We start from the raw sequence: 252712 nt of genomic DNA, 5'->3' as shown, positions 1-252712 counted from the left end.
TACATTTATATTATCTTACAACAATTTGGTACACATGTGCAGTTTAATGACCTTTTCTACACAGGAATGTAAACACATTTGAAAAAGTATCCAAGTTCTTCTTAAGAAGAGAAGAAGGAAAGAGTGACCCTACATTCGTAGACATAATCACCCACCTATTATTATTAGACATACATAAAGATGTATTTAGATAAATGAGCCTGTTTTAATCTATAGTTACTATAATAAATGTATGGAATAGGTGGAACTCTTTCTTCACTTGAATTGAAATGTATGAAATGTATATACACATCAAAGTTATCTAATTTTATAAAAACAATTATTATTATTATTGAATTTCTGATATACATAACACTTCAACGTTTCCTGTTTCTAGTCTTCTGGGTTGGGTTGTGAATTAAGGACCTGCACAGTTGTCTGTCTGTCTGTCTGTCCACCACTCCTTTCCTTCCTCCAATATTTCTTCTACTTTTACTCCTCTCTTCTCTATACTCTCTTTCACTGTATCCATCCACCTCTTTCTGGGCCTTCCACCTGTTATTTTCTTCATAAATTATACTTGCTTTGCAAGTGTATCCTCTTTTATTCTCATCATGTGTCCATACCACTTCAGCTTACTGATCTCTATCTTGTCTTGCAGGTTAGGGAATCCAATTCTCTATGATTTCTATGTTTCTGATCTTATCCCTTCATCTCTTCCCAATTATTCCTCTAAGGAATTTCATCTCAGCTGCTTGGATTCTACTTTTATAATGTTTTGTTGTTGTCGACATGCCCACCACATAAAAGGTGGGCAATACATTTAGTATGGAATTTTCTTGCATTTCTCTGGGACGTCCCAGTTCCTCACTATACCTATACCTCTCAAACATTAGTTTAACTCGTTGGTTTGTTGGATTCTCTTTCAAATTTCTTTGTGTATTTTCCCATCTCCTGCAAGTATACTTCCCAAATATTTGAAGCTTTTCAAAACTGCTATTGGTCTTCTATTTACTTCAATATTGCCTCTTCCTTCTCTATTGCCCCTTCCTTCTCTATTACCTCTAGTCATCACTACTGTTTTACTCTTTTCCATACTAATTTTCATTCCATATTCCTCTATCTCCTGATTCCATACAGTAACTTGTTCTTATACTTCCATTTCATCTTCTCTCCTTATTATTATGTCATCTGCAAAGAGTCAGGCCTTCGTCTCTTTGCTTCCCTTTTTCTGTTGTACACTTGTGGATTTCATCCACGACTCTGATGAAGAGTAGAGAGGATAATACACTTCCTTGTCAAAGTCCTGTTTCTACACTGAACCAGTTCATTTGTCCTATCTTAGTCTTCACACTTGCACACTAATTCCATACTTTTCACACAATAGCTTTGATCATTTGTACTTTTGCTTTGCCTGCCTCCCCTTTTTTTTAACCAATGCATCACTGGCCAGTTGCCATGGTACTCTGTCATATATCTTCTCAATATCTATAAATGCCATCACTAAATCCTTCCTGAATTCCCATCATGTTCTTTAATGCAAAAATTAGATCAAAAGTTGATATATTTCTCTTCTAAATCTGTATTGTTCCTCCTCCATTTCCTTTTCTACTCTCGTCCTGTCTTTCCTCTAATATCCTCTCAAGGATCTTTGCTACATGTGAACGGAAGGTGATTCCTCTATAAATTCTTTCTTAGCACCCTTCTTGATTACTGGGATTTTCAGACCCTTCCTCTCATTACACAAAACGTACATTAGGGTTATAGATTCATGAAATATAATGAACTATTACATAAAATTCTCAGATATTATACCTGTTTAAATAGTTGTTCCAAGTAATTCATAAAGGCAGAAGAACGACACAATTTAGAATGTTCCAGCTGCGTTTTGAACCAGGTGTTCTTGATTATTAGGTTGATTCCTATGCAGAAGTCAAGGAAACATTCATCCTCGTGGTTCCTATTTCCATAACAATAAGGACCGATTACTGCCTCATACCCTGTCCTTACAGTTCCCACCTGAGCATTTAAGCCTCCCATAACAACGAGTATTATCTTACCATAGATGCTTTCATGGATCATAATTGTAGACGTGATAGAGGCTTTTTGGGCTTATGCCGTGTCAAGAAAATAAGGTGAAATTCTTTATGTTTTACAGAGAACTTGCAGAACAAAATCTCGACTGTTCACGAGGAAGACTTCTCCAAGAATGAAGGTTTGAATTTAGCCATTAGTAATAGGAAGTGATACATTCATTCGTCACCAGATGGCTCGCCATACACTGGTACAGCACTAGCATTCCAAGTGGCAGCTGACGGTACCATCAGAGTTGGTCTGGGAGGGTGGCATAACTGGAGTACATGCATATGAAAGTACGACACTAACACAAGCCTGGAATGAAACATCTGCTAATGAGGAACGTACGAATTTGGAAAACACCAAAAGGAAATAACGATTAGTGAAAGGAAAAGGAAGAGAACTACCTACATAAATCCATAATGGCTGGCAACCACGTATTAATTAATAGCCAGTGTCCCTGTTGAAACTGTTAGGATTCCTACGTATTTCCACAGCTTCCCTTATAAATATAGACACTGGCTATCAATTAAGTAAGACATGGTTGCCAGCCATTAAGGATTTACACAGTAGTTCTCTTCCCTGTCCTTTCACTATCATCAATTTGTTTCCGTGAGAAAAAATTTAAGTGTTCGACACTTCAAAAAATGAAGATATCAGCTAAAGAAGAGCGTGAAAAGGAAAAACTACCTAGAATTCGCAAACCTAATACCGTCAGGGTCAGAAAAGAACAAGTGTTGACCAGTGGAGGTCGGATAGAATAGATGAAAGTAAGGAGCCTGGCACAAGTAATACGTGGAAGCAATGCCAGGACTCAAGCTAGGGCCCCGTGGTTGCCAACCCACGCTCCAAAGTTCAGAGCCACTGGGGCCTCTTTTAGTTGCCTCTTATGATAGGCAGGGGATACCGGGGTGCTATTCTACCACCCCCACCTACAGGGAGAAATGAGAGGAGGCTATAGAAGAATAAAAAGGAAGGGGTGCCGGGCTGAGTGGCTCAGACGGTTAAGGCGCTGGCCTTCTGACCCCAACTTGGAAGGTTCGATCCTGGCTCAGTCCGGTGGTATTTGAAGGTGCTCAAATACGTCAGCCTCGTGTCGGTAGATTTACTGGCACGTAAAAGAACTCCTGCGGGACTAAATTCCGGCACCTCGGCGTCTCCGAAAACTGTAAAAGAGTAGTTAGTGGGACATAAAACAAATAACATTATTAAAAAGGAAGGCAGAAGATAAGAATGGGTGGGGACTCAAGTGGAAACTTGCCGCTAGGCACAACACTAATGCCAATCCTATTTTAAATTTCACATTAATATTATCAAAAGTCATTACCTATTTATCAGAATTAATTAACATTTTTGTTTCTCTTCAAAATGCTTAATGTACTGATCAAAATTAGGAATTTCTGATTTCAAAACTTTAAAACTCACATTCCCTAGTTCTGTAATGAAATTTGAATTGCATGCAGATTTTTGGTGCCCTAATAATGTGTATTTCGAGCGTTTGCAAATCTGCTACAATGAAACAGAACTTCATTGCTCATTAAATGAAGTGAGCGATCCACAATACCACCACATAAGGGTTATAAGATCCATCTACAAAAACTGAAGTACGAAATAAGATCGGCACGAGCCGCCGACACTTTGTATGGATGAAACTTGGGTGTTTTAATATGCTCCCAACACACCATTGAGAAATTTTACGTTCTTGCACAATTTGCCGAGCAGGATTTTTGGGAGACACTCTCATTCTGACTCGATGTCTTAAAGTGTCTTGTATGGGACATAGCTCTTTCCTATCGGGAATGGATCCTATTTCTCACCACCACTACTGCATCATGGTACTTTTTCATGGCCAAGAGGCCTCTAGAGAACATTTTACACACACTTTTTCTTTAAAAGATACATCTTAACAAGAAATATGATTTGTGCATCATATTTTTACTGTAACATGCTTTATCTGTTCACATACAAAAGCAGTGAAAGTCCCCAATCACTCGGGCAAGCTCCCATACTTGGCCTGGAGATCCCAAGTCTCCCGTACGAGACTTTCTACAGCACATGAATTCCCTGGAGCGTTAGGTTTGCCTCGCCTCCTGTAAAACATAGTTTTGTGAACAGATCATTTCTTATGCAGAGACGCCAACATTCAATGGTCTGTAGTCGAACCCACTATCTCCCAGGAGTCTCTTGCTTTGCCCTTTGATGCCTCCATACTCATGTTATATACATTTCATACAGCATGGAGTCATCACATCCTCCATATATTGAACAAAAATCACACTCTCATGTTTCACAAAACACATGCTTTGGTGAAAATTATGATGGTCCTAGGCATGAAAACTCTCCTGTATACTGCTTGAATTAATACCAATTTGCTGAAGGTCGTTTTTTGTCCACGGTCACTTGGCTCTTCATTGTTTTTATGTTTACACGACATAATTGTTATTTTATTTAATGCTGTTCTTCACTTCACCAAAATAAATACTTGCACGACATACATTTGCAACAAAAGTAATATTCAGTGCACGCAAGTCATTACTAAATCACAGGTAATAAACAGATACTGAGCACATATTCTGGGAATTTGCGAAGATATAGGTTGCTATCTCAATTTTTTCACGGACTGTTTCCTAATAGCGAATCTCTAACCTATGAAACTAAATTCTTTCATGTCTTTGATAGAAATTGAGAATTTATAGAGATTTTGATTTTGTGAAACCTGTAATAATTGCTACTGTTTTAGTATATGGCATCTCTGCTTAAGTATAATGATGGGCAGTCTGAGATGGGGTCTCAAACACCAGTTTCTCATGAGAAATGTCAAGAGTGTTATTCCTCCATTGTGTAGCGTGTCGTAGACCTACAGGTAGACAGAGCTGAATGTTGTTTGTGCAGATTATACGAATAGCTAACCATGGGCCTTCTCCATTCCATAAATGCGTTGTCAACAACTGACTAGGCCATTCATTTCTACCGAGGTCTTTTATTGACGCAGTATAATAATTAGGATTTGCATTCTGGCATTGTTTGCAGCCTTATGAGTAAGCTAAATAGAGAAACTGACAGCTACTGTACCCACGAAAATCAGCCAGAAGAGGTCGATGCGGAAAAAATAATAATTTATGAAGAAAAGGTGGACATTTATAAGCAAAAATATAAGTGTTTTCCCAGGACCTTTTTAATGGTCTGCCGTTTATACAGACCATCTGGCTGACAACCTAGATATGTGCTATTGGCTAACATAACCTAGATATGTGCTATTTATGTAATGTTAATACATATTTAAGTCACTGGGTGCTCCAAATTAAAAGTGTATATACTGTAAAACTGTTTATTTAAATGATAAATCTTCAATATTGTCTGCATAATTGCATCACTTACATCAGAGTTTAAATGTTTGGCTTGACTATCACTTAAGTGTTGTGCACGACCGGTATCTGGATTAGCGTGAAATCGTGTGCGAGCACTCAATTCCGCTTGTCGTCACAAACCTGTATGGCACTCCACAGCAACCGAGTGGTAAGTCCCGGCGTTACAAAATTTTTTGCTAGTTGTTTTATGTCGCACCGACACAGGTAGGTCTTATGGCAACGATGGGACAGGAAAGGGCTAGGAGTGGGAAGGAAGCTGCCGTGGCCTTCATTAAGGTACAGCCCCAGCATTTGCCTGGTGAGAAAATGGAAAACCACGGAAAACCATTTTCAGGGCTGCCGACAGTGGGGTTCGAACCTACTATCTGCCGAATACTGGCCGCACTTAAGCTACTGCAGCTATCGAGCTCGGTCGTTACAAGATTATGAACAAGTGGTAGAATACTGAAAGTTACTTCTTGTTCGTGATAACACTAAAATAGTTCAATTTTGCAATTAATATTTACCTGCCTAGTATTATTGTTAATGAACTGAGGGGAATACATTGAAATTTTATCATATTCTTTTTTATGTAGTATTCCCCACCTGGTTGTTCATTCCTGCCGTCTGGCTGATGAAAATTTCTGGGGAGAACACTGTACAAGTTCTCATCCATCTCTGTAATCTGCTTGCTGTTAGGTGCTCGAGGAACCATTCCTAAACTTTGCCATACCTAATGCATCACCATTACTACTCTGAAGATGTCCATCAATATCTTCAAGAACCATGCTTGCTGACCTCGGATAAATGTTTGACGTGCCTCATTCTTTTGCCTACTCTTAACTTCATACTATCTATCTATATCTACTATTGTTGTTTAGGTACTCATTGTCCATCAGTAGCCTGCAGTTGTCGCAGGAAGATTGTTGGATGATAAAAATGCATTTGAGCAGTGCTTGTGTTTAACAACATTATGATGACAAAGGAAAAATTCATTACAATGATATAGAGTATGTGTCATAATTAGATACTTTGGTATTGCACTGTGCAATGTGTAATCGTGTCTAATTATATGCGACAACTTTAAGACTACGTCCGAAACGTGACGTAAGTTGTGGACAGCGGATTATTTTGAAGAGATACCACGTAGCACAGTCCGCTGTGTTGTTTGTTCAAAAGTAAAATATGTCAGCAGAAATACTTCTGGGATGCTCTGGCATTTAAAAAACACACATCACTGAAGGGGAATAGTCACAGAACACACCTCCGGTCCAGTCTGCATCACAAGAAGCTATCCTGTCGACAACTAAGAGGAATTCAGGTAGGTATATATCCAATCTAGTTATTCACAAATTATGCAGGGTTATTCAGCTGTCTACCTCAAATAAGTTGTGAACCATTTAAGATAGTGACATTCTGTTTTCACTTTCGTTAATAGTTGAAAATGCAGTACTTTCTAGGCTTGAAACAAAATTTACCAGCACACGTTTCCATATGACAACTGCTAATGATATATTATCAAGCATACGCTCGTAGTTACTGGGAAGTCGCACAAGCGAATCAGTCTCAAAAGCATTACCCCTCACTACCCTGTCAAAAGAATTGGAGCAAACTCAGGCATTTTAGTTTACACGTTCCACTCATGCGTAATGGAGGTTTCATATGGAGCAAGGCACATCTTGTCCCACCTCAAATTCAAATAATGCAAGCCTCTAGTATCCAGGTAGGTGTACATCCTAGCTACAGTTATCCACAAATTATGCAGGGTTCTTCAGGTAAGATATCCACCTCAAATAGGTCGTGAACAGTTTGAGATACTGACATTCTGTTTTCACTTTCGTTAATAGTATCAAGGGGTTCATAGTTGAACATGCAGTACTTTTCCAGGCTTTTGACAATTTATCGGCACACATGTTTTCATATCTGAACGTTATTTTCCGCATTAACTGCTTATGATATACTATCAAGATCACACTCGTAGTTACTGGGACGTTGCACAGATCGTAGCACAAGCGAATCAGTTTCGAGATTCTTGCGAGAGTCTCAAAATCTGTGACGTCAGTCTCGAGCGAGAGCATTGCCAATCACTATCCTCAATGATGCTATTGGTAATACGAGTACTTTAATCCTTAAGCAACTGTTTCAATCTATTTTTTTTTTTTTTTTTTTTTTGCTAGTGGATTAACGTCGCACTAACACATTGAATGTTTTCAGTGACATGGATACGAAAGGGCTAGGATTGGGAAGGAAATAGCTGTGACCTTAATTAAGGTACAGCCCCAGCATTTGCCTGGTGTGAAAATGTGAAGAAACCACAGAAAACCATCTTCTGGGTTGCTGATTGTGGGATTCAAACCCATCATCTTCTGAATGCAACTTCACAGCTATGCGATCCTAACCGCATGTCTAACTCGCTCTGAGAACTACTAGTTGACGCCATAATAGCTGGACTGCCACGTAGCAAGAGCTGGGCTGCATTTCATCGAATATCTAGTTGTAACAGGAGAAAGGTTACTTGAAGTTCTTAGGTTTAACTAGAAGGATCAGTACATGTGCAGCTTACCTTTTTGCATAAGCACAAGTCAAAATGGCTATAAATTTGAGTTTATAAGTGGTCACAAATCCCATATAAGAAGAGAGGGAGTATCAAACAGACCTCGACATGAGTGGAAAGGGTTAATGCAACGATCATTGTTATTGCAGTGTAGTTGTGTTTTGAACTTTTTGTTTTCTATTATTGTGTGGAAGAAAGTTTTTGCTGAATAAGTTACTTATTACCCCACCGAGACTAGTGGATCCGCTAAATGACCGAGTTAATGTGGTGACGTAAGTGTAATGCACGGAAATACAATTTAGTCTGGTTCAGTTCAGTTGCCGGTAGGTCGTGTATCTTCTTCTGTGCTAGTGATGGAGCGTACAGGGAACAAAGTTATACGTAAACAAACTCTGCGTGTTATTTACATCATCATTAAGTTTTATGATCGAGAGGAGAAGGTATGAAAATACCGGTTACAAATGTCACTGAACTTGCTATTGCCTCTAGCAGCTGTATTAAGGAAACAATATGTAAAACAGGAAAAAAAGAATCATTTTTCTCTGTCAACGCTTTAAGTCACCGGTTTGTCTGCTGTGTACTACACAAATATGCTGCAGTTGTGTCATCATCATGGGCATTTTATTTCCATACAAGTGAACAAGTGGAGTGATGAATTGAAAGAGGATGTTGATGGTAATAAGAAAATGTTATATGGGATGATGAAAAATAGAAAAAAGAGATAAAAAACACTCCAAATACCTAAGAGATGATAATGAAAATCTGATCACTGAAAATGAGAAGATCAAAGAGACTTGGAGGACTTACTTTGATGAATTACTAAATGTGAATTGCATGCAGCCTACACAAAAAGACAGTACCGGTACTACCTCCTGCAAGTCTGCCTCCGACAGCAGGTTAGAATTAACATGGAATGATGTAGAATATGCCTGGAAATACATCAAAACTGGAAAATCAGCAGGGGCTGATGAAATTAATGGAGAAATGATCAAGGCAATGGGCATTTCTGGAAAACATTGGATATACAGACTCTTTTGTAAGATCTGGAAAGAAGGGGACATGCCAGTCGATTGGAAAACAGGCATCATAATTCCAATCTTCAAAAAAGGAGACAGAAAGAAATGTTCCAACTATAGAGGCATCACTTTAACATCTCAAGTTGGTAAACTTTATGAAAGAATTATAGACCCCTTATTGAAGAGAACCTCTTCGAAGAACAGTATGGATTCAGGAAGGGGAGATCAACAACTGATTTAATCTTTACAGTCCGTCAGTTAATGGACAAATACTATGAACACAACCGAGATTTGTGGTTAGCCTTTCTGGATATCAAGAAAGCATTTGATGCAGTGAATAGAGAGAAGGTGTGGGAAGCACTGAAGAAAATTGGAATACAGGATGACATGATACACCGGATCGAGAATTTGTATGAAGATACCCGAAGTAAAGTCAAAACACCTTTAGAAATGACTGAAACCTTTGATATAAAATCTGGGTTAAGACAGGGTGGTGTTCTGTCTCTTCTTTTCATCACTGTGATGAACGAGATTCAGAGAAAAGTTCACCAAACCATTGGACAAATAAACTCCTGGGCAGAATCTGCTAAAGAATATGGACTCTTCTTCAGCCAAGAGAAAAGTGAGTTTATGGTCATGAAGAGATACGGACATTCAATGGGACACATTGAAATGGAGGGGAAACAGCTACAGATGAACCATCAATTCAAATATCTTGGAAGTGTTATCTCTTATCTAACAGAATTCAGGCGGGTAGCAACTTTTACAAAATAGTTAAGGACATAATATGGAACAAGAAAATACCAACAAAATGTAAGAGAGTCATATATGAAACTTATTACGTACCAATCCTGACCTATGGTTGCGAAACATGGACCATGAGAAACAAAGATGTTAGTAGAATCCAGGCAGCAGAAATGAAATTTGTCCGTAGCATGATCGGCAAAACACGGAGGGACAGAGTCCTTAATGAGGAAATGCGCAAGCAGGCTCAAGTTGTAAGACTGCAGGACAAAATAACAGTGCAGCGACTGAGATGGTATGGACATATGCGACGAATGGGTTATAACAGATTACCAAAAAAAATGTACGATCTAAAACTTGAAGACAAAAGATCAAGAGGGCGACCACGACTTGAGTACAAGGACATGGTGAAGATTGACATTCAACAGAGAGGACATACTTTGGAAAGCATTGAAGAAGGAGAGAAGTTCAGGGACTGCAACTGGTGGAGAAGCCTCGTTTGCCGACCCATCGCTTAAGATGGAACGACGTGGGATATGTATGTATACAAATTCATTTTCGGATATCTTTCATCAAGATGTATTAACTGTGTCGTCTCAGATGTGTACTAATGTTATTTTAAATGTGATTTGAAGTCACGAACTACTCACAGTTTCTACGTTTGTGCAAATGACATTGTATTTATGTACTATATATTCGTTGACGAAAATGTCAATCGAGGGAGCTATTTATTTAAACTCCATCATACCCTATTGGAATCAACATCTATATCATCTTATGGCCAGACAGGCCTCAATTTCTGGAAATGAGAAAGTCTCTCATAGTGCATTGGCACTGCCGATGGCTCCAAGTAGCCTATGTAGTGGCCTCCACGGTATGCACTAGCCATGCATCTTGGTAGGTGTGCTATTTACCAACTGATGAGCCCAATTTAGCACACTGGGGCAAAAAGTTGGCAACCAGGAACGAGTGCTAGTGCGGCTTTCGGACAATAATAGTCGATTAAGTGCTAGTGCTTTGATCTCGGATGTTGCCATGTTTTAAACCTATCCTTCTGGCGGAAGAGTGTATTTGTAATGACAAGATCGTATTCAGAACACTTGGTGAGTAGGAGGGTTCCATTAATGTTGACTTTGCCTACACAGGCTGCACAGAAATAGTTTCTGACTGACGGGAAAAACACGTCTTCATCTTGTAGTACCTTAAGCAAGTTTGAGGTTTGAATGCTAATTACCCGTTCTGATTCTGGATTGGGTGATACTGGACATCAAGCAATGCAGACCGTTTAACTATGTTTGGCTTGACAAACTTGGTAAGCATCTGTTTCAACAGATCCATCATTAACTCGAACAGTTCATGGATATGTGGGAAGCACTATGAAGGATAGCATTGATCTTACCAATGATGGGATAGTCGCATGTAAAAAAGTAAAAAATGCCCTGTTTAGGTCAGAGGAAACAAACAGGTTTTCTTCACGAGATATAGTGGGATTCATGTTTCTGAGAACAGGCGAGTCTCGTTTGGAAGAACATTCTTTTCGGCAGAAGATGAGGAGGAGGGAGAATCACACACACTCTTCAGTTGTTTGTCATCAGATCTACTGTGTCCTTTGGGAACAGTAAAACGAGATAAATTAGCAGAAATATTTGGAACACACACTACCACCTCATCCTGAAAAAATGAAAGAAGTGGACCCACTGATCTAATAATCTGTCTAAACACCTGGCTAGGGATAACCAGCTTGTGCACACATGCTTCAACAACTTCTTTGTTTCTTTTCCAAGCATACTTTGAATTTCTGAAGATGTTCTTTTCTTTTGGCACTTTTCAAGTAATAGAAAATATCAACAAGAATCTCATCTATTCTAACTGGTAAAGTTGCAGCAGCTTTTTCGGCAGCCAAGTTAATTAGATGGCAGATGCAATCAATACCAAAAATATTCTGATGAGCTTCTTTCAAAAGTACTAGAACTCCGTTTTTCTGTCCAATCATAACAGAGGCATTCTCAGAACAGAATGAGACAGTTCTTAATTGGCACTTTAATTCCAACTGCGACAACCAATAAAACTGTACCTATAATACTTTCTTGAGCAGCATCATAAAAAGTAACCATTATGGAATACAACTTGGAATTGGTATCATTGCGCCCATCTCTCGACAAAGAAAATGGACTATTCTGTAAACAAGTAACAATGTCCTGTGTTGCAGTATGTGCCATTTCGTTTAGGACACACATTTTTGTGCGACCACAACCATATTCTTTTTGCGATTCCTGATGTAGGAAACATCTTCCTGAACAAAGCTCCTGCATCATCAGCTGCACTCAATGGAATGCTGTGCCTTTATTACATCGAAAACATTATCTCCAGCTTTGGCAAAAAACTGCTAATTTTCACATTTTCTTCCTTAGATTTCAAATCATTAAGATCTTTAACACACTTTACATGATTATCAGGTCATTTTTGCCACCATGTGCTATGTTAATATCACAAGAGCACACTGTACAAAATGCAAATTTGTCACCTTTTCTAGATTTCAGTATACATGAGAAACTGAAAGAATAGGTTTCACTAAACACCCTATGATGTTTTTCGTAGATTTATTCATTATTACCGATAAACAATGATCATAAGACAAAATAAGCAATGAACACAATTCACGTTACTCCACAACTACATAATCTCAGCTTCATGATACGTGGCAATATATATATATATATATATATATATATATATATATTTTTTGCAATTTGCTTTACGTCGCACTGACACAGATAGGTCTTATTGCGACGATGGGGCAGGAAAGGGCTAGGAGTGGGAAGGAAGCGGCTGTGGCCTTAATTAAGGTACAACCCCGGCATTTGCCTGGTGCGAAAATGGGAAACCATGGAAAACCATCTTCAGGGCTGCCGACAGTGGGGTTCGAACCCACAGGCAATAAATATGAAGCAAATTAAGCGACGAATATAATTCATGTGTTTTTTTTTACAACATAATCTATGCTTTGTAATTCGTGGTGAAGAACAAACTATTTTTATACATGACAGTAAATGTTATTATCGAATGAATCAATGCAAAGGACAAGTGTATGGTTATCCGAGAGTCTGTCTCTACAAATCGATATTGATCGACTGGGATTAAGAACGCATTCCGTAGTCCCAGTCAAAGAATGTAACAATTGGAAGAATATAAATCAGAGCGATGTATCAAATATTCACTGGTCACACAGCATCTATTGGCGGCATGTGGAAGCTTGTTCTGGCGCGAATTTTAAAAAGAGGATCTTGGTACGTAATATCGTAAAATATTATAGTTCGTCCGTAAAACACACTGTCTTTCCATAAAATTTACGGTCATACGATAAAAGTTGGCAGGTATGGAGATTTAACAGATCAAGAAAAGAGATGTGACAATGGCACAATTTTTTGACAAGTAAGACCTAAAAGTTTGTTTCTGCACTATTCCCGTCAGCATGATGAGGGCTAAGGTAACATTTTCAGTGACTGGAATCAATTCCCTTATCCCAGTTCGACATGGAAATAACGTTCCTCCATTTCATGTACCGCTAAGCGTAGCAATTTGTTCCCGTTACAATCAGCTGGACGAGTTCAAGTGGAAAAAGGAAATTGTTTGAAAGCCTTTACTAGTTCCACAAGATTTAACACTAAACCTTGGGGTTCAAACACCTCACAAATGTTTATTTCTTGCATAATTATGCATTTTTTTCCCAGTAAAATTACACGCAGTCCTACCATAAACAGCATGAATACTGTCGGAACCAACAATCTCTTCTGTATCGTTTCACCCTATCATGGTCTAATTAGGCAACATCATTGTCATTAGAATAGTTGCTAAAATTATAATTACTATCCTCATAACCATTAAAACACTAATTTAATATACCTTGTATAGCATCACCAAAAATAAAATCCTAATTTACAGACGCCATTGCGGGAAAAGTACACAAGCAAATAGTCAAATTTTACACATCGATAACGAGGTGAAAAATAGTTAAAATGAATTGAAAGTTATATGAAACGAAAGAATGAAGCTTTATCTAGATGGTGGTGAAGAGACCTCGGACAGAGTTCAAAGGAAAGTCACCAGGTGGAATGACAATGCAGATGTGGCACAATGTGTGTCAGATACGTCACTCCACAGCAGCAGACTGCTACTACATGACATATGCTGCATGTCACTCCACGCTGTCGGATTAAACATATGGTAAGTAAAAAACGGACAAATATTAATCTACGAATTATTATGTCTTACAAAAATATCGCGAAAGATCATTAAATATAAAGCATGTTGAAATTTCCATAATGGCAATGCTCATAGACTTGTTGTATAAGATGTTTAGTGTTTCGGTTTTCGTTGGCTGACTGTACTGCAATGTCATGTTCATTACTAGTGGTGTTGTGCTGTGCCGTGCAGGACTCCATTCACCTCGGTGGGGTAATACTTACTGCACATTTCGATAGTCGCATACCTGTGGATAACTGGTGGGACTTGGGGAAGTAGGATTCCTAACTAACAACAACTCATAGTAACCAACCAGACTCACTTTAATAAAGTCAACAAACTGACAGGATTCTACTGCAATATTTCCAGTTCCGGCTCAAACTTGTTTTATTATTTCTGAGGACACAACACACTATATAACATCAAGAGAATAAATTATTGTACAACATTATGTCACTTTCTTTTCATTATTCAGCACTTCCTTCATTAACCCCCCCCCCCCCAGAATGTTTAAAACAATCTCCCATTGTACCACAGTAACACTGGAAGGATACAATGCAGAAAACCAATATGATCCTTAGGAGAAGTCACTCACACACACATGCATGCACATAATTTCCTCTTCCTAATCTGAACTACTGATTAGACACTTTCTTATTGCTCTCTTCAATAGCAATGCTCAGACTTTGCGACAGAAACAGAAGGGCCTGTAGAAGAGCCTTACATATCAAATAACGGACAGCTATACATTTAGATTTTGTATTTTCTTTTTAAAACGATTTAGAAATTGAGGGCTGCACTAAAAAGCCAGCCACTAATAAGGAAAATAATCAGGCATGGAACCCAAAACTTAAAAAAACCACCAATGGAATGTGATTTCTTTTCAAAGAGCACATGCTATATAAATCATAACTAACATCAAACATGTCTTTGAAAGGAGAAGTACACTTAGGCAGCGAACTGAATAATTACAGCCTGCTAGATATCTATAATAATACAGCGCGACTCAAAAGAACAGGAAATTGAGATGTGTGGTGTGAACCCTAGGAGTTTGGTAGTGCAGTACAACACATAAAACTTGGCTCACAGCGCCTTGCCAATTAGTAATACGGACCAGTGGAGTGGTGCACAGCGTGCCTTCACAATCAAAAGATATTGCACAATTGTTCTTCTGGAGACTGCACGTAGAAAATTTCAGCATCGTTTTAATATCTGGTGGCACAGTCGAGTTCCATCAGCAAATGCTTGATTTTTCATAACAGAGCGACAACACCTGGTTCCATCAAGACGGAGCAATGGTACACACAGTTTAATAACCATTTGGCAATCTTAAAGAGTTAACATTTGTTCAACCAATCAAGACTATATTACATATTATGCAAGCATACATGCTTCACCTTGTTTTAAGGGCTTCCTTCTTCAGTGCATTAAGATTCTTAGCATCAACTCTATAATTAATTGAAAGAATCCAATGCACTAAAAAAAGCCCTTAAAACAGGATGAAACATGCAATAAATAGTCTTGACTGGCTGAATAAATACTTTTATTTCAGAATAAGTATTGTTGAATATAACTTACTCTTCTTTATAATTGTTTGGCAATTGAGAACTGCGACACTGTGAAGCCCTCACGATCGACATTACAGGACGTTTTCTTCTTCTTGAGAGGTAGCCTTAAAAGCAAGGTTTATCGTACTTGACCTATGACTGAAGAACTGAAAGCTAGCTTACGAGAGGAAATTATTGTGTCAAGTAAAGCCCTAAGAGACTGTGACAGTGTCCACACAGAGAAGGTTGTCATCTATCTGAAGTTATCTTCAAGAAATTGGTATGAAATTCAACAATAGCATACGCTGTAACTGGCATAAATATGTTTTTAAAGTATATATTCTCTTCCATTAATTTTCATACAGAATTTTCCCGGTGTTTTGAGTCGCCCTGTATTTCTGTGTGTGCTGAATGCATTCCACCTCAATCAGCAATCAGTGTCCCTATAGGGATACAACGCAAGAAACACAAAGTACAAGAACATGTACATATTAGCATCTTAGTGTGGAAATTTTATCAGCAAACACAAACATACAACTACCTTAATACAGTTTTAACAACATACAAATAAAATGGATAACATTTGCAATACTTTCAAAGGTATTCATTTTTCTGAAACAAAAAAATGGTATACAATACTGTATTCATTATTCTCTGTGCACATGCACAAAAAAATTTTATTCAACAATTGGCAACTGGAAACTACAGAATACTGCTCATTCCATGAATATACTAGACGAATGACCAAAGTACAGAATTCAGTACACAAATGACGAGGGACAATGTTGGTTTTCTGCTTAGCACCCTTCAACTTTCTAATTTGCAACTTTTTCTACATAATATATATATTTTGTCATGGACACATCCAAACAAATTCCTCATCAATCACATATAGAGTCTGTAAAATGCATCAATAGGATCAGAAAATTATCTTCGGTAATATTATTGTATCTCTTCTGGTCTTCGAATACTTTTTTCTTTTTCAGAAAAAAATAGCTAACAAGTTTTGGCTGACCTATTTTTTTTTTCTTCTTCTTTACACCATCTCTTTACAAGTTGCTTTGCTATTTTCACTAAGTTACTCTTAACTAGTTTGAAGGGCTGGGTACAGATAGGAATTATGTATGACCTTGACTAATTGTCGAACAAGTCACAGGTAACAACACTGCCATCTCCTAAAACATTCTAAATCAAATAAAATCACATTTATTATTATTATTAATACATTTGCTGTCTTGCTTTCATTTTAAAATTCCTAATTTAAAAAAATGAAGACTAACATTTTATTTTTTAATTATTTAACAGTTGGAAATTTCATGCATCTCATTTGTGCAACACCCAGGACGCAAACAATTCTGTTTTTCTTAATATTTATTCATACATATATATATCTATCCATTCACTGTTCCTTTACTTAGAAAAAAAAAATGCTTGTGATTGTGATAAATCACAAACTCTAATAACAAGGAGATCAATGTACATCTTAGAAACGAGAAAAAATCGTGTGTCGTAACCCAAAGAACATAAATCAACAGCTTTCGCACAATAAGAGTACAAATAAATATGGCTTTTCATCTATACAACGCTCAACGAGAGAACATAAAAATTTCCTCAAATGATAACCATCCTTCATTTATTATACCCCTCCCTTCTCTTTCTGTCCAAACAAAAAGAGAGAACACGCAAATTCATAGGCTACAAATTATGCCAACAAAATGTTTTTTAATACATTAATATGCCAATCTGTTGCAACTGTTCCAGCATTCTTTTAGAAGGGGATATAATACAGTGAACCTAGTGTAAGAGGAGCAGGAAACCCGGTGTGAACGTAGCTGCAGACATATCAGTCCGTCTCCGCCTTCATTCCCCGTACCTCGCCCACGTTACGTTGCTGAAAAAAAAAAGACAAACGCCACATTTGAATTCAACACACACATTATCGGTATACAATAAGTTATAAGGGACAAACATTAGGAAAGTAGAAACTAAAAAAAGAGTTAATAATAGGGAACAGCACTATTTTATATATTAGCACTACACTACAATTAAGAGAAAACTACACTCATTTAACCTTTAACAATTGTGTTTAATTACAAAATATTTGTTCAGCTGGTTGTATTTAGAAAGTACATCACTTAGGAAGGTTTACACTATTACCTTATTCAGTTCCAAAACAAATTATTAGCTTCAACATAATTAGAGATATTGTTCTTTCCCTAATTGCTTTAGTCATTCGCCTTTGTGTGGTACAGTTCAAAACACACACCATGATGAATACTACTCTGCATGTAAGCGATTACACTAATAATTTACAGAAACCACAGTTATAATTGTTAACATTGGCATGTTATTCTTCTGTTATTTTTGTGGATTGCATAGTAAGTAAGGTATTCTAATTGTTAAGATTATTTGCACCAGTTGAGTAACTCGCGGCAATAGCACACTCATGCGGCAGCCAAGCGGTGTTGAAGCAAGGTGATTTTGTACCAATTTGCATGCGCTCATGCTACTTTGTTTCTTCTCGAAAATGGCTATTTCCTTTATGTATTTCCTTATGTGTTTTTTCTTCTCATTTAGGGCCAATAGAGACTATGTCAAGTAGCTATAAGGCATTTCTGGAAGCTTTTTTTGCACCCAAAAACTCTGCATTCTTTCTCTGGCTGTCTGCCTGTCTCCTCTCTTCTGTCCAGCCGCTCTTCTGCTTTTGCTCCATCGTCGAAGCTCTTAAAGTTGTTGATCACTGACCTGTATTTTGATCGGTTAGAGATGTCTGCCTGATTCAGTCCCATGCTTGAGGTCCTTCCTTACGTACTTTCTTGAACCATTTAGACTTCAGGTCCATTGTCCAATACATTAACAGTCTGCTTCGTTAGTCTGGTTGCATCCAGCCTGAACAGATATCGTCACTTCCTTATTGACTCCATCAGCCGCTCATTATCCCTGTAGAGCTCTTCTCTTCCTCGGAGTCTATCCTGTCCATCTGTTATCTGAGGATCCATTATTTTGCAAAGGATCTTGCGCTCACACTTCTCTCAGTCCAGACTTTCCTGTCATTCCGAGGTATTCACTTGCGTACAGACAACTGGGTTTGATCACTGTGTTATAGCGCCAGAGTTTAGCTTTCCTTGAGACTGCCTTTCTTGTCTGTTCACACACAAGTCTTGTTCTATTATTTATATTATGTCATCACAATGCCTCTTCCAAATTTAAAATTTGGAAATATTAATTGAAACTAATAAAATAAAATAAATATAATTACAATAACATCCTGTGCTAATCTGTGCTCTTTGCATGACAGCACAACTGCCACTGCCTGTTTGGTCCTGGGAATATTTCCACCCGGTCACGAGGTTAAAGGACTCTCTTCAATTATAAAACAAACAAGAATAATGAAATAATTCTCCTTAGAGGTTGAACTTACCCGATCCAATTCTTCTTTAGTCATTTCTTCAATGGCGCGAATGTCTTCCATGGTGAGCCCGTGCCAGCGGTCCATCCAGCAGAAAACTTGCCTACAATACAAAATTATCCATGCGAGAGCCAAAATTAATTTTAGGCATGACGGTCTTATACAGTTTATGGTGTGTAAAAATCCTTAATGTTTTGCAAAGCAACAAACTGCAGTTCTCTGTTAAATGTCACAAATTTTCAAGTGCTTTGTTTCACTTACACAGAATGACTAAAAGATTTTTGCGTGCAATATTTGAGGAAGTGAAAACCTTAATCAAAACTAAATTGTTCTCCATACTGATGAACAGTTACTGACCTATGAAATGTAGTAAATAGCCGTCTTTCCGATTTCTGTATGAAGTTTTCTATCCGCGTCTGCAGTCCAAACCATTTGAATTCCACTGTTACGAGCTTGTAGCACGTCATGACTGGGTTCACCTATTGGGGCAAGAAAAGAAAATCTATTTTAGCAGAAAAGAAATCTTTATTCAACTTCTCAGAGGTTGTCAAATGACCCAAGTATGGTAGTAGCATTTAACTAAGTACTGTAGGGTTAAGTATCTTTTATAAGTGATGGAAAGGAGCAAGCGACATGTCAAGTCACATGGAAAGGAACATGGATAGGATCATTCAATAGGATAAACGAAATGGCAGGACAGTGTGGAAAAGAGAGAGCAACAGAAAGAGTGGGAAAGGACAGACAAGAAAACACAAAAGGACAAGGACTATCTCCACATCATCATCCACTGCTTTCTCCCACACACTGATGGTGTCACGGGTGTGAACTGTGTTGCATGGGTGGACTTGGCCCTGTTTTTCAACCAGATGCACTTCCTCAGGCCTACCCTACACGGGGGGGGATATATTTACTATTCTGTTTCTATAATTATTTTACATTTTATGGCCTACATTGGACCACTCTAGTCAATTATACAGAAGATTTTTTTTCTTTCCTATCAGCCCAAAACTGAGAGATGCCTCTTTCCTTTCCTCAACTGAAAACACCCTGCCATTACACCTTTTATTGATCTTGGTCCGTAGCCTGGCATGTATGTCTTGAAGTATTGTTATTATTATTTGCAACAATACAGCCAACTGTGGACTAGGGTTGTTTATAATAATAATAATAATAATAATAATAATAATAATAATAATAATAATAATAATAATAATAATAATAATAATAATAATAAGAACAACAACAACAAAATAATTAGTAGACCCGTGCAGCTCCGCAGCATTCGTTGTAAAGAGGTCAGATAACTTCTTGATATACCTGTCGTAGTCATTTTGTTTTGCTTGCCTTTTTCAATAGTTCTATCTACATTTAATACCGGTACAAAGTAACTGAATCATTCGTAATGTAGTTTATAACACTTCATCCATACAATATTCGGGCGTACCTGGATCTTAACATTTTCAAATGATCTTGCCCGAGATAGTGCAAAATACAATTGGCCGTGGCTGAATACTGGTTCGGGGAAGTACACACCCACTTTTTCAAGAGTTTGTTCCTGCGCTTTATTACTGGTCATACAAAAGGCTAGTCATCTAGATACTGTACATGTAATAATACACTCTCTTCCTTCCCTCCCACCAACAGCAGCCCCCCTCCAATAGTTACGTCAACGCAAACAGATCCCCCTCCAGCACAAACCTTCAGCTATAACACACGTAGCAAGAAGTCTACTGTCGCAAATACTTCTAACTCATAACGTTACAAGCTATATTTGTCACCGTCAAATGGTAAGTGCACACGATTCTACTTCAATATTTTCAAATATCTTTTCACACAATTAACTCTACGTTTCTTGCTTCCTTTTACAGATTCCACTATTATATGCTTTTTCAACTAGAATATCTACAAACTCACAATTTACAACATTTGAGCATTACTTCAAATTTTGAGATGGTCCATAGAGATCCTATTTGAAACTGTTCTTTAACTTCTATTCTACAACTTCATATTCTCAACGTGTTCTACAACTTCACCATATGCCTCTGACTTTCATCTTTTATCTTCAAGATCATGATTAACTTCGGATCTCTCGACTAACTTTTGACTTTTATTCTCTCTTCTTTACTTTGATTATATACGATTTTTCGCCATTGTCTAATTATAACCGCCAGACTATCAACTTTATTTTTATGCAATCTTACTACTTGTTGTATAACAATCTGTTGTTTTATCCATTGCACTTATTTTAGCAGCCTTCTAATGTTAATTTTGTTAATACTTCCAGTATTATATCTCATCACATTGTATTTTTAAACCATCATTGTTATTTTTAATGTCATTTTACTTCAAATCTCTTCAAGATTTTAAAATTCAGTTCATTATTACATGTTATTTAAACGCTTATTTTTAATTTAAGGTTAAGACTATGGCTGATGATGCCTTCAGGGAAGGCGAAACATGTACCACTATTAGTTAACAAATTTATGTAAATCATCCAAGACGATTTTGTATTGATTAGGTGGTCTAATAAATAACTTAATGTTATTATTTCAATTAGATACTGTACGTCAACTGTTTCCTCTCAGCTGCATGTAAGTTATTAGGAATGTTCTGCCATCTGTTGAGTATATTTAGAAGCTGGGGAAGGTCAGAGAATCAAAGAGTATCTAGCAGAGAATAGTATTTTTCCATGATCAGAGGAAGTGTATACTCCCTGGTAAGCACTCAAACATGGCTGCATGCAATTACATTACTAAGAATGAAAATCACATATCAGATTAGTAATGAAAGTGTTAATTGCTTAGCAACCCGCTAAGTACAGAATGTATTGCGGGCTAGGGCAAGCCTTCTCCTGAAATTACTGGAGTGGTCATTTAGTGATTTGATTTTAGGATTACTCAGATTTGACTAAACTTAGAGAACTATCAACGTCTGATTATTTGCCAGCAGGTACAGTGATTCCAAAGAGAATAAGAAAAGAATGAAGCAAACTGGTCCAGAAGAATTGCTGGTCGGACTGGACAAAAATGTTTTAGTAAATTATTTTAATATATAGGTAAGTAATAATAACACAGACACAATGCTCATGCAAAGAATATAAATCATGGGGCACTTAGAAAGAATGGTCTCACAACTGGTACAAACAGGCAGAGGAATTAGGATCACCAAATCTACTGGACCGAGATGAAATTGGAAAAATCACACTCACATGGGGTTTTGAGGATGGCAAGAGACAGACTAACCGACATGTATGTTCCTGTGATACAGATGTTGATTCTCATTGGGAACCTGAAATATTTGTCCCGAATGAGTGAATATATGAAGGGGTCAGGGCAAAAGAGTGCCAAGCAACATTTTTGACAAAACTGAGCTGTCGGTGCCATTTCTTGATGATTCTGATAAGCTATCAGTAAACATTGGAAACTTGCATAGAAACACATTCAAGTGGCACTGCATGCGACTTTCATCTTGTTTCCCTGAACAGTTCTTAGAAACACTCGGAGCAAAACAGTGTCAAGCAACCAGGAGACCCAGATTACCATGGATTGTAGGAGGAAGCTTGTGTTTTCGAGTGATTATGAAGAATATCTCAGTGATCCTGATGTAGACGCTGACTATATTCCTCACATAGCATGTGAAATTTCCTCTCAAAGTGGAAGTAAGGTAAGTGTTGCTTGGCATTATTTTGACCATAACTAAAGTTTCCACCATTGTTTCTGGGGTTATGTAACTTATTAAATCATTAAGTTATGTTTTAGGAACCGTTATAACACATTCTTGGATCTATAGCAAGTGGCTTTTTCAGTTCAAAGTTTACTCTGGTTAGTTTACGGCCTTTGTTGACCAACATTCGCAAATATGCATTATGTGGCTTGGCACTATATTCTTCCAATTTTAAATCTGTTGCTATCAGTCATCATTTTTCTCAAGAAAGGTTACATTGTCACTTGCGACCAGAGGTTTATACAAGTTAACAGAAAAACTAGTGCATAATCTTGCAGCACTCTTGTTAAAGTATCGTTATTAGTTACATAAGAGAGGATACAACATGGGTATTTCTCGTACTAAGACTTGGTGTTTTGCACTGTTTAGGATATCCTGGATCATTCAAGGATATCGTTACATTCGCCTTAGAAAGGCCCGAATTCTAGGAAGAGAAATAGACGTATTAAGATACAGATGAATAAGAAGAGGCGAAACGAAGGAAGAGAATATGTAGCACATAAGACCGGAAAAGTCGTCCCAGGAGCAAAAGTTGGAGAGCTATGTCGCTGTCCCCTGAGATGTTTTGAACTTGTAGAACAACAGATATTGTCAATATTTAACGGGTTTTGGGATCTCGTTGATTTTGATAAGCAAAATGCTTATTTATTTGGATGTATTGGAGCTATTCCTGTAAAACGGAGATACAGGACACCTGAAGGAGAGCCAAGCTACGGAAATTGTGGACATACAATGTAGGTATTCATGACTGTGGTAAAGACTTAGTGTGGATGTTTTTGTGGGATGAGAGTATTGTAGGAAGAGGCAGTAACGAAATAGGTAGTGCAGTTTTGAAGTATCTGAAAACAAACGCAGTCGATGCTAAAAAGCTTGTGATTTTTTCTGATAACTGCGGAGGCCAGAATAAAAACTGGAATATAATGGCACTCTGGCCTTATTTAATTCACACTAAACGTTTTAATGAGATTGAACACTGGTTTTTAACATCTGGCCACATATTCTTGCCATCAGATAGAGACTTTGTCAAAATTGAGAAGCACCAACGAAATCAACTGCCTGTGTATGACGCTGCCGACTAGAAACGTATCATTCAAGAATGTGGGAGAAAGAAGTAGTTCAGTGTGACATGAAATAAGACGACTTTTATGACCTGGCAGCATTAAAAGTTGGACTCCTGAACACCAGTAAAAAAACATGTGTAAGTGGCATGGAATTTAAATTCACAGACGTAATTTGATCAAATTTGAAGCAAGTAATCCATGGTTTATCAAACTAAAAACAAGAGTGAATATGGATTTTGAAGACTGTAGCGTGCGAAAAAGAGGCAATACCATAACATTGAGCTTGAAACGAAAGTACACTACTGTGCGAAAAATAAAGAAAAATAAACTGCAAGATGTGTTGAAACTCCTGGACTATGTCCCACCTGTCCATCACCAGTTTTATCTCAGCTTGATTCCTGATTCTGAAGACACTAATGAAGTTGAAGAAGTGTAGGAAAGGAGCAGCTGATATTTTAGTTTTAATGTTATGCATGTGCAGTTATAAGTTCCTAAATTCCATATTTTGAAAAGAACATCATGGTTAAAAGATACAAACAGACCTTTTTCCGTGATGGGTTTATGTTGATTTATTTAAATTTCTTTTCAGTTGCCAGTTCTACCCCAATGTCCACTGCTACCAATTTAAATATTATTGGTGGAAATGTAATTTTAATTGAAAATTAGTGTTAGTTTTCATTTCTGATTAAAATAGTTGAAATATCAGACATTGTTTCATTATCATAAAATAATATTCCTAAGATAAGTGTCACTCCCATTGGGGTAATAAAGTGCCAAGCCACAGTATTCTGTGACGTGATATTAAAAGTATCGACTTTTGACTCTACAAATAGCAGCCCAAAAGAAATTATGCCTGCAAATCCCATACAATGAATATTACTGAACTTTTCAAAGCTATTATTACATCATTCCCGTGAATGGTACGATTTCACGATTTGAACAAACTTTCTAACTGCTCTCCCTTAAAGTTAAGAAAATGTTGCTTGGCACTCTTTTGCCCCGACCCCTTCATATAATACCAATGTAGTTAGTCCGTTATTGGACATTATAAATTTTCCAGCAAACTCATTCCTGGTTGCCAACGTTTCGCCCCAGTGTGCTAAATTAGGCTTATCAGTTGGTAAATAGCACACCTACCAAAGCGCATGGCTAGTGCATACCGTGGAGGCCACTGCGTAGGCTACTTGCAACCACCGGCAGTGCCAGTGCACTATGAGAGACTGTCTCATTTCCAAAAATTGAGGCCTGCCTGGTCATCAGATGATATAGATGTTGATACCCATAGGGTATGACAGAGTTTAAATAAATAGCTCCCTTGATTGACATTTTCGGACTGGATTTTATTTCCGGAGGAATTCATTTTCGGATAACTTTCATCAAGATGTGGACTAATGTTATTTTTAATGTGATTTGAAGTCACAAACGACTCATAGTTTCTACGTTTGTGCATGTGGTTTAGCTCATTTGAATTTTACTTATGCATCAGCTGGAAAGAATGTTTTGGCTGTGAGCCTCTGTCTGCTGCTGCTCTTTCCCGAAGGGAGCTTGAACTTCCTTGCCCCTCATCTAACCTTCTGCGCAGCCGATCTTGCGTCTACCTGGTGCATGTAGGTGAGTTGTTGTGGTTAAAGCGAGTATGAGTCTGACTGCTACAAGTATGGAGGGCGGATGGGCGCTTTTCTCACGCCTCACTGTGAATCCAGCCGATCCGATGGATCTTGGTTGATCTCAAAGATACGACGGCTTAATTCCCCTTGAAAAGTTTTCATGTTCTTTTGGTTTTAGTCCAGGAACACCTTCGCCTTTGTGTTTGTTTTATTTACGTGATTTTCTACTAGCTTCATCGCCGTAAGTATGGAGAGTGCCTTGGAATTTCGACTATATCTACAAGACTAAGTTTTAAAAATACTTCTTCGTAATGTGTGTGTTGTTACATGTAATAAATATCATTTTTGGTCCGTATTGATGATATCTGATTAGAATAATAACAGTAAGTTATTTATTACTTCTTACTACGAGTCTACGAGACTACAGTTGTCAATACACTTAATTCATAACGTACAAGCTACCTTCACCTCGTCAAATGATTCAACTGTCAATAAACTCATACTCTTGACAACATTTTAACATCGCTTCAAATTGAGATGGTCCACTGAGGTCCAATTTTAACACTGTTCTTCAACCTTTATTCTACAACTCTTTGTCTTCTCATCAATGTGTTCTACATATCTACCATTTGCCTATGACTTTCGTCTTTTGCCCTAGAAAGGAATATAGTGATCTCTTGACCAACCTTCCACATTATTTTCTCAATATTACTTTTTGAATAAATATGACTGATCGTCATTCTCGTCAGAGTCTAATTATAACCGCCAATCGCTCAACTTAATTTTACAGCAATCTTACTACTTGTTCACCACAATCTGTTGCTTTGTCCATTTTACTTGTAACAGCAGCCTTTTAATGTCAATTTTATTACTTTCACCTTTGTAACTCTTCACATTGTTAAAAATTTTTTAAAACAAACATTGTTATTTTTAATGTTAATTTTAGTTTAAGTCTCTTCAAGGATTTTTAAAACTAATTTCATCTTATTATATGTTAATCAAGTGCTATTTTTATTCCGACATTAAGACAATGGCTGATGATGCCTTCATACTAAGCGAAACACGTACCATTTTTAGTTAATAGATCAATGTAAATCATCCAAGACAATGACTTATTGTACTGATTAGGTGGTCAATTTAATAAATAACTTACTGTTATTATTCTAATGTGTGTGTTGTGCGAGAGATATTTCAAACTTTTAAAATTGTGAATTATTTGTTTTGGGAACTTGGGTTCGTGAATTATAATAATAATAATAATAATAATAATAATAATTATTATTATTATTATTTTTGGATGTAAAGAAACCTTTGTGAATCAGTTCCCATGGATAAATATGGTTGTTCGGCTATGAATATTTCGAAATTGGTATTCTAAGACAATATTATTATTAAAATTATGATTTTTTAAAATTGGTAAAACCTCAAGCCCTTGTTGGAGGGGCTGTGTTCTGGTAACTGAAAAGTTACTAAGCGAAGCAGTGTTCACAAGATTTTTGGTGTCTGATGTTTCATTCCCTTCTTAAATCTTATTCTATTTTATTAATTCTTTGCCCCTTTCTTTAATTTTGCTGGGGACTTTCTTTTCTGATTTTCTTTGGTCCCAAACCTTGCATTGTTGCATCCCTGCTTGGGATTGGTCTAACCCTTTCTATGGTGGGCATGTTGTTGATGTTGCCATAGTAATGATTATTAATTTTTGCTGGTGGTATTAAGTAATGTTGATTGCCAATCTTGCCTATTTTATTACCTGAAGATAATTTGAGTGTGACTGTGTTAATATCACCTTTGATTTTCGGGATATTCTTCTTCTGGCTTATGCCCGATTCATTTGCGGGATTTGTTAATTTATTTTGCTTCATTCTATTAGTGAATGTGTCATAAATTTTCTTATGGGAGCTCCTCGCTTAGTACCCTACCTAGGTTCTAAACCTGGTTAAAAGAACTTCTTAAGAATATGAAACTATCATTTAACATAAAATTTCAAGCAAATTGCATTACAAGAACTGGTGCTTGATGATGCTTGTTGTTTTAAGGGGCCTAACATCGAAGGTCATCGGCCCCACAAGAATTGGTGAAATGTGTAAATTGAATTAAAATCAAAGGCAGCGAGATTGTCAATTATGTTTTCTTTCAAGTGTCATTAAATAAGGTTAGTTGGTTGAGCTAGTTATATGATACATATTGGGTCCCAATTTGTTATTTAGGATTGATCGATCATTAGGGAAAACTGTTAAGATTACTTAATATTTTATTTTTCTGCACTTTTGAAGATGTTCTGCTTTTTCATTGTCCAAAGTATCTTTCAAATTAAAATTGCCATTTATTTGAAAGAACCATGGTGTTGTATTTCCTGTTTAGTATTTAAAATTCATACAGTGACGCGTTTATCTTCTTTCCATGGTTTGTGGTCACCTGCACAGTTTGGGGTAAGTAATTTCTGTATTTCCTTGCGTTGTGTTTTTCTTTTAAGGTGACATTGGCTTCCACTTGATTTTCTTGTAATGTTTATTGTTTATTGGGCATTTGGGGGATGATATCTGGCTCGGTCAAGGGAACCTGAAATATTTGTCCTGAATGAGTAAATTTGGTCCGTTATTGGACATTATAAATTTTCCAGCTAACTCATTCCTCGTTGCCAGAGTTTCGCCCCAGTGTGCTAAATTGGGCTCATCAGTTGGTGAATGGCACACCTACCAAGATGCATGGCTAGTGCATACCTTGGAGGCCACTTATGAGAGACTGTCTCATTTCCAAAAATTGATGCCTGCCTGGCCATCAGATGATTTAGATATTGATTACCATAGGGAACCTGAAATATTTGTCCCGAATGAGTAAATTTATGTATGCACTAGCCATGCATCTTGGTAGGTGTGCTATTTACCAACTGACGAGCCCAATTTAGCCCACTGGGGCGAAACACTGTCAACCAGGAATGAGTTAGCTGGAAAATTTATAATGTCCAATAACGGACCAACTACACTGGTATTATAAATTTACTTATTCGGGACAAATATTTCAGGTTCCCTATGGGAATCAACATTTATATCATTTGATGGCCAGGCAGGCATCAATGTTTGGAAATGAGACAAAGTCTCATAGTGCATTGGCACTGCTGGTGGATCCAAGTAGCCTACACAGTGGCCTCCACGGTATGCACTAGCCATGCACCTTGCTAGGTGTGCTATTTACCAACTGATGAGCCCAACTTAGCACACTGAGGCGAAAAGCTGGCAACCAGGAATGAGTTAGCTGGAAAATTTATAATGTCCAATATCGGACCAACTACACTGGTATTATGTATGGTCCTTGCAACGAAAACACGAATACTGCAACGAATACTGGGCTAGAAGAAAAAGCCAACAACTGCTGATTTCACACTGTCGTAAGTGACCCATTCGCGAAGCAGAAGAAGAAGAAGAAGAAGAAGAAGGAATAATAACCTATATTTTAATACGGTAACTAATAAAACTATGATAAACCCCATCGCACTACAGGCCCTTGTGGGCTTTCGCCTATCAAGTGACTGCTGCTCAACCTAGACCTGCAGATTATGAGGCAACATGTAATCAGTGCGATGATTCCTCTTGGCCATAATTCTTGGATTTCTAAACCAGTTTCTCAATTGTTCTCATGTAGCCGAGTAGATCTCAAACCACCCCTCAGGTCCAAGTAAAAATCCATCACCTGGCTGGGAATCAAACCAGGGCCCTCTGGGTAAGAGGTACTCCTATCCAGCAGGGCCGACATGTGGTAACTAGTGTACACTTAAATGAGGTAACTATTCTAAATCCATCTATTCGTCTCATTTCACTGAATCCTTTAACCATTACCCAATAAGTCAGCGATATCCAGGCAGAGAATTCCACGATCTAGATGCAGAAATTTTGAAGGACAAGCTGGAAACATTAGCGCGGTTTACAGGTAAGGTATGAGAGGAGTCAGATCTTGTGTCGTAGTCACGACAGGTAAGAAAAGAGGTGAAGAAGGTAGCTGAGAATGTCTGCAAATAGGATTTTGTGTAAAAGAGAATACTGTGTGAGGTTGATGATGCTCCCTTACATCCTAAAGAAAGGGGAATGAAAATCAGTTTGAGTGAAGACAAATTGAAAGAGAGAAGGAGCAATAGAAATAGGAGACAAAGGTGAAATAAGGCTGAATTTCCAGGATCAAGGAAGTGTATTACTGAAAAATTGGAAACAGTGTTGATAACTGCTGATGTACGCATCTTCTAACTACTGATTACCTTTGAAGGTAAAATTTCCAAAGTGGACACTAGCCTGAGAGAGAGAGAGAGAGAGAGAGAGAGAGAGAGAGAGAGAGAGAGAGGGTGGGGGTGGGGGCAAGTGGTTCTTACCTTGTCTATCCATTGGCCAACGAGCGGACCTCTGCCTGTCTTTTGGCTCTTGAACTTGGTGGGGTCTTCATCCGGTTTAAAATCTCCGCTAGCCACAGGGTCATTCGCAATGTCTATCTGGACCACTTCACGTATTTTCAGCTTCTCCGGTGGTAATTCATGTACCTGCAATGGAAAAAAAAAAAAATTGATCGCACGAGCACATAGGAATCGAGGACAGTTTCTCGAGAAATACAAACAGTTTCATTCTTTTAAAAAATAACGAGAGTCCTTAAAAGATTTACTTTCTGAAGATTGCTCAAGCCAGATTATTAGTTGCGTAAGCATTATAAAAAAATGACATGCAGACACAGGTTAACCACTCAGGTAAGCATCTTCCACGAATGCTGCTTAGTTAATATGCATGGAAAAGTTGCAATGAAACGTCCTATAAAAGATGGCAGGACACTGGCAGACATTTAGAGAAGTCTTCAAGCACAGAGACACAATAATAGTCCCAACAACGAGGAAAGTGTTTCAGAAATAACTGTATATTCTTGAATAACAATCTCTGCCGAAGTGCTCGCAAGTCCACCGCAATCAGTTTCAAAAAATTTTACATCCCACTAACTACTTTATGTATTTTGTCCTGCAGGAGTTAATTTATGTGCCAGTAAATCTATCAAGACGAGGCTGGTGTATTTGCACACCTGCAAATACAACCGGACTGAACAGTTTACTTTATGAAGTCTGGGACTCCACTTAAAAAAAAAAAAAAATAAAGTAGAAATTAAATGGCTAGAAATGCCTGTATAAAAAGGTTATAAATTGTAGTGAAATTAAAATTAAGAATGTGTTATGTGCGATGCAATGGAGCGGAGACCTGGACGCTGAAAGCATCAATGATGATAAAAATGAGATGAATCTGAGACATGGACATACAGTCGTCTACTGAAAGTTTCCTCCTCAACTGTTTGAGTTGGGAATGAAGACATCTTGTAAAAAATCTGGGGAATCCCAAACATCAAATGCACTAACTAATTCTTCATAGTAAGTTGGTTGGCAAAAAAAGAGCAGGAAGAAGAGAACAGCTCGTGAACTCCTCCATGCAACCTGTGACAATGAAATTTTGACATTTCATAACCAATATCCAGTAAAGTAGAAGAAGAAGAAGAAGAAGAAGAAGAAGAAGAAGAAGAAGAAGAAGAAGAAGAAACTGAAACTGAACCTACACACTTGGGTTCAGAAGGCCAGCAATCCTACTGGGTCACTCAGCTCAAGATGCCTAATTAATTTACATAATGAGCTTCCCATTTCCGACTGACAGTCTGGATTCAGTAGAAAGAACACCAAAGCTTCTCTGAACCACATGATCACCTGTGACAAAACCTGGCTGACTCAGTTCACTCTTGAATCAAACTGAGCAATGAAGCTGTTGCCCTGCCACAGCTTAGAGAGATTGGGAGTAATTCCAACATGTCATGAAGTATTTGCAAGAGCATTCTCCCCCCTGTGGATGGGGGCAGTAGAATAACACCCATGGTATCCCCTGCCTCTCGTAAGAGGCAACTAAAATGGGCCTCAGGGGCTCTTAACTTGGGAGCGTGGGTTGGCGACCACGGGGCCCTCAGTTGAGTCCTAGCATTGCTTCCACTTGTGTCAGGCTGTCCTTGGTCAACTCTTGTTCTTTTCTGACCCCTATTGTATTAGAGCACTCGAGGCCTAGAGAGATTTTCATGCCCTTCGTGGCACCACAAGTGCTTTCTGGGATGAACAAGCAATTTCATGGACTGAAGGATGGAGGTTTCAAATACCTGGAAGTAGTAGTCCTAGAAAATACGCTTGAGAAACAAAAGAATGGTCTTCTTATAAGAATGAAAGCCTTGGAAGAAGTGTTGTTACACCAGATACGACAGCAGCAATTCGTAGAAGAATCACACTGGCACTGAGGCTACCAAACGATTTTGGTGAAGAACTCATAGAATTTGTAATATCTGAGGCCATATCTTTTCAGTTTCAACTCAGTTCTTCAGTCTGCCAAAACTAATTTTGAGTAATAAATTAATAAACTACCTGCAAGAAAATATATGGTAACAGTATTATACCTGAAAAAGAAACAACTAACGTAATATTCATCTTTGTATACTCGTGGTCAGCTGACGACGTAAGGGAAGAAATAAACGTAGTGGAACCTGCTGGGAGACTCCCTTCAACATTTTAAAACTTTATAACAAAAACTTAATGTCAACTTTGGTTATTTTTAAGGAGTTTCTCCCCTGGTCATCGTTTTTTAAATTTTACATTTAAAAATTTTTAAGTCTGTCCTTAAGATATTTAAAGCACATACTTTTCCAGCATTTTGAAGAAAGAAGATCCCTTACAAACATATTTTATTTCAAGCTTGAACACTGACTTGAGTGTTTTAGCTGAACATGAAAGGACATTTTTTTTTTCATTACCATCATCATGTGTTTTTATTTTATTTATGCCAATTTTTGTATCTGTTTTTAGCTGAAGAACGAAACATGTACTTTTAAATAATATAAGTAGATTTTGAAATAATTATAAGTAAATTTTAAGCTGGAACATGTTTTATAAATACATATACTAGCAGTTAAAAAACAAATAAGTATTGGAGGTGGAATTCTTCCTTCAACCTAACCTTAGTTGACTTATGTTTGTCAGTATGTCAAAGAATGAAATACAACATTTATAACACTATAATATACCAATAACAGAATGACATGTTTTGTTCTACGAGAACATCCTCAGATTCTATCAAGCTTATATAGGTACAATATTGTGAACGTTGCATAAACTTGTCAATAATTATGAGTGGGTGATTTTATGAGCAAGCGTGACAAAAAAAAATAAAGTCCATTATGGACACTCAGGACTTATTTGAAGGTTCCTATTCTTGTGCATTCATTTTCTATTGCACATAAAAACAGACTACAACCACAGATCACATCTCTCTCTCTCTCTACCAAACAATGGCCCTCTCTTTTCCCGAACTCTTCTACCAAGAGGTTTGTGTTGGCAAGCTACGAGTGAGGTAAACAAAGCCAACAAACTCAGTCCAAGCACAGACACTGGAGAAAACAGATTTGCAGAACCAGAGCTGTAGTAAGTCAAGCACAAAAACATTTTCAAACCTATTAAAGTGTCAATAATGGACTTTGATTATCTGTATAGTTTGTCATGCTTGTTCATAATATCACCCACTCAGAATAACTGATAAGTTCATGTAACATAAACATGGTACACATGTTTGAAAGCGTTTTGACAGAATCTGAAGATGTTTTTACAGAACAACACATGTCACTTTATTACTGAAGTGATTTTTTTGTCGTCACACTGACATAGGTCTTATGGAGAAAATAGGATAGGAAATGGCTACGAGTGAGAAGGAAGCGACCGTTGCGTAAAAAGGATTCTTTTACATGTATGCTATAGTGTTATGTCACTGGCACATTCCTTTAATAAACTACTACATATATACTGTATGTTGCTTGCTACAGAACAGAACACTAAAATACATGCATAAACACAGAACACCAAAGTGCATGCACAAACAACTATTTATACAGAAACAAGTTACCACATGAACCAAGCTTAAAAGCACACAATTCTAACATGCACACAGATAGAAGTAGAATTATCACACGTATGTAACTACTGTTATAACTTTGTCCCTTTAGCAGCAGAAGAGAGACAACATCTACCCTCAACAATTGTCAACGTGGCTGCTAAATCAAGCATGATCATACGTTACACTCCTTTTATATGATAGGAAGCACCACATCAAGCTGACAACATTACAGCATTTAGTCCACATCTATCTATACCTACATATTATAAAATTAGTCCCCGGTAGGCATCCATTTGTGTCCTAATCTTAAGAACCACCATATGGATTTTGATTTGGTTTTCACCATTGTATAGAGCATCTATCGAGGATGGTTTAGATTTAAGAAATATTAATCAATAATTTTAAAAAACCAGCTGAGTAATGGCAATTTTAATGAATCAAGTCAAAGAAAAAATGGCCATACAAGAGCTTTGGTTTATGCTGCCTATATTGGCAGTGATAGACCCCAAGCATACGAGGAAGGATTGTTCAGAAAACAGGTTATAATAAAATGTTTGTAACTGTACAAAGTAACTGTCAATAAGTATATTTATATTATAGTTTACAGTAAAAAATTAACCTTAAAATCAGAAACAATATTTTGAGATGAATAACACAATCCTTGTCAAAATATTTATTCACCTCAAAAATCCTATGATTTAAATTATATTATATACTGTATGTAGGCTGAGTGAAAAGTTTCAAGAGTGATTCTTTTATTACTTCCCACTATGTGATACAAGCAGTTCACTCATGTTCGACAGAACTGAATTGCACAGATGATCGGGGTCGCGTGTCAGTGCCGACTGCAACAAGTATCGAAGTTCAAGCAAGAGCACATGCTGCCTGGATGAAATAATGCCAGGTCTCTGGAGAACTATATGACAAGAAAATCTTTCTACCTGTCGTATCTAAAGTGTACCGTACTGGAGTCAGATCAGTGGCTTGTATGGTTCATAGTGTGCTGGCCAGTGATGAAGAAACATGAGCAGACTCTCCATACTACGGAAATGAAAATGCCAATATGGTCTCTCGGAATAACAAGATTTGATAATGTGACGAACGAACATGTTTCCAAAATATGTAGAGTAGCTCCAATCGATGAGAAGACAGGGTCAAGGCTGAGATAGTACAATCATGTTCAACACAGCAATGACAAGTCTGTGGCAAAATCAGTGAAAATTATGTTGGTACCCGACAGTGAGCCGAGGGCACATCCAAAGAGACTGGGCGATAATACAAAGCAGTTAAATCTTACCAACAGAGCTGCAGTAGATAGTTTTAAATAGCATAGGAAGTGCCGTTGAGTGGACCATGGAACTGGGCTGCATAAGCACAAGAAAAAGAAGATGACTGTTGTTTAAAGGGGCCTAACATCTAGGTCACCAACCAAAGAAGAATAAGATGAAGAAGGCAACACTGTATTTATTTTGAATAACGTACTAAAAAACAAGTAGAGTGTGTGGAAACTTGAAGTCCCCTCCGCATAAAAAAAATTTTGAACGGCTCCTTCAATGGGTTAAATCATGTTTCTGCCTTCTCTGATGCACAGGGGATAATTTTACAGCACTGGATTCCCAATGGAATGACTGAACGGTGGCTGTTATGCAAATGTACTCTTGAGCCATTTGCGTGGCGCCAGGAGAATGAAAAGACCAGAACTGCACAAGGAACCGTGCTTTTTGCTCCACGATATGCCCACCTGCATGATGGTAGTGCTGTAACGACGCTGGCTCTGCCAGACAATGGAGGAAGAGCACTACAGCCCAGACCGGACTTGGCACCAAGTGGTTTATGGGCATTCCCAAACCTGAAAATGACAAGTTGCTAACACATCCGAAGATTTTCGGCGATGCAAGGGTTGGGAAGGCAGCGGCCGTACCCTTAAGGCACAGCCCCAGCATTTGCCTGGTGTGAGAAAACACAATTATATTGCAAAAAATTCCTTTCAGATGAATCTGGGCTTAAACAGATGTTGCAAAATGGACTATTTCATGTTTTTTTGAAATGCTAATAACACACTGTACAAAATGTATGGTGCGTGAAGAACGACACTTTGAAAAAGAATGAAGTGTACAAAGCCTGTAGAGTCTCCACATTTGGAATTTTAAAAATTAGCCTTGAAACTTTTCAATCAGCCAACGTAATTTGCACAAGTAGTTATGAACTGTCTTCTTAGTCAAAATGCAGAAATGGTTTAAAGATCATACGGGGAGTAAAGCGCGAGCTGGAGTCAAAAGCGCTTTGGAAAAACACTGCTGTGAGCTACGTACATTCACACACAAAAAAAAAAAAAAACACACACACCTAGTGTCATCTTACAAGGAAATCTTGTAAGGTCTAGCCCCGTTAAGTTACTGAAATATTTGTCATTTTTCCAAGTTTCTGAGTTTACCAATTTGTGCATCTGCATGTAATTAACCAGTACAATTACAAACTATCGGACATGTTAGTTGGAGCAGGTTTTGTTCCATTGTTTCTGATCAATAAAAGAGGGAAGTTTATTTTAAGACTTTCCTTCTAATAGCAAGATATATTAGGCTGCAAATAAGTGTTCCGGCTTGTGAAATTTTTCACTTCAAACCATGCTCCCAATGATTTCTTGTTGATCAAAGAGATGATACAGAAATATGTAAACTGGATAAGAGTGATGCATAGTTCAATCTTCATGAAGTTTTCTCTCAGAGTAAACAGAGTATGAAGGACAGAACATGCAAGGTGCAGTTGTGTACGACAACATGCAACTTTTAAATCTCACTGGATGCAATGTGCTATACGCACATTCGCTGATTCCAGGAGACTGGAGTGCGCTCAAAGAAAAATTGTGCTTGTGGATAGAGTACATGTGTTGTATTTCCCCATGAGTTCAAGAGTTCTCATTATACAAACTAAGCATGTTATATGCCAGCTTCTAGCTTTAATATTTACTATTACTGCTTTAATTAATGAATCTATCAACGAGTCTGAAGTAGAAGGGAATTTACTGATACAACAACACTACGCAGACCATGCAGTTACTCTTCGAGCACATTAGTACGAGGCAGCCTCCAAATTCATAGTCGGTCGGGGTTGGCATCACGGGACCTCATTTCACTTACGTTATTCTGTTTACCCCTGTCGGCTATGTGCATCGATTCTATGAGAATGATGAAGTTCTCCTTCATGTAGCCTGGGTTCTGCACCAAACACAAACAAACAACAATACACAATTAACCAGACCATAGTACACATAACATCCACTACAGCTGCTTCCACCACTGCCACCATTGCTGCCGCTGTTACAACCACCTGCCAAAACAAAACATGCCGAGAGATTGGTCCTGTTGTTTACAGTCATTCAATATTCTGGTCATTTTGGTAAGGAAGGAAGATAGATGATAGTTCGTTTTATGTTTGATCAATGCTCAAAAATGGTTCAGAGCACATATGTAAAGTTGTCCATCTTTAAAAAAAGTATTACTGACAAAAAATTATGTTATTGGTTTTTATCCTACGATCTACCTTTACGAATTTTGGAGACACTGGTATTCAGGGATTGTGTCGCTTCAGAGTTTTATCTAACATTACTAGTAATATTCATATTGGTCCATACTGACTATATGTAACTTGAGAAAAATACCACCTAATCAGCACACGACACTATAATCAGAAAATATTATTTATGAAAAAACAGTGGACATGATTCAGCTCCTGGAGCCATCATCAGCAGATAAACACTACAAACAGTTAAAGATTAATAATAATGTTATTTGCTTTACGTCCCACCAACTACTTTTACGGTTTTCGGAGACGCCGAGGTGCCGGAATTTAGTCCCATGGGAGTTCTTTTACGTGCCAGTAAATCTACCGACACAAGGCTGACATATTTGAGCACCTTCAAATACCACCGGACTGAACCAGGATCGAACCTGTCAAGTTGGGGTCAGAAGACCAGCGCCTCAACTGTCTGAGCCACTCAGCCCGGCAACAGTTAAAGAATATAAGAACACAGATGTGAGGAACGATTCTAACATTAAGACAATTGAGAGAAAGATGTATGGAAACAGTAATGATACTTAAGGTAAATCAAAACAAAATTTAGGAGTTCACTGATGAAAAGTTTGTAAAATCACCACAAGATGGCCAAATATATATTATAAAGTTGAAAGACATCAAAGTACAATATGTATTTTTTTTTTTGCTAGTGGTTTTATGTCGCACCGACACTGATAGGTCTTATGGCGACGATGGGATAGGAAAGGGCTAGGAGTGGGAAGGAAGCGGCCGTGGCCTGAATTAAGGTACAGCCCCAGCATTTGCCTGGTGTGAAAATGGGAAACCACGGAAAACCATTTTCAGGGCTGCCGACAGTGGGATTCGAACCCACTATCTCCCGGATGCAAGCTCATAGCCGCGCGCCTCTAACCACACGGCCAACTCGCCCGGTAAGTACAATATCAAGGAGAACTTCAACACTTGAAGGTAGGGTGATGCTGCAGAGTATCATATAATAATCTCGCCGAGAAGAATGCAGAGGATAGGTGTAAAGTTGTTGCATCAAAAGTGGCATCCTCTTTTTAATATTTTACATATAAGCAAATTATATGAAGAAGTCAACATATATTTGACAAGAGGATGCCACATCTGATGCAACAACTTTACACCTACCCTCTGCGTTCTTTTCGACGAGATAATTACATGACACCCTGAAGCATCATACAACCTTCAAGTGTGAAGATCTTCATACTGTGCTTTGATGTCTTTGAACTTTATACTGTAATATATACATGGCCATCTTGTGGTGATTTTTCAAACTTTTCATTAATGAACTCGTATATTTTATTTTTCTTTTTCTTAAACACGATTACTGCTTCCATACATCTTTCTCTAAACTGCATTAATGTTGAAATTGTTCCTCACATCTGTATGAGATAAAGAGGCATATTGTCCTGTGAAATGCAGCAATGAGTAAACTAAGATCTGGCAGAACAGGGCAATATCCAAAATCACAAAGATTCGAATGGTTGAAGCACTAGTATTTTCCGTGTTTTTACGGTTGTGAGACATGGACCGTCAAGGCTAATGACAAAGACCACATCGATGCCTTTGAGATGTGGTGTTGGCGTAGAATGCTATGCGCAGGACCATAATTGGTTAATTTCGCTGGCACTGGAGCTTGGTGTATGTGTCGTCTGCATCATTTAATCTTCATCACGACGTGCAGGCCGCCTATGGACATCAAATCAAAAGACCTTCATCTGGGAAGCCGAACTTGTCCTCGGACACTCCCGACACTAAAAGCCATACGCCATTTCATTTTTTACTCCGTATGAATACTGCAGAGACGTTTGGAATTGAACCCAGGCTCTCAGCTTGCAATCTAGTTATTAAGACATTGTATACCAATAACACCTCTCCTTTCCTACCAGCCAACATTCTAACGGTGAAAATCTCTTCCGCCAACAGGCTAACTACGGTATCAAACCTTAAACACCGGATGCCTTAACGATCATAGCCACCAGACGGACTTCGTGTTTGGAATGCAAATTTTACAAAATTAATATATACCATAAGATAGAAAACTTTTGTTGGAAAACAAATAAAATTTTTAAGAGGAAAAGGAGGAGGAGGAGGGGGAGGAGGAGTGCTGGAAGTCACAACAGGACCAAACTCCCCTAGCCAACATAACAGAACTCACGTTCTCCTGAGATCCTCGGTCTCCGGCGTGCAACGTCTCGATGGTCAGGATGAACTTTTCCTTCATGTAGTGAGGATTCTGAAACATTACACTTGAACAGGTACAGTCCATGTAATGACAGAGCACCATTATCAATTATCTGACTCAAATGGGAAGTCTCAGATATCTTATCTTTTACTGACACTGGATCATCACAGGACTTATGACAAGGACAGACAGTGAGGATGTGGTACATGGATACTAAACACTGGTATTACTTATTCAAAATATGACAGCACTTGGGGAGGTGACACTAGTGTGTGTTTATCGCAGTAGGATAAGCAGCGGGCATGTCACTGGAACAAATCCAGTCATTATATTAGTCTCGCACTGCTGACAGGACAGGATGAATTTTAAAGAAGTAACTGGACTAATGGTTGGACATACAATTTGTAAAAGCCACAAATCTAGGAACAACACAGCAAATTCACAATGGAAATGTGCATTGATTGTTAGTGTTAGACCGAAAGGAACCACTGTATTACCAAGAACTGACAAATTATCCAGTCACAGATTTAGCGCGCTACTGCATCTGGCAAAAGAGCACCAGACGAAAAATAGTTTCTGGCATGGCCAAGTACAATCATATTTTAAACAAGTAATACTGCACTTTCACTGGTTAAAAATGACACAGGCTTAAGTAATAAACTGGTGAGTTGAGATAGGAGATAAAAAGGTTAGACATTATAAATTTTAAAAATAGGCAAATAAAATGACATTTAAAATTATTGAAATGGACACAAAAATCAAAAATCATTTACTATTATTAACCATATTACTACTTTATTTACTGAGCTCGATAGCTGCAGTTGCTTAAGCGCGGCCAGTATCCAGTATTCGGGAGATAGTAGGTTCGAACCCCACTGTCGGCAGCCCTGAAAATAGTTTTCCGTGGTTTCCCATTTTCACACCAGGCAAATGCTGGGGCTGTACCTTAATTAAGGCCACGGACGCTTCCTTCCCACTCCTAGCCCTTCCCTGTCCCATCGTCGCCATAAGACCTATCTGTGTCGGTGCAACGTAAAGCAACTAGCAAAAAAAAACTACTTTATTTTGAAGTATGCCACAATCTGAATTGCAGCCAATGCGTGTGTACATTTTAAAATCGAAGGTCATGTCTCTGTGGTTAATTTTCCACATAAAAATCAAGGTCCTGTAGCCACAAACAAGATACCAAAAGTCACATTAAACTACAAAGCTTGTTTCTACTATTTCATTCATTTTAACACAGAACTGAATAGGCTGATCCAAATGGTCTAGTCAGTTATATAACATTTTTTTCTTTTTTAATCACTAACTGCTTACAGGGTTTTCCAAAATGCTGAGGTGTTTGAAATTTATTCCAGCAGGACTTTTCACCATGCTGGTAAATCTACCAGTGTAAGGCTGGCATATTTAAGAGGCTTCAAAGATCATCAGACTATCGACCGATTTGCCTCGTGTCATGCGATGAAAGTCTTTGCGTGGATTCTTGACCAGAGCATAAGAGATATTATCAAAATAGGCATCAACTAGTGTGCTATTGTAAGGGATTTAGTACCTCTGATGCAATCTCGGTGGCCAGCACGCTTCTGGAGACACACTGAGAAAAGCCATTACACCAGAGAATCCTCGATCTAGAAAAAAGCATTTCATCACATTCCGCATAAAGCTCATTTGGTATGCATAGTGCGACCATAGCATGCTAAAGATGTCTAGACTCAATAAATTTGACCATTTTTTATCCTTGATTGGTCCGTAATGACTAAGTTCGTGGAAAAATGCCACGAGTTGTTGCAAGGTCCGCCCTGTCAATATTTATTATAAATTTGTTAGTTTATGCAATTATTATTTGTACCTATTTCGAGAAATGGCCACTCTCTTCATAGCGAATTTTGACAACATAAAACAAAATTCCTCATATTCTAAGATGCATTCATGTAACTTACACTAAAAATCACAAAAAGTTAAAAATGTAAAAAAAAGTTAACACACACACAAAAGTTTCCTTTATAATGCTTGTCTAAATTGCATTAATAGCTGTTATGTTTGTTCTTAATGTTGAGGAAGCACTTAAAAAGTTCATATTAATAACCATAGTTTCTCTATGAGCGAATACTACTGACCCTCATGATGCCCACAACTTCACCACTGATGGCAAGTGCCCACGCGGAAGGCCAAGACTACTGTGGCAAGCTGCCGATATGAAGACTGCTCAGCTGAGCCAATGTTTTGCCTTATCACTTAAAACTGTGTTAGTCAATCCAAATAGTGGCCCCTGCACCTGTGGGAGAAGGCGAAGTTCAAGAGGAAGAAATATCACCAGACCGAGCTGGGATCAGAAGGTCACGCTCAGCCTCCCTCATAAAAAATTAGGGACATTTGTGGGTATTTAACCCTTAGAGTGCCAGGCTCTCTTGTAGATTCCAATACATAAATTGCCATTTTGGCTAAAAATGCAGGGTCTTTTTTCTTAAATAACTTGAGATGTATTTGATGTATCTGCCTGTTCCTTTTTTGTTCTGAAGCAGGTTTGTTCTACCAAAAGTACGTGCCTTTGAACATTTAAGAAACTGAAAACCTTTTTGAAAATCCTAAATATTCAAAAAAATGTCACTGCCAAAAATCACTGAATGATTTTCACTGTCACTATTGTCATCAGTATCGCTATTTTCACTTGGATACACATCGGACTCACTAACATTCAATTCTGAGAGCTCGCTATCATTTTCTTCATCAGATTCCAGCAAATAACTCAGAATTTCTTCATCACGTTCAGTAATGCCCGTGGATGCCATTGTTTGTTTACATTCGATGTGCGCAGAGTCTAAGGGTATTCATTTGTTTGAATCAATGGCCTTCGGAACAACCAATATCGTCAAAGAAAAGTTAGCTTGAACTATCTCTTTGATGGCGACATAGATACAATCTTATCTGCCTTCGAAGAAGAATGCTAAGTTAAGAAATCCGACGATACGATTACATTGTATCTGGCAATTTTGGCCCTTTTTCTCAAATACGATCAGATCGTATTTGGTATTCTAAGGGTTATAAACAACCGCACTACATAATAGCATCTGGTAAGGCCATTAGCAGAGAGAATGGACGTTATTCAAATATCAATTTTAGTCATCGTTTAGCATTTTAAAAAACAATTTTAAAGGCATTTAAGAAAAAATGAACATTCTTGTACATCTACGGAAGTCCAACTGGTTAACAACAAAATTAAAATTCTTGCATGTCTATGGAAGTCCAATAGGATCTATTAGTTGTACATTAAAGGGATCCGAGCAGCTGAGATGAGATTTGTTCCTAGCACGGTCAGAAAAACCAGACGCGAGAGAACGAGAAATACTGATAACAGAAACGTAGCTCAAGTTGGTAAATTACAGAACACCATAGCGTCACGCAGGCTCAAGTGGTATGGACGTGTGTGAAGGATGGACACAAATAGACCACCAAGTAAAATGTTTGATTTACAACTCGAGGACAAAAGAACAACAGGAACGACCAGAATAAGGTGTGATATCAAGATGGGAGGTGGAGACTAGCATACTTTTGGACATGAAGAAAAATGGAATAAATCTTGAAAGGAAATAATTCTGGTTCCACCTTATTAAATACTAATCAGATTCTTATAAACTTCTAACTTATTATTACTATTAACGTTTAAAAGCTGCACATACGTTTTGGTTCATGTTTTGTTCTTAATATAGGACTTATTCAGCCAGTATACATTAACAAAATAATTGATACATATTTAAGAAAAATGTTCAAAATAACAAACAAACATGTTGTCATAAGACCTATCTGTGTTGGAGCGATGTAAAGCAACTAGCAGAAGAAAAAAATCAATAATTAAAAGTGTATTGACAAGGTGAACCAAACATCAACTATTTGAAATAGTTTCTTTAATAGATTAAGTTCATAAGAACAACAAATTATTTCTAATCCAATTTGCGGATTTTAGATACCACGGCTCTCAGCCTTTTGTACTACTTGTGCTGTCTTCAGACAGAAGGTTGACGAGCTCGCACAGCAATTTTTCCTGTTATGCGCTTCTCTTGTTTGAATACTGCATTGTGGATGTCTAACAACAACTATCAGCAGTTCCATGTCTGGGATAATCTTCTCCTGCTCAACTCCACGTTCCCCTTCTATCATGACTTCTATGATCTGTTGTAAGAGGTAGTATTAAGACATTTGGGAAGGTGTGACAAAACTAGGCTTCTTTTCTGAGTTTTGTAAGTGTTAACCACACTATTTTTCTGGCACTATGGAGTACCTCCTCGGTTACATCCACATTTCAAAGGCGTGCAGTCGGTTGATTAACGAAACCTTTAGTGCTCATCCTTTCGACATTGTAAAGCAGCATCTAGCTCTGTGCTTATCTTGTTAGCATGATGGCCTGTGGTTGAAGGCGTGCTGGGTATGATCTCTGCCTGGGTTGAGGATTTTAACCTTCACTGGTTAATTCCTCTGGCTCGGAAACTGTGTTTTTGTAACGTCTTCAACATTAGATTTCATCCCAGGTAGGACCCGCATCCTCACAGAAGTGCAGGTCACCCAGGGGAGTCAACACTAAAGACCTCCTTGGAGGCCATACACCATTTTCAATCAATCAATCAATCAATCAATCAATCAATCAATCAATCAATCAATCAACCAACCAATCAATCAATCAATCACTGCTGATCTGCATTTATGGCAGTCGCCCAGGTAACAGATTCCCTATCTGTTGTTTTCCTAGTCTTTTCTTAAATAATCACAAAGAATTTGGAAATTTACTTGAACATCTCCCTTGGTAAATTATTTCAATCTCTAACTCCCCTTCAAGTATTATTTGCCACAGTTTGTCTGTCATCTTGAATTCCAACTTGATTTATCCTACTTTCAAAAATATCACTCAAACTTATTTGTCTACTAATGTCATTCCACGCCATCCCTCTAATGACAGCTCGGAACATACAACTTAACGTTTTAAGTGCTGAGTTAGCAGTTGACTGTTTGGTACCTAGTGCTGAGTTTTTTCATTCATATGTAAAAAAAAAAAGTTTGTCGAAGCCTCAATTTTTAACTTATCAGTGGGGTTATTAGGTTAAAATGTTGATAAATGTTGGTTCTTTATAAATCTAAATGTATATCATTATAAATCTAAATGAAAATGGAAAATCCTACACTTATATTCAGTGCTATTTTGAGTTCTCGTGGACCGGCTACAGGCGGGCATATTACTCATCGGGTTAATCAAACAGCTCGTCTTTCTCCGAAGTCTTCCTAGCCCGAATTTCGCAAATTTCTGTAACGCTATTCATCGGAAATCACCCAGAACAAACCTAGCTGCTTTTCTTTGGATTTATTTCCAGTTCTTGAATCTAGCAGTCCTGGTGAGGGTCCCATACACTGGAACTAAAAATATTTTTTTTTCTTTTTTTTTGGCTATTTGCTTAACGTCGCACCGACACAGATAGCTCTTATGGCAATGATGGGACAGGAAAGGCCTAGGAATGGGAAGGAAGCGGCCATGGCCTTAAGGTACAGCCCCAGCATTTACCTGGTGTGAAAATGGAAAATCACGGAAAACCATCTTCAGGGCTTCAGTGGGATTCAAACCCACTATCTCCCGGATGTGAGCTCATAGCTGCGCACTCTTAACCACACGGCCAACTTGCCCGGTGAACTATACTCTAGTTGGGGTCATACCTCTTGTGAAGAGATCTGTACCCTTTATTTTCAATCCCATTTATGTGATTACCCCAATGAAGATCTTACTCGGCCTTAATGAAACTGCGAGACTAATTACTGAATGTCTGAAGCCAATTCCAGCTGACAAGATTGAAATCTAGGAGGAGCTTCCTACAGTCAACAACTCCACTAAAATACATCTCTGAAAAAAAGCTAAAGAAAAACTGTGGGCAGCCAGAACAAATCATCTTTTCAAACATGAACAAAACCAGCTGAATGCTTACCAACTAGACACAACTTTGACTGGATCACACGGAGATCACTGAACAGGTTAAGAAGAGGTGTTGGAAAGTCTAAGGACCACCTAGTGAAATGGGGATATATGGATGTATCACCACTATGTGAATGTGGAGAGGTGCAGACTACTGAGCGAGTGTGTCGGTGCTCGTGTTGCCCTGATTCTTGGAGTGAGGAGGATTTGCTAAAGGTACAAGGAAATCACAGTTGCTCGTTTCTGGGCAAAGAGTATATAATACCATTTTGGTATATATGTGTATTAATTATTTCTGTTTCATTGTTACTAAATTTTAATGTAGAAAAAGTTCCACTGTATGCTTCTGACTCGAGTAAATAAATAAATAAATTTTAAAAGGCAGTACAATACTCTCACAATAAGGATGATGGATGCAGAATTAAGATGAGGTACAATAAAGGAAATAAAAGTATGTTATTTGAGAACCAGCTCATTTGGTAAAAGCTGTTATATGATTACAAGTTTCCCACCAAGGGGAGGAAAAACACTCATCCCCACTGCTTTGCCACCTTGCTGGTGACTTTCCTAATCAGAAACGAGACACTGGTGGCAAGCAAAGCAGGGTTTATGAATGGCTTGTGACACTAGTGTCATAGATAAAGTAGTTTCGTGAGTGTTCTAGAGTTGTTACCCTGACGTGGGCGGCAAGGGCGTAGCAACTAGGTGATGGCTGAGTGCGACGTGAAAGGCCAAGAGACAAGTGAAGTTTAGTTATTATATTAGTAACTTCATCTACTCTAATACTGCCTTGTCAGAGTCCAGGGAGGGGCAAGGTAGCTTGGACCTGCCCTGCGCCATGTGGTGGTCAACACTCAGGATGATTAATCGGGAGTGAAACTTTGGCAGGACTGAAAATCGTGAATATTCCAGATGAATCTGCCTTATGGACTATTCTCGGCTGCTAGGCCTGACCCATACACAAGGGGGACAGGCAGCCAGTCAGTATCAGCAGTGTTTTGGAGTTGACTCGTGCAATTACTATCTCCACGAGGGGAGAGAGGAGGAGAGGAGAGGAACGTTTACTTTGCTAGTTGCTACTAAAGCTTTCACATCAACTCCTGGTAATCGAATGCCCTTGTCTGTGCTTAACCTTCTACTGTCAGCAGATCACTTGGTGAATACATTAAAGTGACAGAGGCTTCATTTTGCTCCCGGTAGCACAGCAATAGTTACCCCTCCACTACATTCCTTCCCCTACAAGCTCATGGCTTCGCGCTGTGTGTGCACTGCCTTGGAGCACTGAGTGGACTACTGTGTGTACTGCTGTGAACACAGTACAGTCAGGGAGTGTTCAATATCAGTGTGCTGAGAGAATATCATCATGGTGGACTGCTGTGAAGAGTGTTCAGTTGAGTCGTGGAGTTGTGCTCCAGTTGAGTATCTGCCATGAAACTAGTGCCCTGGCTGTGTCAGCGTGGAGTGTGACAGAGGCCAGTGAGGGACATCAGACTGCTGGAGTATGTGACTGTCAAACGAGTGACAGTAGCTTATTGCGATGGATGTCGCACTACATAATAATAATAATAATAATAATAATAATAATAATAATAATAATAATAATAATAATAATAATAATAATAATAATAATAATAATAATAATAATAATAATAACAACAACAACAACAACAACTATGTTATTTGCTTTACATCCCACTAATTACTTTTACGGTTTTCAGAGATGCAGAGGTGCCAACATTTAGTCTTGCAGGAGTTCTTTTACGTGCCAGTAGTAGTGAAGTGGCGTATGGCTTTTAGTGCCGGGAGTATCCGAGGACATGTTCAGCTCGCCAGGTGCAGGTCTTTCGATTTGACTCCCATAGGCAACCTGCATGTCGTGATGAGGATGAACTGATGATGAAGACGACACATACACCCAGTCCCCGTGCCAGAGAAAGTAACCAATGATGGTTAAAATTCCCGACCCTGCCGGGAATCGAACCCGGGACCCCTGTGACCAAAGGCCAGCACGCTAACCATTTAGCTATGGAGCCGGACTATGTGCCAGTAAATCTACCTACACGAGGCTGACATATTTGAGCACCTTCAAGTACCACTGAAATGAACCAGGATTGAACCTGCCAAGTGGGGGTCAGAAGACCAGCACCTCAATCATCTGAGCCTCTCAGCCCGGTGTATAATATAAGAAACTGCGTAATGTGTAACTAGTGTGACTGTGTTTGCGTGCAAGTGACTGAGAATGCAAACTGTAAACCAGTGTGTCTGTTCGTGTTTATGTAACAGCAGTTAAATAAAAACAAGTCTTAGAGTAGAACGCTGCCAGTGTGCGTTCATTTGTCACTACTGGCCCTTCGTGCTACAATATGTTACAAAAGGGCAATACCCCTTTGGTTCATATTAACCAAATGCAAGGACGATTTTACCCAACCGAAAGATTTTTAAAGTGTATTTTAGATGTAACATGAAGAAATGGATGGTGTTTTTCTGTTCTTAAGACTCTGATCATTAGTTCTAAGCACCAATTTTATTTCAAGAGTACTCAATGCATGCTTGTTAAGTTTTAGGAATTTTAAAGGTTTTTAACTATTCTGCATTATCTGTTAATGCCCGTTATGTCTAATCTAAACTATTAACAAGCAGCTTAAGGTGTCTCTCATGGGATGAAACACGTACTGCTCATTTTGATAATGTAATTTAATAGCCAATTGTGTTTAGAATTGTATTGAAAAGGTGGAAATCCTCCAGTCTTTTATTCTAGAGTATGTAACATTACTGCAACACTAAGGAAAGAAATATAAAGTCTTTGATCAGCTGTAGATTATCCGACTTGTTTTGATTTCTGCACATCAAATAGTACACTAAGTTACAATCTATTTGCATTTTCAATAAAACTCAATGCAATTCTAGCAATTTCCCTTCTCAATATGAATTTGTAAGGAACAAGGTGTTAGTTACTGTCTGTGATAAATGAATTGAACACATGTGATTCCTTTAAGGAAAGTGGTAAAGTACTAATAATTTTAAAAAAGCCATATTCAACCGCATAGACTAATTAATAATCTTACAATATTTTTATTAAAATCATTTATGCATAAGGGTTTTGCTTTTTTCTATTAAGGACTTCTTCAGTGTATTAAAACCAAATTATTTATAATGTTCTTTCAAAGAATAATAATAATAATAATAATAATATTGTTTTACGCCCCACTAACTACTCTTTTACAGTTTTCGGAGACGCCGGGGTGCCGGAATTTTGTCCCACAGGAGTTCTTTTAAGTGCCAGTAAATCTAGCGACACGAGGCTGACGTATTTGAGCACCTTCAAATACCACCGGACTGAGCCAGGATTGGGGTCAGAAGGCCAGCGCCTTAACCGTCTGAGCCACTCACCCCGGCATTCAAAGAATCAAACACAAAAAAAGAGAGCAAAACACGTATGGATTTAATATGTTCAAGTGGCAAGATCCCAAGAAAGTTGGTGATCAACAGCGTAACTTGCACTTTATCCGCAGCCACCCCGAACAGAACAGCAGTTTTCCCCTATACGACCAAGTGCAGAAAGCTCTACTTGGTACTACACAAGATGGCCAAAGTATTACAGCTTCCTCCTCTTGACAGTTGTGAGGAATTCCATCTCCTCTCCTTGTTCATGCCATGTAGCACTTCCATATTAGCGACACTAGTAATCTTCTTACATCCAATTAACATGAAATGTTAAACAGACATGTTTCGATCTGGCATAGGGTCATCCTCAGTATAAATACACTAAAAACATTACACACACAATATGATGTGTTTGTTAAACATTCCCTTAAAAAACAAGAAGGTTAAAAATGTGAAGTGGTGGTCATTAAAACAGTTTTTGAGCTGGAGGCCTTTTCATTGTGATATTCCCGTTGTCTCCTGATGCAGTTCAACTAATATCTGTACGCTGTTGAGTTAATGTTTCAGTCATAATTTGACAATATAAGTTGTTCTTGAAGTTGAACCATCTGTTTGTAGTCTGTAAAGTGGATAATACAAATAAAATTAAGAATCATAAAATAGTGATTGACAGGAAACATTTAAAATTGAAATAATTGATAAAGAGATTCAACCTATTCAATACAAAAGAATAAGAAATGTAGTGAATTACATTCTTATTTAATAATTAGTAGAAGTGGTACCGGTTTCGACCCTAGTCCAGCTCATCATCAGCTGATTAAAACATGAAAAACAATGCATAGGAAAAGGAAATAAAAGATGAAGTACACTCCGGAGGGTCGAACCGGTACCACTTCTACTTATTATTAAATAAGAATGTAATTCACTACATTTCTTATTCTTTTGTATTGAATAGGTTGAATCTCTTTATCAATTATTTCAATTTTAACTGTAATATTCAATACGGAACAATGAAATTTTTAACTTTAAAGGAAACATTTAAGGTAAGTTTTGATGAACGAAATTAATTTACGTTATGTGGCCCGCTTGTATTACTAGTGTTCTCCGACTATGGCGTCCAACTCTTGATTGACATGCTCCTGCAGTCGAAGTGTACAACATGTTAAAAGGTGGTGGAGTGGGGAAATGGGGCAGGACTAGCGGGGAAACGACATGGAAAGAAATGTGATTGTAGCAGGAGATCTGAATTTGCCAGATGTCAATTGGGAAGGAAATGCGAACGACATGAAGCATGACCAACAAATGGCAAATAAGTTAAAATGGAAAGGACAGCTGATTCAGAAAGTGATGGAACCAACCAGAGGGAAAAATATCCTGGATGTCGTGCTGATAAAACCAGATGAGCTCTATAGGGAAACTGAAGTAATAGATGGTATTAGTGATCATGAAGCTGTTTTTGTGGTAGTTAAAAATAAATGTGATAGAAAGGAAGGTCTTAAAAGTAGGACTGTTAGGCAGTACCATATGGCTGATAAAGCAGGCATGAGGCAGTTTCTAAAAAGTAACTATGATCGGTGGAAAACGGTAAATAAAAATGTAAACAGACACTGGGATGGGTTTAAAGAAATTGTTGAGGAATGCGAAAACAGGTTTGTACCATTAAGGGTGGTAAGGAATGGTAAAGACCCACCTTATTATAATAGAGAAATAAAGAGACTAAGAAGGAGGTGCAGACTGGAAAGAAATAGAGTTAGAAATGGCTGTGGAAGTAAGGAGAAATTGAAGGAACTTACTAGAAAATTGAATATAGCAAAGAAGGCAGCTAAGGATAACATGATGGCAAGCATAATTGGCACTCATACGAATTTTAGTGAAAAATGGAAGGGTATGTATAGGTATTTTAAAGCAGAAACAGGTTCCAAGAAGGACATTCCAGGATTAATGAACAAGGGGAGTGTGTATGTGAGGATCTTCAAAAGGCAGAAGTATTCAGTCAGCAGTATGTAAAGATTGTTGGTTACAAGGATAATGTCGAGATAGAGGAGGAGACTAAGGCCAAAGAAGTAATAAAATTTACATATGATAACAATGACATTTACAATAAGATACAAAAGTTGAAAACTAGAAAAGTGGCTGGAATTGATCAGATTTCTGGGGATATACTAAAGACAATGGGTTGGGATATAGTACCATATATGAAGTAATTTGATTATTGTTTGGTCGGAGGAGCTATACCAGATGAATGGCGAGTTGCTATAGTTGCCCCTGTGTATAAAGGAAAGGGTGATAGACATAAAGCTGAAAATTACAGGCCAGTAAGTTTGACATGCATTGTATGTAAGCTTTGGGAAGGCATTCTTTCTAATTATATTAGACATGTTTGTGAAATTAATAACTGGTTCGATAGAAGGCAATTCGGTTTTAGGAAAGGTTATTGCACTGAAGCTCAACTTGTAGGATTCCAGCAAGATATAGCAGATATCTTGGATTCTGTAGGTCAAATGGACTGCATCGCGATTGGCCTGTCTAAAGCACTTGATAGGGTGGATCATGGGAGACTACTGGCAAAAATGAGTGAAATTGGACTAGACAAAAGAGTGACTGAATGGGTTGCTATATTTCTAAAAAATAGATCCGTGGTTTCCCATTTTCACACCAGGCAAATGCTGGGGCTGTACCTTAATTAAGGCCACGGCCGCTTCCTTCCAACTCCTAGGCCTCTCCTATCCCATCGTCGCCATAAGACCTATCTGTGTCGGTGCGACGTAAAGCCCATAGCAAAAAAAAAAAAAAATAGATCTCTGAGAATTAGAGTAGGTGAAGCTTTATCTGACCCTGTAATAATTAAGAGGGGAATTCCTCAAGGCAGTATTATCGGACCTTTATGTTTTCATATACATATAAATGATACGAGTAAAGGAGTGGAATCGGAGGTAAGGCTTTTTGCGGATGATGTTATTCTCTATAGAGTGATAAATAAGTTAGAAGATTGTGAGCAACTGCAACGTGACCTCGAAAATGTTGTGAGATGGACAGCAGGCAATGGTATGTTGATAAACGGGGTTAAAAGTCATGTTGTGAGTTTCACAAATAGGAAAAGTCCTCTCAGTTTTAATTAGTGCGTTGATGGGGTGAAAGTTCCTTTTGGGGATCATTGTAAGTATCTAGGTGTTAATATAAGGAAAGATCTTCATTGGGGTAATCACATAAATGGGATTGTAAATAAAGGGTACAGATCTCTGCACATGGTTATGAGGGTGTTTAAGGGTTGTAGTAAGGATGTAAAGGAGAGTGCATATAAGTCTCTGGTAAGACCCCAACTAGAGTATGGTTCCAGTGTATGGGACCCTCACCAGGATTACCTGATTCAGGAACTGGAAAAAAATCCAAAGAAAAGCAGCTCGATTTGTTCTGGGTGATTTCCGACAAAAGAGTAGCGTTACAAAAATGTTGCAATGTTTGGGTTGGGAAGAATTGAGAGAAAGAAGAAGAGCTGCTCGACTAAGTGGTATGTTGATTGAAATAATAAATAACTTAATGTTATTATTTCAATCAAATATCATCAATACGGACCAAAAATGATATTTATTACATGTAATAAGTGGTATGTTCCGAGCTGTCAGCGGAGAGATGGCGTAGAATGACATTAGTAGACGAATAAGTTTGAATGGCGTTTATAAAAGTAGGAAAGATCACAATATGAAGATAAAGTTGGAATTCAAGAGGACAAACTGGGGCAAATATTCATTTATAGGAAGGGGAGTAAGGGATTGGAATAACTTACCAAGGGAGATGTTCAATAAATTTCCAATTTCTTTGAAATCATTTAGGAAAAGGCTAGGAAAGCAACAGATAGGTAATCTGCCACCTGGGCGACTGCCCTAAATGCAGATCAGTATTGATTGATTGATTGATTGATTGATTGAGTATGGGGGTATGCGGGATTATGGGGGTGGTCACTGAAACTGAGCTTAATGATTGTGAAATCTTCTGGTCTTGTTTTTTTCTACAAATAAATGAAAGTTTCTCATTTTTTTTTCCATTTATCTCATTTAAGCTGAGGGCTGGATTCTTGTACTGATCCATACTAATGTGAAAATTCTTTAAGATGTTGAGTAGTGGACCTTTTTGTAGAATTTTTAGATAATATATAAGTAATAATAATAATAACAACGTAAACGTTTCCACCTTTTCAATACTACAATATATTCACAAAATTACAAAATTATACGGTACTAGTTTCGACCCATCTAGGGGTCATCATCAGCCGTATTGGAGCAAAGATCATTTGTGGTGAAATCCTAAGACAATGTTAATTTCACTTGTTATTCTTTAAAATAACATTGTCTTAGGATTTCACCACAAATGATCTTTGCTCCAATACGGCTGATGATGACCCCTAGATGGGTCGAAACTAGTACCGTATAATTTTGTAATTTTGTGAATATATTGTAGTATTGAAAAGGTGGAAACGTTTACGTTATTATTATTATTACTTATATATTATTCTCAGTTCAATACGGACCAAAAACATGAAATTCATAACCATCAATGAATTTTTAGATCTTGATCTATTGGATGGTTAATTATGATTATGGTCCTTGTGGAATTTCAAAATTCTGCAGTATGTCCACACATCAAATGCTTCTAGGTTTTTGCACATACAGTTGAACTTCGATATCTCGAAGTGCCGGCGGAGGCTGAAAATACTTTGGGTTATCGAAAATTTGAGGTATAGAGAAACATACATATCACTATGGATCCACAAAAGATATTACAGTATTCAATACCATATTAGAAGTTTTGCCACTTTAGGATACTTAAAAATTCATATTTTTGGAAATAAATATGTAATTTTCCTGCACAGTTTTCTCTGTAACCGTGTGCTCTGTACAACATTATCAAACAGATGTAACAGCACCATATGCATCCTTGCCAACTGAGGACTGCCACCCCGGACTGTAAACCCCTTGTCGAGGGTTGCGAAGTGGTCTAAAGGCGGGTTTTAAGTTACTGTGGTACGTGACTACTCAAGGTCGCAAAGTTAATAAGGCTACTCAAACAATATACACTGACTAAAATGTAGAATATGTTTAATTTTTTTAAAGGAGATGATTGAAGATGATTTTATCTGGGGATAATTAAGTACACATAAGCATAATGTTCTGCATATACTCTGAGTTACAGAAAAAACTTTCACACCTGGGGTTGAAATATTCTCCGAGATATCAAAGAATTTGAGTAACAGAACTTTGAGTTATAAATTTTAACTGTAGTGTCTGTCTGAAGTCCAGGACTCCACTCCACACAGTAGCAGAACACTGTTCACAGGAGAACAGAAAAGACGAAGAGAGATTGTGGCACATCAATGTTTAGGGCATCTTCCTGAAACAGCTCCTAGCATGCTCAATCCTACATCACATTTCTTGGGAGGTGTCCCAGTTATTGTTGACAAGGCTTCCGAGATATCTGAAGCTGGAAATCTTCTGAACTATCAAACTGCCGATCTGAAGGACGCTTGGAACGCCACTGTGGTTCTTGGTGTTGACCATCCAATGCATCTTTTTCACGTATTTGCATCTCCCACTGCATTCAGCAGTACTTGCAGGTCTGCCCGAGAGGTAACAATCAGGACAGCACCAACAGCATATGTGACATTGTTGGCTTTGATACCATTAATCTTTACATTTTTTTCCTCCCCATCATCAAGGGCATCGCTGAAGATCTTCTCTGAGTAGATATTGAAGAGCATCAGTGAGAGAACACAGCCCACTCAGCCTGTTTACAAAATGGGCATTTCCTCTGACAACACTCCAGTCAACCAACATCGAAGTAGATTGTATATATATCAGCAATTATTCAGATGCCGCATACGTTCAGTCCAATTTCAAGCAGAATGTTGATTGATCATTTATGAAGCATGCAAGGAGGACTACATTTAACGTAGCAACATCACTGTACAAATACTTGAAAGCTGAACTGTACCTTGAAAGTTCAAAATCCATTCCTGAAATAAGACAGAGTCTCCAACGTTCTGCACACAATTCCGATACATACAATTGTGTACGATCTTCAGACAGACCTAAAAGGCATGGCTTATCAAGCTGATAGTTCTATACTCACAGCATATCTTGGCACAGGGCATCTTACATATTGTTACAAAGGTGGATTTCAGCCAGTCTCTTGGGATAATGCCGATTCTGTATATGGTATTTAAAACGTCAACTTATGTAAGGCACTGTTCCTCCTCAAACAAACTTAAGCACTTCTACAAGCATGTCATCTGGTCCAGGAGCTTTGCCATTCTTTGATGAGTTCAAGTCAAGGCACACTCCACTTTGCTCCATACCAACGTCATCCATAACACCAGACTCTGCGTTTCTGTTATCAGAGAAGAGTAATATGTAATAAATAGTACTGAGTGGCTGACTGAAAGTTAACTTATTACTAACAGCTATAAAAAATTTCACCTTATTTTTAGATATTGAAATGTCCTATCAAAGTGCCATAAGAGTTACATTATGGGAATGTCTATAGATATAGGCAAAATACACCATCATCATTAAAAAATAAAAATAAAATGACATAAGTACACAAGATCATATGTACGAAAAGGTAATGGAGGGTGTGGGTGGTTCTCCACAAGAAAGGGAGTACAGCAAGGCAGTGCCTTGCAACCATTACTATTCATCATTGTGAGGGATTACATAGTGAAGTGTGTAAGACAAACATCATGTTGTTTTTTAGATCATCAGTCCACAGCCTGCTTTGAAGCAGTGCAACATGTCACTCTATCCAGTGCTAAACTCTTCATATCTACTTAATTATCACATACTATACCTACTCTGCAAATAGCCAACAAAACCAATGCTCTTATATTTGTTAATGACGTCATGAATGAGAGAGAAAGAATAAAGGTACAACAAAAAAAAGCGGAATGCTTGGAACGAGTTGTTCAGGGAGTATGGACTCAAAATTAGCCAAACAAAATCAGTAGTAAAGATTACAGACAACTCCAACGCAACCATTTACTCGACTAAAGTATGCAAAATATGGACCAATGTAAATAACTGGCAGTACTTACACTCTACAGCATGGTAGTGGACAAGAACAAGGATGCAACTCTGAAGTCCTACCAAGGCAATAACGAACGAGAATGTCGTCCGACTCATTGGATGAATGATTAGTATCGAGGCCTTCGGTTCAGAGGGTCCCAGGTTCGATTCCCGGATGGGTCGGGAATTTTAATCGCCTCTGATTAATTCTTCTGGCCCAGGGACTGGGTGTTTGTGTTTGTCCCAACACTTTCCTCTTCATAGTCAGACAACACACTACACTACCAACCACCACAGAAACACACAATAGTGATTACATCCCTCCATAGGGTTGGAATCAGGAAAGGTATCTGGCCATAAAACAGGGCCAAATCCACACGTGCAACACAGTTCGAACCCGTGACCCCACAGATGTGGGAAAAGCGGTAGAAAAAGAATAAGAAATGTCCTCATTTCCAGTATTGCACATGATATACACTGATCAGCCAGAGCATTATGACCACCTACCTAATAGCCAGTATGTCCACCTTTGCCACGAATAATGGTGACATGGCACTACATCTGCACACACAAGTCACCTAACTCCCGTGAATTCCGGGGAGGGGGTACGATAAACTCTGACACCACGTTCAATAACACCCAGATGTGTTTGATCGGGTTAAGATGTGGCGAGTTGGGGGGGGGGGGGGGGGGCCCACCACATCAATTGCAACTCGCAACCACTGCATCACACTCCTGGCCTAGTGACATGGCGCATTATCTTGTTGAAAAATGCCACTGCCGTTGCGAAACATGATTGTCATGAAGGGGTGTACATGGTCTGCAACCAGTGTGCGATATTTCTCAGCCACCATGGTGTCATGCATGAGCTCCACGTGAATGTTCCCCAGAGCATAATCGAGCCGCCACCAGCTTGCCGCCATCCTGCACTACGTGCCAAGGAGTTGTTCCCCTGAAAGACTACAGATTTTCACATGTCCAGTGACGTTGGTCACATGCCCATTTCAGTCGTAGCTGCCGATGTCATGGTGTTAACATTGGCACATGCACGGGTCGTCGGCTGCGGATGTTCATCCATAGGAGTATTAAGTGCACTGCGTATTCAGACACAATTGTAATCTGCCGAACATTAAAGTCTGATCTTAGTTCCGCCACGTTCGGCCCCGGGTTTGATTCCCGGCTGGGTTGGGATTTTTTAATTGTAAATGATTAATATCACTGGCCTGGGAACTGGGTGTTTGTGTCGTTCCTTTCCTCACATTCAACACTCTACCCTTCCTCCATTCCAATTACACGCAGGTTCATATCACATGGTGCAAGTAGGGCCAAAAGATCTCTATAGGTCGACACCCCAAACAAATAGAATTTTTAAATAGAAATAGACCTATTCCGCCACAGTTTGCCGCCCGTTCTGTTTTACCAGTCTGTTCAGCCTACAACGTTTGACATATGTAATGAGGGCTGGCTGCCCAACCTTTCAACGTTTGGACGTGGTTTCACCTTGCTTTCACCACTTGTTGAAGACACTCACCACAGCACTCCTTGAACACTCGACAAGTTGCTCAGTTTCCAAAATGCTTGTGCCATCACAATCACCCCTCAATCAAACTCAGATCGCGTGCCTTCCCCATTCTACACACGGACAGCACGCTCACTGATACTACATGCACCGTTATTCCTCATCAGGTGACGCTGCTATCGCCAGGATGGGTTTATATCAATAGCAGGTAGGTGGTCAATGTTCTGGCCAATCAGTGTATTAAAAAACCTACAACTGTCCCTTTCTACAATTCTACCATATTCAGTATCGACACAGTGGATCAAATGAGTCGCAAGTACAAGCTAAAATCAATGAGTCTACAACAGTCTGTACATGTCTTCAACATATTAGATCTCGCTTATGCATTGTATAAGGCAACAGCCAGCAAGGAAATACCGTGAAGGGTATTCCTGAAACAACTGGCAAATGATCTAACACATCCTTACACGTCTTCTCGGAAATGAATCATTAGTAGGCCTCCCAACACAATCATCACTGTTGCCTGCAATAATGATGGCGGAGCCAATGAAGAAAGTTTACATTGCAAACAATTCAAGTCGCACAAGATGAAGGAAAGGTGTGCGATGTTTAGACAACTGATATAAATTAATGATAAGAGCACTGTAATGGAAATGAACTAAAACTTATCAAGAAAACACTGAAGAGTTTCCCTTGGGCAATAAGATTTTATATGAACAATTACTGGTAACACTAATATAAGGGGCAGTAAAACGAAAACTGAATACCCGCTACAGCGTGACCATGGGAAGTTTTTTTCAAAAGTAATTACCAAAAGCGTTAGAACATTTATCCCACTGGGAGACGAGACCATCAATTCCAGTTTAGTAGAAAGAGGTAGGTCACTGACGGATCCACAACTGCACCCACTCTAGATTCTTCGTCAGAATGAAACAGACGTCCACGAACGTCTTTCTTCAGGTCGCCAAAAATGTGAAAATCACAAGGTGAAAGATGCGGACTGTACAGATGATGATGAAGTGTTTTCCAAACAATCACTGAAGCGCAGGAGTAATGGCTTGATGGGGCCTGTTATGGGCGCACATCACTGCAAGATGATCTCCGAATCTCCTATATGCCACTCGTGCACACTCTTCATGCATAGCAGACGTGCGACGATGAGTTTCACGTACTCCAGCATCCTCAGCCACCAGAAAACGAACCACACTTCTCTGCTCTCCTTTGCTTGCCTCCATTTCTACAGCTGGACGCACACACTAAACTAGTCCCTGCAGCAACAAAGACATAACCCAAGAACTGCATGCACCTGCAGAACTCCTACCACAGCGATGGCAGTATCGCAATGTAACAACATTGCTGCCACCTTTCGCGCAGAATGTGCATTACGGCGGGTGTTCGGTTTCCATTTGACTTCCCCTTATACATCAAATGACCTTCCACAAACAACCTGGTCAACAGAGAATGAGTAGGAAGAAAATTAATACTAATATTCTGATATAACTAGCAATGAGTTCAAATTTGTCCAAAAATAATAATTCTGGAAACTTTACTTATTCACACAGTTATCCCACATTCATTTAACCAGTAATAAAAATGAGCTTTACTTATTCACACAGTTATCCCACATTCATTTAACCAGTAATAAAAATGACACGTATGTTTGAATGTGCCTGTAAGGTACTTTTTCATGGTTAACAAGTTAAACTCACAGCTTCACTTGTTTAAAACTTCTGTATTAAAATTCCATTACATACCGATATAACTGTCCGACAGTATGGATACGCATTCCACGCTTCTTCATGGATCTCTAGAGAACCTTTAGGTGCTAGTAGCCGAATAAATGATGGCACCTTGCTGAAACAAAGAGAAATATATTATTATTAAGTGCAGTTATAAAGCATTAAAGATTTGTCATAAAAGTTACAAGACTAAGCGTTATTCTACTGATATGAGACTCTCACATGCGATTCCAAGGCATGTGGACAATGGTTCACAGTGTATGACAGTGGTATGTTTAGTGTTCAGTGAACAAACATCAATCTTCATATAATAATAGTAAATACAAAAACACCGGGCGAGTTTGCTACGCGGTTTGTGCCATGAAGTTGTTAGCCCCACTGTTGGCAGCCCTAAAGACTATTTTCCATTTTCACATCAGTCAAACTCTGGGGCTTAATTAAGGTCATGATCACCCTCTTCCCAGTCCTGGCTCTGTCCTAACTCATTGCTGCTATAAGACCCGCCCGAGCTGGTGCGACATAAAACCAATAGAGAAGAAGAAATCTTAGTGAGGATTTAGAAAAATTAGGTGTCGAATGAGGAAGAAAATTGCATGAATGAGAACCATATCAAAAAGCAACTAGTTAAGCCACTAAATATCTTGTAGAAGAGCGATAATGCAAAGTTAAAGAAGAAGTGATTCGGATTTTACAGGTACTGATGATAGGAGAATGTTTCCAAAACACAAATGCTGACTCCGGAAGGTACGTGTACAGTTCTTTACATCAGGTGCTATAACTCATGACTAAATAAGAATACAAAAAACAAAATTATATCATGTTATACAGAATTAAATGCTCTTATTTTCAGAATGACTGAACAACAATATCACTAAAGAACATATTACTTTTTTACTATTTGAAAACCGATTTTTACTTTTTTGTAATATATTTTCAAATTTTGTAGTGTACTATTGTGATTTTTTTAAATTTTGTAACTGGGGATTTCTTTATACGGCAATTTTACATTTTAACATGCATAATCATGAAAAATGGCCTGAGTGTTTTGGGCTTGACTGGTGAAAATAGCCTGAGAGCAAAAGGGTTAAGGATTGCAAAGAAAAAGTCTTGGGAGAAAGAAGAGCAAGTAGAACGCATAAGCAAAGCCAGTAAGTGGCGATACCAATGAATGAATGAATGAATGAATGAATGAATGAATATACACATCTTTATTGCTGTTGTTTAGTCATCAGTCCATAGACTGGTTTGATGCAGCTCTCCATGCCACCCTATCATGTGCCAACCTTTTCATTTCTACGTAACTATTGCATCCTACATCTACTCTAATCTGCTTGTCATATTCATACCTTGGTCTACCCCTACCGTTCTTACCACCTACATTTCCTTCAAAAACCAACTGAACAAGTCCTGGGTGTCTTAAGATCCTAACATTCTATCTCTTCTTCTCGTCAAATATAGCCAAATCGATCTCCTCTCACCAATATGATTCAGTATCCCTTCATTCGTGACTCGATCTATCCATCTCACCTTCAGCATTCTTCTGCAACACCACATTTCAAAAGCTTCTATTCTCTTTCTTTCTGAGCTAGTTATTGTCCATGTTTCACTTCCATACAATGCCACGCTCCACACGAAAGTCTTTTAAAACATCTTTCTAATTCCTATATCAATGTTTGAAGTGAGCAAATTTTTCTTAAGAAAGCTCTTCCTTGCTTGTGCTAGTCTGCATTTTTTGTCCTCCTTACTTCTGCAATTGTTAGTTATTTTACTACCCAAGTAACAATATTCATCTACTTCCTTTAAGACTTCATTTCCTAATCTAATATTTCCTGCATCACCTGCCTTTGTTCGACTGCACTCCATTACTTTTGTTTAGGACTTATTTATTTTCCATCTTGTACTTCGTCCATACCATTCAGCAGCTTCGAGATCTTCTGCAGTCTCAGATAAAATAACAATATCATTGGCAAATCTCAACATTTTGATTTCCTCTCCTTGGATTGTGATTCCCTTTCCAAATTTCTCTTTTCTTTCCTTTACTGCCTGTTCTATGCAAACAATGAAAACGAGGGAGGACAAACTGCAGCCTTGCCTCACTCCTATCTGGATTACTGCTTCTTTTTCAAAGCCCTCAATTCGTATCACTGCAGACTGACTTTTATACAGATTGTAGATAATTCTTCGTTCTCGGTATCTGATCCCAATCACCTTTAGAATCTTAAATAGTTTGCTCCACTCAACATTATCGAACGCCTTTTCTAGATCTTCGAATGCCTTGTACGTGGGCTTGTCCTTCTTGATTCGATCTTCTAAGATCAGATGTAAAGTCAGGATTGCTTCATGTGTTCCTACATTTCTTCTGAAGCCAAACTGATCTTCTGCCAACTCAGCTTCAACTTGTTTTTCCATTCTTCTTTAAATAATACATGTTAAAATTTTGCAGGCATGAAATACTAAACTAATGGTGTGGTAGTTTTCACACCTATCAGCACCAGCTTTCTTGGGAATAGGTATAACAATATTCTGCTGAAAATCGGATGGGACTTCTCCTGTCTCATACATCTTACACACCAAATGGAATAACCTTGCCATGCTGGTTTCTCCTAAGGCAGTCTGTAATTCAGATGGAATATCATCAATTCCAGGAGCCTCGTCCCTATTTAGGTCGGTCACAGCTCTGTCAAACTCTGACCTCAAAATTGGGTCTCCCATTTAATCAGCATCAACAGCCTCTTCTTGTTCCAGAACCAAATTATCTACATCTTTACCTTGATACAACTGTTGGATATGTTCCTGCCATCTTTCTGCTTTATCTTCTTCCCCTAGAAGTGACTTTCCATCTGAGCTCTTAATATTCATACACCTAGATTTCCTTTCTCCAAAGGTTTCCTTGATTTTCCTGTATGCAGCATCTCCCTTTCCTAGGACCATACAACCTTCAACACCCTTGCACTTCTCCTTCAGCCATTCTTCCTTAGCTACCTTGCACTTTCTATCCACTTCATTCTTTAATCGAGTGTATTCTTTTCTGCCCTCTTCATTTCTAGCATTCTTGTATTTTCGTCGTTCATCAATCAGGTCTAGTATCTCCTGAGTTATCCACTGATTCTTAGTTGATCTTTTCTTCCTTCCTAACATTTCTTCAGCAGCCCTACTGACTTCATTTTTCATGACTATCCACTCTTCTTCTATTGTGTTTCCTTCAGTCTTTTCATTTAGTCCTTGTGCAACATGTTCCTTGAAACAATCCCTCACACTCTTTTTTTTTCAACTTGTCTTGATCCCATCTCCTTGAATTCCTTCCTTTCTTCAATTTCTTCAACTTCAGATGGTATTTCATGACCAACAAGTTGTGGTCAGAGTTCACGTCTGTTCCCGGGAAAGTTTTGCAATCCAACATCTGGTTTCTGAATCTCTGCCTAATCATAATGAAGTCTATTTGATACCTTCCAGTGTCTCCAGGCCTTGTCCACATATACAGCCATCGTTTGGGGTGTTTGAACCAAGTATTGGCAAGGACTAAATTATGATCAGTGCAGAACTCAACCAGCCGACTTCCTCTTTCGTTCCTTTGTCCCAATCCAAATTCTCCTACTGTATTACCTTCTCTTCCTTGGCCTACCACTGCATTCCAGTCTCCCATCACAATTAGATTCTCATCACCTTTTACATATTGCAATAGATCTTTAAATGTATTGAATTTTAAATTGTATTTATATACACATCTTTATTATAGACTGTTATACCTTTCAGTGATCAGTCTGCAAGCCTGTGTGAATTAACTGTGCACCTCCACAGTCATCTATTTGCAACTGACTGTGGTGGTGGTTATTGTTTTAAGGCCATGTGCAGTTCTACGCTTTGTTTCTTAAATCACTAAAAAACCGAGTCTAACCACAGTTACAGCCGTATCCATTGTTCTCCTAGATAAACTATCCTCCTCCATCCGTTTCCACGGCCCTGCCAGTTTATATGCACTGTTTCATCCACTGAGTTATCTGTTTGCAGCAACATCTAGGCCTTTGGTCCTTTGGGATTTTTATCTTTAACAGTAAATTTCACTAGTTCATGGACCAGGTGTTTGTGTTGACCTCCACATTACTGCAACTCATACTTACCTAAACATGATAGATGCTGCTCATCCTCTGATAACGGTGTGCTTTTACAAGGGCTGCCTGCACCAGGCTAGCAATAGTCACACACATAATGTTATCTACCGAGTTAATTCCTAACGTGGCTTTTATTTCCATTCTGAGTATCCTCCTACCATTGTTCCCACTTGTCTGAACCAACAGCCATTAATACAAATTACCCAAAAAGGTAAATTCAAGGATGTTTTGGAAAATTTAGAAATTCATCTTAGACAGGAAAGTAATTTTGATTTGAGTTTAAATGAAAAAGTACAGATGAAAATCCATTATATAAACTAGCATTTAATCATTTGGGGAAGAAAAGAAAAAAAAAACAAGATTTGAAGATCTTGAATTTATTTAAGAAGTGATTCATTTAATATCATCTTAATACTGATTTGCATAACATCGCACCGAGACAGGTCTTATGGCGACGATGAGACAGGAAAGCGCTACGAGTGGGAAGCAAGCAGCCGTGGCCTTAAGATAGAGCCCCAGCATCCGCCTGGCGTGAATAGTAATTTCCTAAGGTAAAAGCAAAGCAAAGTCACCTCTGTACAAGCCATGAAGGTCCATGGAGGAGTGGAAGGTAAAGGCTTCCACCACTGTTAACCTCGGCACGTGATGGGGTGGAGTGGTTAGCTCTACGCCCGGCCGCCTTTGCCCCCAGGAATTTACCTAGTACTCATTTTTAGTGTAGGCTGAGTGAACCTCAGGGCCATATGCACCTCGGGAAGTGGAAATCTCGTTTCTTAAATTTTACGACTTCCTGACGGGGATTCGAATCCACGTCCTTCCGGGCGAACCGAGCACGCCTTTACCGCCTCGGCCAGACAGCCCCTAATTTCCTAAGGTACCATTAATAATTGTTCGTTCATTCATTCATATTATAAATTGTGATATATTATTTCTTTACATTTAGACAAAAACAAATGATTTTTTAAATTCTTTGATGATGTAATTAAGTTAGAATTTGCCAATCGCTGCTGAAGATAATGTTTATTGTTCTCGAAATATGTACGATGAATAAACAGTTTCATTAACAGAAAGTATATTGACAAGGCGGATTTAACCAGAATTACTATTTAAAATAGTTTTTAATAAGTTTAGACAAGTAATTACAGGAACAAATAACAGCACTTATTATGGTGCAGCCATTCTCACTACTTTCATGTCTGCTACTTCCAACTTATGAGACATCCTGAGTCTCACTTCCATACGCCAAAGGTCTGATAATTTTTTTTAATTTGCTTTACGTCGCACCAAGACAGGTCTTATGGCGATGATGGGACAGGAAAATGCTAGGAGTGGGAAGCAAGCAGCCATGGCCTAAATTAAGATACAGCCCCAGCAGTTGCCTGGTGTGAAATGGAAAACCACGTCAAATCATCTATAGCCCTTTCAGACCGAGTACGCACAATTGTGCGGGTTCGTATTTTGTTTATCCCTGACCGTATTTGATGTTTTTTCGGCGCTAGACCGGACTGCAGTGATTGTGCGGGACAGGTGGCGTCTATTTCAATTATTTTTAGTATGCGCTTGACCGCCAGGGCGAAGGAAGAAGAGTTTAAAAAGCACAGTTGATCGGCGAGATGGCGAGAAGCAGTAGTGCCAAAAGTAAGTATTTATTTATTGCGTTTATATTAATCTAGAAGCTTTACTGAATACCGGAATATATTCAATGAAGTGTGTACATTGGTTAGTGAACATAAATTTTGAAGAAACATCATCGTATGTGATACAACGAGGTTTTGAATTTTGATACGCACAATTGTGTGGGTCCTTTTTTTCGGATGTTAGTTTTTATTTTGTAAAATAAACTATCAATATGTGTATTGAGGAGCATTTTAGTCAGTTTTTGACATACAAACAAAAATTCACGCCTCCAGTTTTCTTTCAGGTCTGAAAGGGATAGGATTCAAACCAGCTATCTCCTGAATGCAAGCCTCGCTCCTGCCTAACCTAACACACGGCCAACTTGCTCAGTGGTCTGAAAACAGTTCCGAGCAAAGGTGAAGAGAATTTTGTCTGTGAGCTCACCTGTTTCTTGCAAAATACCCTTCATCACAACTACAATTTCAATGCAATATAATGAAAAAAATGAAAATAGATAAATCAAAATATAAACACATCTTCACTATAGACTTATTACCTTCCAGCATTCAGTCTGCAAGCGTTTGAGTTAACAAAGTGCATCCACAATCCTCTATTTGCAACTGCACAGCCCTGTGTCCTCATGAAAACAATAAAATAAATTATGCTGATGGGTTTCAGATGTAGTTTTAACCATGTATTACTCCATTTTAGGAACTAGAGTTTTCAACTTTATTCAAAGTCATCTTCAACCTTGTGTACTGTTAAATGTTTCACGTTCCGAAAATTATTTTACATGTCAATAAGTCTACCGACACGAGGCTGATGTATCTGACTACCTTAAAATTCCACCTGACCGAACTGGTTCGAACTCGTCAACCTGGGCCCCGACGCTGCCTGATGCACTCAAATCGGCAATCATAAGAGACATTTAATATGTCAGAATGCTTCCTGGATTTCTTCAACTTAATCTGACTGATGCTGGGGCACCTCTCATTAATTAAGCTTCCTAATATGCTAATCGACTTCGGCGACATTCATTTCCGCAATATAATCCACAGGAGAAGAGCATCAATCTGCTGAATGACAGCCAGGACAAGAACACCTTTTGCTAGTCTAGTGTTGCGGTAAAATCAGAGGCATACGCCGAATTTCGTCCGGAGGAGATGTAATTTTGAAGACAATATAAACATTTTTGGTCGCATGATATTTTGAATGTGAGAAACTTAACAGTCAATAAGATTTATTGTATTTGTTTAAATGTTTCAGTAAGAAAAAGGGTATAAATGTTTTTGCGCACCCCATCGGATAAAATATAACACGGAGAGCTACGACCCAAAGCTCCCTACTTTTGATCTCAAACTACACTGATAAATGGGTAGATTATTTTCTATTTTTAAAGATAAATCTATTTAACATCCATCAGTCGGACTGACATACCATTAAAAAAAAGAAGACTGTTCAAAAGCCCAGCCGTACTTTAAGGCGGCGCGACCTGACGTCGCGTTTTTCGCAGGTCCATTAAATTCCAAAGCTAGCGATGGTACATGGCCAGGGTTCGCTGACGCCTTTCCAAAATCAATAGCGGAGCGATGACATTACGAAGGATAATCGCCAGATGGGGTAAGCGCATGCCATGTACGACAAGCTTCCGCGAGGCAGTAGTCTCACTAGGCCGGCGGCGGAAGCGTGTCTCCAAGGTGTCAGACGTCGCGAAGGATTCCCCACATTTAGACGTGTCCTTCCTGGCAATATTAGATGGGAGGTTGAAACTTGGTTCCTGTGTATCATTAACTCGCTTAAAAGGTTAACAGTGACTATCCAGTATTGATTATCAAAATACTACTAGTCTAATACAGTGCATCATATCTTGCATAGACATTTTTAGTATAATAATAATAATAATAATAATAATAATAATAATAATAATAATAATAATAATAATAATAATAATAATATGTCCAGCATTTGTCCCTTTTCTCTAGGGGATCGTGTATGAAGCGAGATGAAATCACGTAGCGAGATTTTACGATCTGATGCCCTTCCTGACGTCAATCTCAGAGGAGTTACACGAGATAAAATGAATGTGATATGTGATAGTATGAAGGCAGAGGGTGAAATCCGATACCGGCATATAGCCTACACCTGAAGAATAACACCAAGTCTGTTCGCGGCTTAACGTCGCCATCCGACAGAAGAATGACCGTCAATAGCGTCATATGCCCTCGCTTCATATGAACTGAGGAGAAGTTTAGAATTTAATCCCGCCTTTTGGCACGCAATCCAGTGATTAGAAATTGTATACCACTATCTCTCCTACTCTGATGGTGAATATTTTTTCGACGAACGGGACTTGAACTGGCCAACCACGGTGGCAGACCATATAGATTTGGCACCTAAACGATCATTGCCACCAGGGGGACTAATAATAATAATAATAATAATAATAATAATAATAATAATAATAATAATAATAATAAAAGACGTTTACAACAAAAAGTCCATATCCTTGAACGCTAAACTCAGGCATTACTGCACTGTCATAAAACCAGAGGCTTTGTATGCAGCGGAATGCCTTGTTATGAACACTAAAGGTCTGATGGAAAAATTGTAAATTAAAGAAAATTCTTGACACAATTAAAGACAAAGATGAATATAAACGTATAACTATGAGCTGTGTACCCACCCATATCCAGAAGATCTCGGATGTCATGCGGAGGAGAATTGCATTTTATGGCCACTTGCTAAGATTGAAACCCACATGATTATCGAACCCGATCTTTACCTATTTTAAGAAGACTCAGCCAACTTGGTTCAAGGAGGTGGAAAGGGACCTACAGGAGATGGGGATCACTAATGAAGATATACAAGACCGCAGCCCACTCAGGAGGAAACTAAAAGACAACCAGGGTTTTCAAGAAAGGCCAAAGTTGAAGACGGGAAAGACGTGGATGGAGGAAAGAAGAAAGCAACACCAGTAACGAATGAAGGAGCACTGTGCAAAGATCAAAGCCCAGAGAAGAGGTCCTTAGTAGGCCGACACGAACAAAGAATAATAAAATTATCCACTTTTATTTTATACACTCTATATGCTGCAAATATGACCCACGATTCTGACAGTAAAATTATCCGCGGGATCTATTTAAATACATAATGGAGTCAATTGTTTACGTATGATTCATATATTAATAGGTGGCTTTCGGTTCGGGTTCGGTTCAGAGGAGTCACAGGTTCACGGCCAGGCCGAGGATTTTTAACTGTGTATGGTTTATTCCTCTGGCTCGGGAACTGCGTATCTTTGTTTGCCAGAGAACACACAATACCTCACAGACACACAACAATGAATACATCCCTCCACATATAGTCGGCGTCAGGAACGGCATCGAGCCGAAAAACTGGACCAAATCCACAACACTCACCGACCCCAATAAACTGGAGAAAAGACCAGGAAGCTTACATATTATTCATATTATTCAATAGTGCCTACTTTTCACAGTACTTATAACACAAAAGTTCCAAGTTATAAGCGAAACCTCGGCTTCAATCAAGTTTGATAGAAGACATTTCGGGTTTAGGGTAAGGTTATTCCAGTGAGGCTCAACTTGTAGGATTCCAGCAAGATATAGCAAATATTTTAGATTCAAGAGGTCAGACTGTATCGCTATTGAACTGGACAGAAGAGTGGTTGAATGAGTGGCTGAATTTTTAGAAAACAGAATTCCAAGAATTAGAGTAGTGTAATGATTAGCGTGGGGACCTTAACATTTTCTTATACATTATATATAATATCAGTAAAGAACTGGAATCACATAAGGTTCTTTGCGGATGATGTTATACTGTACAGAGTAATAATAATAAATTACAGGATTTTGAGAAACTGCAAAAAGACAATGTTGTAAGATGGGCAGCAGAAATAGCATATTCGTAAACGGGGTTAAAAGTTTCACCAAGAGGAAAAGTCCTCGCAAGCTCCGCTCAAGTTTATTCGTTTAATAATGTCATTCCACGCCATTTCTCCACTGACAGCTCGGAACATACCACTTAGTCGAGCAGCTCGTCTTCTTACTCCCAAGTCGTCCCAGGCCAAAGTTTGCAACATTTTAGTAACACCACTCCTTTGTCAAACGGACTGTATCGCAATTGAGCTGTCTAAAGCATGTGATAGGGTGGATCATGGGAGACTACTGGCAAAAATGAGTGCAATTGGACTAGATGAAAGAGTGACTAAATGGGTTGCTATATTTCTAGAAAATAGATCTCAGAGAATTAGAGTAGGCGAAGCTTTATCTGACTCTGTAATAATTAAGAGGGGAATTCCTCGAGGCAGTATTATTGGACCTTTATATTTTCTTATATATACCAATGATATGTGTAAAGAAGTGGAATCAGAGATAAGGCTGTTAGCAGATTATGTTATTCTGTACAGAGTAATAAATAAGTTACAAGATTGTGAGCAACTGCAAAATGACCACGATAATGTTGTGAGATGGACAGTAGGCAACAGTATGATAAACGGGGTTAAAAGTCAGGTTGTGCGTTTCACAAATAGGAAAAGTCCTCTCAGTTTTAATTACTGCGTTGATGGGATAAAAGTTCCTTTTGGGGATCATTGTCAGTATCTAGGTGTTAATATAAGGAAAGATTTTCATTGGGGTAATCGCATAATTGGGATTGTAAATAAAGGGTACAGATCTCTGCACATGGTTATGAGGGTGTTTAGGGGTTGTAGTAAGGATGTAAAGGAGAGGGCATATAAGTCTCTGATAAGACCCTAACTAGAGTATGGTTCCAGTGTATGGGACCCTCACCAGGATTACCTGATTCAGGCAATTGAGATACCACCAGTCCATCCATCAAGCGCTCTCCTCATGATGTGCTCTGCATAGATATTGTATAGCTGGGGAGACAATACACAGTCTTGTCTTATGGCTTTGGATACACTGAAAAAGTCTGAGGTATCACTATCCACCCTTACGGTCGCCAGGTTACTGTCATAAAAGCCTTTCCAGCAGTGGTATGAGATGTGCTGGAACACCAAATTCATCTAATACTTTTCATAGTTTGTCCCACTCAACACAGTCAAACGCCTTTTTGTAATCTACAAAGCAGATAAAAACAGGAACACAAAACTCACAACATTTTTCAATTATTTGCCTCATGATCAAAATTGTTCTCATGTACCTTTACCTTCCACGAAACCTGTTTGTTCCAGGGATATCTGATGTTGTAAGAAAGGCTTCAAGCATTGATTCAGTTCGTGTAGTAGGACTTCATGGTCATATTAGCAATTATTAATTAACCTTTCCTGTGTCAGGCAAACAATTGCATGAAGCAGTCATTTTCTTCCTCCAAAAGAGCTCAAATGTTTGCATTTGTACAATTCAGTATATCACAGTTACACATCCTTTTAAAAGGATAATGTCGAGATAGAGGAAGAGACTAAGGCCAAAGAAGTAATAAAATTTACATATGATAACAATGACATTTACAATAAGATACAAAAGTTGAAAACTAGAAAAGCGGCTGGAATTGATCAGATTTCTGGGGATATACTAAAGACAATGGGTTGGGATATAATACCATATCTGAAGTACTTATTTGATTATTGTTTGGCCGAAGGAGCTATACCAGATGAATGGAGAGTTGCTATAGTAGCCCCTGTGTATAAAGGAAAGGGTGATAGACATAAAGCTGAAAATTACAGGCCAGTAAGTTTGACATGCATTGTATGTAAGCTTTGGGAAGGCATTCTTTCTGATTATATTAGACATGTTTGTGAAATTAATAACTGGTTCGATAGAAGGCAGTTCGGTTTTAGGAAAGGTTATTCCACTGAAGCTCAACTTGTAGGATTCCAGCAAGATATAGCAGATATCTTGGATTCTGTAGGTCAAATGGACTGTATCGCGATTGACATGTCTAAAGCATTTGATAGGGTGGATCATGGGAGACTACTGGCAAAAATGAGTGAAATTGGACTAGACAAAAGAGTGACTGAATGGGTTGCTATATTTCTAGAAAATAGATCTCAGAGAGTTAGAGTAGGTGAAGCTTTGTCTGACCCTGTAATAGTTGAGAGGGGAGTTCCTCAGGGCAGTGTTATCGGACCTTTATGTTTTCTTATATATATAAATGATATGAGTAAAGGAGTGGAATCGGAGATAAGGCTTTTTGCGGATGATGTTATTCTCTATAGAGTGATAAATAAGTTACAAGATTGTGAGCAACTGCAACGTGACCTCGAAAATATTGTGAGATGGACAGCAGGCAATGGTATGTTGATAAACGGGGCTAAAAGTCAGGTTGTGAGTTTCACAAATAGGAAAAGTCCTCTCAGTTTTAATTACTGCGTTGATGGGGTGAAAGTTCCTTTTGGGGATCATTGTAAGTATCTAGGTGTTAATATAAGGAAAAATCTTCACTGGGGTAATCACATAAATGGGATTGTAAATAGAGGGTACCGATCTCTGCACATGCTTATCAGGGTGTTTAGGGGTTGTAGTAAGGATGTAAAGGAGAGGGCATATAAGTCTCTGGTAAGACCCCAACTAGACTATCGTTCCAGTGTACGGGACCCTCACCAGGAACTGGAAGAGATCCAAAGCAGCACGATTTGATCTGGGCGATTTTCGACGCAAGAGTAGCGTTACGAAAATGTTGCAAACTTAGTGGGAGAGGAATAAAGAGACGAGCTGCTTGACTAAGCGTTATGTTCCGAGCTGTCAGTGGAGAGATGGCACGGAGGGAGTTTTTAGAAATAGGAAAGTCAAAATATTCTTTAATAGGAAGAGGAATTAGGGAGTGGAATAATTCAGAGGCGTAGCCAGGGGGAGTTTCTGGGGGGGGGGGTAGAACAACCCCGCCCACATGGAAATTTTACAAAAAGAAAAACTGACAATAAACAATAAATTAAATAAACATTCAGAACCAGAACCAACTGATCTGTAATTCACTTATATCAGTGTCCTTGTAATGACAACTCATGCATGCACCTTCGTTGTGTTCTATTATTCTGTAACTATACCCCCCCCCCTCCAAGCCGATCCTGGCTTCGCTACTGGTATAATTTATCATGGGAGATGTTCAATAACTTTCCAAGTTCTTTGAAATCATTAAAGAAAAGCGTAAGTAAAACACTGATAGGGGATATGTCACACAGGCAGCAGTCCTAAATTCACATCAGTGGTGGTGATTATGATCATACGAGGCAGACCCTGGCCTTCATAGGAGCCCCCATCAACGAAAACTAACAAAGATAACACCTTACTAAACTACTATGCTCCCTATTTATTTTTCTTTGATGAATATTGCTTTGTTTTCTTTTTATGTATTCTCCAGACTATTATTGATGATGATGATGATCCTTGTTGTTTAGAGGGGCCTAACATCTAGGTCACCGGCTCTTATGGTACGAAATGCGAGTACAATTTAAAGGTACAAAATTCATCCAATGACCAGAATTCAAGACGTGATGATGAATGAATTGATGAATATGAATTTAAAACAATCAGTGGATACGACGCGCAATGCCTCACATTCCCATAAACAATATTACTGACCAAGGGACTGCTTCCAAAGCCTAATCCTCAATCGATGATGCTTGTCTAAATGGGGCAATATCTATGTCAACGATCCCGCATAATGGCACTTGCCGCTAGTAAAGGAGAACCATGGTATTTCTCAAGCTGCGGTACTAATCAAAGGTAGCGTAAACTCACGGTATTCCAAATATTACGGTACTACTCACAGGTATTGTACGTCGTACAGGGAACGCAGACCTATGGTGTTTCTCACACAATGGCGCCACTCATAACCAACGCAAACCGATGAGGTTCCTCACCTAGGTGTACTAATCACAGGCAACGCAGACCGACGGTGTCGCTCATATAGTGGTACAACTCACAGGCAACGCTCAGATCCGTGGTGTTGCTCACATGGGTACGACTCACGGGTACTGAAAACCCACACACACACACACACACACACACACACACACACACACACACACTGCTGCTACTAATCAAAAACCTATTGTGTACATAATATAGTAGTACCACTCGCAAGTAAAGGCGACCCATGGTGTTCCCCGCGTGATGGTACTAATCAAAAGTAGTTTCATGGTTCTAAGACAATCATCCCTTGGTCGCCCTTTTTAGTCGCCTCTCACGACAGGCAGGGGACACCGTGGGTGTATTTTTCGTCGGCGTCTCCCACCCACAGGGGGCAGAGAGAGAGAAAAAGAAGAAGGAAGGAAGGGACCTGTCACTTCGAAAAATGAAGTAAGGGACGAAGAAAGGCAAGGTCCACGAAGGGCGTGAAAATGAAAGACTCCCTAGGCCTCGAATGCTCTAATACCGTCGGGGTCGGAAAAGAACAAGAGTTGACCAAGGGAGGTCGGACAGGATAGACGAAAGTGCGAAGCCTGGCACAAGTAAGTGGAAGCAATGCGAAGACTCGGCTAAGGGCCCCGTGGTCGCCAACCCACACTCCCAAGTTGAGAGCCCCTTGGGCTCCTTTTAGTCGCCTCTTACGACAGGCAGGGGATACCGCGGGTGTATTCTACATGTGCGTTCCCCACCCGTAGGAGGGTCAGACTATTATTAGGCGCCCCTATCTTTGTTTAGTAATTGAATGTTAAGGTTCCATGAATACCTTGTAATTTCCATGGTTAACTGCTAAAGACGACCACGAGCCCTAACTTCGCCAGTGGTAAATAACGTGGAGCACATCTATACGCCCTCCGTTTCGATAGCAGGTTCTTCCCACCCGACTCTATTTTCACCACCCAGAATCATAAAAATGAAGCACAAACAATAAACCACGGCATGAAAGCTCGAACTCTTTCGAAACACCAATAACAGCCATAAAATGACGACAGGCGGCCACGGCACTCGCGTGACGAGAATGCTTCGCCAATAAATCTGCAGAGAGGCCTTGGTTGAATGTGGGACGAGATAGCGTCTTCGCACTCTTCCCAGAAAGGTAGTAATTTGGGCTTAGTGCTCTAATTCTTAGGACTCAAACTACTACTACTACTACTACTACTACTACTACTACTACTATAGTAATTGCCACGTAAGGAAATACCCCAGAAAGTAAATATCGCCGCCCGATGCTCTTCTTTTCTCTTTTTTGTAATGGCTGATCGCTGCTGCCAACCTGCCTGGTTACATAAATTAAAATCATCAGACATAACCATAACAAACTAACCTCAATGTAAACACCGATAATGAATGTTTCCCTACCCTAGTAAATGATAAAAGATAAGATGAAATAAATCAAGATAATTATGAATATCTCCTCAATGAGGAATTAAGGAAATAAACACACTTTCTCACTTAAATTATCTGTCTTTATTGTGATATACAGCAGGCGTACTATAACCATATTCTTGAAAAGAGGGTGTGTTAAACGATGCAATTTATTTAATAAGTCTTTGCAGTGTGATTTTCAAAAGTTCCAGACATCCAATGACTTCCCTTTCTTTTGCGCGAATATTTCCTTCTCTCTTCAATACCGGTAACCAGTAAGGAGAGAGATTGGGCATATTTTCAGCCTGCAGGCTGGTTATATCTTCAAGCTTATCAGGAAACATATAGGAATACTAATGTGCCAAGCTCCGTGAACGAAATTTAGGTCAGCTTTCAAGTTCACTGCGGATTTGAAAATAATAATGTTATAAGTTCTACTGCCAAAATTTCGTCCCGCAAGAGTTATTTCATGTACCGGTAGATCTAGACATGAGACTGACGTATTTGAGCACTTTCATCATTTCACACAAACTATGTTATTAAATGCATTATCCGAACATGCCACAATCCTACTTACCTGGTATTAGCCAAATAGATTTACAATCCCACAGAAAAAGAAAATATGCTTTAAATATTCTCGCAAATGTATCACTAGTGACTTTAACGGCGATGCGGTGGCAACACGCACTTCACGCTAGAGCAGTGATTGAACGTTGCCAACGTGCCAGATTAACGGTAAATGTAAGACGTCGTATCGGCAAGTAGGGTCCCTAAACTGTATGGTTACCGACACTGAAAAAGACCCAACAGCAAGAAAAGTAACCATAAATCAATATCTTAATATTACAGGGGAGAAAGGGTAAGGTTGCACCCTTAGGGTACGTCCTTACACGGAGAGGACTATACTACTACTACTACTACTACTACTACTACTACTACACGAAACTCCACGGCTTTAATTTTGGACAAGTCGGTTTCCTTGTACGCACAGCTAACTGTGGTACTTGCATGACTTACAGCTGAGAAGCACCTAGACATATGTACATGAAAGATCATGCATGGTACCGCAAGAATTCACAGATAAACTGACTTTTTCTTATTTTTTTTTACTTTGTCAGGTTTGAGTCAGTGGGAGAGTCAGACTCGTGTCGAGTGATTAATTGAAAATGTTCTCAAATTGTAGGGCTTAAATTTACTGGCAGACCGTAACACTGCGAGGAGCCGTTTGTAGTACTCGCCAATTTCTCAGCGTTCATAAGAAGGAAAAGGCCCACAAAGCTAGTTTTCTTAACGGCATTTTCCCTGCTAGTTTACCATAGTATTACATAGATTAGGGTCATAGTGATCGGGGGTGAACCAGGATGGAAGGAAGCGGCTAAGGCCTTAACATACAGCCCTAGCAGCATTTGTCTGGGTTGAAAATGGAGACAAGGCACACGATCTTCACAGTTGCAAACAGTGGGGCTAAAACATATTATAATCTAAATGGAAGGTTATAACAACAGAACCTGTACAGTTTTCTCCAAATAGCAGCCATCAATTATTTCTGCACACGTTTGCGCTCAAAAAATAAATAATTAAAAACCCCTTTTGTATCAGTCCGATGATTCTTTAAGCGTGCCAAATGCCCGCTTTTAAGCATTATTTTTCGTCACATTGACCGGATGGCACTTTATCGGAGCAGCTGACGTGTTTCCGTCACGTTCTAGAAAGTATTACACTTATCAGTGAAAGGCTTTTATCACGCACCGTACCTCAAATGGATCGTGTTGTGAATATAGCACAACCGAAACGAAACAGTCCAAGCAAGAGGATGCTATTCTACCACCCACACCCACAGGGTGAGCCTAGAATGCTATATATCCATACTAGTCAAATAACGGTAGTCTTAAGTATCGTGATGTATAAAGATAGATTATAAACATCACAATGCCGTAGAAGTGAATTAACGAGACTCTTCAAGGCACGCAAGTCCCAAGATCCCCATTCCGGCACTTATGAACGAGGTTACATAGCGTAACATTGCGTATTTTTTCAACTACAGTAGTGGGCAACTTACTTTCCTAAGGGATGACTTATAACTTTTGTAAACTATGATTTCCCGTATGTTTAACCCATTAGTTTCATTTCTTGATAGGGAGTTTGCAGTTTTCTTGCCCTTCTGATATTGTATTTTTATTCAAATAAACAAGTATATTGATACATATAAATACAACCAATTTAATACAATTATCTTCCTGTTTTAATTTGTACGACATCCTTCTAAGCAGCCCGTTACAAGGATAATCATATTTAGTTTTGTCATTTCACGAGCGAGTATGAAACCTATTTCTGCTTCCACTACAACCCTGTTAAGGTGGTAACGTTCTACAGGTGTTCAACTACCTCTCTTACGGGGCAATCATGCATGAAACACTTCGAAAAAGACGTATTCGGTGACACGGCCACACCTTATGGACAGCACCATCTACCACAGCCAGTATCGCACACAACCTGAAACTTGATGAGCATCGATCACGGGCCGTACAAAACAGCGTTGGCAAGACTCCCATAAACAGAGGCCTGAGAAGACCAACTTATGTCCAGCTGACGTCTTAAACTGTGTTAAAGAGCGACCCTAGATCCAGTAGGCGGACAGCACAACGGGACAAACGTCAAGACGATGATGAGGTCCATGCCACAGATACACGATTCTGAATTTTGAGAAGTTTTCAAAATAAATCTTAGTAGCAATGCTATTTTTATAATTATAACCTATATTATTTAATGCTGTTTCAGGCTGAGTGCAAGCAAATTTCACCTAAAGAGCCTCCTGCTGCATCTGTACAAAGTTATCTAGGTAACTATTTTTATGAAAGTTTTAATAAGTAGGCCTACTTATTTTTATACTACAGCCATCATTAATTTATACATTATATTTCACATAATGTTGTCTTTAAAACAATATATTTCTGTAAACAGTGTTGCCAACGTTTGATATTACCTTTTGTATTTGTTTGGTGCATTCTACTTAATTTCATCAGAAGTTTAACAACATTGGGTGTAAAAAATATTTTTAATAATAAATAATAATGTTATTTGCTTTACGTCCCACTAACTACTTTTACGGTCTTCGGAGACGCCGAGGTGCCGGAATTTAGTCCCGCAGGAGTTCTTTTACGTGCCAGTAAATCTACCGACACGAGGCTGTCGTATTTGAGCACCTTCAAATACCACCGGACTGAGCCAGGATCAAACCTGCCAAGTTGGGGTTAGAAGGCCAGCGCCTTAAACGTCTGAGCCACTCAGCCCGGCAAAAAAAAAAATTTTTACGGATAGACAAAAGTTTATTAATTCTGTTTCAGAAATGTTTTCAATGGGGAAGAATACTTCAGGAAATACGATGAGAATCATGGGCAGAAAAAAAATACTGGTGTCGAATAGATTGAACGTGGCTTTTGGCACCGTTGTTCATGCCAAAATGTAAACAATGAAAGTTACCTTGATGTGTGATGATTGTGCAAGTGATTCTGATTGCATTTACTACTTCTTGGTTTTATTCGCTATCATATCACAAACAGAAACAATCACGGAGTAAGAGTGCTATCGCCAGAGTATTTCATGATAAACTGAGTTCAAGTAATCGAATTACTCGCAACGAATACTTCAGTAATGTTTTACTTGTAATGGTTAAATTTTCACAAAATGTACATTTTATTCCTAATTTACGTCTTGAAATAAAATTGTAATCGTTACATTTTATCAATCGATGTACATCGCATGGAATGTGGCAATTTTGGAGCCCCAGCACTCGCAAGACGCCAAGTGTATAAAGCCAAAGATAGGCCGCGCACTCGTTCGTTTACTTGCAGCTTTTTGCGGTTACTGGTTGACATTTAGATAATTGTGTATCACGACTTTGTGAGATTACACTTGGTCAATAATGGAACCGGAATAAACAAGTGACGGTGAAAAACTTCCCTTTCCCTATACTAATAAATACTTTGAATTACTTGGCCGTCAAAATAATGAGAACATGCATGAGTGTCAAATGGAAACTTTGTTTGGGAGCAATCATTGTGAAAGTATCATGTTTAGTCCCGCTTAGTGCTGACAGACACGTTATGTCTTCATGCTATAAAGCAGGAAAAGCAGCAATATATTTTTTCCTTGCAATTTTTGTAATCGTTCTAGTCTCACGTGAAAAAAAAATACATATCAATAATTTCCTAAAAACCGGCGTTCTCTAAAGTAATTGAAATCCTTTATTTAGGGTTTGCCATAAGACACAGTATTGAACAATTTTTACGTTTTTGAATATAAATGGTACGTTAAATGAAGCACGGAGCCACGCACAGCCGCCTCGGCAATCGTGGCTAGGCAGCTTTCTTAGGAGGCAAACCTCTTCCACAACTCGGCCATCATCCCCGGTATGGTACCTCTTGCACCCACTAACAATCCGTAAACGTTGACGGAGTTCACATGATATTTGTCCATGATGTGATTGTGATGTGATTTAATTACTTGTTGAAAAAGTAATTTACAATTGTAACTGAGAAACAATATTTCTCACGTAACTGTAATTCGGGTCAGATCATTTTATTTTGTACTCTTCCCACCACTGGAAATAGGATACGGCGAGGACAACTTGCAGACGCGAGGCTTTGTACGGGACGAACAGACTGTGTGAACAACACACAATAAGACACCCCACACCACGCCATTGCAGTCTTTTAAATCCCACAGGATGTGAGCTTGCTTTAGCGACAGATGACGGCAGCTGTTTAACGTACGTCCTACTTCTACCTATACTAACAAATGAAAGACGAAGTGCAACGAGCTATAAACGTAGGCAAAACCACTAAAACAGTCATAAATTAATTATCCACTCTATACACTTAAAACTCTGGTACTAGATAACTTTATACTTTCAAGGTCCGTAGAAACATCGAAAGTTCTTGGCCAAATTGAGAAAAGGGGGTTTTTGAGCTCGAGACTAAAAAAAAAGGTACGCAAGCGTGAGCATCCCCCCCCCAAAAAAACTATAAGATGCATGTATTTAGGAACAAACTACACGTATAGGGGTACCTGGGTACCTTACGCCCTCGTTTACCTCTGACTACTACACGATTTTACGTCGTGTCCGGGGGTCCGGCCGCAGATTAAACATGTGCCCTAGATTGTTTCTCTTGTGAAATTGTGCAGTGTATATATATATATTCTGAAACAATTTGTAAACTGAGGGTATTTCTAAGTGAAATGTTTGGAGTTTGCACATCCCTAGTCAGGTGCGTTATAGGTGGTGTATGATAATACAAAATTGTGGAATAGATATTTTACTTGCTTTTCTATGTGTGAAGAAATGTCTTCTCACTGATAAACTGTTGGGAAGAGCTGTATTCGACGATGTTATTAACTTGTTTATTCTATGATAGCAATAATAATAATAATAATAATAATAATAATAATGTAACGCGAGAAAATTCCAATTCCACGAGGAATAGAGGTGCAACAGTTACATAATTGGATCGGAGAGGTCAATAAGTTGGGGAGGGCATTCGGCTCATACTGGCACCGTGTTGTGTAAATGGTTGTAATTCATTCTCTGTCAGATTTTAATTTAAACTTTAAAATACGGACTGTATAATGTGGGAGCCAGCGGCAATATTTGTTCGTCCTTGGCGCCGGCCCGGAGGGCTGTTTACCACAGTCAATTACAGTGACAGTGAGGAAACCTCACCAATACGAGGCTTGATTAAAACATCTCATTCACTCCGACGAACAAATTATCTAGCACAAAGTCAGCTGCTAGATCGGTTGTTTCGAGCACAATCATCCCATCATACTTTTATTTTTGATAAGCAAGCACTGCAGTACCAAGAATTGTTCACAGAGACGAAGGCTTGCGTCCTATAATTAAGAAAAACTCTTCTTTGTGAATGAACAACACACAACTAAAAGGAGAATGTGATGGCTGAAAACGATATATTACAATATTGTAACTTAAGAGATTTTCAGCCTGTCGAACACACAAGTTCAACATAGCATACTTGTTAAAAGCCGGCCCCGTGGTGTAGGGATAGCGTGTCTGCCTCTTACCCGGAAGCCTCGGTTTCGATTCCCGGCCAGGCCAGGGATTTTTTTACCTGGACCTGAGGGCTGGTTCGAGGTCCACTCAGCCTACGTGATTAGAATTGAGAAGCAATCCGACGGTGAGATAGCGGCCCCGGTCTAGAAAGCCAAGAATAACGGCAGAGAGGATCCATCGTGCTGACCACACGACACCTCGTAATCTGCAGGCCTTCGGGCTGATCAGCGGTCGCTTGGTAGGCCAAGACCCTTCAAGGGCTGTAGTGCCATGGGGTTCGGTTCGGATACTTGTTAAAAAGCCAATAATATTACACAAGGAATCAAAAATTGAAAAATAGGTCCTTTTCAAAACATAGGCCTACTACAATTTATGAGAAAAACTCCCACCCCGCCATTTAAGCAATATTTTTGTTTGTCCAACCCTTGTCCAGTTTCTCTATGGGATCGGGTATGACTTGAGATGAATCTGTTGTGGCGGGTTTTTATGACCTGATGTCCTCCCTGACGTCCTCATCAGGTAAGTTAATAAGATGAAATATGATAGTAGGAAGGGAGAGGGTGAAATCCGGTGCCGGCACATAGTCTACTCCTGTCGAACAGCACCAAGGGGTCTGCTCAAGGCTTAACGACCCACCCCACGGACGAATCACCATCAACAGCGTCATATGGCCTCACTCCATTTGAGCACTGCGGAGAGGTCTGGAAAATTGTATACCACCACCTCCCCCTACCCTGCCGGCAACATTCTGATGGTGAAAATGTTTTCAACCAACGGGACTCGAACCGGCTAACCACGATGTCAGACCGGTTATTCAATGCCTTAACGATGACCACCAGGCGGGCTCATTTAAGTAATATCTTGTTCGGTGTAATATTGTTAACTTTCTCAATAGTGGCTGAACATGTTTATTAATAAATTACAGTAATACAAGGACAGGTACAGGGTAATAAAAAGCCATGGGAAATTTTCGAAAGAGCTCAAACATATCCATGTGACTGATTCACTTCAAGGATTACGACTTCTTTTGCCGCCCTTTTACTGTACTTGGGGCCGGTTTCATAAATATCTGTTAAGGATTTAACGGGAGTTAACAGAATGGTTGTTTCATCAGCCTTCGTTAACGACCGTTAAACTCTCCGTTTATTTAACATTGCATTCTCTTCCCGTTAAGTTGTTTAACGTCGTGTTATAATAAGAATGGCTGGAAGAGATTCTGTTTCGTGCTCAGCTGCCCTATTTACTGTACATTATTTTCACAATGCTGAAAGGCAAAGCCTGACGTCACAGCAAAGCAGTTACCGAAGTCTGTCGTGAGAAAAGTAATTGAAGAGATAGAGAGATTTAGAGTACCCTACAGGACGAAATTTACTTTTATCTCCAATGCAGCAATTGCTGATTGCACTGAGATACTTGGTAACGGGGTCATTCAAATCATTACGGGAGATATGAATGTTGTAAATGGTAGAAGAGAGATAGGTACATAAACTAATATTTTAACTTATTAATATGTAAGAAACATTCGTATTTAAATATAAATTCAAAGGAAGAAAGATCAAAATCGTCTACCATCTATAATATGGTAGGCCTAATTTCTAACTTGATTGTGCAACTGTAGTTACTAATAAAATTCAGCTTGAAGACCTCTGAATGGTAACACGAAAAAACAAAACTCGTGTAATAACAAGAATGCTTTAAAACCAAAGCATCATTTCGTATAACGACATTAACATCTCACGCTAAAGAAATTAATGATTTCGGCTTGCCGTGACATTTTGCATCCCAGTCATCATTACGGAGAGGCTCAACTTGGTCGCCGATTAAGTCACCTGTGTAGATGCTGGAATAAATATACCACCTCCAGTTTTGTACCGCTCCAACTTGTAGTTGAATAATATATTTTTTGTTGCTTTTTTTTTTTCAAGTTGTCGTACAGGAATTTTGTTTTGTTGACCGCGTGTTCACATTGAAGTGGCTACTGAATGCATGTGCTAACTCATTCCACGCCTTTTCTTTCCCCTTTAGGGATATAAGCTACCATCTGTCCTTTTACCTTTTATAACACTCCCACATTTCGAAATTCGCTCTCTCTCTCTCTAGTGAAGTAAAATTACTGCCCTGAAAATCTTATATGTCACATTCCACGATCATTTTCTTATGTACGAAGTCTAATGTACAGTACTATCTAGTCCTATCAATTCAGTTACAAATGGGACTACCGGGCGAGTTGGCCGTGCGCGTAGAGGCGCGCGGCTGTGAGCTTGCATCCGGGAGATAGTAGGTTCGAATCCCACTATCGGCAGCCCTGAAAATGGTTTTCCGTGGTTTCCCATTTTCACACCAGGCAAATGCTGGGGCTGTACCTTAATTAAGGCCACGGCCGCTTCCTTCCAACTCCTAGGCCTTTCCTATCCCATCGTCGCCATAAGACCTATCTGTGTCGGTGTGACGTAAAGCCCCTAACAAAAAATTTTTTTTTAAAATGGGACTTTGCTTTCCGAGCAAAAAAGAGTACAGGTGAAAAGTGACAAATGAATAACATTATGCCCGGCACCGTTCAGAAGAACGAAATAATGCTAATGCTACACACAGCTGACTTGATCGTTAAAAGAAAGGGCTTCTGACTCCACATTAGTTACGAGCTTGTTATAGTGCTCTGTGAAACGCGATTTCCATAACGCCACGTTAAAATCTTAACATGGTGATAACTAAATATGCGTTATCGGATTTTTAACAGCGGTTGATGAAACTCGACCTGACTGACAAGTTTTACGATCGCGGTGATGATGATAGCATTGCCCCAGCTACCACACGAGGTGGTGCCATCTAGGCAGCCTACCTACCAATTTCCGATGCTGTGTAGCAAAGAAAGTGGAGTTTTAATGGATGGAGACGGAGGCTGATTTAATTTTGTCGGGTGACACCGAGTTAGCCACCAATCCACAACAGTGACATGGAGTGCCAAGATCTTTCGAAAACAGACCACGACACTCGGGATCAAGATTCTGACATTACCACCAATCCACCAGGCAGCTTTAGTGTCCAAATAATGTTAGAGCTCGAAAAGTAGAACTTTTAAAAGTTCCTCTTCATCCCCGCCCCCTTCGTTCTTATGTAATCGTCGTCTTTTCTATCAGTAATGTTGCACTGAATTTGACATCGCTTAGTGTGACGAATTGGATGAATAGTTTCTAGGACCGGACAAGGCTATCCAGACTGCTGGATTCTGAGTTTCAAGTCACATTTAATCAACCAGTCTGTTCTTCATACTTCATATTTGATATGATTGTCCAGGCAATAGGGGATTTTATCTCGACAAATTCATGGTGGTTCTGGAAACTCGTTTACGTTTTTTTCTTTTTGGGTCGCTGAATCTGATATTTTAACTTCCTACCAAAATTTCTCCCTCAATCCTCCGAAATGTTGAGAAAACCACCCAAAAATGTGGATTAAAAGTTTGTGTATTTTTGTGAAATATCTATAAATACGGAAAGTAAACAAAATTTGCAAAAAGCTTCTATAACATTATGACGTATGTCGAACGGGTGGTGGTGGTGGTGGGGGGGGGGGGGGGGGGGGATATGGGCCTCGTCGGCGCCGCGGGGCAGCATGCGCTAAGGTACGCAATCCGCTGAACTGCTTATGTTTACGTTCACTCTCCCGTCTCTACCCTCCATCTTTTACTTCAAAACATCTTGTATAGAAACAAAGGAAACAATGCTGTTGTTGAGTGATACACGGTTCACATGAAGGATATTGTATACCGTACTTTGTAATTCTGTAAATATAAATCTTGGTATACTGTATGTACACGTTTCTAGAAATGTAAAAAAACGGCAATAGTTCAGCTATTCATGTCACTTCCTCCTCCGCTTCCTACATTGCACTCTCCTTCTGCTTTCATAACGATTCATAATACCGGCATTGGACATTAATTAGGGCCGGCACGGTTTAGCGATGCGCGTCTTCTCCGCTGTCCCTTCATTCATCGAGTTCTATTAAGATGCGAGTGTAGTACACTCAGAATAGTTTACTGCGACATCGCTTTTAACGACGCATTGGTTATTAACGGCGAAATCTAACGGTTCCGTCTAAATCCTATATAAACACTATTTAAAAAATCGCTTATTACGGCATATCGCATAAAACGATGTATTTTGATCACATTTTCGGATAAATGTATCGGCTACAACGCCCAATGTCAATTTTTGGGGATTGCTGACAATGTAACGCTTATTACTGTAGACTTAGCATCATTCCGTCTGTCAAATATTCAAGCCACGCCTCGTTGTGAAGATGTAAAGAAAAGGAAATTGTTTAATATTGAATAAAAGTCACACATAATATGGCGATTAGAAAATGGGGAAACAAATGTGAGCATCGGGAAGGAATTGGGTGTATCATAATGATTTCTACAATTTTATTTGAGCACATGGAGAAACATGGAGTACTGAACACATCCCTCCTCAAAGGGTGGCGACAGAAAATGTATTCGATCGTAAAACTGGATTTACTCCCCATGTACTGTCAAGACCAGAAAGAAGAAACCAGAACAATTTCTTTCAGACCACTAGATTTCAAGAAGGCTCTCTCACCAGTTGATTGCAAAGATGCCATCCACATTATTCCTTCAAACAAGCTGTAAAAGAAGCAGAGATACGATAAATCTTGTAAGTAAACAAGACAAGACAGTGTTTCCTCTCATGCAAGACTGACTGAAAACGAAACAGTTGATCTACTGGCATAGAAAGGAACCAGACATCAGACCACATCAACACCATCAAACTTGGAGACAACCACGACAGCGTTGTCTTAACCAATGGAAAAATACAGCATCCACTTGGAAAATCAACAAAAGTAAATCATTGAAAGAAGCAGCAACAAATTTTTATCACGGCAATCTCACGGCATATCGTCATCGAGTAACATTTTAACAGCAATTTCTACGTATAATCTCTTGATATGCCCCCAAAAATGGACCACATCTGTCAACAGCAGAACAATCTGTCGAAGCCATACTGGGATGCCGTAAGATTTGTGGAATGTGTCCAAAATTTGCGTAAGAAAACAACCACCACCTCCATACCGAGGCCATCAGTTCACATCTACTGGCCATCGTCAGCACTCGGAGGGAGGAAGCGTGCGTGTAAATGAGATATACTGGTTCTTTAAACAGGTAACACTTGGCACATACATTTTATCGTTCTGGTAATGAAACCGAATCACCACCAGTTTTCGATCCAGTTAGCGGCTAAGAGGATTAATATTTCACACGCACGCATGAAAAACTAACGAGCAGTGACAGAACTTCGTCGGAACGACTGAACTCCAAACATATTGCACGCACAAGCTTCCCGCTATTCGACATTTATGCGAGTATAAAACGTATACAGGCTGCTCGGAATCGGGGAGGTTCAGGATTGTAGGTAGCGAAAGGGTACGCAGCATGCAGTAAATTAAAAACAGAGGCAAACAGGTGGTCGAGAAAGGTCCGCAATCAATCTGTCACTGATACTGTCAGGAATTTAAAAAAAAATGTACGGCTCTTTATACTCGAACTTTCACCAGATCCCCAGGTAGCCGAAAAAAAGAGTAACAACGGACGTTTCTAAGCTAGTTTTGAACTGCCTTTCGTGATATGAGTTTGTTCGGCGAATCTGATCTTCGGTCCCTCACTAGATTTCATCAAATTTTCTGGTGACAAAATCAGTTCACCAAACGATGCAATGACTTTTTTACCATTATGAATACATTTTGTTTTTAAGCTGACCACCGTTATATCCTACGTAGGCTACATCTGACTCCTGTTCACATGTTTGCCTCTTCAGCTTAAGGTTGTGTAATCGAATCGCGGCACAATCGTTTGGTAGGTAGTTCTCAGATGAGAGCGAGTTGTGATCAATTTACTAGCACGTGAACGAGTTAACAGGGAAAAATAATAGCACTCCAAATGTAAAGACAGGTAATGGCTAAATGGATGTTCAATACACATGCCTGTTGTTATTATCCATCATCATCACGTGTACAACCCTGCTTTAAATACAACTGGATAACCATCCTCAACCAGACGACAATAGGAAGAGGTCGATCGTTTGAAGAATGAGGGTATCGACCAAAGAGAGATGAGGGCTACGAAGGGCGTGAGAATCAAGACTCCCCAGGTCTCGCAAATTAATTGGGACAAGCTCATATTTTGCAAAGAATTTGGTTGCTACCTTTGGCTCAAACTGGCTTTATTTGCCTTGGCCTATTGTTAGAGCTAGCCTTGACAGGTTCCAAACAAAAGAAAGGAATAATTGACCATTTCTACTTCAGCTGAGTCCTTGAATGTGTAACAGCAGCATGTGCTATTTCTATGTTCTCCGTGGGATGATTATATGTGTATATGACAAATGGGCATTTCACCCAGATAGCGCTCTAGAGAACATACTTCTGTGACTTGTTTGTGTGAGAAAATCTTGCGTCGGAAAAATACAAGTACACATGCTATGAAAACTGTAAAAACTAAAAAGAAGAGGACCAACAAGAGGAAAGCAGAGGATCGTGAAGAAAGGGAACATAATATTTATGAGAGATATAGAAACTTTCCTTCTCTCAATGTATTGGCAAGCTGACCTAATTGCTTCCCTCAGCAAAAAGAAATAAGCCTTTCTCGTGGACAGTCGAGATTTTCTTCTGATGACGCAGAGCACAATTCTCTGCGAAACGTATAAAGGATTTCACCTTATTTTCTTGACACGGCATAAGCCCAAAAGCTTATATCATGTCTATAAGTACGGGCCGTGAAAGCATCAATGGCAACAAGAAATCAAGTATTCTGAACCTTGCAGTTGTGTTTTACTTCCTTGAACACTCCACCAAACATCGCCATCTTGAACTAATGTATATGACAAGCTCTTGGAAACACACATCCCCCGGTTAAATTAAGAAAAATTCTAGCATATAACAGTGTAATTATTAATGATTCCACATCATGTTCGTCTGAGATCATCCAAACAATCGAAAGAACGACAAACTTATCACTGTACATGTTCGCAGGCGACATGGTTCTGGCTTCAAGAAAGAAAAAAAAAAAAGTCCTTCAGACAGGACTAGAGGAATTAACGATATTTTTATGATCTTCAGAAAAGGAGGGAAATAGCAGCAAAGGATGGAATAACTAAAAACTCAACCATTAGAAATAGTGAACACATTTAAATACCTACCTAGGCATTACTACTCAAACAAACACGTTCTTCAAAGCCCATATAAACGATAGATCTATAGCAAACAAAGTGTATACACGATATAAAGAACATACAACAACGATCGCTAGAAACTGCCATGAAGGTTTTCTACGCCAAAATTGTACCCAGCCTAACATATGGCATTGAAATCGTGTCGTCCAAACTACCCCTCCATGATCTGAACGGTCAGCGTACTGGCCTTCGGTTCAGAGGGTCCCGGGTTCGATTCCCGCCCGGGTCGGGGATTTTAACCTTAATTGGTTAATTCCAACGGCACGGGGGCTGGGTGTATGTGTTGTCTTCATCATCATTTCATCCTCATCACGACGTGCAGGTCGCCTACGGGAGTCAAATAGAAAGACCTGCACCTGGCGAGCCGAACCCGTCTGGGATATCCCGGCACTAAAAGCCATACGATAATTCATTTTTTTTTTCATCTAGCAACAGTGGAAAAAGTGAAATCCAGGTTCCTGAAAGCTGTTCTCAGCCTATCAAAAGATAGCCTATCAAGATTTACTGAAGAAAACATTCTTCATATAAGACTTAACAATAAATCACGGCTCGTCATCTAGAGTGAATTCCCAGAAAATACTCAAAGACATACAACGAAAAAGAACCGAAATAGGGAGCGAATTTTCCTCCACAGATGCCATGACGACCAATGACTGGAAGCAAGCTAACATCAACCTCCAACATATCATGGCAAGATTCGCAACCCATAGGTTACAACACAAGATATGTGCAAATAAAAGATCCCATGAACCAAGACAGGACTGTGTGTGAAAGATGCAATCTTCATTGTGACAGATATCACGCTACGTACTGCGAACTCAGCAGAATCTGACAACATTCTGTTCCTCTATGTAAACTTTTGCACATTGAGTACATTTCCTAATTAATAATAATAGTCTATGTGATAGTTAAGACCATGTCATTATTTTCACAATAAATTGTTACCGAACTGAACATAGGGGCCAACAAACAGCCACGGCCTTCGATTACAAGGACCTCTCAAATAAGTGAGCATCAAAGCCATCTGAATGAAATATTCATTGCAACCAATGATACAATAAAACAATAAAATAGCCGTTTCCGTCCGGAACTAGGTCAGAGATTCCGAATGTCGCTTACACTTCAATGTACGGTAACGTTCACACATCTGCCCGCGCCTGATACATACAACACTTCTCACATGGTTGATGAAAATGTGTTGTTTTGCACAGTTTGAGATGAAACCCATGCACAGACATCCTCGTCATGAAATGTCGAAGTTCATAATCTGCTCGCCTCCACCCAAGGTCTATCGCGACTTTGCTGGTGTAAAAATAGTCCCAGATATCGGTTTTCTTCACATAAAACTCTCTCTCAGCCACTGCTTGGAGCTGTCGGTAGTGACCAAAGGGTACTTCACATGAAGCTGCTCCCTAGCCAATTTGTATATCACTCGAGTGAGAGTACTTGGAGATTACTTTCAGAAATGTCGTCTTGATCGTTTAGATTTATAATATGACCATACGACTTCCAGTCCGTAAGTTGCTACAGGTGAAATTTTGAGATCAAGAAATCTCACTACAGTTTGAAGGAATAGTTTCTGATGCTGTTCATTGATGACGATGTTTGTTGTTTAAAGGGGATTAACAGCTAGGTCATCGGCCTCTAATGGTACGAGGTGCAACGAAATGAAAATTAAAACTTCAAAATACATCCACGGACTAGAATATAAAGCGAATGATGAAAAAATTATCGTGAAACAAAAACAATCAGTGGACCCAATTCACAATGTCTTAATTACTGGGATGATACGTATTATCTAAAGGGGTCCAAAATGCAGGTCACCGACCCTAATAATGATACTAATCACTGGTAAAGCAGAACCAAGGCGTTCCTCCTATAGTACTACTAAGCACAGGTAACGCAGACTCATGGTGTTTCTAGCATGGTGGTACAAATCACAGGAAAATGTAGACCCATGGTATGTCACACACAATGGTACCACTCACAGGTCACACAAACCTATGGTGTTTCTCACATAGGGGTACTATTCACAAGCAACGCAGGTTCATTGCGTTCCTGGCATTATGGGACTAATCACGGGTGCCGGTATTCCCGTGGTGTTCCTCACTTGGTGCAACTAACACCATGGTACTAATCATAGGGAATGTAGTCCCACGGTGTATCACACATTATGGCAACACCCACAGGCAACACAAACCCATGGTGTTCCTCACATAATGGTATTACTAAGCTCAAGCAACGCAGACCCATGCTTTTACTCACATAGTGGTACTAAGAACGGGCGCCAGCCAAACCCGTGATGTTTCTCACGTAGTGGCACTAATCACAAGCAACGTCGACCCATGGTGTTTCTCATAAAGTGGTACTACTCAGAGGTAACACAGACCCATTCTGGACACAGTGGAACCGACCGGTGGAATACACACCATGACCATTATCATAGACAACGTCCAGACCCGTAGTGTTTCGCGCATAACGGTACTGCTCCTATGTAACGTAGACAATTTTTTCTTGCAAGGTGGTGTTAGTCGCAAGTGACGTCAACCCATGGTGTTCCGCACGTAATGGTACTAATCACAAGTATTCTCATGGTTCAAATGTCATATCCCTCGGTCGCCCCTTTTAGTCGCCTCTTACGACAGGCAGGGGATACCGTGGGTGTATTCTTCGTCTGCGTCCCCCACCCAAAGATGATGCTGTTCATTGCCCGTATTGCTACATTTACGCGGGCCTCAATATGCTTGTATAAGGTGGATATTAAAGCCATCTTGCATCCTCTAGATACCAGATCAACTGAAATAATAATAATAATAATAATAATAATTATTATTATTATTATAGTTATTTGCTTTACGTCCCACTAACTACTTTTACGGTCTTCGGAGACGCCGAGGTGCCGGAATTTAGTCCCGCGGGAGTTCTTTTACGTGCCGGTAAATCTACCGACACGAGGCTGTCGTATTTGAGCACCTTCAAATACCACCGGACTGAGCCAGGATCGAACCTGCCAAATTGGGGTTAGAAGGCCAGCGCCTTAACCGTCTGAGCCACTCAGCCCGGCCTTCTGAAAACTGAACGTAGGAAACAATGTTGTGGGCGTCACTCCTGCAAGGCCTCGAATTTTAGATTAATTAGCGTATCCCATTAATACTATTATTTCAAGTATGATTAGAAGCAATCAAAGGCATTTATGCCGACAACTGGACTGCGGTGAGAAGTGATGGTAGAATAAATTCTTGGTTAAAGATATTACAAGGAGTCAGACAAAGCACAAAGCTGTAATCTTTCACCTTTTTTTTCCTATAGTAAACACTTTGACCTATGCGGACGACTTTGTCTTAATGACAGATTGCGCTAAAAGCACTTGGAATTTGAAAACAGGTGAAATGAGTATGATTTGAATATTAGACCACGACTGAAGTGACGCCAGTAGGGAATTAAATGTCACGTTGGGAATACAAAGATGGAAGAGGTAGATCATTTCGAATATTTAGGATGTGTTTTCTCCCAGGAGGTGAGATTGAACCAAGGGGCAGCAAAGGTAATGCAGTGAGCTCACAGTTACGATACAGTATTCTGTAAGAAGGCAGTCAGCTCCCGTACAAAGCTATCTTTACATCTGTTTTCAGACCAACTTTGCTTTACGGGAGTAAAAGTTGGGTGAACTCGGGATATCCTATCCGTAAGTTAGAAGAAGACATGAAAGTAGCGAGAATGATCTCCGGTATAAAAAGATGGGATCAATAGCAGGAGGGTACTCGGAATGAGGAAATAAAGGAACTCGACGGATGAAGCTCTACGTATAAACCGGCTTTGGTGGTGGGGCCATATGGGGCGAACAGAGGGTGATACGGTACCTACGAGAATAATGGATTCGGTCATGGAGGGTAAGAGAAGTACAGGGAGACCAAGACGACGATGATTAGACACAGTTTCTAATAATTTAAAGATAAGTAGTATAGAACTAAACGAGGCCACAGAACTAGTTACAAATGGGGGATGGTGGCGGAGTTAAGTAAGAGGTTTGCAGACTGAACGCTGAAAGGCATAACAATGGGAATATGTTCTCAAAGCGTACATCTTTTGTATAAATATATTTTAAATGCATGTTTTCATAACTTTCCGACATCAGCTCCTTTTAAATTCTCGTAGACACCTTCAACTCGACCGCTGAAGAAATCAATAATTCAGAAGGGGTTTATACTGTTCTTGTGGGCACTGGACAGACATGCTGGGGAAGCCTTGCCCATCCTTCCTGTCACGTGGTTCTCGTTTCCTCATGACATGAACACGCAATATTCAGCCGGCTTTGATTCAAGAGACAACATACGGCGGACTGGAATGTAATCTCGGTTTATTTACCCAATGCTCTCATGACCCTGGAAAGCTGGATGCAAACAAGGTTGCGCCAAGACTTTCTCGTGTTATCTTTAGCAAAGGTAAATATACCGGTATTTCAGGACACAGCTTTATATAAAGTATATCACACTGGTATCTACTTGAAAAATCTAGTGACAGACGTAACACACGCACTCCACAATCACTGATCAATGCCCAGAAAATGCGCGAATAGAATTCGCTAGCCTTGGCGCTAGTTGGAGTTTCACCAGATGGTTCATACATTAGCATGGGGTAAAATGACCTTAAACATATTCCATGGTGGTAAAAATATGTCAAAATTGGATGTTGCAAACATCAATTTAGTTTAAAATTACGTCAACGTGAGAGTGATTTACTTATTTTAGAATTTTCAACTTATCAATGACTTCAGTAACGTTCGAATTTAGAATTTTGACCATTTACCAGGGCATTATCTCAGGCACTATTTACCTTAGGATCTAGTCATTTTCTCAACCAGTGTGGAAAGTACACTGACTGCTTTGTCTGTTGACACTCTAAAGTAATAATAATAATAATAATAATAATAATAATAATAATAATAATAATAATAATAATAATAATAATAATAATAATAATAATAAGCCCCATGGCCCAGGCGACAGCGCGCCGGCCTCTCACCGCTGGGTTCCGTGGTTCAAATCCCGGTTATTCAATGTGTGATTTGTGCTGGACAAAGCGGAGGCGGGACAGGTTTTTCTCCGGGCACTCCGGTTTTCCCTATCATCTGTAATTCCAGCAACACTCTCCAATATAATTTCATTTCATCTGTCAGTCATTACTCATTGCCCCAGAGGAGTGCGACAGGCTTCGGCAGCCGGCACAATTCGCATCCTCGCCGCTAGATGGGGGCTTCATTCCATTCCTGACCTGGTCAAATGACTGGAAACAGGCTGTGGATTTTCATATGACCAGGCTGGACAAAATCCATAAGGATTATGTTTATTTAACCCATTATTATAGTTCAAAATATTGGTTTGAAAATTTAATTTGAAAAAACAGAAATTATGCTAACTCAACTTCGCTTGCAAACAAAATTAAGTTGGGAGACAAGAAATAAAAACTGCAGAAAAATTTACTACTACTCAAATGACCTCACGAGACTGAGTGGACCCAGTTCCAGCCCTCGTACCACTTTTCAAATTTCGTGACAGAGTCGGGATGCGAACCTACCATCTCCCGAATGCAAACTCACAGCTACGCGACCCTAACCGCATGGTCAAGTCTATCGGTAATGCAGTTATTACATTACCTTTTATTTCTACTTATTTTAAGCTCATTTCTCTCCAACACACCCTGCCGGATGTCAAGTTTCTCTTGGAGTGCCACTTACAGTTTCAACAACCAAAACTATATAATCCGCAAAGGGCATGCTTCATGGGGCTCCCTCCTGGATGTGCCTCGTTAGTACATCCATGACTATTACAAAGAGAAGGGGCCGAGAGCAGATCCTTCATGCAGAACAACCCTAACGACAAAGTCATCTGTAATTCCACATGAGCTTCCCTCAGTTGTCAGGCTTCCATCGTACATCTGGATGATGGTGGAGATATCGGAGTTATTGTGCCTGCAGAGCAGCCATGTTGAAACACCGGTATTTAAGCAACATTGGGCACAGTCTTCACTCGGATGGGTAGCCTCGTGCCGTTGGCTACAGGAGTGGAAAGAACTGGGCACCCTACCGCAAATACAATATGGCTTGGTATGTCTGATCAGTGGCACGTGATCTAGCAGGGGTACTAACTAGGTCGCCAACGTCCAATCTGAAAAATGCTTGATTTGCATGACTATGTACCAATAACTACTTGTACGGTTTTCGGAGCCGCCAAGGTGCAGGGATTTTGTCCCGCAAGAATTATTTTACGTGCTTGTAAATATGCCAACAAGAGCAGCGTATTTCAACAGTCATATACTGTATACTACAGGACTGAGCCGCGCTTTTGCCGTCTGAGCCACTGAACCCGACGGCGGTCTGCTTACATACACGGATATTTAAATCCCCAGATAATATTCCAATTCTGGACTTGAGCATCTTCAATTTTCAGGCAGTAGTTAACGGCAAGTTCGCGAAGCATTTAAAAACACGGCTGCTGCTAAACTGTGCTATTCTCATTAAAGAGTGATCGTTAAATTGCAGCTGGCCAAGGCAAGACGTACCCAACAGCTAACAAATGCAAATTACGAAGAGAGGAAGACGGACACAGCGGCAAGCAGACAGCTGACCCAATTCCTGGACGAAATCGATATATGGCACCCGCTCGCATATTCTTCGCCGGCACACACACCTCAACACTCCCCCGCGGTCGACCTGAGGTCTGACACAATAACCTATTAGGCATCTGTGACAACAGACCATCTGGCCAAGCGCTCAATTTAGCAACAACAGAACACGAGAAGAGATTTTCTTTTGTCTCCTTCCTGAAATCGGACAACTTGCTGCTAAGAAGTACACTGCTCTCTTGCTTCTCAGTGAGGAGTGAAACCGTTATTCTTCGAGGTGATTGTGGGTGATTATTCAACCCATTATTATTATTATTATTATTATTATTATTATTATTATTATTATTATTATTATTATTATTATTATTATTACAACTCAAAATAATGGTTTGAAAATTTCATTAAAAAAACACAAAACAATTATGCTGACTCAACTTCCGCTGGCAAACAAAATTAAGCTGGGAGACCAAGAAATAAAAATAGTAGAAAAATTTAAATATTTAGGTGAAATAATCAGACATAACCTGAACAAGAAACCAGCATGGCAAAATAAAACAGATAAACTGGTTACAGCACAGAATGTTACCAAGAATACATATAACAAAAAGTGTCTCAACAGCAACTAAACTGAAACACTACAAAACAGTCTGTCAGCCACAAATTACATACGCATATAAAACATTCAAAACAACAAACACAGTTGCAATAGACAGAGTACTCAAGTTAGAAAGGAGAACAGTGAGAACATGTTTAAATAAAAATTATCAAGTAAACGGAGTCTGGAGATCAGCTTCTAATGAAACAGTTTATGAAGAAATAGAACATGTAACTAGCACAATGAAAAAGAAAATATCATTCTTAGGGCATCTAATACGGTCACCAGAAAATTGACTCAGTAGAAAAATACGGTAATAGAAAAATTATGGAAAAGTAAGAATATTAGATGGATCAAAGGGCTTAAAGACACGAGTTACATATTACAAAAGATGATTTAAAATACAAAAGAAATACACTCGACTACAGACGAAAATCAACAAGCAGAGAGTAGGAAGTGTGATTCTAGAAGCAGAAAGAAAATTACGTTCAGAAAGGATGAAACAGTATTGGGCTGACAAAAAGAAGAAGAAAACCTCCATAAACCTGACTAAAGTAGTCCTATGTTGGCTAAGAAAGTAAAATGATGATTTATTCTCCAAGGAAGGTAGCTCTATTTTACCTAAAAGCAAGTTAGGGCTACAGTTTATAAGAATGCAACATTAAATGTTATTAATGCATTACCTAGTAGACAAAAATACTGCAAAGAATATTACAATGAGTGAAAAACATTATCTAGGACAGTGGTATTCAAACTTTTTGATTGGCGAACCTCCAAAATCCAATTGTTTTACCTTAGACCCCTGAAGTACTAGTAGCCTATATTGCGATTATACCAGAAATAACAAATGATTGTTGATGCATGCCAAATAATAATAATAATAATAATAATAATAATAATAATAATCTTCCGCAGTTTATCGTGAATGCTCAGGGTCCGTGCACGCACTGAGGCATGAAATAGTTGTTGCCGGGGATTTAAGGTCGCATGCCCATCAGACAACACCAGGAATCAACCCATGGTCGCCGACATGACAGACAAGCAGCTAAAGCGCTACTCCACCCTGTTTCCAATAATAACTAATGTATATGCACGATATGGTCGCTGGGCAAAGGAAACCTCGTAACTCGTTCGGAGTAAAGTTCACAGAAGAAGCCCAAAACTGAGCGGTCAGCAATGGCCGGAGAACTGTTCCTGGCATTTTCAGTGCTTAATGATAGCCTAGTTATTCGACCACTGGAGTATTCAGTTCCCTTCTCAGGCAAAGCGGCAAACCTTCACAAGGCAGATGGAGAAACGTGGTTTTCTCGTGAGTGGAATTACGAAATTTTCCTAACCTAGCAACGGTACATATGAGTATAATTATTAATGCAACAATTATTATTATTGTACTATATACACTGCTACTGAAATTTTTTTGAAGTGAATCAGTGGATTTCCAAACAAAAAATTAAAAAGAGCAATGCAGTATAAGTAATCATTTTCACATACCTATTCAATGACAGGTACAAACTGACACATTTTAGAATGAATATTTCGGAAACGGGACTCTGTAGTGGTAGACAAAAACACTAAATGAAAACAAGATTTTATTGAAAACTAGCTGATGTACCCGTGCTTCGCTACGGAATTCTACATTGTATACAGGTAGAGTACACGGTGATAGCAAGATTGTATTAAATTGCATAGCTCTTAACGTTACCCTAGAAACGCGACGGAGAAGTCACCAAACGTCTTCACATGTGAAGACTGGGTTAGACAATTTTCATTGTAATGGTAGTCCCGCTTACCTATCACCAGTCACAATCAGATTAGGGAGTTTTCATTATAATGGCAGACACACACTCTCCACGTGCCTTTTTACATCCTCAGAAATACTGTCTTAGTGGTTTTCCCAACTGAAATTAACATAGGTCAGTAGGAATGGCGTGATTAAAAGTGCTTTCATATGAAATACTAGATCAAGTGAAAAACCACATATTTTCTCACTTTTAACGAACAGTAATACGTTGCCGTTCTAACAGTCCAAAGTTCCAGAGCTGGAATGACCAAGCAGCAGACAGCCGTGATACGTGAACACACTTCGTCTTTTTTCGGTGGGTGGTCCGAATATCGGATAGTGTCCCTGGGCTAAAACTATGCCCTTTTACTAATCTGTTTGCTAGGAGTACTCGAGTCGGAAAATCTCAATTCACTACACTGGCGGCAGAAAAATCTATGTGACTTGGAGGCAGATTTTTCCTCCAAGCCAGAGGAGAACCCATCTCTTTACTGCTAATCTGGAATAAAATGAATGTAGAATAAAAGTGAAGGGGAAGAAGCTTTCCTTAATAAACGACTCTTTTCAGGGTTGAATGTTGAGTTACTTCGTGAATTGAATTGTGGTGCTATAATCTGGAATAAGCCTAAATTGTAATTATTGACCAGGTCATACTACTACTACTACTACTAAGTGAGCCCATGCCTTAAGTGCACACTGCTCATTCAAAACAGCCCGTCAGAGTAGGGATCGAATAGCTGGAATACTATGATGAACCAGTGAGTGACGTACCAGCAGTATCAGAAAATGTATGAACTAGAGGAATGGCATGCTAAAGACGAAAGTTTTCTTACTCCCCAGCTATTTCCCGCCAATATTCAGACAGGCTCCTATACTCGGTACGCAGCAGTAATACCATCTAGCGGAGCTGAGTGGTAGCGGTGGTGATTACTGTTTTAAGAGGAAGTACAACTAGGCAACCATCCTCTACATAACACTAATCAGAGAGAAAAGGAAGGGGTCCGAAACTTCGAAAAATGAAGGTATCGGCCAAAGGAAGACAAGAGCCACGAAGGGCATGAAAATTAAAGACTCCCTAGGCCTCCATACGTAATACCGTTGAGGTCTAAAAAGAACAAGAGTTGACCAACGGAGGTCGGATTGGATAGATGATAGTGAGGAGCCTGCACAAGTAAGTAATTCTAATGACGCAGAGCACAGTATCATGTCTATAAATGCGGGCCGTGAAAGCATCAATGGCAACAGTATTACTCACCCAGGGACTGCTTCTAAAGCACAATACTGAATCGATGATGCTTGTTGTCTAAAGGGGTCCAAAATCCAGGTCAACGGCCTCTCATAATGGTACTGGATCGCTAGGAAAGTAGAACCATGGTATTTGTCATGTTGCGGTACTAATCAAAAGTAGCGTAGACTCGCTGTATTCCACACATTATGGTACTACCATCAAGCATTGTACGTCGCACACGTAACAGACCTAGGGTGTTTCTCACATAATGGCGCCACTCATAGGCAACGCAAACCAATTGTGTCCCTCGCCTAGGTGTACTAATCACGGGCGCCGGTATTCCCGTGGTGGTCCTCACATAGTGGGTACTAATCACAGGCAACGCCCAGACCCGTGGTGTTTCCCCACAATGGTACTAATCACGGGTACTGTACATCGCATACAGACTCACCCTATGTTGCTACTAATCACAAACCTATTGTGTACCTAACATAGTGATACCACTCGCAAGTATAGGCGACCCATGTTCTTTACCCCGCGATGGTACTAATCACAAGTAGTTTCACGGTTCTAATAAAATCACCCCCTTGGTCGCCCCTTTTAGTCGCCTCTTACGACAGGCAGGGTTGGGTGTATTCTTGTCTGCGTCCCCCACCCACAGGGGGTACTTATATATTCAGTCTAAGAAAGAAAGGGTACAATATTCCAGAGTAAGTGATGCTAAAGAAACTACAAAGTGTGGAATAATGGCATTCTTGGGAGTGCTGTATCTCATCGGGGCAAAGAGACCAAACCAGACTGATGTCGCTGAACTATGGACAGCAGGTGGCACAGGTATGGAAGATCACATGAGCTGTGATGAGCTACAGTAGAAGATTTCTGTACATTTTATGTTGTATCCATTTCGACAAGAGCACAAGACGAGAAAGACGAGTAAACTGATAATCTAACTGCAATAACGCAAATATTAGATGTCTTTGTGGTGAACTGCAAGAACACTTACAGTGTGGGTGAATGTGTGATAGCAGACGAAAAGTTGTAAGCTTTCCGGGGTCGCTGTTCTTTTGTTCAGTATAACCCGAACAAAAGTACGGGATAGAGATTTTAGTTTTAGCAAATGCTAAAACATCCTTCACAAGTAATATTAAGGTATACTGTGGGAAACAACCTACAGGACCATAGGATGCCTCTAATTCTCCGAATGATAATGTAGGAGTAGGAAGGCTTGTTACGCACACTGAAGGATTCGGTAGAAACGTTACGATGGATAACTGGTACAACAGTCCGGTTCCATGGCTGAATGATTAGCGTGCTGGCCTTTGGCCACAGGAGTCCCGGGTTCGATTCCCGGCGGGGCGGGAATTTTAACCATAACTGGTTAATTTCGCTGACACGGGGGCTGGGTATATGTGTCGTATTCATCATCATTTCATCCTCATCACGACGCGCAGGTCACCTACGAGTGTCAAATCAAAAGACCTGCATCTGGCGAGCCGAACTTTTCCTCGGACACTCCCGGCACTAAAAGCCATACACCATTTCATTTCACTGGTACAACAGCTAATCCTTAGCCATTTGCTTATTGAAAAAGCGGCTAACATGCATCGGTACGTTGAGAAAAATCAAACGCGAGATCCCACAAGAATGGTTGTCTCAGAAAATGAGGGCTCTCCATTCGTCTCTGCTTTCCAAAATGATATGACAGTTTCGTATGTACCGAAAAAAAAAAAGAAGGCAGTTTTACTACTTTCAACTATGCACGATTCTGGAACGGTTGAGGAAGCTACAGGTGTGTACGTATGTTGGGTATTCAGCCCGAAGGCTGGTTTGATCCTCTGCAGCTCCGCCAACAGCTGTCATAAATAGCCTAGGCGTCACTGAAGAGGCGTACTAGGGAAATGAGTGAGGTCGTTCCCCGTTGCTTTCCTCACCGAGCCAGCCGCTGCTATTACATATCAGTCTGCCAAGCCCACTGAATTGCATGCACCAAACCGACCCTATGAGTGATATCTTCACACCATTCATAACAGGGACTGGCTGCATAAGCAATGGTATTACTAGCATCACTCATACCTCAGTCACTTTCATATTGTCAAAGCCAAGAATGAGACAGACAGGTCAATGAAAGTAACAAATTTGATATAGCCCATAACAGAAGACATAGTGCACTGTAAACACTACATCTCGCCAGCAAAGGCATAAGCTATAGGTAAACCAGAGATAGTTTTGTGTAACAAAAGGGACGAGTCGACACAGTCGATCAACTGGGAGATGCGTATTCCGTCGCACGGATGACGAGAAGATGGCCAATGTCGGATTCTATGCTCTAATGGATATAGCAGGAATCGTTGCTCACATTTTTCATACAAATGAGGCAAATCCAAAAAAGGAGAGAAGGAGTTTCTTGAAAGACTTGGCATTTTTCCTTACGAAGCCTTACGAAGAGCTAAAATTCCTTCACTTTTTGCCATTTCCTCGAGAAATGCAAAGAACCGCGGGTTGAAAGAATAATGAGCAGCCTGCTACCAAGAAGAGAGGACAGTGTGTGACATGTGGACGAGCAAAAAATACCTCTACTACTATAAGGTGCGACTCCTGCCACAGCTTTGTTTGTAAAGGGCATGTGAAAACGACGCATACGTGTGAGTACTGTGAGCAGATGTCGAAAATGCGTAACTGCGCAGAACTAAAGAAACTGGTGATAAGTGATACTACCTCATTACTGGTAGCCTATGTCGTGTTGTGTTGTGCAGTGTGTGCGAAAAGCGTTGGGCCAGATGAACAAATGTCAGCTGCAGCAACAGTGATATAATGGATGTTTACTTTTATTACCGGTATTGGTTAATCAAACAGTGATTTGGATCATATAATGTTTGTTTATTCTATAGTTGTTTATTTAAACTGTAATTTAGCTCAAAAATGTTTACCTTGGTAACAAACGTAGCTATTCCTTATGTGTGTTACAAAGTACGCCGCGCGCCCGCTCAAGGGTTTATTTAGCGAGTTTATAATTCATATTTCATTTTACGCCATTAACCGCTTTAATTATTGCTCATACATCCACAAGAAGAACGGATACTTAAGCTAGTTATTAATATTATCATTGTTTATTATCGAAACTAGATAATTTTCAATGCGTGTTAGTAATTACACGTCCTGGACAGATGACAAAATTAAATTCCATTTTTTTATATGTTACTGCCTTTACGCGGTTCAGTAACTGAATGTTCTATTTTCGGAATTTTATCCCGCAGGAGTTCATTTACGTATCCGTAAATCTACCGACACTAGGCTGACGTACTTACGCACCCTCAAATACCACAGGACGGAGCCGGGGTAGAGGCCATCTCTACCGTCTGAACCATTCTCCGAGATATTATTTTCTCCAAATCGGGACACAAGAAGAAAAGACACATTGTATGAAAATGATACTCAATTTTATATAGCAACGTAGGCCTATACGTTGAAGAAATGGCCTTCGGATACCAATGCGACCTGTAAATGCACTAGTGGTACCCGTGAACTACAACTAGGAAAATCTCGATCTAAATACAATACCGTCCAATAAAAGCGTAACACTTAATATTTTGGTAGAAAGCTGTTAAATTATATAATGATTTAGATTACCATACTTTTTCCAACATTGACTATGAGGATTCGTGAAGAAGTAGTAACAATGAACAACAAATCTTTTTAATGCAGTGCTGTAACCCATTAAAGTAATGGCAAGTGCTTCGCAGTTTTCTTATTAATTTCGCGCAAATTTTCAAAATATTTTCAGCATTGCTGTCATTCTTATATCTTTGACGCTGATTGACCCGTATCTTAGCATTACCTGAGGGGTTTCTGATCTATAAACAACCCATCAACATGCTTCTAAGTCCCGTGGACTTGGCGAAAGCAGTAGCATTGGTGAATAATGTTTGTAGTTATCACTATGCAGGAGAAGTTTTGAATATGTCTCCTTCAAGCTGCTATCGGATTGTGAAACGTTTGCAGAAACATATCTGCCACAGAAAAACTCGGCTCAGGCTGTCCTAGATGCACTTCTGCCTTGCAAGATCGCTTTTTGAGGCTGTGTTGAGGAATCGACATTTTACAGCGGGTGGGCTCGCAGCAGTCTGATGCAGGTCCACGATGTAACTGAGTGACAACACAGACTACATGAGACAAATTTAATCCCCAGAAAACCAGTCAGAGAACCACGACTTCTGCCATACATGGGAGAGACCGTCTTCATTTCGTGCATATGCATGAACATTGGACTGAGGATCAGTGGGGATACGTGCTCTACAGTGACGAGTCCAAATTCAATCTGAGGTCACTTGACGGAAGAGACAGGGTGTGGAGAAAGGTAGGACAAATATCTGCCCCTGTACCATCCCCGAGATTACACCTTTTGGAGGAGGTCCAGTGTTGTGAGGTGGTTTAACTTGCGTACCGATCTTGCACTCATTGAGAACAGCTCCCTCACGGCACACAGTACGCTGAAGAGATTCTCACCAATCACTCAATGCCATTTGCATTCGACGAAAACTTCGTGCTTATGCACAATAATGCAAGCCTCCATGCTGCTCAGTGTGTCACGGAGTTTCTTCGCGAGGTCAACATTCCCACTCGGGACTGGCTAGCCAGGAGTCCAGACCTCACCCCTATTTAGCACGCGTAGGAGATGATTGGGTGTCGCCTTTGGCGCCAAGTTTCCAACAATTTCGCTGAACTAAAAGTAGCGCTAACGTACCATAAGAGGACATCCGGGCGTTGATCAGGGGCATACCCAGAAGACTCGCGGCGGTAATTGCAGCCAAGGGAGGCAATAGCTCCTATTAATCACGTAATTAGTATCTAACAAGTTTTCAGTAAATTTCCTTAAACTTACGTTAATTAAACCAATAATATCGGTAGTCAGGAAGTCTGTCTGCTTCTTTTAATTTAAAAAAGTAATTTCTTAAATCGGAATGTTGTCTTTGGAATACGTATGGAAACATTCTCTTTCACTCTGTAATGCCAGCCCAGGAGTAGCAAGCCTGCCTCTTACCCGGAGGCGCCGGGTTTGATTCCCGGCCAGGAAGGGATTTTTACTTGGATCTGACGGCTGGTTTGAGGTCCACCCAGGCTACGTAATTACAACTGAGCAGCTATCTGACGGCGAGATAGCGACTCCGGTATAGGAAGCCAAGAATAACGGCGGAGAGGATTCGACGTGCTGAGTACACGACACAATCTGCAGGCCTTCGGGTTTAGCAGCGGTCGCCTGGTAGGCCACGGTCCTTCGGGGCTGTTGCGCCATGAGGTTTGGTTTGACTGGTTTATCCTATAATGACGTTTAGAAAATAAAAATACATTTTGTTACATTTAACTGAAGTTATTTTAAAACATATCGAGTATTAGGCATTTTTCTTGGAGGGCAGTCGTACTACTGTACTGTACTTCCGACTTAACCTATACAACGGTAGTACCCGTACCCGTCGTCGTAAGGTAATGAATGGGCAAATGAGATGTAAAGCCAGGCAACCATCACTTATGAACTCTAATCACACGCGTATTAGTTTTTGTTTTGTTTTGTTTTACAACTTGCTTTACGTCGCACCGACACAAATAATTCTTATGGTGACGATAGGATAGGAAAGGCCTAGAAGTTTGAAGGAATCAGCCTTGGCATTAAGGTACAGTCCCAACATTTGCCTGGTGTGAAAATGGGAAACTACGGAAAACCATTTTCAGGGCTGCCGATAGTGCGGTTCAAACCCACTATCTTTCGGATGCAAGCTCACTGCTACGCGCCCCTAACCGCACGCCAAGTCGCCCGGTCACACGGGTAAAAGAAAGAGAAGGGTGACGAACAGCGTGAAAAATTAGACACCCTAGATCTCACAAATTTCATATGGATAGGGTCGGAAAAGAACACGAGTGACAAAGGAATGTCGGGTTGACCTCGTTCAGGGGATCCATGGTCGCCAACTAACGCTCCTAATTTTACTCCTTTCAGGCGCCTGTTACGACTGGTATGGGATACCGGGAATTTACTCCAGTTTACTCCAGCTTCCACCACCACCCAACCCCAGCAGCATACTTCAACGTCATTAAAGATTTAGAGGCGAAGGGAGGGAAAAACAGGTTGGACACAAGAGGGAGGGAGTCGGAACATAGCAACGGGACGTACAGCCCTCACATCACATAACCAGAGCATTAGGTTTACCAACACACAAACATCCAATAAAAAGGTTTAAAACTACGGATATCCGGGCAGCGAATGACATTCCTCTCATTAATAACACACTGGACGATTTCTTTTATTCTTCAGCTATAAAAGCTGCAATAAATTATTTAAACACCAATACTTCTGCGAATCTCGTAAAGGTTTTGTTATTAGACTTGTTTACTTCCCACATTCAATTTCCTGCTTAAAATACCAATGTTATTTTTCAACAAGTAGACACGAATGTTCCATTGTTCATTTCAGATTCACATGGGTGGACGTTTACGAGATTCTCTTGGCAATGGTAAAAAATCATTTGTACGGTATGTATACAGAAAAATAAAGTTTTCCTGATCGGGGATAGCTGTAGGGGTACAACAGGAGTAGTTCAAAATTTAAATATATATATATAAGCTCATTTTACCCTAAGATAAATAGTGCGAAAATTATTATCTATTTGATGCTGTTACCGTACGGTACCCCTTGTTCTAGGGCAGCTACCCCTTGTGGATTCTCTCTCTCTCTCTCTCTCTCTCTCTCTACAATATTTAACGTGAACTGATCGGAAATCAAGCAGCATGCCCTGAAGTGAGACGCTAACGGCAGGATCGCTGACCTAGCACACAGGATCATCATTTCTTCATAAAAATAAAAATAAAACCATTATCCGCTGCCCGATAGCGACAGTTGACTAATTTCAACCAAAGTCATAAGCTTTGCAAAAAGAAAGCTTGTCGTTTTAGACGGCTGTTAACAGTCATCATAGCCATGGGACCGGAAGTTATACGCGACCGCTGACATCGTCGCCGCAGCCACGGGACCTCCAGTTACACGCGACCGCTGACATCGTCGCCACAGCCACGGGACCTGCAGTTACACGCGACCGCTGACATCGTCGCCACAGCCACGGGACCTGCAGTTACACGCGACCGCTGACGTCACAGCCACGGGACCTGCAGTTACACGCGACCGCTGACATCGTCGCCACAGCCACGGGACCTGCAGTTACACGCGACCGTTGACGTCACAGCCACGGGACCTGCAGTTACACGCGACCGCTGACATCGTCGCCACAGCCACGGGACCTGAAGTTATACGCGACCGCTGACATCGTCGCCACAGCCACGGGACCTGCAGTTACACGCGACCGCTGACGTCACAGCCACGGGACCTGCAATTACACGCGACCGCTGACGTCACAGCCACGGGACCTGCAGTTACACGCGACCGCTGACGTCACAGCCACGGGACCGGAAGTTACACGCGACCGCTGACATCGTCGCCACAGCCACGGGACCGGAAGTTATACGCGACCGCTGACATCGTTGCCACAGCCACGGGACCTCCAGTTATACGCGACCGCTGACATCGTCGCCACAGCCACGGGACCTGCAGTTACACGCGACCGCTGACGTCACAGCCACGGGATCTCCAGTTATACGCAACCGCTGACATCATCACAGCCACGGGACTTCCAGTTATACGCAACCGCTGACATCATCACAGCCACGGGACATCCAGTTATACGCGGCTGATGACATCGTCATGGCCTTGGGACCTTATAGTTTTTCAAAGCGATTTCATTTTATTGTAAATAAATATCACAGAAGATACGTTATGTTCCTTGCATAAAACCACTTTATTGCCGCAAAGTATATTCCTTACAACACCCTGTTATATACAACACTATTAATGGAAACACAGTGAAGCAATTTACTGTCGAATTTGCCAAGTACAGATATCAAAAAGGCCTGTCCGGCTCCATGGCTAAATGGTTAGCGTGCTGGCATTTGGTCACAGGGGTCCCGGGTTCGATTCCCAGCAGGGTCGGGAATTTTAATCATAAATGGTTAATTGCTCTGGCACGGGACAGGGTGTATGTATCGTCATTATCATTTCAAACTCATCACGACGCGCAGGTCGCCTACGGGAGTCAAATCAAAAGACCTGCACCTGGCGAGCCGAAGTCCTCGGACACATCCCGGCACTAAAAGCCATACGCCACTTCATTTTTTAACAAGTCCTCACACTGTTCAGTCACTTCATCAGACAGTACAGATATCAACAAGTCCATACACTGATTATTCACTTTACCATCATAAAGGAAAACTGACTACCCTCTCACTCAAGTCAATTCTGACAAATGCAGATATCAACTCACTCTAACCCACACTCTACATTCTCTTAATGCGCTGTCTCTGTCACTGTCTCACTAACTGACTGACTGCCCATGGCTCTCGGCCTGTCAGCTCGATATATATAGTTCGGCAAACAGTCTAGAAATATCGACTTCTGGAAATGTCCTTGCAACACTCTATTGGAACACATCCAACATGCAAGGGACAATCGATCGATCAACCTCTCGACTGGAGTAGATCAAACTCAAATGTTCGATTATATATACCACAGAAACCACAGTGACAACATCCAAATACAGTAGAGACAATACGCGACACTGAGCGAGATATCGAGGGACAGTTATTGGAGCTCTCTCTAGCGAGTAGACCTGAAAACTACTGATTCTGTCATAAGAGCACGTGCATTATTGTGTGAAGTTTTTGGTGTTATTTATGCGTTTTCAGTGAGATGACATAATTAAATAGTAGCGTGTGTCATTCCTTGATATCTCCTCTCAACATGAGGGGAAAGGTATGTGCTGTGTTTGGCTGCAGTAACTATGAAGTACAAAAGAATGCGCGGTCGTTCTTCAGGTTCCCTCGTGACAAGAAAATGTAAGTAATATTGTGTTTTCATATATATTCTTCCAGTGACGGAGATTTTATAGTACTTCATAATCTTCTCACCTGCTCGACCTATACTTTAACTGGCTTAAAATGTAATACGCATATTTTATTGTATAGTGCAGCAGTTAACCTTCAATACCGATGTGGTATTGTAGGTGTGATCTGTGGGTTTTAAAATGTCACAGAAGTGATTTGGATAAGGTGTACAATAAAGAAGGGACGTTACGCTTACATACGAATTATAAGATCTGTTCAGATCATTTCCAGGCCAGCGACTTTAAAAATCCTCGACTATACAGCCAAGGGTATGTTACATTTTTACTTTAATTGTACGTAAATATTCCTTAAAGCATCACTATCGACAGCATTTTCATATTTTCTTTCTTTTATCCCTCTTCTCAGATTAAAGCCGGGATTTTATAGATTTTCTTTCTGTTAGTAGGCTTCATGTTAAGAGGAAAATTGTCCAGCTATTAAATGTTAATTCATTGCATCATATGTATAAGGAATGTACCGATATTTTTATTGACAAGTGCCTTAATGTGATGTTTTTAAATGGGAGAAAAAAAAAGACAAATCATACCGTAAGAGTTCAGGCAGGAATGCTAAAGCTAAAAAGTAATGCATAAATGAAAGATCAGGCCATTTCACAGCAGTCCATTTCACATCTTCTTTATATGTCTAATTTCAGTCTTTGAATAATAATAACCTTTTAAATAATTCTTCATCCATTTATCCAGAATTGCTTTAGCAACTTCGAAGTTAATATCTCAATAACACTTTCTTTCTAGACGTAATTTTATTTATCCATTTCCGTATATAATTTTCCATTGATATTTGAATTTAGCGCGATTTTTTCAGGTGAAGTCACTAGGAGCGCCACCGTCGAATTGTCTCCCATTTTAGCAAGGCTAAATCCGTAAGTGTCGCGTATTGTCTCTACTGTATTTGCAACATCTACAAAATTCCTAATGTCTCTACATGTATCTGGATAATAAATCGTTACAGTAAGTTTCCAGAAACCTTTGTATGTATCAGAATGATAGTGGATTATACCCAATATACGAATATTACAGTTTGTTGCCGACTTGTGGAAAGCAGCAAAAGCAATCTTTCAATATATGGCCAATGCTTGGAGTGGAATGGTTTAATCTCTTTTCGAACTGATGCATAATATTTACTGTTGCCTCACTCTTATGGTGAGACGAGCAAGGCCCGCGTTAACACTATGGTGTTGAAATCTCCTGCAGTGAAACATTTGTTGTCTTCTACGTCGCAGCATTCAAACAACGATCGTTCACCGCTACCTACTCAGTTCTTTCACTGGCGAGTGCCATCGTGGAAAGCCACCCGCGGTCGAGGGCCATCAGTGCTAAGAAATACGGACCATGTGACTAGATTAAGAGACAATATGAGGTAAACAGGGAAGCAAACTGATACCTGAACTCAACTTCATGAGGAAATACAATTTATAATAAATAAATTCGTTGTATGAACTATTTTAAAGGTACTTATGGCAACGACAACCGCGAAAGGGTAAAAGATGTAGATTGTCCGTTCGACAATTGACTCCCGTAAGTAGGGCAACGCGAATAACTAGTGGAGTGCAAATCTATATAATGGTTTCCATGGTATCAATCGAGAAAATTCAACATGGTGACAATTAGGGCAGATTAATCTATGGGCCCGAATATATAGAATCCAATATGTAGGAACTTAGGGTAATTAAATTCAACCAATATACACCCTAAAAAACAAAACAAAAAAGCTGAGAGATAAAAGGTCATTTAAACTTCTTTTCAAGCATTTGAAGTTCTTGAAAATTTACAAATGCAATAGATCTCTCAAATTCGGTAGCTTGTCTTTGCATGTTGTATACATTAAGCAGAGATGTCATTGAAAAATCATAACAATGGCATTTTTACATAATTTTTATTATTTGAAGCACCATTTGCCTGGCGTGAAAATGGGAAACTACGGAAAACCAACTTTAGGGATGCCGACAGTGGGGTTCAAACCCTTATCTCCGGAATGCAAGCTCACGGCTGCGCGATCCTAACCGCACGACCAACTCGCTCGGTACACAATAAAAGAAACACATTGTTACAAATAAAAAAACTCCGTCTGTTTCATCACTCCAATTTATTTCAGGATGACCCAATAAATACACACAAACACACGTATACCAACACAATTCTAATTAACCATGAATGGCCATACTCACTGCTGTCTATAAGTCTCTCTCTCTCTCTACTTTCCCCAAGTCCAACCACCTCATACAGCAGCTGTGTGTAGACAGCTGGATCTGAACACAGGGCTACGGGCCACTCGACACACGATGACTTCATTGATTCGGTTCCACAGACAGTCCAGTAAGTCGGAGAACAATACACGTAAAGGCCGGCCCCACCCCACAAGCCGGCTGGAAGATCCCAGGTCGTCTGAGTCACTAGCCCCTTCCTGGAAATACCGAAAGGGGCTACCACGGGGCTGGCACGTAGCAATATCAACGGACGCAAAGGCAAGGCATTACAAAGCAACAGTGAGGAACGCGGTACTGTACGCAGCCGAGACGATGACACTAGGAAGGCATGGAGCAGAGCAACTGGAAAAAGACAGATAAATCCTGAGGAAGATACTGGGACGAACACGAGGAATAATGACAAACCCTCCAACACGTATCTGTTTAATTTTGACATAGATCAACACGCCAAAGTTTGAACGAAATCTGTGACACCACTTCTCCTGATGATGCTTATTGTTTAAAGGGGCCTAACATCGAGGTCATCGGTCCCACCACCTCTCCTAGTCGGTGTACATTTTATCTACAGAACACCTTCCATGTCGTCGTCGGTTAAACTGTCCTTTTCACAATCATGCAGATGTCTGGCGCACTGAATTCCGTCGCATGGCGACGACTTTTACAAGCAAGCGCGTGATGTCATGTTCTCAGCCTATCTTGGAATGTTCAACCTGCCAGCAGTACGAGCGGTGACGAAAAGCAATCAGGTGTAGCGGCGAAATAAAAGAAAGCAAGACACGAAAGTGGAGATAGCTTGTCTTGAGGTGAGGTGACAGTGGATTCAATTCACAGAGCGTGATGGTTGCAACGCGATAAAAAGATTCAAACACCGTGAAAAAGGAAGAATGCATCAACTATATGAAGAAAAAATTCCGCAAAGAAACCAATATATTAAAGTCTTTTTCCATTAAGAGGCGTAAAATCTCAAAGTTAATACAAATTTCACTTACAAGAACCCTTCTCAATCGACAATCTCGAAGAAATGGAGAATAAAAAAGAGAGAATCATTAGATCAAATTACAAGAGAAATAGATAAAATAGATTACAGTCACAATCCGCAAAATGCCTCAATGGACGGAAACAGGCTGACCAAAAAAGTCCTTTCTCTTTTTTTTTCAAACCCCCAAACCACCAAAGACGACTCCAATGTGCCACTGCTGCATATCAGGCGACAGGTAACTGACCTGAGTTTCCTCCAGAGGATCTTAAATGGGCATTACCGCTCAGAACATTTTGTCTCACTCATCTCTCTGTGTTCCTTACCGCTCCACCAGAATCAAAGGTCTTCTCCACATTCCCCAAATTCAGCACTCAATACTTCAACAATCTTTCCTAATCAGCCTCCCAACTCTCTTTAACACTATTAACACGAGAAGAAAGCTTGATATAGCATCAAATAAAAGTATATTCGAGAGCGTCGTAAATAGTCTCTTAAGGATAAGTTGACGTGAAGTGGTTATACAGCCTTCTTGACCCACGACGACTTGGCTATGAACATGGGCATTCTCAGAGGTCTCGATATGGACAGTTATTAGCAGGCTGTGTACCTGATCTTGTTATCTTTTGTTATGTTTATTATATTTAATTATGAAAGATTGCACTTGCTAACAATTAGTATGTTGCCAGTACAAGTGAAATTTGCTCAGTGTAGCTGTATCTTGTACGCTGGACAAACGCCCTCCTCGTTGCACTTCACAAAAAAGGTCACCGAACAGATGTGAACAATTACAGGGGAATTTCCCTAGTGCAAGTTGCATACAAAATCCTCTCCGCAGTCCTCCAAAGAACTCGGGAACAACTAGAACCACTCATAGGCGAATACCAAGCGGGCTTCAGGCCCCACAGATCATGTGCAGAACAAATACTCAATCTGAAAACAATCTTTAAACTACGACACACCAGGAAACCACCCACAATCTGCACCTTCGTGGACTTCCAGACAGCATACGACTCCATTGAATGGCAATCCCTCTTCCAGATACAGTACTGAATACGGACTGGACAACAAGACTCGAAATATCATCAGACTAACTTTCATCAACACAACCTCCCAAGTAAAATTAATCGGAAATTTACCTGAAAAAAAAAAATCAGATAAAAACCGGTATCCGACAAGGAGATGGACTTTCCCCATTACTCTTCAACATACCCCTGGACAAAATGAGAGAATGGGAACAAACTCTTAAAGTTCAAGGAAACTGGCAACCATTAAGTATAAGAAAACATGTACAAATCTCCTGTCTCGCTTTCGCAGATCTAACGATCCTCGCAACAAACGAACAACAGGCAATCAGCCAAATCGAAACCCTCAAGAAATGTTCAGAAAAATTCGGCCTACAAATCTCCTTCTCAAAAACATTTTTTTTTTGCTAGGGGCTTTACGTCGCACCGACACAGATAGGTCTTATGGCGACGATGGAATAGGAAAGGCCTAGGAGTTGGAAGGAAGCGACCGTGGTCTTAATTAAGGTACAGCCCCAGCATTTGCCTGGTGTGAAAATGGGAAACCACGGAAAACCATCTTCAGGGCTGCCGATAGTGGGACTTCTCAAAAACAAAGGTGATGTGCAACCACTGCAAGCACCAGAATAACACGAAATTTGGCACAATCGAAAAAGTAACTGAGTTCCGATATTTCTGAGAAATTGTAGTACCAACAAGAAAAGAACAGAAGGCCATCGAGGTCCGCATCAACAAAATGAAGAGAGCCCTCGGCCGAACGCAAAACATTAAGACAAAAAAAAAAAAAAGCTTCCCAATCTTCAGCAACATTCGACATTACAACACCGTGATAAAACCTGAAATACTATACGCGAGTGAAACACTGGATCTCCACAGAAAAACAGTACTCGAAGACATATTGAAAGAGGAACGTAAAATCAGAAAATTTCTCGGCCCAAAACTGACTGACGAAGTATATCGACTGCAATCTCGTACAAAAACCGAGGAGCTCTCAAACCTTGCAGTCGACATCAGAAAAAGAAGCCTTCCAGAAAGCAGACTGACAAGAAGCTTACTGGGCGCAACAGAAAACATCAAAACAAACAGGTGAACATCGGAAATCCGCCAAGACCTGGAAAAACCAGGAATCAAAGTGGCCGACATCGCAAACCGAACCTGCTACAGAACGAAAATCAGCAAGTGGGAAGTAGAGTCAGAGAGAAACAACAAGACGACAGGAGCCAAGTGAACAAAAGAACGAGGAACCACGATGAGAGAAAAAATTGAAGGCTGCCTGGCAAAGAAGGAAATGCACAACTTCTAAGTGAGCTTTGCGTGATCAGTTTTCTGGTCTTTTTCGCATATAATAATAATAATAATAATAATAATAATAATAATAATAATAATAATAATAATAATAATAATAACATGCCCTGTCCAAGCATTTTAATTCGACGCCGTCTGCTGTATGCAATATCTACATAGCTTGAATGTAATGTTGCTTGGGAGGATACTTTTTTTATTGGTGTCTTCATACTTAATTTAATTCGGATTTCTGATGCTGCAAATTGTTCTTTGGTGAAAATTCGATGGTGTAATATAACGTGTGTGATCAAAATGATAACGCTTTGTTAATCCGCATGGGCTACTAGAATACGCACGACAGTCATAACACTTAATTGTGTTATATGTTTACGACCTTAACTTATCGTGCTCACCTCTTCACAGCCTCTTAAGATATTAGACAGCAGATTGTCAGCAGTCAACCATTAAACCGAAGTCGTTAAGCATACACTAAACTGCTTTCTCCATTTACATCCACCTGAAATCTCTCCTTTTCAGCAGATGATCTACGTAAACTACAACGATTACAGCCTTGACTAACTATTCTAAACCAAGAACTCTTTCTCAAAATGGAAAATAAAATTTAGCTCGGGGCTCGAGTTGCAGAACAGTGCATCACTTTAATGAAGAATACGGCCACCTGTAGATTAGCACGACAAATGGGCCTAGCGAGTGAAGTTAACTAAACAATAGCAGCGCCACCTGCTGTGCTAATGACGGAAGCTGGCGGAACAAAGATTTCTTACTTGTTTTCCCTCCCCCCCCCCCTCTCCACACCCACGTCCGGAGGACGCACAGCGAGGGGGCGGACTACATCCCCCACAGCACAGTCCAGCTCGTGGCATCGATCTCCAGACCAGCCGCGGGAATGCTGACGGGGCAGACCGACAAGTCATCGCTATTCGGAACAACACGCGATGACTCTGCACATTAACACAGTTACAGACTAAGTAACCGTCCCAATTATTGACGTAGGATCGTAGGTTTTTAAGTCATAGCAAAGTCACGCCTGAAAAAAAATGGAACGCGTTTGTATTTTACACGAGAAACGTAAGCTCTTTTTCCATAATCAAATATTGAAATGAAGCCAGATAACCGGAACACGACCTGGTAGGATGCAGGATACCTTTAATTGATTAAGTGGAGCGCGTTGTGCAGCAAATACTAAACAGGATCGACCCTTGTTCCCTCGAAATATTTCCTCCCGATTACATGTCTACAATATGGAATGTTACTTCAGGCTGACGACTTACACAACAGATAGGCTTTCAGGATTCATAACGGAAGGATTTATTATAGGTTCTGGAATGTTCTAGAAAACATTTAGTCTCTAATAATGTTGCCACTCCGTGCAAGCAACCTATTATTACCGGTTATTTCACACACGGACATGTAAAAAACTACATCTCCTCCTGTGAGCCGTCCCATTGGAACATGCCTTATACTATGCGAGCACCCGCTAAATTGTCGAAAATAAGTTTAATTTTGAAGAGTCTGTCCAATTCCTCGTTGTTGGTAGAATTGTCATTAAAATGCCAAAACTTTCAGATTAGTTCAAAACTATTCCGACAGATGATTCCCTCATAAATCTCTTTGCAGTCCCAAAATTCGCTCAAGAATTGTCCTTGGAAGAGCAGCATTTAAAGGTCTGGATAAGATCTTCAAATGTTCAGATGTATCTTCATATTAAAATCAAAATGGTTAAGGCATTAGTCTTTCCCATAGCTAGATATGGCTCGGAAAGCTGGACCAAAAAGAAGTGAAATAGAAAGCATATTGATGCATTGAGGTGGTGGTGTTGGAGAAGGATATTGCGTATCCCTTGGATAGCCAAGAAGACAAATGCATGGGTCATTCAAAAGATCAAACCAGATCTAGCTCGAGTCATTCATTACAAGATTACAGCTGTTGTATTCTGGACACATGATGAGACGCCCTGATTCATTGGAAAATAGTATTAGACTTTTCTCAGACGGCGCGGAAATAAACCGTGCCCGCGAGTATGCGCAAGTGCAACCGCTTCAGCTGACACTTTCGCATACAGCGGGTAAATCAGAACCGCGCAAAACTCCTTGCGCTTATCAGCAAGTCCTTTTTAACACACTTTTCTGTGTAGGTAATACGAGGGGCGTACTATATTGTTTTACACTATTTTTTTGCACGTCCGAGTATGGTTCACATTTCACTTTTGAAGGTGGTGACTTGTAACTATGTCTTGTTCCACCGTTTGGTAGCAGCACACGCACAGGGGCCAACGAATGCACTAGTCATATCCATTTCATAACACTGTCAGCGCAGGAGCAGACAACGGAAACCAACCGTCAGGGACAGCGCTATACGACTTGGTTCCTATGGAAAGAAGGCGTGACCACTGCAGAAATTCATCGGCGCTTGGTGGCAGTGTGTGGAGAACATGGGCTGTCACGGAAAACAGTTTACAACTGGGTGAAAGGTTGCAAAACAGGGCGTACATCAGTGAACAAGGGAACCTGTTCTGGAAGGAATCTGACAATGTCAACACCAGCCAACATTGCCCGAGTCGAACAGGCCATCCAAGGGAACAAATACATCACATTTTCGGAAATGGAGGCAGCCACGGCAATTAGCCGAACACCCTGCAGCGGATCGTGCACGGCCACTTACAGTTGGGGAAGGTGTCATCCACGTGGGTGCCTAGACTCTTGCCTGCAGACGAAAAGCAGAGGCATGTGAACGTGTGTAGAGAACTTTTGCAATGCCATGATCAAGATCCAGCGGACTTCATGGCTAGGCTTGTGACTGGTGATGAGACATGGCTCCATTACCATGAGCCACAAACGAAACAATCGACGCAACGGAAAAATAGGGGCAGTCCACCGCCAAAGAAATGTCGAACAGTGCCATCAGATGGTAAGCAACTGGCGACAGTGTTCTGGGACACAAAGGGCATCATCCTCATTGACTGGCTGGAATTTGGGGCCACGATTAACAGTGCAGCATCTGTAGCAACCCTTAAGCGCTCATGTCGTGCCATTCAAACTAAGCAGCAAGGAAAATGGGCTAAAAATGGGCAAAAGATGTGCTTCAGCAACATGACAATGCCCGGCCCACATTAGCCGAGAGACCACCGCTGCCATTGATCAAATGGGATTCACGATGCTGCCATACCCACCATACTCTCTCGACTTGGCACCAAGTGATTATCCCCTATTTGGGAACATGAAGAAACCTCTACGTGGTCGCCGTTTTGCGGATTTTGCAGAACTGGACAAAGCTGTCAAGGCATGGGTACGGAGCACTCCGAAAGAATGGATTCAGGAAGGCCTGGAGGCACTGACACATCTATGGCGAAAGTGCATAGGTTACAAAGAGATTATGTTGAGAAGGTGGGCGTACCAACTGGAGTGTAATGTACTTCACTTGGGTAGAAAAAAAAAGAAGTGAAAAACAATGTAGTACGCCCTTCGTACATATGGACCACCCTCATCTTCTACCCTTAAGAAAAAGGAAACTAAGCCGGAGAATGTGCGTGCACCCAATGATAGGACAGAAGTGAGGTGGAAGCATTTGCGACATTGTTTCATAACTTGAGAACGGACAATGGCAAGTTATTTACCTACGATCGGATGCCAAAATCGTCCTTTGATGAACTTCACTAGAGATTTCGTGGCAAATCAGTCACCATGCCTGTTATGTTTGTCCTGGATTTGTATTCTTCCAGAGATTGGTCCCACGCCACTGGCCTTTTCGACAGTAAAGTTATCAAGTTCTCAATGTCTGTTACGGGCTCCGTAACAATCGCAGTGAATCACACAGACAAAAGCACACGAATAAATTTAGCAATAGTTCCGATCTACTGACGACTCGGGCGCGGTCGACCCGCTGTGTGTGATGACATTCATAAATACTAATATTCAATAAGAACTAACCGCTCATAAATTTCTCACCCGCCTCAGCGTCATCTGAAAGATTATATTTAAATAGCCGGTTCTTAGTTTAGGCGGACACGCGGCTAAGCGCGGAAGCGGGTCGAACCCGCGTAGGACTAATGCTTGGGAGATGTCTCGGAGACGAGAGCGGCCAGCATTGAGATGGGTCGTTTCCATCAAATCCAACATGAACATTTCGCTGAAGGATCTGAAGTAGATGGTTGAAGACCGAAAACATCTGGAGACAGTCAATTCCTACAGTCGCCAGGAGTCTACGTCAACTTAATGGTACTTCATTGTCATAATCAATTTCTTCTTGTGCATTTCCTTATATGATACGAGAAAGTAACTAATGCTAGGAACTTCCTTTTTTAAACGCTAACATTCTCCCATAAAAATTATTTGGGGGATATTTTATACCTTTCCGCGAGTGCCTTGCGTTAGTTCAATTGTCCCACATGATCTGAAAAAAGAGCCGTCCTAAAGGAAAAGCTCTACTACCTTTGATATATTTGAGAGGTAAGACCGGTATTATCCTTAAAGTGCTCTAACCATCTATGAAGGTGTGTTAGTACATTTATCACACCCTCGCACTGTATTCAATAGCAGGCGATATTGTCATTTGCATAATTAGCATTATTTCATTTGTATATTTATTCTTAATATTTTAAGCTGGAAGGTCTCCATATGTGATATGAGTAATTTGTTTTGTACAAACGGATGGGAAAACAGTGCTATTTACAAGTCAAACTTTGCGTGACTCATGGAACAGCCCCGAGTCCGATGACGCGGCCTGGTTGTTACTGTCATGGGATCCGGAAGTGGTCCAGGGCGTGGTCTTGGTACGGCAAGAGTATCTTCTACTCGTGATTGGATGGCCAGGATCAATCTAGACGCATCATGTGGGAGTAAGGGGAAGCTGAGGTCTATATAGGAATGTGAGAAAACAGCGGAGAAGGGATTTCAAACTTTGGTGGAGCAGACTTGACTGAAAACTTCGGTAGTAAGAGGATGTAACTTTTGTGGAACGTGGTTGACCTACAAACTGTGGAGTGCTTAGGCACTTGGTATTGTATCACCTGTGGCGGCTTGGTATCTCATATGTTAGTGAAAGCTATGGGGTACTGTGTCTCAGACTTTCCATAATTTATGTTCTGGAACAGCAAGCGTGTGTTGCTCGAGTGAATGTATCTTTAAACCAAGTGTTAAGAGTCAGTGAACAGTATTATAAAGGTACAGTACCTGTGTGATGTAACAAGTGCCAATCATGACTATATGCAACGTGTGTTGATATACAGAGATAGTGAAGGGTATTTATCTACATATATGTGCTTTGTAATTAATGTTCAACGGACTGACTGCATATGGTAGCTTGGTCCTCGCTTTTGGTTTCGCAACGTTTTGTTGTTGTTGTTGTTGTTGTTAATATGGAGTCTTTCAGCAGTATTTTGTGAGAGTATTTTGTGCATATTTTGGTGTGATGAGGTGCTCATGCACGGATGTTATTCAGAATATAAATATGTTTGAATCAGTGGCGTTACTGATGAACCTAGGTGCAGTTCCTACCTATTTAGTTGTTTTCAGGTTAGATAAGTCCTGAAGCAGATGTACCAGTACACAGCTTTATGTACACGCCCTGGGAGAGAATTATCATGCTTTATCAAAATATGAGGGATCCTTTGTGGTGAACTCGAGCGCTCATAGATACCGACGTTTCGATTATTTGATTAATTTAATTTATTTTGGTAATTTATCCAGGAATTTATTCATATATTTTGAATTAGATTACAACTGACGCCCAAGCGTGCGGCGATTATTTTATTTCATATTTGATTATTTTAATCATATTGCACTGGTTTTTTTTTTTGCTAGGGGCTTTACGTCGCACCGACACAGATAGGTCTTATGGCGACGATGGGATGGGAAAGGCCTAGGAGTTGGAAGGAAGCGGCCGTGGCCTTAAGGTACAGTCCCAGCATTTGCCTGGTGTGAAAATGGGAAACCACGGAAAACCATCTTCAGGGCTGCCGATAGTGGGATTCGAACCTACTATCTCCCGGATGCAAGCTCACAGCCGCGCGCCTCTACGCGCACGGCCAACTCGCCCGGTATTGCATGGGTTATTATTATTATTATTATTATTATTATTATTATTATTATTATTATTATTATTATTATTATTATTATTATTATTATTATTATTTTGTTGTTGTTGTAATTACAAATATTTCAAAGATTCGGAAATACCTCGTCTATTTACGCTAAATTTTACGACTTGTCTTAATTAGATGTGTAAAGAAATACTAATGCATTTTATGTATATCCCATGTCGCATTTCTCTACGGGGTACGGTATGAAATGAGATGAATCTTCGCAGCGAGTTTTTACGACCGGGTGTCCTTCCTACCGTGGTGGTGGTAGTGATTATTTTTTCAAGAGGAAATACAACTAGGCAACCATCTTCTATATCACACACAGAGAAAATATGGAAGGGATCCGACACTTCGAAAAATGGAGGTTATCGGCCAAAGGAAGACAAGTGCCATGAAGGGCGTGAAAATGAAAGACTCCCTAGGCTTCGAGTGCTCTGATACCGCCGGGGTCGGAAGAGTACACGAGTTGGCCAAAGAAAGTCGGACATGATAGGTGAAAGTGAAGAGCCTGGCACAAGTGGAAGCAATGACAGGATTCAGCTAAGGAACCCGTGGTCGCCAACCCACCCTCCCAAGTTGAGAACCCCTGGCCCCCTTTTAGTCCCCTCTTACGACAGGCATGGGATACCGTGTGTGTATTATAGTACCCCCATACAGAGGCTGTGAAAAGGGTGCCAGTACTGCGTACCAGCAAAAACCACCTATTCACCAATTTACATTTCCATACTACTACTAAATTGCTTTCATTTCTCCCCTGAAGGGGAAGGCGGGCTTATTAGATGGTGACGCCGTCTTTCAGGCAAGAAGATTAGTGGTGATGGAAAGGGGGTTATCTGCCGTGGCCTATACTAGAAACTGTCCCGGCATTCGTCTTAGCGCAGGACAATGGAAAACCATTCTCAGGAAAGCCGAAGGTAGGGACCAGCCCCTATCCGTCTCCCAAACACAAAGGCGTAGAGCCGCGACCACCGCTCCTCTGCTCGGTCGGAATGCAGAGCTGTCGGACCATGGACCAGCCGTGGCCATTAACTTGTAAGCCGAGACCTACTTAGGCTACTCTGAGTCCGTCGACCTATGAAATACGGCAAGAAACTCTAACGCAAATAAATGGAAGTATTATGATGATTGCGTTTGTTGTTTAAAAGGGCCTAATAGCTAGGTCATAGTCCCCTAATGGTACGAGGTAAACGAAATGAAAATTAAAATTTCAAAATGTATCCACTGACTAGAGTCAAACGAATGATTACGGAAAAAATGATCGTGAAACAAAAACAATCAGTGGATTCTATTCACAATGCTTTAAGTATTCGGATGATGCTTATCTAAAGAGGTCCGAAATCCAGGTCACCGACCCCTCATAATGGTACTAATCACTGGTAAAGCACAACCATGGTGTTCCTCCTATAGTGGCACTAATCACAGGTAACGTAGACTCATGGTGTTCCTCGCATGGTGGTAACTAATCACAGGAAATGTAGACCCATAAGGGCACTGCTCACAAGCAATGCACAATCATGGTGTTCCTCACATAGTGGGACTAATCACGGGCGCCAGTATAGCCGTGGAGTTCCTCAATTAGTGGAACTAATCATAGGCCACGTATACTCATGGCGTTGCTCACATAGTGCTATTAATCACAGTCATTGTAGACCCACGGTGTATCACACATTACGGTAAAGCCCACAGGTAACACAAACCCATGGTGTTCCTCACATAATGGTATTACTCTCAGGCAACGCAGACGCATGGTTTTCATCACAGTGGTACTTATCGCGGGCGCCGGTCAAACCCGTGTTTTTTCTCACAAAGTGGTGCCAACTACAGGCAACGTAGACCTATGGTGTTCCTTATAAAGTGGTACTACTCACAGGTAACGCAGACCCATTCTGAACATAGTGGAACCGACCGGTGGAATGCACACAATGTCACTTATCACAAATAACGTTCAGACCCGTACTGTTTCTCGCATAATGGTACTGCTTCTATGCAACGTAGACCCATAGTTTCCCTGTAAAGTGGTACTAATTGCAAGTAACATCGGCCCATGGTGTTCCGCACGTAATGGTATTAATCACAAGTAATCACACTGTTCTAATCACGGTAGCTAGAAGAGAGAGGGTAGGTGCCACGAGACGAATGCGCAGTAGACTGCCGTGGTCGTGACGTCACTGGACCGTCGCTCCCATTACACTACGCATTGTATGGCGCGTTAATATCAGTCTATATAATCTTTGATGTCGATGATTTCGTTTTAACCAGTGAATTTCGGTGCACTGCTGTTCATCTGCGGTCTGCACATTGTTTCTTTAATTACTTTCGAGGCTTGCGAATGTTTTGAAAGTCGTGAACTTGTGCATATCTTTCGTGAATGAAGTGAATTCCAGTGTATATGTCGTGTTTGTGCTGTTAAAATGCCGTGCTGTGCGGTGGCAGGCTGTACAAACCATCCCAACCCTAATATACTTTTGTCGAATAGGGCTTCATGCTCTACTGGATATTCATTATTATTATTATTATTATTGTTGTACCGGTTGGTACACCCCGACCCCGCAAATTTAAATTGTGCGCCTACAAGTAATCCTCTACAGGAGAAACCCTGAACTTTAATAACTGAAGCAACTCTACAGTGGCCCAGAAGATGTCACCACTGTAAATTTTGTAATTTTGAAGTGTTCTGAACGGTGTCCATTTCGATTTGTGTTTGTTTTGCCCTGTATCAAGAAGTGTGGACATTCTCTTCTAGATGTCTCTACAGAGAAAAGACTACGATTGTGCACTCTGGTGCGAAGTGAAGGGACTGTTTTTGAAGAAACTTTGTATCCATAAGTTTGTTCTTTGTTAAATTTCTTTCTTTAATTTTTTGGGTTGGCAATATTGATCTCTGTTTCCGCCAGTTTTGAATTCAGCCAATCCCGAATTTTCTAAATTAATTTTCCTCCAATCCTAGGTTTCTTGTTCATGTTGTGTGTAACTTTTGATGTTAGCAATAAAGGGAGGGGGTGTGGCGCTTTTATTTCATGAAAGGTCTCGAAGCTTCCTTGTGGGTATAAAACTGCTGAGGTTCATGGCTCGTTGCCACTCCATCGACATCTTGCTTAGTGTGTGAATATGTAGCAGGGGGCGGGGGGCGGGAAGCGCCTCATTCTTCGGGCAGCAGTTCATCAACAAGGTAATGGTCGTTTAATAACTTTATTTCTTGCTAGCTCAGCAGTTTAACCCACGGGGCAGGTTCGAAACTTTTCTCATGTAACCTACCTTTAAAATGTAAAGACATTTGGTAAAAATTCCGTCTCTTTAACTACAAATAGTGTGCCTAACCCTCTTGAGCTCCCACTCATATTGTTTTGAGGTGACTACGTTTTCATAACCAATTTTCTTTTTTCTTAATGTAATGAAGTTTTCTTATACGAGTCACCTCCCTAGTATGGGATTAGCCCTTGTGTAAGCGGCCTAGAGCCGAGTAGGTTTTAATAGTGTAATGTAGGAGTGCAAGCTACGCCTCCAGTCATTTTGTATTTTGGGCCATTTAATTATCCTGTTCTTTTTCGGCCGAGGCCCAGTAGACTGGGTACTAATACCCCTGTTTCACTTGGTGCGGTAACGGCAATTGATTTGTAAGGTCGGGTGTACCTTTAATAGGCTTGACAGATAGGGAGCGGGACAGGTCTTTATAGTGTTGTGGTAAAAGGGTCTTAGAGAGGCTTGAGATGTAAGGTTGGGAGCTAATGCTCCATGTAGTTAAGGGTGTTCTGCCCTTTAGTATTTTTGTTGATGTGAGCTGAGAGCTCAGAAATTATACTTGGGGCTCGAAGCCCAGATCTTGTAATAACCCCCGAAATCTTGTGATTTCTTTGTACTTGATTTTGGCTTGTTGTTGACTTGTTAAGTTTTCAAATTCTATGTCACCACTGTTAAGTTTTGAAAATATAACCTTTGTTGAAATTTTAATTCATTTTTCGAACTTGTAGTTAGACCCATTCCAGCCCGCACCTTCTCTCACCTCTGCTGAACCACCAAAATCCCGTAACATTTTTTTTTTTTGCTAGGGGCTTTACGTCGCGCCGACACAGATAGGTCTTATGGCGACGATGGGATAGGAAAGGCCTAGGAGTTGGAAGGAAGCGGCCGTGGCCTTAATTAAGGTACAGCCCCAGCATTTTCCTGGTGTGAAAATGGGAAACCACGGAAAACCATTTTCAGGGCTGCCGATAGTGGGATTCGAACCTACTATCTCCCGGATGCAAGCTCACAGCCGCGCGCCTCTACGCGCACGGCCAACTCGCCCGGTGTAACATTATTATTATTATTATTATTATTATTATTATTATTATTATTATTATTATTATTATTATATTTTGTTAGCAATAAAAAAGAAATAATGTTAGTACAGTACTTACTATTTTCAGGAAAAGTAACAAGATGGAGTATTTAATCTTGTGTATTTTATTTAGACTTTGAAAATCCACAGCCTGTTTCGGTTAATATTTCTTGATTGTTAAGCTTTGATGTATTTAATATGTACGTGTATAGGATTGGAAACTGTAAATACTAACATTTTCGGTATAACTGAACATTTAAAAATGATTTTTAAACATATCAGCAAAAGGTCTCTCTATTCTGGATTTCGAAGTAGGCCTATATCTGCAATATTTACGAAAGCACACAAACAAAATAATAAAAATAATAGTTCTATGCAATATCTTAGTGGTTTTCATGTGAATTTTTTTATTACAACAAAAACGTAATTGTGACAAGGAACATGAGCGGGGTGCTCGGCACGCTGATTTGCAGTAAGTTACAGCGCCTGGCAGACGGTCCGCGGTCCGCTGACGTCACAGGCTCCTGGCCGGCTGCGCGTGGCACATACCGTCTCTTTTTAGCTACCGTGGTTCTAATATCATCATGCCTCTTGCGACAGGGAGGGGATACCGTGGGTGTATTCTTCGTCTGCGTCCCCCATCCACAGGGTGTGAAATGTAATTATCCTGAGCTAAAACTAAGTCAGAGATATCGGATGTCTTCTCAAAGCTGAAGGAGAGGAAACAAATCTGAGCACTGGTATAATGTAATTTGATTGACACGCAGTGCGGCGCGAGAGATGGGGCTCAGTTAAAGGGAACCTGTGTCAGACGAGCAGAGAGAGATACTGTTTATAGATCGATCGATTAAAACGTGTTGAACTGCACCACAGGAGGGCAATTCACACTGCCAGGCGTTAACATGCTGAGTGTTATCGACCAGTTGCCTACTTCAGCGACCTTCCATGAGTTCAATGTCATAGTTTTGGCTTAATTTGAATATACAAGGGAATATTGAACAATAAGGAAATTGTGGCGAATTCTTGTAGTATCTAACATCCGAACTTTCCTTTCAAAAAATGAAATTCCGTATACGACTAAAATTACAGCAAATAATTTCAGTACGGGTCTCCCGTTAATAAATATTATTGAAACAGGAATCCCACTGTCTGAGAAGCCAGCTTAAGGAGAGTTTATGAAGTAGTACACTGTGTCTCTTCCACGGGGTCCACAGGAAGAGTAGGATATTGTTACCATCCACCAGCAGACTCAGACAGTTTTTATTCTCTATCCAACCATCCGGTATGAAATATGCTTATCGCAGGCCATGTTGAGCGGGGAAAGAGCATTTTTGAACCATGCATCCATTACCTGAGAGGGAGACAACTTTAACCCAGAAAACTGGTCCGTGTTAGGTGTGCTATTTGGAAGCAGAGGCAATGGGTTACGTCTCAAAACTCACGAGCTAAAATTAGTACAAACTAGTAGGTAATTAACATTCTAATGAGTCTCAAAATCCACGACTTCAGACAGCAGGTGCCTGGGACGGGACCGCACGAGGGATGAGGTGCGCGATGACTCACGCTGCCCTTCAACCCATCTTTGTCCATCCACTCAGAATGTACTGTAACAGGTAGTATCACCCTACCACAGACCAAATTCTTCAAGTATAACACTGATTTTTACTCAGTTACTCTGCTTGGTGTCATCGAACAGTGCACAACATGGGATTCATTACTTCACAAAAGGGTAAACTAAATTTAGTGTACAACGGTTATAGGTTTTATAAGCAGAAAAAAAAAATTCGAGCGAAACAGTATGGTTTTGACATATAAGACTCATCCACGTGCAACCATCCTCTCTTAACACTAATCAGAAAAGTGGGGGAGGGGGTGGGGAGTCCGAGCGTTTGAATAACAATACTGATAATCATCATCATCATCATCATCATAACGTTTCTATTTGTTTTACGTCGGATCGACACAGGTCTCATGGCGACGATGGGATACGAAAGGCCTACGAGCGGGATGGAAGCGATTGTAGCCTTAAGGTACAGCTCCAGCATTTGCCTGGTGTGAAAATGAGAAATCACGGATAACCCATCTTCAGCGCTGCCGACCCCCCTACTCCCGAATGCAAACTCACACCTGCGCGCCCCTAACAGCCCGGCCAGACTAAACTAAGGCTTTTCCTGTTTAAAAACGCTGTTCAAGAAAGATGCGATGTAAAACAAGCTAGCCAAGAGCGACCTACCCTGCATGAGCCACTAAGTCATTGCTTGTTCACCAGGGTATCCCATACTCCGGTCTGGTGGAGTGCCAGCCGCACAAACACAGCCATTTAAAACCCGTGCAGCGGGGGAAAAGGGGATACACAATCGATCTAGCCACGCTCCAGCCTTGACCTACACCACTCTACTGTAACTATTGATTCTCTCGTCTTATATTTTTTCCTTCCTCCTCCATTGTTAAGTGTAGTGTTCCTGAAACAGGATGCTGCATCCCCAATCAACGAGTGACGTGCAAGGTTTATTCACACCACCTCGGGAGGAGGAAGACCGATAACAGACAGACTCCGGACCAGCTTTTGTTCCACTGTATCCAGCGTCTTCATTACGTTACTATCTTTACACTGTTTCGTACATCCAAAGTCATCTCCTGATTCACCCCGCTCCTACAAAATACCGGTACTTCACGCTGGGACCCTTATCTGTCGAACATACGATTTAAACACACCACAGAAGAATTAAGAGAAGAAAAGAGGAGTTGAGTACATCTAGGACCAGCGTTGCAGTGGAAACAAAAATAGGTTCCAGACTCGCTCGTGAAATGACAAAATTAAATATGAACATCCGTGTAGGGCTTTGGACTAATTTAAAACAGGAAGTAATTGTATTAAATTAGTTGTAAGTACTTATATGCCTCAATATACCTCCGTTAATTTGAAGAAAATGCAAAATCAGAAGGGCAAGAAAACTGCACACCTCAGCTATAGCAAAATATTAGAATATATTGTGCTTTGTTAGCTTAACTCAATGGGTGATCACCTACTTAAAATAGTTTTGTAAGATGTAACTGGTTTCGATATTAAGACATTTACCACTAGCACTATCAATTAGTTATTATAGTTATTATATAGGCCAAATACTTCCATTACTACCTTTGCTGGCGAGATAGATAGTTTATAGTGCATTAAGTCTTCTGGTATGGGCTAGAATAAATTTGTTACTTTCATTGACCAATCTCAGTCTCATCCTTGGCTTTGACAATATGAAAGTGACCGAGGTATAAGCGATGCTAGTAATACCATTCCTTATGCAGCAAGTCCCTGTTATGAATGGTGTGAAAATGTCGCTCATGGGGTTGGCTGGTGCATGCATTTCAGTGGGCTTGGCAGACATTGCTGGCCCAGCGAGGAAAGCAACGGGAGACTACCTCACTTCTCACGTTCCTAGTATGCCTCTTCAGTGACACTTAAGTTATCTATGACAGATGTTGGTGGAGCTATGGAGGATCAAACCAGCCTTCGGGTGAATACCCAACATACACAGTCATATGAAGAATATCTGGTTAATAATAATAATAATAATAATAATAATAATAATAATAATAATAATAATAATAATAATAATAGCAGCAAAACATTAATGAAGATGTTCTTCAATTTTTCCGTTAATTTAAAAATAAAAAGTTCTGCCAATATTGGCTGTTTGAAGTAATAATTAGTGTGTCACATTTCGGAGATTTATGAAGCTGTGTAGGTAAAAATACAGTTGGCACTACTGATTAGATATGGAAGTTTTTCACTGTGTACCTTTGAGATAATGCGGGAGGTTTAAAACATTAACATATTATAAAACAAAGAAACCTCAGCCAAGTAAAAGAGAAATAGATTTCAGACCTTTCCAGATGGGTTTCGGGCTCCGTTCCGATGCGTTTCGGCACCACTGCATCCCTGTCTAGGACCGACAAGAGATTGTGAAATCATGCGCATTTTGTGCAAATTCATCTCGAATGCCGAAGTAATTATTAGGGCTAGAATTTTGATAAAATGTCGTAAATTTGCTGGTAACACAGAAACATAGCCGTTTTCCTATTTACAGTCGACGTCGATATCCCGAACCTCCATCACTCGAATTTTCAATATCTCTAAGCAACTATTTCCTCGCCTATTCTTCATCTACAGTATATGTCTGTCTTTATTACCCGAAATTCACTACCCGAATTTTTCGATTTCTCGAAGCAAAATATTTCTACTTTGAAAAAGAAAATATTCCGTAATTCGAATTTTGTTCGACATTAACTGTGCAATACAACATTTATTGTAGAGTACATCTTACCGGCCAACCTCGGTATGCTTACATAGCAACTTAACTGCCGACTCCTGGTGAGTTGACCAGAGGCACTTTTTTTTTTGCTAATGGGAAACCACGGAAAACCATCTTCAGGGCTGGGATTCGAACCCACTATCTCCCGGATGCAAGCTCACAGCTGCGTGCCCCTAAACCGCACGGCCAACTCACCCGGTAGAGGCACTTGTTGAAAACTATGTGAAAGAAATCAAGCTTGAGCTTCGAGGAGTTGCTATAATAAACGTTGTACTGTAATTAAAATGAAGTACTTCGAGTTTGTCTTTAAACGGTTAAGTAACACGAGGTACATGATTCGATTATGTACCATACATCTCAGAAAGAGGAACTCTATAAATTTCGATAACTCAAAATAACATTTATCTCCCTACGTGACTCGAGATATCGAGGTTCGACTGAACTTTTTTCATGATAAATGGAGTATTTTAAGACTAGGGCATCTTTTTGCATTTTCGTCTGATGATGATTGTTGTTTAAAGGAGCGTAACAGCTAGGTCATCCGCCCCTAATGGTACGAGGTGTAACGAAATTAAAATTAAAACTTCGAAATGTATCCACTGACTAGAAGCTAAAACGAATGGTGATGAGAAAATGATCGTGGAACAAAAATAATCAAATTCACAATGTCTTAATTACTGGGATGATGCTTATTATCTAAAGGGGTCCAAAAGCCAGGTCACCGGCCCCTCACAATGGTACTTATCACTAGTAAAATATAACCATGGTGTTCCTCCTACAGTGGTACTAATCAGAGGTAACGTAGACTCATGGTGTTTCTCTCATGGTGGTACTAATCACAGGTAATGTAATTCCATGGTATGTCACACACAATGGCACCACTCGCAGTTAGCACAAACCCATGGCGTTTCGCACATAAGGGCACCACCCACAAGCAACGTAGGGCCATGGTGCTCCTCATTTGGTGGAACTAGTCACAGGCCACGTATACTCATGGGGTCACTCACACAGTGGTACTAATCATAGGCAATGCAGACCCAACGGTGCATCACACATTATGGCAACGCCCACAGGCAACACAATCTCATGGTGTTCCTCACATAATAGTACTAATCTCTGGCAACGCAGAGTGGTACTAAATCACGGGCGCCGCTATTCCCGTGGTGTTTCTCACACAGTAGTACTAACCGCAGGCAACGTAAACCCAGGGCGTTGCACATAAATTGGTACAACTCGTAGGTAACGCAGACCATACTGAACATAGCAGAAGAGGCCAGCAGAATACACATGGCTATCTCCTTCATAAGCAACACTCAGACCCATACTGTTCCGCACAGAATGGTACTGCTCCTGTATAACGTAGACCTCCGCAAGGTGGCACTAGTCGTAACGTCGACCCAGGGTGTTCCGCACGTAATGGTGCTAATCACAAGTAACCTGTTGGTTCAAATGTCATCATCCCTTAGTCACCCCTTTTAGCCGTCTCTTACGACAGGCAGGGGATACCATGGGTATAATATACGTCTGCGTCCCCACCCAAAGGGGATAGACAGAAAGAGGGGAACAAGGAAAAAGAAGGGATCCGACACTTCGAAAAATAAAGTACCAGACAAAGAAAGACAAGAACCACGAAGGGCGTGAAAATGAAGGACTCTCTAGGCCTCGAATGCTCTAATACCTTCGGAGTCGGAAAAGAACAAGAGTTGACCAAGGGAGGTCGGATAGGATAAATGAAAGTGAGGGGCCTGGCACAAGTGGAAGCAATGCCGGGACTCAGCTATGGGCCCCGTGGCCGCCAACCCACGCTCCCAAGTTGAGAGCTCCTGGGGCCCTTTTTAGTCGCCTCTTACGACAGGCAGGGGATACCGTGGGTGTATTCTTCACCTGCGTCCCCCACCCACAGGGGGTCATTTTCGTCTCTTCGGAGCATTTTGGTTCATTTGACAGAGCTGGGGGTCATGCGAACATTTGTGTAACGAAATAGGCGTCCTGTAACTAAATGTGTGAGGCAATGTTACCTAGCAACAGTACCTTGTGAGCTGTACAGGCCATGGATCTGTATGTCATGGCCATCCACCAATACTTCGTATCACAGCCTGCACGGTTGCTAGGGAACATCACGTCACACATTTTATAGAAAGGAATATTTTGTGATCATTTGGGTTTCCCAAAGGGGAATTTAAATTGTTGAAGAGTAGTTTTGTGGAATCTCTATACCACCACCGTTACCTTTTAGGGGCATTTCAGTTCAATTTCGTCCAGATATCCCCATTAATGCCATGCTTTCATTTCTTTTCATTTCTACCGATATTTCGAATCCATTCAACGCATTTCGCCATTAATACCTATGTTTTGTACATATTTTAATAGTTTTTTTAACATATACTTTCAATATTTCTATTTTAGGTCCGACTCCTTGGCTGAATGGTCAGCATTGAGGCCTTCAGCCCAAAGGATCCCGGGTTCGATTCCCGGTCGGGTAGGGGATTTTAATCGCATGTCATTAATTCTTCTGGCTCGGGGACTGGTTGTTTGTGTTTGTCCCAACACTATCTCTTCATCTACATAGGCTTAGCGTCAGAAAGGGCTTCCGTCCGTAAAACCACATGTTCGACAGTTCGCACCCGCGACCGCACAGGGTTTGGGAAAAGCGGTAGAAGAAGAAGAGAGAAAAAAAAAGAAGATTCAATATTTCCATTTTAACGTCCACCGCAATGTAATGGACAAGTCCAACTACCCCTTCAAAAAAGATTCCCAATGATATGCTAAATACCCAAGGTTCTATACGGACAACAACTGTCACTCGAGGCAGGAGACGATAAGACATTCAGTGACCAATGGTATCCTGTATTTTTTAAAGTACTCCCCTCCCCTATTATTTCACTTTAGGTAGAATGTACATTTTCTGTGTATAAAGAAAGCTCTGTTAGCCGACAATCATCGGAGTTTCAGATTTGAAAAATACAGTGAAAATAAGAAGTAACTACTAAGAACTGCCTACTGGAAACTGCGTAACTTAAAAATGACTTATGATCATTCAGATAAAACTGATACAAAATTAAAGAACTAATGATACAGTCGTCTGCGTGGGGTTCATTCATTCGTCATTAGTTCGATAGGCCCTTGCAGGTCCCGGCTTTCTTCGAAAGGTTTTGCCATTATTGTACCGTGTTTAGAGCCAAGCTCTTCCAATTTCGAAGGGTCCGTATGTCTTGCTTCACACATTCTTCCACCTCGTCTTACGACTTCCAACTTTCCTTCCAATTCTCAAGTGCTTTGAACGTTAGACATGTCCTAAAATACGCAAATACGGCTGATTATCAGATACCGCAACAAGATGTTTTCCCGTTTGAGTCGGCAGCTCAACGTTAAACTCCAGCAATCCAGGAGGACCTATGTTATTTTTATTAGGGTTAGCTAGTGGATCCTCATCTTAAAGCGTCGGGAACTGGTTTTTCTGCCCTTGCATGACTTTGCCGTCTACGTAGACGTCATGGCGTAGACATGCATGTGTCGGACTTCATAGGAATAAAGGGTATTTTCTGTGTTTTATATCACACTTTCACCCACAAGAAGTGCTCCTCTAACCCCTTCCCCCTTCACGTTGGTAACTGAATGCAATGGGTATGAGATGACAATAATAATTTTCATTATTATTATTATTATTATTATTATTACAATTTGCTTTACGTCGCACCGGCACAGACAGGTCGTATGGCGACAATGGGATGGGAAAGGGCTAGGAGTGGGAAGGAAGCGGTCGTGGCCTAATTAAGTTACAGCCCCAGCATTTAACTAGGTTGAAAAGGGAAAATTATGGAAAAGCATCTCTAGGGCTGCCGACAGTGGTGTTCGAACCAATTATCTCCCGAATGAAAGCTCATAGCTGCGCGACCCTAAATCGCACGGCCAATTCGCTCGGAACTAAAATTTCCTGTGGCTATTGCTGGCCTGGTGTAACCTTTGTATGGCAGACCCTCTGATGGAGGAGGATGGTTACCTACTTGTACTTCTTCCTAAAACAAAAATCACCACCATAACCTTCGATGACGGTGACCGCATCTGCACAAATGCTCCTCCCCCCCCCCACCCCGCTGTGGGTGGGGGCGGTAGAATAACACCTATGGTAACCCTTGCCTGTTGTAACAGGCGATTAAAAGAGTCCCCATGGGCTCTTTAACTTTGAAATGGGGGTTGGCGAGCACGGGCCCGGAGTAAGGGAATATAACTAGGTATTGCAAATGATATGTTCAAGTTTATAGTTAAATAGGTAAGTGGTTTCATCCCAGCGAAAAGCAGACATAATATTTTGAAGTTAAATAATAATAATAATAATAATAATAAAAAGAATGTCGGGACTAAGATAAGCCGAGAAATACGAGAGGAAGATCCTCCGCAACATAATAGGTCCAAAAATCGTGGATGGCCAGTATAGGTTACAAAGAAGGGGACAGATATACCAACAAAGTGAAAAACTGAGTCAAAGAAGAAAAGAAGACTCAAATTTTATTGAGATCTGTTTAGAATGGACGAAAAAAACTGACAAAACAGATTTTTAAGGCACTTGACAGTAGACCTAAAGTTTCCGACAAATGGTTCAGGGTGGTAAGAAAGGATCTTGAGCAGACTGGATTAAATCGGGAAACATCCTAAACCGAACAATGTATAGATCAGTGATGGACAGCTTCAGAGGCTTCCATGACTAACAGAAAATGAATTTGTGGGGTAGACAGAGGAAAGAAGACAGGTTGCCAGAGAAAGAATGCGAAGAAGGCTTCCAGTAATATGTGATTGTTGCTTAACGTGGTCTTAAATGGTCGTAAACGAATAATAAATTATTCGTTTATCTGCCCTTGCATAACTTTGCCGTCTACGTAGACGTCCAATAATAGTCATACTCATCGAGCTGAGTCCTGGCATTCCTTTCACTTGTGCCAGGCTCCTCACTTCCATCTATCCTATCCGAACTCCCTCGGTCAACTCTTGTTCTTTTCAGACCTCGGCGGTATTGCAACATCTGAGACCTAGGGAGTCTCCTTTTCACGCCCTTTTTGACCCTTGTCTGCCTTTGGCCGATACCTTCATTTTTCGATGTGTCGCATCCCTTCTAATTTTCCTGTGATCAGTGTTATACAGAGGATGGTTGCCTAGTTGTACTTAAATCACCATCACCACCACCACCGCCGCACAAATGCTTCCTTTATCTAACGAAGTCATCGCTCTAAACGGCATCAGTAAGCAGTCTACTTTGGTAACTCGAGCTCGCCTTATCAGCCAGGTAACAACAATAATAATCTAACAAGGAATATACTCACACAGGCGTACAAATTACATTGCAGCCTGTAATACATTGCTTTACGTCGCACCAACACAGACGGGTCTTATCGCGATCCTATAATAGAGTGGAGTGCATGGAATCTTACCGATGTAGATACAGTGGTTTATGTTTGTAATTAAAAGTAACAACGCCTCTGCCCTGCCTCTTATCTGGTTCTAGCTATCCCCTTGTTTTGATAGGCAGTCTACCTTACGGTTGATTCGTAGTCTCAGAAGGTTAATAAATAACGATCAAGTTGTAACAATGTGATGGACTGGACATTTGGAATAGTTTCGAATGATAAATACGTAAATTAACTTCTCAGTTAATTTCTGTTAATATAAGGAATGCTGTTCATATCAACGAGGTCGTTAAGAAAGGTTACATATCTCTTCACATTGCTAGGAGGGTATTTAGGGGTTGTAGTAAGGATGTTAAGGAGAGGGCGTGTAAGTCTCTGGTAAGACGGCAGTTAGAGTATGGCAACCACACCAGGACTACTTGATACGAGAACTGGAAAAAAGTCGAAGAAAAGCAGCACGATTTGCTCTGGGTGATTTGCGACAAAGGAATAATGCTACGAAAATGTTACAAAGTCTGGGCTGGGAAGACTTGCGAGTAAGAAGACGACATGCTCGAGTTGTCAGTGGAAAGGTGACGTGGAATGGCATTAGTAGACGAAAAAGCTTCAGCGGAGCTTTTAAAAGTAGGAAAGGTCACAATATGAAGATAAAGTTGGAATTCAAGAGGACAAAGTGGGGCGCGGAGTAAGGGATTGGAATAAATCAAGGAAAATGTTCGATAAATGTCCAAGTTCTTTTTAAGAAAAAACTAGGTAAACACCTGATAGGGAATCTGCCACCTGGGTGACAGCCTTAAAACGCAGAGCATTGATGACTGATTAACCAATATTTAGAATTAATTATATATTATATTTTCATTTAACTGTATGCCCAATGATCTGCTAGAAAATGGGGATTGAAAGAGAATATTTCAATCCCTTCTATGCCATGCAAAACACTGCTTTTCGCTGCGATGAAACCGCTTATATATTGAACGATAGACTTAAACACACATCATTTCAATACCTAGTTGTATTCCTTTGCATGACTAAATGCAAGTAAATAAACCTCACTAATTTGAAAAAAGCTATATTGCAATTATGACTGTTCGTTAGAAAGGGTTTAATGTCGAAGAAATACTAACCGAACTAATATAATAAATCATAAGAGCTCTTTTTCGATCCCGACGGTATTCGAGACCTAATACAAAAGTGTCATTCTCATGTCCTTCGTGAGCCTTGCCTTTCTTTGGCCGATACCTTGATCTTCCATCCCTCCCCCACCACCTTGATCAGTGTAATCAGGGGACGGTTTCCCCTATGAAAACAATCATCACCACTTACATAAAGAAAATTTCTGCAGCCCGCCTGGTGCCCACTATCGTTAAGGTGTCAAAAGTCTATACGGTCTGACACCGTTGTTAGCCGGTTCGACTCCCTTTGGTCGAAAAAAAAAATCACAATCAGAATGTTGCCTTTCAGGGTAGGAAAAGAGGTGATATACAATTTAATTAAATTGCGTGCCCTGGAATGTACCTTCTATTAATAATAATGTTATTGTTTTTAGGTCCCACTAGCTACTTTTTGAAGGTTTCCAGAGACGCCGAGTCCCGCAGGACTTCTTTCACGTGCCAGTACTTTTTTTTTTTTTTTTTTTTTTGCTAGTTGTTTTACGTCGCACCGACACAGATAGGTCTTATGGCGACTATGGGACAGGGAAGGGCTAGGAGTGGGAAGGAAGCGGCTGTGGCCTTAATTAAGGTACAGCCCCAGCATTTGCCTGGCGTGAAAATGGGAAACCACGGAAAACCATTTTCAGGGCTGCCGACAGTGGGGTTCGAACCTACTATCTCCCGAATACTGGATACTGGCCGCACTTAAGCGACTGCAGCTATCGAGCTCGGTCGTACTTTGTATTAGATAGCTGTACAGAGTACCGAAAAGTGCGACAGCAACATGGGAATTATGGAACAGTATTCATAAAGCGATCGTAAAATTTCATATTACAATGGATGGACAATAACGCAATTATTCCAGTTCCTACAATAAAGTCTAAAATTGAAATAGACTTCAAGAGCGTTTGTGGCTCACGAATACCTTTTCACCTGCATAACGAAAGCATCAGATATCATTCAGAGCATCATGGTGCTCGCGAACACCAGGTATAGTCACCCCGCTCCAGATCTTGATTACGGGTAACAAATGAGGCCCTTAACAGTGTAACTCGAGAGTATTCCGTTAACGTCGACGCTTCCCAAGTATTACGCCTCACATTTACAAGAAGCTCGGCAACTACCAGTTAAGTCGTGTCTGAAGGCCAAGTCCAATGCCATCTACTACGATGGTTTACGTAACTAGGAATTATTGCAGTCCTCGATTTTCTCTATTGACTACTTCCATGGTTTCCCTCGCCGGATAGCTAATCACAATGCGCAAGTTATTTGAAACTCAGCCACATTAATACCAAATGGCCCGAAATATCGTCGGGGAAGAGCTTGGTCCTACTGATAGATCAATGTTCACTTGAAGATTTGAACAAATTCAATTAGGGCTTCAGAATACACAAATCTTCCGCAATAACCGTTTACAAAGCGCAGCACAATCTGACTACACGTCTAAAACACAACTCTACGTCGTCTTCTAGGAGTGTACACTCTTCACTCCAGATCCATTACAGATCGAAGATCGGCGATTTTGCGAACAGCCCACCGTGTTGAGAAACTGGCTGCTTCCGCATATATGTACAATTCCGTGGAGAATGTCCTTTTTCGAAAGTATATCTAAGTTTCTGTGAAGAGCTCGCTCTAACGAAGCCGCATGTGTACGTTTCTGTGGAAAAATCCTATTTCTACTTTTTGTAGAAAAGTCGCTTTGTCAAAGCTTTAGGCTACGTCTACAATCATGTAGAGGCTCTGCCAAAGTCGTATGTCCACATTTCAGTGGAGAACTTCATTGTCAAAGCCGTGTGTATCTACATTTCTGTGGATAAATCGTTTCTTCAAAGTCGTATTTCAACATTTTGCAGAGAACTCTTTGTCAAAGCCGTGTGTCTACATTTCTGCAGAGAACTCTTTGTCAAAGCCGTTTGTCTACCTTTCCTTTGAAAACTCGCTTTGTTAAAGCTATGTGTCTACATTTCTCTGGAGGATTCACTTTGTCAATGCCATGTGTCTACGTTTCTGCGGCGAACTGTGCGCGCACAAAAGCCAACTAACCCTTTCAAAGAAACGAAGGTATTCATAAATAAGTTTGGTTATAAGTGAAATTTCGTGATGAATTCATTGGCTCATTAAGTTTACTTCGTCCAAATTTTCGCTCCTTAACAAGAATGTCTATGTATAAAATATGTGGACATGCATTTACGTTTGAGACAAATTGCTAGGATCTACAGATGACTTTGCTCTAATAACTTTTCCCCTTGGGTTTCAGAAAGAAACTACAGTAGGTGGGTGGTTGAGCAATCCCACAATTCCAGTATTGTCACGGCTAACGATGGAATTTCTAGATATTTCTTTGATGATATGCGTTTGGCGCAGTTATCATTTCTTATCAGATTCCGCGAGCAACAATAAAGAGATAAGTCTCGTCATACGACAGTTCTTGAAAAGTGGCCAACCAATGAACAGAGGTATCGTAGCCTGGATTAAAGGCATTTGAAGCGATAAACCTAGTTATAATAGTGGAGATGTAGCCTACTACACAACAACAAAAATAGAGCATTGCTGGATGAAACCACTCAACTCTCGCTTCCAACTTCTCTTTCCACACAAGACTCAGATCACACAGTTTTCAAGATAAATATAATCTTGTGTGAATTCCTTATCTTCGATGGCAGCAACCTTTCTACTGAATGGCCAATATGAGGCCAGTCACAATCCTACCAAGTGTAGAAATTTTCGTGTTGAAGCGTATTTTTATAATCGGGAAATCTTACGTATCTCAAGGTGTGATTCCTCTTGTCGACGTTATCTTTCGCAAACTTTAAGAGAAACACATAATTTAATCTCTGACCAACAAGTAGCACCCACTCCTCCAAACTGAAGTGGTAGCCGAGACACGCGAAAGAAATATACTGGTTATTTCAAGGTCGATGCAATTAAAAGATTTCAGTGGCATACGTAACGGTAGATTGTAATGTCTGACAGAAAAGAAAGAAAAAAGTCGCCAAATTAATCGGTCCGATCTGTATTTTCGGGGTATCAAGTACCTGACAAAACAAGGTATTCATCCTTACAAGTCAGTGAAAAGAAATATTGTTAATTTTGTTCACCCTCTAACGTATTGTCCTTTCCTAAGTTTTAACTCATTCTAGAAAAAAATTCAATACTAAAAGGGTATGAAATGCGCCCTTCTAAGACGCATTACTATCGAGATTGAGCACAAATATACGGAAATATGTTTTAGTCAGTTTTGCACTGTATAATGAGAACGTTAATGTTTTGCATCGTAACAGTAGGCCTAGTAAATATCTTCAGTACGGACGCAATCTCTACAACCAGAAAAATGGCTTTCAAATATCAAAGAAGAATCGAAATCCGTAAAAACTGGACAGAAATTTGGCTGCCGTCAAATTGGGCGACCGCAATAAGCTGAGGTAGTAGAAGACCACAACGATTGCACAAGTTTCACAAATGGGTAAGAAATACTAGACAGGGGCTACCGTACGTATGAAAATCCCAAAGAGGTGTTCATTCTTCCGGTGAGCAAACAGAGCACGTCATAATGATCTTAACAATGCAACCATTCTTGCTTATTCGCCACCGCTCTCCTCATATTCTTCGTAACTCATCCTATCATCATGTATATCTTTATAGGTCTTTCTCTCTTTCTTCCACAGGATCTTTCCTTCATTTATATCTTCCAAAAAATTGGCCGTGTCATTTCCTCTTTCCATTTCTTCCAAGAGTCCGCTCTTTTCTTTCAGTTCCTCTACGACTCGTATATTGGTTTTCTTCTCTGGCCAATTTGTTTTGCCAAATTTATTCCATATCCACATTTCAGCAGCTGCCAGTTGTCTCCTTTCCCTTTTACATATTGTACAACTCTCACAGCTGTATCAAGTATTCCAAACGAACGTTTTAGTGAATTATTTTCTAATTTTGATATCCAAATGTCCACTTGCTAGTATACTCAAAACGGTAAATTAAACTCTTACACGAAAAGTAGCACCGTCTCTATCACACGAAGAAACACTTGATACCACATTCCTTAAACAAAAATGCATTACTTAACTGACCACAATAGTTGAACATTTTAAGTTACGCAATCACCGACTTAAAATCGGGAGAAACAATTTACAGATCGGGAGGTCGGGAACCAACGTAAAAATAAAATCAGGAGCCTCCCGCCCAAATCGGGAGAGTTGGCAAGTATACAATGTTGTACTTGCTCTAGAAGGTTTCCTTTGCAAGTATTATCCTCCTCCTGAATTCAATTGTACTTCTGTTGCCTTCCGTGATAAAACTTCCAAGATAATTTCCTCACTTGACCTATTTTGAAGTACATATCATTATATTACGATTAGTTTTCCTACCGTTCTTCGCTTCTTGCTTACTAAAATAGTTTTGAGTTTCAAGTTTATTTTCAATTTTAATCTGTTCAAAGATGCTGGCAATACCCCCAACATTCGGTTAACATAATAAAGAAACTGTACAAAATAAATCCATGGTAGATGCAGCCCATTAAGGGCTATAACACTACTAAACCATGTGTACCATAAACCCAGTAATGAAGCCGTCTTTAGAGAAACAATATTACACACTTGCAGACCAGAAGAACGAAGAAGTGAAGAAAGAACCTAAGAGTACAGCCTGAAGATAACGCAAGAAATGCAAGGGCCATGTTGAAAGGAAAAGAATCCCGTAGTAGATCTTACGATACGAGCCCAGAGGAAGTCGCTCTATGGGACGGCCGAGCTATGAGAGAGACAGTAACAGGCATGGAGAGTCCTACAATGATCAATCTGATTCAACAATGCCTTAGGGGATGGAGGCAGGGTACAGAACTAATGTGTTTTAAGATAATGGATACAGACTATGGAATTAGTGGAATGGCTTTATAATTACACAACAGGACGCAGCTGCACAATGTGTACGCCGTAATATGGGCCTTCATGGCCTCAAATCGAGCGAGTAACGGCAAAGAACATTGTGTTAATTGATTGCTGTACAAAGCGACAGGTCCCTTCAAAAAATATCAACTCAGGAATGAAGACTGACTCCCTGGCCGTCGCAACCAAAAACGAGCCTCGGTTTAAAAAAAGTAAATAAATAAACATGACACTATAGCAACAACTACTACTCGACTCCAGACAGTTGGATCCCAGCAACTTCACATAAAACTCAGAGGGGTAGGGAGGGAGCACAAGCTGATAAGAGTGTTTGTCGTCAATACGACCTTCAGCGACGGGAAAGAAAACATGTGCTCACAGTAGTTTTCGTTTGTTCACATTTATTACCAGGACTTTGACTTCTATGGCAATGCACATTCAAATTCTGCTCTCTTTCTACACAAAGAATATATTTCTAGCGTATGAGAACGCGATGATGCTGTTTTTATTGGTCATATATATGCGCATTTTACCACATTTCATCATTTGACCAAAAATGATATAACATATTCTGCTTGACCATACTGTCTTAGCCATTCCCCAAATATGACATGTTTTGTGCCAATTATGCTAAGTTATTTTGTTTGTGTTTGGTTATTTTGGATTTCCTTTCCAATGAAATATTCGGTGCTTGAATGAAGTTCACGAACAGTGACTTTTCAAAATAGGAAGAACAAAATAATGTTAGAAATGTAGCCAGTTAGCTGCTGGTCTTCTAAGCAAAATTTGGACAACATTTAATTTCTTTTGCGGTATATTTCCAAGTTTTTGTCACATGTTTGTACTTTTTAGGCCATAAGTGCATGCATATTTCTAGTCACGGGACCCCGAGTTTTTCTTATTTGTTTTACGGTCCACGAACTACATACTCATGGTTTTCGGAGACGCCGAGATGCCGGAATGTTGTCCCGCATGCGTTCCTTTACGTGATAGTAAATTGACCAACGCGAGGCTGACGTATTCGAGCACCCTCCACCGGAATGAAACAGGATCGACCTTGCCAAGTTGGGCTCAGAAGGCCAGGCGCTCTACCGTCCAATGAATGAATGAATGAATGAATGAATGAATGAATGAATGAATGAATGAATGAATCAATCAATCAATCAATCAATCACTACTGATCTGCATTTAGGGCAGTCGCCCAGGTGGCAGATTCCCTATCTGTTGTTTTCCTAGCCTTTTCTTAAATGATCGCAAAGAAAATGGAAATATTGAACATTTCCCTTGGTAAGTTATTCCAATCCATAACCCCCCCTTCATATAAATGAATATTTGCCCCAATTTGTCCTCTTGAATTTCAACTTTATCTTCATATTGTGATCTTTCCTACTTTTGAAGACACCACTCAAACTTATTCGTCTACAGATGTCCTCCCACGCCATCTCTCCACTGACGAGCTACTCAGCCCGGCACCTCGAGTTTTACCTTGAATCAGAGCCAAGGGACGTTGATTCTTTTGGCTTCAAAAATCTCACATGCACTGGCCAAGATTCGAACCCTAGGAGTCTCGGCGAGAAGCCACTAACACGCTGTTTTACTGCTGAGTGTACAGCGATGGTGAAAGAAACAATATCCCATCTCGAAGACTGTATGATCCTGTCTCGCTAACATGCACAGCTAAGGTAATAGGTTTAACAACGCCTACTATTCCACCCACCACATAGCACTTTTCATAAATATGCCTAGGCCTACAGCTTGACGTTATGCATCATAACCTGACGCGTAATTCACATAAATCTTACGCAAGCCGTTCATGCGCATTTTGCCAAGTTCGAGACGCGTATTACTCAGTTTCCAATAGTGCGGCTCAAATTGCCCAACAAATAATAATAATAATAATAATAATAATAATAATAATAATAATAATAATAATAATAATAATAGGTTTTACGTCCCACTAACTACTATTACGGTTTTCGGAGACGCCGATGTGCCGGAATTGTCCCGCAAGAGTTCCTTACCGTGCCAGTAAATCTACCGACACGAGACTAACGTATTTGAGCACCTTCAAATACCACCGGACTGAGCCAGGATCGAAGCTGCCACGTTGGGGTCGGTAGGCCAGAGCTCTACTGCCTGAACTACTCAACCAGGTGGTATGAGAAGAGAGTGTGCTGTAGAAACTGGGGTTGATGAAGAGAGAGACGGAATATTCGAAGTTGTCAGTGTATAAAGACGTGGAAATTGTCCTTGTCCTCGTGTGTTTTCATGCTTGTCCAAGTCCTCTTTCGAAGCTGACCTGTCATCGCGTTTATCCTCTTGTGTGTTCCTAACTTTCGACATATTATTCGGTACGATATCCATAAACATTTGTTTTCTACAGATGTATTCAACATTCCTATTAATTCCTAAGCACATAGTTTCAATGTACCGCATATCTTCGGGGGAAAAGTTTCCTACTGATTAAACAAAACTGCTTATACTCGCGTATTTACATTATTTTACCAGTGGGACATAATTTTGAAGCCCTCAGCTCGGCCCTCGCGGATTGTTTGGGGGAATTTTCAACCTAAATAGGGATTTTACAGATATTCAGATTTAAGTTTCTAAAATACATGGAAGTGCATCACTAATTGATATCTGTTTTTATGTTTATGCACACATCATTATAGACTTATGCCCTTCAGCTTTCAGTCAGCAAAGCCTCTGAGAATGAATTAAACGCATCCACAATCCTCTATTTGTTGCTAGCTCTGTGGCCTCGTTCATCGTCCCATACCTCGTATCATTAAATCTTAAAACTACATTTCAACATCGTTAAGGTCTGTCCCTTTAGTTCTCTTATCCTCCAGGGCCAGGTCCATTATTCTCCCAGATAACGTACAGATCCAACTTTGGAGTTTATTCCACCTTAGCCTTTATTGCCTCATTCTTAGTAGGGCCTACCCTCCTGTCACTGTTTCCACCTGTCTTAAAGCAAGGCATTTGTGAAAATTTGGTTGAAAATTTTTCTAATTTTCTTTTTATCATGCTTACACTTTATATTACCATAATTCACTTTGATTTTTTAATATATATTTCAAGCCTTTAAAGCTGTGACGTCATCGTTTAAATGCCCTAATGGGCAGTCATCATGGTACTTTTACAATCGTACTTTGTTGAGGAGTGAGAATCTCCCTAAACATGATAAAACTACCATCAAAATAGTGTTGTCTCAACCTGTAGTTGTGAAGATGATGCTTGTGTACTGAAAGCTTGCATCTAATGAGATTTTGGGAAGGTGTACCAGGGGAGAGACTCAGAATGCTAATGAAAACGTACACACTGTGATGTGGAGTAAATAAACTTTCATTTCTAAGAAAAAACTGGAGATTGCAGTGATCTCAGCAGCGAGTGAGTTTAACAGGGGGGTGTTCTGTATCAACGAACTTGAAAGAAACAATAAAAGGACAAAATTTCTGACTCAGCAAGAAAAATTGTGCTGTTAGGGACAGGCGTCGTGTTCACCGCAGTGTAGAATCTAGTAAACTTTTAAAAAACTGGCAAGAAAGAATCAAAGACTGACCAAAATCACCCAGGAAGGAAGCTGGTATCTGAAAGTTCAAAATATGCAGCAAGGAGCTTCTGAAGTCGTAAGAGACTGAAAAATGATCCTTTAGGATGCACAATATTTTAGACTGCATTTACTCAGAAATGTTATTTTAGATGCTTTGAAGTTTTCAAATAACTCTACATGATGCCGTATTCGGTCAGTTCCAGTAGCTTAATATTTTTTTTCATACATGTGAAAATTTATAAAGAAAATAGTGACATGATTTGTATTTAAATCTTGATAGATTTTTAAATATTTTGAATTGAATTCTGTTTCCGCATTATAATTTAAGAAAAAGTTAATTATTTTTCAAAACTTAATTCTGGGTCATCTTGTTCAATTTCATATAGCATGCGTGAATCTTTTAACCCATTATAGTAGAACTTACAGTACTATAAAAATTTAATTCAAAAAATAAAATGTGCATCATGTGGAGCAATTTCAGTTGTAATTAAAAAAATAAATGGCTGATATCTTTGAAAGGGTTGAAGTTGCAATTCTGAAAAAAAAAAAATGTATGCTGGTGTTTAGAGTACGAATGTGATCAAAATTTCAGCTTCCTAATATGAAATCTGTAGGATTTCCAAATTTCACAGATGCCTTAACAATCATCCTCGTTACTTTACCGATGCACAGATGGTTTCGTCTAACAGCTGACTTTTTTACAGATATAAATACGGAACGAATCAAAACTTCCCGCAATTAGGGGTCGCCACAATTTGACAAAGTACAATATACCTTATCAGGATACAGAAATGTTTATCTTACAGAAATATAAAGGTGGAACGATTTTAAATTCCGGGGGTCCGAACAAGTGAGATCTCGGAAGGTTTAATGACCCACGTATGGTGGTGGTAAGTAGTGATGGGATAATCGAATACAAAATAACAGCTTATTCGATTATTTTCCCACTCGATTATTTTTCGATTATTCATTCGAATGAATGAGGCAATCGAAGTGAATATTTTTTCCATCCGATTATTTTTTCGATTATTCATTCGGAACTGCATTCCAATGAATGAGGCAACTGAATAGTGAATGCTTTCGAAATTATCGAATGAAAAGTGACGTTATTAAGACAGTTAATTCACTCATTTAGTTTCAACATTTGGAAATACATTTGAAAAAAAGAGCGTATTTCTATTTTTCATAAGAGTTCATCTATTCGCTTATTTCAATCGATTATCCCTCCGACACACTTAAACAGAAAAATTGATTCATTCCGAATATTCTATGCGATACAACTGAATGATATTTGAAACTCATTCGATTATTTATTCGATTACCAAAATAATCGGATGGGGGTTATTCGATTATTAAAACTATTCGATTACGCCATCACTAGTGGTAAGTATGCTTTCAATGCTGTTCGTAGGCAGCTCGAACTTTTTCCACAATTCGATGAAGACAGGTATAGAGCCACGAGCCTCAAATATTAGGCCAATAATCTCGATTGCTTTCAGGTGATTGCTGTACCTTGATTCAATTTCAATTAGTATATAGGCTACTACCAATCCGGGAGAATACACATCCTTAAGTCCTTCAAATGATCCACCAGTTTCGTATTCCCCACCTATAGGTCATTCCATGCTAAGAAAACAGTATTGCTCCTATGACGACAGGGTTGCCATATCGGACGGCTCTGCTCAACAGCGTCATGGGAAAACTGTGGCATTTTTATATTGGTGAAACTCAGTGCATAAGTTCAAAATAAGGAAGTACGCTACATGTAAAAAAATCTAAGGTATAGGGGTTGTAAAGGAGGAGGGGGAGGGGTCTTTTTATGTTTTTACAGCAACATTGCACATACAAAACCTGTATTGAAGTTCAAAGCAAACTGGGAAAAAATAGACAAGAGAGAATTTTTTTAGGCTCGGGGTGGGGATTACAGTTACAGTAGAAGTCCGATAGTCCGGCACGTTCGGGACCGGCCCGGTGCCGGATTACCGAAAACGCCGAACTATCGGGCGGTACCTCTTACTACGATATAGGTTAAGGCGTACAGCGAAAACAGCTGTAACATGACGTTTTGCAGTAAAATGTTGATCAGCAGAATCATTAGTTTAATAACACACTCCTCTTTTGAAACGTGTTGTTTCTTATTGCCATTCCATAATAATGTCGGAGTCCGTCGATGTTTTTATCTGTATGTCTGTCTTTAACATTTAAGAGTCTTTCCATCTACAACTTCTCTTTTCGTTCTGTCCGCTTCAATTTTTGAAGGCATGTTCCCATCCGTTTTTGAAGGTTTTCAATTATTGAAATCTGTTTTTTAATCATATGGTTGGCTTTCCAGTACTCAGTATAGCACACAGCCTTCTAGGCTGAATATTTCCAGAGATACTGTAGAGATATTTAAGTAAATCAATGCATAACAAATGGATTTTATTAGATACATTTGCACTATTAAATTTGAAAAAAAAATACACTTCGATTGGTTTCGACAAATAATGCATCAAATTGTTCACGAGAGATCATTATTAAGAGATAATAACATTTTTAAAATCCTGGAATGGTGCTGGACCATCGGGCGTTCCGGACTGTCGGATGCCGGACTAATGGAATTCTACTGTAACTGCATTTAATAAATTTGACCAGGCATCGCCGGATACTGTTGTGCCGTCATATCGCTCCATACTAAGAATGGGAAAAATTTAATGCGCTCGTGAAAAAGTGGTAAAAATGTGGCAAAAATAAAATGAGCTTGAGAAACAAAAACTAAATAACAAAACCAAGCACAGGTAAAAATCATAGCGAATTTCTGTATCTTCAGTACAAGTCATGCCGTGATGTATCGCTGCACACCACAGCATAAAAATCTTCAGTTAACAACCGCTGTACAGTACAAGAACATTACAATACACACACAAATAGATGACTTCTCTACAATAGCGATAAGCTGCCGGCGATTCACAGCATAACGGATTAAGCGTTACATGTACCGGAGCAACTCGAAAGGAAAATGAAGGGAAGGCAACAAAGCGATGACTGTTACCGCCATTGTGTTTCCTCCTTGCGAATGTATTTATGAAATAGAAAAGCTTCAGTAGTTATTTTAATAACTCATGGGCAAAGACATGCCCCATCAATTTTCTTTCTTTTATAATACAATATAGGGTGTGTTCACTCCTTTTAGGTCCATAAGAGCAATAGGTCTACTGTTTTCTTAACAGGAGTGTTTGCACAGTACGTACAGCAATAATAAACCAGCAAAATATAAAAAAGTGAAGAAAAAATTAACAACAATGTAAATTGATCAATAACTGTCGTTCACAGTCCTGTCTAATAAATTAAAATGTTGGATCTGTCCCTCTAAATTGTCGAAATTGCTGAGTGTGATACACTCAATTCCTTGGCGACGCTGACGTTTGTTTCCCCATTTTGTAATCGTCATATATATATATATATTACTTTTCTTCAATATTAAACACTTTTCCCCTTTCTTTTGAGACATCTTCACAGCGATGCTTGACTGATTTGAAACCTACAATCTGAAAACAAGAGTTTCAAAAATAAGCTTTATATTGTCAGAAATCCCCAAACGCGTAACAAACAAAAATCAACATTGGGACGTTATAGTTGATACATTTCTCCAAAAATGTGATAAAAATACGCCGTCTATACGATATGTCGTAATAAGCGATGTCATACTAAGAGGTTTTTGTTTAACGGAGTTGTTTAACGGAGTGTTTATATGCAATTTAGACGGGCCCGTTAGATTTTGCCGTTATACCCAACACGCTGTTAAAAGCGCTGTCGCAATAGTTTCAACTGTACTTTTATAGATCGGTACGGATACAAAATAATAGTATTAGATAGCTGAATTTTATGTAAAACCCTAAAAACATGTAAATAAGTAACAAAAAAACTCAAAATATGTATTATCAAACTCAACAAGGAGCACAAAAAGAATAGTTTAAAAAGACGAATTTCATATACAAACTAAACATTTCAGTAAGTCACACTAGTTTTTGGTGCGATTTTCAAGTTAATAAAGGCATAAATTACAATATACCACATGATTATGTTTCCAAGTTTTCAGGATTTAAGTTTTGTTGATGAATGGGAAATACATTCTTACATACGGGAAACGACATGTCGACATCATATGAGGTCGTAGACATAGGATAAGACTAAGGTGGGTTCCGAATTTCCCCGCTAAGGATGTGGCTAACAAAATGGCATTTCTTTGAAGGAAAGCTGATTTTTTCACTTCACCTACAGTTCCAAGGCCAACACTGGGTTTATATTTTGTGTACAAATAGCTCTCTTCTGTCTATCTGTTCCTTATACAAATCTATGTTTCACCAATCTGAACCAAATTTTAGGACCCTGCGGATCAAACTGTCTACAAGAAATCTGAACAGCTCTCACCATTTCCTAGATCTAGGCCCTTTGGCACATTAGCATAGGATAAGATGGGCGAAATATTGACCTTTGTCGCACAAGGGCGAGACAAAGCTCATTTTAAACATCACGACGCAAGGAAAAGAACTCGGCGAATCCCTTCGGGACCCCGAAAACCCCGTTTTAAGGCTCTTACACCAACCGCATTTGAGATAATGGCACGTGCGAGAGTGTAGGACAGGCCAAGGAGAGATTCTGTTTAAATATTTTTAACTCTAAGCTAGCGTTAATATGCCGAGATACTTATTGTTACTGGATCCACGTTTCTATACCCTTATCAGCATGATGATTATGAATAGTACCTAAGTGTTGCTTTCGCTGTTTACAAGGCCGACTTCTAACTAGAGTTAACCTGCCGGAAAACTTTTTTTTTTTTTTTTTTTGCTAGTTGCTTTACGTCGCACCGACACAGATAGGTCTTATTGTGACGATGAAACAAGAAAGGGCTAGGAGTGGGAAGGAAGCGGCCGTGGCCGTAATTAAGGTACAGTCCCAGCATTTGCCTGGTGTGAAAATGGGAAACCACGGAAAACCATTTTCAGGGCTGCCGATAGTGGGGTTCGAACCTACTATCTCCCGAATACTGGATACTGGCGGCACTTAGGGAACTTATTACTGGATCCACATTCGCATACTATTATCACCATAATGATTGTGAATAGTACCAAAGTGTTTCATTCGCGATTTACAAGGTCGAGGGATAGTGGTCCTCTTCATGCAATATCAAATAGCATGGTATAACATCATTATAGTCAAAGAAACGTATACATTCCTTCTGTAGAAGCAATACAAATTAATGTATTCAGGAGCTTTATTGTGTGTTACCACAGTTCATTGCCTTTACAGAAGAAGCCGCCAATTGCCTCACAGCAAAACCATCAGACGTGTTTCTGTGTTCTATCATACAGCTTCGTACTGCTCATTCAAGTACCTTTTATTCGCCATACATATTAATGTATGTATAGAAGCATTATTCTGTGTTGACGTAGTCTATTGCCTCGGCCTGTTCTGACCTCTCTGTTAGATAATTCCTACTTTAATTATTTCCATATGACCCTGTGACATGTTGAAGTCTGCTCTATATAGTTTGACAAGATGTGTGCTATTTTATAAGGCGATAGAAGGCGGAGAGAAAACAGGACTTCATTAAGTGCCAGATTTCAAGTTCATAAGTATTTGAACAGAAATAAACAAATGTTTATACTTTTCTAAATATCTGAGTGTGATCTGATAGAATCTGATGTTCTTTTACGAACGAAACGTGTCATTCTATTTTAATTAAGTTGTTTCTTTTTCAAGTGTAATACCGTTACCATATGTTTTCTTTTTCAGGTAATTTATAGATTTATTACTCAAAATTAGTTTCGGCAGACTGAAGAACCTAACAGTTACAAAAAATAAAAATAATAAAATGAAAAAGTATTTTGTTGTGTGTACAGCAAGGCGTGCGTGTTAACGATAGACACAAAACACCCAGACCGCGAGGTAGAAATAACCAGGAGCAGTTTAAATCCCCGCCCGGTCCAATCTGAAATCGAACTCGGATCTCAGGGGTATTAACCTGAAAAACAGATTTAAAGCAACCTTGTAGCTTTACGAAACTGAGGTGAGTACAGCCACAGGAAGATTTACGCGAAATACGTACCACAGAGACAATACTTTTAATTTTTTAAACGTGCTTTTGCTGGGACTGAAACTGCGTCTATCTCGATGCCCCGTTTATGCCAAATTGCACCATTCTTCACCTTATGTAGACAGTTTTGAGTTTCACACGGTCTTGTAAGTAAACTGTCATGATGTCACTCGAATACCACACCGTTAAAACAAATGTTGTAAGCTACATTTTTAGTTTTTCCTCCGAGGGAAAGTTAAAAATGACTTTTCAGGGCTAGAATTTTGATGACATGTCATTGGTTCACAACAGGTATTGCCAACTTGTACTGAAATCCTGATCTTATTTCCCCACATTGTAGAAATGCTAATTTATTAGGTCATTCTTTCGTCATGTTTTGCCATTTTGTATTTTTAAGTCATTCTCAAAAATTATACGCCATTATTTGGTCATTTTATGGAATTTATTACACTGTTTTATGTTGTTGTTTGAGTCATCAGTACATAGACTGGTTTGATGCAGCCCTCCATGCCACCCTATCCTGTGCTAACCTTTTCATTTCTACGTAACTATTGCATCCTACATCTGCTCTAATCTGCTTGTCATATTCATACCTTGGTCTACCCCTACCGTTCTTACCACCTACACTTCCTTCAAAAACCAACTGAACAAGTCCTGGGTGTCTTAAGATGTGTCGTAACATTCTATCTCTTCTTCTCGTCAAATTTAGCCAAATCAATATCCTCTCACCAATTCGATTCAGTATCTCTTCATTCGTGATTCGATCTATCCATCTCACCTTCAGCATTCTTCCGTAACACCACATTTCAAAAGCTCCTATTCTCTTTCTTTCTGAGCTAGTTATCGTCCATGTTTCACTTCCATACAATGCCACGCTCCACACGAAAGTCTTCAAAAATATCTTTCAAATTCCGATATCAATGTTTGAAGTGAGCAAATTTCTTTTCTTAAGAAAGCTCTTCCTTGCTTGTGCTAGTCTGCATTTTATGTCCTCCTTACTTCTGCCATCGTTAGTTATTTTACTACCCAAGTAACAGTATTCATCTACTTCCTTTAAGACTTCCTTTCCTAATCTAATATTTCCTACATCACATGCCTTCGTTCGACTGCACTCCATTACTTTTGTTTTGGACTTATTTTCATCTTGTACTCCTTACCCAAGACTTCATCCATACCATTCAGCAACTTCGAGATGTTCTGCAGTCTCAGATAAAATATCATCGGCAAACCTCAAGGTTTTGATTTCCTCTTCTTGGACTGTGATTCCCTTTCCAAATTTCTCTTTGATTTCCTTTACTGCCTGTTCTATGTAAACATTGAAAAGGAGAGGGGACAAACTGCAGCCTTGCCTCACTCCTTTCTGGATTGCTGCTTCTTTTTCAAAGCCCTCGATTCTTATCACTGCAGACTGTTTTATACTTGTTGAAAATTTCTTACATGTTGTTTGAGGATTTTGAAGCATTTACGCGTGTGGTATTGGATATTATCGCAACTTTGAGGATGATTACAGAGACGTGAGAATCTTCACAACGCTTTGTCAATCTGACGGCTAAAGAAACTTCGTTCACCACTTCACGGAAATGCCCACATTCGAGGAGATGCACCTCCAATTGGAGAAGTCTTCCTCGTGAACTCGAGACTTTTCTTCTGAAGACGCCGAACAATGTTCTGTGCGAAATGTAAAGAACTTCACCTTGTTTTCTTGACATGACAAAAACCCAAAAACTTATGTCTAAAACATAACTATAGGCTATACCAACTCGATTAGTATATTGATTGTACAATTTCACTTAAAATGTATGCCATTTTATAGTTTTCAGTTCATTACACTGAATTTTCGCCGTCATTTTAGATAATTTTTTTAAACATTTTTAGGGCATCAAAATCTTTGCGCTGCTAATCACGATTCTACCAAATGAAAGTCTCATAACTATCTCCCTGTACGAACCAAGTACATAGGCTACAGCCTGGGAGTACCGGTACAAAACTAGCCGGATTCACGTTTTTCCCACGTGCCAGTGTATTCTCTTCATTCTAGTCCGGCCTCAGGCCAGACTTCGCGGATCACCGAAGAGTGTCTGGCACGCTGCCTTGTTGCTGCATCGTTCACGATTATGCAAGTTCTGACCTTATAAATAATTCACCAACCTGCCCATGGCCGATATTCCCGCTGGTGATTCATTACGGACACGTGGTCATCTGACTCGTGCATTAACGATGCGTAACGGTGTGTGGTACCTTCTTACGAGACTTCGAAAAATATATTTCGACCACAGAGTGACCCAAGGGTGCAACTAGGGTCGGTATGTAAAAATATTTTGAAAGCATACAAATTATATAGGCTAATGTTTAATATTTAACTTTATTAGTAGTAAGAGTGTCGGTCTGCGGATCCCAAGATCATTGGTTCAAACCCGTCACAGGAAGTCGGATTTTTAAGAGCGGAAAAAAGAGTCCATTCGAAATGTTTACCAAGTCAGGTGTTTTCAAAGAACTAGGAAATATATGAAACATCTCCCTTGGTGAATTATTCAAATCCCTAATTGCTCCTCCTAAGAACGATTATTTGCCTTAATTTGTTCTCTTGAATTTCACCTTCATATTCCTACTTTTAAAAACTCCACTGAAGCTTGTTAGTCTACTAATGTCATTCCCACGCCATCTTCCCACCGACAACCCGGAGCATACCACTTAGCCGAACAGTTCGTCTCCTTACTCCCAAGTCTTCCGAGTCCAAACTTTCCACATTTTTCGTAACACTACTTTTTTGGGTCGGATATCACTAAAAACAAATCGTGCTGTTTCCTTCGGATCCCCCCCCCCCAGTTCTCTAATCAAGTAATCCTGGTGTGGAGTCCAATACACCGGAACCATACTCCAACTTATAAGCCCTAACCCTCACATCCTTACCGCAACCCCGTATTACCCCTATAACCATATGATGAGATCTGTAACCTTTATTTACAATCCCGTTTATGTGATGATCTTTCCTTATATTAACACCTAGGTACTTAAACAGTGATCTCAATGAGGTACTTTCACTCCATTAGCACAGTACTTACAACTAAAAGCACTTTTCCTCTTGGTGAAAATTACAACCTGACTTTTCACCCCGTGTAACCTCATACTATTGTCTGATGTCCATCTCACAACTTTATCAATATCTTTTCACAGTCGCTCACAATCTTTTAACTTTCTTTTTACTCTATAGTTAGAGAGCCCTGCACGGATACGGACGGATATCCGCGGTTATCTGCGAAGTTAGTGTCTTGGCGGATACAAACTGTTTGGCAGCGCGCATAATTTTGCTGGTAATTTCTCAATAATGACGTTGATCGATTTTCACTCAGGTATACTCATGTTTTTGCTCGTGGTTAGGCGACCTTTGACATTGGTATGGGAGAATGGTGATATATAAAGAGCCTTGAGACCATAAAGCCGTAAATCTGACCGTAACCTAACTGGCTCCTGCCTGTAATTAGTGGAAGGAAGGAACAAAGGTCAATTTTTCCGTAGGTTACACGCTAATAGCTATCACCTTGCCAAATTTCAAGTTTCTAGCTCATGTCGAAGTGGGTAAACATTTATGTCAGTCAGTCAGCCTTCTGGCTTTATATATATAAGATAAGATATATCCGCCCAGTACAATACCACCACAAAAAGCCTTATCTGCGGTTCCAGTTCTTTACACTTATTTACGGCATAAGAAAACACTAAGGTCCAATTGTACTGCCTTGCGGAACCGCCCTCTGAACCATTACAGGATCAGATAAAACACTTCGCCTACTCTTAATTGCTCGAGTTCGGTTCTCTAGAAATTTAGCCACCCACTCCACACTCTTCAGTCTAGTCGTCGTGTACAATTTATCATTATTACTACTATTACTATTTTATTCTAACAGACAAGCATTCGCCCTGAAAGTGTTCTAAATGAAACATGATTATTTTACACACTCTGAAGTTATACCTAACAAAGGGTTATGTTAACGATGTCCTGTATGGCTGTTTATAACGCTGCCCGAGTGTCGCTTTTTATCACGTAGGTCTTACGACAAGAGAAAAAGAAACTTATACTACAGTACATTAAAAGCAGGTCATGTTCGGCAAATGGCGGACAATCCACTCAAAACTGGCCTCCGACTGCACCACGACCGATGAAGATTAGTTCATTGTAGTCGATATACCATCAAAACATGCTATCCTTTAGCTGATTTATTACTGAACAGATCTTATTCATGCGATGAACCCGCTAGATACGTGGTGCCACAGCCTGCAGTGTGGGCAGAGGAGCAACGAAAATGTCGGACTTTTGAGCGAGTGCATATGAACTGTTTCCCGTTAACGCCGGACGTTAGCATGAACTGGAGCCTGTAGTTCACGAGTACATCCATACGCACTCAGGGTAAACAACAAAACTGCACCCGCCTATTTCGAACCCCGAGACTTGGCGCGACGTTTCTCCACGGCTCTTCCACCTCCCAGTTAGGTAGTTCCTTTTTACCCAATGGGACATTTAAACCATTCCTAAACTTTCACTACAATGACAACTCCTAAACTATACACGTAAGTTACATTTTGTAAGGATATGTTCATCTTTATTGTTATTGAGATGAATAAAGAATTAATTTTGATAAGGATTACGCGATTAACATCGAACTATGGTTTCTAATTCCAAAGTTATTTACTACGAACTACAAAATAAAACCATTTACTGAGGGTTCCTTTTTATAGGTAGGTATTATACCGTCGTGGACTGCTGCTGATTACGATGTTCGTTGTTTAAAAGAGCCTAACAGCTAGGTCATCGGCCCCTAATGGTACGATGTGCAACGAAATGGAACTATAATTATAACTTCAAAATGTATCCACTGACTAGAATCTAAAACGAATGATGAAAAATGGCCATGAATCCAAAACAAGCAATGGATCCAATTCACAATGCCGTATTTTCTGAGATGATGCTTGTTGTCTAAATGGGTCCAAAGTCCATGTTACCGGCCCCTCATAACTGTACTAATCACTGGTGAAATACAACCATGGCGTTCCTCCTATAGTGGCACTAATCGCAGCTAACGAAGACTCATGGTGTTCCTCACATGGTGGTACTAATCACAGGCAATGCAGACCCATGGTATGTCTCATATAATGGCACCCCTCACAGGTAACATACAGGCCCATGGTGTTCCGTACATAATGGTACTGCTCCTAGGCAACGTCAGCCCATGGTGTTCCTCACGAAAAGGTACTAATTTCAAGTAGTCACATAGTTCTAAGTTCATCATCCCTTCATCGCCCCTTTTTGTCGCCTATTACGACAGGCAGGGGATACCGTGGGTGTATTCTTCATCTGCGTCCTTCACCCGCAGGGGAAATTCGTGGACTTCTTTGCAGAGCTGTTTATGCTAAATTCTTCCACACATACTTCAAGTCTACTGTCGCCGGTCGGCAAAGTAAGCCAAGAAAGCGCCCGGGCGACAATTCCCACCCCCCCCCCCTTCTTTTCACTTCATCTGCTCCCTTTTGTCGTAGACTGAATACAATAAAATTTCCCAAATAAATGCTCTATACAACAGGGAAAAGTCGCATAAAAATCCATCTTTGGTCTGTTGTTCCGCCTCGAAAGCTGGATTAAAGGAGTTAGACTTCTGTAGCACATACAAGCACATCTGTCTGTGATATCGGGATCGACTGCAGGGTTACGACGCATTTTCCTCTTTGCAAGGGCTTCCGACCATACCTCGCCTGTGTTGCTGGGGCCCAAGAGGCGTTCGGTCCTCTCGCCCACTGCTGATCCTATAATTTTTAGTCAACTGAAAGCAGAACGTTATAGCTGATCTCCCGAACAAATACAACTAGACTCTGATAATATGTATATGTACAAAAAATACACGACGATGAGCATTTTGATCACTCCGACCCGGGAACATTTAGCGCGCCTGGAGCGGGGAGAGTAACACGCAGTGCTTCCAATTTAGCCATTTTATAGCTAATCCTATAGTTGGGCCAACAAGAGTTGGAGTCTGACATTTGAGCGGCGAAAGCAGTAACTATGAAGTATGCTGAGTTGTCATAGTTACCCCCATCTGTGGCATACCACCCTTTTCATAGAGGCTGAATATTTAATAAAACATGTAAGCCTAATGCAATTCAATAAACTTTGACCCGATCCTAAGCTCGTGCTTATAATTCCAGCATTTAAGACAGAACACGCCACTGCCGATAAATGAGATTTCATAAACACCAACAAAATCATCAGTTTCTAACAATAATCTCAGCAAACGTACATGTTCAATACAAAATAAGACTGTACAACTAGCCACTGATTAACTTACAAAAACATAAGCTAACAACGAAAATAATTTTCAGAAAATAAACATGTAAATACATAAAGCAGCCACAACTAACATAGTTAACACGGTACCATTCCGAATAATATCACAAAAGCGACTGAGCGCAAGACAACCCACGTGGCGATAGCTTCTTTAAATGCGGCATCGCTGTTATCGTTGCCATAGCAACAGACCATTTTCGAGCAGCGTTAGTCAACTTTTTCTCGCCGGTGACGCTAAACGTCAGACTCCAACTCTCGTGGGCCTTAGTATAATTGTTTTGAAAAGTCATTTATTACAAAATTTTGAGTTTAGCCTTTAGCTACATTTTAGCTATAAATTTCTGTTTGTGAGAAATTTTGTCTTTCTTCCAATTTTACTATTTTTCTTACGATCCATGGATTTGTTTTATATTGCAAGTGTGAAATAAAATCAAAGATCACATGCACAACATGATAATCTTTGAAAGAACGGCCGATCCCTTCAGCAGTCTGCGTCAGCGAACAACAGATTTCAACACTACACGCCCATTAGGCGTACGTGAGGCAGAAGGTAAAATAGAAATGTCTGTGTCATCATATTGTGCTCTACTCGCAAGAAACAAGCACAATATCATAACTGACACTTGAGTTTAACAAACGCCAAAGAACAACAAATTTCACTGTAGAATTGACTGATGAACTGCAGTCACGCTTTCCACACGATATAAATACTACGCAACTGGCAAGCATTTTGTTGTTGTTGGGGAAACCCTGAAAGTATTGAAAACTTCAATTGTTTATATCACACGTGACTTTGATGTTTCTAGTAATACGAACATACTGCTAACCCAGTTGAAAAAATATTTACGACAAATAGCAAAATACTTGAATACAAAGAGTGGGTTGAAGTAGATGATAGTGAAGAAAATCCCTATCAATAAGTTGTATTCTTGGCATTTCCTTTATTAAGACTACCATATTCAAATGCTGATGTAGAACGCGTTTTTGGTAACGTTAATATCGTAAAACCAAAACCAAGACAGAGAATGATGACAAACATTAGATGCCACTCTGCTTGTACGTTTTGGCCTCAGAAGAACCAATAGCTACAGCCATTCGTACAAACTCCCTACGTGGGTGCTTAAAATGATTGGCACCACATCAGCATACTCTTACGTGGGTGCTTCAAGAACGGCAACTGCTACTGTATCTTCTGCTACCTCTAGTAGCAATGAGCAGGATGAGACCACATTTATCAATAACTGGGCGAGTTCATCTAGCCGTTTCTAAAACTATTTCAGTCTGTAAATTTAGCCACTTTTATCTATATTTTTAATACAGTTTAACTACTTATGTGTTCGTGAATTGGCAACACTGGTAACACGTGACATGCTGGTAGAATAGTATATACCGGGCGTCTCAACTAAGAGTTGTCAGACTTTTTTTTTTTCCTGTTGTTTCGGAAGATATTTTCAATTTCGTTTTTTGAGTGAGTAGAGTCAGCCGCCCACAGAAGAAAAGTCCATCCTGTAAGTCATGCGACGTCCGGTGTCAACGGAAAACGTCGTTTACGTTCTCACTGCAAACGAAGTAATTTTATGTGCCGAATCGACAAAGCAGCCTCAAATTAATAAGTTGCAATACTCCGTTCAAGGATATTTGTTAACGGTGATAATACAACAAGAGGAATAGTATTCCCAGCAGTGGCTGAGTGAGGTTGCTGTATGACAGCAGTGTGGAGACAGTACGGCGTTCCACAAGGCACTGCAACCAGGAAAGCTGCTACTGTCACTCTGAGAATCACATCTTCAATCCTGAATGGGAAATGCAATTCTTTTTCCTTAGTTCCTGAGCTGATAAACTGAATTTTTTGCCCTACTTAAATCCGCGATACTCTCAAAGACGCCAATGTTGCCCGTGCACTGAATTTAAAATATGGTATCACTGATCTAAGAAATGTTTCTATGTCAATGTATTGTGAGTAATCACTCCACTGACTGATTTTTTAAACGCATTATTTAGCCGTGCTACATTTGACAATCGACTCTGATGATGCTTGTTGTTTAAAGGGGCCTAACATCTAAGTCATCGGTCCCTAATAGTACGAAATGAGACGAAATGTAATGACAAATTAAAAGTGCAAAATCCTCCACCGACCAGAATTCAAAACGTGAGAACGAATAATGAATGGATGGATATGAATTTAAAACAATCCGTGAATTCGGCCCGCAATGCCTCACATTCACAGAAAATGACGTAAAACAATAGTATTACTGACCAAAGGACTGCTTCTATAGCATAAAACTGAATCGATGATGCTTGTAGTCTGAAGGAGTCCAAAATCCAAGTCATCGGCCCCTCATAATGGTACTTATCGCTAGGAAAGTAGAACCATGGTATTTGTGTCATGTTGCGGTACTAATCAAAAGTAGCGTAGACTCGCGGTATTCCACACATCATGGTACTACTCACAGGTAATAAAATTCGCATATGTAATACAGACCTATGGTGTTTCGCATATTGCGGTGTCATTTACAGGCAACGCAAACCTATGGTGTTCATCACGTACGTGTACTACCCACAGGGACTCGCACTATCCCGTGGTGTTCCTGATATAGTGCGTACTAATCATAGGCAAACCACAACCATGGTGTCCTTCCTAAAGTGGTACTAATCACAGGTACCGCAGAAGCCGGCAACGCACTCTGTTGCTACTAATCACAAACCTATTTTGTACCTAACATAGTGGTACTACGCGCAAGTAAAAGCGACCCATGGTGTTCCCCGCGTGATGGTACTAATCACAAGTAGTTTAATGGTTCTAATACAATCATCTCTTGGTCGCCCCTTTCAGTCGCCTCTTATCACAAGCAGGGGATACCGTGGGTGAATTCCTCTGCGTCCCTCACCCACAGGGGGTGACAATTGACTATGTATACGTTCTTGACACATACAAAAAAGATATACAACTGACTATATACACCCTTAAAATACATACATACAAAGTGCACATTAAAAGGTAAAATGTGGAGGGCTTTCAGTCTCTTACAGACGAATGTCCAGCCCTTCCAACCAAGAGATTACAGTGTTAGTTGATATTAATAAACACTATATTTGACGATGAGGCTTGTTTAAAGGGGCCTAACATCTAGGTGATCGGCCCCTAATGGTACGAAATGTAATAACAATTTAAAAGTCCAAAATCATCCACTGACCAAAATCCAAAACGTTGCGATGAAGAATGAATGGATGAATATGAATTTAAAATATTCAGTGGATCCGACCCGCAATACCCCACCTTCCCAGAAACTATCTTAAAACAATAGTATTCACTGACCAAGGGACTGCTTCTAAACCACAATCCTAAACCGATGATGCTTGATGTCTAAAGGGGTCCAAAATCCAGGTCAACGGCCCCTCATAATGGCACTTGTCGCTAGGAAAGTTGAAGCATGGTATATCTCATTTGGGATACTAATCGAAAGTAGCATAGACTCGCTGTGTTCCACACATTATGGTACTACTCACAAGTATTGTACGTCGCACAGGCAACGCAGACCTATGGTGTTTCTCACATCGCCACTCACAGGCAACGCAAACCCATGGTGTTCCTCACCTAGGTGTACTAATCACGGACGTTGGTATTCCCGTGATGTTCCTCACATAGTGGGTATAATACAAGTCACAGGCAACGCAGACCAACGTTGTCGCTCATATAGTGTTGCTACTCACTAGCAACGCCCAGACACGTGGTGTTTCTCACTTAATGGTACTAATCACAGGAAACGTAAGCCCGTGGTGTTCCGCATATAGTGGTACTAATCACAGGTACTGTAAACCCACAGTGAACCGCGCTCTGCTGCTACAAATCAAAAACCTATTATGTGCCTAACAAAGGTACTACTCCCAAGTAAAGGCGACCCATGGTGTTCCCCGCGTGACGGTACTAATCACAAGTAGTTTCATGGTTCTAATATGACCATCCCTTCGTCGCCCCTTTTAGTGGTCTCTTACGACAGGCAGGGGATACCGAGGGTGTATTCTTCGTCTGCGTCCCCCACCCACAGGGGGTAACACTGTATTTATTTTCATCCTGTGATTATTATACGGAGTTAACCAATCGCCGGAAGCAAGGCCACAGCGCCTGTCTTACTCAACCAAATACTTGGGCCCTAGAACCCCTTTTATTGCAGTATTACAATCAATCTGGATCCCAGGGAAAATTAATTTAAGACCCCTTGTGTAAACAGATGAAGTTTAAGTACTGACAAACCCGTAATTTGGCACGTCTGAGTCATATACATTATTCAATACAACAAAGAATGATCGTGTTGATCGGCGTTTGTCTCGCCTAGTGTAGCATCTACTACTACTAGAGAGAAAGACTGACGCTGAATGACTTTACAGTTTATCCCATACTCTGTAGTGTTTCTTTTTTTCTTTCTTTCAAATTATGCTGGTATGTTTGTTTTGGCCGTAACAGGTATATACGCAACTGCCAATAACCCGAATACTCTCTCCTCAACTCTGGCGATCCGGAACTTCAGGAGGCGAGTATTCCGTTCTACATCTTATCCCAAAGATTTCCGAAATCAATTGAGCCACCCTGAATAGCTTTCAATTTTGGCCCAAAATAATGTCAAATATTTTGTTCGTCCTTATCTGAAGTTCTTAGAATCGCAAGACGTGAATATACAAGTTGTAAACATATTGTCCTACAGTTATAATGCATGTACGCGAACTTTCTTTAGTCAGTATAACAAAAAAATCCTTATTCTCGCATTACACACAGGTCGATATTATTATTATTATTATTATTATTATTATTATTATTATTTTTGCTAGGGGCTTTACGTCGCACCGACACAGATAGGTCTTACGGCGACGATGGGATAGGAAAGGCCTAGGAGTTGGAAGGAAGCGGCCGTGGCCTTAATTAAGGTACAGCCCCAGCATTTGCTGGTGTGAAAATGGGAAACCACGGAAAACCATCTTCAGGGCTGCCGATAGTGGGATTCGAACCTACTATCTCCCGGATGCAAGCTCACAGCCGCGCGCCTCTACTATTATTATTATTATTATTATTATTATTATTATTATTATTATTATTATGCCTTTATTTACATGGCGTGACTCACACTGTAAGCCTGCTATTCCGCCAAACCATGTCTTATAATGTACATACAGTTTAACGTACATAATCATAACTAATTACACACACTAATACTCAACTTTACACATAGTCATAAAAACACATTAAATGAAAGAAAGAAGAAACGTATATAAAATAACCCAGAATAAAGAAAATTGTCCTAATGATCCAATGAAAACAAATTTAGTAAAACTTAGTGACACACGGAAAGAAATATCTTTATTAATCCGTTTACCCTCCACAGGGTTGATTTTCCCTCGGACTCGGAGAGGGATTCCACCTCTATCGCCTCAAGGTTAGTCTCCTGGAGCGTGAGACTTTGAATCAGGGGGATAAATTGAGGAGGAGGACCAGTATCCCGCCCAAGCGGCCTCACCTGCTATGCTGAACAGGGGCCCTGTGAGGGATGGGAAGATTGCAAGGGACAGATAAGGAAGAGTGAAGGAAGCGGCCGTGGCCTTAAATTAGGTAGCATCCCGGCATTCGCTTGGAGGAGAAGTGGGAAACCACAGAAAACTACTTCGAGGATGGCTGAGGAGGGAATCCAACTCTCATCTACTCAGTTGACCTCCCGAGGCTGAGTGAACCTCGTTCCAGTCCTGGTACCACTTCTGAAATTTCGTGGGTGAGCCGGGAATAGAACCCGCGCCTCTGAGGGTGGCAGCTAATCACACTAACCACTACCCCCACAGAGGCGGAAAGAGGAAAATAACATTCATGTACTTACACTCAACTTGATCCGTCCAAGTATCGTTGCCAACATTTATTTTTTAAATGCCGGTTCTGATAGGGTGTTGCTTAGGTCATTCGGCAACGAATTCGATGTTCGAATTGCACCGACAACAAAATAATTAGTGTACAGGGTGGATCTGTGATTGGGAGAAGAACGTGGACAATGAACATAAATGAAGTTCAAACAGAGAGGACTGAAGAAGCACAAGCGGGAAGTAACATTTCCCCCAATGAACTGTCATTAGTGTATGACAAAAAGATAAAAATATAAACTGCCCGCATACATAGAACTGCGGGTCCGTCACCCATCTCGATTATTACAATTCCAAAGGGACATGAGGAGAACACAAAAAAACACAGACTTCATATTGGTAATGATACCGACAGTCGTTTTGCGGGGGTAAAAATAAAGACCATTTTTATATTGTGACTTATTTAGCGTATGATTACAATTGTGCCTTTGGTGGCGAGACCTAATGTTTACACTGCGCTGTCTTTATCCCCTACAACAAATTTATTGCCTTCATCGAAACGTCTCAGTCTCTTCCTCGACCTGAACACTGTGAAAGTAACTGAGGCATGAGAGATGCTAGTAATGCTATTGGTTTTGCAGCCAGCCTCTGTCATGAATGGTGTAAAAATGTCGCTCACATGGTCGGTTGGCGCCTGCATTTCATTGTCCTCGGCAGACTGATATGCAAGAGCAACTTCAGGCTCGGCGAGGAAAGCAACGGGAAACCATCTCATTTCCGCAATACGTCTCTGTCCGTCCGTCCATCCATCCATCCATCCATCCATCCATCCATCCATCCATCCATCCATCCATCCATCCATCCATCACAATTAAAGATACCATAGCAGGACCATAACAGACAATCTGGACCCTAAAAACGAGATCAGACGACGTATTGTGATTGCCAGATCGTCTTTCCAAAAGATGAGGTCAATCTTTTGTGCTAATCTAAACCCCAAAGTCAAGTCAAAGCATATGAGATGCTACATCTGGTCAACACTGCTTTATGGAGTAGAAACTTGGACTCTAAAAGCTTCCTCCATGAACCGATTAGAGGCCTCAAATGTGGTTACATAGGCGAATGCTCAGAATAGCCTGGACAGATTTTGTGACAGATAATTAAGTGTTAAGGAGAGCTACAGCTGAACGTGAGCTGTCAAACATCAGAGACAGGAAAACAGCTAATTTAGGCCATGTTCTACGAGGTAGAAAGTACGGGCTTCTATACCTCATATTGCAAGGAAAGATAGAAGGCAAGCGGGGAGCTGGTAGACACCGAACAACTCTTCAAGATACGTAAAGAAGGGGGTGTTTTCTCTAGGGTGATCGCCAACGTCTGCGGGACCAGATATAGCACTTGAAGGAGAAGGCTAAAGTAAAGTATTATATAATCTCTGATAAGTAATATTTTAAAAATGTCATTTACTTTACGTCCCACTAACTAAGATTTTCGGAGACGCCGCGGTGCCGGAATTTAGCCTCGCAGGAGTTTTTTACATGCCAGTAAATCTACCGACATGAGGCTGACGTATTTGAGCACCTTCAAATACCACCGGACTGAGCCAGGATCGAACCTGCCATGTTTTGGTTAAATAACCTCTAACAAATATCCAGTTGTGATATATAGTCTTAAATCATCAGTCGCGGTCAGGAATTCAGTAAAGCGTCCGTAATAGGATCTCAAATCCATCAGACTGAACCGGACTCAGAAGACCAGGGTGCTACAAATTATCTCGAACATTTCTGAAGTCAGTGGAGGCAGCCCTGAATAGTCTTTGATTTTGATAGAATTTTGGCCTGAAATGTCATATTCTCATCGTTCTTAAGTTCTCGAAATCGCAAGATGTGAACCACTCAGCGCAGTTGTGCCTGATGTGGTGACGATACTGCTACGCAGACAGAACTCGTAACATAACCATGGTTGGTGTAAGTGAAGCCTTCACGCTTTAACGAGTGTCCAATGAAAAACGACTGTACAATTCTTTTCTCATTGCTGAGTTTTAGTTACCTTTGACGGGTGAACACCAAATGTGTCCCCAGAGACTTACTACGTACCCTTTGACGGGTGAACACCAAATGTGTCCCCAGAGACTTACTACGTACCAACATCGTACGTCGTGGAGTGTCTTATGGAACTCCTTTCCGCCCTTAAAAAAAGCAAGACTACCTCTGGTGGGTTTGCAATATTGGGATCCGCAAGCAGACACTCGATGACGATGTTCTAGATAATCACGAAAATGAGAGGATTTTTTAAATCCGCTCTATATCAAATATGTCGCTTTACTTGACCAGAATTCTGATTTCTAGTCGCGAACTTTTTTAAAAAAATTCAAGAACAAACTCCGCGTATGCTTCATTAGTATGCCAAGAACATTCTATTACATTCAGTAGAATTTTCTCAATATGTATTCCATTCATGCCTTGGTCCAATGAATTCTCCACGGCCTTCTATGCTTCCAGTACATTCATCATCACAAGCTGTTGATATGTTGCTCGTTCTATCCATCAGGCGCACAATATTACAGACCTAATGTATGGCTGAGACGGCGCATTTGTAATTCATGGAAAGCACACAGCACTGAATCATCGCCAAACAGAGGCTTGATGATGTTTGCCGAGCGCTCAATGGATTTTTGCAGGCATCTTCGGCCTAGTACGGTGGAATAAAATGCTTATGTTTCTCGTCTCATCCTGATCACTGGTAACCTCATTGCCCCTGCACGAATGTTCAGGCACGCTACACTTGCAGTTATTGATCCCCCACCGCAATGTCCACGAGCCCTGAAATAATGCTACCTGTTGTCCGTCAGGTACTCTCTCTTCGAACGAGACGGAACATACTGGAAATCCAGAACGAAAGAGGCTCCGCTAAGGTTCAGTATCAGCAGTACCGTATTACTTTTTAATAGAAAACACGAATTTCAATACGAAAGTACATACTTTAGCAGCTTTGTGATTACGCATGTTTCAACACCACAGTTAAGTTGTGGAAGATCACTATTATTGCCATCATAATTTGGACAGAAATGCTTATTCTAGGTGGATAAAAATTATCACATGAAATGAATGAACAGAGGGATTGTTATTAGCTATTAGTCGCTCGTTACACTTCATGGTTAATTTTTATGACAGTTTATTCCTTGGAATGTTTTTTTAAGGCTGCAAATTCACTCCAGGCTGTCGGAAGGATAAACTCTGTGACATGATGAAGTAAACTACAATCATATTTGGCAAACTTTTTTTTTTGTAGGAAAATGTCAAATATTTCTATTCGAATGTTCACAAATTTTATGGAATATTTTATGGCCTACTTTTCATAAATAGTTACATTCATGATTGTAGTATATGATTAAGACAATTGCAAACAAAACAGTGTCAAATTACATTGGTCTATCATTAATAGTTACTGAGATACGGCCCCGTGGTGTAGGGGTAACATGCCTGCCTCTTGCCCGGAGACCACGCGTTCGATTCCCGGCCAGGTCAGTTTTTTTTACCTGGATCTGAGGTCTGGCTCGAGGTCCACTCAGCCTACGTAATTAGAATTGAGGAGCTATCTGACGGTGAGATAGCGGCCCCGGTATAGAAAACCAAGAATAACGACCGAGAGGTTTCGTCGTGCTGACCACACGACACCTCGTAATCTGCAAGCCTTCGGGCTGAGCAGCAGTCACTTGGTAGGCCAAGGCCCTTCCGGGGTGTAGTGCCATGGGATTAGGAGACACGGGACATATTTTTTACTTTGTAACGCTCTCCTGTAAAAGTGAAATTTTTAGAATACTAATTTTACTACCTCTGTAACCATTAATCACAGACAAATGAAATTCGGCACTGTTCTAGTATGCAACTTTCTTTAAAATGAACTACAATAATGAATGTAGCTCTTTATTTATGAAAATAAGGGGAATAAAATTTTGGACAAAATTTATGAAATTTCAATAACAATATTTGAACTTTTCTTGACAAAAAACTATTTTACCAAATGATTGTAGTCTACTTTGTACCTACATGCTGTAGGTAGTAGCTGTACACATGTAATTCATGTAACGTGAGTCCAAGTTTAGCCTTCCGACAGCCTGGAGTGAATTTACAGCCTTAAATAACATCGCACGTAATAAAATATCATAACATATGAACCATAAACTATAATCAGTAACTAATAAGCTAATAATCTGCAAGGTTCATTCATTGCACATGTTAATTTCTGTCCACTTGGAATACGCATTCCTGAACAAATTATGATGGCAAAGAGTGGTCTTCACAGACATGTGCCCAGTTTATCCCATTATTTGTGGCCACAAGGCTGAAAATAGTCAGACGGTCCTTGGTTCGATTGCCGCTTGCGCCGGAGAACGCAGACGCGTTAGGTTCATTCCTATGGCTCGGCGAGTATTTGTGCTCGTCTCAACACACTTGTATGTCAGTGAACAGAACATCACACTAAGGATAACCACAGCAACAGTTAGGGACGGTGATTGTTCGCATAAATGAAATGTTTATAAAGGATTGTAATGTTGCATGTTAATTTTTTTCGTGATATCTTGTGTAAACCACTCCACAACGTGCTTTGAAAACGAGATGAATACGTGGAATGCTTAGTGCAAAACCGTTGATTTTAACATGTTTTTGGGCTGGTGTCTATCGGGAATTAGGGTCATAAATTTCCCAGACACCACTGTAACCATGGCAACCACTGTTCGTCTATGTACAATAGGCCTAGGTCAGTAGCGTCATCTTCTCGCTGTGCGCTTTCTTCCTCTAAGAGCTTCAGAAAATCTCTTATGAAGTCCAGAATTACAATCCTTGTACTGGCCGTAAAAGAGACCCAGGGCCTTTGTATGAGAGACAGGCACACTACCTATACACCACCGGGTTGGCAAATAAATAATAATAATAATAATAATAATAATAATAATAATAATAATAATAATAATAATAATAATAATAATAATAATAATAATAATAATAATAATAATATCTTTGCTACCCGTGACTTACAAAATTCTATCACTTGCCATCCTGGAGCGTTTGGAAGCACAAGTCGAACATCAAATAGGTGAATACCAAGGAGGGTTCAGAAAAGGTCGCTCAACAGCTGAACAGATCCAAAATCTCAAAACGATCATCACATATTGTACACTAAGGTCCAAGCAGTATGTGTCTGTCTTTGTGGACTTTAAGAAAGCGTACGACTCCATTGACCGGGAAGTCCTGCTAAACATCTTAAATGAATTTGGAGTTTATTTGAAACTGCTGGCATTAATTAGAGCCACCCTGACCGATACAAAATCCAAGGTGAAGTTCCACAGATGTCTCTCGCATTCCTTTGTCATCAAAACAGGAGTCCGACAAGGTGATGGGCTATCCCCGATATTCTTCAACTGTGTTCTTGAAAAGATCAGAACCTGGCGGGTGAGATTACAGGAAACCAACTACAGTCCATTGAGAATAGGAACCAAATCTAAGGGGATCGCAACAGACTGCTTAGCATTTGCCGATGATATTGCTGTTCTCTCAAACGACATAGAAACCGCTAGAGCTCAAGTTGAAATTTTAAAGGAAATTGCCGAACAAACTGGTTTGCAGATATCGTTTGAGAAAACAGAAGTAATGACTAACATCAAAGAGGCTCCACCAAAACTCCATACAAAATACGGGGACATCACCAGAGTAGACAAATTCAAATACCTGGGTGAGATCATCATGAAAAATGGCCTGGCCAAAGAAGCACTTCAGGAGCGAGTACGCAAACTGGAAATAGCCTACCAAACATCCCGCACAATCTACAACAAAAAATGCCTTTCCCAAAACACGAAGATACATCACTATGAAACAGTTCTGAAGCCAGTAGTTCTATATGCAGCCGAAACCCTGTCTCTAAATGCCAACGAAGGACTCCTTGAAGAACTGGAGAAAAGAGAACGCAAAATTGTGAGAGGAATCTTGGGATCAAAGTACAGAAATGGAATCCATCAAAAGAGATCCAACAAGGAAGTCTACAGCAAAATAGAGAAAATTACCGACACAATCAGAAAAAGACGGTCACGATTTTACGGTCATCTGAAAAGAATGGGCGGAAGAAAGTTAACTAAAGAAATCTTTCACTTTTTTGATTCAAACCCCAAAACCACTATTCCCTGGTTTAGAAATACTAAAGAAGACCTGCACAAATGCTCCATATCTCAGCTGAAGACGCCCTTAACAGAGATCTCTTCCGCAAGAAAATATTGACGAACGGGCTAAACCGAGACGAGTAACCGAAGATAAGACACGGTGCCCCTTGGACAGAGGAGCGTAAACAGGCCCACTCACAAAGAATGAGGGAAATTTGGGCTCTAAAAAAGGCCAAGTTCAGTGGCAAATGCAACAAGACTTAACGTGGTCCTTGATGGCCCCAGCGAATTATATAATAATAATAATAATAATAATAATAATAATAATAATAATAATAATAATAATAATAATAAGTCTAGAATGTTTTCCATTTTCTCACAATTCATGAAGCTTAGCATTCTTTGGTGGATACACTCATTTATTTATTTATTTTTCGATTTATCGAAACCTATTTCACCAGTGGCGGCAATTAGGGGAAGGGGGGCAGTCGCCACCTCCAATTACTTTTTTTTTTTTTTTTTTAACAAGTTACTTCGCGTCGTACCGACACAGATAGGTCTTCTGGCGACGATGGGACAGGAAGGGGCTAGGAGTGGGAAGAAAGCGGCCGTGATCTTAATTAAGGTACAGCCCCAGCATTTGCCAGATGTGAAAATGGGGAAACCACGGAAAACCATGTTTAGGGCTGCAGACAGTGGGGTTCGAACCCACCATCTCCCGAAACCGAATACCGACCGCACTTAAGTGACTGCAGCTATCGAGCTCAGTCCACTTTGTATAGAAAACATTACATTCTTATTCCATTTTAGCCGCCTAAAACTAGGAATTATTTTTTAAAAAATTAAAAAAAGCAAATTGTACAAGCCCTGTTGTCTTGTCACCTAATTCGTTTATTTATTTTCTTGAACTATTAACAAACCCGGATACTTTTTCTTGTTCGTAAATTTTGACCCAGTCCCCCCCCCCCCGCAACATCCCAATCGTCACTACTGTATCTCACCTGTGAGTGGAGACAAAGGATGCATTATCTGCACATACTACATGTCGTTACTAAGAAGGGAACAACCAAAGAATCTGTACTCTCGCTTACGTCTTCCAAGTCCAAAAACATAACCTCGATTCTGTGTTTTTTCCGTATAGCAGAGGAAATATACGAGTGTGGGAAGATTTTTACACTACTTTCATTTTCACGACATGTAACCACTTTCTAAAGGTTTTGAAAACGAGATTAAAAGCAAAATTAACTTAAAATGCTAAATGCGCAAAATGACTACACACTCGACTCTTGATTTACAAAAATAGGATCAACCGCGTTGCGGCTTAACCGCGATATCAAAAAAACTAACAATGCACGAGTGTTAGGAGTTACAGTAATATAGAACTACAAAGGGTCGAGATAATATTGCCAGGATGATGCTCTCATCACCGAAAAACTTGTTATGAGAAACCTGAGAAGCAAAATCACGAAAAAGTGTTTCTCGGTACAAAAACAGAAAACCATGACTGATTATTATCAGAAACAGTAAAGTCAGGTAGTCTGAATATTTTTCTTTGCCTTATTAGTTTCAACGAAAAGTTCTGTTTATTTTTCAATTTATTAATTGTGCTAAGGGCTACTTTTACTGCAACGTATTGGGTAAGTTAATAAAAACAATACAGTAGTATAATTTATCATTTTAACTGTACTTTCAGTACGCCTTTCATATTTTTAACTTTTTGCGGGTTAACCGCGATTTTACTTATCCGGGAAGCCTTAACCCTTCATTACCCCGGTTAATCGAGAGCTGATTGTATTTTAAAAAAATACAACTATTCTTTTGGAACTTAAACTTAAAAACTGCCTGCAAATGCTGTGGACTGTCAAGCTCAAATATCCAGAGCTTACCCAAGCACCTCCCCACTGTATTTGGGGTCCTGTCAAGACAAATGTTTCAATAAATTCAATTTAATTGTCAGAGGAGAACACGAATTACAGAACAAAATGTTCAGGTATCTTCTACGATTTGATTCAACAGGGTCGCTGATTAATGAACATGACAATTTTGTATATATTCCCTTTTTATTATTCAGATTTTACACCGATATAATTCATATTTTTCCAATTTGCTTTAGCCTATATCAATGTAAAATGACGGTAAAAATTTGAGAGAGAAAATCCACTATGGTTAGTTGCCCTTATACGGGGGAAACCACAAAGGTTCAGTCCACTGATGAATCAAAGGAGATAACCGTACAACATAAATGTAAGAAAAAAAAACATTTTATTAATTTTCATTGAAATTTGGAGCAAGGTGGCTTTGTATAAATTTGAAGAGAATCTTTCAAGATAACAGTGGACATATCTTTCAAAACATTCGTATGTAGTCTATACTACTTACGGAAAAATCTGTAATAGTTCCGAACGCACCAAGCAGTTATTAATTTCATACTTGTGTCCCAAGTCACGAAAGCAAGGCGCATAGTGCCTCTTTTCTTCTGCATCAATCTCTTTGGAATGCTTTTTGCTCTGAAGTCTGACTGTTAGATCGATAATGACGCCTTCGTTGGATTTCCTACCCCTCCTACAGACAAAGGTTAATAGAGAGCTACAGACTACGATGTCCGTTTATTAGTTTATGAAATCTTCAGTAATTGACGTATTGGTTACTTCTTCATAAACTTGGAACAGTTTTGTTTTTCTAAAGCAGTCAGCTTCCTTCCTCTTCATGCATTTTTTATTTTTACTACAAGTTCATGCAACCGCGATTAATTTCACATTAATACAGTATCAAAATTAACTTAAATTTCTGTTGGTGATTCGTGGATGGGCTCGTTAAGCCTTGAGCACACAACTTGGTGTTACTCGACAGGAGAAGACTGTCGACACCGGGTCTATTTTTATTTATTTATTTATTTATTTATTTATTTATTTATTTATTTATTTATTTATTTATTTATTTATTAACGAGTTGCTTTACGTCTCACCGACACAAATAGATCCTATCGTGACGATGGGATAGGAAAGGGCTGGGAGTGGGAAGCGGCCGTGGCCTGAACTTAAGGTACAGTCCCAGCATTTGCCTGATGAGAAAATGGGGAAACCACAGAAAACCATCTTCAGGGCTGCCGACAGAGGGTTTGAAACACCGGGTTTCACTCAATGAGACACGAAGGTCGCCCATTAGCATCAAATAGGAAGACCTGCACTAGACGAGAGCCGAAAATGTCCTCGGACACTCCCGGCAGTACAAGCCATATGATAAGTGAAATAAACATGTTTTCCTTTATTTGTATTATTTCGGCGAATTTCTCGCTTCTTACATATTTATCATGTATCTGTTCATTCATGAGGCGATTGGTGTTCTCTCATAAAACCGTATTTCAAGGACTTGCATTCTCTTCGTTTCTACACTATAGCTATACGCAGTACATAACTTCTACACAATCTCTTTCCAGACAAATATCTGTAGAAACGACATCGCAATATAAATATTTGAGGTGAAACAATTTCTCAATATACACAAGTCCATGCTTATATGAAACAGAGCGGGCAGGATTGCCAGTTGACCAGCCATCATTCGACCCCAGAACTACATGGCCGGGCATTTAAAAACTTTGCCTTAAAGTAGTACCTGATTTTCAGACAGATTACCTGTACTCACAAACAGTGGGACATGTATATTTTCTAAGGCGGCAGTTGGCAGCCTAATTATATGACACGTGTATAATAGCACAATATTTCACAGGCCAGCGATTCTTAAAATAAAAATAAAAACACTTTCCCCGAGTTTGTAATACAGAATAAAAAGTAATATCAACTTCTAAAGTACGGAGCGGAGTGGCCACGCGTGTTAATGCACCACATCTACAGACATGGACAAAAGTATTCATACCCCTACCCATCCAGTACAAAATGCTTTATTGCTGGACCAATACGGAGTACAGGTCAAAATTGCAAACCCAAACGTATACCGTGTACAACAGTGGTCATTACAAAGCACAAACTAAACTGGAAATAAATAACAGTACATAACAAAGTAACAAATTTGTAATCTTTGACACTACTTGTCTGGACATAAGTATTCACACCTTACGTGTAAAAATGGGGTTTGAACGAGTAAACAGAAACCTGTGTTGTTCCGTGGCATTAGTTGTGTAGTAGATGCAGACTACAGTGACTCTATATGACATATAGAGTCACTGTAATGCAGACAAAGATGGACTGATCAGCTGGTCAGAGATGGTACTAGTCCAATGGCGAAGAAAACTAGGGAAACGTCTGTTGAGGAGAGACGACTTTTTCTACGCCTTCACCACCAAGAAAAATCGTATTCTGAGATCGGAAACATCATTGGAAGAAGTAAACCAACTGTGCAAAGCATCATACAAAGGTTTAAAGGACAATATGTTCTTATAAGCAAGAAAAGAAATGGACGTCCGAAGAAACTGACTGCACGAGAAGAAAGATTCATAGGAACTACAATTAAAAAACAACCACACACTACATCTTCGGCAATAGCATCGCAGCTGGCAGAATATTTCCATAATGCAGTGTCACACAAAACAGTAAGAAAGGTCCTTCACTCCCTGGGTATCGATCTAGGGTCCCAAGAAAGAAAGCGCACATAACGAAAGTGAATCGACGGAAGAGACTACAATTTGCAAAAGAACATGTGGTGAAAGATAATGCGTTTTGGTTGACAGTGATGTTTACAGATGAGAAAAAATGTAATATTTTCCGAAGTGATGGACCCATTTTAATGTGGAGACGCCCCGACACAGAGCTCGACGAGCAGAATCTTGTTACCATTGTGAAGTACGACGGGGGTGGGGTTATGGTGTGGGGCTCAATGGCCGTTTGAAGTGTTGGGGAGTAGGTATTTATCGAGGAGACCATGGACAGATTTCAATATCCGAATATCCTGAAAGGAAACTTTCGCAAAAGCACCAAAAAGCTTGGGATTTCCAGTGAGTTTTACTTCCGACACGGCAATAGCCCCAAACATACGGCGGAAATTGTTCGTTTGTGGGTACTCTACAACACGCCGCACACACTAAAAACACCTCCCCAATCGCCGGATACCAACCCCATCGAACATCTATGGAGAGAATTGGAGTCCAGACTAAGAAAACACCACATAACAAGTAAAGCACACTTGAAACAGTTACTACAACGAGAATGGGGGAACATTTCTTCTGCACTAACACAAAAACTGGTGTTCTCAATGACCAGCAGGTTAAAAGAAATAATATAGAGGAAAGGCAAACAAACTCGCTACAGATCGAGTTGGTAATATCTGTTTCTTCATTGAGTTGTGACCTCTGCTGGGATACGGTATGAATACTTATGTCCAGACAAGCAGTGTCATGTAGTACGAATTTTTTGCTTTGTTATGTACTGTTATTTACTTCCAGTTTATTTTGTGTTTTTTAATGTACTCTGCTGTACAATCTATACGTTTGGTTTAGTAATTTTGACCTGTACTTCGTATTGGTCCAGCAATAAAGCATTTTGTATTGGATGGGTAAGGGTATGAATACTTTTGTCCATGTCTGTATATAGCATTCAGGAGACGACGGAGCTGGAACCCTACTGTCGGCCGTCCTGAGAATAGTTTCCTGTGGTTTCTCATTTTCACTTCCACGAAAATGCAGGGACAGTTCCCATTCACCGCCCACAGGTGATTCCTGCCACCTCCTTGCCCAATCTCGTTCACTAATATTCATTTCACCTTCATTAGCTCCTCAAATGAGACTGGTGTTAGGAAGGGTATTTGGCAGTAAAACATGTCATTTATTTCTCTCTCTCTCTCTCCTCATCCTCGAGTCTGTATCAGGGAACGGGACAAAGGGGCAGACACAGGTATATACATGAACTTTTAAAGTACATAAATCCCTATTTATAACGACAGCAACATCAAAAGCAAAGTATCTACTGTTTTCTAATTTATAAAGCTCAAGCCGGCCCCACGGCGTACGGGTCACGTGCCTGCCTCTCACCCGGAGGTTCCGGGTTCGATTCCTGGCTAGGTCAGGGATATTCACCCGGATCTGAGGGCTGGTTCGAGGTCCACTCAGCCTACGTGATTACAACTGAGGAGCTATCTGACGGCGAGATGGCGAATTCAGTCTCGAAAGCTAAGAATAACGGCCGTGAGGATTCGTCGTGCTGACCACACGACACCTCGTAATCTGCAGGTCATCGGGCTGAGCAGCGGTCGCTTAGTAGGCCAAGGTCTTTCAGGGCTGTTGCGCCCATAGGGTTTGGTGTTGGTTTGGTTTTTATTTATAAAGCTCTCTCTCTCTCTCTAGATCAGTGGTAGTGTGACGGCCTCTAAATTCCAAGAGGCGGGTTCAAACCCGACAAATTATTATTATTTAGGCCGTGGCCTTAAGGTTCAGACCCAGCATTTGCCTGGTTTGGAAATGGGGAAACCAAGGAAAACCATCTTCAGGGCTGTCGACAGTGGGGTTCGAGCCCACTATCTCCTGAATGCAAGCTCACAGCTACGCGCCGCTAATCGAATGGCCACTTGCTCGGCCCGAAAAAATTAAAATGTTTGACTACACGGTAGCGGAAGACATTATTATTATTATTATTATTATTATTATTATTATTATTATTATTATTATTATATTTGCGAGCAAGCCCATTAGGACTATGCAGAGTACTTAAGGCGTGTTTTACCTTCCTTTGTGCCCATATTTCTTTCATTCCCTTTTACTGTGGACACCATTTCTGTCTTCAGACCAAGTTGTTCCAGTCTTCTTTGGTTTTTCCTTTTCGTCAACTTGCCATTCGTGAATTTTGGATCTGAAGATTACCTGTTCTGGACATCTGCTGGTGTAATTTCCGCCTGTTTCAGATCAGTTTTAATTTCGCCAATCCATGTAATTGTGATTATTATTTATCTTTCTTGACGTTATGCCCAACTAACGAACGCGTTTGAACTTAGTAACATTTTCCCGGTTCTTCTTCTTCTCTTCCCAATATCTCTTCAACCTCTCGCTGTGTTCCTTTTTACGTTGTTCAGTCTATACTGTATTTAGTGCGGTGAGCTTTACATAAAATTTGTGATTGTGAATTAAGATTCTGAATTTCTTGAATGGTTTCTTCATTAATGCCAATGCCATTTAGGTCTTCACTGATTTCTTTTAGCCAATTATTGTGATTTTTCATTGATGAGGTTTTTAAAATTTTCTTTGTGAGCCTGTTATTGTCCATTCTTTATAAGTGACCATAAAATTGTTATCATCGTTTCCTGATTGTATCTGATTTTTTCTGTAACTTGATAGATTTCATGTGATTTCTTTTCCATACAAATTCCATTTTCGCACGTTGGTCCTAATATTTTTCTGAGGATTTTTTTCTTGTTTTTCGATCATCTTTATTCAAGCTATGCCACCAATTATAATAGTTTCAGATGCATAAAATGCTTCTGTTTGAACGACCGTGTAATGTAATTTTGCCTTTATAGATACAGGCTAATTCTTTTATTGTATCTGTTCCAAGTAATTTTGTATGCTATTTGAAGTTTTTCAATTCTTTCTTTGTTAGCTTACCGATTTAACCCTGTTGGTTCAATAATTTCTCCTAGATACTTAAATTTGTCTACTTGAGTGATATTTCCATATTTTGTGATAATGGCTGATTGTTGAAACCTGATCTAGTCCATTTCATATACTTTGTTAATGGGTGGATTGACTAGCTCATTAACTGTTGCTGTCGGTCCCTAGCCTGGATAAAGGAGGGTTGACGTCAGGAAGGGCAGCCGGCCGTAAAATTACTGCCTCAAAACATACACAGCCAGAATATATCCTGAGGCAACCTCTAGCGCTCAAAACCTCAGTTGTCATTTTGAGATCGACTACGGTTGATCTCCCCGTAACCTTCAACTGAGTAGCATCATGAAACAAACGGCTAACAAGGCTTCTACCTCAGGCCCTAGTACACATACTAGGTTTTCTCGGTCATCGGATTCTGGGAAACCGAGAACAATATCAGAATATTACTTAAAATAGGAAAACTGAAGCAAATATTATTTATTATTTTATTTCGAAGTCTCATTATAGAATATTGCAGAATTAAGAAGTAATGGCATGAACAATATTAAAATTTAAAAAAAAATCTTCATAGACGTGATTGAGCATTTTGTACAATACTTCAGCTTTTAAACATAGTCCAATTAGGAACGAAAACTTTCGTTTTATAAGAAAGATTTAAAGATGAACTGCAATGTAAAAATATGAAAATATTTTACTCTGTTGTAAACATGTTGAGCGTGTTTTGCCGTCTCCAAGAATTGGCAACACAGGAATTAGCGAACGTAATACAAACGCGCCCTGCAGTTCTTTATTCAGTTGACTAGTTGTTAATGAAAGATAACGTCTCACTTCTGGTCTTAAATTATCAATCCCCCCCTCACACACACACACACACACACACACACACACACACACACACACACACACACACACACACACACACACACACACACACACACACACACACACACTTGTTCTAGTCGTCTGCGCAAGCTCCGCTGCTGCAACACGAGATAGCGTGCTGCAAATTGACTTGATATCAAACATCTAAGGTCGCACATACACACATTCGCTAGACGCCCTTGGCTCCCCTGCATGCCATTTGAAGAGAAACATTAAGATACTGACATCTATAAATACATTTACTACACAGACCTCCAGCAGTTCACACGGCCCCGCGAATTGAATGAATGGTCAAGGACTCTAGCATAGTTAACACATTCTGTAACGGTTACACCAACAGTCTACGATAAATTTAGATCATATAGATTCGTAACAAGTTTTCGAAAATACCTGCATGCATCTTTATTACATACTTATGCCTCTCACCGTTCAGTCTTTAAGCCTTCGTGAATTAATTACGTGTCTCCACAATCCTTTATTTGCAGCTAACTCTGTGGTTCCCTTCAATTCTACATCTCTTGTCATTAAAAACAGAGTCGATCCATCGTCACCTTCATCTTGCTCTATTTCTCTTGCCCTCTAGGGTCGAATCTATTATTTTCCTAGGTAACCAACCTACCGTCCACTCGTCTCACATAAGTTCACCACCGAAGCCGATTTATGCGTACAGCTTCATCTGCCGAGTTTATTCCCAACATGACCTTCATTTCCTCATTCCGAGTACCGCTGTGTTTTTATTTCGTCGCACCGACATAGATAGGTCTTATGGCGACGATGGGATAGGAAAGGGCTAGGAGCGGGAAAGAAGCTGCCGTAGCCTTAATTAAGATCTAGCCCCGGCATTTGCCTGTTCTAGCAATCATTCTTGCTACTTTCATGTCTTTTACTTCCAATTTATGAATAATATACCCTCAGTCCGCCCAGCATTAAGTCCCTTACAGACAGCAAAGTTGGTCTGAGATATAAAGTTCCGTCCAAGGGCTGATGATATGATAGTAAATAGGTTGAAAAGTCAGGTTGTAGGTTTCACTAATAGGAAAAGTTCTCTTAGTTTCAATTACTGTGTTGGTGGGATGACAGTACCTCATGGGGACCGCTGTAAGTACTCAATGTTAATATAAGGAAATTTCTTCATTGGTGCAAACACATTAACGAGGCTGTAAACATAGATTACAGTTCTCTTCGTCATCATCATCATCATCTACTAAAGGCAATACCTTGCCACTATAGCCACACCTGACGATCTTCTGTTAGCCTCTTCATGTTGCAACATGAACCACATGCCAGTTCACCAACGAGTTCCTGATTTATGACATCCTTCGTCGTCCCCTGGGTCTCCTTCCCAGTACTTACCGTCAATAATGGTCTGGAGAAGAGAGTCATGTCTCATTACGTCTCCAAGGAACTTTGTTTTCCTCTTCTTTATTGTATTTAATAGACTGATCCTCTTACGTTCTTTAAAACAAGGTCATTTTTTATCCACTCACCTTGTTTTTGTAATTCTCCTCCAAAACCACATTTCCGCAGCCTCAAGTTTTGTTTCTTCCTTTTTCCCTATGTCCAGGTTTCGCATCCATACAGTAGAACACTCCAAACAAAGGTCTTGAGAAATGATTTTCTGGTCTCCAAACTGAGATGGTTGTTTAGCAATAAGTTTTTCTTATTTTGGAAGGCTTGTTTTGTTACCACTATAATTTTCTTGATTTCTCAAACAGATCTGTTATCAGAGCTAATTACACTACCCAAACAAGAGAATCCTGTGACTTGTTCTATCAGTGTGTTATTAATTTTAAGTGTTTTCTACCTGTAGACTCGTTTTCTGCCCACTTGTCCACTATCATAAACTTTGTTTTCTTTATATTTATTTTTCGTTTAAATTTTTCTAAGGATTTGTTGAATGTTCTCTAGCATCTTACTGATATCCCTGGGGCCGATGACCTTCGATGTTAGGCCCCTTAAAACAACAAGCATTATCATACTCGTATCCTTTTCAGAATTAGCTAAGATAGCAATATCACCTGCAAAACTGATGCTGCGCACTTTCGAATGCTTATGAGAATATTTAGGGGTTTGTAGTAAGGATTAAAAGAGAGCGCATGTCTCGGGCAAAACCCAAATTAGAGTATGGTTCCAGTGTATGGGACCCTCACCAGGATTACTTGATACGATAACTGGAAGACATTCAAAGGAAAGCAGCACGATTTGTTCTGGGTGATTTCCGACAAGAGACTACGAGAAGAGCCGCTCGTCTACGCGGAATGTTTCGAGCTGTAGGCAGTTAGGTTGTTCATAGAAGCTGTGTTGGTGGACTGGAAAAATTGCTGCCTTCTTCCCGATTGGCGGGCACAGAGTGCGCGGTCAGGCAGCGCTGAAAACATGGTTAGTGGTAATGAAATGGCGTATGGCTTCAGTGCCGGGAGTGTCCGAAGACAAGTTCAGTTCGCCAGATGCAGGACTTTTGATTTGACTTCCGTAGGCGACCAGCGCGTTGTGATGAGGATGAAGACAACACATACAAACAGCCCCCGTGCTGCAGTATTAACCAATTATGGTTGAAATCCCCGACCCTCCCGGGAATAGAACCGGGACCCCTGTGAACAAAGGCCAGCACGCTATTTAGCCAAGAAGCCGGACTTGGTTAGTGGTAAGCGCACAGAACAAATGTTCATTTTACGAGAGAAGTTTCTGTACAGTGCACCGTATTAGCGTTATTAGTGTTGCACTGCAACACTTGTAGTAGCTATCGGTATAGTGACCTGTGATATTGTACAACGGATATTTCTACGTGAGATTATCCTAAAGAAGAAACCGTATGACAGAACCGATCGCAAATGTCTATGCCGTTTTCATGCTGCTTCTATGCCTACGAGGTATAAAAAAGTTACTCAGGAAACAGCGAGAAACAGGGTCTGTTTTAAACATCTGCTTTGGTGAAAGGTAAGATCTACATTACTTTCAAACTTCATTATTAACTCTTAACGAATAATGTTAAGTCTACCGTAATGCAACTGAACGCCCGCCCAAGCTGCCACAGCTTATCGGTGAGTCTATCAATGAACTCCGGGCAATTGTTCCCCTGGCGTTCCCTGCAGAGTGCGGTAACTATTCGCAGCCTCTCCCGATAGAATAAGGCTTGGATGTTCGATAAGTGGTTTACAACACTCTTAAGCTCTTGGCTACATTCATCTGTGCTCTATATTAAATAAGAAAGCAAAGAGAAAAAAACTACCACCCCTCCCGATAATCACGATATAGACATCAATACACACACATTCCAGGGGCATATTTGAATAATTGATTAAGTTTTTTCTGCGACATCAAGCCCTTGTTTCAACCAACAGAACAAATCAACAAGCAGAGTTGCCATCGTCTGCGCCACAAAATACAGACTGTCTACCACAACACACGAGGATATCACAATACGGATATGAACATTATCATGTTGTATAAATGAACTATTAAAGCAGCCCGTTACTAATCAACGCAACTTACGGGCATAAAAATGACTTATCATAGTAACCCGAGACCTACTGCTCCGAAACACTGACAATTTCTGGTGTTTTAACCCACCCAGCCACCCAACCAACCACACACCCACCCACCCACCCATTTTTTTAAATCCCTTGGAGGTTGAATTTTTCAAAAAGATTTCTTGGTCGTCACTTATGACGTATGAGCAATCGTCGTGGCAAAATTCACTCTCATCTGTTTAGGGTTTCCGAGATATTGTAATGAGAGTGATGTTTCTTTCACGTATGATCCCAATACATCCGTCTGCTGTACGAAAGAACATGCACAAGAGATACAGAAAAATACTGTGCACCAGTGTGATATCCAGAACTTACGACATGGTACAAAGCCCAGACACTACATTTCACCATTCCACTTTTCAGTTAACTGGGTGAAAGATATAACATGCAACCGAAACATATTCTACAGGAAAAATAGCTTTACTGGTCTAGAATTCCAATTATCCGGGCACATCAGGACTGTCTGGTGTTATTCGATTTAATGCAAGAATTTCGCACAAGTGTGCATAATTAAACAATATCACATCTTACAATAGGAGCTGACTGTTTTTTTCAAGGCAGGTTGCAGAGATCACATACGCAGTCCAGTTGAGGTTCATGGAGTATTTTCCTTTTACACATTTTGTGGTGGTAACCATACACCGCTAATCCCATTGTCGAATGAAGGACCTGTTTGGGCCCTGTCCATGACTGATCTAGCATTGCATTTGTGGTGTAAAACTCCGGCCACATTGTTTTCATCTTTTGTCTTTCTTGTTCAACGTTTGGCCAGTTAGTCGTGAAGGTGAGCGAGAATCTTATCTGTAGGTCCTCGACAGGAAAAAATTATTTCTAGAGTTCGTATACTAATCTTGATAGGGTGTATTTGGACAGTCCTAGAGCTAACTTTAAGAAACGGACCATTGTTTTCTACACAAGATTTTGCCAAATTATTTCTATACAGTAACAAAGGGTCAGAATGGTTTTAGCTTCGAAGGGTTTTAAAGCAGAAGGGAGACCTAGGATTTTGACGTCTTTGATGTCGATTTTCATCTTAGAATGGGCCGTCCTGCTGCAGTTTGAGAGGAGAAAAATATTCTGAACGTAACTACTGAGCGTATTTACTTACGAACTTGTTTACTGCTGTTTCATTTTTTACTACTGAAGGAAAAACTAACGTAGTATTTAGAAAAACATTTTTTGGTCTCCGCGAAATTACAGGTGTCCACTGAATCCAAAACACCACAACAATTTAATAAATCAACAGCTTACAACAGCTTACAGTGTTCTGAACGAAGAAAATGACATAACAGAAAATATTTCGTTAACATAGGGATAATTAATCATGTCTCATTATCCTGATGGACCACTTCGATGCTATGAGGACAACAGTACGAATAACGTCCTTCCAGAAGGACTAATCGTCTCCTCTGCCCCCAATAAGAAGTCCTATGACTTGAATTATTTAGATAGTAGGGTTTACACAGGTTTTATCTACTCTTCTCATTGTCGATCACTCATACCTAGTTCAGGAATGTGTCATCCTGCATTGGCACAGGGCCTGCTATCTTAATTTTGGAACACCAACTTGCACGATTATACCTGGGGACAAAATCTGAACACATCTCCTCCTCACACCACTTTTAACGGCTTATAGGATTGATTACGTCTACTGTAACCAAAGTTACCAAGAATCGTCTACTGCACTCGACATGAAGAAAGGGTAAAGACTGAAGAGAGTGGAAGAAACCGGTTTGCCAACCTTTACACATCAAACAAGGATTATTTAGAACTCGTTAACTCAGCAGGGTGTAGGGTGTGATTGACGGATGGCTTCCAACTCGCTTCCAGGAACTGAGACCGCTATGTTTTGTCCGAAGCGTGTGTGCTTCTTCAGGTCGTAGCATTCAGCTTTCCAAAGTTGTTTTGGTGCCATCGACTTGGAGGCGGTGGGTGACACTGACGGCAGCGTTTTTTGAAGCGTAGGCTCAACACCAGTGGAGTCTTCTCTCCTGCATCTTCTTTGTGACAAGACACGATGTCCATCTGTCGTACTGCGTCGTTGGGTACATGGTCTGAACAGGGCGACTCCCAGTGACCAGCGTGCCACGTCCATCTCCATTATGCATTTCCAACCAAATGGCCGTAATTATGCTGCTCCAAAATGAAACTGCCGAACGCTAATTTTTGTGAAGTTTGTCGTCATCAAAATTCGGGAAATATTTCCCTTTAGAGAAGTGTATTGTGAAAGGGAAGATCGAAGGCAGATGGCCACGACGAAGGAATGCGATCAGATGGCTTGGACAAATAAACATGATCACCGGTTTGCCTCTCCAGCGCACCCTACAGAAAGCTCAGGACCGTCCAAGATGGCGACAGTGCACCAGGAATGTTACTAGCACCAACAGAGGTCTGGACGCTCGGAAATGATAAAAACGGCTATAGACGATTTATTTTCAACATGGATTTTATTTTCTGTAGACAAGCGGAAAACTCGCCAAACTCGCGAAATCTGGCAACCGTAGTTGTACCATTTTTCTCACTGCCAACTTCTGCTGGCTACGTCACATGTGTCGAATCTGACTGCTGGATCAACATATACTCGCTAAATTTTAACACGAGACAAAATACAGAAGAAATAATATGTAAAAATGATTGACAAATAAGTAAAGCAGGAGAAGGAAGATATTAGACACGCAATGATATCTGAGGTGAATGAAGAAACACGGTCGTGAATACCACGTCCACGAAGACTTCCAGAATACACTGAGGTATAGAAACTTAAGCTAACTTTCTACCTACACCTAAGCCTTCTATGAATGGATGCGAATAGACAAAACACCTGATGCCCAGGTAACTGCATTTTTATAGCACAATTAAGTAAAACGTTGCCACTTACCTTGCGAGGTGGTATATCTTGTACGTGTATTGACCCTTGCTGTATTTGCCCCCCAGCAAAGGGTGGTCCTCGAAGGGTTCGTTTTTGAGGACCTCGATACCCTCGCCGCCGCCCGTTTCATTCTTACTAGCTTCTGCTACAGAGTATAGTTGCGCCACTTGGTACTGCGGCAAGAAGAGGTCATATTAGAGGTGGGTCATCCCATAACACATGCTTTTAGGTTGAGTTTATCCCGTGCAACAGGAGACAAAATGCTTTTATGAAATACCTTGGTGTCCTACATAAACCTATGGTTCCCTTTCTCAGGCAGGGGTGTTTCTCTGAAGGGTAGAGAGACTGGAACTATCAGACGTCGTGTGGGTAAAATGCGTAACTACTGTAGATGTTATTTCTTATTGAGAATTGATTCAAAGGTTTTCTAAGGAACGTCCAAGATCTAAAGGCATTTTGTCTCCCTTCACTTGGCATAAACTCAAAAGCTTTATCATACATCATGGGTTTACAAGTAAAACACATGAAGGAGGAATTAACCATATGTTTATCAGAAATGCTAATATTTACCAAAAATGTTATAAATTAACTTACCATTCAACCCAAGCAAAAATTGTAATAGCTTACACCTTTCGGTATATAAATAGTGCGTTATACATTACATGTTGTCAACTGTTTATAAAATGTTATAAAATATTGCATATTTTCACTGAAAATAATGTACCATTTCAAAACGGCCTACATATTCAGTCACTCGGGCCTCTGTATTTATAGTACTATACGTTGCATTGACAAACAGAATTAACTTTTTTTAGATCACCATAACTTTTTGATTAAAATTAAGTTTTCATGAATTTTGACATTAAAAGTATTTTATAGAAAAAATTAAAAGTTTCCTTAACATTCTATTTAGATTGCTTGAAGGTGCATAAAATACATTCAGAAAACAATCAAGTACAGTAAATAGAGCAAATGATTCCAAAGAGAAGGTGCATTGTATTTGAAACTAATTTGTGATAAAATGTATAAAACAAATGACTTGCACTATCATCACATCTCAAACTGAGGTGATCAACGTACAGATTCAAATGATCTAAACATGAAAATATTCAGATTTCGGTTTCGAATTTCAGACATAGGTGCATTAAACCCTCCTAAATGAAATATGGAAAACAAAAAACTCCCGATATTCCCGATTAACTGACCCCAAATCTTACATCTGTTCGAAAGTTAGCAGATATTGACAACGAAAGTCTACAATCAGAATACTTATCTTAAAAATGACGCAATGAGTTTGTAAGAGTATCCTACTAGAATAGCACTGAGTAGTTGGAAGTATTATTAATGTATTGTACCTTCATGAAATTACCCTCTTAAGATACAGTAATAAAATATAAATAAAATTCAATAAGCAGTGTAAAAACGGGCGAAAATGTCAAAAACTCAAAAAGTAACTTGATGTAATTTGCTTACAAACCTACAATAATATCTGTTCTGAGATGTGATAGCATAAAAACAATTCTCATTACATGCAGTACTTAAAAGAAACATTAAGTTGCCAAGCAAATAAAGCGAAAATGAACTTATGGCGTATTTTAAAAATCACAGCTTGGTGAAAAAAAGTAAAATACAAGTTAATATGGTATACTCTTCATCTTCAACGTTCAGTCTAACAGGCCTTTCTGAATTAACTATGCGCTTCTACAATTCTCTACTTCCAACTAACTCGTGGCATCTTTCAGTTCGACAAATCTTATCTTTAAATTATTAAAAACAGAGTCTAATCAACCGTCGCCTTTATTTCCTACTCCTATCCTCCATAGGAGTCCATTTTCTTAAGCAACCTATCCTCTTCCACCCATCACAGATGGTTACCACTGAAGCTGGCGTATAGGTACAGCTTCATCTTCGTTAATTCCAACTTATAAGATTACTATTCAGTTATGTTATTTCTCCCGATTGAACCGTATTGCTGTTTTACACTCATGAACAGCTTAAGTAGAGATAAGCTGCCGTAGTGGGGAAATGGCGCTGTGCTCGGCCAAGTGAATGTTATAGGAGAGCGTGGCATGTGACGGTGAGGACGACAGACCACGTACCGGCTGTTATGACTAATAGTTGACTCCAGGATGGGTAAGACTTCAGCGCACTTCATTGTAGCCCGAGTGTCGGCGCCAGATGTATGGACTATCCTATCTACGAAGTCGTGTAGGCACTGGGTTTTCCAAGAGCCACCATAGCAAGAGTACGAGTATTCGGGCAAAATCACCGCTGATAGGGTCATATTATGTCCTGGTGTATGATGCGTTGATAACAGGGGTCGCCGTCAGCTAATTCGGATCGGAAGAACGGATAGACATGCTTCAACAAACAGCACGCATGAACACAGGTGCGAGTGAGGCAATAATCCTTCCTAAGATCAACACATTACAAAAGAGAATACGTTAAACCACAGTAATCAAAATCGACCATTTAGCCTGGGATAGTTTAATCATAATATAATCGGTTTTCCTCTAGCGTTCCAATTTGAATTTATTTTTTCTGCAGCGCAGTGTACTTTTAAATCAACTTCGTAAAATCACTGAAGGGATTGAAACGATTCATGTAACATGTTAGAATGTTTACAATTTCAATCATTTATCTCAATTAGGCAAGTAAAATTTATTTCCAGAGGTTGCTTTTTATTAAATAGAGGTCTAAACCGTACATTAAACTGCCCTAATATGAGGAAACCTGTATTTTAAACAAAGAAGAGTTCTCGACTGTTTTCTACTCAGCCGCTGATAATGATGTGTAGCTACCGGAAGAGTTATCAAAGAATACGATATGTTCCAATCTGTAGCACTCTTTCATGTTTACCACGTAAATGCAACTCCAAATGCGCTTGTCGTGGCCAATTTTTGGTCAACCAATGTTTAAAATTTTTTGGTTTAATTTTTGTCTCTCTTACTTTGTACTTCTGACACGATAAATAAATAAATAAACCACGTAAATACAGTGAAGTAGGTCATTATTCATTCGATACCGTTATTTACCGTCGATACCCCCCACCTAGCTTTCTCCGAAGTTCAATTCTCTCTAGATCTACCAACATCACACTTACTGATAGTCGGCTTTTAGTGCCGGGAGTGTCCGAGGACATTATTACGTGCGTACAGTGTAATTGCAAAATACTTGACGAAAACTGGTGTAAATATCTAAAGTATCGAAGTATACTTCTTCGGACCCATGTTATAAACTTTCTTCTCTCTATGTGAGGAATCCATTCCTAAATTTTTGCCGTCGAGTTTTGGTACAGCCTGTATATATATTCTCGTGAACATGTTTCTTTGTGTATTCCTCTGAAAGCATATTAAGAATACTGTTTTCCAAAATATTGTTTAGAGAGGAAGGTTTAAGGTGCTCATTCATAAGAATAACTATCCGAAACTCAATTTATAATGATGTTATAGTTTAAAATGTGGGGTGTGACTGACCCATCAGAAATTATACATTTCATACTAAATTAGTTTACTGATCATAATTCTGTAATCACATTATTTTACTCTCATACAATTTTACAGGCATCGGTTTGTTGCTAAAACATGATCAAAACACTGTCAATAATCAGAGCCCTGCACGGAAGCGGCGGATATTCGCGAAGTTAAGTGTCTTCGGGGATACAAACTGTTTGGCACGCAGTAAGGATATTTTTTGTGGTAAATAATGACGTTTATTGGCTTTCACTCGGGTATATCTTGTCTTTGCTTGTGGTTAGGCGACCCTTGATATTGGTTTGGGAGAATGGTGATATACAAAGAGCCTTGAGACCACACAGTAAATGTGATCTAAGCGTAACTGGCTCCTGCCCACAATTAGTGGAAGGAGGGAACAAAGGTCAATACACGCCGGTAGCTGTCGGAAGAGAAAATCCCTCACAACCCTGTGACTGTAGGGGTTCAGGTGACAGGTGTCAGGCCTGTTGTATTATGTTAATAGATCTGTCCGTTTCAATACACTGGGTGCATTATACTGTAGTTAAACATTTACAATATCCGCGGATAACCATTTTGCAGATGCGGAGCGCAGGGCTCTAGCTATATATATAAGGAAGTCTGTCTGGAATGATCTATGTATTAAGGTTTAAAAATGAAAATAGACATGAATGAATGAGGCACTTCCAGAAATCTCAAATTTGAAACTTGGTACCGGAGAAGCTAATGAATGACCCCAGGATCCCTATAAAAATCGAAAACTCTCAAAATTGCCTGTAGGGAGCATACTTCGGGGGGGGGGGGGCGCACTTCAAATTTTGGTCTCAGCATAAGATCGCAGTCGTATAATTTATCCAAAGCGACAACCTACAGGTTTCGTGGGCTTAAAAAATTGTTCAGGAATTTCGTAATTTTTATCCCCCTTACCCCCAAACCAAGGTAGCGGCACAATCTGGAAGACGAGTTAGAAAATTGAAATTTAGCGAAATTATAGCTTTTAGCGTGTAACTGATGGAAAAATTCCAAGATGTTCAAATTTTTTCGTTTTAACCTCCGAAAAATATCGAAATATGGAGGCAATTTTAATGCCTGTGCAGACATTCTTTTTTTTTAAAGGTATTTGTTGGCTGAACGGTAAGTTGTATCACAAAACGGATGGCACAATCTCGGTTCAATTTGGAGTGATCTACAACTTTGATCCTATGACGTTTTGTCGTATCTCTCTCCCTCATACGTTAGATTTGGCTGCATTTCTGGACTGTTCGTAAATTATGTGATTTTTACACGTATATTAAATATGAAATTATTTCATTGTTTGACACAAGGAATCAAGTCATCAAGTTTTGTGCGCATATTAACACGACGAAGGCCTTATGTGAACCAAATTAGATAATTCTAGCTTATACATACGTATGCAAAAGAAAATAATGTAATGCGTTAAAAATATACCCAAATTCCATCCTATTCAAATGTTCGAACTCAATCTAACCGGTAAATATGAGAGATACGAGAAAATGTTTTAGAACCAAACATGAAGAAGGATAAAAGGATAAAATGGCCAGGTTAGGAGTGGTAAATCACTAAGTGGAGGTCTGCACTTTTAAACGTGCTCATGCACATCTGTCATCTATAGGGACCGTGCGAATGGCGAGTTGTGCGCTCTTGCGACTACTTCAGAAAACGTTTGATGGGGTAAGCTGCAAGCCAGCGCTCGAGTTAGCTCATGACGGTGTTAACTGAAAGAATGGAGAGTCGAACGAGTAAAAGTAAACTAAACTTTCACTCATCTCCCAGCAAGGAATTGACATTAACATTTATTGTAGGGAACTTCTCCTTCAAATATAAAATGAACTAGCCTCGTTGTGTTCACCCTGTTTTATTATGAGACATAAGGTGGGTTTTACAGCATGGTAAACCCCTCAACGTTGGACAAAAAAGAGAAAGCAATTTCTCCTCAACCCCTGATAGCGTCTGGGACCGAATACAATGTATCTTTGTTACTGTTAGTTCTCTGCATTGAAAACTTTGAAGTACGTCAGTGAGCAAAATAAAAGGATAAAAGTGCATACACGTGCCCCTCAATGTGACATTACCGGTACCCGTAATGACATATTCCGAATTAATGGCAGATAATACTGAAAATAAAACTTTTCCAGCAAGGGAATGGCAGTACACAGGAATTGCTCATGCCTTGAAATTTTCACAGTGATATTTCCTTTAGGAGAATATACAAACATTTCACATAAGTTGATGTTCAAAACATACATGGATATCTGCACTTGGGTGTAGTAGACGTGACTATCTCTAATATTATTGTTGTGTCACATACAGATACGGTACATTGTTCCGTTTCTCTTGAATAATAGGCTTTCCTTTACACGAAAAAGGACACTTAATTTCCAGGAGAGAAAAATCACTGGGATGAAATACTATCCCGTCTAGACTCGAACACAGCAATGGGTGCTCTACTTTGATACACACTCCCACCTGTTTTACAAAACAATAATTGAGTTTGCAGTACTCAGCCACCGCAAGTTGTTCACTGTACCTACCGTACCTCATCGCAGGTGTGTTAAGGGATGTGGAAATTAGAAATGACCTTGAAAACTGATCATAACCACCACTTCTCAGTGTTTTAATCTGATCAGCTTGCTGGCTGGCAGATAAGTGTAATTTTCTTTGTTTGAACCATGCAGCACAGCGATATTGAAACCTTGTGTCAAATGCAATTTTGTACATCTGTTCTGTTGCAACTGTTGCACATCTTGAGGCAAGAAATCGAGATAATTCACAGGTTTGATTGATAATTTAACAGCGGATATTTTTGTAACAAAATAGCACCTATGGACTGCATGGGTATTCTGATGTTGTACTTCGTTCAGACACTTGATCAAATCCTCAATTTCGCTACGTTCTACAGCATCATCTATAATTTTTTGTAGAATGGAACTTGCCACCACGTAATTTTCACTCTCACATTCGGCTTTAAGCATATCAGTGAGGGCACACTCAATATGTTTTTACTCGTTGGTACAAACAAGTTTTATTGAAAGTGGTTGATTCTGTTTGTTCAGCAATGTGGACGTATGGTTTCAATAGTTCTGCTATCTTCTCTCCTTTCGAACATAGATCCTTACGAGCGCACTTAAGGTTTATTTTTTCCATTGCTGCACTATGGTTATTTTGGAGGAGGCCCTCTCGGAGTTAATAAAGGAACTCAAAGCAGCAATGTGCTTACAGCGTTTCGACTGACCTGGTTTGCATCCACAATCACCGTCAACAATGTTCCTGTTACTGTCAACGTGAAAAATAAATAAAAATACTTATAATGAGGAATTATTTATCGCATCACCTTTAGGAATTAAATATTTTTGTTATAATCTTCGAACCATCTCATCATCATTCACAGCTTAATCCGCCTGCGCAGGGGAAGTACACTCAAGAAGAAGTTGTCGCCATGAATTGCGGGCCGGTTGTCCTTCCTCACTCATTATTTATAAAGTGAAATTCTGTCGGGATTTGAACCACAGTCGCCGGAACTTGAAGCAAGCCGCTCGCTACCTCCTTTATAATACAGTAGAATAACTGAGAAAAATTGGCTTGCTTTTCCTATGTTAGCTTAGCTGCTAGCCTCTGACTTTAGTGACCGTGGTTTGAACCCCAGTGTCACTGAAGTGCGATTTTCAGTTGAAAGAATTGTGTTTCAGGAAAGGCATCCGACTCTAAATTCATGATTACAACTCTTACAGGACTCAGTGTATGCAATGGCCCCGCGCAATGATTCAATAATTTATAACTAAAGTTAATGTGAATAAATAATTAATTAACAATTTCCCGAAGTAGGAATAAAATATAGTAAATACCTTGATTTCAACGTTGTATGGTGACATTAATACTCGTTTCCCTTAGACACATGCCGTATATTTCTTCCCTAACCTTTCCTTCACGTCAAAGACATGGTTACTGCTATTTAAATCTTCACCTTTCTTTAGCGTGGATTCCCGGAAATAATCTGAGTGTTGCATTGACTGAAACCCTACATAATGTATAGCGGTCGCTGCTAAAGTCGAAGCCATTACTGTCCGGCTTTACCTCTTTATTTTACAATCACAAGTCAAAGCTTACTGCCTGGTTGTAATGAACTGCACTGTCAATGGTCTCGTGAGTGCCCCATCAAACGACTGCAGCTGTTCCCGTTAGGGGCGCTAGCTACTAAAAATCTCGTGCGCGCACGGTCCCTATAAACACAGCTGGTGTTTTGAGGAAGTCGTATGGTGACAAAATTTGAATTTTGTGACGTCGAAAATATGGCGTTTTTCTTCAAACTCTGGTGACATATGTGGTGATTTTATAATAAAATGTCAATTTAAAAAAAAAAAAACTACGGTCGTAAGATGTGTAACTTAGTGAAATATTATGATATATATATCATATAAAATATGATATTAACATGTTTACGTAAGCGACTCGCAGGGATTGGACTCCGCCTCTTCCCGTTGAGTTGGGGATGTCCCTTCTGCATTCGGTACAACCACGACGTAGTAGAATGAATCATGCGAGGAGCCCAACTGCCATTGCTAGTGATGGGAATGAAAAAATGAAAATCGACAGCCTGTTTCCAATCATTCGACTGAGTCAGGAATGGAATGAATGAAGCACCTATCTAGCGCCGGGGATAGGAAATGTGCCGGCTGCCGAAGCCTGTCGCACTCCTCTGAGGCATGATTAATGAATCATTAACGAAATTAAATGATATTGGAGTGTGTTGCTGGAATGAAAGATGACAGGGAAAAGCGGAGTACTCGGAGAAAAACCTGCCCTGCCTCCGCTTTGTCCAGCACAAATCTCACATGGAGTGACCGGGATTTGAACCACGGTATCCAGCGGTGAGAAGTCAGCGCGCTGACACCTGAGCCACGGAGGCTTCTAGTGATGGGAATATCGAATGTTTTAAACTATCGGTGGACTACCGATTGTGAAGCGTGACTAATGAAAACTTTCGATAGTTTTCATTCGGTTATAAAGTAGTAATATGGTACGTTTTGTACTTCGGTAGTACTAGTAACTAGTAATAAACAATTTGCTAGTAACTACCGAAATGTGGATTGTTGTATTATACTACCGATTTTTATAGCGTGTTTATGCTGACAATAATGTTATTGTGGTAGCAGGAAATCAGTGGAAAAATCTGCGTCATATCCAGTGGACTGAAGTTAAGGACACAGATTTTGGGCAGAAGTTGATTTGTATAGGGATTCAACTGGAGAAAACCCATTCCACGAACTTAGAATTTAGCTATACCAACTCTTGTACTTCCTCATTCTAATGCGGATGTAGAACGAGTGTTCAGCCAAGTCAGTATAAATAAAAATTAAATGAGGAATAGAAAGTCAATTCAAACTCTCCATTTGATCATGTTAGTAAGATTTGGATTGAATTGGGGAGGGAAATGCTGTTATATATATGATCTACCGAAAAGAAGTACCGCAGAAAATAGGCAGATTAGAGTCATACAACTATCTAGGTCAAGTACCCTCAAATTCTACAGTTCAACTATAAATAAACAAATATAGTAGAGTTTTTTTAAATTTGTATATATAGTTCGCAATTAAATAGAGTTATGTTAAGATTACGATAATTGACAAAACGCAGTGAACATTTCATTATTATAACAGTGCTAGTGTTTTAGTGTGACTTGCATTCAATTGATCATATGGCTATAATATAGGCAGGCCTATCTTCTAAAGAGGATACCATTAGAGTTACTAAACTTCAGAGGCAGAACAGCACAACTGAAAGAAGGTAAGTAATTTTAATGCCTTATCTTACTACATCTGAGACGAACAGGAAAGTTTTCTAGATTTGACAAGCCAGTGAAAGCCAAAGATGGGAGATTATTGTCCACACAAAAGGAATAGCTAGAAAGATGGAGAGAACACTTTCTGGAGACCTTGAATCGTGAAACAATCGAGGAAGAGGAGACAGAGGTGATGACAGAAGAAGAGCAGGAAGATGTTGCTATCATTACAGAACCACCATCAAGAACAGAGATCCAAAGGGCCATTAAACAACTAAAGAATGGCAAAGTGGCAGGTATGGGCAATATCGCACCGGAGGCCTTGGAAAGTGGATGTGGGTACGATGATGATTATGATGATGATGCTTGTTGTTTAAAGGGGCCTAACATCGAGGTCATCGGCCCCTAATGGTACGAAATGAGATGACAAATTAAAAGTTCAAAACCATCCACTGACCAAAATAAAAGTTATGAAGAATGAGTGGATGGATATGAATTTAAAATATCAGTGGATCCGACTAAAGAAAACTATCATAAATAATAGTATTACTGACCAAGGGACCACTTCTAAAGCACAACCCTGAATAGAGGATGCTTGATGTCTAAAGGGTTCCAAAATCCAGGTCAAAGGCCTCTCAGAATGGCACTTATGGCTAGTAAAGTAGAACCATTGTATTTGTCATGTTGGGGTACTGATCAAAGTAGCGAAGACTCACGGTGTTCCACACAAGATGGTACTACTCACAAGTATTGTACGCCGTTCAGATAACGCAGACCTATGGTGTTCTCACACAATGACGCCACTCACTGCCAACACAAACCGATGGGGTTCCTCACCTACGTGTACTAATCACAGGAGCCGGTATTTCCGTGGTGTTCCTCACATAGTGGGTACTAATCACAGGTAACGCAGACCCACGGTGTCGCTCACATAGTGGAACTAATCACAGGCAACGCCCAGACCCGTGATGTTGCTCACATGGGTACGACTCACGGGTACTGGAAACCCACAGTGACCCTCTCTCTGCTGCTACTAAGCACAAACCTATTGTGTACCTAACATAGTGGTACTACTCGCAATAAAGGCGACCCATGGTTTTCCCCGCGTGATGGTACTAATCAAAAGCAGTGCCATGGTTCTCATACAATCATCCCTTGGTCGCCCCTTTTAGTCGCCTCTCACGACAGGCAGGGGATACCGTGGGTGTATTTTTCGTCTGCGTCCCCCACCCACAGGGGATAAAGAACGAGAGAAAAGAAGAAAGAAGGGATCCGTCACTTCGAAAGATGAAGGAACGGACAAAGAAAAGCAAGGGCCACGAAGGGCGTGAAAATGAAAGACTCCCTAGGCCTCGAATGCTCTAATATCGTCGGGGTCGGAAAAGAACAAGAGTTGACCAAGGGAGGTCGGGCAGAATAGACGAAAGTAAGGAGCCTGGCACAAGTAAGTGGAAGCAATGCCAAGACTCAGCAAAGTGCCCCGTGGTCACCAATCCACACTCCCAAGTTGAGAGCCCCTTGGGCCCCTGTTAGTCGCCTCTTACGACAGACGGAATACCGTGGGTATATTCTTCATCTGCGTCCCCCACGCACAGGGGGTAGTGTGTTTGGTCCGCGAGAGGTATTTGATTTCCCTCAACTCCGCCGGCAAGCCGGTTAGGACCCCCCTATCCGCCACCTGTGACGCGCCATGAGGGAGTATCACCTCTTCCCCTGGTGCGCCAGCGTAGTAGGTTCGTGGGATGTGGGTACTTCAGTCGAGATTCTGTTCCCACTTTTCAAGATTTGGGAAGAAGAGAAGATCCCCACAGATTGGAAGAAAGGACTGTGATTAAGCTTCCGAAGAAAGGAGATTTATTAGAATGTGATAACTGGAGAGGAATTACCCTCCTTTCGATACCAAGTAAAGTACTCTCACGAGTAATTTTAGAAGGCATGAAAAAGCGAGTTTACTCCAGGCTCCGCCCTTTCGAAGTTGCCAGGCTTTCGATGTATAGCGATTACTAGAATGTAAAGATAACAATTTTATTTAAAATTAGTTAAGAGTAAAAATTAGTCCGACTCATTGGCTGAATGATCAGCGTTGAGGCCTTCGGTTCAGAGGGTCCTGGGTTCAGTTCCCAGCCGGGTCGGGGATTTTAATCGCGTGTGATCAATTCTTCTGACCCAGGGAATGAGTGTTTTTTTTTCGCCAGTTGCTTTACGTCGCACCGACAATAATTATAAGTTTAGTATTATTTTCGTTTTTCATATCTGTTCAGTTTTGTTCCCTTGTTCCTTAGGTATTGTTGTTTGTCTGCCTGTTTTATTTTCTTTGGTTTTGTTAGTTTGTTTTGGCTACCTTCTAATGAGATTGTTGGTTGTTTGTCTGCCCGTTTTATTTTATTTTATTTTGGTTTTATTTTAGTTTGGTTTTGTTAGTTTATTTGTTTTTGGCTGATGACGTACAGTGGAGTTGGAAGAGGCGGGGATAGGCCTGACCTATCTCAAGCTAAAGTGTTGATTCGGTACGTCTGCACATGTAGAGTAAAGTAGTGAATAGTGTTAGGTTAGAGGAAGTAAGTTGTCAATGAGACAGTGAAAGATGAGCCGAGTTATGGTATCCGTCTCGGCAGTGAAATATAGGTGTGATAGCCTACATGTAGAGCTAGGCAATCCGCTCACATGTGGGTTGTTACAGGAAGGAGTGGTGAGGAAATAACATTGACAGCTTAAAGGGTCTATGAGGTATCGGTTTCCGAGCCTCATGAGACATGTCTGGTCGTGACATCCCAGGGAAGGGTGGTAGCAGTTCCTCACCAGGGGTGATGTCGCGGCCAGACAGATTTAGGATAGATTTAGTATATATTCATGTAGTAAAGTAGTTAGTTTAGTTAGGTGGTGTGTTGCATGTGGAGCTGGCGATCCGCCCATGTGCAAGATGCTACAAAATAGATTTAGAAGTAGTTAAGTAGTATATTCATGTAGTAAAGTAGTTAGTTTAGTTAGGTGGTGTGCTGCATGTGGAGCTGGCGATCCGCCCATGTGCAGGATGCTACAAAGTAGATTTAGAAGTAGTTAAGTAGTAAGTAGTTAGTGTCTAGCTATAAATAGTATGTGAGTGTTTATTTTATTGGAACATTGTAACTGGGCGAAAGCCTGTTATGTTCAGTTCAATAAATTCATACGTCGCACCGACACAGATAGGTCTTACGGCGACGATGGGTTAGGAAAGGCCTAGGAAATGGAAGTGGCCGTGGCCGTAATTAAGGTACAGCCCCAGCATTTGCCTGGTGTGAAAATGGGAAACCACGGAAAACCATCGTCAGGGCTGCCGACAGTGGGATTCGAACCCACTATCTCCCGGATGCAAGCTCACAGCCGCGTGCCCCTGACCGCACGGCCAACTCGCCCGGTATGAGTGTGTTTATCCCAAAACTTTCCACTTCATTTTCAGACAACATACTACACTACCAACCACTACAGAAACACGCAATAGTGATTACATCCCTCTATATAGGGTTGGCCTCGGGAAGGGCAGCCGGCCATAAAAAAGCCCCAAATCCACATGTGCGACACAGTTCGGACCCGCGACCCCACAGATGTGCGAAAAGCGGTAGCAGAAGAAGAATTAAGAGTAAAAATCATATTTTTGGAAAAGTAACGATTACAATTTTTTCTATCTTTTTTTTCTATTGGCTTTACGTCGCACCGACACAGATAGGTCTTGTGGCGACGATGGGACAGGGAAGGGCTAGGACTGGGAAGGAAGCGGTCGTGGCCTTAAGGTACAGCCCCAGCATTTGCCCAGTGTGAAAATGAGAAACCACGGAAAACCATCTTCAGGGCTGCCGACAGTGGGGTTCGAACCCACTATCTCCCGAATACTGGACACTGGCCGCACTTAAGCCACTGCAGCTGTCGAGCTCGGTACAAGTAAAAATTACTGAAAAAGTAATCGAAGCAAGTAATTAGATTACTTTTATTAGGCCCACTTCCCTATTCTTGCTAATGACAAACTGTGGCAATAAGAAATGCAAACATTTATTTCTTAAGGCAATAAAATTCATGACAAAGGGTTAACACTAATGAAAGTGGGGGTGGGGGGTGGGGGGTGGGGGGAGTAAATAGAATGGCCGTGCCCTCGGTCGCAAACCCTGGAAGATGAAAGAATTTTCAGAAAGGAAGCAGCTAGAGGTTCCATTGTTGTCAACCCGCGCTCCCAAAGCTACAGGCCCTGAGAGGGTTACACCTTTTATGATACGCAGGGATTAACGCGGATGTATTCTACTGCTCCCACCCACTCAGGAAGGTTGGAAGGGAAGACTAACAAACTAAAAAAGGTGAAGCCTCACAAAAGTAAATGGTCCACGGTATCACAAGAGTTACAAGAGTCCCTACAAAGAGCCAGAAGCAACTTTGAAGATTTTATTCCCGTAAGTGACATGACTGATGCATCAACACAAAATCGGTATCAAAATTGAAGTAGTTTTGAACTAGGCTATAGTTGAGATAAACTGGAAGTACTAGAAAGAAGAATCATGAGAAAAATCTTAGAACCAATGAAAACAACAGAACGGAAAATAAGTTGTAGGGTAATATACCAGGGGCCTGTTCCACGAACGAACTTTGCAACTTTTCAACTTTGCACTTTTCACTTTTCAATTTCTTCGCAAAGTGAAAAGTCTTTGCGAATGAGTGATCCGATCGAGTTTATTCTATGAGCAAACTGTATAGGCCTAATACTCTATGATTTTAATGCTTTACCGGCTTGCCGACGGACTTGAGGGAAAAACCGGCTTGCAGGCGGACTTGAGGAAAATAAAATACATCTCGCGGACCAAACACACAACCCCCTGTGGGAGGTGGACGCAGACGAAGAATACACCCACGGTATGCCCTGCCTGTCGTAAGAGGCGACCAAGGGATGATCCAATAGAACCATGACACTGACTACCTGTAATTAGTACCATCACGCAGGGAACACCATGGGTCGCATTTACTTGCGCGTAGAACCACTATGTTAGGTACGCAATAGGTTTGTGATTAGTAGCGAAAGTGTGTGAATCAGGATGAGGGTCTTACAGTACCTGTGATTCGTACCCCCTATATGAGCGACACTATGGGATTAGCGACACCATGGTTCTGCCTTACCTATGCTCAGTTCCCACTATGTGAGGAATTCCACGGGATAGTACGAGGCCCTGTGATTAGCCCACTTATGTGAGGAACGCCATAGGTTTGCGTTGCCTGTAAATAGCGCCGCGATGTGCGAAACACCATAGTTCTGTGTTACATGTGCGCATTACACTACCTGTGAACAGTACCATAATGTGTGGAATACCGCAAGTCTCCGCTACTTTTGATTAGTACCACAACATTACACATAGCATGGTTCTACTTTCCTAGCGATCAACACCATTAGGAGGGGCCGATGACCTGGATTTTGGACCCGTTTCGACTATAAGCATAATCGATTCAGCATCGTGCTATATGAAGCAGTACCTTGGTCAGTAATACTATTGTTTTGTGCCAGCTTCTGTACATGTGGGTCGGATCCACTGATCGTTTTAAATTCATATCCGTCCATCCATTCATTCTTCGTCCTCATGCTTTGAATTCTGGTCGGTGAAGGATATTGAACTTGTAAGTTGTCATTTCGATTCGTACCATTAGGAGCCGATGACCTCGATGTTAGGCCCCCTTAAATAACAAACATCAAGAATGGAAGGATTCCAAGGACGAATGAAAAGGAAACTCGGTCCAAATTGGCTCTGGGGAGAGGAGAATGTAGCATAGTGCAATGATGAAAATACTGCAAGAGGAAGAGGAAACAAGGAAGGGTGAATTGAACTTGACACGCGGTCCCTAGTAGGCCTCATCGTAAAAAGAAAGCATCTACAGCTAAACGATAAATTGCAACGAAAAAACACTTCTTCATTAACTCTTCTAGGTTTCTATTAAAGTGATGACTGCTGGTTTGAGTGTCCTAACATGTAGGTAGGTATTCGGCCCACAATGCCGCATGGACTCCAGAGAGGCAGGTCTTCCGCTTTCATGTCCATGGACGACATGAAAGTCAGTAACAATGGGGCCTGACCACAGACATTTAGTAAACAGATTGGCAGAGTTCTATCTCGCAGCAAAGGTGCTAGCGAAGCCGGAAGCTTACGTCCGCCGCCATCTTACAAGTTACTGTGGTAAGTCTGCTTTGGTTTCAAGTGTTTTATGCACATTTTGAATTATTTTTTCAGCAAATTACAGAGTGGCAGAATGGTGAGTACCTGCGCATTGAGTGTACGTTTTCCTATTCGCGAAGAAACAGGAGTTTCAATACCGCCCGACGAGAGGCTTGAATGTGCTCATTAACACTTGTCGGTTAGTTAATACATTTACTGCCACTATTAATGATGCTAAATTATGTAGGAGGCAGCCACCACCTACTTCGGACTTACATGCTCATGTGTGCAAATTTAATGACAAGGAGGCTTCAGTTAGACGGGTCACGGTTTATTTTCCATACTTAAAGTACATGTTCTAAAGCCAGTGGACTACAAAAAGCCATTCTCAAGAAAATCGGCTTTGACCGATTTTAAGTGTCTTATATCAGCTAAACGTTAACGGAGTGAGAAAAACGAGCGCGTACCTCAGTGGATAGCGCCGCAGTCCAGGCATTCACGGTTCGCCGTTTCAAGACCAGCTGCGTGCGTGCGTGCGTTTCTTTTTCTTTCTTGTCCTCCGTATGTTTCATTCTGCATATATTTTACGTAAGAATATTTGTAAGAGTTCAAAATCTGGGTAAAAAATAATGAAAAAACTTTCGGTAGGAAATGAAACGTTAATTTTGCTTTGTTTGGAAAACACAAATATGTTCAACTTCCTCGATATTTTTCGTATAAATATTTTTACCTACAATATACGTAGAATGAAACATAAGAACGGGGGAAAAAAATGAAAAGGTGTTTCAGGCTATGCGCTCACTTGTTACTTCATTGTTTAGTTGATATAAGACACTTGGAATTTGTCAAAGGCGATTTTCTAGAGACTGTGTGAATATCTGGCCTAATACCTTTGGCATATTTATATTCGAGAAGCCACCTCCACGTGGGCCTACTACAGTATAAGTATGAGACCACTCTACCTGAATGCTCCCTAGTGAGCTGTATTTTAGAGAGAGAGAGCAATCATGAAACAAAACGATCAACTAACGTTACAGCTCAAATGCATGAAGCACGGATCGGTATGTTTTTTTTAATTTAAGCACTCATGCTTTAGATATAATCTCAATGGAGACATATGTTTATCGTCGTCGTCATAATCACCTTACTTTTTTATTTGCGAACTGATCATTGAGGATCACGGTACAATTTAATTTTTTCTTTGAAGTTTCCTCTTACTCCAGCACTACTTCATATGGGCGCTATGCTGTTTCTTCTGTTCATCCGTCCACGCTCTTCCCGTCTTTGCAGTTCTTTCGAATTGAAACTCTTCCAAATTTTGAATCATGGTCCAAAATGTTTTCCTGTTTAACATCGGAACTTCCTGGATGTTGGCCTTCTCTAGATCTTTACGAACTTCCTTCATTTTTTTAATTATTATTATTATTATTATTATTATTATTATTATTATTATTATTATTATTATTATGGTCTCGTTATGCCCATTCATAGAGCGTGTTGGAATCTGTTCATTGGCTTGACGATTTTCGCCTTCCTAAACTTCCAAAATATCTTTATGAACTCACAGTGTTGCCTCTTCCGTTCCTCTTGACATGAAACATACAAATGTATTCAACTTCCTACTTGACATTTTTCATTTTTGTACCCAGCTTTTGAGCCATTATAAATATTTTTCACCTATAATACACGCAGAATGAAACATAGCGGTAAAAAAGAAAAAAACAATGCACGTAGATCACAAGTGGTGATCACTCCTACTACTACTACTACTACTACTACTAATTATTGCTAATGGTTTAACGTCGCGCAAACAAATCGACGTTTTTCGGCGACGCAATGATGGGAAAGCCGTGGCCTTAAGGTACAGCACCAACATTTGCCTGGTGTGAAAATGGAAAACCACGGAAAACTACACTCAGGCCTGCTGACTCTGAGATTCGAGCCCACCATCTTCCGAATGCAAGCTCACAGCTACACTACCCTAACTAGCTCGTTCTTATCAATGTAATCTCATCAGTAACTTATGCTGTAAGTGAGACGAAACATACGTAACCATTTATCGGTCATTTGTCATTTTGTCTAAACATTAGGATAAAAGCCACAGTAGACCTAAATAATCGGTATTATAATTTCGGATTACCCCTACCGAGTTATTTTGATAATCCTCCGTGGCTCAGGCGACAACGCGCCGGCTTATCGCCGCTGGATTCCGTGGTTCAAATCCCGGTCACTCCATGCGCGATTTGGCTGGACAAAGGGGAGGAGGGACAGGTTTTTCTCCGGGTTCTCCAGTTTTCCTTCTCCAATATAATTTCATCAGTCAGTCAATCATTGCCCCAGAGGAGTGCGACAGGCTTCGGCAGCCGGCACAATCGATCTGCAGTGATAGAAACCGAGGACTATGCAAACGCAGGAGCAATCCAGAAAGGAGTGAGGCATGGCTGAAGTTTGTCCCCTTTTCTTTTTCGTGTGTATACAGAACAGTCAATAAAGGAAAACACAGAGGAATTTGGAGAAGTAATCAATCCAAGGAGAGGAAATAAAAATTTTGAGATTTGCCGACGATATTTTAACTGAGTCTGCAGAAGATATCAAGGAAAAAAAGAAGATGCAGAAAAACTGCTGAAAATTATACACACCAGACTTGGAGAAGGAGTAAAAGATGAAAATAAATAAATCGAAAACAAAAGCACTGGAGTGCAGTCGAAGGCTCCCCCCCCCCCCCCCTACAATTTGCTTTACGTCGCACCGATCCAGGTAGGGACAGGAAAGGACTGGGAGTGGGAAGGAAGCGGCCGTGGCCTTAAGATAAAACCTCAGCATTTGCCTGGTGTGAAAATGGGAAACCACGGAAAACTCATTATCCCCGAATAAAAGCTCACAGCTGCGCGCTCCTAACCGCACGGCCAACCCTCTCGGTGATGGTTTGGTTGAGTTGTGTGTTCCTCAGTACCCAAATCACTTATATCGAACCTGTGAAATACGTAACAATGACAGGACAGATTTAATAACCTATAACTGGGCTACAAGATGTCACAACCCAGCGCGTGACTCCACGTGGTGTTGACAGGAAACTGTTTCTGGCTCTGTTTCTAGAAAATAGAACTCAGAAAATTAGAGTAGGCGAAGTTTTATCTATCCCTGTAATAATTAAGGGGGGAATTCCTCAAGGCAGTATTATTGGACCTTTATGTTTTCTTACATCCCAGTATATCAATGATATGGGTAAAGAAGTGGAATCAGAGATAAGGCTTTTTGCAGATGTTATTCTGTATAGTGTAGTAAATAAGTTACAAGATTGTGAGCAACTGCAAAATGACCTCAATAATGTGAGATGGACAGTAGGCAATGGTATGATGATAAACGGGGTTATAAGTCAGGTTGTGAGTTTCACAAATAGTAGAAGTCCTCTCAGTTTTAATTACTGCGTTGATGGGGTGAAAGTTCCCTTTGGAAATCATCGTAAACACCCAGGTACGAGGACTGGGGCGAAAGTCATGGCAACTATTTTTCTTCTTGTAGATATGTGACCGGATCACAAACCTATGCGAGTCGTTCGGAAGTTCTGCAGGCATAGTGTGTATGCAGAACAACAAAGGACTCTGCGATAGCTGGTAGTAGGGATGGGCTGCGAACGGAGTCGCGAAGAGTCGAGACTGCTACCTCTGGAACCGACACACTCGACTCCAGTGTCGACTCCACTGATGCAGTAACGCCATCTATCAACTGAGGTCGGAACTGCTTCGAATTATAGTTCCACGTTCCTCTCTTGGTAACTCGTGATACGATGAATACAAGATGATTATTAGTTAGCAAACATTAAATATTGTTTCGGGATTTTATCAACGTTAGTGTTAATGTTTTAGGTCTATTTTAGCGACGATGATGATGATGATAATTGTAGTGGTAAGAATAATCTGACAGTATACGTTTACATACTCGCCAATATTTACTAAAACGTGTTCAGCTCCTCGGTGTAGGGGGCAGCGCGTGCGCCTGTCATCCGGCGGTCCTGGGTTCGATTCTCGCCTGGGTTAGGTTTTTTAAATTGTAAATGATTAATACCCTGGCCTGGGCATAAAACAGAAAAAAGAAGCGAGTGCTTAGAGTATGGTTTTACAACAAATATTTTATCAAACATTGTGCGTCATAATAGCCGGCTCCGCAGTCTAGGGAGGCCCCGGGATCGATTCCGGCCAGGTCAGGGTTTTTTACCTGTATCTAAGGTTTCGTGATCACGTTGAGGTAGAGACCAGGTCTAGAAAGCCAAGAATAACGGTCGAGAGGATTCGTCGTGCTGAACACACCTCACCTCGTAATCTACTGGCCTTCGAGCTGGGCAGAGGTCACTTAGTAGGCCAAGGCCTACCAGGGCTGTCACGAAAAGGGGCTTTTGTGTATACTACTACTACTACTACTACTAATAATAATAATAATAGTAATAATGCAACAAGACTTAACGTGGTCCTTGAATTATAATGATAACCTACAACCTGTTTTCCAGTCAATGACCGGGTCAGGAATGGAATGAATGAAGCCCCCATCCTGCGGCGAGGATAGGAATTGTACCGGTTGCCGAGGCCTGTCGCACTCCTCTGGGGCAATGATGAATGACTGACAAATAAAGTGAAATGATGTTGGAGAGTGTTGCTAGAATGGAAGATGACAGGGAAAACCGGAATACCCGGAGAAAAATAATCTCACGTGGAGTGACCGGGATTTGAACCACGGAATCTAGCGGTGAGAGGCCAACGCGCTGCCGCCTAAGCAACGGAGGCTTTTAATGGTGTTATCTATGTTCGAATTATGTTAGAGGATTTACCCATATTAGATTTGTTTTCATCGTCCATGTGCAATTCATAATGATTTACCATCGATATTTGTTTATCAATTTCCTGATCACGACAAATAAAGACGTGAAATTAAATGCCCGTGGTCTGCTATGCCGATACTTTCTGACATGACACGTTTAATTTTATTTCAGCTACACCATTACGCTCGTCGTCTTCGTTAACGATATCGTACTTCACTCTACAATACTCTTAAAAAACCCAATGGGCAAATGAGCAGCACCATGTATGATATTTCATGTTATTTTCCGCACCTCGACACGCTAGCGGCCCCGCAATGAGAGTCAATTTCGCTTGGAGTCGAGAGGCTTCATGCGAACCGAGACCGGTGTTCGGAGTCGACGCTCTCGATTCCAGGCTTCAGTCGCGCCCATCCCTAGATGGTAGTAGGGCAGCGAGGGCTGTGAGTGTGAAATCAGTCAGTTGGTGAGTGTCGCGCGAGATTAATGTAATCCGTGTAGAGCAGCGCGCTTACATCACAATAGCCGTTCTCCGAGGGAAAAATGCGATGAAATGTCACAGTGAATAAGTGGAAGCCCTTGGGAATAATGCCCTACCACACCGTACAGTAGCACGGTGGGTAGGAAAGTTTCAGCAAGGACGTGTGTCAACCAGTGATGAGCAACGTTCGGGACGACCTGTCAGTGTGCGGACCGACGTGGCACGTGCCGTCATCGAGCAGCTCCTGGATGAAGACAGACGATGGACGCTACTGGAGGTAGAGAGGGCACGTGGCATGAGAAACGCATCGCCCACAGGATATTACGTAATGAGCTGCAACTGCGCAAAATCGCATCGCGGTGGGTAACGCATGCACTGACGGAAGTTCAAAAGTGGGTGCGCTATGCGATATGCTCCGACCACCTTGCACACGGAGTGGCGACATGCTGGATCACCAAGGAGGCAGAAGATCCGTCAGAATCCTTCCCCAGTCAAATTGATGGTGATCGTCGCGTATGACGTCAGGGGTGTCACTGTTTGCCACTTTGTTCCACATGGCAGAACAGTGACCGCACAGTACTACAGGGACTTCCTGGTGCGAGAGGTACGACGTGGCGTTCGGGAGAAACGTCCGGATCTTGTGGACAGTACAATAATCCTGCACAACAATGCAAAACCACATAAAGCAGAGTGTGTAGGGCAGCTACTGCGACGTTGGGGATGGGAAGAATTGGAGCACCCACCGTACTCTCCCGACATTTCGCCCTGGGACTTTGATCTCATTCGAAAGATTAAGGAACCCACTACGTGGTAGGCGGTTTGCAACACGAGGGGACATTGCTAATGCTGTGCGCCAACAGGTGACCCGATTCACACATGGTGCGGCAAATGGTATTCAGCGCCTCCCACATCGTTGGCAGCGTGTGGTGTCAGTAGCAGAGGACTACTTTGAGGGTCTTTAGGCCCAGGTTTGTCATGTCAACTTTATGTGTATTGTGTTATTCTTTTGCACCGGGAAGGCCATATTGCCCTGTATACTACCGTAATAAATTAGTGTGTTACGATATTTCAGTGCTATTCATTGTCCACACATGTAGTTAACATCTTGTCCATTCGTCTGTGTATGTCACATTTTCCAACTGGACTGGTATCTTCAAGGAAAAAATAGTTGCCATGACTTTTGCCCCAACCCTCGTATTAATATAAGGAAAGATCTTAATTGGGGTAATCACATAAACATGAGTGTAAATAAAGGGTACAGATCTCTGCACGTGGTTATGAGGGTATTTAGGGGCTGTAGTAAGGATGTAAAGGAGAGGGCATATAACTCTGGTAAGACCCCAACTAGAGCATAGTTCCAGTGTATGGGACACCTCACCAGGATTACTTGATTCAAGAACTGGAAAAAATTCAAAGGAAAGCAGCTCGATTTGTTCTGGGCGATTTCACACAAAAGAGTAACGTTACAAAAATGTTGCAAAATTTGGACTGGGAAGACTTGAAAGAAGACGAGCTGCTCGACTAAGTGGTATGTTCAGAGCTGCAAGTGGAGGGATGGCGTGGGAGGATATCAGTGACGAATAAGTTTGAGGGGTGTCTTTAAAAGTAGGAAAGATCACAATATTAAGATTAAGTTGGAATTCAGGAGGACAAATTGGGACAAATATTCGTTTACAGGAAGGGAAGTTAGGAATTGGAATAACTTACCAAGGGAGATGTTCAATAAATATCCAATTTCTTCGCAATCATTTAAGAAAAGGCTAGGAAAGCAACGGATAGGGAATCTGCCACCTGGGCGACTGCCCTAAATGCAGATCAGTAGTGACTGTCTGACAACTTCGAGAGAGCTAATTCATAGAATCGCCGATGGTCGGATTCGACTGAACGGATGACATCATTTAGCGTGGACAAAGAAGAAAACAGAAAGAACGCAGGAAAAAAATCTAAGCCACTAGACCACGATGCTACACATGTTAAATGCTAGTTTACACGACGACACTAGGTTTTGCAACTAATTTTATTAAGTAGATTTCATGAAAATAATTACACGAATGGTTGATCGTATGGAGACACTAGTGCTTACTGTAGTTTCATCATATCTTCTACATTTTACCTCAGTATTACCTCATTATTATAGATACCCGCATCCTTGCAGCAACTACGGCCGTGGCAGATGTGGTGTTAGTAACTCAAAAGGAACAGATGAATATGGAATGGATAAATAGATCACTTTTATTTTTGCTAGTGGCTTTACGTCGCACCGACACAGATACGTCTTTTGGCGACGATGGGATAGGAAAGGGCTAGGAATTGCAAGGAAGCGGTCGTGGCCTTAATTAAAGTACAGGCCCAGCATTTGCCTGGTGTGAAAATGGGAAACCACGGAAAACTATCTTCAGGACTACCGACAGTGGGATTCGAACCAACTATCTCTCGGATGCAAGTTCACGGCTGCGCGCCCCTAACCGCACGGCTAACTCGCCCGGTAATAGATCACATTTAGGATGTCCTGGAACCTTATTGAAAAATATAGCTGTATAGGACTGAACCTAAAACGAAAATAGCTATGTCTTATTGTGATATTTCATAAATGTTAATAAATTACGTATAAACAATTTAAGTAACATTTGTAAATTATTTTCGCCGGAAGGAACCAGCAGTGTTGAACTAAGGAATTCTCGGCTTATAAATTTATTCCGTGCTACTACTGGACTTTAACTATTCTCTATCTTCCTGTCTGAAAGCTCATACGTACAGGTATTCGTAATAGAATGTGTTTTGTTTTTGAGTCCATCAACTGTCAGTCCATATTACTAACTTCCAGAATAGATTCAGTACCAATAGCGCAATCTATTTCATTCTTTAAAATCCCATAAACACGTCTGGACTGCGTACAAGTCGAGACATTTCACTCTCTCTTCACATCCCCGTTTCATTTGCAAACCAGGTAACGGATCAAAACGTTTAACCTCAGAATTGCCAATTTAGTTTCAAGAAAAGTCGGAAGTAGCAGAAAATCGTAAGGTCGTTATACTGAAAGTTCTCAGAGGGAGGTCCGTTCACTGCCTGCCTGGGTGGGGAGAAGGGAGTAGGGGGTATGGCTTCCATGAAAAAGTGGGCGTGCCCACTGCGGTTGCCATGGAGATAAGCCTGCTGGCTAGCTCGCGTTGCTTGGAGCTGGCAAACCGCTGACTTCTGAGTAGGGATGGGCTGCGAACGGAGTCGCGAAGAGTCGAGACGTCTGCCTCTGGAACCAACACTCTCGACTCCAATGATGCACTAATGCCATCTAACAACCGTTTTCGGAACTGCTTGGAACTATAGTTCCACGTTCCTCCCTTGGGAACTTGTGATACGATGAGTACAAGATTATTAGCCAGCAAACGTTAAATATTGTTTTGGGTTATCATTATTGTTAATGTTGTAGGTATATTTTGGCGACGATGATGGTGACGATAACAGTAGTGGTAATAATAATCTGAGAGCATACTTTTAAATAAATGCCAATATTAACTTCAATGACGTAAAGAGAAGAAAAAAGGCTAGTGCTTAGAGTATGATTTTATAACAAATATTTTACCAATTATTGTACATCATATAAGCTAACTCCGCAGTCTATGGAAGCCCCGGGATCTATTCCGACCAAGCCAAGGATTTTTACCTATATCTCAGTTTTCGTGATGGTGAAATATGCGCGAATTATATACGGGCGTCATTGGTATAGTTCATTCGTGAAACGTCTTTTGTGTTCATTGTACTGTATAGCCATAACATGTGTGGGAGACAACATTGGCGTTGTTTATTAAGGCTTCGTCCACAGTGTTTATTTTTATTGGTTTCATCTATGTTCGAAATATGTTAGTGGCTTTACCCATATTAGATTTGTTTTCATCTTTCATTACGCTCGCTGTCTTCGTTAACGATACCGTACTCCATTCTACAATACTCTTAATAATAGTATTGCAACCAAATGGTCATGATATATACACTTAAATACACTTAGATAGTGATAAATGCATTCAATGCTTGCAAAACATGGTTAGTTATTTACACAATTGTGTCAAGCTTCCTTTTCTACGGACACATTCTATATAGCATGGTATATGCCGCATCGTTGGTCACAGAAGACACACACGCAACCCGGTCCTGGTTTGTGAAATTCCATGGTTCTGCACACCTTATGGTGGAACCCGTGTACGGCAAACCTGGTCACTGTATGCCTCAGGTCATATCCACCACGCGTCCAGTCCCTGTTTAACATAGCATCAGTTAAATAAAACTTGTCCCATGTCATGGCCCTCTTTGCTTGCAGTTCATGTAGCAGCTCTCTGTAACTCCTTGTCACTGATAGTAGTAATCTAATTCTTATGTCTTCAATGAAGTACGTCTCCTTTGCCAGAACGTATACTACCCTTGGTAATGTATATTTAGAAATGCATAGAACTCTCTTTAAGAATCTAGCCTTCAAACTTTCCAGCTCTTGCAGTTTTTTTTTTTTTTTTTTTTTTTTTCGAGGTGTTTCCATATTAGTTCTAGACCATATATGGCTGTTGGAACAACTTTCGTATTAAACAGAGCCATGGCTGTCTCCAAAGATAGCTGTGAAAGGTGTTTAATATCACTAATGCTTCGTATAGCTGCGATGATTCTCTCCTTTAGGTGTATTGTGAATGTCGTCCCTGTTACCTGTATTGTAATCCCTAGATATTTGTAATGGTTACTAATTCGTAATTTTTGACCTTTACACAGGATATAATCGTCTTTAGATCATTTTCCTCCCCTCCTAAAAACAACCAATTCTGTTTTGTTTGCATTAAGGTCCATTTTATTATCTTCTGCCCATTCCACGATTAAGTCCATGGCAACTTGTAGTTTCTCTTTACTCTCAGACGCAATAGCCATGTCGTCCGCATACACGTACGCGTTAACCTTCCGTGTTTGCTTCTTAATCTCTTTTATTGCATCCTGTGTGAAGATGTTAAACAGCAGAGGACTTAGTGGATCCCCCTGTAATACCCCGTTTGTCTGCCGAATCCATCTTGATGTGCAGAGATTGTCGCTTATTTGAATATAGTTCTCCGCAAGTATATTAGAAACTAGCCTAGTGAGCCAAGTAAGACCAATGATTTCCTCTAGTTTTCTAACAAGTTTCTGTCTATCTACTGTATCAAAAGCCTTGGAGTAGTCAATAAATATTACGAACATTTTGCCGTGCTTTTCTCTGGTTGTTTCGTGAATCTCTTGGAGAAAATAAGCAGAAACACGTACAATATCCCATGTTATTTTCCGCACTTCGACATGCTAGCGGCCCCGCTACGAGAGTCAAGTTAGCTTGGAGTCGCGAGGCTTCATGCGAACCGAGTCCGGTGCTCGGAGCCGATACACTCGATTCCAGACTTCAGTCGTGCCCATCCCTACTTCTGAGTTGTGTACAACAGAGCACAGCGCTCTGAACGAACGAACAAGTGAGCCGGAAGAGAGGGAAAGGAGAATGGATGCATGAATGTGGTAACACCGTGCAATGCTCCTCCCTCAGCCGTATCTGTCAAAACGCTTCTTTTAATATTACGGGTACAGTGTCGCAACTGCAATTCACGCACGCGCATTCAAATAAAAGCCAGTTGCGAAACTTGCATAGTGTAAACTAGTCTCAACACCAAAGAGGATAGAATAGAGATGAAACTCAATGATAAATTTCGGTACCAAGCCACTCGGCGCTAGTAGTTTCAGTCCCCGATCAGAGATAGCGCAGAGAAGTGACATCCGGCGCAGTGACGCACATCCGGGTATACAGCTCCTCCCCCTCCTTTCCCCTGCCCCTCGACCCCCCCGGCGACAATAATGCAGTTCTACTACTTCCATGCCCAATACATTGTAATTCATATATTTTTATTTCCAAGTACTTACTGTGTTGTAAATAATGATCTGATACCCCTAGTTCGTATGACATACTATGTTACAGAGAACATAACCACACACATCAAAGCAGCTTTAACTTCAAACGAATGACACATTAACACAAAGCTGATATAACAAATAAGAAATCCCTTCGAAAGCAAGACAGCAGAGCACACCATATGCAAGAGAATTCGGTATCACATCAATATCCAAGTACCACATGAAAATAAAAATAACAGAATTAAATGCACTGAGACAGGAAATATATATAACTATATTAATAACTATATTAACTATATTAATAGATCCATTCAGCTTTTAGCCCCTGAGGTGTACTCAAACAAGAAATACAGGATTTCAGGAGGACTGGCGAAGATATATTTCTAATAAACAAGCACAAGGAACAAAGATTTACAGCACAAGCACATGAGCACTTGGAATTCAAACAACACAAATACTGTAGCACCATGGGAACTACCGCTTAAAATCGATATAAGTTCGAACAAGCAAGACCAACTACAATATATATATGTAATTGTAGTTGGTCTTGGAACAAGGTTAATCGATTGGGTAAAGTCGGATTCAATGCAATCCAGCAACACGAGTATTATCTCCATAATACTTGACGTGATAGGCTAATTCTTTGTTAGAAGGGCCTACTGATTGACGTTAGACTTGAAATACTTCATTTCGAGACAAACTGCCTTTAATTATTAATATAGCTCATTTCATGCCTACTTGCCTGCGATCTACAGAACCTTTCTACAACTTTCTACACGTTATGAATGACCTCCAGCGCATTCTAAAATTGGGGACGGAAACTACCTGAAGCTAGCTACAGATTGGAACCATAAGCACCAGTAGACTTTCACCGGGGTGCTCAACACTCAAACTGCCGACAAGTAAGCACGAAGGCCGTTAAATTTAAAATAGCTCTTTAAAAAAAAATACAACGGCCAATGGCAAACCCCTTGGACGCGTATCTGTTCATTCTTTACGAAGATTAACCTCCCAAAGCTTGAACGAAATAGGAGACACAGTAACTGTGGCCTTCCCTTGTAAGCAATGACGATACAGTAATTGGATTTACATATTAACAATTACTTTTACGGTTCTCAGAGAAGCCTAGGCGTCGCAAACTCTGCCCAGCAGAAGTTCTTTAACGTGCCAGTAAAGCTATCGACATAAGGTTGGTGAATCCTAACACCTTCAAATACCAACCGACTGAGCCATGAGATCGAACCCACCACCTCCTGCTCAGAAGTCAGCACTCGACCATTCGAGTCACTCAGTCGGGCATTTCACAAAAACAAACAACAACAACAAAACTAATCACTTTATCGTCAGTGTACACAGTTGAAATGTTTAAATAATAACGTCCAGGTTAGGAATGAAGTTAACGGATAATAATGACATCAGCCATCCAGAGGGACCTGGTGTAAGTATTCCGAGTGGACACCCATGGGCGACCAGAGCGTCTGGAATCCTACCAATGATGAAATCTGTTTTAAAAGACAAGTGCACACAAAACTGATGTTTTTACATGATGCATTAATACTTCAGATTAGCCAAAGTTTATGATCCAGAACTTGCTGTTTGCTTTGTGGACCTATCAAGCTTAGCCCACGACATTATCAGCAATATCTCCCCTTTACAAAACATACCCACTGATAAGAGACTTGCCTGGCGAGTGTTGGGGGAAAGAAGAATAGCGGCCGATTAGATTTGTTCCAAGAAATCTTTACGCTCACACTTCATTAGAACCAATTTGAAAAGGGCTGCCAGTCTTTACAACAAACAGAATGAACTCAATTACAAGGAAAGCAGTGTGTTAAAAAGCACAGTTTATTCTTGTCCTTTCCCGTTTCTATTCTGATCCATGTCTCTCCTTTCCATCATTCCCTGTAGACACACTAACCTGCTTATCCTTTGCCTGTACAGAGTTCGTTGCAAGTACTTGTTGGGGGATCTTTAAAAGATAGGTCCAGCAGCAAGAACTGTTGCTGCCTCAGCACCACCCTGGGGTAATGAGTAGTCAACCCATCACGTCATCAGTCCAGGAGCAGGTTGGATCCTCAAAATGCACCACCAAAGGTTATGTGGATATCGATGACGAGGCTTGTTTAAAGAGACCTAAATCTAGGTCATCGGTCCCTCAAATTGTACGAAATGTAATAATAATTTAAAAGTCCAAAACTCATCCACTGACCAGAACTGATGATGAATGAATATGAATTTAAAATACTGTAATCAGCGGATCCAACTCGCAACATTGAAAGTTAAAAATAATTCCAAAATCGATCCACTAACTCCAATTCAAAAAGACGACGATGATACATACAGTATGTCACTTTCTTATTCATACAGTTTCATATTGTGAAAAGAGCAGTATATTTTGGTACTGTAAACCCATAGTGATCCATCCACGGTTGCTACTAATCACAAACCTATTATGTACCTAACATAGTGGTACTACTCGCAAGTAAAGGCGACCCATGGTGTTCCTCACGTGATGGTACTAATCACAAGTAGTCTCACAGTTCTAATTAAATCTTCTTTTGGTCGCCCCTTACGACAGACAGGGAACGCCGTGGGTGTATTCTTCGTCTGCGTCCCCCACCCACAGGGGGTTGTGTGTTTGGTCCGCGAGAGCTATTTTGTTTCGTTCCAGTCCGCCGGCCAGCCGGTTAGGGCATCCCTAAGCGCCACCTCTCCCCCTGTTGCTACGCCAGCGTAACAGGTTCGTGATATGTGGATATCAGGAAACGGTAAAAACCAACGGTGGTGCCAAAATGAGCTGGTTTTACACTGTTTTCCTCACTGGGCGAGAAGGGCTACTGCAGCAGAACTGACCCTACTAGTAACATCTTCCGTAACACTCACTCTGCTCCTGCCCCAAATGTCATTGCTAGATATCCGATTTGTATGCAAATGCGTACTTTGTTTGCCGATACGTAGACTTCCAAAATCGACAAGGAAGTGCGTCTGAAGGTGAAATTCAATAGTGCATACATTTGAGATTAGTGCATACATTTCAAATTTCGGATTTATTGTGTATGTTTTCGACTTTTATTGTGCATATTTTAACATGTTTTACAAGCAGTCTTCAAGAACAGATAGTCATTAATGCCGTGAACTCTTTCGGTAATAAAACGGCTCAAAGAGGACTGACACTTATCAAGACACACTTCCAAATCATGCCACAATCATGAAGTTAGAAACAAGTCGGTTGCGTCTTCGCGATTCGCTGAACATTGTGGAGAACGAGAAGCGTGAACTGGAAGGTATTCCAGGAAACCTCGGCCATGTCCTTAAACGAAATCAGGGGTACGACATCATGGTAGTTACAAATATTTGGCTGATACTGATAATGCCGATTTCCCAGAATGTTTAACACTTGCAATCGCTCGCGAATTCAAGTACTATCCTGTCAAATCCGCATTAAAGCAAGTTTTAAGACAAACGCCAGAGATTCATACCAGAAAACGCTAAGAAGACTGTTAGATGTGCAGTGAAAAAATGAATAGAAATGTGTTTCTTCACGTTTAGTGTGATTTTCTGTTTTTCATTCAGTTGCTTATTCACGATAGTCATTTAATATATTGGTGTCAGAGAATCGCATGAATATCTAGTAAAACAACGGAACGTTTGCATTTCATACAATAGCAGTAAAATAAGTACATACTTGAATGCAATGCATATTTCACCACTTTTTGCAGCATAGTTGCACGCTTATATTGGTGATTTATATCAGTGGCGGCGATTGGGAATTAAAAGTGTGGGGTCAAAAAACTGTACAGACAATATATAATACCCGGGTTTGTGGGATATACAGATATACATCAAAACTGAAAAGAAAAGCTACAAAATGGTAAGTTTTTTATGTCCGCCAGCGAATTTTCGACAGAGAGATACAGTTTGACAGTTTACCAACTTAAGTGCGGTAATAATATTTTTTTGAGATATTGATTCTGTTCAATACAATAAAACTTTCACCGCCAGGCTTAATGGCTTAGACAGTTGAAGCGCTGGCCTTCTGACCCCAACTTGGCAGGTTGGATCCTGGCTCAGTCCTCTGCTATTTTAAGGTGCTCAAATACGTCAGCCTCGTGTCGATAGATTTACTGGCAAGTTAAAGAACTCCTGCGGGACTAAATTCCGGCACCTCGGCGTCTCCGAAAACCGTAGTAGTTAGTGGAACGTAAAGCCAATAACATTAAAACTTTCACCAAAGAAACAATATTAGACATTAATTACAATTAAAAAGAAGTATGGCGTGATTATACAATTAAAAATCATTTAGTATTTGACTATATGCTAAGAAACTAAGAGACACTAAAGAGACTGACAGACTGATATATGCGCGCTGCAAGCGGGTGAATCATACTTTAGTGTCCATGACCTTAGCAAAAATATACCCCTGCTACCCTTCCTCACAGCACATGCAAAGTCTCCACTACTTACTGCGGCGCTATACAAATCGGTTAGCCGGGGACGAACGACACTTTGTATGTCCGATAATCATTTTGTTAATAATTAAAGAAAATAAAGGGAAGAATTAGCTGAGAAGACAACAGGGCTTATACAAATGACTTTTTTAATTATTCCTAGTTTCAGCTGGCTAAAATGGAATAAATTAATGAGTTCTCCACAAAATGGTGGAGGCAGCCCCCCCCCCCCCCAACTCATCTAATCGCCGCTACTGATTTATACAGCATATATTGTACATCCGATGTCTAGTCATTACTCAGCACCACCCATACCCCAGCAGCGTCCATATTGTCACAGCCATAGATGAGATTAGGACTTCAGCAGAAGCTATATTTTGGTAAGATGATCACAACAGCAACAATCCTCAGTACACGTGGGGTAAGATTTAATCCTCCAAGTGTGACACTGTGTTGCCTCTCTTCAAACTATCGAACACTGCGAGAGAGTGTGAAAGACGAGCCTATTCCGCTGACTGTTCTGACCTTCTGGAGGAACACAAACTGGACAGCAATCTCCCCTTCTGAATAAACGCTGTTTTCGTCTGAGCAATACGGCATTCAACTTCACTAGTTCTCTGTAATCTTCTGACCTACGTAAGAAAAAAGACTTGACATATTCTATATCTGAATCAATCTTTACGCGAAGAGATTTTGGGAATTTCGAGACTGTTAGGCATTTAGTCTTTGAGGTGTTTATTTTCATTCCGTATTTCTGCACCGCTGATGCAAATCGTTGACAACACTGCCTACCATGAAGATGGACTCCTGCAAACTTGTATCGGTACTCCATTAATTTTTTATTCCTAAACTTGTGTCTTCTACAGCATCCGCCATCAACTCGCCAAAAGCATTCAACGGAAATTGGAGAAAGGCCACACTTGTCTCGCTCTTTTTTCTGATAGGGACTGGATTGGTACGACCTTCTCTCAAACGTACAACTGCATTTTGACCATAGTAGAGTTCCAACAGTAGCGCTGAAAGCCTATTTTACACCACACAGATGCGAATGCTCCACTGGTAATCAACCATGTCGGGAATAACAATTCGTCAGCAAATGGATATTGCGCCAATTAGGGCGGAAATACGAGAAAGACGCCTCCAACGGTACGGCCTTGTTCTACGTGAAGCACCTGGCACAGACGGCACCTCGCCTTCAACAGTGTTCAACAAAAACAAGCGGCTAGATACGGAAAAAGATTATGATGGCCGTTGGCTTGAGGCCAAATGACATCCAGGAGGGTGCAAAATGGCGTTTCCCTGCACTTACTCATGAGTAACATGGGCTGTTCTTCCACTCACATATTTCTTAATAAGATGCATAAGTTATGTCAGGAAACTCTCAAATGCCTTTTCATAGTCAATGAAGCATTCATACAGATTTCTGATCATACGTTCTCAAAAAATTCTTAAGAGTGCCAATGGCATCTCGTATACAAACTCCTCGGCGGAAACCGGACTGTGTTTGTTGGATGTAACCAGACTGCAAACTGTAGTCTTTTCTTTATGATTTGGAGCAAGATTTTGGATACATGAGGAACCGAACTATTGTTTTGTACATACCAGATTTGGTTTCTTCGGTAAAGGGACCACGATTGAGTTCCGAAATGACCCTTTCGTAGATTGAGTTAGGTCGTACAGTTTTTCAGTGTTTATATCACCAGCTGACTTAACTAGTTCAATAGCGAGGTTATCCATGCCCGAAGCTTTCTCATTATATAGTGACCTCATTGCCAACTCAAATTCAATTTTAGCCACAGGTAAAAGTGTGACTAAACTCGTATGAGACTCAATTGAGTGTACGGATTCAAATCCTTCACTGAAGAGGGTTTTAATGTACATTTCCCGGTGGTTCTTAATTCGTGTTTCATCAGTGATGATTGAGTCTTGGTTGTCGCACAATGTTGTGGTAAAGAGGTTCTTTGGTAACTGGCATATTTTCTGTACTGTTGCCAGTGCCAAATGGCTTTTCCCTTGTCTTCCCATGTAGACCTCACATTTTGATGAAGCCATTTTTCTTTTATACATTTTTCATCTATTTCATTTTGAAGTCTTCTGTATGTCATTCTCTCTTCACTTGCATTAATCTGTTTGAATTTCTTCCTTTCCTTCATCTTCATCGTAAGAGATCTAGGGTTGTCTGGGAGTGATTGATGGATCTTCCAGTTCTTCAGCAGCCTCAGTGAGAGCTCCTTATTGTCAACCACTTGGTATCAATATCCTGCGATGTGCCTGTTTCCAGAGCATCATCTCTTACCTTCCCCGAATTCTATACGCAGGAGTTCAAGAGGTGAACCATTTTGATCTATTATTGAACTTCTGTAGCATTTTCAACTGTAATCAAAACTTGATTCTTGACACATTGTGATGTGTGTTTGCATCAGCTCCCATAGAGTCATAGACTTCTTTGATTTCTGTAATGTCTCACCAGGATGAATTTTTTTTTGTGCATGTTCTAATTTTGCAGTGATAAAAACTAGCATGCCATTTATAAAGGACATTATTTGCTCATTACTTGAAACTCTCTGAATCCACATCCAGGAGACCAATGATTGTTGTTGCCTGTTTATCACCAAGAATCAAACACAGAATACAAGGCCATTACGCGTATCATTCAGCTAAGGGGACTGACAAAATTTAAATAGTATTGGCAGCAAGAAAACTACCAACAGCAAAGCTAGAGAATTTACCAGCAATATAGCCTTGTACTTCCCATGCTCGTGAGGAGCACAGTTAACATTATCTGCCAAAAGCAGTACCGTCATATGAGCCAGTGTGCTGATAAGCACCTTGTTCTGTGCATATGAAGTTATGCTCTATTTATGTTTGTAACTACATCATGCTATGTACTCTTTGCATTATAAAATGGAGGACTTATGTGAACAGCACATTTGCACCAAATTTTCTGCCTAAGGCTAAGGAAAACAGCTTCAGAATGTTATGAAATGCTGAAGACCGCTTTTGGGGAGCAGAACATCGAATAACGATGTGCGCCCTGGTCACCCTGAGCCCCCTTCAATGCCAGAAAATATTGCAGAGGCGCATCAGACTATCTGCAAAGACAGTCGTCGAATCCTTGGTGAAGTCAGTGGACTAGTGCGAATCGGTTACGGATCCTAACACAAAATTTACACGTGGCGTGTTGCAGATGCCCGAGAGATGACCAAAAGAAGAAGAAAACAACTTTTATGTCTATTGAGACCTCAAAGAATAATCTGGTAATGTTTGTTCCATTGTCATTTGGATAAAACTTGGATTTAAGCCCATGACCTCCTTCGTCTTCAAGTGTCACATTCGGTCCCCCAGACGTTGGCAATTACCCTGGAGAAAGCTGCGCTTTCTTTAGCTAACTGGAAGAGTTGTTCAGTGTTGTTGATGCATGTGCAGTTTTTGATGTTTTGGAGCCATGGCTCGGCAGTCTATGAGCTCCTCGCATGCCTTCCATCTTTCCTTGTAATATGAGGGGTTGAAGCCTGAACTTTCTACCTCGTAGAACATGGCCTATATTAGCTGTTTTCCTGGCTTTGATATTTGCCAGCTCACGCTCCTCTGTAGCTCTACCAACATATAATTATCTGTTACAAAATCTGTCCAGGCTATTCTGAGCATTTGCCTACGTAACCACATTTCAAAGGCCTTTAATTTGTTCATGGAGGAAGCGTTGATAGTCCAGGTCTCTACTCCATAAAATAGTGTTGACCAGCGTAACATCTCAACAGCTTTTGCCCGAGTTTGAGGTTTAGATTATCATCACAAAAAAAACGATCTCCTCTTTTGGAAAGATGATCTGGAAATCTTCGTATGGTGCCTGATCTCTTTTTCAGGGTTCAGATTGTTTGTTATGACCCCGGTTGGGTTTTTAAAAATGTGAAATGCATTGTTCGTGAGAAGTTTGTTCCATCTGGTTAAACAGTTAATTTAGATTACTACGCCGAATTCTGGACATCTACAGAAGGATGCGATGAAGTGACCTGATCAGTGGTGAAACAAGTGGTTCATTCACCATGACAATGCACCTGCCCCTACAGCTATCTTAACTCTACAGGTTTTGTTGAAGAACAACATGACTCTGGTGCCACATCCTCCCTACTGGCACAATTCTGTCCCCTAAAATTTCTTTCTATCCCCGAAACTAAAAATGCAGCTGAAGGGAAAAAGATTTCAGATGGATTCAAACTGAACAGCAGCCGCTTTTGAACATGCTGCAAGAAAATTACTACCTAGAATGTTTCAGATTGTGGCGGCGCCAATGGAATGTGTGCCTATCCTATATACACAGTAACTTCATTAGAATGTAAAGAGATATATTCTTTCTTACTATCTGTATTTGTTGCACTAACAAATTTTCAGCAACAAATGGACAGAAAAGAACTGTGAAGGCAGAGACCACGACCTGGCATTTGCCTGATGTGAAATTGGGAAATTATCTTCACAGCTGCCGACAACAGGTTTCAAACCCTCCACCTCCGAAACACAAGCTTACGGCTACAAGACCCCTACCAATTAAACTCACTCTATAAGGTCTCATTGTATAGCAAAAAAGGGCAAGTAAAAGTGGCCCACGAAACAGAAAGAGAACAGCAATTCTTGGCATATACAAATCACGAACTGGATTTTTAAATCTTTTTTACAATTTTGTGCATTTCTATATCACCTCGAGTATGCAGTTTATCAATGCTGGACTCTGGAAAGCAAACAACCTTCCCCCTCAGCAGTGAGCTGCCCTTGGTAAAGCTCTGACTGTTCTATCTTCAAGACTTATCACTCGTTGGCCCAAGCTCAACGCAATAAACAGAGTTTACTTAGACCTTCCATAGTATTAAAAACTATCAGCCAGTATGGAACTACAGCAACAATCAAGGGAGACAAACATTTCAGATCTCTATGCTGCTCTGTCAGAAGGAAGGAATTTTATAGATGTATAGACACAATCAAATTGAAAAAATAAGCAGGCACATTTAAAGGCTTCACAGGATTTTGTCGAAATAGCAGATGCGACACCAAATTTCTTGAACTGTATTGTCACGGAGGATAAAACGTGGTGTCTCAGGTACGACCTTGAAATGAAACAGCAAAGCATAGAATGGCGTTCTCCGAGATCCCCTTGTCAGAAAAAGGTCAGAGCCGAAAAGTCACGCATCAAAACTATGCTCATCACCTTTTTCGACAGTCAAGGCATTATCCACAAAGAATTTCTACCTGAGGGAACGACGTTGAATGGTGCACGGTACATTGAAATTTTGACCCATTTCATGAAACGTCTACGCAGGGTACGACCCCAGTACGCACAACAAGGTTCATGGCTTTTTGTCCATGACAAGGCTTGCCCACACACAGACAATATAGTCAAACAGTTCATGGCAAAATAGGGGGTGGTGCAACTTGAACATACCCCATTCTCGCCAGATCTCAATCCTCCAGACTTCTTTCTATTCCCACGACTTAAACTCGCTTTGAAAGGAAAGAGATTTGACAAAATTCCTGATATCCAACGAAACGTTACGAGACTTTTGAAAATCTCAAAGGAAACCTCTTGCAAAGTTTCCAGGACATGTATCGCTGATCTCAGCAGTGCATAGTTATGGGAGGGGACTATTTCGAAGGACAGTAAGGTCACTGTCTTGCATTGTTCATCTATGTTGATAGTACAGGACTATTCATCAAACTTTGTCACAGGCTGTAGATTGCTCCACATCCAACACTTCCTCGAATGCCGGAACTGTCGGCAACAAAACAGCAAAAGCTTTTAAGGAAAAAGAGGTAACAGCACACTACTCTTTGGTGGGGACGAAATCCATCTACTGTATTTTGTAATAATCAAGAAGACATTGACTTTTCAGGAAAAGTCTGTATCATCCCAATCTAAACTACTTTCACGATGAGCAAACAAGCTTTTTTTTTTTTTTTTTTTTAAAAACAGGATGTTTACACTTTCCGAGAATGTTTCCCGGGACACTGGAACAAAGTACCCAAAACTATGACGTTTGGTCACCCTGAATATATATAACTGTGATTCAAGACATCATGGCATATCTTATGTGAGATATCTGGCTGTGGACCTCCCCTAAAACAACCCTGTTTCAATCTGGATGAAAATTGTGAGTTAGAGCATTGGTTCCTACTCTCGTTTCAATTGTCCCAATCCCCTTTACAAAGACTAATTAGAAAATGGCAAGACTTCTAGTATAAAGGTGCTCTAAACATTTATATTTACACCAATAAAGTAAAATTCAATTAAAATGATCTACCTGAATTCATATTACCCTTTAATATCACCAAGGAAGAATAAGAGAGGAAAACTTACCTCCTCTACTGTCAGAGGAAGGGTAACTCGGCTGCAACAAAAAAGAACAGGTAGTTAGTTTAAAAAATTAAAAAACATAGTTCTTGAATGAACGATAAAGTAGGAAAGCAGAAGACATCATAGTAAGAGTGACTGCGATTGTTATTTTAAGAGGAAATACAACTGAGCAACCAAGTAAACTATTCCCCTTTACACTAGTCGGAAGGAAAATGGAAGAGGTCAGACACTCTGAAGAATGAAGGCTAAGAAAGGGAAGGGGCAAATCAAACGCTCCTTAGGCCTCACAAACCTAATACTGTTGAGGTCAGAAGAGAACAAGAGTTAACTGAGGGAAGCCAGACAAGACAGAGGAAAATGGGGAGTCTGACGAGCGAAGTCACACTCAGCCAAGGGATCTGCATTCACAACTATTTCAGAGCCTCAAGGTCACCTCTTATAATAGGTAGGGGATATCATGGATGTATTCTACTGCCCTCACCCAAGGAGAGACATTTAAAAACTATAAGCAATGGAAAGGAACAAACAAGTGTCAAAATTATATAAAAAAAGACAAGAACAAATAATAGCACGAACAACAGTAGGTCAGCATGGAAACAGAACAGATCAATACCAGTGCTGAAAAGCAGCAAACCTTGACACATCAAGTGTATCCTTTTCACCTTCTGTGCTTCTCCCATGTTTCCAATTATTTACCACTGATATTCATTTCTTCCCTTTCCCTGCGTTTATCTCGCCTTCTTATTCTACACTTCTCACATCAAGACTAAAGAACTGTCAAGACGGCTCCTCAACGAGTGTTGATACCCGCCCTTTGGGTAAACCTGGGAAGCAAAAACTAGCCCTTTCAGGGCTGAGAAGAAATTAACCCTCTTAATGCCATTTTCTCATGCTAAGGCTGATTAGTAGCATTTTGCAAGTCCCTATTTAACACTTATAGTGCCAGGTGGCCGCTGCTAACTTCGCCACATGAAAGAAGCCATAATAAATAAATAAATAAATAAATAAGTAATAGCGGCAGATAAATTGAAGCTTTTACTCTGCAGACATATCGATAACATATGATATCTGTGGAGTTTTATAACAAGCTTTCTTTCAACGCATTGTATCACGCGTGGCAGCCCTGCATTCTGCCGCTTCACGTCGCTTGTTATCTCGTTTGTTTATTTATTTCCAATAGTGTAAGGGCGGATAAGAATATGAAATGTGATTAAATTACGCAATGGTTTAACATTAAGTGATTCACTAGAGAATAATTTATCGACTGACAAGTGCTTGAAGAAATGAAGAGGTTATTGTGTATTTAACCTCACGCGCATAATTTTGTAAAAATTCATAATTCTCGAAAAGTAATATCAAGAAGTGTGTAAAACGTTAGATTTTATTCAAAATTACCTGAATATTCTCACAAAGGTATCATACCCATGATAAAAATACACTATAAATGACCGAGCTCGATAGCTGCAGTCGCTTAAGTGCTTCCAGTATCCAGTATTTGGGAGATAGTAGTTTCGAACCCCACTGTCGGCAGCCCTGAAAATGGTTTTCCGTGGTTTCCCATTTTCACACCAGGCAAATGCTGGGGCTGTACCTTAATTAAGGCCACGGCCGCTTCCATCCAACTCCTAGCCCTTCCCTGTCCCATCGTCGCCACAAGACCTACCTGTGTCGGTGCGATGTAAAGCAAGTAGCACACACACTATAAATGTAAAAAATTTGGCCAAGTTATGAAATAGAATTTTTCAAAAATTTGTACACTTTTAACCCGATGAGTTTAAGCCCGCCTATAGACGGGCTGACGAGGCCGGTCCAGTACCGCTATGCCCATCTATACACTGCGCGAGAATTTAATTTTTTTTAGTTTCCCGGTTCACTTTCGAGTGCCGCTTTGATCTCTTGGCGTTCTGCCATCTGTTGGGCATTATGTAGAACTACTGTCATTGATAAGAGATTATAGCTTCAGAAAGTAACTTACAGAGCTTTTTGTAGACGTCTGTGGAGTTCATCTGTGATGTAAACAAACATGGCAGAACAACAATCTACATAGTAGTTACTCTTGCAGAGATGTTATTTCAGATCACAGAATCTTTCAGCTATTAACCACAGCGGAAAGTGATGAAGGAGATGATGATTTTAATGAATTGTTAAGCGATTTTGAAAGTGAGTGTGACAGAGTGCCAAAATATTGTATGTGAGAGAGAAACAGAGCCTTCTTCTAAAGGAAAGAAAAACACAGTGAGTTCAAAAGCTATTTTATCACTATTCTCTTGGCAGACAGATTACTTTTCTTCACCAGACTTTCAAGTAACTGTGACAGGCTCTGAGGGCAAAGTAGTGTTTGATGACAACCCGAAAATCATTGATTTTTAAAATTTTTTCTGCCAGTGGATTTGGTGCAGACAGTTGAACAAATCTGCAACACAAACAACCAACATTGAACTATCACCACATTCCAGGTTTAGAAAGTTTTTTTAAAATATCAACTTATATACCCTACTTCTAAAAAGTTACATGTATTAGTTGCCTACAGATTTTAGGAAATATTATTTTGGGCTCTTTACTTTGTATAAAGATAATGCATGCATGGGCCATTAAATGTAATCTTGTTTTTTCTCAAAATATTATTGAATATAAGTGTAGGATTTTCCATTTGCATTTAGATTTATAAAGAACCAACATTTATAAACATTTTAAGCTAATCACCCCACTGGCAAATTAAAAATTGAGGCTTCTACGAATTATTTTACATACAAATGAAAAAACTCAGCACTGAGGTACCAAACAGTCAACTGATAACTCAACACTTGAAAGGTTAAATGAAGAAAATGAATATTGCAATTACAGGCGCACTCACATGTTCTCTATTCACTTGTGTGCTATGGAAAAGTTAGAACAGGAATTTACCTTTAAAAAATTTTTTAAAAAATATTTTTCCATAGTGTGTGCATTTTCATTAAAACTGTCTTGGCATTCTTAGCGCAACCTGGCATCAAAAAGATTAAAGCACCGCACTATATACGATTTTGAATATTCTGACTTTAAACTTGCAGGAAATGTTGAGGATGGTATGTACTTACTCCCAACAATTGATTACAATACTGTTAAGTTTCAAATTATATTTTTTTAAATATTTCCTGAACACTTAAAAAATTCCAAAATAGTAATAAAAATAATTCAAAATTAAAAGTACAGACAAAATGTAGTAATCCTTCAGAATGCAGCCATCCAAGTAAATAAACACAGAAAATTTGAAAAGCATCTGTTCCATAGTTCAGTAGGTAATTACTTAACTGCCAATCGTCACAAGACCAGAGAAACACATGGAATTCAGAAATCTAATGTGTATAAATAAATTAACAAATGAGCAGCATAGTTATCATAATATGATATTGCCTTCTGACGTTCATAATCGTGCTAAATGCAGTTAGTAAGGCGCACACGCTGTTCAAATGACGATATATCGTTGTTGGCACTTAATACACAAGTACCAAACAACACTAGAACGTTATCTGGCATTGTAAATGTTAATAAAGAAGAACTGGGACTGATGAGAAAGAGAGCACATTCAGAGTAAGAAGATGTGGAGATTGCCCTTAGCTCCTAGTTATGTTGCTGCATCTTTCCAAACTGGCCAATCATTATCCTATTCTGTCAGGTCATCCGCCTACAGGCTGGTTGGATCCTCGCATAGCACAACCAAAGGTTATGTGGTTACAGGGAAATCACAAAAACCAATGGTGGTGCAAAACAAAGGATGAGCAATGACAGGTCACCACTGCTTTCCTCACAGGGCCAGAAACTGCTACCGCAGCACGGCTGATCTTATAAGCAGCAATTTTCACATCACTCGGAAGCATTAGTCGTGCTCCGAATGTCATTACTCAGCACCACTTGTATCTCACCAGCTTCTTTACCTTAATTCTATTAAAATTTCAAGGAGGGGATATTCCACCTGATCAATGTTTTTAAATTCAATTATATGATTGGGCCATCCTCAACTGAATACATAGTCTTCAATACTAAAATAGCACTCTTCAATAATTAAAAGACTGTATCACTGTTGTCTTTAAAATGTTCACTTAATGGCAAAAAGGAGATTTTAAAACTAAACTTGTTGTGCACCACCAAATATTTCTCCCCAAACTGTGAGCATGCTCATCTTAAAACAAGTATGTAGAATATTGCTGTACTTGTGGAACTGGTCTGACAGATGTTATTGCATTATAAAAAGTTGATCACGAGGGAACATCGTTTGTTACTATGACAGATGTTGGTAAAATTTATGAATTATTACGGTATTGTCAATACTGTGTCTATTTGAAGTCTGCAGTTGAGAATAAAGATGTGGATGTCTGAGAAAAGGAGAAAACCAAGAGTAAGAAATGAGGATGTGAGGAAGGAAATCTGAACGGAAAAGCTTTACAACAAAATGGAGAGGGATAGACTTAAGATGGTTTGGACATGTTAAGAGGATGGAAGAGGGAAGGATGTTGAAGCAGATGGAGACCCAGACTAATATATAAGTAATAATAATAATAAAGTAAATGTTTCCACCTTTTCAATACTACAATATATTCACAAAATTACAAAATTATACGGTACTAGTTTCGACCCATCTAGGGGTCATCATCAGCCGTATTGGAGCAAAGATCATTTGTGGTGAAATCCTAAGACAATATTATTTTAAAGAATAACAAGTGAAATGAGATGTTATGGTAATAGTTAATAATACAAGGAATATACATACTAAGAGGTTTTTAACAAAGAATAAAGTATAAATGGGGTGTTGTAAAAATTATAATCATGGAAATCAGTAAGTTCTTGTATTGAAATGAAATATGGCTTAGGAAGAGGGCTTAAGGTGGGGCTGAAGGGTGCGGGAGAAAGTGTAACTGTCTTGGAAAAGTACCTTTGATTAAATTTAGGATTGAGTTTAGGTTGGCTGCATTATTGTTTCTGAGGAAAGTGATAAATAGATCGAAGAGTATGTTGGGTTTCTCTTCGATCTATTTATCACTTTCCTCAGAAACAATAATGCAGCCAACCTAAACTCAATCCTAAATTTAATCAAAGGTACTTTTCCAAGACAGTTACACTTTCTCCCGCACCCTTCAGCCCCACCTTAAGCCCTCTTCCTAAGCCATATTTCATTTCAATACAAGAACTTACTGATTTCCATGATTATAATTTTTACAACACCCCATTTATACTTTATTCTTTGTTAAAAACCTCTTAGTATGTATATTCCTTGTATTATTAACTATTACCATAACATCTCATTTCACTTGTTATTCTTTAAAATAATATTGTCTTAGGATTTCGCCACAAATGATCTTTGCTCCAATACGGCTGATGATGACCCCTAGATGGGTCGAAACTAGTACTGTATAATTTTGTAATTTTGTGAATATATTGTAGTATTGAAAAGGTGGAAACATTTACTTTATTATTATTACTTATATATTATTCTCAGTTCAATACGGACCAAAAACATGAAATTCATAACCATCAATGACCCAGACTAAGGTCGCTGAAAAACAATCAAGAATAGTATAATTAGAAGAAACCTGGATTGAAACACGGTTAAGAAGGAACAATGGTGGTTGAGTACAGGAAGATGGGAAGGTGCCATAAACATCCCAACCCAGCGGGATCTGGACGAGGGAAATGCATGATTGCGAATGAAGCAACATGGGCATAATCGAGGTACAGTCCAAAGTATTTGTCTTATCTGAAAATGGCAAACCACGAAAAACCATCTTCAGGGTTGCTGATGGCAGCATCTCTCGAATGCAAGCTTATTCCATGTTTACACGATGCCAGTTGAGACAATTGTCAGAAGACTGTTGACTAGCTTACAATTACTGGTTACGTGTGAACACTTCAGTCCAACTATCTAACCCAGCCCAATTGACTGTCTCCAGGAGTAGACTGAGGACAACCAACTGCACCCAGCTGTGCCCCTCACCACCCGGAGCACAGTACTCTCGCAACAACTGGCGCCATGTGAACATGACAGGCCAGCAGCTGTATATTTTGTGCCAGTTCGCTTGTGTTAACCGAGTGGTGCAGCCGCCTGTGTGGTCTTGATAATTTAAATACTTTAATTCTTAAATTATTTGTAAGCTGTTCGTGTAATTATGGCACAAAGTGGAATAACAATACTAACGCAAAGTTTGTTGAGCTGTAAAGTGAACAAAAGTGTTTGCAAAACCAGCACTGTGACCTGTACGAACAAAAATGCTTGTCAAGCGGCACTTCCTGAGAATGCCAATAAAATGAACATTCAAGGATTCGGTGCGGTTGAGATCAAAACTTTGCATGAATCAGCAATGAATTCCCGGCACATGCCATTACAAAGGAAATTTAATTCCTAACAGGACACAACAGACTCTGCACACTCAGCCATTTCTCTTTATCTACTGCTGTGGCAATAGCTTTCTTGCGTGAATGGGTTCTCGTTCAACTGGACTGGCCAGTGATTGTCCTGCAATAATTAGGGGACAACAAATGTCTCATCAACTGGCATCGTGTAAATGCGGCATTTGAGTTACAGAGTCTGACCTGGGCAGCCAATTCGCTTGGTCATACATACTTCTAGTGAATATAGAGGTTTATCTAATCTTTGCCAATTAGAAGCATGCACTCCCAAGCTTTCAGAATGACTTAAATGATAGCATATATCAGACTGGCCTAAACATTGCTTGTCACTTTCCTAATTATGTTGGTTTACTGAGTAAAGTGTATACCGGATGAATGTATGTTAATGAGCAAGATAAGAAATATTTCATTATGAAAGACTATAGCACGAGACGACGCTGAGTTTATGAGTCAGGAAGTGCATGTAGCACACCGACATCATGTAACACTCGGGAGGCTTGCCAACTTATGCATTCGTAGTGACAAGACCAATGAGCTGGATGGGTTAGGTCCGGGGAGTGACAAAACCCTTGGTCTGGATTGGTTAGCTCCAACTAATGTCTAGACCATTGGTCCTGGGGCAAGCAGAGGGGGTCTGGGGGCATAAGCCCCCAGATTAGAGCCACTGATCAGCCCTCAGGCCTGTAGTATCCTGCGTGACACCACCACTGGTCTGGATAGGTTAGGGTAGATTAGTGGCAAAACCATTGGTCTGGGTATGTTAGACAAAAGTTACATGAAGTGACAGCGAAACTGGTGGTTCTCTTACTTTTAGCGAATACGACAGCACTGTACTTGTACACGAAGCGAGCTCTATGGGAGACAATACGAAGCTTGGCTGGCGAATAGGAACACATTGCAAACATTGGCCTGCCAATAAGAACATGGCACATGGTCGCATTCAGCTGATTTACACAGTTTCGGTTTTAATTCTTCTATATAAGTAAGAATACTTCTAGGGGCGGGATGGTGAGTTTCTGGCAAGTATAAAGGAAGGATCTCTCCTTTCTTTTACTTAACATATCGTTCCACATAATATTTATATGATTTTTTTCACCCCTAAGTCTGCACACCGGGTATGTAAGCGGCACCAATTTGGCACCAAAAAGTAGAATAGAGGCTGAGGATGAACAGGACGAACTAGGAGAGGCCTGTAAACACGAGCGCCTGGCTTGCTGGAGTGGAGAACTGATGAAGGTGACGTGGTTCCAGTAGAAAACTAAGGAGCCTTCTAGCATTGATTTTCTTTCAGCATATTAAACAAACAATGTCCACAGATAAGTTCCAAGAAACATGTTAAGTGAAATCCAAAGTCAACATGTAACTCTGTGACTCATATGATTGCTGATAAAGCCAATTTAATCTTTCTTTAACAATAAAAGCATGAAGGCTACGTTTGTACGTTCTCATAGATAAGTACTCTCACAGGTAAGTCCTGGAAAAGAACAAACGAGTGAGAAATCAAATTGTATATACAAAGAGGATCATGAAAAAGTATACATAACTGGATAAACACAGTGTGAGAAGAGGGAACAACATGAAAGACAAGATTGCCCTTATCTCCTATTTCTTTTCTCACTACTTGGAGAAAACTCTGTCTATTTGAAGAAAGCACCAGTATACTGATTGAAGAGATGTGTTTCTGGAGAAGATTGCTTTGCATTCCTCAGACAGCATTAGAGTCCATTCTGATGGATCTGAGTATCAGTATCAGGTTATCAGAACAGCAGCAAAGAATTCTCCAATTCTTAGGTCACATCATGCAACGCAGAGAAGGGAGCCTTGAAAGGCACACTTATGTATACTCAGTCCTCAGCCCAAAGGCTGGTTGGGTCCTCAACAGCTCCACCATCAGCTGCCATACACGGCCAAGGCATCACTGAAGAGGTGAAATAGGGGAATGAGGAGCCAGAAGTTGCTATTACATATCAGACTGCCAAGCCCACTCAAAATCCATGCACCAACCGATGCGATGAGCAACATTTTCACACCATTTATAGCAGGGACTGGCTGAATACTGAATGGCATTACTAGTATCGTTCACACCTTGCCAGTAAAGGCCACTTATTGCATATAACACGCAACCAAGGCAACCCATTTGGCAGAAGACAGCGAAGGATAAAAAAAGGACGCAAAGATCACGCTTCCCATGACTGAGGGAACGATAAGAAAAAAAAAGACAATCACTAGCATAGAAAATGTAGAACGTATTAAAAACATGGGTATCTGTGTAGAGAAACATATCTCCACATCTCATTTTTGATAAGACACACAAGAAAAATAATTTTTATACTGGTGCAGGCTTTGACAGCTGTTGTCAAATGACAAAGCTTTAATGTTCTTCCAGAACATTAGGCTGCACTGACATTTCAAATGTGTCGACGCTTCAACCACACTACAGCAGCTCCTGTCAAGATGATAGGCAGATGGGCCCTGGGACTCAATAGTATCCAGAAGGCTAGATGGTATCACTTTCTTCTCTCTGGGATTAGTGTTTCTAAAGGCCTCTTTACACATTGAGACATTTACACAGATCTGTCTGTACAGACAAATAAATGAGTAGTCGTTGCGTGTAAATGAATCACCAACAGGGATGTTGGTCAGAATTCAGCCCGTGCGAAGTCTGACGGGGTTTGTATTAACACAACTACGCACAGACAAGTCTGAGCGTGTAAGGATGATGCCGACCACGCTGCAGACAGATAACTCAGTCCTCTACCTGGAAGGTGTAGTGTAGTGCCGTGCTTCAGTGTTTGCTTTCAGTTAAAAGAACAGCTATGAGGGAGTCTTTGCAAGATTTGCATAATTATACAGTACATTTAGTCATGAAGCAGATACTACAGCAGAAAGTTTAAGATCTGCATAGCTCCTTCCATTATAAGAAATACATTGACAAGAAGAAAGGTTATGTATATTACAATATATTGTACTGAAAAGGTGGACCTTCTTGTCAACTTATTTTTTATAATTGCACTTCAATACGGAACAAAAATTAAATTTATAACTTATAAATAGCTCCTTCCAGTCGCCAGGAACCTCAATGTCACTACAAGTCTTTCAAAAGCACTTATCAATTTTCTCATTACACTATCTTCTCTCCTTTATGGTATGACATACTGCAACAGCAGTAAGAATGTATCTTCGTCCATTCTCAAGTAGTTAAACCACTCATCTTCTTCAAATTTCAACTCATTCAAAAGATTAACATGCGAAAGCAAAAAAACTCTGTAAAAGCCTTTGTCCACCACCTATGTTGTGATGCTGCCCTCCTTTTAAATTCCAAAATAACAACACTAGACAGAAGAACCACTTTCTGAGCTAATTTACTTAATTTCGCCATGACCAGGAAATACACTCTGCATTCTTGGATTACGAATTCCGGACTGTGCAAAAGCTGTACATATGGTCGGAATGTGTAAACGCAATGTGAACGGTACAGACCAAATGTGCAGACTGTCATTGCGAATGTGGTCTGTGCAGACAAATCTGAGTGTATAAAGGCCTGCTTAAGACCTGTACAGTGTGACACAGTACATTCATTCTTCTCTCACCTGGCAGTGAGCAATGGTCACCAACTAAACGGCAGGTTCCTGCTGAAACAGTTATGTTTCATTATCTCCAAAGCTTCTTGGTAGATACTGACCACTGGTAGCCAGAACCATACTTTTCTTAAATTTTGCTTCATGATCAGATTTTGTCCATGCCCAAGTAGAACGCAGCTCATGCTAGGAGTAACTCCAGCCAGTGTCAGTTGTGGTACAGTACTGACAATACGGCTGCTTCATATTCATTCATGGCTGCATCTGCTGAGTTAACAAGTAAACCAGTGTCCAACTGGCTGATGTGTGACGTAAGAGCGCAGAGTGGTCAAGCGCTTCTGCCATAGAGTGGGGCAAAGGGACTGCCTCGCCAGCTAGAATTAAACATTCCTTCACGAATTCACCATCATTGAACAGTAAGTTTCTTTTCAATTAAATACGAAATTTTAAAACTCAATCGAACTGCTGACTCACTGATCGAATGCTCGACAGGGTTATTTAATTTATCTTTCAGCTCTGCAATTACATGCACCCGTTCTTCACCTCGATGCTGATCATAATCTGTACCATGACACAAACAGAACTGTACTGCGTTGTAAATTATATCTTTTTACATACCATAGCTCTTTTCTACAAACTAAAACATTTACCTGTAACATTCCTATCATTTTCAACAAATAAATATACATTTCTATTTGTGTCTTCCCATAAAGATAAAAAGATCGGAGGCATAGACAGCTTGTTGCACTGTGATGTACTTGGTACCACTGTTAACACCATTATATATGGCACAGCATGTGCCTACTACAAAGCGTCCCACTCTACGACTGAAGTGCATGGCCACTCTGCACTCTTACGTCATACGGGCTCTCCGACGTCACGTCAGCCAGTTGGTGGACACTGGAGTAAACGACAGGACTGAAATAACTTTTGAATAAATAAGTTGATTAGTAGCAACCAAAGATAAAAAGTGTAATCAATAAATGGAAGACAGTCATAATTAATATAGCTAGAGCCACACAGTTATAAATTATGTACTCAGATTTCTATCAGTACTTGCTAGATGACTTGTAAGCTACGTTTTAGATACATCATTAGAGACTAGAGGGCAGATTTTGGCATATTTGCATGTTTTGTTTGTTTCAAGATATATGTCCTTAAGAAATAAAGGTAATTCATAGCATATGAAATTGAATGGCTAAGTTTTGTAGTTAGGGCCGAATTTAACTACGGCAATGCCTCTGGGCCCAAATAATTTTCTAACCCCTTCCCTAAACTTGATACGACAAAATTGCAATTACTATTATTTTTATATAATAAACTAATGCAGTCAAGTACTTAGGAAAATGGACCTCAGCAACAAACGTGAGCGAAACTTTGCCCATAGACACCAGGTGCACCAAGTTAGATAGGGCCTATCATTCCTGTAAAAGAATCTACACCTTCAAGTACCTCTCCAAGAACCTAAAGCTGAAGCACTAAAACTCTGTAGTAAGACCCTCTGTACTCTATGCCTCTGAGTGCCTGCTGATGAATCGAAAGGGCCCACTCAGGAAACTAGAATTTAGAGAGGAAGATCTTGAGGATACTACGACCCATAAGAGAGGAGGATGGCACCTACAGGATCAGGCACAACAACGAGCTCTAAGAACATCAGGAAGACATAGTCACATGTATGAGGAAAAGGCGACTGACTTTCTACAGGCACATGAGCCACCTGAAACCCTGCAGGCTCGCCAACAGAATCCTCACAGTGACAAGTAGCGGAAAGGCTTCCAAGACCAAGTGGATCACCTCGGTAAAATCAGACCTAGAGGAACTACAGATCCCATTAGAGACCATAGAGAACTGATCTCAGCACTGACAGGCCATCCTACAGGGAGTCTTCCCACTGTCCCCCAACAAGCAAAAAGAGTACAGGGACCACCAGACTTAAGTGGGCGGACGGAAGGAAGCATGCACACAGCCAGAAAATGAAAGCATACCGGGCCAAGATAAAGCAAAAGACCTTAGCTAAAAGTTAAGACAAATCCCGAGGTCCCTAGTAGGCCAAAACGAACCAAAAAAATAAACTAACACAGTGTAATTCCTCCAAGGTAAAATATGAAACATTAATACCATTGAATAACAATAACAATTATTACTCAACTGATAAGAGTAGACGCCCGCCAACTCTGCACAATTCACTAACGCGTCTTTTAAACATTAACATGTAATCACGGTGAGTGGAAATTCTCATGTTCTGTTAACCTCCGATTTCCATGCTTCCAACCACTTCCAATCAATGCACATATAAAAAGTCTTTATCAATTTGAGAATCTTGCAGTTCTTAGTCGAACTCAATACTTTCAAAGTTCTAACTTGAGTTAAAAGAATTATATTGTGTTCAGTGTCGTTCTAATCATGAACTCAAGATTGTGAAATTGTGATTATTTGAAGTTTTATTCTCCAGATACTTTTAAGGGCATCATAAGTCCCATATTAGGAGAGTGTACATGTGCATTGATTTAATGATATGTATATTTACAATTGCCTGTTCTCACATTAGGCTGAAGATGACTCTCACCAGCGTCGAAACTAGTTCCAAGTAAATGTTATAACTTATTTAGTTTAATATTAGTATTGAAAAGGTGGAAGTTTTGTTTTACTTATCTATTTTCAGTTCAATACGGACTTAAAAATGACATTCTTAAATTTAAATCAGGCTCAGATGCTGGAAGCATAGAAAAATAATGTTTTACGTTACCTGAAGTAGCAGAGAAGAGAGATCCTTCCTTGATGCTTGCCACGGGATAATTATTGTACTATTATAAAGGGAAATATGAGATAATCGTTCTTGTAACTCAAATAAGACTCCCTACGGCTCGAATACCATGGTAAAAATTAACTGTAGGACCAAAGAATAAGTTTCATTATTATGGAAGGTCTTACCTTGTATTACTTGAAGAGTGGTGTGATCATTGCCAAGACCAAAGGACCCACCAACCTGCCCTCAGAAATATATTTACTTTTAAAGCAAAATATTATCAAATGTAATATTTTTCCTTCTACCCACGTTAATAGTCACTGCTACTGGCTGACATTCATAAGAGCATGGTACCACTCCCAGAAGTCAACACAGATAGGTGCAACTGTAAATTGCAACAAATAAAGTGGCCAAGGTTCTTATTAAAATATCACTGGGTAAGTTCTTTATTATACGATGCTGACAATTTTCTTCTTGCTATTGTTTATATGTTGTACTGTCTTAGGTCTTATGGTGGTAATGGGAGAGAACAGGATTAGAACTGGAAAGGTAGTGACTGCTGCCTTAACTAAGGTACAGCCCCAGCATTTGCCTAGTGTGAAAATGGGAAGCCAAGAAAAACCATCTTCAGGAATGCTGACTGAAGGGTTCAAACCCACTATCTCCCAATCGCCAGCTCACAGCCACACGACCTGAATCACGAAGCCAACTCGCTCAGTCATGACTATTTAGACCAATGGAATGTCACTACGAGCCAGGTCTGAGTAGACCACTGGACTGTTACCAACAGCTGGTAGCGGATTTGGTCTTCATCTTAACATCAAGAAGACAGAACACCTTACATTAAAACTGAAGTCAATGGTGAAAACCTGCAGAAGATAAATACTTTCAGTTACTTAGGATCTCATTTATGTGGTAACACCAACATTTACACTGAAAATGCCAGCAAGGATAACTGCTGGATGGATGCAATGGAGAGAGGTAACAGGCAAGGCCAACTAGATATACAGGCCATAAGGCTCCCCCTCCACTTCGGGCGCTGCGTCACACTAGTCGCCAGCCGCTTCACTTCTCGCCAGTGACTTATAAGCTGATCTGAACTTCGCAGCAGTGAGGCTATCGATGGTGTTGAATGATTTAAACGTGTGTGAACATTGTGAATTATGGCCACGTCGTGTTGTATACCTGGTTATAGAATAAACTACAGTTCAAAACAGCCTAATATTTCAGTGTTTAAATTTCCTACTGGCGTGTTTCGGAAACAAAAGTGGATCGTAGCTATCCATCGAACCGAATTCATCCCTTCAGCAAGCTCAGTTGTGTGCATAAAACACTTCGACGAAGTTTTGTAATTAGGGACGATTCCGTTAAAAGACCTGATGAGTCTCTTTTAACTGTAAAACCTAACCATTTAAGTTTTAAAATGTGCCTGCCTATCTGTATAAAACATCTTCCAACAACGAGCAAAAATCCTATTCAAAGACAAGAAGAAATTGAAAAACGGGAAGAGGAAGGAAAGAAAGAAAGCTGAGGAAGAATATGACAGGATCAAGGACTTCGACGAAGTTCAGGGTAATTTCAGTATTAAACGCAAATTAGATTTGGACAAAGTTTCCGTCAACTTTAACAGCCAACGTCTGTATTTTCAAAATGTATGTGACTGAGGAAAATATTCCAAAAATTGGTACTTCCTTAACATTAAACGAGGCTCTTGATTTTAAATCCATTAAACATGATATTTTCATGAGTTATAACCCTGATATACGTGCATTAGGTGATGGGGGCAAGATATTAAAATGGTCAAATTAGAAAAGTATTTATAACTTCCTGTTTAGACCTGCTCGTAACTCAAAAGTGACTGTCCACGATAAAATAGAATCTGTACACAAAATAATCGATGAAATTGAAAGTGAAGTTAATGGGTGTATCATTACTGATAAATTATATATTTTTTAAGGAACAGTTAAATATAGCCTTTGCAAAGAAAGTATCTTACTCCTGTATTCTAATAACATGGTTCACTTCAATATTTTTCGCATTTCCTGGGGCGTAAAAGAAGATAAGACAGTCAACGTTTCTTACAATGCCCCACTTGGTTATTCACAGTCTTTTACTGCAAAACTAGGCACGGGAAATTCGGGTATTGATGATTCACATTGGAATTACTTGAAAAAAGAAACTAAAATTGTTAAAGGAGCATGACATATTTTGTAACTTGTTGAATGGAGTCTACATAAAACGTGAGCTGAACTATAAAGGAGGAAAGGTTTTATTTTTGTTTTTGCTAGTGGCTTTACGTCGCACCGACACAGATAGGTCTTATGGCGACGATGGGATAGGAGAGGCATAACAGCTGGAGGGAAGCGGCCGTGGCCTTAATTAAGGTACAGCCCCAGCATTTGCCTGGTGTGAAAATGGGGAAACTACGGAAAACCTTCTTCAGGGCTGCCGACAGTGGGATTCGAACCCACTATCTCCCGATGCACGTTCACAGCCGCACGGCCAGATCGCCCGCTAGGAGGAAAGGTAGAGGGAGTTGCTTTTAGTAGTAAAAGCGGAGAAAATAACACTACATTAGCTACAACTGCACAAACTTTTATGTTGTCATCCAGTCTTTAAAAAAATAAAGACGTTGTTGATTTGTTTCCATGTAAGAACCTAATATGACATTTCTTAGAACTAACTTTGCAAGTCTTTAAAGTATTAACAGATAGTCCTATAGCTTATAAGGTACCATGCATAATTTCTAATAATAACAGGAAAATGTTTGAAAAGCTGTGCAAAAGCAATTTACAAACCACTTTTCAAAATCCATTTGACGAAACACACACACACACACAAAATTGTTTGATACTGGTCATTTATTTAAAATCTTAATAAATAACTGGCTTAATCAAGCTGACAACTTATCCTGACTTTGACAACTCTGAGTCAGACAAAAAAATGTCTGAGTCTATCTAGTGCGGCCTTGGCTTGCTCCTGCCCTGTATAAAAAGGTGTCGTACCAGACTCTTTTAGAGCTACAAAATGTAAACCTGTATACTAATGTTTTTACATGAGGATTCTCAGAGAAAAATTCTGACTTCGCTTGTCAACAATGTTCTGGAAAACGAAAATGTTTAAACATGCTGTGATTAAATAAATAGTTTTAAACATTTCGTTGACAGATGTATATACATCTTTTGTAATATATTATTGAATAACAATAGAAAAGTTACCGTAGATAAACTCATCGCTGAGAAGAAGAAATCCTCAGGAAAATAAAAAATGTACAAACTGAAACCTTAGGAATTCTTAGGTAAGTTTTAAGTTGCAGCTTAATTTCTAAGAAAGGTTTCAGACTTTTGTTGTGAATTGCCATCATGCATTTTCCTAGTAACATTAAAACTTTTTGTATACGTATTATACGTTCTAATCTTTTAAAGATACCGTGTTGAGTTACAAGTGACAGATGTCATCATAATTTTACGTAAAGAAATGTACATGTACTGCCCTTCCAGTTTTCTCCCCGCATAAAACTCGTGTAGTATACAAGCCTAAGTAAAGCCACAATTGAAGGAGTGTTCAATTTTATCGTTAAGGTAAAATAAATGAACAATATCATGGTGAAAGTGAGAGCGGGCCCTACACTGCCATGATGAACGCCAGCCACTAGCGTGACGTCACGGTCCGAGCCTTGTGGCCTGTCTATCTAGTGCGGCCTTGTAACAGGAGTGCTCTGTGGCAAGAGAATGCCAATATGTCTGAGGTAGAAAATATACCGTACTGTTGTTCGTCCAGTCGCTATCTATGGAGCTGAGTGTCGGCCAGTTACTAAACGAGCAAAGCACCAACTTCACGTTATGGAGACCGTATGTTGCATTTGTCGATGGGAATCTCTTTCCTTGACAACCTTACAGACTATTATTTGGAGGAAGATTGACATTGCTCCAATAAATGAGAAAATGCATCCCAGGCGTCTCCAATTGTATGGCCACATCATACACGCAGCACCTCACACCTTCGCCAATACTGCCTACCACCTTAAATCCAGAAGAACTCGACCACCCGGAAGGCCAAAACAACTCTAGTAGGATGCCATTAACGCTGACATAAAAGCACTCCACCTAAAGCATTACGACTTTCTATCGCGGAAAGTGGTGTTCCTTGATCCTTCAAGCGAACCATACAACAGTAGAATAAATGCCTGGAAGAAGAAGCTGGTAGAGTGACTGACAGTCATATAAGCTACTGACTAATCCGCCAACATGTTTTCATGCTTTTAATTGCAAGTTTTTAAACATGCAGGCCTAGCTCTCAAAACTTTCAAACAGAACAGGATAGTGGCATTCACGAGAAATTACCTGCCTCGATCAATGGTGGTACGTAAATGCGTGTACATATACACATCTCAATGTCTGGTCAGCATCTTGGCTTACGGACCTTGGGGTCCCAGGTTTTATTTCCAGCTGGGTCAAGGGATTTTAATCACGAATGGTTAATTTCCTTCGTTCGAAGACTGGGTATTTGCGCTATTCCTACAATTCACACACCACACAGTCTCCTATGCAAGGCATATGCCGTCCTCCCTTCTCAGACGCTCTGCATCAAAAGTGCTGCATCAGGCTAGATTTTATTTATTTGCGTGAAATTACAGGGACTACAAGGATCCAAACTACTATGGAAAGTTTATAACAATTGATGAAATTCATTATTAAGTATCCGCACTGATGCTATCTAAAATCTAGAACCTTCCAATGCATTTATTCTGTTGTCAAAGAATGACATTTATAAGGACATGTTTCGTCTCTTAATATGATACATCTTCAGCTTAGTAACACATAAAAATGACAGACACATTAATTACAACATATAATGAATTGATAAAAAGTCTTTAAAAAAGTGTGTTATTGCTGTGGTTGTTTTCTTCTTTGTGAGAAAAAACACTATGTACATATTATGTCATTTTCACTGGCAAGTGATTAAAAATCTTGAAAAACAACATTAAACCACGTACAGTGTGTATTTTCTATCTTGAAAAGTAAAGATAAAGCAGGGGATATCCTCGATTATAAACTGTAGCTCAATATGGAATTTCCTGACCTTGCATCCCTGGTGTATTACATGTTAATATTTTTATCAATTCACTATGTGTGTTTTAATTAATGTGTTTGTCCAATTTTACATATTACTAAGCTGAAGTTGTCTCATATTAAGAGACGAAACATGTCTTTATAAACAAGGGTTACTCTTTGACAATAGAATAAATGCATTGATAGGCGGAAGGTTCTAGATTTTAATTACCAAGTTTACAAGTTAATAGCCTACAGTTCTTATGAATAAAGGCAATGATTTGTGGCATACTTAATAAGGATACACATAGATCATGTCTCAATATACCGATTGATCGCTTCAATCCTGTGAGGACAAAGGCATGGACGACATCTTTGGTGATCCAGAGTCTCGACAAACTTGACCATATCGGTCCTTAATTGGTCCGTATTGACTCATTATAACAATAATGTACGAGTGACTGATAACGTACAACGGGTGATTGTTTGGTCTGCCCTGTCAATATATTATTAATACAGTATTTGAATAATTTATACGTACATATTTCGGGAGCCTTAACTACCTTCGTCAGCGTATTTACATCAAAATCTACCTTGCCCAAGTCTCAAGATACATCTTATCTTATTAACATTAAGCATTGTCCTGTATAACCTCAACTATTAACATATTAAAAATTTTAGCCATGTATGTGCCGTCAGGGCAGATGACGTTTGCTCATTTGTTGGAGGACCGGACTTTTTAAATCAGAGAGGAACAAACTTCCCGTTATGTTTCTGCAATGCTCCTCTAGTACTATAAAAGGAATGAAGGAAGAAAAGCTATGTTACATAGTTGAAATGTATGTTAAACATTAATGAAAAAAATCTGTTATTCAAGTTGGCTAACCAATATATGAAGAGAAAGTAAAAGGATAATAGATAGCATCAATTATAACTGCCCAACCCAATCCCCACCTCCCATTCCCCTCCTTTTAAATGGTCAGATTACATGGGTAGTATACTTTCTGTTAGTGGCTGGCCAGCGAGCAGACAGGCTTCCTCTGCTTTATCAATTTATGTAAGTCTTAATAATTTATATTATTAAAAGTGTTTTAACATACATTTCAACTACGTAACATAGCTTTTCTTCCTTTATTCTTTTTATAGTACTAGAGGTGCACCGCAAAAACATAACGGGAGGTTTGTTCCGCTCTGATTAAAAAAGTTCAGTCCTGCAACAACTGAGCAAACGTCATGGCTAAAATTTTTAATATGTATATAACTATGAACAAATCAATGCAACCATAAAAGGTATTAACTTCAAAAGATGTCAAATTGGATGTTAGGATGGTAAATTCCTAGTGGCAGCAACAATACAAGCAGTGACAAGTAACATTTTATCAGTGGCTGACTCAGCTAATGGATCCATCCAGGGTGATACACGTTGTAAGAGTGTAAAGGATAGGATGAATGAGTGAACTATTCAAGAGTGTTTTTAAATATGTTCCATGTCTTATGTGTTGGTTTACAACAGGCATTATTATACAAAAAGCAAAGTGTACATATTGTGATCTAGAGTTGAGGTTATACAGGACAATGCTTAATGTTAATAAGATAAGATGTTTCTTGAGACTTGGGTAAGATAAATTTTGATGTAAATACGCTAATGAAGGGAGTTAAAGCTCCCGAAACATATACGTATAAATTATTCAAATATTAATAATATATTGATAGGGCAGACCAAACTATCACCCGTTGTACGTTATTGATCTGAGTCTGTTGCAGAAGTCGACAAAGAAAAGATCAAATCGTGCCCCTGGTTCCAACCATAAGTCGAATATTTTCAAGGTTCTTGAGGTACTTATTAAGACATACAGTAGGGTATATATAGACTGTATTTATTCTTTTCTCCTTTGTTGACTTCTAGCAACTATGCTCCATCAGTCTCGAATCATGCGGTTGGTTGCTTATTCTTTATGCCTTGTGTAAAAAAAAAAAAATCTTATTTACATATTAGCAACTCTGTAGCACATGTTTTTATGCTGTCCATAAAACATTATTTAGCAGCTTTTTTTTTTTTTTTGTCAAAGGTGACAATGTCTATTCAAAGAGTACAGCCAATAAAGTGGATTCTATCAAGCTCTTGGCCAGGATGGAATGAATGCTGTGGTGCCTGTGTGTACTCTTGCGAACACAGTAAAGAGTGTACCCATATCCACAATAGTATAAACATGGATTTCCTCAAATGAATCTGATTATCACACAAGTGTTTCACAGCACTTTTCTGTCACCAGTCTCCTGTTCAGCAAGTTTGTTAGTGCTCCACTGCAGGCATTAAACCTACGGTTTACGTAAACTCGTGGTTTGTGAAAGAAAGGCATCTTATAACCATCATGAAGAGTAAGGAGAGAAGACGTGATGAATATAGCACTGACAATTTGATGCCTATTTTTTAAGTTGCTGTGTTGTAAGTTAAGTTCTACCACGTATGCCTACAATTTACATTACTATTACTACCACCAGCAACTTCTCTCTTTGGAGGGAAACTTCAAATTTGTGGTTACTGATTAAGTCAAGAGTCCCCTTAAACTTTTCTTTAGAAAGAGAACCCTGAGTATATCATTTATGTACAATATATACAGGAGTAAGGAGTCAACACCCTTGCCATCTAAAAGATCACAGCTTCAGAGTGATATAAGATTTATTAATTAGGCCTACCTAGAATTTAATTTTAAAAAAGTGTAATGAGTACTTTCCTAAAAATTAATTTGGTAAATAACTATATATATATTAGCCTACTGCACATTCTCTTTAATATGACGAAGTATCTGGGGAATCAACGACTTTATTGTTCACTTCAGCTTGTCTAGATCATTTTATTACTTTTCTTCCATGTAACCAATTACCAGAGCTGCTCTTGGTTTCATGTTAGAAACCTGAAAATAAATCTCTTCACGAGTAAGATGTCATCTTAGTGCTTAGAGAAGAGAGATTATCAGGAATTTCATGCTACCTATTTTCTTTCATTTTCAACTAGCCATTTCCACCAATTTGATTTGCAAAACACCAGCAGACTATTTGTTCTGTCATTATGAACCACCAGATAAATATATCCACGACTTATGGCAACACTTCGGAACACAAATTACACAACATAAAAACCTACTTTCTCATTCATAGCATAATTCTGAGCTATGTGGTCTAAACATAGGCAGAAAAAGATTTCTCTTCCCTCCATGAGTGCTGTCATTCAATACTTGCACAGTTATGGTACAGTACATGAACCTTTTCTTGATACCTGAGCTCCTTAGTGCTGAATAGGTAGACCTAGGTTATCTTTGATATTCATATTGGGAACCTTTGAAACACAAACTATGAATCGCTTATGCATCGCCGTGAGACATCTGGCGTACACTTTACGTACTAGAACTGTTGTTGTTTATGCAACAAAGCCAAACTATAGACTTCATGCTAGGAACAAGATTCACATCGAGAAATGTTATATAGCCTAGTGTGTGTGACACAGTTGTTGGCTTAAGATAATAAAAGTTCAGAAAATTTATATCGACCGATCATATTACTGATTCAATTCAGATTTCATTTCCATTCAGTTGGCAGTATAACCAGAACCAGGAGAGCTCCCTCCTTACTCCTCACCCCCGTAAAACCTGGTATCAAGAAAAGGTTTGTGTACTGTACATCTTTCCAGAAAGGACAATCACAGCAATAACATTTTCCTCTTAGAGTCACACTAAGTAATTAGCTTGCCCTTCCCCATACAACCTACAAGAAACTCATCAACTTGGCCAGATACTCTATTACAACAGTCGCTAACCCAAAGATCTTAATTTTCTATTTTAAATATCACCATTATCATATTAATACAACAGAATTATGATATGCTTAACAAGTTTACTGAAATAGCTTTTTTAAAGGATAAGAAATTCCCTTTTCAAGATGAAAGGAATAGATTTACGATGAAGTCCATACCTAACCATCTATACTATGTAGATCCAAATGTGCCTGTTGAGTAAAACTGTAAATATAACAAAGAACGAGGATCACTGAGTACATCAATTATACAAAAGAAAATTTGACTTCAAGCTTTACATAACCTATACTTGAGCCAAAGCAAATGGAATTGACAGAAAAGAGAATAATCCTATTCAACAATCTTATATAAATGATATGTATATCATGACTAAAGCTGGTATTTTAAGGCAAATGCTTATTCTGTTCTTTAAGAAATAACATGAATTTTTTTAAGTATGTTGATGTTCCGTGATCAATCCCTATCTGCACCTTTAAGCCTATTTTACTATTTTAGCACATAAAATGCCTATATAAAGCAAAATTTTCAATTCAACTAATGAAATTCATAAGTTTAAAATGACTGAAGGGTTTACAAACTTCAGTGTTCAATAGGTATGGGATAAAATATGGACAAATGGGCTAGTGCACTGCAGAAGTATACAAGTTATTCAGTGCTGAGAAGATACATCAGGTAATGGATGGGAAAAAAGTAGACTTGCATAGTCAAATTGAACTGCAAAATGTAGGTAAATTTTCCTATGCCCCTCAAACATCTGCGAGTGTGGAGTGTTATCCGCTTTCAAAATGATTTAAACAGACAAAAGACAGAATCCGTCTGTGGAAAGTTTGGAGAAGATTATCATTGTACTGTAAAGTTTATTACGAATTAAAGTGTTGTAGGAATATTCCTCATAAATAACTACATACTCAGTTCGCGTTAATACTGTTATGGAATGCCTACAGTGTTGTGATTCGTGTTCAGTGATTTTAATATTAAGGTTTTAGTTCAGTACTGATGATTTTTCATATAATCCTTAACTGTTCTCAATAAATGTCTTTTTAATTCTGTCTTAATTTTGCTGTTATTTCTCTTAATAAATTTCTTAAAGTAAAAGAAAGATAACTTTACAGTTTAATTGTATATTGTAATATTTTAAAGTCTATTTTCTGTCAATGTACATATTTTTGAAGCATACTTTAAGTGCCTATTTCCTCCTTTAAAAGCCTATTTTACATGACTAACACAACATTCTTTAGAGCCTAAAATCCCAAGTCTAATCATGACCAACCTCAAAACTGACAGTAAAAGTGTTATACTGGTTATGATTCACTTGGCCCTGACCTCTAATGGTACTCCAGTAACTGCAAAACAAACCTGTTCCTATGTAGGTTAACAAGACTGCCATTTACAGTATGAAATCAAAAGTGGTCAAGGATTCATTTCACTGCCTAAACAACCAACAAACTTCAAGAGATAGGCTACATTGTACAAAGTATAGGAATAAATGAAAAACAGATTTTTAAAATTTACAAAGAATATTCTAGACTTATTCCTTGTGACATTGGTATTTTCCCTTGCAAATGTTAATTGACAAAATCATCAGCTGATATAACCACAATGATGATTCTCTGCAAAGATCAATCTAGCTACCTTGTTACAGGCCCTTCTCAAACCAACAATAATGAAAATTACAAATTAAATAACATGGAAAATTGTCTATCAGGCATTCTCAAGATCAAATAATATTTATAAATATTAGTGTGTATTAGACACACCATTTAACACGAACATACCAAATTAATAATAAATAAGTTACACCCTGTGAAAATGTCAAACAGTGATACTAAATGCTAAAGATTCACTGTCAAATGTCAAAATAAGTCATTCAAGGAGGCTTTTAAGTTCAACTTTCAGTATAATTTCAATCTTTCAAGGACAAAATATTTTTACGAAGGGTTCATAAGCAGCATCATAGTACTATCTTTGTACTTTGAAGTCAACAACATACTAGTTATAGAGAAATACATGTTCAGTTGACAGACCAATAGCTTCAAGTGGCAAGAAGCCATACCTCTGTACTGAAGCCTTTAACAAGCATTGAATTTGCCAATTAACACAGAAATAAAGCTTGACATATCATATCCAAAATTGAATGTTGACATTTTCAGTATTCCCATAGAATCCTGAGAACGAAAATAGTCAATTCTTCATTACAATTTTCCGATAGCAAATAGTGCAAGCTAATCAACCTCCCCTCCGGCAAGCCTGTCGGCTCCCGTAAAAAGGTGTAATTTCATTATATTCATGTAAGAAATGCAGAAACCACATATCCCAATGGTACAATAACAAACTAGAAGGCTTTAATAAATATATAACAAATGCAAAAACAGTCAATTTTACTTACAATTCCTTGATCAACATCCTACAGTATTATACACATGGGGCGGACAGACAGTACCACAAGTGACGTAATAAATGCGTCATACCCGGACCCGGATGTGACGTTTCTGCGAACTACTCTGGAATAAAAGAAACGCAGTCCGCAATTTCAAAGCGCTCAGCTGCGTGTAAAAAGATATAACACTTTTAAAATTTAAGCTAATATGACAACAAGGAATGAAAGAAATTCTTTGGTTATCTGTAATGAACTGATTTTAAAATGAGTGATCTAGTGGGAATTTATTTCTAATATTAAACAACCCGTTAGTATTGGAAAAAACGTCAAGGCATTTGCCCAAGAATTGACGTCATGGGAATAAATAGTTCCTCTTATAGTGCTTTTATTTAAATAATATACCATTGTGATCATTGCTAATGATTTTTCCACGTTGAAAGACCAGATAATGTAAAATGTTAAAAATGATTACCAAATCAGTCAATCAATACTGATCTGCATTTAGGGCAGTCGCCCAGGTGGCAGATTCCCTATCTGATGTTTTCCTAGCCTTAAAAAAAAAAAAAAAATGTTTTCAAAGAAATTGGAAATTTATTGAACATCTCCCTTGGTAAGTTATTCCAATCCCTAACTCCCCTTCCTATAAATGAATATTTGCCCCAATTTGTCCTCTCGAATCATATTGTGATCTTTCCTAATTTAAAAGACAAACTTATTCGTCTACTAATGTCATTCCATGCCATCTCTCCGCTGACAGCTCTGAACATAGGCTACCACTTATAATACCAATATAATGGTTTGTTATTGGACATTATAAATTTTCCAGCTAACTCATTCTTGGTTGCCTGCGTTTCTCCCTCGTGTGCTAAGTTGGGCTCGTCAGTTGGGACTTAGCACACCTCCCAAGATGCAAGGCTAGTGCATACCGTGGAGGCCACCGCATAGGCTACTTGAAGCCACCAGCAGTGCCAATGCACTATGAGAGCTATGTCTCATTTCCAAAAATTGATGCCTGCATGGCCATCAGATGATATAGATATTGATTCCCACAGGGAACTTAAAATATTTGTCCTGACTGACTATCTGGACATTAACCTTGTAACCAACAATCTTTGCATACTGCTGACTGAATACTTCTGCCTTTTGAAGATCCTCACATACACACCCCCCTTGTTCATTAATTATTCCTGGAATGTCCTTCTTGGAACCTGTTTCTGCCTTAAAATACCTATACATACCCTTCCATTTATCACTAAAATGTGTATGACTGCCAATTATGCTTGCCATCATGTTATTCTTAGCTGCCTTCTTTGCTAGATTCAATTTCCTAGTAAGTTCCTTCAATTTCTCCTTACTTCCACAGCCATTTCTGGCTCTATTTCTTTCCAATCTGCACCTCCTTCTCAGTCTCTTTATTTCTCTATTATAATAAGGTGGGTCTTTACCATTCCTTACCACCTTTAAAGGTACAAACCTGTTTTCACATTCCTCAACAATTGCTTTAAACCCATCCCAGAGACTGTTTACATTTTTATTTACCGTTTTCCACCATAGTTACTTTTTAAAAACTGCCTCATGCCTGCTTTATCAGCCATATGGTACTGCATAATAGTCCTACTTTTAAGACCTTCCTTTCTAACACATTTATTTTTAGATGATCACTAATGCCATCTATTACTTCAGTTTTTCTATAGAGCTCATCTGGTTTTACCAGCACCATGTTCAGGATATTTTTCCCTCTAGTTGGTTCCATCACTTTCTGAATCAGCTATCCTTCCCATATTAGCTTATTTGCCATTTGTTGTTGGTCATGCTTCCTGTCGTTCGCATTTCCTTCCCAACTGACATTTGGTAAATTCAGATCTCCCACTACAATCACATTCCTTTCCATGTCGTTTCCCACATAGCTGATTATCTTATCAAATAATTCTGAATCCGTGTCAGCGCTACCCTTTCCCGGTCTGTACACTCCAAAGACAAAGAATAAATGCTCACAATGTCGATTATGTTTGTTTAGCATAGACACAATGATTTTGATCTCTTTTTGCAAAACTGCAAGCGGTATCTTCTACAACTCTCACCACACAGTTTTACACACACACACACACACACACACACACACACACACACACACACACACACACACACACACACACACACACACACACACACACACACACACACACGCACGCACGCACGCACGCACGCACGCACACACACACGCACGCACGCACGCACGCATCACAAGTTTCATGGAATCTCTTATTGATGCATACTGCATGATGGAAACCATGACATACAAACCTGATGACCATATGTTTTAACTCTGTAATAAATGTTAAAAATGAAGAAAGATAGGCCATGGTAAAAACTTGGTTTCCAGTTGGCTGGCATCGGGGCTGCAAAAAAGAACCTGCTACCATACCCTGTCACCAGTAAAATCTGACACTTAAGACAGGTCTTGTAGGGATGATGGGATAGTGCAGGCTAGGACAGGGAAGTAAGCCACTGCGGCAGGGGCATAACATTAGGGCCTGCAATGCAGGCGGCCCCGAGCCTTCAAGGGGCCCCAAAGACTCCCCGCAAGAAAATAAAAATAAAAAGTATGTATCTAGCCTAATGCCACTCAGCACGGAAATGGTTAGAAGATCAAATCATGACAAAATACAGTGAGTTTCTCTCCCATGAACCTATTACGCTGGCGTAGCAGGGGGAGAGGTGATACTCCCACTTAGTACATCCCAGGTGGCAGATAGTGGGGTCCTAACCGGCTGACTTGAGGGAAATAAAATACCTCTTGCGGACCAAACAAACAACCCCCCTGGGGGTGGGGGACGCAGACGAAGAATACACCCACGGTATCCCCTGCCTGTCATCAGAGGCAATTAAAAGGGGCAACCAAGGGATGATTTTAGTAGAACCGTGAAACTACTTGTGATTTTTACCACCATGGGTCGCTTTTACTTGCGTGTAGTACCACTATGTTAGGTACCAAATAGGTTTGTGATTAGTAGCAATAGAGTACGTTGCCAGCTTCTGTAGTACCTGTGATTCATACCCCTATATGCGCAACACCACGGTTCTGCCTTGCCTATGCTTAGTACCCACTATGTGAGAAACACCACGGGATAGTGCGCTTCCCTGTGATTAGCCAACTTATGTGCGAAACGCTGTAGGTCTGTGTTACATGTGCGAATTTCATTACCTGTAAGTACTACCGTAATGTGTGGAATACTATGAGTCTACGCTACTTTGGATTAGTTTCACAATTAAGTATTTATTTATTTTCCACCTAGTCGATACAGTGATTGCTTAAGGCAATTTGATGGTTAAAAGTGGTACATGTTTCGTATATTATCAACATCTTCAGCCACATAACACTGTTTAGATGAAAAATATATAAATTGACAAAGTAATGCTTTAGAGGAAGTGTCTTTAAAATTAACATAAGGTTGACAACATTAAAACAATGTTATGTTAATTTTAAGGACACTTCCTCTAAAGCATTACTTTGTCAATTTATATATTTTTCATCTAAATAGTGTTATGTGGCTGAAGATGTTGATAATGTACGAAACATGTACCACTTTTAACCATTAAATTGTCTTAAGCAATCATTGTATCGACTAGGTGGAAAATAAATAAATACTTAATTGTGAATCTATTGAAGTGCGATACGGACCATGAAGCTGATTTTATGTAAAACTTTGGATTAGTATCGCAACATGACAAATAGCATGGTTCTATTTTCCTAGCGATAAGTACCATTTTAAGGGGTTGATGACCTGGCTTTTGGACCCGTTCCGAATACAAGCATCATCGATTCAGTATTATGCTTTAGATGCAATCCCTTGGTCAGCAATACTATTATTTAGCGCCAGTTTCTGGGAATGTGGAGCATCGCGGGTCGGATCCACTGATTGTTTTAACTTCATATCCATCCATTCGTTCTTCGCCCTCATGTTTTCGAATCTGGTCAGTGGAGGATTCTGGATTTTAAATGGTCATAGCATTTTGTCTCATTTTGTACCATTAGGGGTCAATGACCTTGATGTTAGGCCCCTTTAAACCACAAGCATCATCATCATCGAGTTTGTCTCCTGAGTTCGCCTTCTGTTGACTCATCACTCCCAGCTCCACAGCATACCAACAAGGACAGCACTTTGCTCACTTTATCCGTGCATGACACGAGATAACAATTAAAATTAAGAAAATAACATTTCCTAGCCCACCATGCCGAGCTCTTCGAAACCCCAGCTTCTTGTCCAAGTCATCTTAGGGATTTTGTAGGTGTAAATTCTAATCTTTCTGCAATTTCATTTACTTTTTCCTCGTTAAGTGCACGTTCTTTAATGCTTCTTACTGAGTAAATAACCAGTTCCTCTCAATTTGTTTACGAGTTTCCGCACGGTCTCTCTATGTGGAGGGTGTACACCTGGAAATTGTGTTATAAATCGCCTAATGATTTCCCTGCAAGGCTCTGTTTTCGTATAATTATTGTACATAAATACCCTTCCCTCTACCGTGTGCACATGTGGAGGCATTATGAGAATTATACCCCAAAGTAACACTTCACAACTCGAGAACAGTTGCCGGGACAGATCAACGCTTAATACAGTTCTAAGCACGGACCTGAACTGCAAAGTTCAGGCAGTCCCATTCTGTCGTTGCGCTGTGTAACAGAAAGTGATGAGTCAACGGGAGGAAGATAAGCTGGGTGCGCCTGCCGGCCAACCAATGAGAGAAACTCACTGTAATTTGTTTTAATTTGTCCTTACAAGGGGGCATTTCCTACTCGTCACCACCGATTTCGCTCAAATTTACAGAACATGCAGGGCTTGGCTAGAAATGAAAGTAACCGAAGTGGGAACTCCAGATGGCCAAGCGTATAGAAAATAAAAATAAAAAAAATAAAAGTTGACACAGCTCATGCACTGTATAAGCCACTTATGTAAATGCGCACACCGAGCAGTAGTTGGCATAGCGGTAAGAGCTTGGACTAGTAATTCGATGGTCGTGGGTTCGACTCCTCATGTGGAGAATATTTTTCTCAATTTTTATATTATTCCTTTATTTTAATTTATTTTGTTTATTTATATGCAAAAGGCACATAGGACGTCATTTTTTTAATGAGCGCACAATTGTAGAAAATTTGGAGTTGCAAAATTCTTTTTTCTCCTTTATTGGCTATCTCCCCTCCTTGGAGAATGTGCCATAAACGTGAATAGTCATTTCACTGTAAGATTCGTTTTTACCTGACAAGTGAAGGTTGCTCCTGGCGGCTGTACACAAACAATAGATTCTTGGTGCAGGTAGAAAAAAGTCTGACAATGAAATCCCAATTTTTTACCTTTTCTATGCCTTTTGTGTATAAATAAATAAAATGAATTATTCACCTCTTTGCATAATTGGAAAATGAATAATATAAAAGTTGACAGAAAAAACCGGTCTCCATACGGGGAGTCGAACCCACGACCATCGAGTTACCAGTCCGAGCTCTTACCGCTACGCCAATACTGCTCGGCGTGCGCACTAACGTAAGTGGCTTATACGGTGCGAGAGCCGCGTCAACATTTATATTTTTATTTTCTATACACTTGGCCATCTGGAGTTCCCACTTTGGGTATTTCCATTTTTAGCCAAGCCCTGCATGTTCTATAAATTTGAGCGAAATCGGTGGTGACGAGTAGGAAATGCCCCCTTGTTAGAGGAACCGCCATGTGCTTGCAAGTAGTAGCCGTTACTAAAATTGTGTTTAGTGTAAAGAATGCTTGCGTTTGCCTTCTCTAGCAACACCGCAATACGCTTCTCACAAAGAACATGCACTAAATTATACAAAAATAATTACTGCAATGAAAAGTGATACTAAACTATCATATTTTAGTTAGAAAATGATACATGCTTGATGTGTAGTGTTCCTGTGATCGTATTATGCTCAAATTTTGCTTATCATTATTGAACTTTGTTCACACATTTATTTAACAACAATTTATAATTCAAACAATAATTTGGTGTAGTGACAATCAGTCAACTCAGTTTTGAACAAGGTAATAACATGGTGTACTTGCAGTTAACATTTGTGCAGTTTGATATTTTTCAAACTTTGTTTGAACAGTTTCTGATTTAATGTAATTTAATATTGTTCATATACTTTTATGGGTTGTAATCAAATAACTGACTGAAAAAATATTCAAACACCATGAAATAAGGAATGTAGAATAAAGAAAGTTTGGCAATAAATTTGTCGAGGTAACATATTTAATTGATTAAAGGTACAAGACTACAGGTTATCGACACAAGAAAAGCCATCGCAAATGTGCCATGCTGGCCCATTAATAACCTATGTAATCGCCTGACAGTTGAATGCAGGCATGCAAACGTGCATGCATTGTATCGTACAGGTGCTGGATGTCAGCTTGTGGGATGGAGTTCCATGCCTGTTGCACTTGGTCGGTCATTAGAGGGACGGTCCATGCCGGTTGTGGGTGACACTGGAGTTGTCGTCCAATGATGTCCCATACGTGCTCGACTGGGGACAGATTGGGGGATCGAGCAGGCCAAGGCAACATGTCGACACTCTGTAGAGCATGTTGAGTTACAACAGTGGCATGGGAGTGCCATTATCCTGTTAGAGAACACCCCGGAAATGCCGTTTATGAATGGTAGCACAACAGGTCGAATCACCACACGGACTTACACATCTGCAGTCAGGGTGCATGGGATAACCACGAGAGTGCTCCTGCTGTTATAGGAAATTCCCCCCCAGACCAGAACTCCCGGTGTAGGTACGGTGTGTCGACGCAGCAGACAGGTGGAATGCAGGCGCTCACCGGCCTCTAACCAACAACCTCCTTCTAACCAACACATGGCCATCACTGGCACCAAGGCAGAACCGGCTTTCATAGGAAAATACAACAGACCTCCACTCCATCCTCCAATGAGCTCTTGCTTGACACCGTTAAAGTCGCAGAAGGTGATGGTTTGGGGTAAATGGAATGCACGCCTCAGGGCATCTGGCTTGGAGCTGTCCTTCAAGTAACCTATTTCAGACAGTTCGTTGCTTCATCGTGGCACCAACTGTTGCTTGAATTGCTGCTGCAGATGCAGTCCGCTGCACCACAGCCATACCCTGAATACAGTGGACCTTCCTCTCGATGGTGCCATGGGGACATCCAGAGCCCGGTCTTCTTGTGAGCGTACCTTCTCATGACCACAAGTCGTTCTACAATAGCATAGAAGGAAAATCCACCTTCACGCAGCCCTATTATACGGCCTCGTTCAACCACAGTGAGCTGTTGATACTGGCCTTTTCGTCGTCGTAAAGGCATTCTTGACCCACTCGCAGTAACTCTGTCCAATCTCACAGGTAACTAACGCTCTTGCACAGTATAAATTATAAATTTCATGTGGCTATTTCTAATAATAATAATAATAATAATGTTATTTGTTTTACGTCCCACTAACTACTTTTAAGGTCTTCAGAGATGCCGAGATGCCGGAATTTAGTCCCACAGGAGTTCTTTAACGTGCCAGTAAATCTACCGACACAGGGCTGTCGTATTTGAGCACCTTCAAATACCACCGGAATGAGCCAGGATCGAACCTGCCAAGTTGGGGTTAGAAGGCCAGTGCCTTAACCGTCTGAGCCACTCAGCCCGGCTGGCTATTTCTAGCCGAGTGTGGCCCTTGTAAGGCAGACCATCTGATGAGGGTGGGCGGCATCTGCCATGTGTAGGTAACAGCATGTTATTGTCGTGGAGGATAGTGTTATGTTCTTGCAAAGTACAGCCCGTATTTAAAGCAAACCTGATGTACAACGTCATGGGGCAACTACTAGCCCCATGCTAATGCGATTTGCAGGAAATGTGAATCACCATCTTCTTTCAGGTGTATAAATACGCCTACCAATGTTCGTTAATCTAGTTCATCCCCTTCTTGGTATTTGGATATTTTTTCCCATCATTGTACTATAACTATGACTTTAGTTATGTAATGAAAAATGAAATAAATTTTTAGAACGAAAATGTAAGCTTTGTATGGTTAGCAGTTCAGCAGCTTAGCTGTTAAACCATGGAGGCAGACAAATAAAACCTATTAAAACAGTCTTTTAATCACAATAATGAATAATCCTTTTGTTCATATAATTTGACAATATATTGCATTAGTTCTGCCTCCTGTATTTACATTTATAATAGTTATTCATAGGTTTTAGATTTTATTTGAGGAGACCCAAATTTTTATTTTGGCAGGTGGCCCCGCGTCACATTCATTACGTCCCTGTGGCCTTTTTAAGGTGCAGTCCGAACATTTGTCTGGTGTGAACCCACGATTTCCCAAATGCAAGTTAACAGCCACACATCCTGAACCGTGCAGCCAACTTACTTGATGAGGGTTGGATTTTGCTTCAAGTTTCTCTCTGTCCACTTGTCCGTTTTATCCAGAAGTCTTGAACACACCTGGGAATAACTGAATTTTATTATTATTTATCATTATGAATTTTTCCAGCCATTTGGTGTAGGGGTACTGTAGCAGGCCTGCCTCTTAACTCTATGCTCCGGGGTTCAATTCCCAGCCAGGCCATGAAATTTAATTGTGGACAGATGGATGGAACGGGGTTCACTCAGGTTCACAACAGAGGAATTGTCTAATATGAGAGGCAGCGAAACCAGTTGCAAAAGCCAAGCAGTGCAGCTGAGAATGTCATGGTGCTCAAGAGTCTACAGGCCATCAGGCTGAACAGCGGTCGTCTTGTCTGGCCAAGATCTGTTGCACCTCAGGTTTAAACCCCCTGTGGGTGGGGGTTGGTAGAATTACACCATTACACCCACGGTATCCCCTGCCTGCCGTAAGAGACAACTAAATGGGGCCCCAGGGGTTCTTAGCTTGCTTTACATACCACTAACTACTTTTATGGTTTTCGGAGAGGTTCTTAACTTGGGAGCGTGGGTTGGTGACCACGGGGCCCTCAGCTGAGTCTTGGCATTGCTTCCACTTACTTGAGCCAGGATCCTCACTTTCATCTGTCCTAGCCGACCTCCCTTGGTCAACTCTTGTTCTTTTACAACCTCAACGGTATTAGAGGACTTGAGGCCTAGGGAGTCTTTCATTTTCACACCCTTCGTGACCCTTGTCTTTCTTTGGCCAATATCTTCATTTTTCGAAGTGTTGGATCCCTTCCAGGTTTTTCTCTCTGATTAGTGTTATATAAAGGATGGTTGCCTAGTTGTATTTCTTCTTAAAATAATAATCACCACCACCACTCAGGTTTAAAACAAAAAAATATTTTATAATTATTAGGTTCTTCAGTCTTCCAAAACTTTTAATTTAATTTTAATTTAGAAACTGACTGAAATAAAAAACATATACTGTAACAGAATTATACCTGGTAAAAGAGTAAGTGAGTTTTGACAGATTGAAGAGCCTAACAGTTATAAATTATCTGAGTTGAAACTGAAAAGAAATGGCTTAAAATATTACTAATTTGTATTAATATTATCCACAATAGCTGCTCTCAAAATGTGTTCATTAGAGTCAAATGATACCCAGAAACAGTTGTGATCATGGTGTTCTCAATGAAAGAAGTGTGCTCTTGGATGAAACTATCTATACATTGCTCTGTCTTCAAACTGAACTTGCTGTACGGCAGTGAAAGCTGGGTGGACTCAGGTTATCTTATTCGTTGGTTGGATGTTACAGATACAAAAGTATGGAGAATGATTGCTGATACAAACAAGGAGGAACAATTGCAAAAGGAAACTTAAGTAATGAAAAGAAAAAGACTTAAGTTCAGAATGAACTCAAAATGTGAAGGTCTTTGTATGAAACAGATTCAGTGATGGAGTTATTTAAGATGATTTTTTAAAATTTTTACTGTTTTGTTATTTTTTATTATTAACAAATACATCACAATTGGGAAATATCCCAGTGGCAATGGTCACTTACAGGAATGTCATAGTAAAGTAAAGTTAAAACATAATTATCCTACAACAACAAGAGTACAACAATCATTTCCTTAGAAAGAACATATTACAAGAAATACTACTAATTTAACATTGCCGGGCTGAGTGGCTCAGACGGTTGAGGCGCTGGCCTTCTGATCCCGGTGGCTTCAAGTAGCCTACGCAGTGGCCTCCATGGTATGCACTAGCCATGCGTTCTTGGTAGGTGTGCTAGGTACCAACTGATGAGCACAACCTAGCCCATGGGGGCGAAACGCTGGCAACCAGGAATGAGATAGCTGGAAAATTTATAATGTCCAGTAACAGACCATTTATATTGGTATTATATACCACATAGTCGAGCATCTTATCTCCTTAATCTCAAGTCTTCCCAGCCCAACATTTTAGTAATAGGTTTCCTTTGAATGTTTACCCCATCTTAAAATATTGAAGAAGGAGAATTTTATTCTCATCATTAAACAAAAACTAAATAAATGTTATTAACCAATCCTCCTCTTTATATTTCCTTTATTTAATTTTCTTTTTATAAACATACACAGTGTATCCTACTGGAGGATTAGGGCCAAGGTATTTCAAAAGATGTAACATCACGGAACATACAACTACAGTAATTTATTGTACGAAAGAGGAGAAACACAGACAAAAATACCACAAGAACATACAAGATTAACACGTATAAGAACAAAATAATAATTGTTGATAGAGCTAAGAAATTGTCCAGCTCGTTAGCTGAATTGTCAGCATACTGGCCTTCGGTTCAGAGGGTCCCGGGTTCGATTCCCGGCCGGGTCGGGGATTTTAATCACTTCTGATTAATTCTTCTGGCTCGGAAATTGGGTGTTTGTGTCTGTCCCAACAC

General features: G+C 40.0%; 1 protein-coding gene across 2 annotated transcripts; it reads right to left on the bottom strand.

The window, feature by feature from the left end:
• Positions 1-14263: 14263 nt before the first annotated feature.
• vib (phosphatidylinositol transfer protein vib) lies at positions 14264-242009 on the bottom strand. 2 transcript variants are annotated; one of them, XM_067159313.2, is made up of 9 exons: positions 241904-242009; positions 217954-217984; positions 180555-180718; positions 58636-58735; positions 38950-39027; positions 29663-29827; positions 19272-19393; positions 18927-19017; positions 14264-17396 (listed from the first exon to the last, which is right to left on the bottom strand). In XM_067159313.2, exons 1-9 carry the CDS (start codon positions 241918-241920, stop codon positions 17349-17351), a joined length of 816 nt encoding a protein of 271 aa, XP_067015414.1. In that variant the 5' UTR covers positions 241921-242009; the 3' UTR covers positions 14264-17348. The 2 variants fall into 2 exon arrangements, with proteins under 2 accessions (XP_067015414.1, XP_067015415.1); XM_067159314.2 differs by lacking the exon at positions 38950-39027 and adding an exon at positions 36371-36448.
• Positions 242010-252712: the final 10703 nt, after the last annotated feature.

Source organism: Anabrus simplex, chromosome X (genome assembly GCF_040414725.1).
Source record: "Anabrus simplex isolate iqAnaSimp1 chromosome X, ASM4041472v1, whole genome shotgun sequence".
NCBI lineage: Eukaryota > Metazoa > Arthropoda > Insecta > Orthoptera > Tettigoniidae > Anabrus > Anabrus simplex.
This window is presented reverse-complemented; position numbering and strand designations above follow the sequence as displayed.

What these genes read in the sequence shown, in the direction of transcription:
- vib (XM_067159313.2), bottom strand. An exon ending in ACCGAGGATCTCAGGAGAAC is followed by an intron (nt 29,828 to 38,949) that starts GTGAGTTCTGTT and finishes TTTCCATTGCAG; the next exon opens with GTACATGAATTACCACCGGA. An exon ending in CTAAAGAAGAATTGGATCGG is followed by an intron (nt 17,397 to 18,926) that starts GTAAGTTCAACC and finishes TTTTTTTTTCAG; the next exon opens with CAACGTAACGTGGGCGAGGT.